Source organism: Blennius ocellaris (assembly GCF_963422515.1).
Source record: "Blennius ocellaris genome assembly, chromosome: 10".
NCBI lineage: Eukaryota > Metazoa > Chordata > Actinopteri > Blenniiformes > Blenniidae > Blennius > Blennius ocellaris.
Genome location: NC_137659.1, coordinates 8,418,853 through 8,707,210, shown reverse-complemented (window position 1 = coordinate 8,707,210; position 288,358 = coordinate 8,418,853). Strand labels below are relative to the sequence as shown.

At 43.3% G+C, this 288,358-nt stretch overlaps 7 protein-coding genes across 9 annotated transcripts; 3 read left to right on the top strand and 4 right to left on the bottom strand.

Moving 5' to 3' along the window:
- Positions 1-27,586: 27,586 nt before the first annotated feature.
- Positions 27,587-32,262, bottom strand: gata6 (GATA binding protein 6; the record flags this gene model as incomplete). 2 transcript variants are annotated; one of them, XM_080503867.1, is made up of 6 exons in its annotated part: positions 27,587-27,754; positions 28,772-28,866; positions 28,953-29,040; positions 29,134-29,259; positions 30,823-30,989; positions 31,410-32,262. In XM_080503867.1, 6 exons carry the CDS (start codon positions 32,245-32,247, stop codon positions 27,587-27,589), a joined length of 1,482 nt encoding a protein of 493 aa, XP_080359993.1. The 2 variants fall into 2 exon arrangements, with proteins under 2 accessions (XP_080359993.1, XP_080359992.1); XM_080503866.1 differs by having other exon boundaries at positions 28,781-28,866; positions 31,410-32,247.
- A 36,122-nt stretch (positions 32,263-68,384) lies between these two features.
- Positions 68,385-146,008, bottom strand: mib1 (MIB E3 ubiquitin protein ligase 1). Its single transcript, XM_080503145.1, has 22 exons — positions 145,166-146,008; positions 142,734-142,905; positions 140,300-140,429; positions 135,787-135,891; positions 134,849-134,915; positions 133,114-133,318; positions 130,678-130,861; positions 128,365-128,509; positions 127,293-127,426; positions 126,177-126,284; positions 125,896-126,093; positions 125,076-125,227; positions 85,102-85,234; positions 81,737-81,823; positions 81,248-81,406; positions 78,484-78,665; positions 76,984-77,173; positions 76,820-76,898; positions 76,019-76,165; positions 73,987-74,058; positions 71,220-71,320; positions 68,385-70,664 (listed from the first exon to the last, which is right to left on the bottom strand). The coding sequence occupies exons 1-22, from the start codon at positions 145,392-145,394 to the stop codon at positions 70,524-70,526; spliced, it is 3,120 nt and encodes a 1,039-aa protein (XP_080359271.1). The 5' UTR covers positions 145,395-146,008; the 3' UTR covers positions 68,385-70,523.
- Positions 146,009-149,632: 3,624 nt separating this feature from the next.
- Positions 149,633-163,298, top strand: abhd3 (abhydrolase domain containing 3, phospholipase). Its single transcript, XM_080502879.1, has 9 exons — positions 149,633-149,847; positions 151,839-152,002; positions 153,833-154,015; positions 155,117-155,162; positions 158,976-159,088; positions 159,302-159,475; positions 159,741-159,789; positions 159,884-160,049; positions 160,826-163,298. The coding sequence occupies exons 1-9, from the start codon at positions 149,686-149,688 to the stop codon at positions 161,005-161,007; spliced, it is 1,239 nt and encodes a 412-aa protein (XP_080359005.1). The 5' UTR covers positions 149,633-149,685; the 3' UTR covers positions 161,008-163,298.
- A 7,157-nt stretch (positions 163,299-170,455) lies between these two features.
- greb1l (GREB1 like retinoic acid receptor coactivator) lies at positions 170,456-193,608 on the bottom strand (the record flags this gene model as incomplete). The annotated part of the gene is made up of 32 exons (XM_080504121.1): positions 193,525-193,608; positions 188,633-188,795; positions 188,113-188,292; positions 187,238-187,414; positions 186,963-187,139; positions 186,743-186,865; positions 185,341-185,463; positions 184,257-184,394; positions 184,032-184,157; positions 183,643-183,777; positions 183,146-183,331; positions 182,619-182,918; positions 182,394-182,522; positions 180,946-181,080; positions 180,008-180,205; positions 179,737-179,917; positions 179,228-179,417; positions 177,431-177,567; positions 177,007-177,349; positions 175,820-175,935; positions 175,402-175,634; positions 174,594-175,298; positions 174,375-174,502; positions 173,716-173,829; positions 173,473-173,634; positions 173,187-173,391; positions 172,474-172,636; positions 171,938-172,165; positions 171,728-171,869; positions 171,419-171,619; positions 170,824-170,962; positions 170,456-170,619 (listed from the first exon to the last, which is right to left on the bottom strand). Exons 2-32 carry the CDS (start codon positions 188,787-188,789, stop codon positions 170,456-170,458), a joined length of 5,835 nt encoding a protein of 1,944 aa, XP_080360247.1. The 5' UTR covers positions 188,790-188,795; positions 193,525-193,608.
- Positions 193,609-228,409: 34,801 nt separating this feature from the next.
- Positions 228,410-268,254, top strand: rock1 (Rho-associated, coiled-coil containing protein kinase 1). Of its 2 annotated transcripts, none has more exons than XM_080504089.1 (33): positions 228,410-229,262; positions 242,982-243,063; positions 246,924-247,024; positions 247,159-247,296; positions 247,380-247,555; positions 249,028-249,112; positions 249,204-249,348; positions 249,457-249,595; positions 250,679-250,770; positions 252,675-252,834; positions 252,977-253,049; positions 253,126-253,214; positions 253,634-253,682; positions 253,843-253,978; positions 255,061-255,152; positions 255,235-255,481; positions 255,960-256,066; positions 256,175-256,325; positions 256,952-257,112; positions 257,194-257,378; positions 258,276-258,345; positions 258,417-258,520; positions 259,736-259,901; positions 260,128-260,221; positions 260,304-260,392; positions 260,488-260,679; positions 260,781-260,946; positions 263,752-263,822; positions 264,375-264,463; positions 264,549-264,627; positions 264,733-264,994; positions 265,550-265,757; positions 266,908-268,254. In XM_080504089.1, the coding sequence occupies exons 1-33, from the start codon at positions 229,170-229,172 to the stop codon at positions 266,909-266,911; spliced, it is 4,095 nt and encodes a 1,364-aa protein (XP_080360215.1). In that variant the 5' UTR covers positions 228,410-229,169; the 3' UTR covers positions 266,912-268,254. The 2 variants fall into 2 exon arrangements, with proteins under 2 accessions (XP_080360215.1, XP_080360214.1); XM_080504088.1 differs by lacking the exon at positions 266,908-268,254 and adding an exon at positions 266,539-266,893.
- Positions 268,255-270,222: 1,968 nt separating this feature from the next.
- On the top strand, positions 270,223-277,239 carry usp14 (ubiquitin specific peptidase 14 (tRNA-guanine transglycosylase)). Its single transcript, XM_080503248.1, has 16 exons — positions 270,223-270,359; positions 271,111-271,256; positions 272,160-272,192; positions 272,291-272,395; positions 272,845-272,948; positions 273,052-273,110; positions 273,203-273,333; positions 273,411-273,491; positions 273,595-273,674; positions 274,347-274,461; positions 274,539-274,604; positions 274,690-274,782; positions 274,874-275,002; positions 275,094-275,154; positions 275,745-275,852; positions 276,823-277,239. The coding sequence occupies exons 1-16, from the start codon at positions 270,344-270,346 to the stop codon at positions 276,966-276,968; spliced, it is 1,473 nt and encodes a 490-aa protein (XP_080359374.1). The 5' UTR covers positions 270,223-270,343; the 3' UTR covers positions 276,969-277,239.
- Positions 277,240-277,456: 217 nt separating this feature from the next.
- thoc1 (THO complex 1) lies at positions 277,457-283,703 on the bottom strand. The gene is made up of 21 exons (XM_080503203.1): positions 283,633-283,703; positions 283,351-283,424; positions 282,827-282,887; positions 282,673-282,742; positions 282,422-282,540; positions 282,288-282,336; positions 282,109-282,204; positions 281,921-282,003; positions 281,771-281,844; positions 281,578-281,686; positions 281,361-281,495; positions 280,731-280,831; positions 280,592-280,658; positions 280,436-280,486; positions 280,282-280,352; positions 280,104-280,199; positions 279,635-279,700; positions 278,950-279,033; positions 278,714-278,861; positions 278,543-278,627; positions 277,457-277,812 (listed from the first exon to the last, which is right to left on the bottom strand). The coding sequence occupies exons 1-21, from the start codon at positions 283,678-283,680 to the stop codon at positions 277,535-277,537; spliced, it is 1,965 nt and encodes a 654-aa protein (XP_080359329.1). The 5' UTR covers positions 283,681-283,703; the 3' UTR covers positions 277,457-277,534.
- Positions 283,704-288,358: the final 4,655 nt, after the last annotated feature.

Here is a 288,358-nt window from a genome sequence, read left to right as displayed (position 1 = left end):
CTGTCCTACACAGTAGAAAACGGCAAGCTTATTTTTTTAAAATCTGCTTTTCTACACAGACAATGACAAGAGGAGTGTTTCTGAATGCATGCCATGAGTTTTCACTGCAGAATGACAGCGACCTCCAGTTTTGTGTTACAGAGGAGTGAACCACTCCAACTGTGATTCTCCAAAATATTCTGTTTAGACTCAATTATCTTCCTGACATGATGGGAAATAACCTTATGAGGCACTTATTTTTTAGACTGTTTTGCAGTGGTTGTCTCAAATGTTTTCAAACCATTCATGTTTTAAACCAAACACTTGTGAATAAATTTTTTTTTTTTTTTTTTGGAATCACTTTTATGCTATAAAGGCGACTTTCCTCAATAGAAATGAATCCATTGGAGGCAATGAGTTGACCCATCCAAGATGGCGGACATTAGGCGTGATTAAATTTTTTTATCCAGAAAATAAAAAAAATTGGAATTATGGAAAAATGATGCATGTTCACTTGAAACGTAGTGGTGTAAACCGTCACCTTGTTTTTAACACATCCTCAGGACCGTCCCCTCTTTGCTCATTGCTGCTGCTGCTGTTGATGAGAGAGGGTTGAGGGGAGAGAAGCGAGAGACGAGAAGAGAAAACACGGGCTGCAGACTTCAGTCTACAACACATTAGGTCATGAGAATGGGAACTCGTGCTGTTCAAATGATGAAATGGCTCACCAAAGGGACCTCGACCGAGGCCTGCACGATTGGTCACTACAAGGTCATCTCCGTTTGAGAGAAGAGAAGGAATGATAAATACGTTTGGCTCCACAAAATTATGACTCCCCCCGCCCCCCTTTGTGTTTTGTTTTTTTTTGTTTGTTTTCCCTTTCGTCTCTTCAGGAGTGGATGAAATCGTTCTCGAGGGTTGTTTTCGGTCCGAACATGAGCTCGGCCTCGGTGTGGGAATTTTAAATGTGACAGACGCACAGAGAGCGACGAGGGCCAGAGAACAGAGGGGTCGCAGCCAGACATCGGAGCTATTTTTGTTTGTAGAAATTCAGAAGTGGTCCTGTTACCCTGGAGGCGGCTTGTGTTTTCCATATAGCTCAGCGACTTGGCAAGCCTCTGCGAGGGCAGTTTTCACATCGAGGAACCCCCCTCCCCTCCCCTCCCCTCCCTGCAGCTTTTCCTCCCTACCCCTCAGCTTCTAGCTCCTCTCTCACCCCTGCATCTCCCCCCTCCCCGCCCTTCCTCCCTCTATCCTCCCACCATTGCTCCCACTCCCCCTTCCCCTCCGCTCCAGCAGGAAAACGCTCGTGGCCCGCGGCGGAGACAGCCTGACTGCGCAGGCGGCCCGAGCAGATGCACTGGAGATAAGTTTGTGTGCGTAAGCTGGGCCGCGACCCTCGGCAGCAGGACATTGACCAGATCCTGTCAGTGAGAGGGCAAGAGCCGGCCCAGCACCTCCTCTGCTCATTTACTTCCATGCTGCTCCCCCTCCTCCACCCCCCCACCCCCCCATCACACTGTCTCCAGTGCCTGGTTTCCCCCTCCTGCAGCCCAGGATGGGACAGAAGACATTACGGGACCCCCTGGAGCCAGGGCTTTCCCCCTGGGATTAGAAACTGCAGATCTCACTGACAACGGGCAGAGGTGCCACCATCAGCTCTCAGTACAGTCAAAACTCAACCACACACACACACACACACACACAATAGGTCCCCAAGCTGACTTCCCCTGTCGCGGGGAAAGATAATGGATGGCGGTGTGTGGCGGGACTTCGCGACAGAGACGCCGATCCACTTAGAAAAACACCATCCTTCATGCTACATCAGCACTTTGTGGTTTCTTTTGTCGGCGTCGTGGTGCCGGAGGAAGCAACCAGGCTGGAAATGTGACTGAGTGGTCACCTGAAAGTGGAGCTGCTGAGAGAAACTTGCCTCTGACAGGATTTCTTCTCTATTAAGATGTAAAAGATACTAAATGTTGTTGGGTTTTTTTTAGCACTTTAACAAAAAGCACAGAAACTAAGAAATACACTGGAGATCAAAATGATGATGATAACCTTTAAGGGTTGGTTGGTCCCTGAAACCAGTGGTTTAACCTCTGTGCCACCACTGACCTGAATTTAAATGTTGAGAAGCCACTCAAGTACTTGTCCTCCTGTTCAGACTAGTAAATCTTTGCACATTAACAAGGTGTATTTAGTCCAGGCCTCTGCAAGATTTATGACCAAAAGAGCTGTTTTCACGATTTTCCACCAAATAGAATTTGTCTGGAGCCACAAAACATGCAAATAATATGGAATGAAGAAGACACATCTAAAAGACTTTGCTGTAGATGCAAAAAACAAGGTTGTCTTATCTACCATTTAGATTTTTTTCCTTCAATTTTTAGCTGTTGTGGCCATTTTTAAAACATTATTTTTCCTATGGAGTTTCCCGCTTTATCCATTTTATACATCTTTACGAGTCTAGCCTTGTTTTTCCTTGTATCTTTTTTCTTTCTTTTCCCTTTTGTCATTCTTTTTTCATATTTTTCCCACTTTTCTTTATTGTTCTCCCTTTTTGTATTTACTATCCTGTCTTTTCCTCTTCCATTTCTTCATTTTTCTTTGGCTTTGATTTTCTTTTTTCCTTTTCTGTTGTGTTCCTTTTTTGTTTTCCTTGAAGCTGTTCTGGCTGTTTTAGCTATTTTGCCATATTTAATTTTAAGCCATTTTAAAAAATTGGTGTGTGATGCATACAAAAATGAAAAAAAAATGTTTATTTGTATCACATATTCTGAAAGCTGCAGAGGGACTAAAGAGCCACATGTGGCTCCACAGCCACATGTTGCAGAGGCCTGATTTAGCCATTTAGCAAGTTTATTCTATGTAAATAAAAGCAGTGACCTCACATCACCAATCAACACACAAACACTTAAACCTTACATAATATACATTGCAGGTCTTCAGAGGGAGGAGTTTATTTGTGGGCTTGTTGGACTTCTCGTTTGCAATTATTGCTTGCAAATTTATTCAAAATGAGTGACTAAAAAATGATCACATGTGTATAAATATTCACAGCAATGTTGGCTGCTTCTGTAGTGAAACCACACACACACACACACACACACACACACACACACACACACACACACGTGCACAGAGAACAATACATATATAAGTGAAAATGAAGCTGCCGCCAATGCTGGTAGACGTGACGTTGTGCACAACAAATGCAAAAAACTCCTACCAACTGTCACAACTCTAAATGTGAGATGACAAAAAGACACCATGAGCTTATGAGATTAAGAAACAGACCGGCTTCTGTGCAGAGGTTTTTTTTTTTTATTCTCGTGTGCCACATACTGCTCTGCCAGTGCTCCCACATCCCAGAATGCCTGCTTCGTACCAATGACTTCCTGACTCCGTCTAAGTGCCCGGCCCACGAGGACCATGTGCAGAGATGAAAGAACTGGCACAACTTGAAATGCCATGAGGAAGCATTGACAATTTGGCCACTTTGAAGTTCAGATAATTGAGCTTTCACTTGTTTTATCTCCTCCTCCCGAGACTATATTTAGACAAGTGTGCACTGGACAGCATCATTTAGATCTTGCCAGCAAACAAGCTGACAGACAGAAATTGTGTTTAGTGTACTTTTTGTGCACTTTTCAACCCGTGCGTGTTTCAGCCAACACAAGTACGTTTTCACATTAAAGCTCTGTATATGATATTATACTCGGGTAATTTTTGAAAATGTAATTTGATGCTCTATTCTTTTTTAAAACTGACTTTCAAATTACAAGCTGATCTACAAGCTGATTTGTGCACACGTGCACACACACGGGAATATTTTCAATGGGGCACTTTTTTTTGTCATTTTTAGGACTAAAAGTGACAGTTTGTTTTTATACATTTCAAGTTAATTGAGAAAAAATAACTGACCATTCCAAATTGTACAAAAGATGTACATCCTCTACGAATGAGCTAATTGCATTCAACACAGCCAAAATGGTATTTAAAAAAAACAAACAAACTGAGAGCATCATTTTTTTATCTTGAGGGTTAATGAAAACCAAGTAACACACACACACACACACACACACACACACACACACACACACACACACACACACACACACACACACACACACACACACACACACACACACACACACACACACACACACTGGCTCCTTATTATGACTAAACGTTTATAATGAAGCAGAACTACTACAACAGAGATAAGTTCTTATCTCCGAACACTATACTTTACACATCCACATATCAATAACCTCGGCTGGAGCCTTTAACACCAATTCACCCAAAATTGTGATGATTCAAATTATGAACAACTGAATCTTGTCCCCGTGTTTTAGACTGAATTAAGCTTCAATCGTTTTGCTTCGGCAGGTGATGAGTGAGAACTTTTAACAATCACCAATGGGATCTTTTATTGTTACACTATATAAAGCCTGAGTCACTGTAGCAACAGATAATGTCCAAAGAGTGTCTGTTGGGTGAATTGGTGTCTCTAAACCGAGCGAATGAGAGTGCAAGTGGACTATGGCTGTCACTCATGGTCAGATGGGATTTACTCCTGCTCTCTGGAAGCATAAGTTAGATAAAACTTGTCTACAGGATGAATGGGTGTGTAAATATAGAACAAGTTGTACTGACTTCTGCTTATTCTTGTTCTACTTGTTCTGATTCTTCTTAGAATAGAGAGATAATGAAAAAAAAACTGGATTAGGAGACTAGTTTCTAGTTGTTGGCTTTCAAACATCAGTAAACACAACGCACAGCAGCTTTAATGGAATGTTGTAGTTTTTTAACGACAATGTACGTATTTAGGCCAATGATGTCACTATTGCTTATTCAAGTATGTTAAAGCAGTATTCTATAGCCACGTCTCGAAAATCTACCTCGCGCAGTGTAACAGCTCATAAATATGTAAGACTGCTACAATCACAGTGTGTAGGAGCCTGAAGGGTGCTTGTAAGTCTAAACTGCCTTGAATCATAACCAACCATTCGAATTCATCCTCTTTGCCAGACAAGCGACTCCTCCACACGGAGCAATAAGGAGCTGAACCGAGTTCCTCATAACTGGGAGGTTAAACCTAGTTTGTCATCAGATTCCAGTGGGAGGGAAGGATGAAGACGTCGTGCAAAGAGCAGGAACGTCTGCTCACAGGCAGGCTCTGACTCCTCCTGACACCTCTTCTAGGAAATATCATCAGCAATTCCCTTTGAAATTTACAGGCTTCGTGTTTTTCAGTATTACTCTTCGCCTGTTGCGTAGCTTACTTTAGGATAGCGGTTTGTCTGACAGCTTTAGAGGATAGTCAGTTCCCTCTTGGGAAGGACAAAGTATGAAGCTATTTCCAGTTTTAGGTTGGAGCTTAAATCTAACTTTTTTTCTTTCTTTTTTTTTTTTTTTTACAGGGAAAAGGCTAAAGAATAAAGAATATATGAATAAAGAACTTAGCGTCTGATCGAGAGCCTCTACATTAAGCCTCGTGGATGCTTTTGAGCCATGAATGTGTATTTAAAACTAAACTACAAGTAGTCTTACCTCGCAGTGAGAAGACTGGTTTTGGTCCAAGACATCGGGGCCTTTCTATGTGCGTGGGTTTTATGGGTACTTTGGCTTCCTACCACGTTCCAAAGACAGGCTTGCATTCCTCTTTTGTGATTGGTCTTTGATTTACTGGCAATCTACTTAACGTGTACCTTTCATCCAGTGAGCTGGTTCCCACCACCCCGAATAGAAGGTGGAGGGATGAATACTACATCATATTTATTCCACAGCAATAGGTTTATTACATGGTTCAAAAAAGTAGCTTCCTTTAACAACACACAATTTCACACTAGTGATTGTGGCTCCTGTTGCACCAATGTGTCATAATATTTGCTAAATATTTGAAATAGTCTTTTTTTTTTTCAAAGTTTTAAGTCTTACCTTTTCCATGTCTGTAAACCATATACTGTAACCTTTGAATGATTTGTATTCTGTTGCATTCAGTTTTTATCTACAATGCATCATCATCATCATCATCAACATCATCATCATCATCTTTTCATAAACAATAAGAAAATGTTTTGCGACATGGTCATGCAGTTACAACAGCTGCTTGTTTGGCGGCGCTCTTCATGGGCCAAGTATTGAGCATTTTAAAAACATGGACATGGACAACAGGACATTTTCCTCACTTTTCATTTGATTTCTGCAGCGTCCTCTGGACAGCACTGCCTGCTTTGCTTTTTTTCTACTCAAAATGCTCTATGTCACTTCCTGTATTTGCTCCGCCTGATAGTCCACCAGCATTTCCCACTGTAAACCAACTGCACTAGAGTTCAGTTGCAAATGAACCAGGAAGTGAACTCTGGTTCACCTGAGGTTGACCAAACAGCCCTCATGTGAAAGTGTCCATACATACAGCGTGCATCAACCTGGCCCAGAAATGTGAAAGATTATAGTTTGGGCCTCCGAAGTGAAACAAAATTCAGATTGCAAGAAAGATCTGGATACACTGTTATGAAAGAGTGAGAGACGTTCCTCCCCAGGATCCTGCTACTGTCACCAAAACATTCTGACCATGAAGTCGTGGTCATAGTGTCGTCAGCACAATGGAGGCTGAATCATGTCAGGACAATATTTACCCTGGATTGCAGCCCTTTGCATGTTGCGCAATCGAAACAGGAAATTCATAGAAAGGAAAAAAAAAAAAAAGGCTGAGTGTTACACTATAATATATCTGTGGCTGTATTGCTAAACTGAAGCAGAAAGTCCAGTGACGTGGTTGGGGGCGGAGACAGACTCTGTGCAGGTGGTGTCAGAGAGGAGGACCCGGTTCAAACTGAGGTCCATCATGAACAATGACTCTCACCTCCCATGATGTCCTGGTCAGCAGGAGGCGCTCCTTCAGCGACATACTACACCTTCAAAGTGCAGTACAGAATTACAGGAGATCCTTCATACCTGTGGCCTTAAGACTCTATAACTCCTCCCTTAAATAGTGTTTGTTGTGTTTTTCTGTTCATTTCAGTCCTCTTTGCTTATTATGCTGACTGTGGGATTAATATGATTCAATTCTATTCTATTCTATTCTATTCTATTCTATTCTATTCTATTCTATTGTAAACCTCAGACAATGTCACCAAGTCTATGGTCCTCCTGTGAGAAATAATGTCCCCGTGTCATCAACAGTCACTCATCCTGGGTGTGAAGCTGTTCCAGGAATGAAGCGCCAAATGAGCACTTTCAAGTAGATTCAAGGGTTTGAAGCATTTTGTGTATAAAGAATAAGAAAATATCTCTATATATGCTTATATAATATATTTAAGTCCAAGAAAATACATAAGATTCTGTACTGGTTTAATTTTTTGATTTCATTTTCCTCTCAGATGATGGATCACATTTTCTAAAGACGCCGGAATGTTGTCTTTCCCCCAAAACCAGAGGTGTCAAACAGATTCTTACTTCAAGGGCTACATACAGTGCAAGTTGATCTCCAGTCGGCCGTATCGCTAAATACTAGCATTAAGTACAATCTATAAATAGCTCATTCCGTCACTCAAGGTCACAGTCATGTGAATGTTGTTGTTTGCTACAGAGAATTCTGTACTGTTGTTTGCACAAGGTTTTAAAGTGAAAACAGAAAACTTGTCATGTTTTGGGTGGCAAAGTTGCTTCAAGCCAGTGAAAATACAACTTTTTTTAAAAGGTACCCAATACTCTTGGGACTTGGTGGTTTATAGTTGAGAGCCACAGTATTAACAATCCAATTGGTGTGTCTGTCCATACTAATGTCCGTGTACTCTACATTGTGAGTATTTATATCGTACTGTTCTCTGCGGCATGTGTGTGTGTGGTTTCATTACAAAAACCAAACACAACCCCCACTAGTGGCGTTACATGAAAACTATATCATTTTCAACATATCTGCCATTTTCCAGTAAACTGACGTTGTTTTCACAACATTTTCTAAATGTTGAACTTTTCGAAAATGCAAAGATTAGACATTTTCACCTGAAGCATCATGTAAATGGGATCAGGAGAACATGTGTTGGGTTTGACCTTCGAGTTTATATGATGACTTTCAGTTGGCAGCTCTGCTTTACTTGTATTTGCAAATGTGTTTATTTAACTTGTTTTGTCCATTCATCACTGTGATAGATTTCATCCACCCTGCATATAGAAAGACAATACTTTAGTTTAATATTACACAGTGACCCAACTTTCATATAACAGGGAATGTCGTGTTTCTCTTTCCACTCAATGACCTTTGCCAGATAAAGTTATTGTAATTTTGTTTACTTATTACTGAGTCTTTCACCTCAGTAGTACAGTAACGCTTCAGTTTACCGCGTCTCCTCGTATACCGACCCTTCTTCGGATACCGTCGTTCACCGTTCAGTGTGAGTTGCTCTCATGAGATGATATCCGCTGTTTGCTTTTCTGCCGTCATAAGAATGAATGGTGCGTTTTATGAGAACATTTCTCCATAACTCATATGCTTCAGGTTTAATTAGCATGCGAAGGACCATGTTCTTGTGGGAGCGTCTCATTACAATTACCATGCCGTTCCTTTGTACTGTGTTCAGCGATCCAGGGAATAAGCTCTCTGGTCTCGAGCACTCGTCTTTCAGTACCATTACATTTTCTGTTAAAGCTAAAAGATTGAAGATTGCAAAAAAAAATAAAAAAAATTGGGTTGCTTCCCAGATTAGAAGATCAATGATGGTCAAATTGTTTTGCCTTCAAACTCTTCTGAGACCCAGAGAGAAACATTAGTGAGACATGCAGCATATGCATCATAAATCTGGTTGAACTCGTCCTAATTCCACTAAAATACATCTTTATTTAATTCTTTTTTTTGGGGGGGGGGTCACTATAAACAGTTGGTAGACTCACACAAGTACAGCTATTAGGAGGGTATACATTGTGGAATATATATAACATAATTGTATGAATTGAGCGCAGCACAAACTAAATCCTCCGTATGGTTTGAAATTTCACAGAACTTATAATCGGTAGAGATTAACATTACGTGGGACTGTTTTCACCTAAAAACGTGGTGTAAACGGAGCTTTTTTTCACTAACATGAGCAACCACTTAAAATATATTCTCTATCCAGCCACTATTTCATATCCAGGTATCAGATCTTTTGTAAACTCTTTTGAGTCAGAAGTGAAAACAGGTCCAGACAAATTGCACACTTACAGTCGCCAGCCTTTGACACAAAATCAAGAGACATCAAGTCGAACGAGGCTGACATCAACATCCGCTGACTAAACGTGGAGCAGGTAAAATATTGTTCTCCGCTGTTTACCTCAAACACTGGCTGCCTTTTAATCTCTAATCCCTCCTTTGGCCCTCAGACAACACAGGCCAGCGGACCCATTGTGTGGCGTCCCACGTCGGTGTGTGACGAGGTGTGTGATTAACCCCTACTGTACATAAGAGCAAACAACGCATGAAAGGCCTGCTTGGAGGGTGTCTGCAGGTGACGGGTCAGCAGGAGGTGAGGGGTCGGTCGCAGGCTGACGGGACAGGAACAGTTTACTATTCAGCCTCCACTCCCTCACCTCAGCCAAAATTAAACTGTCGCCCTTCAAAACCAGATATTCCCAGTGTGCGCAGTGAAAAACGAGCCGGCAAACACTGCCGGCGCTCACCGTGCGATAAAGCGAAGACGACACATTCATCACAGAGCTGGCCGGGTAATCCGTGAGCCCGAGATAGGCCGCGGCGCTCAGGCGCTGCTCTCCTAATTGTCTGATTTGCGAGAGATCGTCCGGACTTCTGAGCACGTATCCAATATCAATATAAATCTCCTGTGAAGCTGAAAATATAAAACAGGCCCGCCTTAAGTGACACATAAAGTGTTTGTGTTCCCAGGATTTGACCGCATGTTTCACACGATTCATTCAACTCGGCGGTGCCGTTTCACACATCCTCCATCATTACTTTTTGTTTTCGTGCCTAATTCCCACATGAAAGTTATTTATTTATTTATTTTTCTCAATCAAATTGGCAAACATGGCTTATAAAAAGTGAAAAAGGACCCTGGCTACACTCGTTGGCCTCAATCACTGAAGTATTATCCTTCTCTCATAATAAACTTCGATGGTCATTCTCAAATGTTTCATACATACTGGTTTTCTTCTGCATTCACAACTGTTAGGATTTAAAGGTGACAATGAAACAATAGGTCAACGGCAAAGGGTTAAGGATGAAGGGGTGGGATTTAACTTTTGGAACATGATTAAGTGCTAGTACTAGTAGTAGTAAGTAGTAGTAGTAGTAGTAGAAGAAGTAGTGGATGTAGTCATAGCAGTAGTTGTACTACTAGTAGAAATAGTAGTAATAGTAGTAGTAGTGGTTGTAGAAATAGTAGTAGCAGTAATAGAAGTGTGAGTAGGAGAAGTGAGATAAAAGCCACAATCACATTTATTTCTTTGTTTCAATTCAGTTCAGTTCAATTTAATTCAATTTTGTTTTGTGGCCTTAATTCTCCTCTGAAAACAAATAAAAATGAATGATTAACCTAATCAACAGTCATTTATAAGGGATGCTGAACCTCTGGTGGCGGTCATAGAGTTGTATACACGCACGCACACAGTAACTATTGTTATTGTACTATATGTTAACGTGGATACACTATCTTGCCCATTTCACACTAAATATGTGGCGAACAATATTAAATTGTTCATATTTGATGATTCATTGTCCAAAAATGTGTGGAAACAGGATAGAATTTGTACTGTTTCACTGTAAAGTCTCATTGAAGCATCTCATTTAGTGTCACTGTCCCACACTGTAATGTGGTTCTGCTAAACAGGCTCCCAATCTAGTGGTTGTCAGTAAGTAAATATTGTCACAATTCGTTTTTTAATCACTTAAAATTAAAACAACAACAACAACAACAACAACAACAAGCAGACAAGCAGCACTAACTTAGAGTGGGAGGTTTTTTTTTTAAAGGGCAAAAAACACACCACAAGAAGTTTAAAGTAGAAGTATCAATGCCCTTATTATTATTAACACACAAATTGTACATTTATATCAATGTGTAGCATCGCTATTTTCTCTGGATTTTGTCATTAGCTTTGCAGATTGGAAGAAACAGGAAGAAATAAGGAAATTAACAAATTTGAGTTTCAAGGATCATGATTCCACTCAGTTTTGAGTCAATTATTATTTTCAATGTAACTTTGCAGCTTCAAGTGTGAATAACAGGGAAATGCATTCGCTGTAACTCAGAATCAGCCTCACTGAGGCAAAAACAAACTCCAAGCTCCAGGAATGCAAGCAGGAGAAATATCAATATTGGTCTTTGAGTATAAAGTGCTCAAATGATACTCAAATAAATCTATTGAAGTACAGTGACAAAGTACAAATACTTTGTTACCTGCCATCTATTGCAGTGAAGTGAAATTGCAGATAAGTGGTGAGTGAGAGCAGAGCTTCATTGATAACAACAACAATCCATCACGCGGAGACAGAAGCTGCTTAAAGGCAGCGAATGAAGAAGCAGGTTTCCATGAGTTTAAAGACTTGAGAAGTTTGAGATAGGGCTGACCACGGTGCCAGATATTAGTATACGTTAATGTTAAATGAGGACATTTGAAGTGGAAATATAGTGAGTGAGATCATTTAAGATATTCAAGTGAAAAAAAAAAAAAAAAACCTGCTTGATTTAGCAGGTGCCGGGGGTCAGGTGGGGAGGTGGGTGAAGGCCTTCGTAAACACACCAGAGAACACACACACAAATAGCGTGACGCAAACAGTGTGACACCTCGTCCCACCAACCGAGCGTCTGCCACGGGACCACACAAACTGTATTTACACCTCGCGCTACCCTTCATAAACACAACGGCTATTAATTGAGCTCGGCCTGTTTATGCACCGACTTTGGTGTTGCAGGCTATACACCACAGAGAGAGATTTCTCCCCCCCCGGCCCCCGCCACGGCCTCTTGCTGCTCTAATTGAGTGATTCAGAACAGGACTCAGACCCGACGCCCCTGCGACTCTATCTGGCTGGGATATTATCGGAGAGGCTGTCAGACGAGGGTCCACAGCAGCTGTAGCGGAATGCAGCCTTCCACTACACGGGCTCCCTCAGTCCACCCCTCCCTAGTACCCCCACCCTCCTCTCCCTGCCTGACTACCTCAGCCCAATCAGTCAACAGGACCCCAGGGACCATTTTCAAAAACAATCACTCTCTCTAAGTAGTCAAGAGGTGCCAGGGCTAATTATAAACAAACTATTGATGATCTACTAAAGGATTGTGCTAGACTGTGCCAGCACGCAGTCAGTGTGTGTGTGTGTGTGTGTGTGTGTGTGTGTGTGTGTGTGTGTGTGTGTGTGTGTGTGTGTGTGTGTGTGTGTGTGTGTGTGTGTGTGCGTGTGTGTGTGCACGCGGCAGGCCTGTTGGGGTCACAGGGAGGTTCTGCTTGACAGAGCGTTCAATTGGCCATTTAACAGACCTCACCCGAAGCGAATGCTGCAGAGACGTCTAAAGCCTCCTCCTGATATCTGCCGAGGACCAAATGAGCTGAATCCCGTTGTCACCAAAAAGCATCAGCAAAACACAACACAAATCTCACGACTGTGGCTTACACACAGGCGCTTGTAAACTATTCTTCAGGTCCTGTCCTGTAATACCACTTTGTACCACAAGATGGTGTCGTGAGTCATTAGTATCTAATCTGTTGTACTTCTTGTGTTACAATCAGGGTCCTGCAACACGTTTTATTTCCACTTTGCATTAAATAAAATTGATCTCAAACCTAAAAACGCATTTAAACTTTGAAATGAAAACAACAGCAAAGATATTAGACATTCTGTATGTTTTTCTACGATATATGTATTTAAATCAATTTCATTTTATATCATCACCTCTCAGTTGAATCATTATCATAGATAATGAATTGATTAATCACAAAGTTTCACTGCAACCTCTTGTGGTATAATGTGGTATTATAGCATGTAATTATGTAACAGTTTGGTTAAATGTTAAATAATTAGTTTTTAAACTGTCAAGAAAATACTACTTGTGATTTTTTTTAAAAGGTTGTTGTCGAGTCTTGGATGATTGGTTGTATGATTGGATGATTCATAAAGTGCAAACTATGCATCATGATAGTAGTGTCTTTGTAAAAGTTCTGAAAGGTTTAATGAGCCATGCTGATTACTGCCACGTTGGCATAGCGACATGCTCACAAAAATGTTTTCTTTTTCATTACTACATTGTGAACATGGATATCTGATACTGGATGGTCGTTTCCTTTGCAGGTTTTCCTTTTCAAACCAAATATTTCCCAAAGAGAAACGTTGCCATGTCGATGGCGTCAGACGAAATCTCCGCTGATCCTAAGGGTGGACGCCGTCCTTCAGGAACCTGGGACGACTAAAGTTTATTTAAATCCGGCTAATAGGTCTGGAGATATTTTGGTCTGTGCCAAAGTTACTTGAACCGAAACGATAGTGATTCTGCCCCTGGGTGCCGTCGCTGCAGGCAATCCACTTTAGAATAATGTATTTAGGCCTAAAGCCTGTGATAAGGGCGCTTTGTGCCGGAGACAGAGAGCAGAGTGACGGACACTCTGCAGAGCCGCGCAGTCCCATCCTCCTCCGGTTAGAATAATAGCCTCTTCTGAGGAGCTATCGCCATGACACATGGTCTGATCCGGGAGAGCTATATTTATTTTGGTATGGGCCACATTTCTTTCCTTTAAGTAATGAATTAAGAAAACACGGGGCCTGGCTCTGGGACGTGGAGATGTGTGGGAGAGCGCCGCTCGCACAATGGAGTCGAGGAGCCGGGTGCCAAGGGTCTGCAGATCGGAGCCTTCCTCATCCTTTCATCCGTTCACCCTTTCATTCCTCCAGCCTTCCTCTCCGCTGAGGTCATTTCTTGGAGTCGTCTGTCCCACAGAGACCGCCAAGACTCCACCAAGTGGGGGAGCGGTGGAGTTCAACGGAGGGGGGTGGGGGGGTGGGAGAACATTCAAAAACACCGAATGGCAGAGAGGAGACAGATATACTGTGTTTCTGTGTAGGATATGGGTAAAGGTTGGTGACGGGGGTCAGCCGGAGAGGATTCGGGAATGGCCCGCTCCCTTAGCGCCCCCTCCAGAAGAACACCTTCTGCAGCGGGGTTAAATAAATGTTAGTGATGTGATAACCAGCCTGTTTGTTGAGGGGCCTGGAGCAGGACAGCTTGAAGAGCCCGCTTGGGTTTCCTCTCTGTTGATGTCATAACGTCAGACCACCAGATCAGACGCGCCCCTCGTGTTTCCATGCAGGGTTCAACTTTATGAACCAATTTAATGGGATTTTAAAGACACTGACTTGTTGGTTTTTTGTTCTTTTTTTAACTGTGGCGCAATTTACACCTTTAAAGGGTCACAGACTGAACATAAGACAATTAAATATCCAAGATGCACGTATGGATGGATAAAATTCAAGCTGACCAAACAGCCCCAGCATTATAAGTCTCAAAGAGACTGTTGTTACAACAGGATGGTGAAGTGAGTCACTGCAGCTCCCCGGTTGTTCTCACAGAAAAAGGTCAACATGGAGAGATAAAATACTAAAATCAACAATGACTAAGGCCCAGTATACACGACGTTTTCAAGTGAAAATGGAAAACCTTTGTCGCATTTTGGGTGTGCGCTTACTTGACGACGGTGCTCAGAAAAACGCATGGTTTTGAAAGTGGCTCCTGAGATAGAATTGCTAGAAAACGTCCTAATTCTGTCTTCACGTGAACGGGGAAAATGTACGTTTTCCAAAATGCTGCTACTGTGAATTTGCAAGTAGATAGATGATAACAACAATGGCGGCCTCCAGAGTGTCATGACTCCCAGTCCGTATTCTCCTGCGACTTGGTACTTTTATAGTCTATACGAATGTCTGTGTACTCATCATATTGCAGCATATTGTTCTCCTCGCACGTGTGTGGTTTCATTATAAAAAACAACCAACAGCACCCACTAGTGACCCAGCATGTAAGCTAAGATTCTAGTGAAGTGAAAATGCAAAAACAACGTACTTTCTCATGAAATGTTGTCAAGTAAACGTGACATGGACATCTTCACTGCCACTGAATAAAAAACAAAAAAAGCTGAAGAACAGCTGGATGCTAAAGTAATTCAAACCTGCAATTTTACATTTGTGTTGAAATTGTTTTAATCCATTTTATAACAAACATTTTAATGCATTAATTTTTGTGCATTTCTAACTAGTTAAAAAAAAATACTCAATGGTTTTGATGTGTTATGATAGATTGCATTTCCTTTTAGGGGGCCAGTTTTCATTTTAAACAGACACACATTTGTAGTTTTTATACATACATGTTTTGTTATACTGATTTCCATTGACCTGTGAAGCTGTGAATCTCAATATGCACTATTTGTTTTCTTTAATTCGTTTGCACAGTAATGACGACAAGCTTTGTTGAACTGTTTAAGATCACAGCTGGTGTTTCAGACTTGGCAGGACTTGTTAAAAAGTTCCAAGCTTTAAATTTCAAGTTGAGAGTTTTTCTTTGTTGTGGCGCAGAGTAAGCGTGATGAAAATGTCTATATTTTCACAAAAAACAAACAATTACAACCACAAATTACTACAATCTCAACGTGAAGCCCAGTTTGAATGAAGCCTTCTGGTGCAAAATACAGTGAAATGTCCATTAAACTTCTCGTACAGTTGTTGCAATGATGCTTGTTTTTACAAACTCACCCGGTGGCTCATGTTTTCTATGAAATGTTTACAATTTGCTCAACTGTTTGATGGACCAGATTGGAGACTCGTGCCGGCCGGATCGGGCCCACAGGCCTTATGTTTGACTGATTTAAAGACTACTCCTCCTTGTTTTTAATGTACATCTAGTTGTTTCGGGCACTACGTGTATTTTTGTTTTCATCATCGGGAGGGGTGTAACCTGTTGGGAGTGAAACCTGTTTGACACATTCATTTCCTCCAATCTGGTCTGATGCGCCACAAAGATACCACAGCAGAAAACAATAGGTGGTGTTTGTTTGATACGGCTAATGAACGCGTTTGTCACTGGCCTCTGTGATCTGCTCAGGCACTAATTTAAAGTTTTTCCTACAGAAAAACCCTTCACACGAATTCGCCCCCTCCTCACTAAAAATGTTCCAGCCCTGCCTTTCTCCACACTTTCTCCTCCTTTTTCCTGTTTCCTCGCGAGAGAGAGAGAGAGAGAGAAAAAAAAAAAAGCCCACAGGGTGAGGCCTGGAGGTGAGTTTCAGTTCAAAGGTGAGGAGGGTGCACCAGTGAAAAACACTGGCAGGTATTCAGCCAACGTGGCGATAACGCTGCTCCTGAGCGCTGGCTGTGGATTTACTGTAATTGTGCATTGTGCGTGTGTGTGTGTGTGTGTGTGTGTGTGTGTGTGTGTGTGTGTGTGTGTGTGTGTGTGTGTGTGTGTGTGTGTGTGTGTGTGTGTGTGTGTGTGTGTGTGTGTGTGTGTGTGTGTGTGTGCAGGAACAGAGTGGTGCAGTGGCAGCAAACAGCAGCACACACTGAGACCGGACAGCAGAATAGTGCGGCGTAAGTGAAAGCTTGACCTCACAACATGCAGGAATTCACTGGAATCTTGTTTTCATAAATGAGGACAGGAAAGGGTAACAGAGGAGGCATAAATCATAGATTCTTTTTTTTTTTCACCCTTCTCAGAATAAGTGACTGCATGAGTGTAATAATAAACACGGCAGGCAGAGATCGATGTCAGATGGGCCTGACGGAGGGCACGTAGTTGCTAATCCACGCTCTGGCTGTGCCCACCTCGACCACAGGCTCTCCCCGCAATTCCCACATTACTCGGCTGTGGAGCAGGAAGAAATGACAGACACAATTTCCCCCCGATCAAACATTGTTGATCCGCGCATTAACGCGGCCGATGCAATCTGAAGGTGCTGAAATTGGGGACTATTTTGAGGCATTTCCTCTCTTCAGAGCGGCGGGGAAGATTGGCTTAATTAAAGAGGGAAAAACAGGAAGTTTTAAAGTCACGTCTATAATTAATTGGTGGCCTCAGCCAAAGGGTCTGCTGGTCAGAGGCACCGCGAGGAAGCGGCTCTGTTGTTGGACTCCCCGGGTTCACAATGCAGCCATTGCTACTGTGGACGTCCTTTCAAAGGGAAACCATGTTTTCTTTTCTTACATGCAGACTTATTTTTGTATAGGAGACTTTCAGCCTGGCAAGTTTGATCTTGTTTACCTATAGATTAAATGTAAAATCCAGTAATGAAGCTAAAAAAGCGCATCAAAAACTGAATTCAAGATTGTTTTGAGGTAAAACAGATAAAGTGGTGAAAAGATCACAGTCAAACTTGGGAATTGTTCAAACTAGTGCTGTCAAATGAGTTAAATCAGATTATTCACAGGGTTGCAGATTAGTTTTGATTAATCGCGATTAAATATAATTTATTTTTAATCTATATTAATTACATTTAATTTTGCATACAAATAGTTGTGGTGAGGGGCTTTTTCTCAGCTGGCCCCCCCTGACTTTTGTTTGTAGACTTTATTATGAGATATTTCAAACTTTGTGGCAATTCTCACCTTCTCTGCCAGAAGTATTCTGATTCTTGTATTTATTTGCTGTAATGCACTTATAAGTTTAATAAGGGCAATCATTGCATTTTCAGTGGCTTCGAGCGCTGTGTAAACCAAAACAAAACAAAAGTTTTGAATTTTTCACTTAAAAGCATTGTTGCGTGATTGTGGCCTTCATTTATCACGTGCTATAAGACTGTGATACAGCATGCTTTCTGCAGGATTTGAGCCAATCAGGCCTTAAAGTTCTGCAACAGGGTCACAAATAAAACAGAATAACAACAACCAGTGTTTTCCTTTAAAATTCTGCATGTGTATGTCTGCGTTCAGTCCTCAGAATCTCTGAATCTATCTGAATATGTCGCTGTTGTCCAAAGGAATTAAACTCCTTGACTGGTGAGATTTTAAGGGTCATCGGTGTCTCCTGTTTGGGAGTCTGCCATACGTCAGCCTGTTATTTACTTTAGATGCTCATTTGGTTATCAGGAGTGTTCCTTGAGAGGTCCCGATGGTGAGACGCCCCATCAGGAGCCTCAGCAGGCTCTTCAGGCAGCTCACTACATCCTACAGTCCTACCATCTCTCCTCTTCACTCTGCTTCCAGCTCGAGCGCTGAGATGAAAATTTATAACGTTTGAGCCAAATTATGTTTATACAAGCATAGCTCGTATGGGGAGAGTCTAAGCCTCGCATTCTGGGTAAGACTAGCAGTGAAGCCCCGTCAGAAAATGTCATTCGAGAGAAGAGCTCTGTGGAAGGATGCAAAGAAGTCAAAGAAGTGATACTCATGAGGATCCACAGACTGACTTTCAGTTAACTCCCCATCCAAGTCAAACACATTCACACAAACACAAACATGGTGCCTCCACCTTTGTTTTATCTGCTTCAAACATCGGAACTACAAAGATTCTGGCAACACAAACTCTGCAAAACTCTACAAAAACTCCCGTCAACACGGCCGGTCTGAACTCAGATTCCCTCCGTTGGACATGAGGACGGATTTCTAATCAGACACCAGCGGGAGAGACTTGCGCTCCCTGTCGGGACAGTGATCATCATCATACTTGTTGACATTAGTTTAATTGATTAAAACAAGCCTGCTGTGATTTCAGTGTTTTGTTTTGGAAGGCCGAGGTTCTGACAGAAATACTCGGGGAAGTATTGCATTTGGCGGCGAGCGGAGGTTCCCATGCACGAGAGCAGTGAACTTAATTCAAAACGCCTTGGACTGCTCGAAGAGGAGGGCGAGCCGTAACCTCGCACTGAACCCACAAGAATCTCAGCGTGGACGGCGACGGCACCGGGATGCTGTGTGATTTAGTGGCTGAGCTTCAGAGCCCGGAGAAACCTTTAGGCAGGCAGCTCAGGGGGAGAAATCTCTTTTCCATTAAAGAGTAACTGAGTCCAGTCCGACTGAACTGATGCTGCATTGTTTAGAAACAGGAACTGGTTTGGTATGGAAATGCTGTCAGGCTCATCTCAGGTCCTGTTCACTTTGCTTTGTTTCTTTGAATAGACACAGCCAGAGCAGAACTAGAAATGGGATCTTTTCGGGGATGTTATTTCAGCATTGTTTCATAAAAATTCTCATTGACCTTCATGGCTTTGCATCATATTTGATCAAAATGCTTCCAGCAACAAGTGGGCATGATTTTAACTCTTCTTTAGTGTCCTGTCATAGACTGATAATGGCTCTATCTTAGCTCAGTCCATGCATCCTTATCTGGATCAAGATGACTGGATCTTCAAAACAAGATGCAGAAGTGAGTGTAGTGTTTGTACTCAGGAGCCCATTATTCCATGGTACAGTGACAATCAAAACCCAAATAACCCAGGCTTTCTTGGTTGGTACTCTTTTCCAAAGCAACCCATATAAAATCTCTTCGGGTGATCTGGGCCTCCTCCCATGCTGCTACACCTCCAAAGGCAGACCACCATTATAATCAGATACCACCTCAACTGGCCTCTGTCAAGAAACAGCCTGGATGTTACACGTCAAGCAGAAACAAGCTATTCAGCTCAACTCGGCAGCAATATTTTCAAAATGAAAGCCCTTCAATTGTTTTAAACAGTATACAGCAAGATACTTGGTTTTAGCCTGCTTTATTCAGTGATACTCTTCATAAATATCATTTACCTACAACTCATTTGTGCATGTGCGTGCGTGCGTGCGTGCGTGCGTGCGTGCGTGCGTGCGTGCGTGCGTGCGTGCGTGCGTGCGTGCGCGTGACACAGAGTTCCCCACAGCCTTCACCTTCAGGAGGAACAGCAGATTGAACAAACACAAAATGTGAGCAGCTTTTGCTCTGGCATTAATCCCAGCGGCGTTTTATTTGTCCTCTGTGTTTGCATATCAGAGTAGAGCCGTGTTTACTGTACCTGCAGTACCAGACACATTGATGTTGAGAAATACCCTGGTATGTCAATTTTTTTTTTGCTACAGCAGGTAAAGTATTTTATTTTTTGCCTGAACACCTGCAAAAGTTTCCACAAACTCACTCTTACATGCATTTTCCAATCAGTCCTGTCTTAAAGTAATCTCACCTATTTAAATGCTGCTATTTCACTTTTGTGGGTAAAAATCCTCTTTTCTTTTTAAAGGACACAATTTAACTTGACATTTCAAAGTGAAATCTCATGAGGGATCTTATCTCATTGTCAAATTTCTTGTTTCAGAGGATTTCAGTGACACATAAAAATACATTTTGAATGCCGTGAACAATATTGCTCCATAATGTTGACTAAGATTTAAAAGAATTTTTGTGATCATGAATTTATGGTTTCTTGCTCAAGCTGTGATTAGCAAGTGTGGAAATCATACAGTGACCAAAGCAGTTGAAAAAACCCTTGATGGATGATGTGGTCCTGTCGAGGCTCATCCAAATATTAAAAGTAGGGGGATCAGAGGTTTTTTACCAAGTATCAAACATCACACTGCTCAGCTATTGAAGTCCATTCCGACGGAACTGGAGAGGAGATGCTGTCCAGGATTAAAATGTTAGATCCTTTCCCAGTTTATGGGGCAGGCAGATAGTCAATTTAGCCAATGTGTGTTGTGGGTACTAATATCTCTAATACCCCACTTTGGGGGGGGTATTGGGAGTGTGGTTATGCAACAACAATCCTTGGAGCCACTGAAAACGCAAGTTTTTGCAAACAGCTCCCAAGGTGGAACTTTTCGAAAATGGTCCATCTCCATGCAAACAAAGGAAATGGAAATGGTTTCTTCTGCACATATGGGAGTATATGGATGATTTTCTCCTGGGACTCTGTAGTTTTATAGTCGAGAGTCACTGTAGTCATAATCCAACTCCGTCGTCTATCCATATGAAAGTCATTGCAATAATCATTTTTAATGTTTAAAGCTTCATAGTTCTCTGCGTGCATGTGTGTGTGGTCTCATTATAAAAACAAGCAACATCATCCACTTGTGGCCCAACATGCTAACTACTTTGTTTTGAACATTTCTGCCATTGCCATGTCAGCAGACTTTGTTTTCAATACGTGGCCGTGTAAACGTCAAAACAGAAAAACTATGCGTTTTCACTTGAAACATTGTAATGTAATCGGGGCCTTGGTACATGAGGTGTTTCATACTATCTGCTCTGTGTTAATGTTACCCCTGATTGTTGTCAGCTGTGCTTCTATACTCTGTGTGTATGTGAGCATTTTCCACAGGTTTGTGTGTTGTCGTTTAAGTCTGTTGTCGTTACCTTTTTTCAGTTTGTTTGTTCTCCCACTCCCTTGTGTTTGTCCTCACATTTTTTTTTTCTGGATTTTGATTGGTTTGGACTTTGGTTTGACGCCTTGTCTCCTGGTTGTGATTTCTCATGGACAAGGTATAGCTGAGGTCAGCACCTAAACATATGAGTGCACGAGTCCAGATGGCATACGCTCTTCAAGCATACCTTTATTTGTACAGACATTTTCAAGCAGGTCAATTCAGTTTAAAGTGCGTAAAAGACTATTGACAAAGTGATAGTGGGAATAAACAAGTAAGGCTGAAAACACTGTGTCACAAGTCCGTGATGAAAAGGAAAGAGGGGTTAAGTATCAGAAGAATAATGAGTTCAGCAGTAGAATCAGATAAGCTGCAACAGTAATGAAATCACTATATAACACTGTAGTGTTGTAGTGTTGATCTGTGCAGCAATGCAAAGCTCTACAATATGTTTACGGATCAGCCTACCCTCAAGTAACGTGAACTTTGGGTGATGATAGAGAGAATGACATCATGGATATAAATGGCTTTTTGATTGTGGGACACACCCTTCCTGAGTGTGTGCAGGAGTTCAGTCATGCCGTAAAAACTCAAAGGAAAGACGCAACTCCCGAATAGCAACCGTGAAAGAATCTTTCCACCTTGAGAGCCGGAATAAAAACATTGCGGATACAATTCATCTGCTCACTGGTGCCATGTAAACGGACCCAAAAGGGAAGAAAGCTTTGCAGATACACTCATACTCGTTGCCGTTTAAACGGGGCCTGAAGGATGTCGAAAACTATCCTTTCTATATACACACGTGTATACTTATACATATACATATACATATACATATACATATACATATACATATACATATACATATACATATACATATACATATACATCATATACATATCCTGGAATCACATATTTTCCTGTCAAGTCCCATTTCTTACAACTTCCTGGTAATTCCACCTTCACGTAAGCACACACACACACCACACACACACACACACACACACACACACACACACACACACACACACACACACACACACACACACGACACACACAAAAAATCAGGCCAAGGACTTGAGTCCCCACCCTGTGAGAAGTGTCATTTGCTTTGCTCCACTCACCCTTCTCTGCAGACACTCCCATCTTTTCTGTAATAAGCTGCACTGACTAAACATAGCTCCGTGATGTCACCGTCATACTGTGTGTGTGTGTGTGTGTGTGTGTGTGGGGGGGGGGGGGGGGGGGTGTCACACTTTTTACTGTCATTTAATTTTTTAGCAACAGTGTGCTCACTGCCGCTGCTTTGTCTTCTGGGTTATAGCAGTGTCTCATTGTTTCGTATTATTCTGGACTGGAGCGTTCCCTGAACAGAACTTCCTGTGATTAACACTGTGCGAGTTTATGACGGGGAGGAGGAGGAGTAAGAGGAGGAGCATTCATTCACGCCTACACAGTCTCAGGCAGTCAGTGGACACAGATCGAAAGCACAGAATTCCTGTATTCATGTAGAAGTGAAAGCATTGATAGCAAATACATGCATTTCTACATGTCTAATTTTTTAATTGCATTAAAGAAACATATCACTAACTTGGCAGCTTTGGGGCAAAGCTGATGAAATCCAAATTTCCTTTCAATAGTGCTATTATTAGTCCAATTTCTGAATACTTTCACACAGGTAAACACCTCCTGCTCTTTATTTTTTGGAATGAATCTTTTACATGTGTGAACTATCATGCTGTGATCCTGCTGCAATATGTGCTTATTGTGTTTTGAAATTAGCCCCGTGGTCTTCATGGCAGCCCTCTAACTGTTGCTCAGTACTAATGAGCCTTCACACATGCACAAGTCACTCGTGCCATGTGCATTAATGAAACTCTATACCAGCACTTTTGAACTTTGTACTGATAACAAGCTGAGTAGTGCCTCTAATCTCCAGCCTGTGCGACACTGTATTCATGATTTTCTCATGCGATCTCACCTGCGACCACAAACTAAGTGACCGCAGCACATCCTTTGTGCTTCACCTCAGGTCCATTTTAAATGTGATCCAGAGAAAACAAGAGCAGAGTGGATGCAGAGGTGAGTCGATACAGTGATTTCCAAAACACAATAGCCTTGAAGGCTCCAGTATATTATCGTCTATCCACGCTCTGTGCTGTAGACTGTAGATTGCTGGGTGTAAGTATACCATGCAGTATAAGACCCTATACCTGATACTGGTTTTACGTAAACATGTTACAAATGTGAAAGATGCATTCATATTTTATATGTATAAGTGACTGGTAGGTTGTCTTTGTGCAAGTGTATTTTTTGAATCTATATTGTTTGTGTTTAATGAGTAAAGATAAATATAGCTGATTAATCCTGAAAAATAACATTTGTTGACAGATGCCAGGCCAGAGAGATCTGAAAGACCAGTTTGTTTTGAAAGCTTGACTTTCCCAGAGTATGCCACCCTGTCTGTCGAGGAAACCCAAAAGGGCTGAGTCAGAGATCCCATCTCTTCCGGAGGCCGGGCTCCGCTTTGACAGCCAGCGTGGAGAGATCAGCGGGCATCTCCTGAGGGAGCCACTGCGCCGCGCGGCCCTGCCGCAGCCTCCTGTTCAACGGCCATGTGGCCTCCTCCTGCAGCCCCTGCTGCCGGGCCAAGCCTAATGTTTACTCTGAGAGGACTTTCAACCCTGCCCGGCCATCTCCATCTGCATTGTCTCTCTTTGTTTGACTGCCTCCACCAGCCCTATCTTTCTTTTACCCGTTTTTGATCACTTTTTCATTCCCACTCTATCCCAAAGCTGTCCAGAGGAGCACGCAGGGAGGATCTGAAGCGCTTGTTGTGTTTACATCTCCTCCCTCGTAGCACCATGGATACCAGTCAGCCAGTGCCGAGGTTGGACTACGTCATAAATCCGGGAAGCCATAAATATTTGCCCATGTTTTGAGCTCAACACCAGCTTCCATTTACATATCTGAAGGTGGTTTTGTGATTTATCTGTTTGAAAAACCTACAAGGACCTCATGCCCGGTGGTCCTTGGTTTTATATAACAACCGATGGTGGCGAACAGCTTCCATTTGCCACAATAGCACACCTACCCTCCCCAACCCCGACTGCCACGAGCAAAAACTGACCACAAGCACCTTCAGCCTTCATTACGGATTATCACCGCTCAGAACAAACAGCAATGAACGCATTTCCCAAGTCGACAGGACCGGGTGCAGGGGGGGTGCAGTCTCGTGCAAAAAGACAAGAGAAACAAGCGTTGGACTGTGGATGTGGCAGTAACGCAACGTCGTCGCACATTCCTCCACACTCAATAAACCGGGCTAAATCAATATGTCAAAGAGCAGACAGATAACGCTAAGCCCAGACATAAATCTTAACCATCTCGAAAATCTTTTCATGTGGTATTACTCACAGGCCATATTCTCTTAAGTACAGTAAACATTGTGACAGGTACTTTGAGCCGCTGGTTCAAGAGGACACAGGAAAGTGGATTGCGCTTTAAGCCTCCATGCGGGGCCTGCAGAGAACGAGCGGGTGGAAGCAAACCACCCAGAAATCCTGGAAATGGAATCCTGTTTTACCCCAAAATGCATGAACACAACTTTAAAGTATATTTAAAATGAAGCAAATGTATGCAACTGTTAACACTAATTCTTTCTGTTATCTCTGCCATGTCATATAATTAAGACTTTGGTCTATTGAGTAGAAGCAAAAATATGCCCAAACAAAATAAATTTGAGGCAAAAGTGTGACTTTAAAGACATGGATGATCAATATTTAAAGATACAGCAGGAAGGACGTACATGATGCCACTTTTGGACATTTGGCGTCAGTATTGAATCACTTCATGTTTATATTGAACAAGACAACTTGTAGTTTTTCATCACACAAAAGATTTCTTAATGTTTTTCACATGAAATAATAACAATAACGTTAATGGATGTTGAGATTCATAGGCATTAAAAGTGCTAATTAGATGGTTACATTTTGGAAAATGGCTGTTTCTGTGTTTTCATTTCAAAAAGGTTTCCCGTTTACACTGCAAAGTTTTGAAAACAAAGTCCGTTGACAGGGACGCAGAAACGCTAAGAACGATGTCATTTTCACGTAGGACCACTAGTTAGCATTGTTGGTTGTTTGTGTAATGAAACCACACACACATGCACACAGATAACGATACGCTATAAACACTCATATGGACAGACGATAAAGTAGGATTGTCATTTCAGTGACTCTCAACTATAAATCCAACAAGTCCTCCACACATATTTTAAACATTTCTCAAATTTGTATTTGTTTTCATTACACAATTATGAAAGTGTATTAAATAGTAGTTTTTTCTGCAACTCTTTTTGTCTTTTGTCAAAAAATTAAAAGGAATTACAACCAGACAGGCAAGCTGGTTGTTATAGTTTAGGGGGGGAAAAAATGTCATACCTTCAAAACAAATTTATTTGCATCACCAGGACAATTTATTGGACTGAATTTAAATAATTTCTCATAATCTTCACGGGGGGGAAAAAACAAAACATGACAAAAAAAAAAAAACCATGGTATTTCAGAGAAATAGAAATAAATAAAGAGTGAATGACATGCTCTTTTTTTTTTCTTTTTTTTTTTTACTGTAATGATGACGTATTCAAAAGAAAATTCAAAGTGTCACATGTTACTGGTCAGACTCCCTTCAGGTTCCAGCTGTCAGCATGAAACTGAAGCTTTCTGAAACTCCCACAATCCAACGATGTGGATTCCACAGAGGCGAACAGAGGAATGATCGAAAATACTTCTCACATTTTGCACCACGCTGCTGCAGACATGACTTCTGCACTTTTATCACTGTGAGGTTGCATTTTAGCCCTCCTGTTACGTCCAAATGTGACAAATTGCGATACATCACTCAGCTGGAGCAGAATGGAGAAAAAAGTATTATAATGTAAAACTGTTGAGAAATAAATTGTTCTTAAAGGATTTACCATTCCCCACATGTTTAAACATACATTTTTAGCCCTATTAATAAACACCTAATGTAGATTTGCAGTAATGAATACATCCACTCCTCCCAGAAGAAGATTTTCTGAAAATAACTTTAACATTTCTCAAATTTCAACAGAAAATAAATCTGGTTCTAAAGCTTTGTGCAGCGAGGTCAAACTGACCCAAACAGAATGTCCGTGTGCACCACAGTCATACTAATAAAGCCCAAATAAAAAAAAATTTAAAGTAGAGAAACGTTTGTATTTAATCTGGAGGGTTTAAGACAGGTGAGTCTGACCTGCAGCATAACAGAAGGGTTAAAACAAACTGCAATGAATCATCAGCGTACATGCAACCGCAGAGCCGTTAATCACATCAGCATGAAGTTTGTGACCTCGTATATCTTTCCGGGCGTAATTTAGCCTTTAGAAGGCAGCTGGGGTGTGTGTGTGTGTGTGTGTGTGTGTGTGTGTGTGTGTGTGTGTGTGTGTGTGGGGGGGGGGGGGGGGGGGGGGGGTGCAGGCAGCAGAATCTATGGGTGTGCTTTGTTCAAAAGAAAAAAAAAATACATGAGCTCTTCAGTACCGAGGTGCCGACCGACAACATGAAAACATTCACCAAGATGGGTTGATTAAATGGTGGGGGGGAAAAAAAACAAAAACACATACACATTCACTCATACCCTGTTTAAACCAAGTCAGATACAGTAAGAGCTTTCAGTGGAAAACACTAACTACCACTCAACAAAAGAGGAATAGAAAAGACGACATCAGAATGGTTTGACTTCTACTCTACAGTGATGGTTTTTATTAATAATCAGAGCCATGTTTTCAACAATGGAAGATTTATAAATATTTGGTTGCTTTTGATTCATAAAAGTCGTCTCGTCACGTTACGGTATGATTCCAGTTGTGGAAGAAACTAAAAGAGTCCTTTAAAGAGTGTTATATCCAATCAACACCTTTCTTTCTGTCTTCAGAGGAAATCCGGTATGTACACAATGGCTTTTTTTTTCTCTAAAGACGCCCAGGACTGGTTCTGGTGGAACGCCGAGCACAAAGCGGGTCCAAGAACCGTTGAACCACCGGAGTTGATCGTCTGGCCTGAAGTTTCCCTCCGTGTCCGCGTCGATTCCCCGATCTCAACCCCTAATCCCAGATAATCCATCATGTGGACGCTCTTCCAGAGATTAACGAAGGCAAACATCATCTCCCGCTGCAGCCTCCAATACTTCCATACAGCATCCAGACAGGAGGGCGAGAGGAGAGAAGGGGGGGCGGGGGGCTTTGTTTTCCGTCCGCTGCCCCCTCCTTTACAACATTCTGGATGTTCAGGCCAAGGCCATGGGGCACCAGGGTTCACCTCGCACTGAAGCTACCTCTGAAGACTGGCCCAGGCCCACGCCGCCGCTGTACAGGCTCTCCTGTCCCGGGTACTTCACCGAGGCTGAGGCCGAGCCGGCGCCCTCCCCCGAGCTGGACAGCACGGACGAGCTGACCTGGAAACACACAAGAAAACACACGGGTCAGGAAAAACACACACTCACACACACCTCTCAGAGAGAGGCGGTCTGCTTTGGGTGGATTTTTAGGACATTCCACTTTTCTTACACATGTCCATGAGAAAAGCTCACATTTTTGTAATTGTACGGTGACACACTGCATTCGTTCTGTGTGAGAATGAAAAAGCTGCTGCAAAGGTGACCAAAGAATCCACAGATCATTTAAGACTATAATCTATACGGTAATCAATAAGAGATCAACCTGTTAAATACTCATTTTAGTGTAGTTGAGACTGTTTACTTATCTGTGAAATTTGTTTCAGGGGTATATTGCACATTTCGGAGTGTATTTTATTCAACATAGCACATTTCAATGTATATTGTATTATATATAGCACATTTCAGGGCATTTTTATTAAATAGCATATTTCATGGGTATATGTATTGTGTACAACACATTTCAGCATATATTATAATACATATAGCACATTACAGGTTTTTATTTTACTATAGTATTTTTAAGTTTTTTTTTTATAAATATATATAGCACATTTCAGGGGTATATTTATTGTGTACAATACATTTCAGTATATATTGTAATACATATAGCACATTTCAGGGTATAGTGTATTATATAGAGCACATTTAAGGGCTCTATTCTATTCCATTCCATTCTATTCTATTCTATTCTATTCTATATGACACGTTTCAGGTTTTTTTTTTCATTTCCAATTTTAATTTCTTCCCTATCGTCTCTATTTTAGGTGATATATTCTGTCCATATTCTTTTCTTTTTGATCCTGGGTGAGATAGTAGTATATTATGTGCAAGGCAGAATTGACAATAAATCTCGATTTGATTACTTTGAAAATACAGGCTTTGTAATACTTATATTCTATTTAAGAGCAACTATATCAATAATTCCTTGAAGTTTCAAGCGAAAGAAATGCATTAAGTCTTCTTGGTAAGCATGTCCCATCTGAAGATATTTACAATTCTAAACAAAAGACTTACCCCAGACACCTGTCCAGAAGGAGAGCTATTTTTCGAGCAGTCCTCAGAATTAGATGAAGAGGTTGATGTGGGAGTCATGGACACAGAGTTATTTCCTGCAAACACACCACACACACACACATACATTGTTACAATTCAAGTAGCAATTATCCAGAAGGGAATGTATTTGTCAGACACTCACCAGAGGATCCCTTGGTTTTGTTCAGAGTTTTGGGTTTTCTTTTTCTCGTCTGGATTCCCTCCTTTTTCATGGCGAGCGGCCGCGGCACCTGCGAGGACAGTGAAATATTGATGAGAACCTTGCGTTCATTTAAAATCAAAGAGCGGATTAGGTGGAGGCGATGGGTAAATGCTCAACTCACCCCGTGTAATTTAGTGTAGAGGCCACACGCGTTACACACCGGCTCCCCCTCCGCATTTCTGCGCCACAGAGTGGTCGTGCTCGTCTGACAGTTGGCGCAGGACAGGCCGATTCTTCTGGACGTGGACTGATGACACAAACACAACATTTACGATTATTCCCACGTCGATGACAAAAACACACATAAATATGGAATTGGAAATCTCCCAAAAATAATATCCACATAAGATTAATCCCTGCAGATTTAATTAAGATGTGAGTTCAACGGGCCTTTTACGCACGGATACGTGAAGCGTTCAATCCCAGGAAGCGCCTGACGCCAGATTTCCCAGCAAAAGCTGTGCGCGGTTCATAAAGTGACACCATGTTAGACTATTGTTAGACGCAATAGTTGTCAAATGCCAAAATTAAACGATACACTCCAGTAATTTAACAAAAATCCAACCACCCTATTTCGAACCCATAAGTTGGAGTCTATTGTTACAATCTTCGTTTAATTGGTCGTTAAATTTCATGACGTCTCAAAGTGACGTCTGGTGTTCTTCAGAAACGGTGCGCAATAGCACCAGCAGACGTGAACTCAAAATTTTAGGCACAATGATACGAATTTTCGAAATTAAACGACGCACTCCTATAACATTTAAAACGGGCTATTTGTTTTATTTTATGAACCAACAACGTGGAGCCGTATTGTTACGTAACGTATTATTATAACAATATAACACTTTAATTGGTCATGACATTTCAGGAGGGGTTCAATGTAACGTGGTTTTCCAGCAGCTTATGTGCGTAAGTCACAAAATGGCACCAGAAAGAACTCAAAGTGTTTGGCGAGATGGATACGAGATGTTGTGAAATCACAACAATAAACGAGACACTTCAATAATGCCACTAAAATCTCAATATGTAGTTCTTACTTTCGAACCTATGACGGCGAGCCTAGTATTACAATCTTGGTTTAATTGGTTGTGACATTTCATCAGTCTGAAAGTGACGTCTGATATGCCACAAAAATTGTACTTAATGGATTCAGACGAGATGAACTCCAAATGTTGAATTGCACAAATCTATAAACGACACACTACAATACTTTACTAAATCTAGCTACTAAATCCAGTCGTGTAATCTTTGGAACCCATATCTTGGAGTCATTTATTACAATCTGTGTTTAATGGGTCGGAAAAATTCAGTGAGTCTCGCAGTGATTTTCTAGCTAAAGCTGTGCGTAATGGCAACAGGGATATTCCCAATATGTTCTCGTTAATTTAAATGATTTTTTTCCAGTATAATTTTGAAATACATGTGCGTAAAGAGTGCAATATTGCACAAATACCATCAAAATGTACATGGTTTTCAATACAACGCCAAAATGTTAAAACGTAATAAAAGGCCTCCCCGAAACCCGCATCCTTTAGAATTACACAAATGTCATGTAAAACCTCTGTTCTTTCTCCCACAATGTGCTTGTTTTAAATGCGCATGTAAATATGACAAACAACGCATTTAAATCCATTTGAGCCCAGATTGAAAAGCGATCGCCTTTAAAACTCCTTAAGCCAGAAGCTATTCTGATGAATATCATCCGTGATCACCTCCAGCGATTGTTTGAAACAATTAAACAGGAAAATGGAGTGACTAAGTGCTCACGTCCCCCTTTCCTCCAAGCCCCCCCTCCAGCTCCTGTCCTTACCGTGCGCTTCTGCGGTTTAATTAATGGCCGGCTGAGGCCATTCATTTTGCTGTAGAGGCCGCAGGCGTTACAGAGAAAGTGGCCCGTGCCATCGCGCCTCCACAGCGGCGTGGAGATGGAGCCGCAGTTGACGCACTCCCGACTCTCCCCCATGTCATCCAGAATATCTGAAACTGAGAGGAAGACGCACAAATTATTATTATTATTATTATTATTATTATTATTATTATTATTATTATTATTATTATTACAACCACCATCATCAGAAATGGGGAAATGTATATTTTAAGGGATAAATCAGTTTGCTTAACTGTGTCCGATTTAAGTAACTTCCAATAATTATGCGTAAAAACTTCAGATTGTCATTTCAATTATTTCTCAAGGTGTGCACAAACATATTTAACATTTCTGGATATAAACACACCAACATTCATATATTTTTACGCAATTTTTTTATATATTTTTTCTAAATTGATTGTGAGTTGGAGAAACTTTCTCTCGTTTTGGGGTATTTCTTTGACATTGGATTGTATTGATTTGTAGAAGCCAGTTCTTTTCATTCTTTCCCGCTAGGTAACTTTTCTTACCTCCGTTGGGTCCTCTGATGAGGGGCGCGCTCCTGCTCTGCAGCGTGTGCAGCATGCTGTTGTCAAAAGGCGCCCCGGTCCACGGTGAGGGCAGCTGCGGCGCCACGTACGGGGAGTAGGGGCTCGGGTAGGAGCCGCTCAGGGACCGGGAGAGGCCGTACTGATCCCTGCTGCCCACATTCAGCGTGTTCGTGTAGCCGCTGTCCCCCCGGGGCGCCCCGTTATTCATGGGCGGACTCGGGGGGTAGTGGAAGCGGCCCGAGGCGTGCGGGCTCCCGGTGCTGTACGACGGGCTCTCCGGGGCCGACTGAGTCCACACCGAGTGGCTGGAGACGCCGTGGCCGGGCTGGGCGGAGGCGCCGCCCTGCAGGTAAGACAAGCTGGGGATCATGGAGCCAACCCGGGAGCTGGGCACGTACACGGGGGAGTTGGGGTTGGAGTGCATGTATCCGCCGGAGGAGGACTCGTATCCAGTCTGGCTCTGCGCCGCCGCGATGGCCAGCGTCTGGTACATGTCGGCGGGGTCCACCAGCAGGCCGGCCTTGTGCGCTCCGGCGGACAGGACCAGTTTGCTCCCCTGGTCCAAGTCCGTAAACAGCGGGATGTCTTCGGCGGCGCTCAGGGTGTTGTTGTGGTGTCCGAAGTGAAGGTAGGAGTGTAGCGATCGGTTGTCGGAGCGGCGGTGGCCATGCAGCGCGTCCAGCTCGCTCGGAGGAGTCCTCAGCTCGTCCCTCCTGCTGTCACCGCCCCCGGGCAGGTAGCTCTGCTCGGCCGGTGACCCTGGGCTGCTGGACACTTCGCGCTTGACCATGGACCAGCCGTTGTCGCCCAGGTCCATCCAGGAGCACTTTCCATACACAGTGTGGGTCAAAAAAAATGGTCAGGGAGTACTCCAACCCTGGAAAGAAATCAAAACCAAAGAGTTGGAAGCATTAGGGTGTCAGCAGAAAGCAGAGGTGTATCCGTAATACGCGTTGGAGAGAAAGTCGCCAAGTTTCGTGGGGGGAAAGCGAGTTTTCATCTTCGAGTCCGTCCACAATAAAAAGCCATAATGTGACTGTTAATTCTCCCTCACCGGGCGCCGGCTCGACAACATCCAGTGCGCGGTGACTGCCATCGAGCTCCTTCATCCAGAGCTCTTAAAGAGCCACTGGATCTATCCGCGTCAAATCCCCTATCCTCCCACATCACGCGCGTGCGCGCGCGCACACACATTTAAGAGATAGGAAACAAAACGCAATATGTCTTCACAGCAAAAGAGATAACCGTTTGATAAGAGTCAGAACAGATAAGAGCCGGAGAGGCAGGCCGCGGTGATAAAACAATACCCCCCGAAATGATGAGCGTGGCCTCCGTTGCGCGCGGCGCGGCGGCAGGGGACAGATGTTAACGGACATAGGACCGACTGGAAGAAAAATAAGACTCCACGTACCTGCTAGTGCAGTGCCATAAGTCGCACGCGCACACAATAAAGAAAGCCTGTTGTTCGGGTGAGCCGCTGCTTCTCCTGGAAGTAATGGGAAACGTCTCCGCGCTCCGCCGACGTTTATGAGAGGAGGCGCTTGTGGCGGCAGCGCGAGGCGAACCAATCAAGAGGAGCCGCAGCGCCGCTGCTTTAAAAAAAAAAAAAAAAAAAAAAAAGAAAGGAAAGGAAAAAAAAATCCCAATGGGGGTGCCAGCCTGTGGACTCCTCCGATCAATCAGGAGCGAGGAGCAGAGACAGGCCAAGAAATACGATCACGTCTGGAACACTGTGGATTTGTAAATTTAATCACGCCTCAACGAGTTTCAAAACTTCTGACTGTTTTTTCTTCTTCTTCTTCTTCTTCTTCTTCTTCTTCTTCTTCTTCTTCTTCTTCTTCTTCTTCTTCTTCTTCTTCTTCTTCTTCTTCTTCTTCTTCTTCTTCTTCTTCTTCTTCTTCTTCTTCTTCTTCTTCTTCCTCCAGGGGACAAAAATGAAACAAATGAAACAAATGAAACTCTGCATCCTCTCAGCCGAGCTGATCTTTTCACGACCAAACCTGCAAATGATCTATTAGCAAATGACTATTGGAAACGCAAAACATAATGCTTTATTTTTTACGGTTTAAATTGGTGGAGAAATTACTTTAAATGTTATTTAGTAGAAGTAGTAGTTTATCTACTGCTGACGCATTATAAAAGTTTTAACTGCGGCTGCACCTGAAGCCTACAAATGATCAAATATTGGAAATACAAAGTGTGATGTGTGTTTTACTTTTTCTTTTGGTGATCGGTGATTTACACAATTTTTTATTTATTCATTTATTATGCAACAACAGAATGCAAGCTGCACAAATTCAAATGATATGTTTAACCCCCCCTCCCACACACACACACACACACACAGACACATTTTACACTGCTTGTTTGTGTTGTTCCACCGTTTAACCAACGTGAGCACTAACTGGACTCTGTCATAAACCATAAGCAGAAGTTGAAAACAGGCCTGTTAAAGACGTGTTTTAATCTTTTATCGCCAACCAACTTCATTCTTTAATAACCCTTATTTAAGTGCTTGTGTAATTGGGATATTTTATTGTTTTGTAGTGCGTAATCACTGCTAAGACAGTGGGAGAAAGTAACTTTACTTCGCTTTAATATATTTTATGAATACTGAAAAAAATAATAATTGATAATTGTTATAAATAAATAAATAAATAAATAGATAAATAGATAGATAAATAAATAAATACGGTTTCTGTAACTCTAAATTGCTTCCAACCATCGCGTCATTAATAATCAATGTTTTTTTTTTTTAATGCTTCAATTAGATTTTTATCGAAACTTCATCACTACACACACTGCGGCCTTTTCCATGAGACTTTTAACGCCGACACACGTGAAGATGTGTTGTTTGAACTGGAAATCTGGTGACTAAAAAGATGCATAAGGGGTTTCGTTTCGTTCATCGAACAGGTCTGACGGGTTTTCCTTTCAATAGGCTGAGATTGAATTTGAAAGACAGTTTCATCCTCGGGATTAATCAATAAACACTCCTAATTAGATCAACTCACCTCGTCAGTCCAGAAAATGAATACAAATAGGTTCAATTCTACTTTGATGAGCCCGTAGATTCATGTTTATGTACTTACAATGAGTTGCAATTTACAGCATTGTTATTATTATTTTTTGATTACGGTCTTTGATTATGGCCGTTTGTGTTTTTATGTTAAAAAGAAATTGGATTCACAACATGCTTCCTATCTGATCTGAATTATTTAGGGTTATTTTCTATGTTTGTTTGCAGCCGTTGTTTGAATAAAGCGGACGCAGTGTCATCATTTGTTGATATTATTGTCTTATTTATTTCTCCCTGTTGCACTACAACGTGAACACAGCATTTATTTATTTTGGCTCACTTTCCCTTTTTTTCCAATCCATTTATAGCTTCTTTCCCCAGATTTCATCCTCGAAACGTGCGTCGTTTCCCCCCACCCACCCTTTCCCCCCTTCTCATGCATTCGCAGTCGGCTCCCTTCTTTTCTGTGATCGTTAATTAGTTTATTTAAGTGCAGCACGCGGGTGTCGGATTGAAAGGCTCCAAGTGAGTGTGCACGCACAGACTCTCAGCACGCCTCCGCGGCCGTGACGCGCTCGCGCGCAATAAACATCGGTGATCAAAAGTGAGCGGGTGTCAATTGAATCATTCACCCACTCACGACGCGCGGCGCCTCCAGCTGAGCAGCATATTAACACTAATGCCATCAACTCAGGGGGGAAAAACAACAACACGTTTTGTAATTGAATCACAAATTCTCATTTATTTGTTCGACATTTAAAGTTAATAGCTGCACATTGGAGACAAATTGTTATGTCGAACATCAAGATAAGAGCTGCTGCTCACTCAAGGCGTCTTTTTTCCTTCTGGCTACATCAATTGAATAAAAACATCGCCACATCACGCACATAAAGTAAGTGCAACTTCTTGTTGCATGTATGTTTTTTCTTTAATGATGCGTCATTACAATGGTGCGTAAAAATAGAAAACCAAAGAGATTACGTGGAAAACTATATACAATTGATATATCAAAACGTGTAAAAGGGACATCTGGTCTTTTATATTGATATTAAGTTAAATAACCTGGAGTTTGGTACGTTAATGAAAGAACAATAAGAAGTGATTTTTTTCACTTTCTAATATATCACAATTCTCTACTACAACTTTTTTTTATATTTTTGGAGCCAATAGATTTTTTCCCCCAGTGGTTTGTTGGAGTTTGCAGACGTGACAGACTAATGAAACATGACAGTGAAGCCAAACACTGCAGGGCACACCTCTTCTCACCAAAAGCACGAGACACGTTTATATTATCAGTCACTTCAGGCTTGATTGAACCTGATCCTTCCTATAGCACATGACTTGTTTCAGGTAAACATCCGTTTTTAACTCCTCCTACTAAACCTACAGCCTGAATTCCTCCTGAAATGACCAGGTTTAACTAATGGAATGAACACATCCTGAAAAGAAAATTGAGGTCACGAACTGAAGTCAGTGCAAATCCGATCCTCAGTAACAATAAGATACAGATGACGGATGTGACTGCATCAACTTAACTGAATATCGAAGTACACATTATTTCATATCAATCTAGGTGTTTGTTTGGTTTTTTTATTGCTGGCATAAATGAATAATCATAACCCAAATAATATATGTCACCTGCAGAACCAACAAATTCCCCTGGAGGCGCCAGAATTCCTATTTAGCAGACAGAGCTCCAAATATACTTCATGTTTTTTAAGACACAACTTATCATATAATGCTGTATTATCCATGAATTAAGCGATACAACTTCAGGAGTAAGGCTTATACTTAAAGATAGAATAGGAAATATTTTGTTTTTGTTTCTTTTCGCAGGGCGGCAGTAGTGAGAATCTCTGACATCGCTTTAAACATAGTTTCTCATTTTTTGCAGCTTTGGAAAAAAACAATATTGATATGCTTTACCTCTGGAGTGTAATGTTTTCCTACTTTGTCAATTAAATCATTAGCTCATGTTTAGTTTTGATCTGATATTTGTTTTGAACGTGTAAATAACAGAGACAGTATGTTTATAAACATGGACACAATAACAAACGTGAATGTCCTTATAGATGTTTTCATACAAACACACAGATGTGCATATTTTCATAGGTGGTTGTGATGAATTACACATATCACTGTAATTGAGGAGTTTTTTCAATTATTATTTTTTCCAAGTAATTTTACTCATTAGATATTCAGACTTTTTGGTCGTATATTTAGAATTTAGAAAAGTTTAATCTTACAACAAAGAGATAACTGTACTTTTAGGTCAAATGTCGGATCATGACGATTATTAGTTTAAATGTATGTCACTGCTGCTTTATCACGTGACACTGAGTAGAAAACGACGTGTTATAGTTGATTTTTGATAGATTTTCCGGTGGAAGAAAATCACTGGAGTTTTTTTACGCACCCGGCATTGGGTCAAGTTGGACAAGCCTGTCTCCAACCCCGCCGCCTCACAGGTGTCAGGGAGGTGTGAGAATCCAACACCCCCTCTTTTACCCCATCCTCCTCTTCTTTTAACACTCCCCCCCCCCCCCCCCCCCCCCCCCACACACACACACACACACACACACTCTCGCTCTCTCCCTGGAGCCTAGTATGGAGGTGGCGCTTTCTCCGGCCTGAATCGCATAATAATAATAATAATAATAATAATAATAATAATAATAATAATAATAATAATAATAATAATAACAATTAATAATAATAATAATAATAATAATAATAATAATAATAATAATAATAATAATAACAATAATAATAATAATAATAATAATAGCAACATCTGTTCAGTCCGAATTGAAGGCCATTAAAATGAGTATCACGTAGAGCTATAAGAATAATATAATGGATGTAATACATTTAGTCTGTTGGCGAAATATTGAAGCATAATACATAATATAAACTGGAATTTAGACCTATTTTTTATTTGTCCCCCAAACTCAAAATGTCCATGTAATAATAATACTAATACTACTAATAATAATAATACTAATACTAATGCTACTACTACTACTACTACTAATAATAATAATAATAATAGTTTCAACATTGGTGAGATTACAATTTCATAGATAGCCTAAATATGACTTAAAGATATCTGATAAAAATTTATGTAAAAGAAAATGCATTTGATTATATGATCCTTTTTTGTATCGAACGAAATCAACAACCATAATAATAATAATAATAATAATAATAATAAAAAAATAAAATAAAAAAAACAATAATAATAATAATAATAATAATAATAATAATAATAATAATAATAATAATACCCTCCTGAAAGCACACTTGTATCTATTAGCATCTCAGAGATAGAAAAATCTTTTGAATTGATTTACTGTCAGATTCCCCTGACTCAGCAGGAAACACTGCAGCGTGCTCTCTCTTCACCCCCCCCCCCCCCCCCCCCCCCCCCCCTCCCTCCATCTCCACCCTTGAAGGCCGCGTGGACGTGACGCGCCAACGTGCAGCTGCGTGCAGTGGTTGTCCTGCTCTCCTGTCCAGTGAACGATCTGATTCTGCCTGAGCCTAAAGTCAGGAACTGCCCGCAGTGTTTCAGCTTGCCTTTTAAGGCCTTGTCGAAATGCTGCTGGCAATAATTGTGCAATTCTGACTTTAATATCAGAAATCCAAGAAAATAAGTAAGTCACCATTCATTTTTGGAATTGTGAGCCCCCCCCACCCCTAAAAAAGTAAAAAAACAACAACAAACAAACAAAAAAAACACCTCTGAGAAAAAGTCGAAATTTTAAGAAAAAAGAGTAAGTTACTTGAAAGTTATGCAGAAAAAGACATAAAATGAGAACAAAGATGTTATGAGGCAAAAAGAAATGATACCAGGAAAAAAAAATGGAATTATGAGAACAATTATGTTATGAGAATAAAGACCTAATCATGAGGATAAAAAAAGACATATTTATGTTAAAAAAAAAAAGAAGAAGACACAATTACTAGAAAAAAATACATGTTTATAAGAAAAAAATAATTATGAGAATAAAGACAAAATTCTACTTTAAGTCAGAATTCTAATAAAAATCAAACATTTTAACTCTAATCCCAAAATTCCTCAATTACTGAGCAAAGAGTAAAAATTCTAAGATTAAATTCATAATTCCAAGATGAAGGACTCATTCTGCTCTGTCATACATTGCTATGTATTTTACTTCTATTCATGGAGGTGGTGCAGAAGATGAATATCTGGATCACAGACACAGGGAAGTGATCTTAGTATCTGTACAACGTTTCTCTAACTGCTTCTGAAGTTTCTCCTACATGACGCTGGCATGTTTTCATTCATTCATCTCTGACCCATACGTTAAGATTTTCCTCATGCACACAAACAATATTGTGGATTTTCAGGAATCGCTGCTAGATTTCCCAGTCTTTCCCGTATTTATGAGCTCCTGCTCCCCGAGCCTTTAAAACACTGCAGTATTTGCTCAGATTTTATGGAAGACACAGTTAAGTTTTACACCCTGGCCTGGCCGGCCTCCGCTCTGCCTCTGGGCCCGTCTCCCTCGGTGTGGCGTCCAGAGCGGGTGTGCTGGAGCAAAGGCTGCTGGGAGAACAGGCAGGCCTCCTGTTTGAAGTGGTAGATGATTAAACGGGTCATGACAGGTGTAAAAGCAACCTTTGTCATTTTGGACTTGTGGCGCCCTCGCTTCCCTCGACTCGCCCAGAGAACGGAACGCCCTGCTCACCTGCACGAGCGTGTGTGTACGTGTGTGTGTGTGTGTGTGTGTGTGTGTGTGTGTGTGTGTGTGTGTGTGTGTGTGTGTGTGTGTGTGTGTGTGTGTGTGTGTGTGTTGTCTTAGAAGGGGATTTGACCTTTTCCCCTTAGATGTTGTTGTGTTCGTGTGCAGAACCTAAAACCTCCAGGTTCTTTACAACTTTATGACTTTATGATTGAATTTAAACCACGTCTCCACAAAATATGACGACAAGGCTCAACAAGCTGGTCGCCTCACGGATTTCACTGATTTTTCAAAGGGATTTGTCACATTCACACAAGGCCACTCCCATTCATACAGTTCCCATTCAAACTGTACAGATACAGTTTTTTTTTTTTTTTTAATGGGTTTGCAGACTCCTGATGGGAGAAGAGGCAGAAACTTGTCCGGCTTGTGTCTGAGTTTAAAACGACAGTGTGCACCTCTGTCTGTTATTATTATTTATGTCTCCAGTGAATCCCTCTTTATCACCGGGATGTCATGATGCCATATCAGCCTGACACGGGCTGCAGGGTTCATTTGACCTCTTCTCTTGTCTCTGGCTCCGATCGAGCATCAGCTGTGGCGAGTCATTCTGCTTCTAACCGACTCTATCTCCCCTCTTATCGCTCTCCCCTTGAAAATTAGCCACTGAGCTTCATCGTGCGACACTTAATCGCAGGGTTTGCTTCGGTATCGCAGGAGTTCAAATAATGCTATCGCAGGAGCGAAGCCCATGGCTCTTTAATATGCAGGATTCATTAATTTGCACACAGCCACCCCCTCGGAGCCTGGTCGTATTGGGTGAAAACTGTTTTTTTTTTTTTTTATAAAAACAGATATGGACTCTGCTGCTGGCTGAAGTTGCCTTTTCCAGTTCAAAGTCCATCCACTATTTTTAGAAATCCTCAGATGTGGACGAATGACAGAGTCTCTCTCATGCTTTTTGAAGACGACATCAGCCAGTTAGCAGATGAAACAGCACCACCAGTGATAATGATTATTGGTTTTGAATATGTGAATGCATAATAACTACCATTACACAACTAGGAACTGGTAAAAGTTCCCGGTCTGAATGTGTCAGTGCTCATTAGAAGCTCACAGATGATTGCAAATCTTTTGACATGATTAAACAAACATAAAGATTTAAACTATGAAAATTGCATAAACGCAGCAAGTGTTTTGTACTAATGGGAGTAAATTATTTCAAGCGCCGTTAACTTGATTTCTGCTCCAAAACAGTTTTCAATCACATCTGAACATGTACGACAACATAAATAACAAAACTGTCATGAATGTGAAATACGGCAGTAAGAAAAAGTACTTTAACTTTTTGGAAACTTCCAGTTATCAGCATTAAATGTCCATAAATGTCACATTATTGAGGAGGACGCACTGATAAGATGGAAAGCCGTCCAGACTCAGAGACTCGAGCAGCTTCAAAACATGATGCTGCTTCCACCGTTCTTTAAGCTGGCGTGTGGTGCCAGTTTTAGACCACATGAAGTACTGTCGGCACTTCCTAATTAATTCAATCTTTGTATCATCAGTCTGAGACATTTTACAAGTGGACTTGTTGAGTGTTAAAATCAAATCCATTGTCAATTAGCTGCCAGTGTCTTTTCATGCAGCACGTTGTACATTTTAATGATTACGACGACTCAAAACGTGAATTACTATAATTACTTGTGAGGTATTAGTGTGATTAAACACCTTTGTTTATTAGTGATATAAACAAGAAGTGTATTCACTGCAACTTGACTGAATTTGTTGAACCTTGACCACAAGATGGACAGATTTAAGTTTCTTCGACTGAAAACGCTGTTGCGTCACTTATTCAATGTACAGCGAACTTTGGGATGCAGGACTGAGGATGAATTCAAAACAACAAATTCAATGAAAGTATTTTCCAAGTGACAGGATTACGTGCCGTTGAGACGACATAAAGTGTGATCACAGACCGGAATGACCTCTCTGCTACATTTCGGAGGCATGATTGGGGCTGAAGGTGACTCTGAGCAGCGTCATTCAGACGGTGTAGGTCAGTTCACTCGCTGCCAGAGGCTCCAGATCCTCCACCTCAACAACGCCACCGTCCTTCGTCATCGGCTTGTTGAGTCTGCCGCACCGCCGCCGCACCACAGCAACATATCGCCCCTGACTACAGAGGAAGCTCACAGTTCGTATCTCCTCCTCTGCTTCATGCTTCACTGTATCAACGCCTTTTCACCAGCTTTTTATTCCTCCATGACGGTCTTTTAACTCTGTAGCCCTTTCTCCTTTTACTTGAACGGACAAACACAAAACTATTATCATTATTGGCAACGCATTGCATAAGAGGTTGCTCTCGTCTAGTCTCGTATAGATTAAAGGGCCCATATGATGTTGTTTGTCAACATTGTCACATAAGTGTCACAGGTCCAACAACATTGTATTTTGAAGTGTATTTCCATGGATCCAGCCTTGGTTTTGAATTAGTCTAAATGTCCATCTACTGAGCTCTACTGAGAACAGAATGTGTCTGTGTCTGTGTCTGTCCACGCCTACTCCAGGCCCATCTTGGGGAGAAAAAGCTTTCCGGTGTTTCAGATTAAGTGGTTTCCCTGTTAACTGGTGACCCTTTAGCGTCCCTTGTTGCTGCTGATAACAGATGTTGAAAACCGGACAGAAATCTGTAGCTGTCCCGACGAACGCCGTAAAAACAGCTGTTGCAATAAGTTGTCCAAGTGTCTCACCAATTCTGAGTCTTATTTTAATATATGATGTTACTAGCAGCAATAATGGACGCGAAAGGAACTCAGTCACCATTTAACATGGAAACCAGTTCATCCAAAACACCAGTGCGTCTGAATATGTTACTTATTTTGGTCGTATGTGTTACTTCCAAGTAGCTAATGTTAGCTCCGGCTAACTTACGGGTTTCCATATTATTCCCCACATGATGTCACGAAGGGAAAATCTCTGAATCACCCGTATGAGCACACGTTCACTAAAAGGTAGAGCAAGTGAGGGAAATGACGTTCTGTCTTCACTCCCGGGGCCTCATACGCAGGCTGTGCGGACACATATTACCATTACAAAACCACGCGAAAGTTGCGTTTTGGTAAAAGTTTCCTGGAGCTCAGAGTGGTGCAGTTTCTCGACCGACGTCTCTCTGCGTCAGCCTCTGGAAAACTCGGCCTCTCCTGTGGCGTGGACTCGGCGGCCGTGTTATTGTTTCCACGCGACGCGAGCGTCTCCGTCCTGTGGAGCCAGCCGTCTCTCCGCGTGTTTTGTCTCAGGAGAGAAGGTCAGGCCTCCAGAACGCTCCGTGACTTTCCCTGAATCAGCTGTTTGGAGCCGCGGGCCGGAGGGGAAACGGCCTTGGGGCCGCCGCGACGTCACTGATAGTGGAACGGAGACGGCTTGGGGGGGAGGCGGGGGGCAGCGACAGCTCGGAAAGTGTGATGCTCTGCCGGGGGGGGGGGGGGGGGAGCAGCTGGTAGACCTTGTAGAGCCCACTCGTGCTTTCAAGGTCGACGAAATCTCAGCTGCCAGTTGAGATACGAGAGGAGGTGGAAAGGAAACAATCACCTATTGTTGAAGTGAGAACTGCGGACAAAGAGCACATTGAGCAGGGAAAGAAACACAAGTTTTAAGATGCAGGATCTGCTTTAAAACAACAGGTGTTTTAAAACTAATTGAAGACGCAGACTAGCATTTCCCAGGGGTCACCACTGACGGCTCACGGCCAAAAGGCCAAGGTTTGAATCTGTATGTGAACAACACAGGTAAAACTGCTGCCCAATGCAAGGCTGCACAAATTCTGCTTTTTGACTGAGCGTTCCAGTTTATCACTTTACAGGTGGCAACGTTGCAGGAAAACATGGAGGAGCATCGAGTAAAGCTGTATTTGCTTTTTCTGAGTGCAAATATTACGCAATGTTAACATTGACAACTTTTCACACACACGCGAACTCGAGACGAGACGAGACTGGACGTTAAAGAAAACTAATTGAAGAAGCAGACTAGCATTTCCCAGCGTGCCTTCTTTCATGTTCGTTTTGAGGAGAAATCATCGTTGTTGGTTTTTTTTTTAAACAAACACATTGTATGTATGTATGTATGTATGTATGTATGTATGTATGTATGTATGTATGTATGTATGTATGTATGTATGTATGTACAGCCTTCTGAACCAGTTTAAGCCTATTCTTCTTTGCAGTTTATAGCCTTTTTAGCCACTTTAGCCATTTAAAAAAAAAAAAAAGTCTGGTATGCAAATAAAATTGTATAAAAAAATATAATAGGATGAATGTTCAAAGTATGATTTTCAGAAAGCCTCAGAGAGTCAAATACAGAAGAATTGAAGAGCCACATGTTGCTCCAGAGCAGTAGGTTGCAGAATCCTGGTTGAGTAAGATGTATTGGTGTCAGTTAAAATGCTGCTGAGTCACATGACTTCAGATTAAACCATATTGTTGAAGACCCTTATTGTGTATTCTGTTGTTGTTCTATAGAAGATTAGCATCATGTTTGTGCTAAAATGTGATAATATCTGGGACATGTAGTGTCACTGGAACGCAGGAAACTGTCACATGCAGAAGTTGTGTTTTACGACGCTATCACATTTGATGTAATTGTGAAATTGCTTAACAATAACGTGGTAATAAAATTACCCACTGTAAGTATTTGCATTGATTAGATTGTGAAACCAATGCCAGTTTACCTACTTAAAAAAATTTTTTCATGCACTACGATGTTGTGTTCATCTGCTTTAAAAAGCAGTAATCTAGTACGGATTACAGGATCAGGTTTTGGGATAAGATGATAAATTTCCAATTTTTTCTCCAAAATCTTAACATAATCTGCTGCAGTGACTCACAACTGCCACCCACAGCACAAAAGTGGCACTGCAACATATTTACATATTGTATCTTTTTGCATGTAATTCCTTCATCAAAAATGTTAAATCAAATCTGACAAATATCTTTTCTAAAGTCATTTCTTTTCATTTTCACGGTGTAAAATGTTTGGATGCCCAAAGGGGAAGCCAAAAAAAAAAAAAGCTTATGAAAATAGCTGGAGATGTGGACGTGATTGTGATGCTGGAAGGAAGTCGGGTCGATCCAAAGCTGAGCCCGAGTTATGTCAGATCTTCTTGGTTTCTTTTGTTGAACCAGTCACAATAAAGGATTTGACTGTACGTGCTGCAGATCGGCCTGATATGGCGGCCTAGCGGTGGTCAGAGGGCACCGCCACTGGAAAACCAATCCGTCACCGTGAAGTGGACGCCAACGAGGACGAGGTCCAGACCCGAGGTATTGGGACTCCCACCATGGGCAAACAAGCAAACAGGAGCGAGCCACTGCTCTGCAGGGTACGGTACACAGCGGGCCACAAAGGAAGGTGCACGGCTGGTGTGTTTGACAGCGATCTGATAAAGCCATAGCTGGAGTATTTAGAATACATGTGTTTTCCAGTCAGGCAAAAGGCCCCGGTCACGCCATAGAAACTGCCTCTCAGTGTTTTCATTGTCTGGTAACTGACTCAAGAGAAGAAGGCGACAGAAACCTTCGTGTCAGACTGAGTGGGATGCTTAATGTGTGTGTGCGTGCGTGTGTGCGTGCGTGCGTGAGATGAAGCGAGGCTGCACGGTCACAGAAGGACAAGCACTCGGCCGGTGGCGCTCGGGAACCTTTTTTCAGCAACACTCAGATCGCATCGGATCTCGCTGAGCTTATTTGTTTTTCTCGCTGAAAAACAAAAGCCGTGAACACTTCTGAACACATTTCCCAAATGCAAAGAAAGCTGGACTGTTTTTACAAGAGGCCCAGGCTGGGGAGGAGGAGGAGGAGGAGGAGGAGGAGGAGAAGCAATGTTTCACACCCACACAGTAGCATCTCGTTGCTACTCGTGCTAAAAGGACTTGCTCGCCATGAAAGCAAAACAGAATATAAATTAATTCTATCACTTTCATTTCATGATGTCTTGACATAAATCTGACGTAATGACTTGATCTGCTCAGGGAGACGTGTGAGCTTCATGAGAAATGGCCAGTTTCTGCCAGTGACCACATCAAACTTTTTTTTCCCAGCCAAAACAGAAAATCTTCATTGTGTTTGGTGCTCAGAGCCACTGAAAACACAACTTTTTGAGAACACTCCGATGCCATCGCCATGGAAACAGAGGAAAAGGCAACTTTTCTTAAGCGCTGCTTCTGCAGATAATTAAATGCAAAATAAAAACACATCAAATCTTAAAATGACACAGAAAAGAAAATAGTTTGAGGAGATGACCACTAAAATAAAAATGTTTCAAGGCGAATAGAAATTAGGAGAGAATTCCACACTTTTGCTTAATTCTATCAGTTTCATTTTAATGAAATGAAAGCAGAAAGCAGCTTCACTGTGATGGGAACATTTAATAAAACTGAATTAGTGAATAAATCACAAGTCAGCTTCTCACCCAGATCAGAAATGCTCCAACTTGTAAAAAGTTTCTTTATTGGAAAAACTACTGTTTATTGTTAGAAGAACTGTTGTATTTAATCCTCATTTAATTTGAGGAAATTAGAAATTAATATATGAAATAATTTTAATGTTTTGTTTCTGCTGATAAACACGATTGCGTATATTCTGCATAACTGTGTTGTTTATGGCATGATTTTAATTCAAATACACATAATGAATTGAGATTCAAATGAGAAAAAGCTTCTGTGAGGACGAGGGACGAATGTTGCAGCTAGATGTAAAGTACGCTGAGCAGCCATAACATTATGACCAGATATATAATGCACGGTACACCGTATGTTGTCTGTGTTGAAACGTTTCAAAGGATTCTAACAAAAAATACTTACATTTTGCTGCCTTTTGTCATTTCACATTAATATTTTAAACTATAAATGACATTGTAAAACATACATCAGTGTCTTTTTGTATATCACAGTGTGTCAAAAAACTGAAGTGCGGGCCTACCAGTTGTATGGCCCCACTGTGTAAACGGCCTTTATTCTGTTCCCACACAAACCTACAAAACAAATCCTGCAGTGAACTTCAAAAGGCGTCGTGCTCCAGCTCGACCCCTGCTATTAGTCTGACTGACGCAGAGACAAACCCTGACCGGCGCTTTGTTTTGACAGACGCCGGTCAGCAGCCCCGGCGACTTAAGGCTCCGTCGACTCAAGTGTTTACTGATCTGCCAGAGCGCAGCCTTGTAGATTCACGACGCCGCATGCAGGCAGACGTGGCTGAGGCCTGTTTGATATTAGCCTTAAAACATGATTAATGCGGCGCGATAAGACCTGCGGAATCGAGGCATTGCTATCTGTAGAGGCACTGGATGACACGGCCAGAGAGGAGACAACGGAGAATGACGCCATTCCACTAAATTTAGACATGTTCCTCTTTAACATTACTTTCGACTTTCTTTTTTCTCATGAATGAATGAATGAATAAAAAGGAAAACAGCTTAAAACATCCAGAATAGCTAGAATTGCTAAAAATGGATCAAATAGCTACGGAAATATGGTCAAACTTAAATGATAAAAGTTGCTCATGAAACTGCTCTAACATTTAGGAAACGCAGTAGCTATAAAAAGCTAAAATAGCTAAAGAGGCCAAGATACATGACATTACTAAAGCAGGAAAATCCATTAAAAGAATTGCTAAAAAAAAAAAAATGGCTACAACAGCTATAATTGTAATAAAATATACATAAATTGTACCGGTGACACTTCATACGTAAAACCTCTTATTCTGTATGTATATATTGTTTTAATTTGCCTCTTCATTTCATATTATTAATGTGTGTTGCAGCTCCAGACAAATATTATTTGGTGGAAAATGGTAAAAACAGCTCATAATGTCAAAAAAGTTGCAGATGTTTGCGCTACCCTCGGACAGAAAGAGGATTCCCGGTTCAAGAACAGGCATTAGGACCTTTCTATTCTCTTTCTGTTTGACTCAGCCAGTCAAAAAATACACATTTAAGCACCGACGTGTGAACAAGTGCGTATTTTGTGACGGATGGCGGCCTGCCCAGGATGTATGATGTCCTGCATGACAAAATAATTGTAAAATTGAAGATTATCTTCATGCAGCCACAAACTGAAAGCTTCTTGTAGTGTAATCTTGAACTAATTCTTAATTGTCCAAAACAACTGTCGGTGTGGGAACCGTAAACAGTCGGTCCATCATGTCATAAATCTGCTGGTTGGGAAAATGTGCAGTGATCCTTACAGTCAGAGTCTGCACTAGTCCTTCCTTTATAGCGAGCCATTAGCCATGAGGCGCCCCATTAGCTGATCATAATCATCCACTCACAACTCTCTTGAGCAAATATAGTGCTGGAATGTGACGTCCAACATGACGCCGGCAGTGGCGGCGGCGGCGGCGGCGGCAGCGGCGGCAGTGTGTGTTGAAGTGTGAGAAGGTGTGTTGTTTTGAGTCTGAATTCTTGAAATCTGAACGTAAGGATGTTGGGTATAACACCATGGATGGATGGATGGATGGATGGATGGATGGATGGACGGATGGATGGGTGGATATATTCTTGTGGGACTTGGTAGTTTTGGAGACGAGAGACACCGTAATAACAATCCAACTTCACCGTCAGTCCATGCGAATGTCCTCAGCCTTGTTTATCACGTTTTGTTCTCGGTGCACATGTATGCGTGTGGTTTCATTAGCAAAACCAACAACAGTATTATTATTATTATTGTTATTAAATTCTTCCGTGCTCAATCAACTGAAATGGATTTCCAGTTTAAAAAGATTTTATTGTTTACATCAGTTTGGGCGCATGGGCGGTAAATCCTATTCTGGATGGGGGGGGCCGGTAAGGGGATTTCACTTGAAAGATGCAGGCGGGGAGGGTGAGGGTCGGGAGGGTTATTCGTAGAAACGCTCCTCCTCGAGTTCAAACCCGCCCACTGTGCAAAACTGTAGATAAGATGCATTTAAACATCGATATACTCTTCCCGGTGTCGTTACGTTCGAGCGTTTCTGGGTACAAGTCGCGACAGTACGATGAAGCGTGAACCGTCGTTATTGAGACGCGTGCTTCTCACTGCAGTGGGACAGCATGACACTTCCTCCTCCTGCAGCACCGTGCCGTGTTGTACAAGTGTTGTGAGTCATTCGTCAATGTCGCTGACACCATAGACTTTCACCCCCTGAGCGCTACATGTCAGACACAGTTCCTCTTTGTACAAAACGTCTTTTGCGCCTCGGTTCTTTATAGCAGAGGGGATAAAGGTCACTGTGAAGGTCATTGAGGAGATCCAGAGAGAGAAGACAGAACAAAGTCTGCGTGGGAGCTGAAGGAGCCAAGCGGGGACGAGGAAGACGGAAGAATTACGGCCCCCGGGGGAGACGGCTTCCCAACGCCAAGCACGGCCGGGGCTGGCGTTAAGGGGTCCGCACCTTTTCGCGGGATTCCTACCTGTGACTCAGGTCAGTGGGAGTCTCGAGAGCGAGAGGCGGTAATGAGTAACAGCGTTATATGGCTGAGTTAATGGTTAACGCGGCCCCGAGACGCTGTGCCCCACGGTCGGAGCACCTGCAGCCCCTTTTACAGGCGTAATCCTCCGAACGAACAAACAGTCTGAATGCTTGTTGACCACAAACCATCTCACATGCCAGCAGATGTTTGGTGCACACACACACACACACACAAACACACACAAAAAAAAAAAGCTTGCAGAAAGAAGTGGGATCTGGTTGACAGGGTTCATTATTGGAGATCAAACTTTGTTATTAGCTCCAATAAAAGGTAAAGCATGACTGTGTGCAGCTTTATGGCTCCGTTTTTTCCTCCCCTGGCTTCCCTCTATCTTTTCAGGGTCATAAGCACAGGAGTGTACGGTCCGCCTGCCGACTCCCCCACATGGCCTTCTGGCTTCACACACACACCCACGTTTCCTTGACAAACACCTTTTGTCGAAATCAGGCTTCCAAGTTAACGCTTTGCTTTTCCAACCCCACAGAAGAGCACGCGAGGATAGAGGGCACCACAAGATGACAAACACTGTAAAAACATAAGGATGCATGAGCGACGACATCAGGCACACCGGCTGTTTACTGTATTTGTAGTTTGAAGGTGCTACAAACCTTCTTTTGGAGACTTTTTTTCCCCACCATAAACACAATAACATCAAACTGCCGCTGCATTCAAAATGTCAAATTCCTTGTTTATTTGCTCTGTTGGACTGCGATCTGGTGACACCAGAGAGAGTATTTCATTAAAGGGACACATAATCATGTCCAACAAGTCAATTTTACATTGGAAGTGTGTGAGAAGATCGCACAACTCAGGCTCCATTTACACGACGACGTTTCAAGTGAAAAAGCATCTTTTTTTTTTTAATTTACATTTCAGAAAGGTTTAGTATTTACGCAACAACGGTGGGGAACACTAAAAACAATGCCGTTTTCATATAGGACAACTGGTGGGTGCTGTTGTTTGCTTTCATAATGAAACCACACACAAGTGCAGAGAATAATACGCTCTAAACAATAACTATTCGATTGTTATTGACTGGAGAATATGAACGCAATATGCTTATTGCAGTATTACATTGCACTGAAATTTAATTTTGAGGCCAAATAACAAATAACAGACAAATAACAGTCTTGTAACAGAGAAAGAGCCCAAGTTTCTTCTAAAAGTTGTGTTTCCTCCCCCATTTACATGACGATGGCTGTAGTCACGTCCAATGCTCTGGTATCCTGGCCGGTTTAAACCACATCTAGTTGGTACTGGTGTTGTAATTCGTCAATTACATGCATCGCCATGTGGAGGAGAGGCAGTAACGTTACTTCCAGATCAGCAGAATGATATATAGTCCAATTTGTCCAGGTGGGCTGGAGCTCCAACCTTCATACCCTCCCTGCTTCCGTGATTTATTTATGTTGCAGGCGGTGATAAAAATCTATTTTACAACATCTATATCGTTTTTTTTTAAACCCGAAGTGAAGCAGGGCTGCTTTATGTAGCACACTGAGATCAAATTTCTGTCACACCAATTTGTAAAAGCTGATTATTAGCAGATATTCCAGTGGGTTTGTTTTTTTTTTAACAGTGAAAGATACTGTTTTCAATTATTGTTAGTCTGAAATACAAACAAATACACATTTTTGACAGATTCTATCAAAGGTTTTCATAATGAATGTAGAAGCAATGGTAAATATTAACCATAAGTAATACTTTATGAAGCACCGGTTGGAATATATTGGAATGGTAAAAAAATTCAAGGAGCTTTTAACTAAAATGTCCTTTTTAAAGTCAGAAAAACAAATAATTAAATTCAATTTGTGGACAAAAAGGTGAGCATAATCACACATAACTCATGACAGGAGGCCAAAGCTACTACAGCCCGAGAATTAATTAGCTTGGAGCTATCGCTTATATTTCTGCACTGAAGCAACAGAAGAAACGGAGGGATGAGGAGCGAGTTTTAGTCACATTTTGAAGCACATTCAGTCTGAGTAGAACGTTGCAATATTTCAATTTCAGAGAAGGGTTTTTGTTTTTTGTTTTTCTTTTGCTAATCTTGGCAAACTGGACTGACCCATATATAATAATCTCTCTTTCTCTCTCTCTCTCTCTCTCTCTCTCACACACACACACACACACACACACACACACACACACACACACACACACACACACACACACACACACACACACACACACACACACACACACACACACACACACACACACACACACACACACACACACACACACACCTCCCTAATCTCTTGATAAACACAGACAGAAAATGCAGCTCGGGTCAGGATAACCCGCTGCTGACCTCTCTGCAGCGGCTGGATTTTCAGTTTTCTTTCACTATTCCACAATTTAGCAGAATTATCACCAAGCCGGAGAGCGCGATGCTAACGTAACGACAAACGCGGGAAGAAACGGGCCGTGCTAATGCTTTCTCTATCTGGGGGCGAATGTGTGCTCGTGTGCACAGTGCAAACAGACCCTTGTACCGAAGAGGCTCGGCTGGAGTACTCTTCAATGTTTAGAATCTAGGTTAATGTCTATTTCTACTGGCAAAATTGTTTTTTGATAAGGGGAATATCTCGAGATAAGCGTTGTCACCGTCCTATCTGAGAACCAGAAGTCAGTTCGATAAATCTGCTCTGTAATCTGGAAGGGAATCACGGGGAAACACTGCGGCAGCGGCCCACAGGGGGAAGACGGGAAGACAAACTAACAGTACTGGCTTGTAAAGAAAAAAATTAAAATAAAATAAAATGATAACATCTTTACATTAAACAAATGACTGTCGCTGCTCATGGAGGATTACTCTGGATTTGTTGACACATTGAACTAATACTGATATAGCCTTTGTCAGTCGCCTGACAGTATATCTGCCGCACACCGAGGCACAAAGTGAGGAAATGTGGCAGAGGGTGAAATCTTTTCAGGGCTGCAACCGCCTACAACGTAGATCCGTCTTTGCATCAGAAAGATTTGGCGTTTACACGGCAATGTTTTAAAAAAAACAATGTCCGAAAGCGATGTAGTTACAATCATCAAGTTGATGCTGTTGGTTGTTTTAATATTGTTTTGTAAATGGTTCAAACGTCATCATCTATCATCATTTATGTATCCGAATTTAAAATAACAGATTGTTTACATATAAATTAATGTCCAAGAGGATGAGATTTCGTGGCGGCATGGAGTAGTTTAACTGAAATGGATATCGAGGTGTAGAAGATGAATGGATGGATGTCTCTCCACCGGATTTTCAATGTAAACATTTTAAGTATGTGATCATTTTAGCCGCTTCAGATGAATTGTCTCAGCTAACCAAAGCCAGATGAAGCAATACATAGACTAAAATTAAGAATTAGAATTGTTTTTATTTCACTTAGCTTTGTGAACATCAGATGTCAACCCTCATTTCATCACTTTTGGGTGTCCCGCCACACATTTTTAACTCTTGAGATCCCCTGGACATTCTCCAGATCCGCCCCATTGTGAGTCAGGCCTCCAGTGCCTGAAATTGACGTTTATTTTAAATGACCAGAATCAGATCCTTTGAAGTGAACATTTTCCCGGGAATTTGTGAGGAAAGAACATTTTCAGAGGAGCTTTCAGAAGAGTCCCTTTTTACAAATTGTATCCTCAGCTTTGAAAACAACGTGAGTTCCAACAGAAGTACCTCCACAGAAATCTGTGCTCGAGACAAACAGGATCCTCCTCCTGCTCCTCCTCTTCCTCCTCCTCAGGAGACCCCCTCCATGACCCCCTCCACCATCACTCTCTGCTTTGGCATTCCTTCACCACACCTCCTCCCCAATCCACAGTGTCACTCGCCCCCCCAACCCCCCCCCCCCCCCACCACGGATTCCGCCACCCGTCCGTCACCTGGCGTCCTGCTCTCTGTCCTACCCCCCAACCCACCCCCACCCCCCACCCGTCTCCCTCCTGGAGACAGCCTATCAGGGCCTCACGTCATCTGTCTCCAGGGCCGGACTGGCAGGTCAACCTCAGAGATTACCACTTTACTATCATGGGGGTGGGGTGGTGGTGGTGGTGGTGGTGGTGGTGGGGGTTGGGGGGGTGTCTGCCGTCTCTAAGTGGACGCTCCTGTCTCTCACCATGACCCCATTTGGGAACTGGAACCGTCTTTTCAGGCCCCTGAATGTGGCGTTTTATCTGCCTGGGAGCCGCTGTGTTGATGCGCTACAAGGTCTGCAGAGGCCGAGGGACCAGACGGCGACGGGTATCAACAATCTCCTCCAGCGCAGGCTGGGAGAGAAAACTCCAATGTTCTTCGCCGTAAACACCCACGGCTAGTTTTGGGGGGTGGAAGGGTGGGGGCTGGAGCAGCAGAAAAGAGGTGGTCCGCTATCAAGGTCCAGCTGCAGCGTTCCCAGGCTGCACGTCGAGACCTTCAGCGCTCACATTAACGCCGAGCTTTCGTGCAGAAAACAAGAAAAGCTCACAGACTCTTTCACGTCTGTATTTTCCAGATAAACGTATGTGGGCCTAAAGTTTCAACTCTGTGGGGCCCCGCACATTTGGGGAAAAAATAAAACCACGATTGCTCTAGTACAGTCTGTCAACGATGTGCCAAAGATGACCTTGTAAAATTATAACAACATTAACTTCATTTAGCCAATATGAATAATTGTTGTTTGTAATTTATTTACTGAGATTGGTACTGTTTTCAGAACATAAGTAGACGTAACACAACACTGAGAGGAGAAGCCGAGACAGGGAAATATGAGCATTAGCGTCTCAGATCACGTCTTTATCAGACTGGACAAATAAAGCAAAAAACTGAAGTCACTTTTAAAAAAAATTTTATTCTAAGACATTTTCTGTTCCCCGGAAAAATGCATATAAAGTGTGAGTTCTATCAATTTGGGTGAACATGCAGACTTTATTCAGGATCTCAGACTGTACTGGGTCAGAAAATTAGAAAACCTTCCTTGTTTTGGGGTTTTGTTTACGCAACAATGGCTTTCCTTACAGTACGGAAAATACGGTAAATATCCATCATAATCAAATAGAACATGTTTCAAGTATTTTATTGTCGATCTGCACATTTTGTGGTTTGATTTTGTCTCATTACAGGTCAAATGTCCCAAAAAAATATTAATTTTTTGTTGTTTCAAAACTACAAGAAGTTGGTGCGACGTGTGTATGATCTTGTTTCCCATAAACCCGCCCCTCTCTCTCTCTCTCTCTCTCTCTCTCTTTCCCCCTGTCTGTCCTGTCTCGCTCACTCAGGCCCCATTTACATGACAACATCTCACCACCTAATCTGTTAAAAAAAAAAAAAAGGTTTTATACTGCAGCAGTGGACACATTGACAATGATGCAGTTAGTATGCCAGGCCATGGGAGGGCGCTGTTGCCTGTTTTAGTAATGACACTACACAGACATGTGTGCAGAAAACAATACACTACAAACGTGAACAAAATCGAGAGAACCCGTAACATTCGTATGGGCTGATGACGAATCGGATGCTGTCAGGGGGTGAGTACTACGCTACCAATATGGACTATAACTCGAGAATACAGACCGTGAGTCACACCACTACTGGGTCTGCCATGTTTGTTTTCTGGCACATGAGCAGAAGGAACAATCTACCACCGGGAGGCGAGATGCACATGCCCAGTTACAGCACTCGTAACCCGAAAGTTAAGAAGGTTTTTATGGTAACACTTGTTTTCGTTGTAGTGTAAACGGGGCCTCAGGTGTTGTGGACTTGGCCAGCTCTCAGGCCTCCTTCCTCCCTCTCTCTCTCTCGCTCTCCCTCCCTCCCTCCTTCCCTCCCCCTTCCAGGTGTTGTGGACTCTCTGGGCTCTCAGGCCTCCGTCCTCGCCTCGCTCTGTGTCCAGAACACGGAGCCCTGGGAGGATATTTGTTGTATCACGTATTGATTTGGAGGTACAACCCTCGGCTGTAAAGCAAAGATAAAGAAGTTAGGCATTAACTCGTTTTGCAGGGGTCGTTCTCAGAGTGTTTCACATAGCTGGAAGCCCCACTCGCACACACACACACACACACACACAGGCCTGGCTGTGTGATGGACTCTGGAGTATTGATTTTCCTGGGCTCGGTGCAGCAGGTTGTATTTCCCTGCGAGTTCAGATAGCTGCTACATTCCTGTCTGCCCCTCCAAGGTTACAGCACCTGTCAGATGTACAGTGTCGCTCCGGCCCGTCCGTCCCTCCTTTTGTCTGCAAATGGAGGGAACAGGGGGGGAAAGAGACCTCAGTGCAGTGTTGGTCTGGAGGAGGGAGGGGTGTCTTTGTTTCCTCTATCTGGGTCCTCTGAATGCTGATGAGCGAGGCCTCCCCTGCAGACTGCTGTTGTTTGCTCAGCTCGGCTAAACGTGACGGGGTTCACGCGTCAGCGCGAAGGTGGTCGCGCCTCATGTTTCTTTACTTCTTTTTAAGGGTTCATTATCACACCGGCGATTTCAGGTTCTCGTAGTTAGATAGTTGAGAGTCACCGTAATAACAGGCCAACTTCATCCTCTGTAGAAACGAAGCGTCTTCCCCTGAAGCGTTGTCGGGTCTGAACGGGGCCCAACTGAGCTCTGTGAACACACGGTGGCAAAAGTTTAAAATGAGGCGAATAAAAGTCTTTGTGCTCCCTGGAAGAGTTTACATTTTGTATTTTACTCAATAGTCAGTGTATAATTTGCATTTTACTTGATATTTTAGCATGTCTTATGATTATTTTTTACTTTGTCATGTCTTCTAATTCAGTTATTTCATTGAACTTTTGATATTTTACATACATTTTATATTGCACCCCACATTTTATTGTATATTTAGATTTTAATTGTATATTTTAGTTGACATTTTGTTTTTCATTGTAAATTTACAATAGATTTTATAATATGCTGTTATTTCATTGCCGATTTTGTATTTTATTGTGTATTTTATAATGTATTTAGCATTTTACTGTATCTTTTTCAGTTTATTTATTTATTTTTTAACGGTTATGTTATATTGCATATCTTGAGTATTTTACCAAATACTTTACAGTACATTTTGCAATTGCCTATATATTGTTTCTCTTTATTATTATTATTATTATTATTATTATTATTATTATTATTATTATTATTGATTGTATTGGACTATTACTATCACTAACGCTAATAATAACAACATATGATTTTCTGAAAGCTTCAGGGAGCCTCTGTGGAAACAGGCTAATGCTAATGCTAACGCTACAGGCATCATTCAAGAGGGCTCAGTTAACTAAACAAGCGGTTAGCTTTAACTATTGCTATCCATCATGCCAAAAACTTGTGGCGTCCTGAGACCGAGGCCGTTTTGAAAGCTCCTTCCCTGCTCGTGGTCACCATTAGTGGAATCAAAGTGTGTGTGCACGTTGTTTTTCTTCCACCTCCTCAATGTGAGCGTCGAAAGCACTCGGCTGTTTACAGCCCAGCCAAAGGTTGCAGCTCCGCAGCTTTATAGAATTATTAAGTAAGCAATTATGATAACCCACTGTTTTAAAGATAATGGGCTGATAAGGTTCTGCCAAGCTCAAATCGCCGGTCGGCCTCGCGGGAGAGAATCAATACCCGTCCCGATCGGAGCGCTCTGGACAGAATAAGTGTTTTTTTTTTCTTAAAGATCCACATTTTTTTTCCACGTTGAGATGCAGGAGGATCACCACGTCGGAGGTGCTCCGCCTCGTAATGACCCTGCATGCTAGTGGCATTTTATCAAAGCTCATAAACCTTGAATGACTATATATTGATAAAGACTGTTTAAAGTGTCATTGGAACGATAACATTTGCACTGTAAATGTGGCCGACGGGCTCCGGGATCCAATGAGGCTGCTGTGATAAGAACGGCACCCAGCGGGATACGGCCCCTCGGGTCAAAAGCCGGCCGATACACTGGGCGAGGGGACGATCAAAGACCACGGTCGCACGTCCATCGCATCCCGAAAAACCAAGAAGTGTAAACTCGGATCCCGGCATGGGGCCGGAGAGAGCGCCGCTTAACAAAGACCATCCAAACACTGGAACAAAAATAGTTGATAACATTCTAGAAAATATGAATTCTTTCATTTTATCAACGGAAAAGATGGAAAGTTGTTTAAAAGGATGACATTTTTCTGATGTTCGATCAGAGTCCTGAAAAAAAGCTGCTTCAATAAAATAGGTTAATTCAACTTTCATTTTCACACCTATGTGACTACAAATCACATTTACACAACTTGAAATGTTAATTCAGTATCGGTTACAGTTATTATTTTAGTGCTTTTTTGAAAAAAAGTTTCCTCGTCAAGTCTTTCTCAGTCATAATTTCACGTTGCTGCAACCAAAAATCAAGATTCTGTAGCTTCAAATGGAATTATATGACTTGTGTTTGTTTTTTTTCAGCTGAAGTTCAGAGATTGATTCACTTTAAGTTCAAACAACTTCAATGTAATTAGTTTAAGATTTTTAGAAAAATCTATAATTAGAATATGAAAACAAGTTGTTTTGTGTAGTTGTAAATATTGCACCTTCAGATATCAATACGTTTGTTGTTTTAACCCTTGTTGCAGCCGATGATCAATTGTAGCAGAACCAGGAATGATTTGTTGGTACGACTTAAAAAAAAGTTGCTTAAGTGAACAAGTTGAATCTGTTTTGGTGTTTGTCTCAGTTTGTTCAACGCAAGAGAGGCAGTGAGTGGCTTCACACTTTGGTCGGATCGATGTCAATAAAGCAATCAGCCTGTTATCCACAGATCTCTCACACACACACACACACACACACACACACACACACACACACACGATCAAGTGACTTCCTGGAAAGAGTATAATGAGCATCGCAATTTAAAAAAAACCGAAATCTTTAAACGTGATAGTTCCATCGGCTATTTTTACACTCATAATAACAAATTTGAAAAATTTTATAAAATAATTATGGAAAACCTACTCATATAGTTAAATATTGAATATTCTCAGATAGTATATTGGCTGATTTTCATCATTCATGAACTCAAATGAAAGAACATGGAACACAGACTTGAAAGCCACAATACTTTTTAGAAATATGGCAGAAAGTGTACATCATAGCTTTAATAAATGTGTGATCTTTACCTCATCACCACAAATAAAATAAAACCGAAAATGACAAACGTCCAGTAATATGACATATTGATACTTTTATCAGTCGACAGATTGATGAACTCACCAGTCATAAAAAGTAATTACAGTAATAACATCTGCACTAGTAGCAGTAACAGGTTAATCAGAGTTGCCACGGTAACGCACTTTTGTACACTTTTGTACAGTTATATATATATGTGTGTATATATATATATATATATATAAATATATTATTTTTTTTTTTTTTTATAGATGACAGAAAAGGTTGAATGGTGTAGTCTACATTTAGATTATAAAATATAACCTAAAAAATATGAGAAATATGAAATATTTACACTTTCATTCAACACACATTGGTGAGTTGTGTACCTGTAGAATTTTTTTCTCTCTCCACAAATACACACAGCAGAGGGAGCAACATGGTTTGTAGTTGATGAAAACAATCTGTGATTCGTGGAGAACTTAACATTGATACAGGTGCACAAATGTTTGTTTTTTTTCACCAAATGTACTGCAACAATTACAGGAAAAAATATGGGTGTGTGAGTTTTTTTTTTTAATCTGTGACTTGTAACAAAACGATTTGGGCTCCTGTAATTAATAATTTGTGAACGTGTAAGTGTGGTATTGTGTTTGTGGAGAGAAAACAATTCTCCAGGTACACAAAACAATTCTCCAGGTACACAACTACAAATTCCCTTTTACAAGTGCTCAAACCTTTTTCATCAATAATACCTCCATAGCACGGCGGCATGCGCTCGGAGTGGCACAAACACCCAGCATTACACACTTTAGAGAACTTGGGCAGATCGCCGCAGCATTGAATAAACCTGCCTTAAAAAAAAAAAAAAACATTTCATGCTTTGGTCAGATCTTAAAATGTCACCATCTGTTTTTGTGTCCTGTGTGGTTTGTTTTGCAGAAATCGCTCTGATGACGGCCATTCCCATTATAAGCAGAGCAACTGGGCAACATGAATTCATGCTGACAATGAGCCCTGCAACTGCAGCACATTAGTCCAGAGCAATGGGGAGCGACAAGAGGGTTAAATGTTGTTTGGAATAAACAAATATCACAGTGTGGAGGAGTGTCCTGTTGATGACTGGAGATATAAATGTCTTCATCTTATTTGTAATTTCTATAACAACCAATACAAATATGTATATAATATAAATATACATATATATACACATGTATATAAGATGTATACAAAATATATTATTAAATAAGATTTAATTTACCACATACAGTCCAGTTTCATCCTGAGTGGACCGGACTGGTAAAATATTGCTATAATAACCTTTAAATTTGCATTTCAAAGTTTTTCTTTGTTGTGGTCAAAGTGTATGGAATGAAATTGTCAATTTTTTTTTACAAGATCAAACAGTTAGTACCTAAAATGAACTGCAAAAGAACAAATAAAATAGATGGAAGCCTTCAATGGGAGATTCCCCTCTTTTCTTCTTTTCTCTCTTCCCTTTTGCTTTTACATTTCTTTCTTTATCACTGTTGTTCAGGGTCCTGTTCTGTTTGTGTTGAAATAAAAATGACAAAAAAAACCAACTTTGTGTTGTGCTCTTTTACAAAGACAGACATGTTGTGTGGTACGTTGATAAATATATGAATTCAGCATGTAGAGATTAATAGATATGAATCTGTATCTCGATACAACCCAGATAGCAAACAGTTGTTGAATCAACGCTGTGATTTGGTCAGGCTGAAGATTGAGATCAACATTTATGTCAGAACATTGACAATAACGGTGAAGTTGCTCGCTATGATCAACATTGAAATATTGAATTTTCAATTAACCTAGAATACGAATCAACCTGGATTCAACTATGTTGTGATCAATATTGAAGAATGTTAAATTGTATCAACATTGATGCCTGAATGGAAGTGATGTTGCTGCTGGAAAACCAGGTTTGGGGCAACCCCTGCAGAACTTTAAAACCAAATAGAATCAAGTGATTATTTTTGACGCTCATAAAAAAAAAAAACCAAACAAAGAAAAACAGGGGAAGGTTGAACAATTCTGAAATGGTTCTCAACTTTTTACAGACCTCACTTTATATACCGCAAAATTGATTATAATTATGCCATTAAAAGGTAAATATTCAGAAGAAGAGTTTAGGCTGTGAGCAGGACACTTATGCTGGTTTAGCTGCAACCATGAACCCACCTCCTCCGTCAAAGAGCAGGAGCAAAGCTTTTTGAGAGAATCTCTCCAAATGCTTTTGATGATGGTTGGGGGATTCGAAGGTGGCGAACCCTGGGGCCTCCAAGTTGTGGGTCGCCTTCACACTCTTCCCGGAACGGAGAGTTTAAGCGACACAGTTTTGGTGAGTTGCATGTTGTTTATTTGATCAATTAGTTCAACGAGTGTGTGTGCCGAGCAGGGAAGACGCTACGGCGCCATTTTATGTTAGTCTGTCATTAAATTAATGATAGTTCGCGTTTGTGTTGATTCAGTTGAAATGTTTTTTTTTTTTTTAGAAAAAAGAGATTTTATTGTATTTTTTCTGCTGCTTGTCGTGCAGGAGAGGTTTTTTTGTCCCATCTGCAGACGGCTAGTGGCTGCATGTATTGCAGCGCACTTGCACATGACCTGGAATGGTGAGCCTGACCCAAGGATTCCTGGGGACCTGGATTGTCCAGAAAGGACAACGCCATTGCTTGATCCCTCAACTGAGGTTGATGCTGCAACATCCCTCTTGCAGTAGGACTGTGGATTTTCCTTCACTCACTGAGCTGAGTGATGAAAGTATATAGAACTGAAGTGAAACAAAAAGGATATCTGTATAACTGCAACATTTTTAAGATTCTTCTTGAAAGAAGTTAGTGTTGTTTTTTTTATTTTGATTGTTGTGAATTGTATTAATTGTGGTCTGTGCAAATAACCAGGAGATAATATTTGCACAGAGAAATCTAAAAAGTGTTTTCAAAAGTGTTACAATACAAACTTTTTTTTTTGAAAACTTTATTTTGAATTTTTCAAATTAGTATACATACATATCGTGCCAGTCAGTGGCACACAAACAGATGCAATTTTGGAAGTATAAACACATACAGTCACACATAGAGCACCTGCCCCAAACAAAAACCAAAAAATAGTAAATAAAAAATTGAATAAAATAAAAATAGAAACAAATAAATAAAATAAACCAAAAAGCTGCAGTGTACCCTTAACTTAGCACCGACATACATTTTATGGCTATAAAAGCAGCCATGTATAGTCAGGCATCAGCCAATGAGAGCTTCTCCACAAATTCAATGAAAGTTGTGGTGCTTTGATCTGCTCTCCTTTGATATCCTTTAATCTCCTTTGCTCTCCTTTGCTCCTTTGATCTCTGAGAACATTTGTTTGCTAAACAGACTTGCTATCACTTGCATGACAGCCACAGTCACGAGCCACCCTCTCACTCTCGCTGATCAAGTGGAATTTCTGTCATCTCTTCGCGCTTTCGAGAATCAGTTCCGGACAACAGGCTTGCCAGAACTCAATATGTCCATCGAACTACTGAAAACAGTAAAAAGACTTCATTCCCAGCTCCGGGAGTATCCAGAGCCCCAAAAGGTAAGAAAAGATGAACAAAAATTAATGGAGTGACAAGGGAGGATTTGGTGATTTAGCACTGATCATGTCCCAAAGTGTCACTCAAGCAGATAAATGTCGTGAAGCCTTTTCCAAACTGTAGGATTAAAAACACACACATACACACATTGTGAATACAAGCTGGCATACATGCTGGAAAAATAGAATTTGAAGTGTGAGGAAAGATCACTTCGATCAAAATATTAAAATGTGTTAATTAAAAGTGTTTTATTGTTATGAATAATTTCTCTTTGGGTTTCTAGCTGCTGAAGACGTTCAGACGACTTGGAGAACTCTCCATGACTTTGGACCTTCTGGTGGTAAGAATGTTTGTTGCTCAGATGTTGTTGCTTTTTGTTTGCTTGTTGTTGTCACCCTGTACAGGTTTGGATGGTTTGTATATCAAGCTGTGGTTATTCTTCTCCTGTTTACGGTTGATGAAATTTCCCTTTGGTTTCTCTTTACGGTTGCTGCGTCGCATTTTGGTCATTTTTTACATCAACTGGTGGTTTTTGACATTTTATTTTATTTGTTTTGGCTTGCGTTGCACATGCTTTTTTTGTTTTGATAGTTTACTCTTTATTAGTAGCTTTTTTCCCTTTAGCTGAAGCTCAATACTCTTTTTTTCTTTTAAGCCTCCACTTATTTTGTTATAAGTTTACTTTGTTCAGGTTGTTCAGTTTGTTATTAAGTTGATTGCAGCTGCTTTACATCTCTTTGAGGTTACACTTGAGTTAATTCTCCTTTCCTTTTTACCTTTTTTTTTCTTCTTCTCTTGTAGGACACGGGTGTCGGAAAAACGGTGAACTCTTTTCGGAGGCATGAAGCAGTGGGAGACATTGCAAAAAGCCTTGTGGCCGAATGGAGGAAGTTGATTCCTGTAGACAGGTACTTTCTGCATTCTCCATGTCTCAGCATGTAAATGATACGAGTGAGAGGGTGTCCCTATGTTTCATCTCTCAGTTTTCAGTATGATTTACAGCCCATTTCAGTGATCGATGCAGTCAGTAGTCTTTGTGATTAGCGATGGCAACCAGCGTCCTCTGATGAAGACCATGACCTGCAGCTTTAAGGTCAACAAAGTGATTTTTACCTTGGTTTTTTTCTTCTTCTCAGGTCTAACAGCCACACCAAAGAGGCATCTTCCTCCAAGGCGAGCCAGGGTTCCAAGAGGCCACACCCGGACTACGACTCATCAGCAGCTGTGACAAGTCCGGAGAAACGCAGGAGGGTGAGACATCCAAAATCACTTTAGTTTTGAGAGAAACTTGACATTGACTATTCAGTTTCAAAAATAATTTGTCGCCAGTACAATCTCGGTTCTTTTTTTTTTTTTTTTACGTGCTTTGTTCTTTGCAGGTTGTTGAAGGTCGTCCAATCGTACCTGAAATCCCCCTGCCGGCAATTCAGCCCATCGGCAGATCTCTGCCCTCAACCAACGTCACGCCTGAGAGACGCAAAGGTGAGGCGCTCACCTCAGAGGACAAGATGTCTTGTTAAACCGATAGCAAACTCTGAAATTCATGGCATAGAGAACAGTGTTCAATGTGATATTTCTTTCCTCATTCAGTTCCTGCACAAAACACCAGCTACACGGGGATGCGATGCACGACTAAGACGGCGATTTATTCAGGCAGAAAGACGCCCAACCTGCCCAGCATGACGAACCCCAGTGCGAAGTGGCTCCATGTGCTGCAGAGCAACATCGACTGTGAGTGGAGCCGTTTCGTTAATCTCTCTGGCCGGACTGTGAAAGCACAGAACAACTGAGAAGTTACTGAGCCTTCCCGCAGGTGGCGCTAGGAGCAGTCAGTTGGATCCAGAACTTTGGAAATTTCATTTAGGACCAGAATATTTTTACAACATTTTGCTTCAGTCGCATGTTTTGACTTATGTGGTAGCTGTTATGTCACAGCTACGTATTTGTAGCTCGTCGTGTTTTACGTCACCATATTTGATCATGGGAGAGGCCACAATATGTAGCTCGCATGGGAGGTTTTTTTTTTTTATTTTTTAGCTCAGAGCAACTGGAGCCACTCCAAAACCACCGACTTTATTTTGTTGCACACATGAAAATACTCGCATATTCAAACCTACCCTGCACCCGGTCTCCAAACTCAACTGGAGTCATGTCTGCATGTGTGAGAAGACCTGATGTGTGCCTTTAGTTCCTTACAAACCTGTCATCACCCGATGCAAAATGCTGCGCCAACATTCCGCTACATGTTCTCTTTCAGCCATCGCTGAGGTTCCTGTTGACATCCTGAAGCCGCTCCTGGAGCGATGCAGCCCTGTGCAGCTGTGCCGCATCGAGGAGAAGAACCCGGTAACTTGTTTCACAACGTTTTTACCCCCAGAAAACATCCCTGTGGCTTTTCTACATCATTACGTCATTATTTCAAATATTTGCTCATTGGTCTGACTGAAAGGAAAGGGTGTCCAGCTAGGTTGTTTACATGTTTTGATTTTAGATGCAAGGTAATCTGGATAAAAGTAGAGTCCAAACAGAGTTAAGCTACTTATCTTGCATCATTATTGCCAATAAATCTAAATAGAAACTGCTGAATGAAGCTACACTGACGACACGGTTTTCATGGGATTGCACTAAAGAACATTTGCTACTCGTGAAAAGTACACGACGACAAACTATGTATTAATGTGGCTCAATCACTACATGTTCAGAGTTCCCTGGACGACTTGGACAAACTTTGGATGAGTCACTGCAAGCGGGACTTCAAGAAGGAGACTCCTCTTGAGTCCGAGTCCTGGAGGGAGCTGCATCGGCGGCTGCACGACGAGCGCGACGACCGACTGAAGAGGCTCACGTCTCGCATCGCATCCGCGCACGCCAACAAGCACAAAGGCAAGCGGGTCTTTAACGGCATCGTGCTCGCCGAAATTCAAACCGCCGTCCAGTGGATTTATCTAGTTCCTGTTCAAAACGTCGTGTTTGGACTCGGGATATTCAGTGTTTCAACGAGTGCATTTACTTCTACAGGAAGGGTGGTGAAGATGGTCGACGTCGAGCCAGCCGACGTTTGGCTGCCTTGACCATGAAATGCACCGCATGTTGGTGTCAAGTTTTTTTTTTATATCTCCAGGTACACAACTACAAATTCATAAAATTATTGGTGGTGTTTGTGCTCACAGCATTTCAGCTTATTTGGTTCATATAAAACTAAATCTGGACAATAAGACAGAAGGATTACGGATTTTTATTTGAATTGAAATGATATTCATGTTTGACTGTGTGTAACCACAAAGTTTTTGCATGTCGACATTCAATTGAGGTTTAAAAATAAAAATCACACAAATATTTTAAATAGTTCTTTTTCAATACGAAATGACTACGGTCATGATAATGGTTATTCTACAAGTTAAAAGCAATATTGTCAAATGCTCTAACCGCAAGAGCACGAGGAGCATGAAACATTGAGAATTTTCTCTTTTAATAGATATTGACCCGATCTGTCCACTGATATCAAGTGTTATAGCATTTTGAGACGCTGCAGAGAAACTGAAACTGAAAAGCTTGATTTTTAATTCTTCGGTTTATGTCAGTCCACAGTGTGATCACAGACCTTGACTGAGGTGGAGCCGATTCCTGGATTTCCCTGGATTGTGACACACTCTGGTCCCAGGGCCTCGTGTCGGGCCCCTCCCTCCTCCCTCCCTCAGGATGCACTTTGCTCGGCCCGACCATAAAGCACGGCCATAAATTGAAGCAACTGAGTGACATGAGAGCAGCAGCAGGAGAGGAGACCTTCAGACGGACGCAGATCAATTCTTCCAGCATGGCAGGAAAGCCCAAAAGGGCCACAAGCGCACGGACGTCAAGAATGTCTGACCAAGAATATATGTGGACTGAATTTAACATGCACAAAAAGTTAAAAAAAAATAAAAAAAACAAAAAAAAACAAAGAACTTGTGAAATTTACTTTTGCATATCCATGTAATACTACTTTGTAGCACAAGATGGTGTAGTGAGTCAGGTCCGTTTTCAATTCAGAAACAGAAGACGAAGCAAGGAAGTGTTGAAATGGTGAACAAAATTACTGCCGAGGACTAAAGAAAAACGAACTTCTCGAAGCCGAGAGCAGACGAGACGCGAAAGCAACTCACACCATTCCTCCAGCCCAAACAAATGACATTAATGCAACTTCATATACCTTTAAAATCAGTCTCAAACTGCTTTGTACCACAAGGAAGTGGCCGTTTTGATAATAACTTTAGCATCTAGTCAGTCTTTGCCTTTTGGAAAACAGCTTTACACCACAAGACAATAACACTCTGGCGTCCAGTCTGCCCAAAGAGACACCAAAAAAGGAATCAAGGGGCGGAACATCTTAGCATCTTCTGGCTGATTAAAAAGAAACCAGCCAAATTAACCAACATTAAAAGAAAATGTGTCTGAAAGCAGACTGGACTGTGAATTAGTCCAAAGAGGAAATGATTAATGTTACATCCAGCTTCTTGAAAGGATTTCAATCCCTGGACAAACTGGACACTCCAGTGATTCTCCAGCGCCACCCAGTGCACATAAAGGGCATGACCATGATCTTTTGAGATTACCGGCTCTCACTCTTCCGTGTTGTAGATTTACCAAAGTGGAGCTTCCCACCAGCGGAGGAGCTCCACATGAGTGACGAGCTGCTCCGTGACACTCCCAAACAGGAGCCACAGGTCTGAGTGTGACCTCACGTCTTCTTCCTGCTCCACAGACCAGAGCTCATTTGCAACCCAGAGCAGAGCCGGTGGGCGTACTGCCCCCTAGTGATGAACTACGGGGGCTGCAGGTCAGAGCCCTGCTGTCAAGTCAGGCCACCACACCACAGTCGTCGCCCCCCCCCCCCCCCCCACACACACACACACACTTTTCTCTAGAGACGTGCTGTGTGCACAAACACAACGACGGGTGTCGGTGATTCCTCTCAGTGATCACAGCACACACACTTGAGGAGGGGGGGGCCCCATTCGTCTCCTCCCGTCACCCCGGGTGGAGGGATTAACGGACCCCCCTCTGACTCGCTGTGGGTGAGGGAGATAGCCACGTCTCCGGGGGCCCCAGAAGCCAGGGGCCTCGAGTCTGGACGAGTCTGGGGGCCTGATTAGCAGCCAGTGTATTAAATACCACAAGATCTCAAGATTTTATTGAAAGAAGTATCCCATTTGGACACATTTTTTGAGATTTAAATCAACCATCGGGTAGCTTGGTGAAATTCACGGTTCTGCCACAGATTTTGATCGTCCATCTTGTATCAAACGCAATTGAAATAACTTGGTGGAACCGTCGCTAAACCAAACTACTGTCCAGTTAGTCGACGCCTCGACCAGTGTGCAATTTAACTGTGGAAGAGCGAAGGTTTTTCAAAAAGGTTGAGGTCAGAACTTTACCTGACAGGAATTCCAGCCTGATGTTTGGACACATTCATGCTACAGATGAGAAGCTGACCTCAGTGAGCCCACAGCTAACAGCTCAGGACAAGTTGAATAAATGTCTCCACATCTGTTGTGAAAGTTTTCTTCCCATTTTTTAAATTTTGTTTTTAAAAGGTTTCCAACGTTTTCCACCGTGGACTCCCCCTTAGTTTCCCTCTCAGACCGTCTGAACACCTTCTCACCACCCGTCTATGATCCGTCAAGACTTCAAGGTGAGGCCGAAGCCTTCGAAATGACAGCTGTGGGTCATTTCACACGGCCGCTCTTGATTTTAACGCCGTGGCTTGTTTTGCTTTGACATGCAAATCCCAAGTTTGACGACCTCCCGTCCCTTTAAAGAGTAACCCTCAACCTCAAGTTGGGAGCCTTATTCTCTCGTTTACACAACGTTTCGAGTTAAAATGCATAATTTTTTTGTTTGTTTTTGTTGCAGAAAAGATGCTAAAAATTGTGTTGATTTCATGTTGGGCTTCAAGTTGGCGCTGTTGATTTTGGAGAGAACATAGACATTCATATAAACAAGTTAGATTGTTATTAGGGTGACGGTGAACTATAAATCTACCAAGTCTCAGGACAATACGGACTGGGAGTCATGACACGCTGGAGGCCGTCGTCGCCGTTAATAACCATGTATTCGTGCACGTGAAGAAGAAAGATTTACTACACTTCAGAAAAACTTGTATTTTCTCCCATTTGGTTGGAACGTTTTGAGAAAGTATGGTTTTCAGTGGTTCCCAGTTCCACTGTAATGTAAACAAACAACACAAGAAAGCTTTTCAGATTAACACTTGGAAAAAAAAACAAACGCCGTGGCGCGATCGGGGCTTCCGCTCGGATCGGCGGTCCGACGTGGCGTTGGTCAAGAGCGACGGGTGACGGCTTTGACGGAACGGCTCGCCGCGAGTTCCCGGACGCCGCGGCTTGCGTGTCAAGACGAGCCCGGAGGCGTCCCGGTTATGAACGAAGCCCTCGGCGGGGCGGGAACGCCACGTCTTGGCAGGTGCCCGACGAGACGTCCCGCGGCGTCACTCGCCGAGGAGCGCGGGACTCCATTTGGGTCCCCGCGGTCACCGCAGACTGTTTGTTTTTTTGTTTTTTTTCCCTCTCCGATTAGCACAGCTGACCCATCACACGCCGGTGCTGAGTCACTCCGAAGTGTCGGGACTTTCAATTACTCCCGACACCTCTCTGCCTCCGGGCCTCCTCTGTGAGGCAGACTCCGCCACAGCAGGGAAAAGGCAACAAAATGCTAATGAAGTGGCGGAGAGAAGCCGACGACCGGAACTTGAAAGAGCACTTTTAATGCCTCCGGGTTCATTTAGAACTTTATTTCAGCTATACGGTTGTTTTGAAAAGCACTTATGAGCAATACAGACTGAACGGATCTGAACGGTACTCGTCGTACTGCATATGTCAAACATTCATGCCAAAGGGGGGAAAAAAAAAGAAAGAAAATAAAAACACTACCGATACATTTCCGACAGGACAAGTTATACAGGTATTGAAAATAAAATAAAAAGTAGAAAAGAGGGTTTTTTTCCCCCAATTTTTTTTTTTTTAAATCCCCCCCCCCGCCCTCCCCCCCCATGACAAATAACAAGACAACACTACCATAAAAGCGTATTAGTGCTTCTAGCTTTAAGTGTCATCATGGTCCGGGAATCCAAACAGCCCAAAAAAAAGTAGCTTTCAGTCCTACAAAAAAACAAATCAAAACAAAAAAGCGATTGCAGACTTCCATGTAGCGACGTAAGCGAGCCTTTTTTTTTTTTTTTTTTTTTTTTAAAGAAGTAAGGCGAATCCTGTCGTATAAAGTCATTAGTTTCCCTCCTGAAGAGAAAAAAAAAACAAAACATTGGCGAAGAAGTGAAGCTTACAGAAGGAGGAAAGAAATGAAGAAAAAGTAGTTCCTGTTGCTGATGGAACAGAAAAAAAAAGCACGGGACTGCTGGAGAGACTTTGAGGCTACATCGGAGGAAGGCAGTGAAAACCTAAAGAGCCTAATGTTCGGGCGGCGGTACAAAATAATTTACTCTACATCGTTCTTCTTAGTGTTCTAGTAGATTGTACTCTCTAGCTTAATAAATGTTGCTCTTGAGGAAGAAAAAAAAAAAAAAAAAAGATACACTTAAATAAAAAAAAAAAAGAGGAAGAAAGTAATAGGAGATAAAAAGCACCTTGTCCCCATACAACTCGATTTTTTTTTTTTTTTTTGGGAAGCGAATGGCTCACAGTCATCAAAACGCTTGTCCTGCAACCCAAAGACTGAATCCACCGAGCGCTCCGATCCTCGGACTACAATCCATCGATACTTTGGTGGTAAGGGAACTGTAAACTCTTGGGATTCTGTGAGAGTGATGAGGAGGCGACTGGAAGTCGATAAAAAAAAACGTTTCAGACTGGAGCATTTCATCTGGTGCAAGTAGACTTTTAAAATCTGCCCCGCGTGTGGGTTCGAAGTGTCTTTCCGATGGACGTATGGCTTCTTGGATACGTTTCGCTGATGAGAAACTGACTGGATTCGACGGGGCGCTCAATTCTGGAGTAATTTTCAGGTCATTTCACTCAAGAGTAAATCTGGAGATCAGCTCAAAGAAAAACTGATGTGATGTTGACATAATGAAATTACACATTTCATTTTCCCCAAAAACATATTTCTATTAGTTAGGAGAGTGTCGTTTGGCTTCGGTCCCCCATTTCCAATAAGGTATAAATAGTTTAAGTTATTTCATTTGAGGTTACTCGAGTACTGTGTTTACTTCATGAAACACTGAAACTTTTAATGAGTCATTTTGATTTGAATTAGCTACTAATACTCTCATAAATCCTTGTGTTCGGTCACAATGGGACCTTTTTACGGCTCTCATGATGACCAAAGTCGATTCACACCTAACCTGAACCCTCTGACGTTAATCTGACGGGTTTGAAGGTGTGGTCATATGGTGTCACTGCTGTGATAAGTCATTCAAACGTTTCACAACGCTTTTATAGTTTCAACGGACCAAATAAGTCAAAAAAGCCTATTTCCCTCTTCTGCGCTCGTTTTTGCGTGCGTGTGAGAGAAAATCGGCGTGTGCGGTGCGCTACCTAGATGCTGGACGAGTTGGTACGGATTCCTTCAGGCAGCTCTCGGGTTAAAAGTTTCCAGCTCGGTAAACAAACTTTGGGTGGAGGTTGATACCTGGCGGTTGGACTTATGACGTCTGTGCAGCGAGGGAGCTGAGGCGGACCTCCGACGTCGACTCAGCATTTCTAGTGCAAAAAACAAAAGACAAAAGCCCCCCAAAAAATAACCGCCAAAATTTGGTCTTCAAGTGTGACGACTGAGAGCCGGGCGGCCGACATTGAAGCTTTAAGATAATAAAAACAGCACTTGAGATCCACTTCCGGGGGGGGGGGGGGGGGGTTTGAATAACTGAGATGCGGGAGAACTTGAAGAAGACGGAGAAGGTGACACGGTGCCCTCTCGGCTCTCTCCGCGGTGGAAAGTGTCACGTGAAGACGGAAAGAGAACGAGGCGAGGACGCAGAGAGCCGATTTGAGTGGGTTCATGTAACAGAGACTCCGACGTGAACACGGTCCGGGAGGAGGGCGGCGATGGCGGCAGCTGGTGTGGACGTGGCGTGATGGGAGCAGAAGAGGGAGTCTGCGGGAGTGGAGGAGGAGGAGGAGGAGGAGGAGGAGGAGGAGGAGGAGGAGGAGGAGGAGGAGGAGGAGACGACGGGGGTCTAGTAGAGGAGGATGCGCCGCTCGATGGCCTTGCGGCAGATGGGACACTCGCTCATCCGGTCGCCGCACAGCTGACAGGTGCCGTGGCCGCACATGAAGATCATGTTCTTCAGCCGGTCCAGACACACCGGACACATGGTCTGAGGAGACGACAGGACAAGGAACCACACGGTTTCCATCATGATAGGAAAAAAAAAAAAAAAAAAAAAACCCCGACGCAGACGTATGCCGGAGGTGGTTCGCAGCAACGCACAGGGTCAGAGTATCATTTAGGCGTATAAATTAAGCTTTATGGCATTTCTTATAGTACTCCTATCTGAACGGTTAGTCGCTAAAGATCAGTGCTCGTCTTTTAGGAATTGGTGCATTTGTACCAAATAAATTTGCCTAAAACTGTCAACTTGTGCAACTATGAAAAAGTTTTTGTTTTTTTTCAAACTTTATTTCTATTGGATTCTGCAAGTCGCACAACAGATTTTCAAAGGGAATCTATGTAATTAAATTCAAATGGTGTCGCCACAAAACCTCCGTACACAATCGCGTCAATGTTTTTTCACAAAAAGCCTCTCGAGTGTCTTTGAGGCGCCACATTTTTTTTTTTTTTTTATGTTGGGTTGGATCAGATTTATTTTTGTTTCCTCTTGTCGGTTGGTTTTTTGACGCTGATGTTTATGGCGTCGGTCGCGTGAGCTCACCTGCTCCTTGATGTCTTGGAGCTGCTGCTGGAGTTTCTGTACGTCAGCGTTGACGTTGGTGTTGTCTTTGTCTCTCTGCAGGGCCGGGATGTTTCCGCTGGCTGTTTGAATAGAAGAGAAAACACACGCGCACACGCACATACAGAAAGTTACGCACCCACGTTGCCGACCTCAAGATTTATCTCACAACGCTGCAAATATAAACTTTCCTGGTTTAATGCTCCGATGAATGGAGGCATGGTCATAGTGATTCAAACTGCTGATTTCAGGGAGGGGGGGGGGGGGCGAGTCCCAGGAGAAAATAGACTGGGAGTCATGGCAGCCATTGTTGTTATTGTTTATCTACTGAGCATGTGCAGAAGAACTATTGACTATAGCCGCGGTACACGTGCACAGTGGCGGCGTTTCCACACTGAGACAGAGCCCAAGCGTTTTGCGATTTCACTCGAAAACCTCTCAACTTTTTGATCAGAAATCATGATGAAAGAAAGAAAAAGGAGCGTAAAAATCTATTGTACTGCCATTTGATATCAGGTGAACCAAAAATATGCAACAATTAATCTTATTAATCTTGAGTGTAAATAATAAAACTGTGACAAGTACAGACAGATAATTTCACAGTTTTCATGCTTTAAGAGTTATTTTTCAAAATAACAGTGCTCTTTCTCTTGCCTATTTACATCACACTAATGTTAAATCGGCTATAAATCAGCAGCACTACTCCATTTATTGCAAGATAAAATACAAAACTATAGTGCAGTTTCAATTCCCTATGTCAATTTTAACTGGTTGACCACCGTACTGTTGATTTGTTGATTTAAAAAGAAATTTATCTTGTTTTTATACTGCTCCATATCTGCAGTTTTCATGGAAACACACACTGGTTTCAATATACTGCCACATAAACACCAAACTTTTCTCAAAGAAAAATGTAAAAATAAAACAAAAAAACAACAACAAGCAGGGGCCTGTGAAAACCCGGATTTAATTTTATTTTAAATCAAGTATAATCGAACCAGATTCTAAAATAAAGCGAGTCCACGTCAAAGCATGGCGGTGGCATCATCGGGCCCTGGTGACACTTTTCAGCATCGAGTCTCAGGAGTTTTGTGAAGAAGTCCTGGACTCAGTGTAGGAAAGTATTTGTTGCTTTGCTGAAGCATTTTTTTTTTTTTTGCTGAATATCCTGGAGAGGTTGACCATGACTCCATTTATAAAAGCAACACAATAAAGGAAAAAAAAAAAAAAAAACTAAACCTTTTTATCAGCCCTGTGGCCACACCAGAGGTTTACCTCCATTCAGAGAATGAACACTTAACATTGTAAAACAAGCTGGACGCTTCATTCTCGACGACACCTCTGTGTCCACAACACATGCACTTTAAATGTTGCTGCTTGGCAGATCAGACCCGGCTCTCTGCACTCGTCAGCAACACAAACCAGTCCGGGACAATATCCGCTCGCTCTGTAACAGGATGGCTTTAACATTCTGCCTGTGTGGACTATTAGGAGCGCTGGATGCAGATTTCTTGGCCCGAGTCCGAGCCAGCCGGACTCTTGATTCCGTTCCATCCTGACATCTGCCAGGAATGGAGAGCGCTGCTGGGATTCCTGAGATATGCACTAAAACAAACAACCCCAATCCAAACGAGTTGTGCAAAATGTAAAAAAAAAAAAAAAAATGAATATAAACAATTTAAACCAGACCCATTTTGGGATCAAAATATGGAAATATAAAACATTTTCTGAATTCACTGAGTAAACACAAAACAAGTTTAATGGCAAAATGGTGATGAGGAGAGAAAAAGATTGCCTTTTATGATCAATTAGCTTTAATTAAAACGGAACCTTGTCATTAACTTCAGTTTTAATGCACAACTATGAAATATGTAGATTTAAAATGTGAGTAAATGTTCATGACTATTTTAATAAGATGTATGTCTCATATTCTGTGTGGTGCATTCTCCATGAGCTCATGTAAACCAACTCTTATTCTGAAATGTCAAAGCATTTTTTTCCAACTTACTCTTAAGTAACGTTTTTTATATCTTAGCTATTATTTGCCAAGACAAACTGACAACAAAGTTAATTTTAATTGAAAATATAACATAAATGACACATCGACTATAGAATGTGACAAGATCGATTTATTGTCTAACATTTTAAACCCATTCAAACGTTCTAAAAACCTAATTTAAAATGGTGATGATTTTGAAAAATCAGTTTGAGCCTTTTAATGTAATAGAAAGTAAATGGAAGGAAATGCAGAAAAAGAGTGTTTTCTGTAATGTTTCTTATAATAGCGGAAACATCTCAGACTTTGTCCTCTTTGTTTGAACAATCATCAAACATTTCCACTTCCAGCACCTGATTAATGCATAAATGAACTAAGTATAAGTATAAACTCTTATTTGTACATACAGTGTGAGCTCAGAAAATGGACTTTATTTATTAAAATATGACAATATAATGAGTCTGATGTGATTTAGCTTTTTTGCAAACTATTTCTTTTAAACTTTTTTTTTTTATGTAATAATGTTACTGATCTGTTGTTGATTTTATTTTTAACAGTTTTTCTGGATAAAAATGTTATGTGTTCGGGGGGGGGGGGAGAGTATTGAGGCAGAGAGAGAGAGAGAGAGAGGGCAGCACTTTGAGAATATCTGTGTGTGTGTGTGTGTTTGAGGGGTCCTTTCAATATAAACCAAAAAACAAACAAAACCAAGGTAGTTCTGATAAGGGAGGGGATCAATGGAGGTATACTTACACCAACTTAGTGCCAGATTGTTGGGCTGGAGAAGATCCTGCGATCCCCCTGCCATAGTGTTAGAGCTCCCTGCTGGGAATAACCAGTCACATTGTTATAGGAGGAGCCCTGGCCGGCTCCAACCGCTGGTCTGCTCGCCAGAAACTACTCACTACGGCCTCCGAGGGAGGCTCAGAGCAAGAATTTGAGGAGGAAACTCACAGGTTGGAAAGGAAAAAGCAAAGAGAGTCACTTCTAAGCACAACTTAAAGCGGCAAGTGATTTTTGTCTATTATTATATTTTAATCTATTTTTTTTCTTTTTAAGTTTTTGCAACCAGCCAATGCTCAAGCATGAGTCTAATGCCCGTGATCACAGGGGTGGGGGTGGGGGGGGGGGGGAGTGAAACAATCAGACAGACAGGTGCAGTTTGTGTTCTAGATCTGCTGTATGAAGGGGGGAGAGATAAACGTGTGTGTGTGTGTGTGTGTGTGTGTGGATGTGTGTGTGTGTGTGTGTGTGTATGTGTGTCTGCGAGGAGGGAGCTGCAGACACGTGGGCCAATTAAAGCGACCGACTCATGTGAAGACAAAGTGGTGAACTTACAGCAGTTTCCCTTTTAAATCAACATGACATGTAGAAAACACGGTACAGGTAACGTGTGTCACGCACCGCTAAAATAAGGAGGACACGAAAAGACGATGGGACTGTGAATGCAACCCAAAAATAAATGGATTCTACACACTGCGGCTCCCTCCTTTCTCCTGGAACCAAACAAGTCATGTCACGTGTCTTTCCTCTGCTTCCATTGTGAGAATCTGGGCAGACGAGACGCTAAATCCACTCATGAATCTGTTACAATGTGTGGTATTTACCGATGGAATATTTTCATAATCGTATAAATCCAATGTTGAATCTGTCTCATCTCACTTCATCAGTTTGTGTTGCAAAAATGTATTGTGAAATGAGGACCGACTAGACAAGAGTGTAACTAAATCAACCTGTGGAACAAAGAAGCCTTTCAAACCTGGATTAACTGAATCCAACACAACCTTGAACTTTTGAAGTTTCAGAGAAAAAACACTTTGCCGCACTGAGTTGCGATGGCGAGTCACTGTATCGTCCAGTTGGCCCTCCGTCCCGCTCTGTGTTTGCAGTGAGGTCGGTAGTTCCCCGACAGCTCAGTGTGAAACAACTCAATAATTCCACTTGTTGTCATACTGAGGATCGACTAGATGCTAGAGGAGCTTGACTTACTTTTTTTAAAAACATGAATCGTGCTTCAAGATTAATGTGCGTGATATTTTTTGATGCTTGGCAACTCTGAGCAGGGAGACGAGTCACCGTAGCGTCCAGTCTGTCCCCAGGCCAGATCTCCATCATTTTTCTTGCGTTAAAGCTATTAAATGAAGCAAAGAGTCTCAGCATTGGTTTAATTTCTTGTTGGAACTCAGTGGCTCTTGATACCACCTTATGGTTCAAAGTGGTACTGCAGCTTAGAGGCTAATGGGTTTGTTTTTTTAGGCGATTTTAAGATATTTCACATTTTAAGTATTTTATATGTATAAAACTTTATTACACCCTGTACCTTTAAACACAGGCGATTCCCCAGGTAAATAGTAGAATTTGCTTACAAGTAAATTTAGAAATTTCAAGCTTGTGGAGGTTACAGTGACATGACAAAAGGTAATCACGGGAACATGGATACTCAGATGTTGTCGTATTACTCAATGGAACTCAATTTGCACATATCATATCCAATTGTCACAGCTATACAATAATAACATGCCCAATTCAGTTGTGGAAATGAGTTTAGGAAGTTATTCTTAACTGGAAGATCTAAGTTTCTAGCATGCTCACTAAGAATGGAATTAAAATATACAAATAATCAACAAAACAGTGATGCAAACTTAATAATAAAATGCAGAAGCAAGCAGCAACTAAAGCAGAGGATTGAAGGAAAAGAGTGGAGAAATAAACATGAGAAAACAAAAGAGAAAAGTACAAATAAGGAGAGGTGGATTAAAAGGGAACGTGTGGAAGATTCACTCACTAAGGTCATCATCATCATCATCATCATCATCATCATCATCAGCGGCATCATCCTCCATACCTTTCCCTCCACAGCAAAGGACGAAGGGGGTACGGCGTTCCACTACAGCCCGGCACTGTACGCACTTCTTCATGAGGCTGGCACAGTCTGGAGGAGAGAAACACACAAGAGCTGGTCATCCCACTGGCTCATGGGCTGGTGCTGAAGAATGGCTGAAAACTTCACGATGTATAGACCTAAATCGGGGGTGTCAAACTCATTTTAGTTGAGGGGCCACATCCAACCTAATCTGACCTCTGGAGGGCCGAAAACTGCAGATATGGACAAATGCAAAGTCTTTCCTTCTTTTGATCCTTTTGTAACTGCAAGAATTTGCCAGTCTATTCTGAAATATACATATTAAAGGAAATCAGATAATATTATATTTGCAAAAAAAAAAAAACCTCAGTCATCTGTATAGGGATTAAAACAATTTGTCATCATCTGGAAATTGTTTTGAGTTTACGTGTCTCAAGTATCACTTCACATAAATTGGACACATTGTTTATTGTGAAAGGCGTTGCGTTATGTGACCTCCGCAGATGCATTAAATCTTGGGGGTCAAATTCTGACCAAGGGCGGTTTTGAATGTCATTTTTGCCAATCGAGTGTTTTTAGATCAGCCTCTGTCAGTTTCCATATTTATACTTTTTAAAAAATCCCATGGCGGGCCGGATTAGATCCTGTGGCGGGCCGGTTCTGGCCCCCGGGCCGCATGTTTGACACCCCTGACCTAAATGATTAATTTCGACGAGAACTTACTCTCACAAGCGCACATGTGGCCACAGGGCTGGAACAGGACGGCGGCCTTTTTGTCAGAACAGACCACGCACTCTTCGATCTGTCGGGGGGGGAGGTACAAATGAGACGGGGCGGGTTATGAGAGCGTCTCCCGTCACCGGGTCGTCGGCGCCGCGTTCGGGTACCTTGGTTCTGGACTGGACCTGCTCTTTGCAGATCAGACACTTCTTGACGCGCGGCGAGCACAGCGAGCAGGTGGCGATGTGTCCGCACGGCCCGAACAGCGTGTCCCGCTTCATGTCCGAACACACCATGCACTCCTCTAGAGACTCCATGTTGCTGTTGAGAGATGGGCTGCGGGTGCCCACCTGCCCACTGCGGAGGGGGGGGGACGGGAAAAAACAGAGCCTCAGAGATCTCATGTCAACAAGACGACAACAAAGAAAAACCATCTCGAGAACGCCAAGACGATCAAGAAAATAATAAGAGAGCACAAGATTTCCTCCTTCACCTCGCCATTGTTAGATCTGTCACTAAGTAAAATATTCTCAAGCTAACATAGATTTTAAACTTATCCAGTATAAAGTTTTAATATATTCACAAAAACTACAAAAATTAAATGCTGATGTTAAATTATTATATTTAGCATCCATTTTCGCTGGAAAAAAACCCAACTTACAAACCACTTATAAAGTTTTGCTATTTTTTACCAAAATGATTAAACAGGAAACAGAAAAAAAGGAAGAAGAACTCGAAATAACTTAAATATCATCTTTGTGTTTTTTGTTATTGGAAACAGTTAAAAATCACATCATATTTCCACGTATCTTACTTAAACTTTCAATTTACTATGCAAGAACAGTGGTTTTTCATTACTTGTATTTATTACTCGCATATATTTTTGAACGAAAAGTTCTCCTTTACAAGTTAAATATATATTAAGGAAATTCTATAGATAAAATGAAAGATTCGGGGGTAGTTTATACGACATTGTACATTGCGTTTTGGGGGCCCGTTTACACGACAGTGGTGCTGGAGCCGCTGAAAATGAAGCTTTCTGAAAATGCTCCCAAGGTGGAACTTTTCTAAAACACTCCCGACTCCGTCTTGGTGGAAACGGGGGAAATCGAAACTTTTCTGAAATAGTATGCTTGCCGGACGAACTAGTTCCTCTGCACATGCCTGAGTACAATAATAACAATTGCGGCCTCCGGAGTGGCATGACATGTTTTATAGTCAAAAGTCAACGTTCGTGTACTTTTGCCATTCTTAATGTTTATTTATGATTATCCGGCAGCACCAACTTATGGCCTGGCATGCTGCCTACATCATTCTCAGTGTTTCTGAGAATGGAAATGCTAAACTTTTCTAAAACTCAAACGTAGAAACGATGGGTTTTCTCTTGAATCCTTACGTAAATGGATATTTATTGCCCAACATTCCTGTTCCTGTTATCTCTAGAAAAGCTGTGTGAAAGTCTTTTACCTCAGATTTTTGTACGGATCAAATAAAGGTTGCAACAGTAGAGAATCACAGTTAACAGTCAGCTGGACTTTTAACAGCTGTTTTCCTGTGCTTTTGCGTCGTGACACTAAACTTTCTCCCGCCCTCGGCTCCAGAGTCGTATTGATGTTCTCCTCCAGCTCACGGTGTGAAATGTCAAAAAGGATTCCTGGAGTGTTTACCTGCTCTTCTCTTTGTGACATTTGGCCAGGGCCTTGCAGAGGCTGGGATCGGGACACAGGTCCAGAGGGGACTGGCCCTTCTTGTTACGAATGGTCAGATCCGCTCCGTTGGCGGCCAGGAAGCAGGCGATGGATGCCGCGCTCTTCTTCTCCGCCCCCTGGGTTCCCAGGCCCATGATTAACTGCACAGAGCCAGACAAACAAACAGATGAAGTCAGAGGAGGAGCAACGTTTTGGCTTCTCCCCCTCTCCTTTCAGAAATATCTAAAAAAATAACAGTAATAAAACCCTTTTCTGTACATTCTAACCTGATTTTTAAAACAACTTACTCCAAAAAGTGTCTTAATCTATACAACTAATGTCAGTTTAATTAGCCTTGCAGTACCACATTCTACCATAAAGTTGCATATTGAGTCATTACAACCTCCAGTTTGTTTCACACATCAACATAGAAAGCAGATTATAAAATTTGAGGAGCCTGAGCTCAGTTTTTAACAAGGCTGCGGAGTGTTTATAAAACACAAGCTGTGTTTACATGGTCACTCTTTTTGTTCCTACTTTCCGATTTATCTTAAAAGTGAAAACAGGCCCTATATTCGCATGTGTTCTGTTTATACGACAACAGGACTGGTTTCATTACAACTAACAGCACAAACTAGTGGCCTAACATGAAAACTACATCGTCTTCAGTGTTTATGCAGTTGCTGTGTAAACGCAAAACTTTCTGGAAACACAAACGCAAAGACAATGTGTGTTCACTTGAAACCTTGTTGTGTCAAAAGGGACTTATTTTTTTAACATTTAAATCAAAACGCTATTGATAAAGTTAACAAAAGCTGCTGACTAAACAAGTTGTTAGATTTTTGCATTTCTGAGGCGGCTTTGAGACAAACTCCCACTGTTGTTTTGTTAAACAGCGATAAGGTTGGTACAAATTTGCCAATTAAAGAAATCCTGTCACAGTGAAGATCCCAGATCCCATTACCTGCCCCGTCTAGCTCCCCATCTCCTCACTCAGTCGACTCCAGTCCCCCCCCCCCCCCCCCCCCCCCGCCCCCTGCCCTCCTGAGTTTGATCGTCTCTTCAACCTGCAGCTTTTACATCTCGGCTGATGCAGCCAGCGTTCCGGCTAATTCCATCCTCGCGCGGACAGGAGGGGTGCGCGTCCAGTGCACATATCTCAATTAGTCCCCGCTGTTGTACTGCACTCCTCCAGAGACGGAGAAGGAAGACTTGTGGCGGGGATTAGCGTTGTGCTGTGAGATATTAAATAAGCAGGGGAACATAGAAGGCCGTCTGAACAAGCTGCGGGGGGGATAAAACACCCCCCCCCCCCGAGTCCACACAGTGGATGGATGGGAGAGCCGACACGTCACATTTGTATCTGTGTCACACTTCAGGTCATTCGCGCTCCACTCTGCACACTAAACACTAAAACACTGTCATTTACATCGTGTTGGGCAGTTTTAGTGGCGTTCTTGCCGCGCTGCGGAGAGCAACATCATCCCTGATGTCACGTTCCTGGAACTCTGTGAAATGAGTCGTTAACGTCACACTGAGCGACGGCGTGACATCGTGTACTCTCTCTGTGTGTTTTAACTGGCAAGACAATTCAGCACATTCATCACAGCTATGATGACATATATATATATATATATGAAAATTTCATGTGTTTTTCACGGAGCTCGGTCTTTAAAAATTATAGTAAAAAAGAAATTGCTGACTCGAATTGTTCAGTGCGGTTTTAACACTCTGCTGTGTTTACAGATGGTGAAACGCAAATCGTTTCTACCGTTTCCGAGTAAACAAAACGCGATGCATTTGAACGTGAAATGTAAACATCTAAAAAGGCCTAATATGAGCAGTTTGTCTTTGCTGCTAATGCTACTTGGCTAGCATTGAGGTCTGAACTCGGTGTTGTGTATCGCCTGTTACTCACTCTTGAGATGTTTAACATCCCTGCTTTAAATCTTGGAAAGTAAACGCGAGTCCTTCATAGGACTATAAGCATTGGTGGACCATAACTCTGTCGCAGGGTGACACTTTTGATAATTACCTCTGCAAACTCGTAACACCGCACAACAGCTGCAACTACAGATGTTATGTGACAGTTGGTACACTCTGCACTTGCCGCCTCAGATGCCTTTCTAGGGAGAGTGTCATTCATTTTGCATGTCTGTGGTTTTTGTGTTATGGCTGATAGCTTTGTGCAGCGGTACATGAAACACCTATTTAAAAAAGGATTTATACTTTAAGACTGCCAGGAGTGAATTATCGGTGTCTGATTACGCAAAAAATCTTGAACATTACAGTATCCTTGTCAAGAACCTGAAACAGCTTATGAACTGCATCTTAAGTGATGACTTCAACTCGTGTGATCTGGTTCTTCTTCTTTAATTCATGCTTGATTACTAAATCATTGTGCGAGTGTTTGCCGCCAACATAAAAGAGCCTCAGGTAATCATAGACCGAAGTGGCTGTCGGTAGTGAAATTAGATTATAGCGGTTGGTCTAATTCCCATGGCTAATCGTACATCTCTATTTAACCATCATCCTAATCCAGTAACGTACTTGAAACGATCCCCAGAACATATCACACATATGCACAAGATGTGGTAATTGGTAGCCAGTCGCGTACTTGTGCAGCCTTCGGTTCAAACCGTCACCTTCTGCAGCCTTTGCGTGTCCCTCGGTACACCGACACATGTAAAATAATGTCTTCTTCAAAGAGGCGCGGCGAGATGAATAATAAATGTGCAGCTACCGTGTTCTTGGAGGGTTCCCAGGGCTCCACTTTGCTGACATCCTGCATGTCCTGGAGCTGCCTCAGCTGGGACAGCGTGTGGTGACGCAGCGCCTCGTGAAGCGGCGTGTCCCCGTCCTTGTCCTGCACGTCCAGCTTGGCCTCGGCCCGCACCAGCAGCTGTACAGAACCACAGACGCGCTCAACAGCCGCCGTCAAAACCACCTTCATTTTATGCTGCGACGCAAACGCCGGCGGCGCTGATTTATTAGGCCTCCAAAGGACTGCTTCAGCATTGTGCTCCCCCCCACCACCCCCCCCCCCAATTATGGAGTGCATTTTTTCCTGGAGTCCACAAGATGGCAACGTGGCAATCCCAAATGCTCTCTCCAGTCAGAGGCAGCAGCAGTCAACCGCAGGACAATCCAGCCTTCTAATGAAGTGCTGCTCTGCGCTGACAGTGGTGGAAACGGGGATCCGAGAGGAGAAGGAAGAAGAGGATGGACTCACCCGGACTATCTGGGTGTGCTGGCGCTCCACCGCCAGGTGTAGCGCCGTCTGCTGGTTCACATTCTGGATGTCCAGGCTGGCGCTGCCCTGGGTGGAGGAAACACACACACACATACAAAATCAACATCTAGAGTACTTCATGAATTGTCGTATTCACTGTTCGATGCACAGACGGTGTGATTTTCTTTCTCATGAACAGCAGCTTAATGTGATATCATTTACCCAGAGACGCTGTGATCCTGGAGCGCCTGAGAGATATGCGGAATCTTTTTCTTTTTTGATTGTTTTTTAAATCTCAACTAGCCCCCGTTTACACTACCCTTCAAGTAAAAATACATAATTTTAGTGTTTTCGTTTGAGAAAAGGTCCGCGTTTACACAGCAATATTTACACTGAAACCACAGCAATGCAGAAAAATCAAGTAGTTAGCATGCCAGGCAACGAGCTGGCAGGATTGTTTGCTTATTTAATGAAACCACGCTGGCACGTACAGACATAAGCTATAAAAATTAAAAATGGCTTTAATTGAACTTTTGTCAACAGAGAAATTAGACACCAGGAACACCACCAGAGATTATTGTGTGTGGAAGAGGTCAGACATTTCTACTCTCATACATTAACCAAAAATGTTCAAAATGGGAAAATGCCATCTTATCAAATACTGTAACATTTTCAGATCCTGTATTGCTGGCTTTCTTTATGTAAAATCTCAAAACGAGTAAAACAAATAAAATAAAAATGGCTTAAAATCTTGAAATAATGCATCAAACTTAAAACAGCAGGCGATTTCCAAGTTGGAGATAAATCATTTGGAGAATTTTTTTTTTTAAATATTTGGTCTATTTGGCACCTGCTTCTTCTCCCCAACTGAATTAACAATTAACCCACTACACCATCTAGTGGTCCAAGACAGTATCACAAGCCTGGACTGGGAACTAACATGCTAAATATATGAATGTTTCAAACTAAGAAACTTTGAAATCAGTATCAATTAACAGCAACACAGGGCTGAATATTGATTATCTAGCACATATGAAGGACTGCAGCAGCCTCTCTGGCATATTGTGTGTCACGACAGCACATTTCTTTCTGCCAACCAAGTGGGGGGGGGATAAAAAAAAAAAAGAAGCATCCTGCAAAAACGTTGCATGTGATTGTCATTTCCAATTGCAAACACTTCAGCTGAGGAGATGAGCAAGGTAGATAAGCATTGTGATCAGGTAGTGTGTGAAATCCCAAAGTAATAAGACTGACTGGCTGGGAATCTGCAGTGCACCTTGTACTGTGGTGCAGTTTCTGAATAGAAAGCTGAGCAATCACTGCGAACAAGCCCATTCCAGGAAGTTGGAGGTGGTGGTGGTGGTGGGGCTTGAAAAGCACCCCCACCCCCCCAATTCATGCGTTGTTGGAATGTTGCAGCAGCGTTACTGCCTTGCACCATATCCTAATTAACCCAGATCCTGCACGATCAGGTGACTGCTGTAAACTGCTGTTAAGTCTCCGGGGAGCTAAACCTGCAATCTCGTAAGGGTGGGTATAAAAAGAAAATAGAAAAAGGGAGCATGAACCTGTGATTGTAGGAGGAGGAGGAGGAGGAGGCGGATGCTCCTCCGGAGGCCGTGTGGACCGTATGGATTCAATAAAATGAAAGAAGCAGTTACGGGAGCTTCAGCTGGTCCACAGCTTGGAGGCTGCGGGGAGTGCAGTGGAAGCTGCTTTTAATGCTGCGCATTCGAGTGCAGTGCAGCCTGCACCCTCGCTGCAATGCCTGATCGTAACTGTGCCCGCTTTAAAAAAAAAAAAAAGGAAAAAAAAGCGTTTTCTGTCTCTGGATGCATAAGGAATGCATTGTTTCTGATGGCAATGTTGTGAAAACAATGTCAATTTAATTGGAAACAGCGGAAACACTAAAAACAATGTAGTTTTCATGTTGGGCCAATAATAGTTGACGTTGATTGTTTTTGTAATGAAACCACACACGTGTGCGCCGAGAACAATATGCTATCGCAGCTGCAGCATTTTGGAAACGGGTGCGTTTCCACGGAGTGTTTTCAAAATGTTGCTTTTTCAGTGGCTACAAGCCAACTGACACCCACAAAATAACAATGATTTTCGCATTTTCACTTGAAAATGTCACGTAAACTGGGCCTAATGACATGGGACATCGTTCTCCTCTCTTCACCCCTAAAACCTTGAATCATGTAGAATCTATGACAAGTCCAATCACAGCAATCCCAATTTTCATCAATTTTAGGTGTTTCCACCGACACTAAAGCAGACACTTAAAGGGAGCTCAAAGGGAAGTTCTTTTAGATTTCAGCATCGACGGGAGAAAAATGAACTCAACTTCCAAAAATGTGCCTCAGGTTGCAGTTTAAGTCTCCATCTTCATCTGTCAGAGTGGCAGTCGGCATTAAATGTTACCAATGAGCGCATCTTTGGCATTTAATTTGTAATGACGATTAGTTAGTCTTTACTTGCCTAATTTGCTCTCTAATTCAGACGTGTCAAACTCATTTTAGTTCTGGGGCCACATAAAACCTTATTTCATCTGGAGTAGACCGTACAGGTAAAGTAGTTTCATAATAACCTTTAAATTGAAACTTTAAAGATTTAATCTATAGTTTCACAAAACCAAACAATAAATGCAGAAAATGACTCCAAACTCATCATAAAGCCAATTTTATTGACACTTTCTGGTGCAAAATATGGTGAAACAAGTGGGACTAGGAGAGTACTTGCTATTCCTCAGAATACTATTAATAAGTCTACACCAGAGTGGAAAAACAACCGTAATATCTCTCCACCTGCAGACTGTGTAAATGGATAGTGACTGGGCGGATCTGCAAAGGTGACGGGCAGACTGTTCTCTGCAATCACGTCAAAAGGAAAATTGAATAAATATAATTTCAAAGTTGCTTTTGTCGGGTATTTTTACACTAAAATGCTTAAAATAATGTGAACCATTTTGATTAATTTACAGCCTCCAGTAAACCAAACAAAAAGATATAATCTTGTGCTGTACTGTAATAATTTGAAATACTGCAGTATTGATTTTAAAAAGCTAATAATTAAAAACCTTGAAATAAACTAATACAAGTTTCTAAATAGGTAGCAAAGCTTCTACTCTGTACCACAACAAAGAAAAACTTGAAAGTTTGAATTATGTCACGATCTTCCTGGTCCGACCCACTCGGGATCATCAGGACCTCAGATTGAAGTTGATTAATTGGTGTTTTTCCGTTTTTCTGTCTTGTCCAAAAGTGACCGCAGTGATTGTGTATTTGTGGCTATGAGCCTGAAGCCCTGCGGGGCTGAACACGGAACACGCCTGTGCCGGTGGGTGGTTGGAATGTCGGTCCTACCTGGTGCACCAGGAGCTCGGCCACCTCCACGTGGTTGTTGAGTGCAGCCAGGTGCAGCGCGGTGTAGCCGTCGTCCTTCTTCTCGTCCACGATCCAAGGCCTGGGCAGTTTGGACAGCAGCACGCGCATGGCACTGCGAAGGGGAGGAGCGGGAAGAGTGAGCGCAGACACTAGCAACCAACAAAGTATGCAACTGCGATGGGATTGAGTCAATTCGCCCATCTGCGACCGGGGCAGCTCGGGCGCGGCTTGCGTTGCTACGCGCACTTTGTTTCTCTTCACAGCAGAGCATATCCCACTTTCCCACATGGCGACAAGAATACTAAATCAACTTGGGGAGGAGTTGCTTTACCAAGCAGAGTGTTATTTACATCAAGCTCCGAGCAGCGTGAGTGCAGTGTGTTAACTTAAAACACCCCCACCCACAACCAGTCTTCCCCTGATGATGCGCAAAAGCTGCTATCTTTCCGAGGCGTAATAGTAATTACACACATTTTTTGCTGCATTTATTCAGGTCTCCTCCCGGGAGAGAACTGGGCAAGGTTGGAAAAAGAGGAGGAGGAAAGGGGGGGGGTGCCCATTGTTTAAACGGGAGCAGTTAAAGCAGGAGTGGCCTTGTGTGGTGGAAAGAGCCCGTTTTGTGCCACTGAAGGTCATTTGGAGGGTGCATACAACGCGGAGGCTCCACTGCAAAGGCAAACGTGCAGAAGGAGTCGCGGAGTGAGTGGGCACGGAGAGGGAGGCAGCCGCACACACGCCACACACTGAGTGCCGTCATGCACGTGCATCCACCGAAATCACAGTGCGTTTGGCTCCACATGCTTTTAAAGGAAGAAGAGCTCATTGCATGCCGACGTCCACTCCCTCCCCCCCCACCCAAAAAAACCCAAACTTCATTTCTCTTTCAAGTTGTGGAAAATATTAAAATACAAGAAATGAGCAGGTTCTACAAAATAGCTGGGATGTCATGCTAAAATGTATTTTCCTACAAGTCAAGTCAGCACACTATCGAAGTAGCTCATCCTGTCTTATAATATCGAGCGTTTATCTCGTCTGTCCTCGTCGCAAAAGACGGATAAATTGATGGAAGGAAACTTTTGGCAACTACTCAGAAAACAAGCTGTAAAACCACGTCTGGAGTAAGGAGAGACTGAAAGCTAGTGAGATAATGCAACGACGAAGCATGACTGGGGTGTTAAAGGGGTCACATCATCCAGCTTCTCAACACTTTCACGTGGGTCTCGGTCCAAAAACACTGGATTCAAAGTTTATTGTCACCAAATCTGGCTTTTTCTTGATTTTCATCCATTTGAATATTGGCTCAAAGGAGCTGCATTCAGAATCTGCTGTGTCTGCGTGAGCTGGACTGGCTCCGCCCATAACATGCCCATCTTAGGAAGAGGAAGAAGCGCTTCCTCCTGTGGCGCCATGTGGAAGAGCAGAGCTGACTAATTGTGGGAGGGGCAAAGGGAGGGCCTACTTTGACTGGGATTGGCTAAACCCCCCCCCCCGATGACACTATATAGGGTTTGATTTCTGATTTGCATATTGGAGCAACAAACTTTTTAAAAAGTAGAAACAAGCGAGAGAGAGGTGACAGACTTTCTTCACTTCTGTGGCGTCGTTCCAGGTATAGGGACGCATATCACTCTGGGAAAACCACTAGCAAGTGAATTTTGTATAACATAACCACTTTAAAACTTTACCATTATGTAAAAAAAGAAAAAAAAAATTAAAGAACAGATAAGAAAAAAAACCCTCAGTATAAGATCTATACAGCTATACATCCTACTGTGTGATTTCACCACAGGATGGTGTAGTCAGTCACTCCAGTATCTCATTGGTCTAATGATAGCTGTAGAAATTAGCAGAAAAAAACTAAACGCTAACTAAACCAAACCTGCGCCGACGAGACACCCCGGTGATTCCTCATCACCAGCTAACGCACACAAATAAGCAGCAGTAGACAAATAGAACACGTTTTTTTTCTTAGCGATACAAGCTCGACCAGACTTTAGCCTCCAGGCATGCTTAATTAAACTTCTTATTATCATTATTCAGGCAACATAGAAAACATTAGAGTCAAAGGAGGAGATGAATTCTTAATTTGGTGAGAGTAAAATGTGAGATGAAGTCGTTAAGGGGGAGAAAACAGAAGTGTTGAATTAGTGTGCGAGATGTTAAACGCCGTCCCTGAGCTGGTCTTGTAGCTCGTCTGTGGCTGGGTACACAATGTACCTTCAGTGGGCATGAAAGCAGCAGTGCAGGGGGGGGGGGGGGGGACGCTTGTGACCTTGTTTAACCCTGGATAATCTTTGAACTGCGACAAAAGGAGGCAGATAGTTATTTTCTTTTTTCTTTCCCTTCCCCTGCTATTGACTTTGATATGGCCGCGGCGTTTACACCCAACGGGAAGGGAAGACGAGGGGTCGTGTTGGGGAGGGAGGGAGGGAGGGAGGGGCCGGGGCACGAGAGGCCACGGCCAAGCCAAGTCAATGGGGGGAAAAAAGACGGGAGAGACGAAGAAGAAAGGAATGCACAGCAACGTGCCGGCGAGCTCTCAGAGTGAAGATAATGGGGACGGCTGGTACTCTGCAGGCTTTGTTTTTTGTTTTTTTTCCTTTTCTCTTTCTCCTTGTTGGCTGAACGTACAGCTCGTCTCCCTCCTGCTGGAGTAATGAAAGAGAGCATCATCAGCACAGCCTCTTGAGGAAAGCAGAGAGGGGAGCCGGGGAGGCTCGGGGCAGCAGTCAGCACCTCTGTAACGGACCGAGTGTCTCTGCTGCTGCTGCAGTGATGAACAGCGCAGCACACTGATCCCGGCTCCCTCACCCTCTCTCTCTCTCTCCCCCCACACACACACACACATACACACAGACAGACACACACACACACACACACAAACATACACCTGCATTGCTTGCAGCCATCTTCAACCACTTAATGCAGAGCGGCGCTGGTTAAAACGTGACAGCGGCCGCGCCCATGCCCGCCTGATCTCACATTCATAATATGTCGCCGCTGTTATCGGGGAGCGATTTGCTTACAACGCTGTAGGTTTTACATCCCATCGGGGACCCGCCAGTAATTTCATCTGTGGCTCACTCCGCTGGGTAGGAGTTGGAACTTAAACAAGCAAATTATTGGGGAAAAGACCTTGCCACATCAGATTCTCGCCTGGAGCGGCAACATTAAACTTATTCCCAGTGGTTCGCCGCATCACACTGAGCCTTTCCTTTATAGAAACAATACAGGGATGTGCTGAGGTTTTTTTTTTTTTGTTTTTTTTTTTGCACCACAATCAAGGGCAACTCTTCCACATGAAGCTTTTGTTCTGGAAGTTTTCCCATTGGTGGGGATAAGTTACATTTGTTGGACCTGGATTGGCTGGAAGTACGGACCATCCACAGCAGCAGCGGCCAATGAGAGGAGTGGGCTGGCGCCTCCTAGTGTCAGTAGCGTGCCGCCGAGTGGTGGGCAGGTGCAGGAATCCCCCCCCCCCCCCCCCCCCCACACTCCATTATACGTCGAGATTGACAGGCTCCCTGCCATGCTGGGGGTGAAATGGGCGGGCATTAATATTAATGCCCCACACTTGCACTGCTGCAATGCAGTTAAGCTATTTGCTGTAATAGCGCGGTAAAAAAAATGGAGAGAATGAATTCAGAAGAATTAAATCAGTAGTGGGAAAATTGAATTGTATAGGAAGAATGTTGGGCCGTAGCGTATGACGGGGGAGAGGGTCCGGTGGTTTGACCTGGGAGCAAACCCTTCACGAGTCGGGTCACCTGCGATGAGGAGGAGGCAGACGGGATGGAAATGGGTCACAGGAGGATCAACCCCTCGATCAGAGGTGTCATTTAAGGTTCAGGGGCCACAAACAACCCAATTCCATTTTGAGTGGTAAAGTAATGCTACAATAATCTTGAAATTTACACCGATTCAAACACCAAAACCAAAAATGTTTTTTTTTTTTTTTATCAATCTTTGTTACTTCCATCGACACCAAAGTAAAGTAAAACCTGCCACAACAGGGTTCTAGTGAGAGCAGCATGATTGTGCCTGTCAAAGGGAGTTCTTTCAGATTTGAGTATCGATTGGAGAATAAAATGAACTCATCCTCCAGAAATGTGCTTCAGGTTGCACTTTACGTCTCCACCGTCTTCTGCCGGAGTGTCAGTAGGCATTACACGTTACCAATGATCCCCCTCTTTGGCATTTAATTTGTAATGATGATGAAATTAATCTTAACTCTCTAAATTCAGGGGTGTCAAATACGTTTTAGTTCAGGCGCCACACGCCGCCCAATTTCATCTCGAGTGGGCCGGACTTGGTGAAATAGGCAGAACAAACTTTGTTGTATTTCTTTGTTGTGGCGCAGAATATATGTGATGGGAACCTTCTGGTGCAAAAAAAAATACAGTGAAATGTTCAGAAAACTTCTCCTACAGCTGCTGCATTATGCAAGTTCTTACAAACATCCCCCTGACAGCAGGGCTGTGAGGCCAGTGTGACAGCAACGAGGCAGCCATCTTTCATGGCAGCATCACTGATACCTCAGCCCTAAGCAATCTGTTGGGGAAAAAAATCTGTTTCCATTTAAATTTTTTATCAATTTGCTTGGTGGTTTTGCCAGATTGGAGTCTCTTGCTGGGTCGATTTTTGTTTGTTTACGTTAAACACCCCTTTCCTAGGGAGAGCCACACCAGGTCTTCTTGATGCTGTGTGATGCCCGTGAGCTCATCGAGTGATGGTACCGGTGTCAAAAGAGTCAACACCCCCCCCCTCCCCCACCTGACGCCGCCCTCGCCATTGGCTGTCATGCCATCTGCCCGGTGGTCAACGGCTGTGAATGCGAGCAGTGTCACAGGACGCTAACTTGGGGGTGTTGGAATGGGGAAAGGAAGCAAGCAGCCGGAGATTAATGGCTGCGCACAGACATATGGTTACGCTGAAGTGGGAGACGTGTGTGGCATACAGTCGTCCGGTAACGAAGGCGTCGGGCGGGGGGGGGGGGGTTGGAGGAGGTACCCGATTCTGCATCGGAAAGTTCGTCCAAGAAAGATGCCACCTGTCTCAGGCAAATAAAACGCTTTGTAGACGTGATAATGGAAAAGGATCTGTCTTGTAAATGTTACAGTCCGACATGATCCTTCACCAAAACACAATCGAGGGATAATGAAGGCATGAATGATCTGTTATTGTTTTTCTGGGGTTCTTATTGCCCCTTTCATTTCAATTCTGAAAAAAAAAAAAAAAAAAAGATAAACGTTGACTCCCACCTCCACTAAAGGTGAACGCTTAAGGGTAATTGCCATTTTAAAAAAGAAAAGAAAAAAAAAAGACAGATCTCATGGTTATAACTGTACCAAATAAGTTTGTGATCATTTTTCTAAGATAAGATTTGCCGGACTGAATCAGAGCTAAGATCAAACTATAAGCAGATGCTTCGTATGGGGACAATAAGAACTGTTTTTTGCAATGAAAATCACCCTTGAAACGTTGTTCATTGTCAAAGTAATAAAGTTAAAGCAATATTATAAATCAAATAAAGTGATCTAAATACAACTTGTCCATTAAAATCAAAATGCTGAAATAAAAATGTATTCGGGATTAATATTATTATTAGTTTTTTTTGTTTGTTTGTTTCAACAAAAAAAGGAAATAACAGATAGGAGGTCCCAATGGAGTTGTTAAACAGTCATTGGGATGATGAATGATCCGTCTCCATGACAACTGAGCAAACTCTAATCCCCAGTGTTGACCTTATTATCGAGCCACCAGTAATGTTGTCTCCAATGCTTTGTACTTGCTTAACCTGATGTCACTGCACTGTGAAGATTGTCTTTATACACATTTCTAAGTACCAGCAGGGTTTGTTTTGTTTTGTTTTTTTGTTCCACCCTCCCCTCTGATGTCGACTCCTTCTTGGAACGGCCGTTCCAGATGAGACGCCTTCAAGGCGATACACGAGGTGTCAGCTCATTGAGGAGGCCGGATCGATACCTTCAGGTGCTTTTGAAATAGTGGGACCCTGTTCCCAACAAATCAGTCACAAATGCAACACGCTCCCACCAAATGAGCACCCTCTCATCCTGCACCTCGTCCCCCAACCCACCCACCCACCCCCCCCCCCCCCCCCCCCTTTCAGTCAGAGCAGGGGAGCGCTCTCCATCATATGTGAGAGGTTCGGGAGCCACCGAGTCTCTAATTCACTCGCAGCTGGGTGGAGTCGTAAACCTGCTTCTCTGATGATAAAACATGCTGCTTTGAATAGGAGAGCTTGGCTCGCCGTGTCCCTTTACTTTGTCGGAAACTCTCCGAGGGCGTGAAAAAGATAAACAACACTATTTAAGGTTCAGGACCACTAACGTCGTTCTATTTTTTTGGACATTGGGTGGCAGTAGTGAGTCGATGTCCTCAGAGGTTCCCCCTAAATTTCATTCCTTAACAGTGTTGGAACTTGTGTTCTCTTTTGTAGCTGCCTCACTCCACCATCTGGTACAAAGTGGTATTACAACCAGAAGTGACGCCATACTTAGCTTTACTCAATATCAATCGATCCCTGGAGCGCAGAACAGACGACCTTGAGATGACGTTTTTTCCTCGTCATAGATCATTTTTAAATTGAAAATGCAAACAATTGCAGATTCAATACCGAGAACAACATTTCAGTAACGGCACCTCCGTACGTGGGGATGTTGTTGAGCCTTTGTTTAGTTTGATCACATGTCCACCACCGTTAGCGTCTGCTGATGCTGTTTTATTACTTTGTTCAAGCCTGTGAACTTTATAACCGAAGGTTTGTCTGTTTAACCTACAAAATGATGACACAGCCTGTAAAGTCATATATATAGAGATTTGCTATGCATATAAAAACTATATCTTAAGTTGTACTTTGCAGTTTTATTTTATGTTGAAGGTTTACACCATTTGTTTCAGGTTGTTTTGGTCATTTTAGCCATATTAGCATTTTCAGGAGTTTGTTGCTCTTTTTTCATTTTCTAGCAAGTTAAGCAGTTCACTTATTCCTTCTTTTACCAATTTGAGCCATTTACAGCAGTTGCGCCTTCATTTGCCTATTTGACTGCTTCTTTCTTTTCTATTAGTTGTAGATATTAACAGTTTTTATTCATTCAAGCTGTTTTTTTACAGCCCTTTATACCAGGTTTCGCTGGTCCAACTTTCTATTGCATTTCCATTTTAGTTGTGTCAGAGCGCTCAACATGACTTTTTTTTTATGTTATGTCTCTCCACTTATTGAACATAGACATGAACTCGCTCCATCTCAATCTCCCTCAAATAATTTGATCTGCAAATTCAGAAGCTTCAGGGAACCACAGAGGGAGGGCTAAAAAGCCAACTTCTGGATGAATAGTAGATTATACCTTCAGTCTTTCATGGTACTTGGTGAAACTTCAAAATGCCCAATATACGTCTTTGAAGTAATACCATGACATTTGTAATTCTATCATTGTTTTGCTATTCTTGGACCCTTTCTAAGAAAACAAGGTGCATATTTTTTTAACAGTCAGGTCCACCTCTGTCACATTACAAGCAGTCTGAAATGGACATGCAAATACTACTTCATCTGGGCCATCAGCTCCCTCCTAGATGCAATTAGCCACAAGTTCACTTTGCCGGGACCGTCCCGGGGGTATTAGCAATCCTGCTGTGGACGGAGTAAATAAACACAGGTAGTGTCCAGGCCGGCAGTGCAGCACAGAGTTGAGGACAAGATCCTAACTGGCTGCGCTCGATAAAAAAAAGCTTTCATTACCATTCCGTGAAGAGAATAATTTCCTCTTACAATGTGACCTTCCCTTGGCTGCCAGTACCTGAGGCCCCTGAGTGAGCATGCTTTTATTATGGACTATTTGCATAAACCGGGAAGGAGGGGAGGGGGGGGTGGATGGGGAAAAAAGGGGTGCATTTCCACAATGTTTTGGTTATCACTAAAGTATTGCCGCGGTCTTGAAGGTTGTCTCCGAGTCACCGGACGCATTCTCGAACAACTTGGGTGCAGTTCCCTGTCCATTTGGGGAGTAGGCGGGGCACATAAAGGCCTAGCTTTAATTAGACCTAAATCACCTGGTGGTACGGGGTGTCCTGATTCATAGCAATTTATGAAGAAGGCGGCGGTGAGACAGTCGGAGAGGCCCAATGGCGCGTTAATATCCCATTGGTTCGAGATGACCCAATTATTTTCCCATGCTGCTCTTCCTCTGCACTTTATTCTGCTCGGCACCTTGAAAAAGCCTCATTCTCATTTCAGCAGCAGCCATAAGAGTCATAATATACATCCTTTTACTCAAAAAGTGAACAATGACAGAAAAGAAGAGACAAGGACATGCAGATTACAAGAGAATGAAAAGACGCTTAAATCATGGTGATGCTTATGGAGGCATTGCTCAGCAGCATCATTAGCTATAAAACAACAATGTAATTACTGAACGCTACTTTTCACACACTTGGATGGGCAGATAGGTCCAACGCTAGTTTCTACTCTGTTACTAATGCAACTCTGGGGACAGCTCAGCAAAAATTGAAGCCTTTCGGTTAAATAAGTCTTGCCGCATCCAAAATGACTTTGAGGCATTTGCCCTCGGAGTGACTCGAGGATGCAATCAACAATAGAACGACGATCAGAAAAAGAGTGAAAATAAATGAAGAAACGGTGAAACGGGACGCCTGTATGTTTTGGCAGACGTCGATCGGATCGTACGAGGTGCAGTGCCTCGTCCTTCAGAAAGTCCGCGCTCCCTGCAGACATGCAGATGTGACCAGAAGCTGAGGGTGACAATCCAGAAACGGTTCCGACTGATAACCGGTTCCCCGTTGTAATGACGTGTACTGGGTTCTATAGCAATCCTTTCCAATCGTCTGGACTTCTGTCGGCAGCATGCAGCATGATCTGAAGTACATATTTGAAAAGGCGTTACTGTTTCAAGCACGGGCCTTTTGGATAACTTGAACCTTCAGCTGTCCCACGACTTTGACTATCAACCAACTTTGGAGACTTTTTGATCACACAACACCAGTGCGATGTTCCTTTCAGACTCATATTGAGAAACGTAACATTTAATAGTTACTTGAACATGTGTTGTTTGGGGTTTGATCACGTATCATCAGTAATTAAAGAGAATGCGGCTGAAGTAAGAATGGAATGGGAGAAATGTGACAATTAACTGTTGGTCGTTGATGCATAACTGATCTTCAACTATGCGTGTAAAGAGAAATCAGTGGAAAAAAAAAAAAAAAAAAAAAAAAAAAAACCAAGCACCCCCAAACCACTTGTTTATGGACATGAGGGGGAGTTCTGCTGGAAGAATGTAATTGGATTTGGTTTATCACTTGAGTGAAAATATTGAGTGTTGGGGCGAGAGCGTGGATCTATAAAAGATAAGAGTCTGGAATTGCCCCACAAATAACTGAATTCTGAGAAACCCATTTGAATAGTGAAAAAAAAAAAAAAAAAAGAGTATGAAGATATTTCTGTTTATGTAATTTAACTAATGATCCTTTGCATAAAAAGGATAAAGTGGGCTTAAATTATTAATGGGGGGTTTGTAAATGGAACTGGAGCATGGCGGGAGTCGGGCCGCGGAGTGAAGAGGTGTGTGTGGGCGAGACGACAGGCTAATGGTGTCTCCCAACGCTTCGTTTGTCTGGCGGAAACCTGGCTTTGCTGTGTAAAGTCACACACTCGTGTGTATTTATACCGCTTGTTCATGGGTTTTATTTAAAGCAAATACGCCAGCATCACTGAAACCCCACAGAAAGTTAAAAAAAAAAACTTTTTCTAAGTACTAGATTTTTACCCAAGGAGAGCAAAACTTGCTCAATTTCCCACTTGGTTAGAGTTCCCTCGTGGTTTGCAGCTTGATAGGTCATCAGGAGTCTGTGCCGAGCCACGGCGTCCTTGTTACATGAATCATATTCAGCTTTTCTACTGGCAAACGCGGCGTCCCGACAGCATCTAAATGGCTTCTTATCTGCGAAGCCAGAAGTTTAATTTCTGACTGACAATGACTCCTTTAATTGTGACTGACATTCTCGACATGTCGTGATTACGAAGTTCCCTTCACGGGCACTCAGGAACAGAACTGGACTCGCCCCTTAGTTGGCGAAATTGACTGCAAATGTTTCCACACACCGAGGAGCGAGGGGGATGATTGGAACAAGAGGCAGAGCGCCGCGGAACGTGGCCGCTCTGAAGGTCCTTCGATCGACAGCCACTCGGCTGCCTGCCACCGTCTCCGAGCTGGGGGGAGAGAGAGGGGGTCTGGGGGTGGGGGGCGCCCGTGATCTATAGCCTCGTGACAAATCCGCCACTTTAAATCACCCCTCGGCGGCTGGCCCACCTCCCACAGACGCATCCCCCCCCCCCCCCCGTCACATTCCCCCTGAAACTCCATCTCTGTGTGCTCGCTAACCTGTGAGGCAAAGCGATGAAAAATTGTGACCACGACACACACACACACACAAAAAAATATTCATATCGTCACGTGAAATGCCGACGCAAAACGACACTGCGCTTCGGAATGGAGTGACAAGTGGCGTCGCGCCATTGTGCAGCAATGTGAATTACAACATGCCATTTAGGAGCGCAGTATGTCTGACATCAAATCTCCACAGAGCACAAAGTGAATGACGCATCGCCGTTGTGGAGAACATAAATGGACATTTCATTGTTGCGGGGCGCCACCAGTAATCTTCTATTGCAGCACGCAGTGTAAATCACGTCGCGTCGGATTATGTGAACAAGCAATGGAGTGCTGCACAGATTGGAGGAAGTAACGTTTGACATAATTGTGTTTGTGCCATTCGCACTAAAGTCAAGCATCAAAACAACACAATGGTTGGACGTTAATGACACACAATCTGTGGGGGGGGGGGGATGATATAAATGGTATCGCATCATTGTTGTGTAACAACAGCATCATGTGCAGAGTGACGTAAAGTGACAGGGCACCATTTAGGCTCATTTAGAGTAGCGACGCACAACTTCTGCCACACCTCCAAAGATTTCCATCTGTGCGTCGAAGCGGCAGAACGTTCTATGTCATAAGGCATGTGAAGGAAAATGATGCGTTGTTCACCACAACAAACCTGCCAATGTTTGTCGAGAATGTAAGTAGTTTTAATCGTGGATATTCTAAAAGTAAACATCTCCTCTATATTGGTTTTACAAGATATAGCAGATATACCTCCTATGTTTTATATCTGCGATCACTTCAACCTCACTTCAGCAAAGGTTTCATATACGAGGCTTCTCGTAAGAAAAAGGATTCTCTCTGAAAATAATTGGCAGAGGAGCCACAAAGAGGCAAAAAAAAACAAGGCGCCATATTGCAGTCGATGAGCTTGACTTCTTTGGCGGTTACACTACTCAGCACATTTGTCGAGAAAGAGGCTTTGGCGGAAAAAAAAGAGCAGGGGTGGTAATTACAATCTTTTGTTTGGGGTGGAAAATAATGGGGATCAAAAGGAGCTTGTATCAGCCACTGCCTCCCTGAAGTACCGAGACAACGGGCCATATGCCCCGGAGCCACGCGGAAAGTGTTTACCAGCCGACTTGTTAATGGCGAGACAACTGAGCCTTTTTGTGGATGTACTGTACATCACACAGGCCTTTCAACAGGTTCTGCAACGGGTCCAGGTACAGCGAAGGTTTCCCCCCCACAGGACTTTTCACGCACGTCCTACCCAGGTCACGTAAATACATTTTTGTTCCGACAAAAAGGGTCACCTCTCCGTGTTTGCCACCCACAAAACAAGTGTGCCATAAAGACACAAACAAACACACATCTTCCCCCCCCCCCCCCCCCCGACCTGACCTGTCAGAGCGCATTTACATGGGAGCCACTGAATTCAGTGTCCGCACAGGTTACCAAGGTAACACGGCCTGCATTATTCAACAGCGAAGCTCGGTTTAGATCTGAACACTGGCCTGGATGTGTCCCTCAGAGTACACTGGGCTTTACTAATACCAATTCCACTCGCCAACGACGTACGCGACCGCACGCAGACCGTGGGGGTGAATGAAGAAAGTGTTCACGCAAAGGGTACTGGTTGTGCTTCACTCCATTGTTGTTTTCACAACGGGAACACACGACCATTCACTGCATGACCACACACAGCCTCATTTTGTTGTCTTGACGGTGAAAGAAACTTGGATTTTTCATCATCTAGTCCAGAAATATAGGTCAAAATCAAAGCCACTAGGAGGGGCTGTTTTGGTAATGAAACCACACACACACATGCGGAAAGAGAACAATAAGCTATAAACAGTGGCGAGGACACGGACATTCGTATGGACAGGGGACCAAGGTGGATGACCTATACAGATGATTCTCGCGCATGTGCAGAAGGACGATTCACTTTTTGTCGGAGCATTTTCATAAAGTGGCCCTGAGCACAACAGACACCCAAAATAAAATGAACATTTCCTATTTTATGCAAAGCCTAAATAAATAAAACCGGATGTCAACTGAATGCAACAACCAACAAATACTAAACCTTTTGTACTGTTTTGTGAAATATAGGTAACTTTAACAAAAGGGATAAGACCTTGTATACATTAGAAGGTGGCACAAAAATAAGACTTATCATTTGAATAAATATGTTTTGATTTGAAATGCGGGATTTAATTTTGACTACGTTTGGCCATAAATTCTGAAATCTTGACCACTTGCAGTACAAGATCAAAATACAAGCACAATGTTGGAGTAGAATAGAAAGTATTTCATTTATTCCAGGTGGGAAATTCCTTATATGATCAATGACCTTGAAGTGCAATTGATACTCGTGCAAAATCCAACTACATGCACAATGAGCTCAAATTAAACTCTACAACTAAGCCCAGTTTAAACCTACACAATGCAGAGAATACAAAAGTTTCCTTTTTTTGTTTTTAAAGGGATGTTAACTTGCAATTAAAGCTTACATTTATAAAAAAACAACAAGTACAACTCAAATGAAACTAGAACTTAACCTTGTCTAAACGTGGGCATGTTTTGAGAAACTGAAACAGGAAGTTCTGGCATCACTTCGGTAAGAACTGGTTAGTATATGTTTCTAGGGCGAAATTGCCATTAATCCACTTCAAACTTAGAAGTTGTATTAAATTAAAACAACTCCACTGCAGAATTTGTCCTCGGAGAACTGAAAACCCGTTTTTAATGCCGCAACTGTTCAGTCACGTCAGATAACTGCAGCAAACTTCCCATTATCACATAAAAACACACGCCAAGGTGATGTCGATGATGTCTGAGTATCAGCCGACGCTCAAATAAATGCTATTATTTATTCCAATACATCAAGCACGTAGATAAACTACAGTAGTTTTTAAATCGGAGGGGGGGGGACGACGACGACGACATTAAAGATGCCTGACAGCTGTGCCGTGGACGTTCATCACCTCGCTCTGTCATATTTATTACCTGCATTGCCGAGGCACTTAAAGTCCTACAGATAAATCCTGCTCTTTCTAGGTTTGGCAAGTAGGTAAAAAACACCATCAGTGATTACAGCGGCCCCACACAATACAATCTTTTTTTCCCTCTTTGGATGCTATAGTCACTTTCCCAAAAGCTCTTTATGTCCTTGAGTCCCTTCATTGAGGGCTGCACCCCCCCCCCCCCCTCTCCCCCTTCCCTCTCTCCCCTCCCTCCCTCCATCAATCCCTCATTTCTTCTTCGCCCTCGATCTCTCCACCCCCCCTCCTCCTCCCCCCCCCCCCCCCCCCTCCTCCCTCTCCCAGCAACATCGCAGCCAGGACTGGATGTTTCAGCATGCCACGGGACAGACGGAGCATTACGGTGCGGCCGAGCTTATCTATTGGCCGGGAGCCACGGCCGGGAGGGAGCGTGGGCGTCCTGATTGGCCGCGGGGGGGATTGGGGGCTTGTATGAGCTTGTCCTCTGGCTGATCCGCTGGACGGAGGAGAGGTGGACGCCGGGCGGGCAGGCCGCCGCGCTGAAACCGGGACGCTATTAACGAACCCGCCGGCGGAATGGCGAACGGCGGCTCCGCTGTGTTTTAAAGGAGGAATAATGAGGAAGACGAAGTGAAGGGCGGCAGGAAGAATCGGCCCGGGAACACACAGCGGGAGCCGCGATGATTGTGTGCCTCTAATTGTGTATGCCAGAGAATACTTTGAAATATCTCTGTGATCACTTATCTTTTAATAAATTACAGATGAGCTGCGCTTTCTCTTAAGACTATCCGCATCCTTATCCTGCCAACCCCCACCACCACCACCACCACACATAAGATCACTCTGTGAAAATGCCGACATGAAACGCAAGCTGAAATACTCCCTTTCTCCAACTTTACTCCCAATATTTCACTCCAAGAAGTAAGAGGGAACTTGTGTATTATACCCAACACTTTCCCTGCTGACAGCACCATAAATCAGTCTGGTTAACTCAAAAATATTTGCTGTCCAGAATGATAAACTATCCAATCACTAAAGGTTTAAATGATTAAGCAAAGCCAGTTAGAAGCAGTAGGGGGCAGTTTTGAGGCGCTGAGGCTGCCTCAGCTGGACGTTAGCTAGTAGGCATTTTTATGAGTTTTAAAAGTGTGATATGGGAGCAGAAGAGAGCTTTGGGAGAATGCTATAGCAAGCAATTGGGGCTGTGATTTAAAAAGAGTAAATCTGAAGTCAGTGGCGAGTAAAAGCCTTTATCATTTCAACAATTTGAAATGAATAGGGAATTTTCCTTTTGGAGGACATATCTCATGCTTTTCATTAATTATGGAACTGTACTATATTATAATAAAAAATAAAAAAAACAAGGATGTCCATCATTCAACTGACAAAAACTAAATTTCGTAATAATATCCCCCTTGCAAATTTCCATGACTATACAAGCTGCAATTAAGTACAAAATGTAATTCTACCATGTAAAATGTGGCACGAGATGACAAAGTACACACTAATCCCATCAAACTGCAGTATTCATGTGTTATTACAACATTTGGTTTGGTCCGACACATAAAATGAGCAAACCCCTGCGTACACAACAACGTTTTCAAGTGGAAAGGGAAAACTTTCATTATGATGTCCGACAACAGCGCTCGGAATCACGGAAAGTGTAGCATTCTGAAAACGGCTCTCAAAGTTGCACTTTTTGAAAATGCTCCTAATTCGTCAAAATTGAATGGGGGGGGGGGCACAGAACTTTCAGAAAACACTATGCTTTTTCACTTGCATGCATTGTGTAAACTGGGCCTTCAGCGAATCGGCTTGTGCAAACCTATAAAAGAGTTTTGTTTTGTTTTTATAATATGCAAAAGCACAATAACCATTCACAGCTGTTAACTCTGTCAGTATCCCTCCGCAATGTCAATGACATTTTCTTAGTTTAATGTGATTTCAATGTGCCTTCTTTTGTTTTGCTTTCTTATTTTTTAAGTGCATCTGTAGCTTTCACCAACAGTATTTCAGAAGTGGTAAAGTTCCTTTTATTTTTTTGTATTCTGGATCTCAGTGTTCTTGGAATGGTGAAGTGTAATACAAGTCGACCGTTGGCATAATCTAGTGCAGTTGGGCTCCATCTTATCTGGCTTTCTCAGAAAAGTCACAAGCTTCCACGAAAAAGAATTAAAAAAAAAAAAAAAACCTCTTTGATTTCATCCAGGGCATGCACATGCTCCTGTAGTTGGGGGGGGAAAGAAGGTTTCCATCAGGGAGAGGGATTTCGATATGACAAAATTGTCCAGGAGCTTCAGGTCCTGTACGAGACGGCGGAAGTCCCATTTTCTCTTCATCTTTTAAAAGTGAAAAATACTGAAAAATCTTGCTTTGGTTTTTATCCTCGAGGAGGACAGCCGTGTTGTTGAATGCATCCTATTTGTAGGATAACAAAAGTGGTGCGAAAATGTTCCGGCGCTTTCTCCTCGCTGCAGATGACGATTTTGTGCCATTTGTCTGTTGGGGGGCTCCTTTTGTGCGCAGGCCTGACGAATACAACCTGTGCCGTTTGCAACGCGCTCACCTGAATGGCATGTAAAATAAACACGAACCCCGGCTGTATAACTGTGAGAAAACCGTCTCTCTCTCTCGCTCGCTCACACACACACACAGCAGCCCCACATAGGTATTTGTGCAGCTTGTGAGTCACTTAATGGTGAAATGCGGCGGTGGCGAGGCGCTGTAAGAGATCAGAGGCAGCGGCAGAGGGAGGCTGAGGAGCTTCCCCTGCAGTGAGGCTGGAGGGAACAATGGGCTGCTGGATCACAGAGCCTGGCCGCCACTGGCTCCCCCCCCCCCCCCCCTCTCCAGCACCCAGGTAGGCTGGCCCATTCATAAATCACTTTTATTCCTGCGAGCGCTCAGCAGCCTCACCTCTTCAAATGATGCACTGTGTAAAGGGATGAGGAGGCGACCCGGAGGGGGTGGAGGACGGGAGACGCGCAGGGGGGTGGAGGGTGGGGGGGGGAGCAGAGGTGTGTCCATATGGAAGGGATGGAGATTTGCCTATTTCATCACTTTTGCTACTGACATTTGCGCACTAATCAGTGTGTGCAAAATGAATCTTCGGAAAAAAAGAAAAAAAAAAAGCCCCACCTCATACCTTATGTATATATGTTCTTCTACAGCTGAATGACCTTCTACCTTTGATACACTAATGCAGCCGTATGCTCGGCCCAATTACGATCAATAACTGGGATTTGTGTTAATTTATACAATGACATGGTGATTACAACACGCAGCTGTTCAATGGCTCAATTTCTGAATTAAAACTCCAGAAAAATCAGACCATTCAAACAACATGTCCATAATTGGATAAAGCATGAATAAATCACACATGAAAACATCTACGGCGTTCTAAACTCAAGTTAAGGCAGTGACAAAACCCTACACTCTGGTGCATCTGGTAAAAAAAATTAAGTTATGGAGTATAAATTAAGCCCGAGCTTCACAAGTGGCAGCAAAGGCTAACCAACATGTGAACAATTCAGGATAACGGGTAAAAGGCCAGCAACTGGCAATATAAACCGCTGTGTTGGCACCGAGGATGCAAGCTGAATTAAACAGGTGGACTGAGAAAGATGGAAACTCATCTGATCCAATGGAGAACGGCTTCCAACTGGTTGTACACTTGTTTGGAGAGAAAAAAAGAAATGTGTTTGACTGCGCTAGCTGTACCTGTTGAGCCGTCACTGATCGGTTTAGAAAGTGATTTCAGATTTAGTATATAGAATAGTTCCTGGCTACTCTATGGATTGTGCTCAAGCTTGTTTGTACGCTGCATTTAAACGACTGTATTTTCCAGACAATAAATTGCATCAGTTTAAAAAGAATAATCATAATAATGTCATGATGAGGGGTGGGGGGGGCATATATAAGCCACTTTTTGGACCGTCGCTGGATTAATCGCAATTATTTGTCCAGATGTAACTTTAAATAAGACTGCTCCAGCAGCTGCTGTTCCAGAACATTCTGTGAATTTGTTTCTGGCGCTTTTAGCTCACGACTCTTTTGTTTTTTTCATCACGGTAAGTTTCTCAGCCTTCGATTACTTTCTCACACATTTTAAACTCTTTGTTGCTCCTTGTTTTCTGATGTGAATTTGATCATTTCTTTTCTGTACTGTAGCAGTATGCCATCGTCATACAGTGACATCTAGTGGTCCGCCATGGTATGTACTGGTATAATTTCATATATAAAAGACTTTTTAACAGTAGGGTAAGCTTTTTAATCAGACTGTGTAGCAGATTCTTCATTTTTATTTTTTTCCCCTCAGCCTCAAATATCAAAAAGCACATTTAATATCCCTTAAGAATTTTTTTTTTTTTTAAAGACTCCACACAGGCCGCGTTCAATACAGATTTGCTGCTTTGAGTGAAAGCGCGGTGGAAAAACGCCAGACTAAAAGGATGCAAAATGTTGTGTATTTAGACAGCTTAACCCAAGACGTACGGGTAAGTACAAGGAAGAGCGAGGCTGATGGAGGAGAAGTGTGGAGATTTACTCCAAAAGCCCAAACTGGACTCATTAAAAGCCCTCTAATCCCTCTGCGACCGGTGGACTGGTGGGCGGGCGCGAGAAAGGTGAAATCGAGACGGGCAGAAACGAGTGAGCGGGACTTCGGCGGCAGTCTCCCAGCTCGAAGATGAAACAGATGTTTCCCCATTATAGGACGCTAACAAGAATTCCCAGTCCAAGACTTTCCAATACAAGAAGCCACCTGCCTCACACTTTAGTGGAATCAAGAGTGCTCTCAGCAGGGCGGCACAATATGTGAAACGACCCGAAAATACATTAGCCTTGTTACCACATACGACATGGTAAAACAACCGCTCGGAAGTCGGGGGAAATTACCGTTAACTTTCACAATTACATCAACTATGGTGGCCCAACGGTTTCCAAATGAGCCTAAAGTATTCATACACTTTCCATTATAATGACACTTGGGGGTTTTTCCACCAAAAAGCAAACTGTATCTCCACCACGGTGTCTCAGCATGGGTGGGATTGTTTTGTTTCTCTCTCCAACACTTACCCAAACTGACCAAGATGAGCTACATGAGCAAGAGACCACTTACAAAGTCAACCTTTGGTCGCCTCTGGCTTCCTCTGAGGGGATACATTTTAAATGTCAATATGGCCAAATGCACAGCGGAGTTGCTGTCAATAAGCTGTATTTATGTTAATTTTGTGGGATGATGCAGTGATTACTAAATGAGGATTTTGGCCCTGCATTGCAGCACGAGGGGAATGGCTACTAGGCTGCCTGCTAACACTGATTCAATGTTGTTCACAACGGAGAATATGGACTGGGAGCCATGACGCCATGGACTCCGCCATTGTTGTTATTGTCCATCTCCTCACGCACGTGCAGAAGAAGTAGTCCCAATCGCTGTGGTGCACATGTCAGGGTGCTTCCATAAACTTCCATAAACTTCCATTTCCAGCAACTTCGGGCACCATTGTTGCGTAAACACTAAAAACACAACCTTATCGCGTACACAGGGCTTCGATCGAAACATCTAAAAAGAACAAAGTCATTAACATTATTGACGTGTTTCCATTTATCGCAATACTCCCAAGATTATCGCACATTGTACGCTCGCCGTAGTCTCATTTGTAAGTTTAAGCATCCTATAATGATGGAAATAGTTTGGTTTTATCCAAAGCACCCATTGAATTTACCATTTTTAAGCCTCTATTTAGGAAATAGGAAAGATTATAAAGTGATAATTTAGAAAAAAAAAATCTTGTGGAAAACACTACTTGCATTTGTTTTAGCTCCCTTCACATAAATTAGTTGAATCCCGGAAGAAAAATAAGGGGAAAAAGCTTTTTTTTTTTTAAACAACTAATTAAATGTGGTCTTTTGTATTCATTCTGCATCCCGTGAACAAAGTAAAGTGTGATTGAAACATGCAAATGCTCAATTCCTTGCTTGATGAGTCTTCTGTACATTTTTTGTTTAACGTGAATGGAGACGCATTTTAAACGGTGGCCGGGTGGAGAGAACAACTGGCCCCGCCCCTTTCATCAAGCGAAACAAAGCACATCCATTAGTGGACCCTTTTCTTATTGATCGATTAACTGCTCAGCTAAACATTGGTGCCTGCGCTATTCATCATGGAGGGAAGATGTGAGCCGTGCTGCTGAATTTCGGGGGTGGGGGGGGGGTGGGGTGTTCATATGAGATGTCGGGATCTAATTTAGATTAAACTGGTGAGTTGTGTGGCAGAAAAACGCAAAGACGAGACCCGGGGAGGAGGCCTACAAAAAGAGCGCAACACAAAATAACACTGACAGTGAAGGATTCAAACAAGTTTACACAAGTTCTGGGGACCTCGTGAAAATGTGAATGTAAAGAGCTCAGGGACAGAATGGAGTCTATTGAAGCGGCACTTAGCATCCAGCCACAGTCCACATATTCCCTCAACTTATTGCAGCCTTTACCTTCAACTAAGTCATGTGGAAGCAGATCAACTGAGGTCATTGTTGTGATGAGCACTGTTATAGTCTAAGACGGGGCGAGATAACAACTTCAACCATGTCAGATTAGCCTCAACGGGGCTAACTGGCATTGCTAGCAATAGCATTGTAGCGTTGGAGTGACTTTATGTCCGTTGTGTTTTAAGATGAACAATCTGACTAACAGCGCTGGTTTAATGAGACATCTTGTCCCGATATCATATACTCATGCTCATATACCACAGTTTGCATTCCGACTGTTTCTCTTCTTATTTTTCTTTTTTAATATGGCTTTCTCCTGAACTGTTGCGTCTTGTGACCGGCGGTGTAGCGCCTGTGGAGCCGGTGGACCTCGGCCTCGCTGTGATCGGACACCCTGATTGGCCACGTAAGGTCAGAGACATTAGAGCTCGTCAATCCATTTCACCTCGCAAAACGGTCATTCCCGTGCAACAGCCGTAAAGATAATGGATTCGAAACGCTATAATTTGAGGCGACAATACATTAATTAAATTGCTCCGCTTGAGTCCGTGTGTGGAATTATCTCCGCCACGAGATGCAACCGCCAGTGAAGGTGGGATGACTGCGAGCTCGTAAAAAAGGCTTATCGAATTCAATAACGGGGAACTGTGTGACATTTTCCACGAGTGTTTGTGACTTTTCTGCGAGCCCGTTGTGATTTTTTTGCCCTTTTTTTAACGCCGTGTAAAGGGCCTGCTGGGCGTGACACCGACAAAGGCCGCGAGAGGTCTGAGGAGGACAGGAGAGCGTGGAGGATACAGAGGACGTCGTTTCGGTACGGTATAGATGTGCGCCGTGATGAGAGCAACTAATTAAATAGATTCTTCAGTGGGCGCGCCTCGGGAAAGCTTTAAAAAGAAGAAGAAAAAAAAAAAAAAACAGACACTTGAAAATTAATGAGAGCTCAAAAAAAAAAAAAAAAAAAAAAAAGAAAAGGGAAAAGAGCAGTTCAAACTTTCTACAGCCGGAGAGGAGAGGCTGCCACTCGCCTTCCTGCGTCGCACGCAGATAAATAAATAAAGGAATAAAGATTTCCTCTTTATTACACAATAACATTTCCTGCTGTCTAATAGCCTCTGTGCTTCTCTCCAATCCCCGGCCGACATACAGCCCTAAGTATAGCAGAGAAGATAGAAGCTCTACCTTAAGCAGTGGAGGGAAGAATGAGTTGGGGAGGGGTCAAAAGGACACAGAAAGTGAGTGTGTGTGTGCCTATGTGTGCGTTAGAGGGTAGGCGCTATCAGGGGAGACTGCCGAGCCGGTGGTGAGGACGTAAAGCAGAGGGGGGGGGGTGTGGACTGGGAGGTGGTTTCAAGAAGATACAAGTGGAAGCACGAGAGACCACTTTATTTGGCGCTGCTAAAAATAGAACGCGGCAAATGGTAGCGGGGGCTCGCTGTGCCGGCCCTGACGCTCCACTCCGCACCTCTCCCTCCGGTCCAGCGCCGGTGGAATCGATAGGCAGGGAGCCGGAGGGGAGGCTTCCCAGAGCCTGCAGCCAACAGTTGCTGAGAGGAAAGTGGAGGGTGGTGGTGGTGGTGGTGGTGGTGGGGGGGGGGGGGTAGGAGGGTGCGAGATATGGAGACGAGACGAGCAGAGACAGAGGGGGTTATTTTTTGCACTGCTTGACTAAATATGGTCAGGGAGGTGGTGAGACAAGACACAGGAGCAGCCCAGGCCAGGAGAGGAGAGAGGAGGAAAGAAAAAAAAATTGGAGGAGTGTTTCGAATGCTTTTGCTTCCCCACAAAGTGAGGGAGCGCTTAGCGTAGCCACTCCCAACACCTCGCCTCGGCGATGTGGAAGAACCGTCTGACAGTTTCAGTTGACCCCCTTAACCTGCCACCGCTCCAGCTTCCCCGAACTCTCCCGTCCTCTGAACTGCCGCGGCACATCCACACCAGAGGACCAGATGAGCCGCGATGTGGAAAAAAAAAAAGAAGTAAAGTCAAACCAAGGGCAGGGTTTTCTTTTTCTTCGTCGTCTGATCCTCTCAGGAATGGGGGGGGGGCCTGATTTTAAAAGGGAACGTATCAAACATAAGAGGCCCAAAGACTATATTCTCTATTGATATTTTGTGGAAATGTCACACACAAATCTATTACAGCTGCAAATGTGTACCACAAGCACAAAGTTGGATGCTTCCTTTGCACCTTTTCCATGGAACGTGCAGCAGATTGACTGCAGAAATAATCACACTGAGAATATCTGAATTTGGTTCACCAAGAAGGATTTCCCTTTTTATCCCCCTGAAAGTTTGAAATGCTTTTCCTGTTTTTTATGCAGTGATTTATGATTCCCGCTACCGATCTTGCACACCTGGAAAAAAAAGGCGCTTGTGATCGCGGTGCGATTTTCCTCCATATGACATTTCGAGATTAATATGTAAGCATAGCACATTCAGACTTTTTATCCCTCTAAGGTCCCAGTGCCCGGGCATGTGTTTACTTCCGTTTGCTACAGGTATGAAGAAGGAAAACTAACAATGGCTTTTTAAAGCTGTTGTCACACGAAACTCTCCTTGGTGGGTGTGGAGTTGAGTTGAGTTAAGTGTGTGCGTGCAGAAAGCATCTCTTCATGAATCCAGAGGCAAATCAAATTAAGTCTGGGGTTGGCAAAACATTGTGCTCACAATTTAATATGTCAGAAAGATTTCTTCTTTCAAACAAAAAAACTCTCTCCGAAGCTCCTCTCAGGATCTCTGCACCAATAAGGATCTTCTAAGAATGGGCCGGTCATTTTCCAAGAAATCCGATTGGTCAGGATGCGGAGCTTTTATACTGGTTGCTCTCATCCAGAACATAATCTGGTCCGGAGCTGGATCGACATTGACTAAGTTGCCAGGGTTTTTGATCCCCAGTATGAAGTGAACGAGCGTCGCAGTACAGAAAATTCAAGGTTCGGTTTAGGGTCTGCTTTACTGCAACACACATCTGCCTAAAATACCGTGGTCTGTCCAAAAGTCCAAAAGACTTCTCTTCTTCTTCAAGGTCAGAAAGTAAAAGAGTTTGGACGAGCGGGATACGAGAATCCAACAGTTGTGTCGTTTTGTCATCTGATTAGGATGGACGTATGGATGTCTTGAGGAGACTCCAGGTTGGCAGAGGACCTGCTGGGGAGTCCTCTTGGTTGATGTTACAGAGATTTGCGGCTTGCCAAGATTTGTTGGAAGAAAGTCATCGACTCTACTCGTCTTCTCTCCATACTGCCACTATGATCCCATGTTCCCATAGCATGAAAAACGATCAGCTTATAGCATAAGATATCAGTGCTACATTGAGTCTGATCAACTTTGGTAGATTTCTTAACATTTTTGGAAACACTGTGACATTAGTCTGGATTTGCTGCCAACTCCTCCTAATTTTCTCACTGAATCTGGAAACAAGACATTTCCCTCTTGACATCGGCAAAAAGCCCCTTGTTCCACCAGGAGTTGTCTGATATTAGCAGCAAAAGGAATCAAAATTGGTATTTTTGAACGATTCAGAATCAGATTTTATAGCTTTATAGTTGAATGCACTATCAAGCAAAACAACCTTGAATCTATAAATCTCTGTTGGATCAGATGTTTTTACTGATGGCCACCGTGAGAACTAACTTGTGCACAGAACTCAAGAAGACAAGACAAAAAAAAAACAACTACAACTGTCTAAAAGCACCTGACAAAATATTACGATATGCTGCATTTCTGGGTGTGTGACAAAGGTAATGTAATTTGCATGGATCACGAGGGACTATTAAAAGTACAGCTGTCTCCTACCGCAGAGGCACGGCCGCCTCCTGCTCTCAAACACACGTTGGGTAAACTCCCTCATCTGAGCTGCTGTGCAAAGTTGCACTGAATAATAAACGTGCATTTTTTAGGAGCTGGATAAAACTCTGGGGTTGTGTGTGTGTGTGTGTGTGTGTGTGTGTGTGTGTGTGTGTGTGTGTGTGTGTGTGTGTGTGTGTGTGTGTGTGTGTGTGTGTGTGTGTGTGTGTGTGTGTGTGTGTGTGTGTGTGTGAGTGAGTGAGTGAGAAAGAGTGGGGGATAGGGGTAGGAGTGCGTTTGGTACACTTTCTGCCTCCTCCTCCGGTCAGGGCATCTTCCCAACGCTCTTGTGATGGGCGAGGAGAGTGCTGCAGATTTTTCCTCCACCCCCCCACCTCCCCCACCCCAAAACGGCAGCTCCTCATGTCAGTGCTTCCTCCTCTAAAGGTATGACTTGTATTTGTGTGGGAATGTGCTTGCTCCTTTCCCCTCTCCTCCGCTCTCTCTCTCTCTCTCCCCCTTCCTCCTCCCTTTCCTGACTCTTGCACTCATCCCACCAGCACGCCATCACCCCCCCCCCCCCCCCCCCCCCCACCCCCCCCAAAAAAAAATCATAGAAGCTGATTCAGCGAGTCAGGCGTACACCCAGCGAACACGATGGCTGCAGCAGCTGGAGCAGCTCTCTAGGTCATTATGGCTCTCTTCACTACGAGAAGAGCAGCAGGAGCGAGAGGAGGAGGAGGAGGAGGAGGAGGAGGGAGGAGGAGCGGCTGGAGATGAGAAACTGATCCGACAGGTAATGTGTGCCCTTCCATCGTTTTTTTTGGGGACGGAGTTTTTGCCCCCTGACGGGCCTTGACGTCTCCCTCCCCGTCCCGTCTCTCTGCGCCCTCTCTCACTCGCTCTCTCTCTCTCGCCTTCGGATGCGATCAGTTATTAACCGCATGGTTTGCCTGTGAGTCGCGTAGTCGACAGGGGGGGGGGGGGGGGGGGGGGAGTGGAATGCACTGTGCTGCGGCGGCGGCAGAGGCAGCAGCAGTGCTGGGACAGAACTTGAGCGGGATGCAGCTTTAGGTTTTGGGTTATATTTTTCTGAGTTAAAAAGAAGAAAGATAAGAGGGGGGGGGAGGGGGGTGGGAAAGAAGAGGATGCTGCAGGAGGTGAAAGCCGGGGGAGAAAAGAGAGGTTGGGGAGTTGGTCCACATGGATTTTAGCCCTCTTTTTTTTTTTTATTGTTCGCTCTCCACTCTATCTCTCTCATCTTGTTCTTCCTCCCTCCCTCTCGCTCCCTCCCTCTCTCTCTCTCTCCCTCCCTCCCCTCTCTTGTCTTGCTCCCTCTGCCTCTCTTGTGTTCCTGGCACTGGCCGGACATGCTGCAGCAGCAGCTGCAGCTGCAACTGCAGCAGCAGCAGCAGCAGCAGCAGCAGAAGAAGAAGCATCAGCAGCTCCTCTCTGGCTCATTAGGCTTCACGGTTGCAGCCCTGCCTGCTATCTAATGACGGACTTGTTACCTCAGACCTGCGCCGGCATGGAGAGACGTCCCCCCCTCTCCACATTTCGCCCTCTGCATCCTGCAGTGCAACACCAGCCGTTTTCCATCTCCAATGGATTCTACCATTTCTGGGACTTTTGATGTTATTTTTTAAATTTTTTAATTGTTTAAACTTTCTTTGGCTCTTTTTCCCTTGATGGGAGTGCATCGGGCCGCCTCGCTAACTGAACCGAGAGTGAGTGTTGGGCGGGTAAGGGGGGGGGGGGGGGGGCAAGGGAAGGTGGTCGCCGGTGCTCTTAATTGACGGGGGGGGTAAGTTTTTTTTGGAGGACGCGTTGCGCTCACTTGGACGGAAATAACGGCGGACGGGGAGGAGTGACGAAGCATGGCAGACGACGGGACGGCGGAGGGGCAGGTCAGGAGGGGAGGGAAGGATTGACGGCACGCAGCTGGGAGAAGTGTATTAACACAGATGTAGGGGGTGGGGTGAAGGTTGGGGGGTGGGGTGGGGGGGGGGGATTGGGCAGCGGCGGCGGCTGGGCTGAGCGGATGTATGTCAACCGGCTGAACCGACGCCACTTAGGGTAGTAACCCAGTTTCTTCCTTTTCTCCCTCCCACTCTCTCTCTCTCCCTCTCTCGCTCTCTCTGGAGCAGATTGCTACAAGCCAGGCAGGGCATGCAGGGCACACAGTACTGCAGTGCTATCACCCCACCACCACCACCACCACCAACCTCAAACTAGAAGAGACACAACATCACGCAGGGCTGAACACGGCAAGAATGTTCCCTCTCTCTCGGGCAACTGTGACATTTCCTAAATGGGACGTCACGCCTTTAGAATCGGTGGGGGTGGTGGGGGTCCATCCACCTGTCCGAGACACCACCTCCACTTGAACACCTCCTTCTTTTCCCATTCCCTGTTCTGACAACGAGCCACTCCTCTGACATCGACTTGTTCCCAAGTGTACCGAGTCCCAAAGCGTGCCCCTGGGTCAGCTTTAGCGCGGTCAGGAGGCCGTGCGTGGACTTGTGGAATGTGCAGGTCCGGGGCAAAGATTAATTAGAGGCTTGCTGAACAATCCCTCGCCACCGTGTAAACGGGTATCGATCGGCCACGCCGGTTATCGCCAAGCCAAAATCTCCACCCCGCCAAAAAAAAACGCCAGCTACGGGACTGCCCGTTTTTACCTGAGAATTGAGGTTAAACGTCATCTTAACGCTCGCCTCAAATCCTAATGTGTGAACACTGGAAAAAATTTACAAAAAGAATAATCTAGGGAGGGGAGAGAGAGAGAGAGAGAGAGAGAGAGAGAGAGAGAGAGAGAGAGAGAGAGAGAGAGAGAGAGAGAGAGAGAGACAGAGAGAGGTGGCAGTGATAGTGCCGGGTGGGGTATCAACCAGGACCAATCCACGAGTGCTGAGTGGGCATTAGCGCCTTCATGTGACCTCTGGCCCTGCCTCTGCGCCTAAAGCCCAAATCCTGCCTCACAATAGCTTCCTGTTCAACTCGGATCACCCCCTCACACCGGCCAGCTACCACGGACAGTGCTGACACCACCGAGAGAGAGAGAGGAGGGAGAGAGGGAGAGGGAGAGAGAGAGAGAGAAGGACGCATGCCGGTGTAAGGGAAAGAAAAGGAGATAGAGGGAAAAGTTGGAAGGGGTGGGCTGGAGTGTGAAATCGGAGACGGAAATGATGGCGAGGAGAGCCGAAGTGGGCGGAGGAAAGTGGAAATGTTCAGTATGTCAGCGGGGGACCGCCGGGCTTATAGGTGCACCTCTGCTCGCCGGACACACACTCTCACACACACACACATACACACACACACAGGAAGCTGAGGGCACCTTACTGTTGGACTTTTCTTCCACCAGCGAGGAAACTCTTTCCTTCCACCTTCTCGTCATTTTTCCTGGAAAACTTTGAACTTTTTTTTTATTTTTTTAATTACAACGGGGGAGCTGGAGCTGTAATCCCCCCAAACAACCTACAACTAGCTGGAGCTTCTTTTTTTTTTACCCTCCACCCCCACACCTCCCCCCCCCCCCCCCCAAAAGGAGAAGGAGGAGGGGAACTGCAGGAGGGTCACTGGGACAGGCGGCTATGGTATGGACTACGAACCTTGTGTTGTGTTCAGGGGCGGGGGGACTCGGCCGCTCAGCCTTACATGGCCAAGCAAAAGGAAAGCTCTGTGTGTTGAACTGAATTTACACTCAAAGTCACCTTACAGAGCAGACTACCATACTTGGGAGACACAGAGAGAGAGAGAGAGATAGAGAGAGAGAGAGAAAAAAAGAGAGAGTGGGATGGGGGGGGCAGAACTTCCCGACCTTGGAGAAAGGTGAGAAAATTTCCTCCCTATTACCTCCTTGGTGTACATACTTCTTTATGTACCCATATGAACATATGATAAGCTATGGAATGTAAAGAAGTATGTATTCTTGGTGAGGTGCGAGTCTTCGCTGTGGGAGCAGCAACAAAAGGAAAAAAAAAGAAAAAAAAGAAGAAGAAAAAAAAGAAGATGCTTGTGCTTGTTAATATGTGTGTGATGGTTGGCGGTGGAGCAAGAGGGAAGAGAGATAGAGTGTGTGCGCGAGTGGTAAGGCTCATACATTAGCTATACTGTCTCTGGGCAGTCTCACTGCAGCAATAATTGCTGTAGGGGAACTTGCTGCTTTCCTCAAAACCAACCGACTGGGCCAATGAGGCGCTTCCGTCCACGACACGGAGGCGTTTCATTGGGCGATTGCGTAAGTTCGCGTGAGGTTGTAGTAGCAGTGTTTTTTGGGGGGTGGGGGGGGTGAGCTTCGCCCGGTGACGTCACGGCGTGGGACAGGGCCTCCCGTCTGTCAGGTGTCCTTTTGCTGCAGTACGGCCTCAAATCCGGCCGGGTCTGCAAACTTGGCGTTAACAACATGGGTGAACGACGTACCCGAGCCGTGCCTGACTGTTAATACCATAATCTCCCCCGCACACACCGAGCGGTTGTACATGAACTCGGGACAGAGAGCGAAACGAGGTGACCAAAAGAACCCCCCCCCTCCCTCTTCTTTTGTTGCTACACATGCAGTTCAAAGAGGGGTAAAATGTTGCTGAGGAGGCAGAATGACTGCTGCTGCTGCATGCTGCAGGCCCGCTCTATGCTAGCCGCACATCACTTCCCAGTTAACGATCTTGTGTGTTTAACTACCCTTGCCTCTGTCTCTCTCCCCCCCCACCGAACTGGTTGCAACTCGCCCCCACCTCTCCCCTCGCTCGCATTGTTTCACGTTTGCTACGCTTGCCAAATGCTTTGGCGGCCCGCGTGGCAGCCAGATTAGGCCGTCAAAAAAAAGTGACAATGCAGGATCAGGGTCAGCTCTGGCCCGTCAGCTGATTCCAATTGTCCACCCAGCTTCAAACGCATAAAGGCGACAGGGTGCGGGGAGTTGAAAGGGGGGTGGTGGGGGGTCGCATAGAGAAGTTACAGTGAGGGGTGGGTGAGCTATTCAGATTTAGCCCTTTCACCTATTCTGACCCCCGCTGTTTCTATGCACCAGATCTAGTACTGGACCAGTTTAAGCACGGGTATATTCTTTTAAATATACCCTCTCTTTAAAGTAGAGCCCATTTCTAAAAGTGGATTTCTCTCCTGGTGCACCACCACAAGGTGAAAAGGTCATTTACTTTAACATCGGAGCAATACGTCGGCTTAAAAAAAAGCCCCATAGTATCAAATATTTTTTATTATCCTGTTTAGTGGAATGGGGAGAAAAAACTTTAGCAAACTGATTATTTCTAATCTAACCCATGGAATCAGTGTAATCGTGTACACAGTGTACTGTGGGAGTGCAGCTGAAGGCACTTCATTCTGAGATGATTAATAAGCAATGTGTAGGCCTCGTTGGTTCGAATGCACTTCAAATCAACTCATATCAAAGCTGCGAAAAAACATGACTCACAAGGCTGTGGCTCCTAATTTTGGGTTGACGAACGACAGTTAAAAACAATCAAGGTCGCACTATACGGAATCGGATCAGAACGGAAAAGCTGTCTGCAAATCAAATGCTTTTATGATTAGCCGAGTAGTGTGGGGGGGGGGGGGGGGGGGGGGGGAATTAAAATGACTAAAAGTTCAACACCAGCGTAGGTCTAAAAATGTGAGAAATTGAAGCTCAACATCAGATTCCACCCCCCCCCCCCCCCCCCCACCCTTCTCTGCCTGCGCTGCTCTTTTGGCTGCTGTGATTTCAGCCCGGGCCCCTCTACAGCAGCGACCTGCTGTCTGAGTGACAAACACAGCAGATGCTGACATTATCAAATGGTAAGTTCCTGTCACCCCCCTCCCCCCACCCCTCAACCCCACCCTCCCTTTTTTTTTTTTTTTTCTTTTCTGATTGCCCTGTTATGGCGCTGGGACGAGGCGCGGCCACCTGACTACGCAGTGGACGATACAAATAGCCCTGCCTCGGGTGGGCCGTATCAAGCTGGCCCGGTGCTGACCTCCGTCCTCGTCTACGAGCAGCGCCGTATATCCCTCAGCTGTCGCCGCGCACTCAAGAGAACCCGATTCGGGCCCTGGAACAGCTGACCGGTTGTGTCAGAGTCGCCTTACACGTGAATGTCAAAGGAACACTCATTAGGAGTATTAAAAACTCCAGGCTGAAAAAAAAAAAGGCCAAATACACGCCGCTTCAAGCTGCTGGCCACTTGGTGTGGACTGGGTAGCAGTGGGAAATCACTGTAGTGTTTCGTCTGCGCCCTTCTTTTTTTGTTTCCCCCCACAACTTTGTGACTTTACTTATTTGAGGTCAAGTTTGGCACTTCCAAGCATTTTGTTGATGGCTGTGGTGAGTTGCTGCATTGTCAAGTCTGTCTTCAGTCCAGTTCTTAAGCGTTTCAGAAGTTTGTGTATTCCGTAGCTGTTGTTTTTTCGTACTTCTAAAATGACGTTATTTCCAGCTCTATCTGCTTCTTTATTAAATTTTTTTAAGAGTATATGCAACATTGACTCACTCCATTTCCTTCCGATAGAAATAGCCTTTTCAGCTTGTACTTTCTAAAAGGACATACTTCTTGTTTTGAGCATTATGCCATGTTTAAACGCACATTTAGTCTCGTATGTCCTTCATTTCATCATTGGCTATTAGCTTTTAAGTACATTGTTGCCAAGAGCTTCGTCTTTTTTTGTGTGCGCGCAAGCATAGATAGACGCAATCGTAGCTTCTGGCAACATCGTCTGTGACAACGCTGTTCTAGTAGTGGGTAGAAGTTGGGTGTGTATAAAAGTACGATGTGTTGTACATTTGGTGCTGGCGGGTTGTTGTAGGATATTGTCTGTCCACAGTTTAACCCAGTTTTTAAAGAGTTTTACCCAAACGATCTACTCCCACTGGAATCTGGTGTGTCTGCCATTCTTGTTGGGACTGATTACTAACGCAACTCGAAAATTCCTCGCTGTACCATCTGGTGGCACCAATCGGTACTACAGCCCCATAACGGAGAGATTTAAAAAAAAAAAATGCAACACAAAGGACATTTAGTGAGATCTTGGTATGTTTGAAATGCTTTAAACACAGTTGGTAGCACTGAGAGTTTGAGCAAAGAAAGACAAAGCGTCAAATCAAATAACGTCGCGCGGAAGCTGCTCTGATCATTTGTGTTTCAGAGGAAAAGGTTTGAACGCGAGTACTCGAAAGCAGCCCTGGAAGAGCCGTGAAGTAATCTGCTCTGAGTCACTGTTCAAACAGGACCCTCTCCACAGAAAATCAGTCTCTGGGCCTTAAACGACTGCTCGAAATTAATGTTGTGACTTGACGCCCCTGAACGCTGCCGCGGGAGCTCGGCGTGCGACGCTCTGCCTCTGCAGTTTGTCTGCCGGCCGTCTCGGCGACCGCGGACGGCGGCGTGCTTGCAGCGGCGGGGACCCATCTGTCAGAGGCTGTAATTGCTTCATGACTCCGGGACATTCGACTCAAGTGCGGTGCCACAGATTATTATTATCCTTTTGCTGGGGGAACAATTTCTCTCACTAGCCGAGGAGAAGGCGGAGGGCGAAGGGGAGGGGGGGGGGACTTAAAAAGATAGCGAGGAGGATAAATAGACTTGCCCGGTGGTGGAGGAGGAGGAGGAGGAGAAGAAGAGAGTTGGGTAAGACTGTGGAAGTGTGCCTGCGTGTTGGCGAGACGAGACGCCAGTATGAATGCAACGTTGCTTTTTTCACGTGAAATTTTCTTGCAGCCTTTCACACCGGGAACCACAATGCTTTGCTAAAGCTGGTAAAATGGAACCAAATCACCTCTTGAATGGATTTGGTCCCCTTCAACCAGCTGTAGCTATGCTTTGATGACTACAGGAGTCGCTGCCATCTCTGGAGGACACCCGTGTCACCTCACTGCTCCAACTTGTGCTCCAGTTTGGTTTTTTTTGCTGCAAATAAAAAGACAAATACCCACCCTGAGAACTCTTGTATGGCGCCCCTTTACTGACTCGAGTGCTGCGTCTCTGCTACCAGAAGGCATTGATATTCTGACCAGGCGGTTTCAAAAATAGCAGGGAGGGGAGGGGAGGGGCCGGGTAAGACGTGCGGAGTGCGCTAGTTCACAAATACTGCGCTCGCATGTCTGTGCGAGAATGTGCGGCTGTCTCGCTGTGACACTCTCCAAGCCGACTGTCACTGGATGCTAATAGACAATTACACTGTGGGTGGGAACAGGCCGGAGAAGGGCTATGAAGGAGACGGATGCATGCGACTCGGCGGGAGGGGAAGGGTGGGGGGGGGGCTGTGAAGAGTTCTGAGGAGGAAACGCAACAATGAGAGTGCCAGAAAGATGAGAAGAGAAAAACTCCTCAGGCCTCTCGCTGGACGAGCCGCTGTCGACGAGAGCCACAAGCCCAAATCCGCAAATCACAGGAGCAGGAACCTTTAAGAGTCTCTTTGCAAGAGGCGGAGGGAGAGAAGCAGGCGGATCACACCCCCCTCCCTCCTCTTCGACTCTCTCCGGGTCCTCTGCCTTCCTAATTCCCCCCCCCCCCGAAGCCTTTGTTCTACAGCTGATCTACAAAGTTACCACCGGTCTAATTACTCAGACCAATTAGAGGATGCAGGTATAGCTCAGAGACATTGAAGTGTTTTCCATCAGACCAAACCCCCCCCCCCCACCCCCATAATAATCCACACACACATTAAAACAAGGTGACTAGCCTGGTGTCATATTAAATCAATGCCAACCGGTCTGACAGCAAACATTACAATGCAGGATGAAACAATTAGCCGAACGCTTCGCTCTTGTTCGCCATTAAATCCGTTTGATTGCCACGCGGTGGAAAACTTCTCATAAACTCGAGTATCACAGCAGACCGCAGGTGATTTGTGAACCGTTAAACGCGGCTTGCCTTCCTTCTTTGTTTATTTATTTATTTGTTTATTTTGAAAGCGACAAAGATGCCGAGGAAGCAGCTGCGTGACAGAAGCATGTTCACCGAGCGGCCGGCGAGTCCAAAATCCACAAACGGCCCACATACGTCTGCTTCAGCACCGGAAACACTCCTCTCAGTTCGAAAGCTGCGGTTTTCGCGGAACAGTTTGAATGTACATTAAAAGTGTTAGAACTGGGGATCTTTGAGCACCAGACGTGGAGCCACGTTTGCTACATTAGCTTCTCCGTAGTGGATCTTTCCACTGGAATTTAGCATGCAAGTTATAATAAAAGGTAATACTAGCTCACATCTTGGTGCAAAGTCTCCATATCGAGAAGAATAACTTCTCGCTCATCTGATTTGACTGTGTAGGATTTACATGTATGTTAGAAACGATAAGAAAGTGATGACAGAGAAATCAGGTAAAAAAAAAAAAAAGGTAATACAATGTCTGTGAGTCATAAACGCAACAGTAGCCACCTTTGGTAAACACTAACAATTTTTCTGTATTCATTTTTGAAAGTTAAAAATGTTTTGTGGCTCGAGAAAACAAGTTTCTGATGGAGGTGTAGTTTCAAGTGTGGCTGCGTTTTCATTTTAAGATCACTTTTGTACCCAGCAGTAAAAGCCAAAACATTGATTGCCCGAATGATGCAGCTTCTTTTTAATTTAAAAAAAAAAAAAAAAAAAGTGCCATGCTTTCTTTTAAAAACTGCCAAGTGGGCTGTTCAGCTCTGACCTAGCCTGTGTATGTTTGGATTAACTTCCAGTATTTAAGGCAAGAAGTTCTATTGGTTGTAATGATAGGAATGGCAAAAATGTAGAAATGTGATTCTGACTGTAATATATACAACATGTCTTGGCTCATATATTCATAATAAATAGCACAATTTGTAAATTTGGTGAAACTGTTTGTGATTGTACATCTGGTTTGCAAATATAAGTTTGCGAAATAAAATATCTGTTTGCATAAGTAGTTCTTCAGTGGATTTTAATTCTAAAAACACCAATAAATGCGAACACTTTGAGCCGCCATTGATTGCTATGATCCATCTACTTACGTGTGTGTAAAAGAACTATTCACTACGGCTGTGGTGTGCGCGCACAGGAGCAGCTTTTCGGGACACTTGCATCCCATTTTCATGGAGCGGGAGTCAGGGAAAATGCAACTTTTGGAAAACGCTCTAATCTCACGTAGTTGAGAGAATTACAGAAAAGTTGTGTCGGAGCACTTTCACAAAGTTTCACCTGGGGAGCCTTCCCCCCCCCCCACCCAAATAAAATGCATTTCCAGTGACTTTGAGCATTGTTGTCGTGTAAACGGATCCCAAGTGAATGTTGATACTTTACAGCCAAATAAGCACAACTGTTTTTAATGTAATTTTAACAGCTTTATAAGGACCATCAATATGAAACTGACTGTTAAGTTTTCTCTGCGCGGTTGTCTATGTTTCAGAGAGCCTCTTAATATACGAGAATTGCCACATTAAGGCAAAGCCCAAACCTGGAGGAGAGGCGGGCAGGAAAATGTTACAAGTGGGTGAGAGGGGGGGGGAAAGGGGTAGAGGCAGCCGCTGCAGGGCTTGTTTAGAAGCCCGTTTATGAGTCATGGGCTATTAATCGTATTGTTTACAGTATTGTAGCAGCTACTAGCCGGGAGCAGCCCGAGGGGGGGGAGAGAGTCGGAGATGAGCCAGGCTCCTCCGAGCACGCCCAAGGTTTGCTGGGAAGGACGAGCAGAAAAGCCTGACGCCTCCAACACACGCCGCTGCTTACGTGGTTACACCGGCGCTTCCAATTTACTAGCAATTGTAAAAGTTAACAACGAGGTTTAATTTATGAGGGGAAAAGGCCTCAGCACTCAGCGACTGTGTGTGTGTGAGTAATGAAGGAGGTGAAACATGGTAAAACTCCCCGGCTCCCGCCGCTCCCCCGTTGGTTAGGGTTGATTTGTCTCGGTGTTTGGGACCGCGCGTTGAAAGATTCATCCGTCACCCACAGGGTTCTTCCCGTGTGTCTTCCTCAATCTTGTTCCCGCTGCTGGAAGATGCCGCCCACGCTTTTCGAAAACACCGGAGCGCGCACAACACATTACACACTCACCGGGGGACCCTGCGGCACTCCGCCGCCTGGACACAAGAGCGGCCGTTCGATGGCGATAACTAACGCCACTTAAAGGCGAGCCGAGGGAACACAAAGGGGAGGCCCGCGCGCTCTACGGGAGGCGGGTCGTAATGGCGAGGTGCGTTTAGGACGCCAGTGAAATGCCCGTCGCCTTATTAATATGATGCATTTTCTTTTTTTTTATTACTACAAGTATAGTGAACCTGCTGTATTCTTGGAAAGTCCAAAGTGTGTCAACCGGTTCTCAAAGCATTTCTACAGCCTTCAAAAACTAACCTCTGATGCTAATGCTATCTCATTAGCATTGATCATCGTCTAACTCAGCTGCCGAGGTAAACACAAACGCTTAACAAGATGATGTTGAGGTCTTTGTGTCCCCCTAATAACAGTGCTCTTTCTCTTCACCCCCCCGCCCCCGAATTCACAGCAGATGTTTATTGACTTCTGTGCGTCCGCCCTGCGGCCACCAGGTATCAGACGATCCTGTTTCTGAAACGCTTCCAATGGAAAATACAAACTCGTGTAAAAATAAAATCCAAAATACAGTACAAAGACGTCAACATCATGTACTTAAGTGCTTGTTTATTTATTTACTCATCACAACATTACACCACTTCAGCCCTAATTTTACTTTTAAGATGACTTAATTTTCCTTATCGATCAAATGGAAATATGTTGGGGGGGGGAAAGGCAGATTATTAATCCTTCTCATCGTGACGCTAAAGATGAACTGTGGAAAATCTTTACGGCACTGTTTACCGAGTGCATTTTTTTTTTTTTTTTTAACAGATACAATCCTCCGTTAGGAATCCTTCAAGGCATCAATCAAAGCGGCCGCCTCTCGGCTGGAGAAAAAAAAAAAAAAACACACATGCCGGACGAGGCGCTTTTCACTCCAACCTGGGGAGAGATTTTCCCGGGCTTTAGGACTTGCGGACCGTCTCCCCGATATTGCAGGAGCTCGAGCGTGAAATAAAAGTAAATGGGCAGAGTGGAGCAGGCGACATATATCTTCGTTTCTGTGAAGGCGAGGGGACGGCGCGTGGACTGGAGCACGCACGCACGCACGCACGCACGCACGCACGCACACACACACACACACACACACACACACACACACACACACACACACACACACACACACACACACACACACACACACACACACACACACACACACACACACACACACACACACACACACACACACACACACACACACGAGACGCGGCACAACAGGGGACCAGCTACAGGAAAAGTCTGTACTCAAGCACTTTTCTGCTGTAAATCGATGGGTCGTACGGCGGCTCGGCTTTCCAACTGCATGCTGGGAAGCCCGGTGTACATAGACGCATTACCCTGCCGCGTGCTTTTTAATATTTATAAAGCAAATAATATTGTTTAAACCCTGCCATTCTGTGACCTTTCCTAAGTATGTTTACTGGTACTCATTAAAGTTTAAAAGCCGGCCAATAAAAGACAAACAAAGCAGACCTGTATTTCTTTTCTTTTTTTTTTTAAAGACAGCAGGGACTGCTGACCGCACGCTTTTCTCTTTTCTGTGGCTGATTTTACTTCTTTCTATCATTTCTGAGTGACAATCTGAAAAAGCCAATCACATTTGTAATGATATAACTAAATTCAGCGAGAGAAATGTGAAAGCTTGGGAATCCCGTAATTAAAAATCGCGTATGTATTTCAAACGCTCCGTAAAGTAATGCTTCTTTTGTACATTAGGTGGCAGTAGTGAGTCACTACTACGCCCAGGTTTGTCTTCAAATCATGTATTTCTGATATTGTGGTTGTGTTTAGCTTCAGTCTGCCTTTTTTTTTTACACAGTATCCCACCGATTATATAGGGTTAGGGTTGAAAGTGCCAAGGATAAGAAGCCAATAAAGTCATTTTGGAATAAATACAACATACGGTTTCTTTCAAATTTCAAATCAGAAAGCAAGACGGATCAAGATGGTTCACAGGTGTCTAGCTGAAGGGAGTGTGAAACAATTTCTGCAGATTTCTTTCATTCTTTTACAATCATTATTTTTGTTCTTGCCCAAATGTTAAAAAAAAAAAAAAAAAAAAAAAAAAAAAAAACCAGAATCTGGAAAGAGGTGGAAATCAGAAACCTTTTTTTTTTTTTATCTTAATGTACCTTTGAAAACTTCCTGAAGGTCTTGTGTTAAAGAGAATCCTTGCATTATTCTGTATTATTATGTTATAATTACTCCATGTATAATGTTGGAAAATTCCCCAGAGTTAAGTTTGACTAAAACAATTTTGCTTTTACCTGAATGGACTAAATACATAGTGTTTTATAACACCGGAGAGGCTGGGGCTACCGAGTGAGCGTGCCAATTTCACACCTCCAGCACAACACAGACATAAATGCAAGTCAAATATCTACGGGTGTGAATTTCAGTGTTGGTAAGCAGTGCTTAATCACCGCGGCAGAAGAAATTCAGCTACTCTTATGTTTACGAGGATGAAAGTGTAGTAAAGTGTTGCACGGAGATGTGGTCGGTACGAGTGTCTGCATGGACTCGATCCAGCTTCATATCGCAAAAACCAACAAACCTCAGATCGTGCGTTTGTGACGCGTTTTCTCGACGCTTCAGCCACTATGCAAACAAAGCAACTCGGTAGGCGTTGTACCACAGTCGGTGTATTGTGCAGGGTGCGTCCAGGCTAGCGGCAGGTGACAGGTGTTCCACGCGCTTCTGACCTCAATTCCATTTGTCCGCATGCCAACGGAAGGAGTGCCAGAGAGAGAGAGAGAGAGAGGGGGGAGTGACATTTATCCGGGGTTGACCGCGCCAACACATGCGTATAACGCCGCCGGAGCCCTCGGGCGCAGAAGGCGGCTGTTAGCTTCTCTCCGGTACTTTACATCAATATCCATCACCTTAAAAGACCCTGGATCACCAACCTGATCCCGACATGCCATCTCTCCCAGACATCTTTAATATGCTCGTGGTTGAGCGACGGGAATAAAACAGTCAAAGAGTGGAAGTGCAACCTGCCGTCCAGAAATAGCAGCAGCCAAGGACAAGATGAACTACTGCTGCTGCTGCTGCTGCTGCAGCTGAACAGGGCAGCCACTTCAGGCCGCCTCACACAGCACGAGAGAGAGGAAACAACACATCCACCACTCCCAGGGCTGTTCGCTGTGCTCGTGGAAAAAAAAAATAGACTTAAGAGGCATCCATGCAAGGAATCTCCACAGAGCCATTTACATACTTCTGATTCCGGAGCCTTTATGTCTGTAATGTAATCAATGTAATGAAATGTTCACCATACTAAATCGTAATTGAAACTTCATAAACACAACATGAGATACCGTATTTGTGTGTATATCTAAACAATATATCTGAAACTTTGCAAGCTGTGGCTAATCCTAAACGTCAGACACGTTCTTCATCTCTTTTGGTCATAAAGGTTGCAGACCTCTGGGCAAAATGATATGAACAGCAAACTATAGATTACTAGGCAACTACAAAGTTTTTGTGACAATTTGGACCGCCAAAAATGTTTGTCATTTCCCAAAACACAAGATTTCTGCAGGTCACGTTTCACACTGCTGCGGGCAAAGACGTTAATGCACGACGCACAAAAACAGTTTCTGTGTATTTTAATTGAACAGAAATTCACGAAAACCAAGATATTTGAAGCTCCTGTGCGTCCACCATTTTGCTATGCTGCTTTATGTTCAGCAGAAGGCAGGCATGATGCACATCTGGTATTAAATTCCGTCGGCTCCAGTCAGCGATCACAACTCTATATATATATATATATAAGACGTTTGGTGGATTCTTTGGCAGACTTTGGATCTTGTCATCTGTGACAGACACGTTTCACCACAGCCAACTGTTGGAGGTAAATCCGTCCGTATGCTGCCAATCTCTCACGATTCTCCAGAAGTCAATTGAAAAAAAACTAATTATGCTAAAGAATCCTGCTTTCAATTTAAGTTTTGTCTGAAATGTAAATGTGCTCACTGACTCGGTTTAGTGTGTTTGATCGCTCTTTTAGACGGCCCAGCTCTTTATATTTCATGTTTTAAAGTACTATAAAGCAGGAAAAGCTGGGGACTTTATGTGGTTTGCTCCGTTTATACAACGCTTTAAGTGAAAATGTTTCTTTCTTTTTTTTTTTTTCAGAAAAGGTCTGTGCTTACACTGCATCATTTTGAAAATGATGTCCAATTGCAAGGAAACGGCAGAAACACTTAAATCAAGGTCGTTGGCATGCCAGGCAACGGGTTGACCTTCTGTCTCTGCGATGAAGCCGCACACACGTGTGAAAGAAGGGCCTTAGTTAAAAGAAAAGGCTTCAGGACATCAATGGAAGTACGATGAAAGCAAATTCATCTGAGGCCACATCCACACGAGCCACAATGATCTTTTCTTCTCCCCGGGGTTTTCCCAAAGAAAATTCCGTCCAGACGTCACTATGAACACGGTTCAACACGAGGCTTTAGGGCATGTAGTACATATGCCAGGCCTTTAGGGGGCGCGGCGACTCACCAAATACACACAAAAAAAGCAGAAGAAGACACGGAGCGCATAGAAATTCTGAAGCAGACACTTGCTCATAGATTTCTATATAACTCCATTCTATAGGTCTATGCTCCAGCTCCTCCTCCTGCTAGCACCAGTAGCTTCTGACTGGACCTATTCCTAATTAGCGTACCACAAAACATCTTGATATACGAAAAGTATAACCTCGGTCTTGTGCTTATATGGCAGAGTCCCGAGTTACTCGCCTCACTGCATGAAAAGTGTGAAAGCGATTGAGTTCACCGTGTTAATTAAAGCATTAAACACAAACAGAATCACTTCCCCTCTCTCTCTAGCTACTTGCCTTCCGCTCATGCTGCCAGAACCTCTGGGCGCGATCAACAGTCACAACAAACAACCGGTCCCCATCGCTTCTTTCGCCAATGTACCAGCCAGCCATGTGTCCAGAGAACCACGCCGCAGTGTTGTATAACGTTGGGGAAACCATAAGAGTGCAAATGTGCCCGTGGTTCTCAAACTGAAGCTCGCGTGGAGATATTTACACACGTGTGAAAACCAGGCGCACAAGTCCCACTCAAAAAATGGCGTGGAAACAGAAATAAATGCTCAAACTGGCTGAGAACCTGGCTTCGCAGGCGGCATCAATCAGATGAATACTCGGCTCCTCCCGCACAGATTCAAACCTCCCAACATTCCTCGGATGACTCTGCAGAAGCGCGCGACGTACCTGGGGTTTCCTCGCAGGGCGGCATGGTGCAGGGCGTTGAAGCCGTTGTTGTTGGTGATGGTGACGTCGGCGCCGGCTTCCAGCAGCACCGACAGCATGTCGTCCCTCTTCTTACTGATGGCGTCGTGCAAGGGCGTGTCCCCCTCCGAGTCCTGGCGGAGCGGGGAAACCAACGCGTTACACGCCACTCTTAGAAACGGTAAGAGTCGGTACGGGTTTCGGCAATCCCCACTGAAGCCAACAGGGGGCAGCGTGAAGGACTGGCCTATCGACGGTATCGAGGTTTTCAAGTGAAAGTAGAAAACTTTTCTCGCACTTTGTGGGACAAATGACACGACAACAATGCCCGGAGCCAATGACAATGCAACTTTCGGAAAACTGAAAAATCCCAGTGAAAAGGGGGGGGGGGTGAATGCAATTTTTCGATAAAGGCTCACTCTTTCGAAAGAACGGAAAATGCAACTTTTCGGGGAAAAAAAAGAAGCTCGGACTTCACGTACAAGCAAAACGGGTGAAACGCAACTTTTTGAAAATGCTCCAACTCCATTCTCCCACCCCCTCGTGGCCCCAACATGAAAACTATATAGTTTTCCGTGTTGACGCTGTCACTCAGTAAAAGGAAATCGTTTTCAAACCATGTAAATTGCGAAACCTTTCTGAAACGGAAATGCAAAAAAAAAACCAACGCGCTTTCACTTGAAATGCAGTCATATAAACAGGGGCCTGGGTGGTTTGAATTCTACATGAGAGAAGTAACAACGTTTGTTTCTCGAGCTCGGGGCCGCGGCAACGTCTCAGAGGGTGAATTATTGATGATTACCTGGAGGCTGGGGTGGCAGCCAAAGTCCAGCAGTGTTTTCACCACCTGTAGGTGGCCCTTATTGACAGCTATGTGCAGGGGAGTCTGCCGCCGCTTGTTCCTGGCATTCAGATCAGCCCCGCCCCTCTGCAGCACCTCGATGACGGAGCCCTCGTCCCCGAAAGCGGCGTGGTGCACCGCCCGGTCTCCGTCTTTGTCCTGCGGACAAGCGACAGCGGTGAGAATGGCGACGCTCGACGGTGGGTCGATCCAAACGCTTTGCGGCAGGAAGTCGCGCAAACCTCCGCCTCCAGGTCCACGTTGTGTTTGAGCAGCAGCTTCAGGACGTCCACGTGGCCGTTCTGACTGGCTGCCTGCATGGCGGTGTGTCCAGCACACTGCCCGTTCACCTGCAGACACAGTTTCCTGGTTAGAATTCTCATTCGGATTCAAGATCCACGACGACAGCGGTGTCACAAACTCACCCTGGCGTCGGAGCTTTGAGGCATTCGAGCTTTCATGGCAGCATCACTGATATCTCGGTTTGAGTCTCAGTGTTGTGCTATATTCGCCACTTTTATGAAATTTCAGTTAATAAAAAATTATATTTTAACCGGTTTTGGCCCACGGACCTCATGTTTGACACCCCTGCTCTAATTTTGCACTGATTGTATATAAAGACATGCCTTCTTTGATTTTTTACACTCCGGGGTAAAACTCTGATGTCAGGCAAAAAGAAATTGAGGATGAGTGTGTCTTTAAGCATTTGTATGTGGAGACATTATGGCCGTGTACGCGCGCGTGCGTGTGTGTGTGTGTGTGTGTGTGTTTCATCACTAACTGCAGCACTGCAAAAGCTGCGAGCATAAATATTAATGCGGGGTCCTTTGGGAGTCTCCAGACGTCTCTTGTCCTGGCAGCCGGATCACTTGGCCGGGCTCAGTGTGCTCAGCTTTAAGCAAATAATTCCACTGAAAGGCAATAGGGCATCTGGCCAGCCTTCGCCAATGACACACACACACACACACATTCATTCACTCTCCTCTGTTTCGCAGTGTTGCAGACTTGACGTAACCGTTTTTCACAATCTATACCAGGCACCGGCAGCTTCTGGCCTGTGGCTTTAACACCGTCTCCCACCGCGCGGGGATGATTCAGGGAAGTGTGCCGGGGTCTGTGCTGCAGTGCACACCACTGCTCCTCTGGGCCTCCTCTGGGCCCCGGCCTAATGCTTTTCTGATGGAGAGAGAGGAGCAGGAAGTGGGAGGATCTGCAGACCTTTCCCGGGCCACGCTCAGGATCCTTGATGCGCTGAGAGGGAGACTCGAGGACAGGCGTCGTCTTCCTTCCTCCCCCCGTGCTAAAAGCGCGACCATCCGAGCGAAAGGAGCCCAGAAACGGAATACCGGGATGCTTACGTCCACGTCGGGCCGCTTCAGGATGTCCTCCACTTTGGCCAGGTCTCCGTTGGCGGCGGCCTTGACCAGCTCCTCGTTGATGTCGCCGGACTCCTGAGTCTCAAACAGCTTCTTCAGCAACTGGGACAGACGCTCTAGAAGAACAAAGAGGACACTGGTTTAATACTAAACCACAAGTAACTCCAGCGTTTTAATACCGAGCACCGACTGAAGCTGGTAACTGTCTCCCGAGTGTCTTTTTTTTTTTTTTTTTTCCCCCCACCAATGACAGAAAAAAATGAGAAGCCTGTGGCTCATTTAGAAGAATGGGATCTTTTAAAACATCTTCACATTGTGGCAGATGTTACGCCACACTGGAGAAATGTTCCATTAATAACTCATTTGCGCTGAAACACTCGTCGTTCCAGCGTGTACAGCTGTGATGTGTAATATTAGAGAAGATTCACGATTTCGAGTCACACTGTCCTGATTGGATTGATTTTAACATTATTTAATGGATCTTCTATCTTCAGCTGGACAATATATCTTGATATTAAAACTATGGAAATAGCGAAAGACTGCGTGAATTGTGACCAATCCTGTTTCTGCGCACCGTGCAAATTCAAAATGACAGATTTTCAAATTTGCAATTGCATATATAAAATAATAAAAAGATCTCAGGGTTTCTGCAGCAATCAGCAATGCCTTTTAAAATTCCATTTTAATGCTATACTGAGATTTTTAATACCAAGAAACATTAAACCAGTTTGGGGTTTTTTGTAAAAGAGGATTTTTATATGAAAACTGCCAGAACCAATTACAGCAATGGTTCTACAGGTTTATGCAGGTGAACATATCTGGCAAATCAGTTTATAATTAGAAAATTATTAAATACTTCTTCCCGAAAACAATAGAAAACATTTTTAACCCCTCTCTGAATCCAATTTTGTGATTTTTAAAGCCATTGAAGGCCTTCATTTTCACAAAATCAACTTACTGACTATCAGTGAGGCGCAGAAACCCCGGCTCTTATTGTAATAAACGCTGCGACTCTCATGAATGTGATTTTTCCGCACAAAGACGCCGCTCGTACCTCCGGAGGCGTTGCTCACGGCCGAGCCCGACGGGGCGATCTTGGTGACGGCGGCGGGGTTGTACGTCCACGAGGTGCCGCACACCTCCACCTTCAGGTCGCTGTCGGAGTAGATCTGCTGCACGCGGCCCACCTTGCCCAGGGTCTGTTTGGAGATGCGGAGGCAAACTCATTAGTGCGCGTGCTGGGGGAGCAGAGTGTGCACAGTGGCAGAGGACAGACGGGGAGGGGACGAGGGCGGGACGGGGAGTGAAGACAAGAAGACGGATGCGAAAGAAACAGACTCCACTCCTCGCTTTAGTTCAGCGGAAAAATTCAGATCTGAAGTGATCCAATAAAATGAAAGTCTAATAGACTAGTAAGGCCAACAACGTCAAGGCTTTCTCTTAAGTTTTCCTTCAAAAAGTCAAAAAGACTAAAGTATGTTCCGATAAGAGGATAATTCCTGTCTCGACTCATACAAGCTATATGTGATCATTTCTCGAATTTCTTTAACTCGTGGAAGTTTATTGAAGAGATCCAGTGAGAATTTAAGCCTAGTTAGCCTTCATTCTCTATAATTTCTTCATTACCATATCATTTTGATCGGTTTGTCACTTCAGAAAAAAAATGCCATGAAATATACAAGCAACATTTAGGTATATATATATATATATATATATATATATATATATATATATACTATTTTCTTTTCTAAGACTAACTCTATATCAATATCAGTATTCCATCTCCCAGTATCTGCAGAGTGGGTCTGGCTTTTCAAACAGGAAGTGAAGCGATTATTTTCAATAAGCTGGAAAATCTGAATTAAGTTGATTTTCAACTCTTTTGCCAATATCATGACATGTACCTGCCTACTAGGAGATAGACTTATAATATATTTACTTTAGAGGCTTTAGATGGGACTATGAATTCTTATGTGTCGAATCATATCAAACAGTATCCTACCATATCGTATCGTCCGGTATTGAATGGCAAACCGTATCACACCGTATTGTATTGAACGGTATCAAACAGTAGAGTACCGTTTATTCAGCCTCAACGTGTACCCGTTACCTTGCCACAAGCTTTCATATTTTTCACTGACTTATGATGTGGAAGCAGATCTGGTGGGTTCACTGCCACAATGAGCTGCGTTATCGTCTCTAACTACAACACGCTTACACAATAATCGCACTAGCCTGAGCTTGGCTAGCTCGGGCCGCCAGGATATTACACTTAAGCTTGAGTTGAACCGTTCTTGTGAAGCGATTTTGCCCTTTTTTTTTTACTGAAACAGACTGGGTGCCATCCTGTCATCGTAGTTGTAGGTCAAGTTTACGCTATCTATTTCTAACTTGTCAGGTTTCTGACATTCGCCGACAAGTCCCAACCAGGATTATTCAAATTTATCAAAGGGTAAAGAGAGCAATTGGTGAGCGTCTGTCTTTGGAAAGCCTCTCACTTTTCATAGCAGAGGATTGTAGCATGCATCAGAAAGTCATCTCTACAGATTAGCTCTGACGCTAATGCCAAATTGCTAACAATTTGCTACACAGCTGATTGCTGCCATCTGCAGTTCAGAACTGGATCTCAGTCTGGATGTATGACCTCTAACTGAGACCGTGCAACTCTGAGTGGAGAAATCAGGAAAAACCCGGGTACTTTTAAACATCTCTTTCATTATTTCTACATTTTAGAAGGGCATCTCTTGTGGGTTATTATCTTTGACGCCCCTGCAGCGGACGACACCTCAACCACACAGTCGGGACAAAGTGTTCTGCCTGATTCTGAGTTATGTCATCTCGGTCCTGACTCTAAGGGACAGAGTTGCTGTGACTGAGTGCGCGGAGCTTCCTCCAGGACGCCATCAATAACGCAGACTGCTGCAGCGGAAGCAGCAGCGGGCAGCAGACAGCCGTGGTTCGCGATCAGAGCTGCAAGCCATCTCTGGGTTTTTAAGGCTCATTAGCTACCGAGAGGGGCTTGCTTTGGCAGGGACATGCGGCATATTGGTGTATTCCGGCATTATGTAACCTTGAATAAAACATTTTTGGAATCTGGGAGCACGTGAATGCTAACGGTGGAGCCTTAAGCTCCGTTTAAGTGAAAATGCAAAGTTTTAGTCGCATTTTGGTTGTCTGTTTATAAAAAAATAAAAAAATAAAATAAACAATAGCACCAGCTTGTGGTGTGGCATGTCAACTACATTGTTTTCAGCATTTTTGCTGATTCCGTGTCAACTGACATCGTATTTTAAAGCGTTGGCGTAAAATTAAAATTAAAAAAACAAAAGCGCTTTCTCTTGAAATGACGTGAAAACGGGAGTCTTACGGGCAGCATGGCCTCAGCCCACTCTCCATGGCCTCGCTGCAGCAGCTTGATGCGGTCGATGTCGTAGCAGATCTGCACCAGGTCTCCCACCAGGAACTGGGAGCTGCCCCCCTCCGCCCCGGCCGCCACCTCGCCGCTGCGCACCACGTTCGCTTTGGTCAGCACCGCGGGGTTAAACGTCCACCTGGAGGGGAGAGGAGTGATCCGACGTTCAGATAAAAATGGCAGAACAATTACCCGCTTAGAATTGCAGCGCTTGATGAGAGTTGGGAGTGGACGGTGGTCTGATGAATGGGGGGGGGGGCCGACGCGGAAGGCGTTGCCGGGCAGAATTGAATGCAGCTGAAATCGAATCGACCCCGAGCACAAAAAGAGATTCCCTCCCCGAGTCTGCCGCAGCACTTCTCCCCCTCAGTGGCAGCTGGGTGCCTCTTTGTGAGCGTTTCCTGCCGCACGTGGGCGAGTATGAATGTGCGACGCTGCTCCCGACACGGCCACCGGCGAAATCTGCTCCTTTCAAGAACTTTAAAACACAACACGGGGAGCGACGCGCGCCAGCGACTAGGAGTGCACGTGTTCTAATTTAGAACGCCGAGGGTCTGATTCGCTGAAAGTTTTACAGGGTTTGGAAAGTTGATTTTGCACGTGGAAGCACCGAGGACTGTGAATGGCGGCCACATCAGACATGAGGAAGATCGAATGACTCAGTCAAGTCATAGTCGAAGTATTCATAAATCTGCACCGATTGAAAGAGTGAGCATGTAAGGACAGCTGACGGTTTTTATTTGTGTTCAACACATTTAAAAGGGGGAGTAGAAACCAGCTCAGCCTTCCTCAGAGGCTGCAGTTACTGAAGGGTGAATCATTTTCTCAGCTTCCCTCCACCAGTTTTAATAGCGGCAGTTTTATTATAAGATAGTTTCTCTGTTGTTCTGGAGCCCGGTCATCTTCTCTTGTTTTTTTCCCCACAGCATTGACTTTGTGACAAATCACACTCCAATATTGTGTCTTCCTTCTTTCTTTTTTTTTTTTTTTTGGGGGGGGGGGGGGGGGGGGGGAACTCTTCAGCTTGTTAACGTCCTCCACCGATGCACTTACTTCTATGTTATTTGGGATAATACGAAATCGGAACCTCCGAAACCTTGAAAAAGCCTCTACAAGAGCATGAATGAACATAGAGACGAGACAAGAACATTGAAGTGCTATTTGACTGGAGAAACCATGGAGCGATATTTATTTTGCACTGGTGACATGATATGAACTGAAGTAATTAGGTTTTATGATTGTTTTGGGATCTTAATGTCCATCAGTTAAGCAAAGTTGAATAAAAAAAAAAAGGAACAAAAATCAAATTATCAACACCTCCCAAGTGGCAACTTTTTAAAAATGCTCCGACTCCGTTTCCATAGAAATTAAACTTCTCTAAAACGCTGCTAACAGTGCATGAATGGGAACAAGTTTCAGAGTGGATCAACCAATCGATCAAGAAACGGAGGCCCCCGGTAGCACGACAACATGTCCATTGAAAAACGCATCGTTTCTGCGTTTTCATTTCAGAACACTTTTGCATTCATACGGCAACGTTTTGAAAACGGTGGCTGTTGGCACAGGCATAGCGGACACGTTTAAGACGATGTCGTTGACATGCCAGGTTGTTGGTTTTTGTAATGAAATGACACACACACACACACACACACACACACACACACACACACACACACACACACACACACACACACACACACACACACACACACACACACACACACACACACACACACACACACACACACACACACACACACACACACGGGTGCAGAGAACAATACGCTTTAAACATCAACAATGGGAATTCACGGACATTGGCAGCGACAGACGTCAGAAGTTGGAACGCGATTCTAGAAAACGACCAAGTCTCAGTAGAGTGCACATGTGCAGTAGCAGTGCTTTCAGAAAAGTTGTTGAGTTGGCGCATTTATGAAAAGTGGCATTTTCAGTCGGACCGTTGTTGTGTAAACGGACACCCAAAACGCAACGAAAGTTTTGTGTAACATTGTTGTCAAACGGCGTCTGAACGAGAAAACTAAATAAACTGGTCTCTTCACTTCCTTACACACAGAAAACGGTAAATATGGCCATGTCCTAGTCTTTGGGGAAGTTTCACTGCCATAAAATATATATTGGAACGACTCAGTCTTCAACGTCGGATATCAGACTGGAAAATGAAGCCGAAAAGGAGTCGGTTGACACATTTCTGAGCAGCGTGGTGAGACCACCGGCAAAAGTGTTTGCGATTGAGAGACACTTGCATTCCCTGGACAGCCACCTCATCGTACGCGCCACAGCAAATTGCCCCCTGGTGTTTAAGAGTCACTTCTCTCAAAGTGTGACAAACTCCCGAGTGATTTCGAGACTCCTCGCGGTCACACGTCTCACCTGTTCCCGCTGGGGTACTGGACCACGATGTCGTGGTCCTCGTCGATGCCGCACACCGTGCCGGTGGTGGTGAGGGTCTCGAACATGCCGTCGGTCCAGCCGCCGTGGCCGTGCTGGAGCGACTGGACGATCTCCAGGTCCAGGTCGATGTTGACCAGGTCTCCGATCTGAAGGCCGCCGGGGTTTCTGTTCCCGTTCTGTTCACCTGAGAGACAAACGCAGCGTCAAGACTCCTTCCGCTCGCATATTTACTTTATTATATATGAAATTATCGGCCTTTATGGTCCGTTTAATCACAGGTTACACTTCCACATAAATGTTTATTGAGGTATAAAGCACATACTAAGAATCCTTGACGATGTGTGATCTGGAGCCATGTGGTGATCTGCTTAATTACAGTTAATGCTCGCCTTTGTGATGATTGCTCATTTCTCATCATTTATATAATGCGCTATGCCGGTGGCGGCAAACATAAGGCTGGCGGGCCAAAACTGGCCCTGAAGAGGCTGAAATCTTGGCCAAGCAAATTATAACAATTTCAAAGAAAGCATTGATTTTTTTGTTGTTGTTTGCTTTTAGGAATTTCGTAAGTGTAGAGGACACGACACAACACTTGAGACTCAAACTGAGATATATTGTGACGCCGCCACCAAAGTCATGCTGTCAGGGTGAGTTTGTAAAAACATGCATAATGTATGTTGTTTGGGGGAGACATTTTACTGTATTTTGCAACAAAAGGTTTCATTAAAAATGGATTTATGTCATTGTCATTGTTTGTAGCCATCTTTTGGCTTGCATACCAGCTGCTAATAAAGTCCAGTGATAAAAGTCATGGCGTGAAATATTTTCTTTTTTTTTTTTTTCTCCCCAAAGCTAAAACGTTAGTTGTAGTTATTATTCACTCTGGAGAGGTTAAAATTTAAACAGCTTGTTTATAACGATTCCTTATATCATTGTGTAAAGAACACTGAATTGGATTGAACTGCTAAATTAGAGCTATAGCAACCATTAAATTGGAACTCGAAAGGTTTTCTTTGTTGTGGCGCAGAGTATGTGTGTTGAAAGTGACTGTATTTTCACACAAAAATCACAATTGAAAATGATCACAATCTCAAGATAAAGCCAATTTTACTGAATCCTTCTGGTGCAAAATACAGTGAAATGTCCCAAAAATCTTCTGCTATAACTGCTGCATTATACACGTTTTTACAAACTCGCCCTGACAGCGTTCCTTTGAGGCGAATGCGAGTTTCATCACAGTGTTGTATCCAGTACTACTTACAAAATAAATGAATAAAGAAATTACGAAATAGTTATTTCTTTGGCGGTTTGGTCGAATTGGAGCCTCTTTCGGGCCGGTTTTCGCCGCACGGGAATTTAGTGTGACATCCCTGCTTTAAGCAGAAGTACTGTGGCTGCAATAACACCAGGTGGAGTAAATGCCAGGATTCCCGCTTCACATAATAGCAATAACTGGACGATGACAGATGAGGGGCTCCTGCTGCAGTCTGAATCAGAGTGTATTAGCCGATTATGTGGAACACTGACTGCTCATCCCGGGACCTGCGCCTGCTTTTAGTAGCCAGGTGACTATGTGGTGCTGACATCTAGTGGCCGGACCGCCTGCACTGCAGGCCCATCTCCCTCTCGTGCCCTTGAATTCACTGCACCAGAACAGTAGGTGACGGGAGTGGTGCAATAATGACGACGGACGCACGTCGCCGGCTTTACTTACCCAGGACGGGACAGTGGTCTCTGTAAAACGAGCCTCCTTTGGCGTCCTGCACGCATTTCAGGTCCGACTTAAGAGGGAGAGGGAAGAGAGGGAAGAGAGGGAACAGGGGGGGGGGGGTTAGGGTGATTACACGCTTCACTGCTGGCTGCATGATTGTGAATAATAAAAAGGTGGGGAGTGCGCACACACACTCGGAATACCAACAATACGAGCGGCCCGGGGGGGGGAGGGGGGGGGGCAGGACAGTGGAACTCTGCGCTGGCACACGTCGGGGGCGTTTGCGATGATGACTCAGCTTTGTGCAGCCGCCGTGGCGGTTGTTCCGAGGGCAGAGCTGACGCCGGGAGCCCTGACTACCGCAAGTTTCTGCGCCCTAATAACTGGGGTGGCGTCCGCAGGATGTGTGTGGTGACACGGTGATGAGGGGAGCTCCGCGTCTGCTATCAAGACGGAGCACACTTTCTCAATTTTTAAAGAAGCGGTCAAACTGGTGGGGGGGGGGGGGTCTAATCCTTGATTCACTTAATCTGGAGGGACAAGCACTTTCTTTTCAACCAATTGGAACAAAAAGAGACAAACGCGTTATGCGTCTGAGGAACCCCATTGGCCATTTTTTTGTAAAGAAGGCAGGGGCTTTCTCCACCAATCAACACGATGCTTTTTTTTTTTTATTTGAGGCGCGTGTGTGGCAGCCTCCCCTCTTCTCCGAAGCTGACCCCTGTGTACCCACCCCCCCCCTCCTTAAAAAGGCAGAAGGAGCAGACGTCCTTTATCATGCAGATGCTTTCCCTTTCCAGCTGCCATACTCCTGCAGGCTGCGTGGCTCACACAAAAGCCTGGAAGCCCCCGCGGTGGGACACAACAGCCCGCAGACAGCTGATCTTTTGTCAAGACTTTTTTTCTGTGTGTGTGTGTGTGCGGGCGGGACGTCTGCTCACCATCCCCTCGAAGCCGACCCGGTAAAGGTTCTTGGCCCCGTTGTCCCACAGAACGTAGGCGGCGCTGTGAGGGCTGGCGGCACTCCAGTCCTGGATCTCCGTCACCTGCGGAGGAGAGACAAGTCGTCAAGAGTCACGCGAACGATAAAAGGTTCGCCGTGGCGCACGTATGTCGACTCCAGAGCCACAAAAAAAACTGCCCCCCCCCCCCCCCATTTATAGGACAAAGCTTCAGAAAAGGTTTGCACAGAGAGAGAGAGAGAGAACAACACGCCGTGATGCGTGTTGATACATGAATTCCAAAAGTTCTTCTAACTGCATTTTTAAAAAGGTAATAAACTTTCTGGGATCGAAGGTTTCATATATTGCCTTTATGGCGCTCAATTCCAACTGAATGTAGGGTTTCAGTTGGGTTTTTCTCTGTAACAGGGTCGTTATTGGTGCAAGTATGAATAAAGGTGGAAAATTGCAAACTGAATCGACATGCCAGTTCAGTTTTTATTTGGCCGTTTCGGCCTGATCCCTTTTGAAATTGAGCTCGGAGGAGAGCGTTGCCGTCTCAGTGAGCGGTTCGGTTATGGTGCTAAAAAGAAATAAAGTACTCTATCGATCTATGGCCGCTCTCAAACAGAAGGTCAGGCTGAAGGTTAAACGGCCCGACGGCACCACCACATCCATGAATGTCAGTCATATAAATTGACAAGCGGTTGGACGGAAGTCTTCATGTCACACATGTAAGACGACAAACATCACTGTGCAAGGTGAATAAATTGCCACAGTGTTTATTGGTTTTCACTTGGCGTTCATTTATTAGGTCACAGAAAGATCAAACTGATTATTTTAGCGGATTCTCTCTATAGAATGCAGAATATCAATTTATCCGATAGCATTTTTAGTACATTAAAAGACAGCGTTCACGTTAGTTTCATCAGTAAACATCCACAACAGCGAGTCCACGGCGACTCTCAACTATGAAATCGTTTCAGAAAAGTTGTGCATTCCAACATTTTAGAATTTCCACGGAAACGGAGTCAGAGCATTATCCCATGTCTCCACGTAAGTGGGGGCGTTTGCCAAAAAAGTTGCATACTCCCTTGTTTCCATGGAGACTTTCGACAGGGTTTTCAAACAGTTCCGCTTTCAGAAAGTTCCGTTTTTATCGAGACAAGTGTTCAAGAAAAAAAGCTCAAAAGTCAAAAAGTTCCACCTTGGGTGCCATTTTTGAAAAGTTGCATTTTCAGTGTCTCCGGGCAACGTTGTCGTTTAAACGTACACCCAAAATGCAATGAAAGCTTTCCGTTTTCACATTTTCATAAAAACAAGCTTAGAGAGATTAAAAAGATGTTGTTTTATTCAGCACCTAATTACAAAACTGAGATGAAATTTTGAGCCATTTCCAAAAACTGGCTCACTTTTATATAATTATTATTTATGACAAACCAAACCTTAAAAATCCCACAAATATCTGAGTTTTATTCTGAATGAGTGGTTGCCATTTTATACAGTATACATTTTTTCATGCAACACGTTGTCGCACAATGACAAACTGAGCAACTTTGATCAAAAACTGTTTTTAGGCAAAAGTTTCACATTTCTATAGGAAAATAAATAAAATGTATAAAATAAAACAGAGCATTGCAAAGTAGGTCAAACTAGAATAAACTGGGGAGAAGCAAACATGCATACTAAAGAAAATTAATTCTTCAACCAAAGCTATCGTCGAAGTAAATACAGATATCAAAGTGTTAAGTTACATTGAGACCCCTAATTGATTAATGGGCCTTAAGAGCTCACGTCCATGCTAACCAAATAGCACATCGAAGCTGCGGTACATGTAATAGAGGTTTTTTTTCTTGAGAGCATATTGCTCGGAGCATCATAAAACAGTAATGAGATATGCCATTAAATAACACAGCAAAGTGAAGTCTTAAAACTGCCTGGAGGGACTCTTGAATGGAATACTCTGGGGTTTGGACCCCGGTCAGAATTAAAGCACTTTACGGCACATATGCGGCATGAATCTAAACAGACTTAAGGCTTAAAGCTGCAACCTCATCAGACAGCGCATTATGCTCTAATGATGTACTTGAGCCGGGAAAGACCTGCAGTGGCACGTCTGTTTAAGGCCTTGGTGAGGATAACGAGAATCAACAGCACAGAGCTGAGAGAATCAAGGGTTTCTGTATTGTATTACCGGCTCGCAATTCTTCGCGGCTTTTACCGACTCACTTCACTATTTTGAGCCAGGGAAAGAGAAGGTTTACGGTTTTCGGGGCACGCTAATGTAAGAAATCCCAGTGTTTGCACATTAATGACTGGAGCATCCAAGTGCAGTCTGGCTTTAACCCGGCCGTCGCCACGGGCTTCCAACAAGTTCGGTCTTTACCCATTTGGCAGCTCCTCCTCCTCCTTCTGCGTCAAGAAGACAAAGTGGATGCCACAGTGGCTCACGACCTCATCGTGCATGGAAAGATGCACAACACTGGACACGCCAGGGCGTGTTGGTGTTGGTCGGCTCGGTAACTTGAAATGTTTACGGAGCACAGGGTGGAGTCTGTTGCTCAGGTCTCCTGGGTGTGTTTTGAAGATGAGGGGGGGTAAGTGGAAGGTTTTGGCTGCTGACTGTGACACATAAGACAAAACCTTTAAGAGCAAATGGAGACGGAATCATAGTGATCCCAGAGCTCCAAACCAACAAGACAGGAAGAGACTGCAGGTGTGAAGCCGGACCGGGGTTTCAATCCTTCCTCACAATCCGTCTGTCCTGTTCTTTTCCTTCTCCCCCAACCTGAACAGCATAAACTCTCCCACCTTCCCGAGACTTGTTCTGTATAACGTCAGGCCTTGCATTTATGGCCTTGCAATGTCCTACATGTACCGTTTACACCTGCACTAGAGTACAGCTCTTTACCTATCTACACTGTGTGTATAGCAATCCTGGCAATTTACTCTTTTTACTGGATTGTTCTATTTTTTATTTTCACATATTACATTTTTTGTGCTCTTATTTTGCTCTTGTTTAGATATTTACATATGTTTACATATTTTAATTCCTTAATTTTATAAGATCTGCACCTTGTACCTGGAGCTGTTGTAAGTTTGTGTTTCCCCCCTGGGGAGGAATAAAGCTCTCTACTCTACTCTCTGCTCATTTACACATAAACGCAGCTACAAGTCACCACAAACAAGGATTCCTGATGTTTGCGTCGAAAGGGATGGGAGCCGGAAATTTTCCGCCCCAGTTCGCGCCGGCTTGTTATTTTCAAGGACTCTGATTGGCCGTCATGGCTTCTCATTACACTGCCCCCTACAGGCCCCCTTTGTTCTTGTTAAAATTGCGGGGTTTTTTTTGTAGCTCTCGTAGAATTGTTGGCTTTTTCTTCTCTTGATCTTGAAACGGACGTGTTTGTATTTTGTGCAAGAAAAATTGAATTGAATTGCAGTGCATCTTATTTAGTATTTGCAACGTCCAAGAACTTCTTTTCAGTCAGTCTGCAGGCGACTGACTGTATATCTACTGTAATGACTCAGAAAACTTGTGTGTGAACTTGTCAACTTGAACCGAACCAAACCAAGACTCCAGATCAAGACCAACATTAAAACATAGAATGACTGTCTTACTGTTTTGGTGGAGACTGATGGAAGTTTTAGACAAAAACGTGTTTTACAGCTGCTGTTGCGGCCTCACCATACATGAGTTGCCGTCAAAGATTTATTGTCCATTTAATTGCAAGCGCTTCCAAATAAAACGGAGACACGTCTGCTCATATTTGTCAACAGGCCCCTTTAGTAACCTTGTTTATCTGTCAGAACGCTGAAAGCCCGCTTGTTAAAACAGGTTTAGTAGAAATACATCTGTCTTTTTTTTCTTTTTTATTACCATCGATCTTTACATCAAGAGGCATTTACTTTTCGTAACACCTGGATGCCCTGTCTGTCGCAGACATTTCTTAGAAACCGGGAACCAGGTGAGCGTCTTGGAGATGGCCATTTTCATTCTTCATTATTTCAGCGCTTCTTATTAAATGCAGAGAATGATCGAGGCTTCTCACATTGGGATAAAGACGGTTCAGTTTGTGGACCCCATACTTTAGATTCGCCTTAGTTTTAGTGCAATAAATTTGCACACATCATGAAAAAGTTCACATTTAATTCTAATTTTACGAGGTCTTTTATGAGCATTTTATAAAACCAGAGCAAAGCGGTATCCTACCTATCATAGTTTCTCTTCAGTCTATCGCCTCAGAACACGTCCAAAGCAAAAAAAGCACTCCATTCAAATTCAAGTATTTCAAAGAGTAAAGGCATTGCGACTAAAAAAAACCCCAAACTATTTCTTCTAGAATCTTGTTTAGAAACCCTAAAGTGATCAATCAAAGTGATTGTTGTACTATTTCAGATCAAAAAAAGTGTTTCTTTTAAGCTTGAGGTTCAGGAAGTGGGGAGGAATAAAAGGATTTGCAGGACCACGCTACAGTTACAGTTACATCTACATTTGTGGCCGGTGACTTGCCTTTCCTCTCCTTCCATTGCCTCCATCCTGGTCTTCCCACTGCCAGTCCACTCCTCTCACCACCCGGCCGCCGGTGAAGATCCCTCTGGCGGTGATTTTCTTGGACTTGCGACGGGACTCCAGAAGCACTCTGGTCAGGGAAAAAAAAAAAGTCCACAGATAGATACTTTTTTTTAATTGGACGTTTGTGTTACGGCATAAAGACCGTGGCTGCGTTGACCACAGGCTCCAGAACGTTTTTGTCTGGTCAGTGCACAATTAACATACAGCAGAATTAGAGGGGCTTTTCAAGCGCATGAGGCGCCAACATTTTTTGTGGACACCTGGGCCCCATTTGCATTTCAAAAAGCTTTTGCATTTGCACAGCAACATTTTGAAAAAGTTTTTTTCCACCCCCTGTTTCCAAGGAGATGAAGTCAGAGGGTTTTCAAAAACTTCCGTAGGGGTTTCGAAAGTCGCTCTGCTTGAAACGTTATCGGTCTGAATTTTCACTACCGTGAAACATCAAGTAACTGAGAAACATCAAGTAACTTCCCCTCCCCCCCATTATTTACACTTGCTTGCATTACAGGAAAGGCTGGTTCTTCTTCTTTTGGGTTTAACCGCAGTTTCCATACGGTTGCATTACCGCCACCTGTTGGTTCTATCCATCTATATTGTTTGCCACGGCACTCGCTTTCTGGTTGTAACATTGATATTGACATTGAAGCCGAATCACTTTTGTCTTTTTTAGGGGTTTTTAATTTTTTTATTTTATTGTATGGAACAAGAGGCCAACCAAATATCTGAAAAAGCTTAACCATAAGGCCTGACATATTGTATGTGTAAACCCTTTAAAGGCCTATTTCATCCAGACACACTCACAGCAGCAGGTGTCGCGTCACAACATTATGAATCACAACCATTTTTGTTGTAGCGCAGCTCTGCGTCACATTGACAGCTCCTCTGTCTTTTCACCCAGACCCTACCATTATGGCACTGCGAGCACATTTCGAAAGGCTGTGATTCAGCAGTCAAACGCACTTTTTTTTTTTTTTTTTTAAGAAGCGGTGCCGCGAGCCGCAGTCGAATCTCCATTACAGTCATAATCCAACACATTAAACAGATAACGGCACATAAAACATCCAGCCCAGTTCGACACGTCGGAGCGTGAATGTGAGCCGCGGTAGACGCGGCAGCTGGACGGTGCACATCCAACCAGCCGCCGACAGCTTGTGGCCTCTAACCACTCCCTCTTCAGCAGTTAGTCAAAAGAACCTAATGCGGTGGAACAAAACACCTCACCCAGCGCAGGAGAAGCGTGAGCTGGGGGAGACCTCTGGCACCCATTGTGCATTATGCAACGCCCGTCTCGGGGGGGAAATCAAGTCTTGCGCGCTTGAAAAGGCTCCCAGCTGTTGGGCCATGTGTTCCGTTTTTTTTTTTTTGCTCAACTCTGGCAGTTACCAGGAACAGGCCTGAAATGGACGAGTGGTCGTCCCGGTACCGACAGCTTCAGTGAAAATCCCAATCAAACCCAACTTGTGCCATTTAAGTGAGGAGCGGCTCCAGAGGATGCAGGCCCAGCCTGTATTGAATAGAGACGACCGGCGGCTTTTCCTGCAGAATGAGCTGGTTAACAACGTCTCCTTGTCTGTCGTCGCTGAACTCCTGGTGTAACCTTTGCCTTTTGTCTACGCCTCCTGGTCCCACCTGTGCCTCTGGCCTATGTTTCACTCATAATATCCTGGTCCAATATTTGGTTTTTGTTTCCTTTATGCTTCTTCTACACACTCGCCACTGCAGCACGACAAACACTGTAGTGGATGTTGTGTCATGTCTAGTGATTGGTCTGCAACAAGGTTTGCACTTGGCGTTGGTTTGTTTCTGTGGAATCAGACCTGTTGCGTGACAACGCAGCCTAATGTGATTATCATGTATTCACTGGGAAAGCACCGAGAGGAGATGGCAGTGCATGAGGACCTTAAGAGAATCACATGAAGAGCTCAAATGTGATTACAAATGTAGCCTACAGATTCGTTACATCCTTCAAAACAGACTTAACCAAGCTGGTCAACAGAGCTGTGCTATGTGATGCATGTCACCCGCCAAATGGAGCATTAGAAGGCAAATCTGCACCAAAAAAAAAAAAAAAACCCTGCAGAAGAGGGAAATACTGCATTAGTATAATTTTTTAAAAAGGTCTGACTGAACCGTAAAGCCAGGCTGCGTAGTTGCCTGGCAACTGAGGGTTAGGAGCACAGAGATAGATTGTGTCTGCCTGCGAGGCAGAGTCCACAAATGACTTCTCAAATATCACACACACAGTCGAATGAGGCAGGTGGAATGCAGCGTTAAAAAAAAAAGGAGGGGGGGGGGGCAATCAGGATAATAGGTGGGGATTTTACACATCCGCAGGCCCAAGCGAAGGCACGCGTCGATCAGGTTGACTAACCTCTCGCTGCCCGGGGTGGTGATCCTGTAGAAGCGGTGTCTCAGGTGATGCTTGTCTCCATGGTAACAGGTTGTGCACAGGTCATAATTGGTGCACTCGGCACATTTCCAGCGAATGCCGATAATGGGCTGCTGGCGGCAGGTGTCGCACATGGTCCCGTCATGCTTGATGCCTGGGGGCACAGAGCCAAACGGGAAAAGTTGGCATTAAACAGGCCGTTACACTCAGTGACGAGTCCGGTCTCCATGATTTAGTTAAGCAGGTGACATGCAATCACACTTAAAACCTTCATATTGTCGAGACGAGAAGAATTGGACTCTTTTTTTTCCCCCTTGTACTTTCAAATATATCCACTTCAGGGTTAATAATGATGCTTTTGAATATTGTGACCCATTCTGTCATGTTGCAAACAGCGTTGCAGCAGCAGTCAGTCATACTTCTTTTTTTTTTTTAAAGCTGAGCTTATCAGATCAATTTGCCAATTACTGAACAATTAAAAAAACAAAAAACACAAATCAGCATTGCAGGACATGACAAATTGGCATATTTTGTTTCAAGCTGTGCCTGAAACTTGGTATTTTAGTTATACTGCAGAACGTATCTTGCCTGTCAGACTTTTGCAGGCCGCTGTTCTTGCGTGCAAAAATGAACACAAATACATCTAAAGTGCCGAATATCTGAAGCAACTTGCTTAATTTTTTTAACCCCATTCATACTAATAAGAAGTTTCCATGCTTCTGCAATAATTTCATCTGATTGTGTTAAATTGAAAGCAATGCTGTCATCTGTAAAGGAAAATATAGAGCATGACAGTCCTCTAATGTTTCGCAGAGAGCATGATGATGAGAAAGAACATCAGAAGAAGACCCGTCATGAGAGCAGCGGTAAGCAGACAGAAAACAAGTCCGCTCCAATAGTGCAGATATTCACATCATGGGAGGGTTGGTAGATCAGGAAAAGCAAAAAAAAAGACAGAAGGGTGTGTGAAGTTAATTTTACGCTGCATGTTAAAGACGGAGCTGCATGCTTGAAGCTGATCAGAATGAAGATAAACATTTTCAGCAACTCACAACATGTTTAGGGTGTAACAGCCTCCTTTCCCTCATTCCCTTCATATTTTTTTTTAAATTACACTCAATTCTACATATTGTACCTTTCAGCTCATCAACAAAAGATGTAAAATGATGGCATGCTGGGAGCTCACGGGTCCTTACAATGTAAATAGTGGCGTGTAAATTAAAGACAATGCTTCTGATGCTTGCTGCAATAGATTATAGGTTTCCATGCACTGTGCATTATCAATTCAACATGCCTGACCAATCAGAACGAGTCCTACTGCCCTAGATTGTGTTAACAGTGGATCCTATTTCACCATTTCAAAGCCCGGCATCAAAAAGTTCATAGTTCTAAGCACAAAACCACGAAAATCCTCAAAAGATGACTAAAAACAACAAATCTGAAACATTTCTGACAAAAAAAGACATTAAAAAAAACAATCGTGCCGCAGCTGTCTTTTTAAATTTGAGTACAAATAAAGAACGACAAAAGATGCACAAACGCACATCGTCTATATAACGATCACATTGTGATCATAAAACTCAACGTCAAATTTTTTGTTCATATTGTGTAAGATCGCATTATAACAATAAAGGGAGAAGTAATGTTTCTTTCAAGGCAGATTGTTGATCTGAGTTCAAACAAAAGCAATGGGACACTTAACAATTGTTGCATTTACACAATGTTTACATCCTAAGCTAGTTTAAAGCAGGACTGTCAAACACAGCTTAGTTCAGAGAGCACATACAGCCTAATTTCATCTTGATTGGACTACTGGGATAAAAACAAAGTGCCTTAATTACCTTTAAAGTAATTTTTTTTTCTTGTTGTAGGGCAGAGTATAAGTGATGAAAATGTTGATATTTTCACAAAAAAGCTCAACACAAAGTCAATTTTACTACTTTCTGGTGCAAAATATCATGAAATATCCAAAAACTTCTCCTATAGCAATTGCATTATGGATGTTTTTACAAACTAACAGTGACAGCATGGCTTTGAGGCCAGTTGTATAGTTTGCCATCTTTCATGGCAGCATCACTGATATTTCAGCTGGGGTTTTGCTGTGGCCACTAAAAGTTTACATTTTATATATCGGGATCTTATCGTTTGGAAGCATGTACAGCTTCTCTGCCCGAGTTTTTAAAAAAAAAGTAACAACGGTTTAGAAGCGATGTTGATCTGGACTGGAGACTGTATGTTATGCATACGTAGAATAGGAGCAATATTGGGAATGCAACATGTGGTTAGTAAAAACATTATAGTAACTGATGGACTGACGAGTGTAACCCATCCAAACACGTCGGAACAGTTCACGATCGTGCCTAAGTGTGCGGCATTTGTTGTGCAAAAGTGTTTTGAAAAGACAGAAAAGTTACCTGTTGGAGCACTGTCCAGTATCCTCACGTCGTAAGCTCCGGAGCAGCGGTAGTTGGCGGCCGTTCCGTTATCCCAGACCACCACCACCTCCTCCGGGCTCTCGAAGCTCCGCACCGTGCCGACGTGCCCCTCTCCGCCGTCCTGCTTCCCCCACTTCCAGTCGGGTCCGCGGACCACTCTGGCTCCGACTCCCTCCATCATCGCCCGGTTATTCCTGCCGGTAGTCATTTAAGAAAGGAAGGGGACAAAAAAAAGCCACACAAAAACAATCCGTACGAGTTAGCGACGCCAGCAGTAGTGGCGGCGGCGGCGGCAGCAGCAGCAGCCTCGGCCGGAGGCGGCTGTCGGAGCTCCGGTGGAGACTTTCCACAGGGCGGCTGGAAGAAGCGACGATCCACGCAGCGAGCCAGCTAGCCAAGCGGCTAAAGTTAGCTACCAGAGGAGGCTGCTGGGTCCCAGAAACTACCGCTTGCCTGCGAACCAGAGCCGGGCAAAGACCCCTTCACCCAAGAAGCATGCGAAGCAGCCACATTACAAGCCTCCAGCGGGGCTCGGCACTCGGCGGAGCGGCGGCTCCCTCTCCTCGGGTCCACCTCGCCCGGTGGCGGCTAGCGGAGGTGGGGTTGGGGGGGGGGCGCAGCTAGCGAGATGAAGCTTCTCCCGGCTCTTTGTCGCGGAGGTAAACCTTACTCCGTGTCGGGGTTGCTCGGCCTTGTTATGATCGCCCTCCGCGGTGCTGGGGAAAGCCCGTCTGAGACACTGTGGTGGCAGGCCGTGGGCTGTTGCATTCGCTCAGGAGGAACGGTTCGCCATTACAGTCGCTGGGACCTCGGACAGCAACAACAAGCGGCCACGGAGAGAAGCTACGGAGGGAGACGACGAGGCACGAAGCCGCGGCGCCTGGGAAAACAAGCCTGTTCCCGGGAGCCAGTGCGCATGCGCGGCTGGACCCGGCCAGACCCTTCCTGTGTGAACTCAAGTGCAGACATGGAAATATTTCAGTCTGGTTATCTGTCAGCTTACGAAATAATGTTCTTTGTATTTTCATCTATCTAGCAAATGGATCTGTCTATAAATAGATACACTTCTATATGAAGATAGTGTCATCTTACCTATAGATCTACTTATAGGTCCAGCTACCTCTAATCCATATATATATATACAGTAAATAGATAGGTATGCTAGGAGGAAAGTGGCTCTATAAGTAGATCTCTATCTGTCTATCTATCTATCTATCTATCTATCTATCTATCTATCTATCTATCTATCTATCTATCTATCTATCTATCTATCTATCTATCTATCTGTATCTATATGTGAGATATTAATATCTCTCTCTCTCTCTCTCTCTCTATATATATATATATATATATATATATATATATATATATATATATATATATATATATATATATGAGTACCTCGACAAAACCCACGTGTACAGGGAGAACATGCAAACTTTGCACAGAAAGGTCCAGCTCAGACTCAAGCCCAGGTCTCTAAATTGCAACAGAATTGACAGTACTGACTGCTACAACATGATGTATAATAGTAATGAGGACAGTACATCAAATGGAACAGTTGATGGCACTATAATGTCCTCTCAGTGATTGTTTTTGAATGTTATCCTTTTTAAATTAAAGTTTCTATCCTTAGATGCTCCACATTTTACCTACCGGCTTTTCACCAACTTTGCTGTCTTATCATTGAAGCCGTCTGATGATTGTTCAAATATAAACATGAGGAGAAATTTGTTATTATGCTCATTTTGAATGTGGTATTAGTTTAATGTTCTGTAGAAAGGCAGCACTAGGCAGTAACGGCAGCATGTTTACTGATGTGGTTTGCCAGTTTTCTTTATTTGACAAGCATTTTATTTCTTTGGAATTCAAGAGTCCAACTTCTCTTATTGTTTTTTCCCCCTCGAGTAGAGCATCACACCTAAAATGCACATGTTTCAAAACTTTGTCCCCTCCTGGTGACACATCAGGTTAAATCTTGACCTGAACCTTCAAAGGGATTTATATGTCAAATACAAAAACTAAATTGTCTTAACAGTGTGTTTTCACACAATGTGTTTTCACTGCCCAGGCAGATTTCTTAATGTTTGTCAAATTATAAAATATCATAATAATCAATAGTTGAGGGGCTCTGTAACTGATAAAAAACAAACAATAAAAAGCAAAATTCTAAATTGTGCTTGTTACAGGCCTTACATTTTAAATCTGGTGTGTTATATTTATAGTTTTACTGATTTTAATTTTCCACTAAAGCTACATTACACATTAACACGTGAAACCAGGGGTGTCAAACATAAGACCTGTGGGACAAAGCCAGCTTGCAAGAGACTTCAATCAAGCCCAGGAAAAGACTAAGCAAATTGTAACAATAGATTTTTAATTGAGTTTTCTTGAGAGAAGCAGACGCAACACAACACTGAGACCAAAGCTGCAATATCAATGATGCTGCCATGAAAGCTCGCTACCTCCTTATTATCAAATTAATCTCAAAGCCATGCTGTCAGTGTGAGTTTGTGCAAGCGTATATAATGCAATAATGGCTCGAGGAGATGTTTTTGGGACATTTTATACAATTTTGTGCCCGAAAGTATCATTGAAATCGGCGTTACACTGAGATTGTAGTAATTATTAGTTGGAATTGCAAAACATGTTGAAAAAGCACCCGAGCTAAAGTGATTTTGACACCCAAGCACTAAGCACTGTATTAAATGTGTGTGTTTTATCAGAATTTCTTATAAGGAATTAGAAGGGGGAAAAAACACCCAGCATGGAAAGGCATCCCTTCAGCTCCCAGTTTTCCTCTAAATCCCTCTTGTACCCAAAAATGTGAGAACAATTGCTGTATTTTGAGATACACTCCATAACCTTCTACAAGACCTGGATTGATTTAAACTATTTTTTTTCTCCCTCTCAGTGTGTGCTTCGTGTGAAATGCAAATGGTACCTCTGTTAAAACACACTCCATAAACCTAAATACAAGGATTTCAGCACCTTTGTACAAAATGTGGCCACATGACAGGGTCATAGTGTGACTTTTAAGCCTCGACAAAAGCATACTTCATAACATTATCAGTTAATTTAATTACTGCACTTTTCCACATGGTAAACGCAGCGCATTGGGGCCCCTCGTGGCCTCAGAGGACTCTGGGGCATTTGCCTGCTTTGCCTGGTTGTAATTAATTTTCTGTGTGAAGTGCCTCTGCAACATATCTATGATCATATTTCCAGAGTGAACAGGCAAATGAACTGCTGTCCATGCAAATTCCTTCTTGGTTTATGATTCATTTGCGTTTTGGTTGGCCAAAACCTTGTGTGCCTGGTGACACACATCATGGTCAGTGCTGCTCAGCATCAATCGTAAAGTGCCAAGTATTTCAAAGTATGTTTTTAATTTGTCTTTCTGTGATGATTTTCTCAGTTTAATTTTATTAGTGGACTGATATGTATTTGTGGCTGTCTCATTTGTTTTTAAGACTCTAGAAAATAATACATAGAAATAAGTGTGTGTGTGACTGTTCACACAGCATCAGTCAAGGCCAGGGGTCTTCCACCTGTGGCTCTGGAGCCACATGTAGCTCTTTATCCCCTCTTTAGTGGCTCCCTGAAGCTTCCTCAAAAACAAACCGAAATTAATATTTGACCTTTATTTTATTTTATTGACACACCAGAGTCATTTTCAGAAGGACTCTGGTCCTTATGGCTGGAAACAGCTTTTATAAAATGGCACCTGTATAATAGGGGAAATAGCAAAAATCTGAATAAATGGGGGGAAAAAACCTAAAAATCACAATAAATACAAGGAAAAAAGAGAAAAATCATTTGAATTTCTCAAAGAAAAAAGCTTAAAATAGCTTAAAAAGAATATACTATGTAAAATTGTTTTTTTTTTTAATTAAAAAAAGAGCTTAAGGGGCTAAACAGTTCAATCTCAAAACTGTTAAAAAATGCAAAGACACTGCTTAAATGTAGGTACAATAATAGCTGTAATGAAATGTTTGCCATCCTGAGTTGTAATTGAAACTTCATAAACGCATCATATGGTCTAAAACTTATTTATGAAACTTTTCAAGCTGTATTTGTCCCATTTTAAGTGTGAAACGTGTTAGTTTTTTTGGCTCCGGTTAAATGTGATTTGGTGAAAAAGCGGGGGGGGGGGGGGGGGGGGGGGGATAAAAGGTCTCCTTTGGTCCTAAAGGTTGCAGACCCCTGGTCCAGGCTTGGAACCTGCTTTCACACTGGATCTGGAGGGACCTGCCAGAGGCTGCACTTTCCCCCTTTCCGCCTGCAGGGGGCGCACTCCTGACTCAGCAGATAGGCGGATAGCTGGTCAAAGAGCGCCACCGCACGCTGGACACACACACTCACACACACACACGCATTCTATGCGCCCTGAGCAGGTCCCCTTGACTGTCTCCTTCACCGCGGGCTGGTTAGGCGGACGCAGCGGCAGCAGCAGCTTTTCCTCGGGGCTGGCCGGGACGCCATAGGGACGCTTTGCAATGATCTCGCTGGACTTGAATTTCCACGTTCTGACCCGGGACCTCTCGCATTACCTGGAGAACCAAGTCAAAGTTGGGCTGTTCGGCTCCGGCGTCGGGCTGTCTCTGGTGCTGGGCTTCAGCGCGGCGTACACCTGCTACTACCTGCTCTCTGTAGCGAAGGTCAGACGCGTTTTTTTGTTGTTGTTTTTTTAAAATAGCTGGATGTGCGCGCGTGTGTGTCCGAGCCCTCCGTGCGATCCTTCCCCCGAGGACGAGCATCCTCACCCGGGCTGCTGCAGCCGCCCGGCGACTTCTTCCCTGATGTCCTAACCTAACAAACCTCCTCGTGCATGGTCGTGTTTAGGCTTTAATACACGCCATTTATTTTTATTTTTTTATGTAATTATAATTCCTGTACGAGTGCAGCACATGTGCAGGAAAAAAAGCGGTGTCGGTCAGAATGCTAAGCTAACCCTGCTAACGGTACTGTTAGCTTGAAACGCCGGTACTGGCTGTTTATCACTGGAGCTGGAAACTCTCCACAAATCATCCCGTTATTGACGATCATACACGTGCGCGTTGCTCCGAATGCGTTAGATCTGTCCTGTCAGACTGTCAGCTTGATAAGATAACGCCGGGAGAGGGAAATGAAACCAAAACGATCGAATCCTGCGTTAAGAGGAGCCATAAAGAGGAGCGCAGGTTTAAGGTTAAACCATACATGCCTCATTTTATATGTTTATAACAAACAAAGAGGAGGGAAACAGGAGGCAGAAGCATGCGCTTCTTATTCCTTCTTGACTTACACACCATTATTATTATTATTAAGTGTATGTGCATGTAATTATATGTGTTTGTGTGCGCATTGTTCCATTTCATTAAAGGTGTTTATTATGTCGTGTTTACAAATATGACATGTTTTCACATTGTATCACACATTTACTCCTGTTATGGATGCACAGTGTACAAATCCCTCTTAAAACATATTTGGTTTCCCTCATTAGAAACAACCTTTGCATGCTGGGAGGCATCTGCTTGTTTGTTTTTTGTTTTGTTTTGGTTTTTTTTAATAAGAATTAAATACGACTGAAATTGACCAGATGATTGAATTTTGAGTTTTTTATTTAGTAGATTACATGATGGTCGACAGATTACACGATTGTAGTCCTTTGGAGGGTTAGGGTTAGGTACATTTAGTTATACTTCTATTGTCCATGAGTAGAAAAAGCCTGAAATGGAGTTACGTTTTGTCATACATGTGTAAAAAAAACTATAATGTCAATAGAGAATAAATAAATTGTGACCTTTAAACATGTCTGCTCAAGGGCACAATCTGCCAGTAACCTACTGATCTCCAGCCAGATCGGATTAGAGTCATCCCACATTTTTATCATGTAATTAGTCGACAAATTATGTAATAAATCAATAAAACAGTACAGACAAGCTCCTGATGTTGATCGCTGTGAGAGTTTAGTTTTTTGTCATCTCCCCATTGAGCAGTGTTTCAGAAACGAATCAGTTTCTTGACATGTCATGTAAATCTTTGACTTCACAAATGCATCACACATTTTTTTTTTTTTTTTGCGAATTCATGAAGAGAATGAATGCATAGTGCATGGAAACATGATTCATGGTAGTTCAGTCAGTCTTTTTTTCGTAATTGCATATCTGGATATAGTGATGGCGTTCGTAAATATCCTTGGTTTGAGCCCAGGACTGGAGGGGGTCCTGGAGGGGATCCATTTTCTAAAAACATGCATGGTGCAACAGCTATCAGAGATTATTTTCCGAGGGGACATTTCATTGTATTTTGCACCAAACGGTTTCATTTATATTTGTTTTATGTTGAGATTGTAATAATTTTCCATAATAGTTGTTTAGTCTGGTGAAAATTTCTATCATATGGCGCCGTAAAAAACGTATTTGTGGAAAACAAAAAGGATTTTGTCGGTCAGACCCCATTTACACAACGTTTCAAGTGAAAACGCATAATGTCTGTGTTGGAAACGCAGTTTGCATTTGAAAACCTGTAAACAGAGCCTCTATGTGTCGAGTGGTTTCACTTAAAAAAATTTTAAATGGCCATAAAGTCAATAAGTATTTAAGTAGAATGATTTTTTTTGTTCTGCGCTGACGAGACGTTACTTTGTTTTTCTTCGTGTTTTTTTCAGAAGCCACAGCTGATCTCCGGGGGTAAGAAGTTCTACCAGTTTCTGAGGGAACAATGTCCGGTGGTGTCCGAGACCTACTACCCCACCTTCTGGTGCTGGGAGAGTCGTATCCAGACCCTGCTGAGACCCTTCGTCACAGCCAAACCTGGCGTCGTCTACAGAAAGTAAGCCCTCCCAACGCATCGTGAGTTACGTGATGAGAACAACTAAGCTGTTTAAACATCTCAGATTTCTCTCGGGGAGAGTCTGCCGAGTTTTGCTTTGTCAGCTGTGCACAGCGCGACGGAGAAACCCTCCGAACTCCCCGGCTCCCCGAGCAACTGCTGCTGGCCTTTTCTTCTTTCCTTTCTTTTACCAGTGTCACAACTGGTTACAATTCCCAGTCTTGTTCTCTGAACAGCTCAGAGGAGAAAGGGGTCTTTTGTGCCACGGCGTTGGCTTGCAGCACCCAGCCTGCGCCTTGATAACATTCTGCTAGAGATTAATTGGCACCACTGCACCCCCCCCCCCCACCCACCCACCCATTCAGAGGAGATTACAGTGTATTAATACAGATCTGCCAGCATTATTTCACCTGCATAACATAGTCATTCCCATTGTGTCGTTTTAAACAATGTATTATTCGATCCTAAGTTGTCAGTGTGATTTATTCATGTTAGTAAACTGTAATGTGTTTGAGTGCATTGTTATAAATAGAGAAGCACTTGGAGCTACAGCATGTTATAGATCGTATTAAGAAATTAAACAACAGTTGGGATGTCATTCTATTGTTGCCAGCGTGTCATAAAAACTGCCTCTTGACACTTTTTAATATCACAAAGTTAAAGGAATGTTAAGCTTAAAACAAAACAAAACTGGTCTGTATGAAATTAAGTCAATGGCTGCAGTGAGACTTTTATAAATATTGCTATGTAAAATACTGTTGCTCGGGTGTAAACGCCATTCTGGGCAAAAAAAAAACTAAGAATGAAACAGTTGAGGACTTGTTGGTGTTTTGAAAATGAAGATCTGACAGATTTTGTGTAATTTATTTAAGAATTGTAGAAGGAAAGTGTTTGTATTTTGTCACACTTGTGTTGCTGGAATTCGTCTTGCTTTACTAAACTTACTAGATTTTGATGAACTGTTTATCATATAGGTACAAATACTCCCAAAGTAGACCCCAACCCCTCCTGATTCTGATATATGATATTGATATTGTTTGATGCCCGAGGTTATATTATTAGTGAAATCATATGTCCGTCCCAAGGACACTCTGCCCCTGCTTTTCATCCTGTCCATTTGTCAAGGAGACAAATGTTCCTATAATGCACCGGGACCGTATCCATCCCAGAGCACGTCTCAATTTATCAAAAGTGTTGGGACTGTCGGTCACATTCACTGATGTTATTATCACACGCACCTCCGGGGGCACCTGGACGCCCCCCCCCCCCTCCACCCGACACCTGTAATGAAGTTACCCAAGGTCGACCCAAGGACGAACACGGTGAGCACCATCCTATTTACTGAGGGCCGTCCAGGTGAAGTTCCGGACGTGTTAGCACCCTTCCTCCCTCCGCTCTTTGGTGACTGGAGGGACGACAAAAAGTCCTGCCTCAGGTGCATATTTCATGGCGGTTCTGTAATTCCATGCTGATGTCTTCACCGCTGAGCCGAAGCCGAGTCGGCCGGTGTGGCCGTGAGCCACGCAGGCTCTTAAAATGCACAAGTTGTTGGTATTGAATCACCCCGTCTGCCAGGCTGGGGCTGTATATCCCTGGAATTGATCGACCATAAGGAGCCACTGGTGCAAACATCTTAAAAAGTCGCTCTACAAAAAGATCACACAGGGAACAGGGCTGCTGGTCTGCTGGCCGTCAGCGGTCCAACTCGCATATCCAGTTCCTCTTTGGCAGGGCGCGTTTGCGTGTCACATGAGCGAGACAGAGAGGTGGAAGGTCATATTCACGTGTGTGTCCCCCCCCCCCCCCCCCCCCCCCCCCCCCTTTCCGCAGCGAGCTCATTAAAGCGGCCGACGGAGGGCAGATTTCTCTGGACTGGTTCGACAACGACGACAGCATCGCCCACCCGGATCCCTCCACCAGGCCCACCGTCCTGCTGCTGCCCGGCCTGACCGGCACCAGCCGGGAGTCTTACATCCTGCACATGGTCCAGCAGAGCCGCGATCTGGGGTACAGGTGGGTGGCCCCGGCCTAGCACACGTCCACATCAGACCTTTTTTGGCGTTTCGTGGGGGACTTTGTGCGAAACGCCTTTCAGAGAGAGAGAGAGAAAAAAAAACCTGACGTTCATTTTTGGAGACGTTTGCTAAGCCCTGCTTTTGTAAATGTCCAAACGTAGCAAAAGCTTGTGGAGTTGCAGAGGGAGGCAGTTTCAGCTGCGCCGCTCCGTGTTCTTCCTGCACTCATTCTTTCATCCAGATTTGGGAAGGCATGGGAAGAGAGCCGGCACACTCAGCATCTTCCACCCCTCACCCTTGTCTGCGCATGGCTTCATTAATTACAGCTTATCCTTGGTACAAGCTCTGCAGCTTAGCCCCGGACCGGCACCGCTGCCGCAGCCTCCCCCCCCCCCCCCTCCCGACCGCCCGCTCCCAAACCTGCAGCCTTTCTCCTCCTCCTCCTCCTCCTCCTCCTCCTCCTGCTTTAACAGTCGAAACAGAATGCTCGGCTCACAGCTGCATCTCGCCGCACATGTCATCAAATTCCCTCCTCTTTTTTCTTTTTTTCTGTGAATTGAAAATATTATTTTAAAAGAAAGTAGGCCACCTACTTACCACGCGGTCTGCAACAAACTCATTGTTCTTATAAATAAAGACAGAAAATGAACCCTGCTATTTATTCCATTTTCTAAAGATTTCATTTGATTGTATTGTCCCCCACACCGTACGGTATATATCTGGCCGCTTGCTACATCTGTTTGTGATTTTTAATATACTCTTGCTTTATACGCACTGTGGTTTTCATTATTTATTGTTTATAAATCTAGTTTATCACTGCATGTATGATGACAGTGAAGGTTTTCTTAATGGTCTGGCCGGATTAGAGCCTCTTGCAGTGCCGTTTATGGCCCACGAGTGTGACATCCCTGATCGGGAAAAACATGACATTGCTGAAAACACTGTACACAACACTGAAAATCAATGTGGGTCATTTCCTATAATAAAGCCCCCAGAGGAAAGTCCGACAGTCAGCCGATGCTCTGTCACATCCTTTTGGTAGTTGAGCTTCACAATTTGTAGGTGGACGAGTGACTTTGATGTGTTTTGTGAATTTCAGATGTGTGGTATTCAACAACAGAGGCGTTTCTGGTGAAACACTGCTGGTAAGTTCATAACAGCCTCTTCACTTGCTTTATGGAGCAATGTCAAGAGCCCGTCGTTTTTGGCTCCTGAGGCAGAGAGGCCGTTTCCTTCGCCGCACCCTCTCAGAGCACGTCTGTGGCACACGTGTCACAGGAAACGCGAAGTGGACGCCGCACAGACATTGTTGCGGGCACAGCGGGGGTTAAGTTGCGTGCAGATACTGCTTTTTTTTTAATGCCCATCCACTGAAATATGACCTCTCCGCACACGTGCCATTCTGACACCTGGCTTAATCTGTCCCCTCACGCCCGGGTACGTATATTTAGCCGACCACAATGGGACCAAACTCTCGCCCCTTTCCGTGTGCGCGTCTGTTTCACAGCAGGGACACGTCCTTTAGAGGCAAGCGTTTCACCTCCGTCTTATCGGACTGCCAGAGATTTCGTCACGTCTTCAAACGGGAAGGCCCGCAATCACTCTTGTGGCTACAAATTGGACTCTGTGGCGAATATGTATCCTGCTGCAGGGTTTATTCATTTCAAGCTGAAGAGCAGGTCAGGCCTGGAAACGAGCTTCCTCAGCTGTATACAGTGCCTGTGCAGAGTTTCTGGATGAAAATGCTTCTTCTCATCATTGTGATCAAAGCGACTCCATCGGCACACAACCTCGTTGGGTTGGGTAGAATATGTTTCGAACGCCCCCGTTGACACAACGTTTTAATTGAAAACGCTCTGGTTTTGCATTGTTTTGTTTTCATAAAAGTTTTGTGTTTACACGGCAACATTTTGAAATTGATAACTGCCAACAATTATGTAGAAACCACACACACGTGTGCAGAGAACAATACACTACAAACATCAACAATGGATATTACACAGACATTCATATGGACGGATGACCAAGTTTAATTGCCATTACGAGGGACTTTCAATGATAAAACTACCAAACATTCAACCAGAACTTGACAAAATTTCCCCTTTTTTTAACTTGAAAATGCGGTTGGAGTCAGTCAGTTCTTCTTCTTTTTTTTTTTTTTTTTTGCTTTGATGCACCTACACCATTTTGCTGAAAGCAGCAGGTCAAAGAGGTGAAAACCAGGCTGCGATACGTCTTTGATGATTCACTCAGGAAGCTGCAGGTGTAAAACCAACCGACAAGGTTCGGATTCCCCTCTGAAGCCTCCTCTTTTCTGCCTCGGTGCGGCTCCCATACAATACCACACAATGAGGCCCGTCAGCAGACACTCAGTGAAGTGTCGTCTCTACTGAGCGTCCTGATGACGAGAGCTCATCAGAGACAAGGACACTAAAAAAAAAAAAAAACACACAAAAAACTGCATATGTAGAGAGGAACCAGTTCAGTTCATCCATAATGATCTCCTTTTTTTATGGTGGTCGGTTGCAAATTATATACTGAACACTGGGCTGTTAACGTCCTCGCCCAATGCCTGACATCGCAGTCCTGGTTGTGCCAATATAAATGACATAGTGCTGTTGGAATGTAATGGTCGGTGCAGCGTTGCAGAGAATGGTTTGAATAATGTAAATGACTGCGTTGACTCACCACCCTGCCGCACCGTCTTATTAAGATCACATTGTTGAAGAGTGTCATGAGATGTCGCGCCGCGATAGACCTGATGATGGATCACACTGTCACACAGCACAAGATAAATACTTACTTTATATTAACATAGTTGTTAGAGCGTGATGGGGACGGTGCCATAAAATCTAACGTGACATTTTAAAGCCACACCAATAAGATCGTAACATTTACCTTCTCAGATCTGCCTCCTCTCTCACGCACACCGTCCCTCCGCAACGATCTTACCTTTTTAATGTTGCTGCTGTGGATCTAAATGTGTTTTTAATATTTCATTATGATCACAGACCTTGAGTATCTTCAACAATGCTTATAAATAAAATATATAATTATTATAATGTAATAAACGTGTTACTCCTGCATGCAAATGTCCATATCTTAGAGACCTCTCCCCATAAATAATTTAATACCTTGGTATTGAAAGGAATTTGGGAAGTTGTACACCAGTGTATGCAAATTGTTTCGCATTTGTCCGCCTCTGTGAGTGTTTTCTGTGCGTCCAGTTGGTGTGAACGTCCTCCATTGTTTAAATAGGCCACCACTTTGGAGCGACCCGCTGTGTGAGAAATGCTCTACGCCCTACTTCCAGCCCCGGTAAAACACCTATTATATCAACCCTTTGCTGTGGAGCGAGGACGTTTAAATCTGCTGAGGATGCTTGCCGACCCACTGGGGTTTTATTCTTTTTATTGTACATTACATTGAGCGGATTTCCTTCAGTTATCCTCGCTGTCCCCGTGCAGCTCCTCACTTGTGCAGGCCGATTAGAGGAAGCCAGAGAGGAAAGAAAAACAGGAATTTACTTCTGCCCGAGTTCCTGCAGGAATCTTAATGAGCACTCCTGAAGAGCCGGGGACTCGACAGCATCCTGAGAAAGTGGACTTCTTAAATAGACTTGTTTTTTTTTTTTAAGTGAGTAAATGTTAATCAACCTGCTCTGACTGATAGAAGTGGAGATAGGCTTCTCCAAAACTTTGAACACTATAAGTTGTGTAGCAGCCATAAAAACAGAATATATATATATATATATATATATATATATATATATATATATATATATATATATATATATATATATATATATATATATATATATATATATATATATATATATATATATATATATATATATATATATATATATATATAAATAACATCTCTTCACATTTTGACAGTGAATGAATGAGCTGTGTAATTGCCTCAGCTGTGGCCTGATTGGCCACGTGTATTTTACTAAAGAGCATCCCGCTTTCATTTACCGCCCAAAGCGATAAGGCTTAAGTGATCCTCCCTAAAGGATTGAAGTACAATGAGCTGAGTGGGCCACGTGTGCAGCCCCAGTGATACGATCTGTTCGTTCGTTTTCTCTCCGGCTATCGCTCCTTGTAAATAACTCAGCTCTTGTGCAGAGTCTGCGTGTTACGTAATCACGTGTGGGCTCTTCGTGACCACGAGGGGAGGCCTGTCGTCAGCGCACTTCAGATCCAGCGGAAAGTTAGATTGCGCTTCAGTCTGCGATCGTTTTGTGAGTGATGAACTCCATCACGAGTGAGATCACGCAGAGACAAGACTGCCGTAAATTATATTATAAGCTGCTACTTTTTTCACAGTCTTTGACCCCCGTGGCTTAAACAATGACGGGGCTAATTTATGAATTAACTAGCTTCACTTCGCCAATAAATTGGCGATGTGTTCAGGTGCATCACGTAACTCTGATCTTTCTTTTTTTTTTTTCACTGAAAACTTTTTCAAAATGGCTCTCAAGGTAGAAACTTTCAAAAATGCTCCGAGTCCATCTCCAAAAAAATGAAGGACGACGCAACTTTTTGACAACGCACCGTTTTTGTCCCCGGGGAAATGGAGGAAGAAGCAACTATTTGAAAAACGCTCCGACACAGACTCCATGGAAATGAGGGAAAACACAACTTATCTGAAACGATGGCACAACTCATGCACACCACGGCCCTAGTAATAAGTCCAGCTACCCATGCACATGTTTTTTTTTTTTTAATAATGAATATGTTGTCGACTTGACTGAAATCCAACTTTTAATGAGTTGTACAATATGTCTTTTCTTGTTTCTTTCTTTCTCCTTCTCTTTGGCATAATTTGCGATCCCTTCATAAAGCACGTTGGTTAGAGATGCATAAAGTCCACTTCATTCGCCAAAATTTTGCACAGAGATTAAAAAACCACAACAACAAAAAAACGTATTATGCCGCTGTCTCACACAGACGCCGAGGACGTACTGCGCGGCCAACACGGAGGATCTGGAGACCGTCATCGAACACATCCAGAGGACCCACGGAGCCGCTCCAATCATGGCCGCCGGAGTCTCCATGGGCGGGTAATGAAGCCTCTTACTCAGTGCCACAGCAGTAAACTTTACGATATTCACCACAAGCGGCAGCAGTGTTACCGTGGACATGTCAGAGCTCTCAGTTCAGCTTTTTTCATCACACTAATCCTCTGAATTGAAGGATTGGTCAGAAATGGAATCCCTTTTTTTTCTTTTCTCTTCTTCTTCTTCTTCTTCCCTTATCTCTCTTTTATCTTTCAGGATGATGTTGGCTAACTACTTGGGCCGGAAGGGCCGGAAGACCTGCCTGAGGGGGGTGGTGGTCTTCTCAGCCGGCTGGGATGTGTTCGAGTGCACGGCCTCGCTGGAGAAACCTTTGGACCGATTCCTCTTCAACTCCTACCTCACCAGCTGCCTCCAAGCCTCCGTGCACAGGTCAGCCGGGGCCGCAGCCGGATTAACTCGGCCACTAACTCTGTGGCCCCACGTTGCACAAGCTCCGATAACTCGGATTTACATACTCAGATTTTATACTCTGATTTAAAGTTGTGTGTTTTGTTTTTTTTAACTGTTAAGCAGGAATAATACCTACAATACTTTCCTAATTTTGACATTTCCATCTCCAAATAAGCCAGTGTAACAGCAGCCAGTGACTTTTATCTATATATATATTTTTTTTTTTTTCTAATCTCCCTCTCAGACACAGGCCAGTGCTGGAAAAGTGTTACGACATCGATCATGTCATGAAGGTGAGGATTACTTTCAGCACCGCTAATCCTCGCTAATTTAATCAAACCGAGCGCACACAGAGCTTTTCCCCACTTTCTCACCACCCGCGGACAGGCCAAGACCATCCGCCAGTTCGACGAGAGGTTCACCTCCATCATGTTCGGCTACCCCACCAACGACGACTACTACCGCGACGCCAGCCCCATCCACCGGCTCAAATCCGTGCAGGTGCCAATGCTGTGTCTGAACGCTGCCGACGACGTCTTCTCCCCGTCTCACGGTGAGTCTCCAGGTGCTGATTTACAACATTATAAAGTTCAGTGATTCTCGACCACAAAGGTTCATGGAGGGGTCGCAAAGCCCTCTTGATTTTAAAGGGTTTGAAATGTTGTTTTTTTTTTTTTTAATTGGCGAATCCGCATTTAATTCACTTATTTCACAATATGACTCAGTTTAAGTGTTTACATAAAAAAATGCATCACTTACACAGTTGGAGTCGGAGCTGCGTTTATGTGTAAAGGCAAACGCGGAGAATACGTACGTGTAAATGTAACAGAAAACAGACAAGACAGAAAATGTGCACTATGACACATAATTGTGATCGTCCACATAAGACCTGAGCTGCTCTGCATGCCAACATATTTGCCGTTCTGTTAGACCATGGCCACGTTTCCACCTGGAGCAGCTCACTCTTCTGTTCTACTATGTCTCTATCGGTCCAGGCAGGAAGTTGCCACACAAAATGCCTTGTGAGTCAGGTCATTTTCACAATCAAACATTGTGTTAAAAACTGAATTGAAGCATAACTTCATCCCGTGTGACCATATCCTAGACGTCAGGAGCACAAAAGCACAAAAATCAAAGGACAACCAAAAAAAAAAAAAAAAAAAACACCAACAAAGTTAAGAAACTGTTCAGCTTCTGAAACACTGCTGGCGGGAACTACAGACGCAGCCAAGCATGCGCCCGCCTCGGCGAGGTTTGTATTCAGTTAATAATTAACCCGAGTAGATCGAGGTGAAGAAACGCTTGCTAATCGCCTCCTTTGTTCTGCAGCCATTCCTGTGGAGGTGGTGAAGCAGAACCCCAACCTGGCGCTGCTCATCACCGGCCACGGCGGCCACATCGGCTTCCTGGAGGGCCTGTGGCCGCGGCAGAGCACGTACATGGACCGGGTCTTCAAGCAGTTCGCCCAGGCGGTCATCGAGCAAGGCGGCCGGCTGCAGGACCTCTCCTGATTAGAGAGCTCAGCCTTCCTCTCAATTCTTCCCTCCTTTCTCACATCTTCCTCCCTTTGCTACATTCCTTCCATCTTTGTCCCCCCCCCCCATTGTTCTTTCTTTGGACCACTTATTGCACTGCATCCGTCCTGTTTCCTTTCCACTCCATTCCACCTTCTAACTCTTCCTTTTCCGTCCCTTTCTTCCGCCTCGCTCTTATTGAATGCACCGCCTGTGCTGCGTTCAGCACTCATCCATCCATCCATTCATTCATTCCATGTGGTTCAGCAGTCCGTATTCATGTGCTCAGCTGCAAACGTCGCCGTCCGCGTCACTTGCTGAAGATCTGCGTCCACGCGGTCTGACTGCATTAGCTATCTGAAGAACTCCCATTAATACCCCAGGCAATCATTTACTTTTAAGGTCACATGCAAAAACTGCACACGCAAATCATTTTCACTTATCAGTAGGAATTTAGCCCTCAGGGATTTTTGTTATTCTCCATGTCATTCTAACTTTCGTAACCTGTTGACATAACCAAACCTATTTTCTCTTTATCAGCAATCAGCAAGTTCAGAAGATTGACTCCACACGTGCAGTTAAAGGTTTCGTACATAACGCTTTTAAAACTTGAGACACTAATCTTGAAGGTGCTTTAAGTAGGAACTCAGCAATGCTGCTTTCATGCACTGGAGGCGCTGTTTAGTTAACTGTTTGGCTGCTGAGTGACACTAAAGACATTTACAACAGCGTCTTGTGGCAAAAAGTGGCAGAAGAAGCTTTGGCTTGTTGATCAGCACTAAACTGTTGAGTGTCTTCACATTATGATGATTATTTGCGGCACGTTTTCATTGAGTATCACATAATGTCTGAAATAACCCATTAAAAAAAAAAGAAAAAGAACAGTAACCGAACAAACCAACCAACATGCAGAATGTTTGTTCAAATAGAAAAACTTCCCTTGTTATTTTGGGTCACATACGTTCTTTGGTTTGGGATTTTCTTGAAGAAAACACCCGACGAAAACAAAAAAAAGAGGAAACAACAGCCTTGAATACTCTCAGACGTTTGTCGATTGTATTACAGAGATATTTACTGAAGTTTGCAAGTGAAACAAAAACTAGCTTGCTAACAAGCCTGTAATTCTACTTTGTACCACAAGATGGCATGACTAACTGGAATGAAGCTCTTCGCTTCCTAAAAAAATGTCTTTTCCAGACTTTTAACTTGCACCTTTTTTCTCTTTTTTTTCCCCATTCTATTGGCTGGTCATGCTACTTATATTAAGAAGTGACTTATATGTCAAAATATACCAGGACATACCGTCTGGGACCACTAGATGTCACTGTATGACAACAGAACGCTGCTACAGTACCACTGATATTGAAAACAAATATGCGTTAGCCCGGAGAGAACTGAGCAGACTGGACACTACGGGACTTTCAGGACATGCACTGAACACAAATTATTTTACCTACTTATGCACATGTGTTGCTTTTAACATGAAAAGGCATTAACGTGACTCACGACACTGTCTGGTGGTGAAAAGCAGTATTACGCGAGTGGAGAAGCCAGCACTAGTTAAGTTTGCTGTCTGCAGCACGATTGCACAGGGATGACGTTCTGACTGTTGTTCTGTCACTTTTTTCTGAATGATTTAAGGTTGAGGAAGAGTAAATCGAAGATCCCCAAACCGAACCACTGAGTGGACAAGAGTGGCATTACTTAAATCTCATGTACTGTGTATTTTAACCTTAGGTTTGAAAAGCTTCTGGCTCTCGCTTCACAGGAACGCATACCAGCGTATTGTTTCCCCCGTCTTGCACGTTCTTTCACTCCAACTCACTCAAATGTACAATATGGAGGATAATTCAATGACAAGGAATGTATAATCGCACTATTTTAGTTGATGCAAACATGCCTCTTATTCCTTAATGCACTTCACGTCGCTCCAGATATGAACGTATATTAGAAGTGCTGAACGGAGCAGGCCGCTGAGGAAAGTCCGTGGGTTAAAGCGCGTGAAGGCGAGCTGGTTGATGTTGCTTTTCCGAGACGTGTCGCTAGCTCAAACCCGGCGTCCAGTCGTTCCCGTCTTCTTTTCGCCAGCAATGACCAAGAGGGCTGGCGACCTCGTACGAGTTGGCACCAGTGACAGGAGCAGGTCCGACCAACGCACTGCATGAAGGAGCTCACGTCCCCGCGACATTTTTTATTTTTATTCCATTCTTTTCATGTTTGCTCATCCTCCTCGCCAAGCGACCATTAAGTAGCATGTGTCTCCTCAGCGTCCCCCCGGCCCAGGTCTTTAACATCAACGTTGCAATCTGTAGCACAAAGAAACGGTTTTGTTTTTGTTTTGGAGTTTTTTTTTTTTATTTCATGGGATGCTGCAACTCATTTTGTACATCATCACATGGCCAGATGAAAAAGAAGCATTGTGTTCTAACATGTGCAGCAATAAGATTTTAAATTATTTAAAAAAAAGTCTCTATAGTGTTAAGAACTAGTATATTCACATTATCGACATGAGTGTAATGTGCTGTATTTAATAAATTATTAAACAAAGTCTCACCCCATTCGTCTGCTGTCTCCACTGCTTCTGCTTATGACACAATTTCAGAAATTTATGACAGAAATGTGCCACTGCAGTGACGACTCCCGTCAAATCACAAGAGGTTGAACATCACAGTGGAAAACAGCTGGAAAGTAGGAGAATTTATTGAAACAGGGTCAAACCTTCAGTTCAGAGGTCACATAAAGACAAATTTAAGCAGCTTTCACACTGTTCTTGGAGTTTTGTCATGACCGCTACTCTAAAACCCCGTTTATACAAAAAAAAATGTTTTGTTTCAGAGAAGTTTTGCGTTTCAAAATAATGGTCATTTACACCGAAACTAAAGAAACTCAGAAAATGATGTAGTTTGCAGGATGGTCCCCAAGTGGGTGCATTTGTAGTTTTCCTTTTTTTGTTGTTTAAACAATTTGAAGTCTGAAATGTTATTTTCACACTTGCGAGTTAATCTCACAGGCCATTTAAAAACCTCCCGTGGGCTAAACTTGACCCACGATCGGCATGTTTGTCACCGCTGGGCTACAAGAGACATTCACAGGCCTTCGCTGCCGCCAAAGCGCCCGGCAACCGGATCTGGGCGGAGGGTTTCTCTGCCCGGCAGCAAGGGGACATTTTCAGTCTGGATTTTCCCAAAGAACATGAGGGGATCTTGTAAATCTGAGCAGCTCACGCACGAGGACTCTCCCCTCCGAATCGTAATCGCCACCCGCGGTCACGACTTTTGGCCGCTCACCATTTGATCCTGCTTAGAGCTCGCTCTGTCCCTCGTCTCACATCGCACGGTCCGTTTTTTTTTTCGCGTCGGCGGCTGGAGCCGAGCCGCCCCACACTCAGCGGGCTTAGCCGCTGATAGGATATGCATCGCTGCAGTGGATGTGATCCACCCAGAGGCAAACCGTAATCCCCTTGCACTCCACTTACCTCCAGTCCACCGCCAAACCCCCCCCCCCCCCCCCCCCTACAGTAAGCCTGCAGACAGATGAGCAGGGGTTTTAGCTCCATGTTTGATGGAGGCCAGAGAGTAATTAGAGTGCACTGACAGGAGGAATGAGTCATTTACTGACAACAATTGATATGATGTGGCAGAAATCCCACTGGAGCAGGGGTCTTAAACTCCAGGACCCACAACATCGTGTTAAAAAAAAAAATATAGCAATACAAACCGGTTATAGATTCATCGTTTTTATCAATATAAGAAGAAATGTGTGCTTTTTACATATAGTCTTTAGCGATCACAGTGTGTGTTATTTACCTGCTTCTATTCCAGTCAAATAGTTGAAAAATCATTTCACACAGAGAAAAAGGGTTAAAAAAAAACAAAAAACAGGTGGGCCACCCCTGATGTAAATGAATCAAGCTATTTTAACTTAATTAACTTCATTTACATTATCAATTAGTTTAAGCTCAAAGCATTGATTCAATTAGATTAGTTACCAACTGAAGCCATGCTGTCGAGTCGGTCCAACTATTTCCAACTATTTCCAACTATTTAGTTTTCTTCAGTGCAAAACACAAGGGCGAGAACAAGATGTAATGTTTTGAGGAAAATGTTGTCGAGAGATGGCACGCCATGTCGGCCCATGTAACTTTATTCACTCTGAGGATTCGCTACACAAAAGAGCTCGTGTATCAAACAAGAGGGACGAGTCATGATGCGTTCACATGAGAACCCTCTGGTCACCTTACAAAGATTATTCTTCACTTCATTTATGTATTTCTATTGACTGCATTGGTGTGAAATGAAATGAAACATTATTATTATATATTTTCATACTAGAGACGACGCGTCATTTAGGGTTGCAGTCGTATGTCAAGTAAAATGTAAAATGCTACTTGTGAAACGAGACTACTTCTTATCTGAGATGAAACTTTGTGAAAACACCACATCTAAGTCAAAGGTCTCCCTCATTCACTTTGTATTCTATCAACTGATTAAAAAAAAATGCACTCAACACTTTTATAATCTTTCCTTTTTTAACTCAACTTTTCTCCACTCGTGCCTGAAACATTCACATAGTTTAAATGTGTCTTTGAAATTCATTGTTTTCTATTATTCTCCGACTATTATCTATTAGCTTTTGATAATTAACTCTTTTGATTTTTATAAAAAAAAAGAAAGATTAAACATCTGATCTTATAAAGTCACTTACATTTTTGACATAGTGATTTTGGTTTCAATATAAGCTCTTATTTATATTCATAAACATTTTACTGGTTGAACTTAAAATATGTTTCACATCACAATCAAACTGTAATTTTTTTTTTTTTTTTTTGGGGTGGGTGAACAGTACCATGAATGTGTCCCAGTATTGTGGTAATGAGTTAATTATCAGAAAGAAAAAATGACAGTCGCTGTTAATTAACCATTTGGAGTCTTCCAAACATTACGATCCTCTGCTTTAATTGAACCACTGTGGGACATGTGAAGTCTTTAGAGCTCAACCTCTCGTGGGATTTTTTTTTCTCATTTCCCCCAGAAGAACAATTACGAGGCGTGAGAATCCGCATGCCAACCTCTCTCTCTCTCTCTCTCTCTTTCTTTATCCTGTCCTGACAGCAGCCGGCTGAAAATAGCATTGTCTTCTCCCACACAGGGGTTGCAGGTTGATGGAAAGTGTGCTCTGATATCACTTCCAGGATCTGAAATAGCACTTGTCCCTGGACCACCAAAGCCCCTGGGCCCTGAGTGTGATGACAGAGAAGCGGCCAGCATTCATTATGAAGCCATATCTCCTCTGGAAAGTCACGAGTGTCATCGTGGGCAGTAACAGTGGGAAAATCTAACATTGAAAAGCACAACGGTGCAATCTAATAAAATGCTTTTTGATCCATATCTGACATGGACTCGGAGGACCCACATATGGAAAAGCAGGTTAGAAAAGACAAAAGCTTCTCTTTCACTGATAAGAAAATCTCAAATCGAAAAATGGACAAAATCAAAGCACAATCCAATAAATCCAAGGCACTGAAAACCAGGTGAAACCACCGACAAGCTGGAGGAACAAACACACACACACACACAGCTGAACAGAAAACATGGCGGAAGGTTTGATTCTTGGCCCCATTTACATGACAACGAAAATGAGTGTATTCGCAAAAACTTTCTTCACTTCTGGGGGGGGGGGGGGGTCAGTTTCCACGGCACCAGTGTGCGGATGCACTGTATCCGCAAAGTTTTTACCCCGGCTCCCAAGGTGGAAAGATTCTTTTACGGCCGCTATTCCCTCCTGCAGAAAGTGCCAGTAAATGTAGCCCGTTACTGCGCATGCGCCCCTCCCGCCTGATCATCCAGTTGTAAACAAACATGGCTGCCCCGTAGTGGTGCTCCGTAGTGGTATGACTCGCAATCCATATTCTAGTTTTATCTTCCATATGAGTAGTTTTGTAGTTGAGACTTACCCCTGGTAGTATCCGATGCATCATCAGTCCGTGCAGATGTCAGGTGCTCTCCATTTTCTTCATGTGTGTTGTGTTCTCTGCACACAAATTTGTGTAGTTTCATTACAAAGTCAAGCAACAGCGCACTTCTGTGGCCGTGCATACTAACTACACTGTTGCCTCTGTGTTCGCTGTTGCAGTTTAAACACACTCCTTTTTTTTTTTTAACGATTAGGTGTTGCCACGTGTAATGTTGTCGTATAAACGGGGCCTTAGGATCATTTCAGGTTATTCTGAATGTTGGACCATGAACCTTCTCCTGTTATTTCTCTATCAGGTGGTTCATATCTACCATGCTCATTTCATTCATAGTGTTTGTTTTATGGAAATAATTTTTTTTAAATCCGAGATAAAATATCTATTTACCTACCGAGCTACCAGATTTATGAACCCAGGCTATAAATAAGTTATATAAAGAAATATACCCCCCCCACACACACACACACATAAAATCAGACAATACAAAAGGGAGCAAGGAAATGTGTTTAGAAGTCACTTTTATTACATTCATACATTTTCAACAGCAATAGCATGGCTCTAATGTTCAAATATTCACAGCCTGCAACCGCACTGGTAAACATGAGGTAGATAAAGCAGGCGCCAAGGCTACCACTGGGCTGCACATGGTCATCAAACACATTTCAGTGAAGATTGTGAGAGCAAGTTGCATATTAAGTATTAAATTATCAAGAAGAAATACACATTCTATGGCCCATTGGAGTAAGAATTATAAAAAAAAAAAAAAGAAAAGGGTTTGATCACTAGTCTTACATTTGGACTAACTCTGGAGGGTTCGGGAGCAATCACTGATGCAGAAATCATCATTTTCAGCTGGCAACTTGTATAGTGCAAGTTCACATTTCCTACCCCCAATGACATTCAGTAGATCCAACAATCACTCGCGTGAGTCTTGTGCAAAGCCTTCGTGAATGTTTTTTTAACCCTCAGAAAGGGTGCAGTCAGTTGGTTTAGCATGCCATCAAATATTAACACTGTGATTATCAGTCCAAAATGCTTTTTGAATAAATAAAAACAACAAAAAAAAATCCCTTTTTGGATCCGATCTTCAATAAAAATCCAACACACAAACGGGTGGTGTGTGTGTGTGTGTGTGTGTGTGTGGGGGGGGGGGGGGGGGGGGGGGGGGTACAGACACATTTGTAAAGATATATCTAGGTAGACTCTTCTTGGCTTTGCAACATAAAATGCAGCAAGACATGACCAAAATATTACTGGTTACACGACACGTTAAAGAAAGAAACAAAAACACATCAGCAACCCTCAGTGGTGAAGGGGGACGATAATATATTAATAATGTAAACAAAGCTTGAAAAAGTACAGTAGTCCACAGTCCAATTAATTCGTCCTGCTTCACTCAGACAAACAACACGTCGTCGCCAACCTACGATTACATGGTTTCTTCATTGTCATCTGGTCTGGGAAAAACAAAACAAAACGTCAAGAAAAAAACACAGTGACCTAAACAGTGAAACATGGCATAAGGCATAATCACTGGACGACCCTGTGGGGAACCAGAGAAAAACATTCCACTTTCAAGTATATGCGTCCGTCCGGTCAGCTGCTTTCGACACTTTTCTCTCAGGTCACCTTCGAAGATACGCGAATCATCGCTTTTCCATCACGTGATGCTAAGTCACACCTGGCGGTGAAGCAGCCGGCTGATTACACCCGATTTTGATTACAACGTTATTCAGAAGTACAGAGCGTTAGGTTTTGCTAATGCCACATTTGTACATTAGGTGGCAGTGGTGAGACACCAAATCATAGCTCTCATATCTGAAGCTTTGCCGGTTTGCTTTTCATGTTGTCGTCAACGAGAGCCCGCAACACCATTTTGTACCACAGGGTGGTGTCACGAGTCAATATGAAGTTTGTTCTCAAGTAGTTCAGAGATGGAGAACAACACTATGGCAGAAGGAACCGTAAATTATGGCAATGTAATTGACAGTCCTATGATAAAAAAAAAAAGGGCAAATGAGGAGATCAGTATCACATTATAACACTAATGTGGATGTTAGGTTTTATGTTATAATGGGATATTCCCAAAATGTAGAGTAAATTATATTCATGTTTGAAATGTTCATGTGATAGCACAGTTTATATATGTACTTAAGGAGGCTAACAATAGCTTGATATTGTGCTACACCATTCTCACAACCTTTTAAAGATGCATTGGGATAACGCTTCTTGATTCAATGTGAAACGTTGCAAAATGATTGAATGATGCATTTTTTTTGGTAACAAGCGATGTTCTCAAGTATAATGTGCTGGTATACTTTGTTTTCTTGAAGAAATTCTGATAATGCTTTCCAATATAGTACGAAAGAATGGTAGTAAAGGTTATGGCAATGGTAGAATAGTATTAAAATGTGACACCAATCCACTTTTGTCCATTATCACAGTTTAATCTGCCAAAAAACTGCCGGTAACTCACCAGCACCATCTAGTGTGTGGCAGTGGGATTACACAAGTCTGAAACACTGTACCTTTAAATTGAACATTTAAATCAGCAAAGGCTATAAATTGGAAAAGTTATGACTTTGATTGGCATTTCACCTTAATAAATGCGAGTTGTACGAATAAAACCCTGTGGAAAGTAACTAAAATCTTAAAAAGTCTTAGTTGGCTTTATAAATAAAGTCTGACATTCTTTAAAAAAAAAAAGAATGTGTTGGGTTCAAATCTTTGGATCATTTAAATACAATCGTCGGACCAGAAGCGCTCTCCGACGCCACCTTGTCCGAAAGATTATCGATGCCAGGTAAGGATTTCAGAGGCAGCCCCCATTTGGAGTTGAAATGTGCGGAATCAAAGGCTCTCCAACAGGTCGCGCCACTAACATTCAAGCAGACCTTTGGGGTTGTGTCTACTCAAAGACGTTTCCGGAGCTTCATGGAGTCTGAGAGGCAGAAGAGGTGGAGGAAAGCCAAGGGAAAAAAAGCCAAGTTGTGGCCGAGGGACATCTTTGGTGCCACAATAAGTCAATGCCAAAAGGTACAGTGTGACCAGGGTGAAGGAGTCGACCCTCCAAGCTCACTTGGACCTCCCTTTTAAAAACCCTGAGATAAAAACAACAAAGACATCTGGGGGTTCGGACACACTGGATTCAAAGTCCACGTACAAACACAATCGTCACGTACTCACACTATATATTGGTGAGCGTCTGTTTTTTTTCCGGCACAACAACAACAACAACAACAAAAAGTTCAGCTGTGCTTTCTTTCCAACTAGCATTGTCTGTATTTGGTAACTCGAGCTCAGCAAGAGTTCAAAATGTGCTGCAGCCGGGCATAGTGCACTGGGGGATACTGACGTCAGGAGAGGTGCTGATCCTCTTCCGGAGCTCCAGAATCGGCCGCAGAAACGGTGAAATCCGTGTTTTGGAGTAAAGAGAAATCTACCCGGGTCCTCCCAACTCGGGGGTTGACCCGGTCAAACGTGGCGGCCGGTCAGAAAGTACAGGGGTCGGTCCTCGCTGCAGTTGGCCGTCTGGAACTCGTCGCGCAGGCGGAACTGCCACTCGTCCTCCAGCTCCAGCCGGACGATGGTCTGACGCAGGGAGCTTCGGTCCTGGCAGATCACGCACAGGGTGGCGCCTGTGGAAACAATGGATTCAACTCTGATGAGTACGACATCAGGTCCCCTGAAATCAACATATTTTAACATATTGACCCCTCCGGCCACAGGATTGTCCCAAAGGGGACAGCAGCATCTCTAAATATCGTTTCTATTGGCGTCCCAACCTTTTTTTTTTGGTACCGTGACCACAAACGCATTAACGATTACTCTTGACCGCTCACCTTTGAGGAAGCAGAATTTCTTGAGGAGTCCAGAGACGACGAAGGAGTCGCAGAGGTACAGCAGCAGGCCGCTGAACACCAGCCCCTCGTGGTTCAGGTTGGTGGAGTGTGGACGAGAGTTGATGTAGCACAAAGAAATCTGTCACAGAGGAAAACGACACCACTAAGTTTAGCACGTCCTCCGGGTTGGAAGGTAGCTGAGGAGACCGCCATGTCGCGCGGGGCATTTCAAACATAAGACCAAAAACCGGCCTGCAGTCCAACAGCCCTGGTGTCGAGGCAGTTTTATGGGTTTTTGTTATCTCTGAAGCACCCGCGCTCTGCCGTACAGTAAATGCACTGTGTGCATTAACATTCTGCACGTTTGCAGGTTAGAATGTCCTCAGCCCAAACAGATGGTAGAAATCATGCAACATGCTGAAGTGTGAAACGTCTGCAAGATTCCCCTGGTGGAGTCTGCGTTAGACGTCATGGGAACAAAAGTGCTGCTACCCGGAGAGAAGTTTGACACACTCATTTGTTCAGTAGTTGTCTCTCCAGCCTAAACCTCCAGGAACGTGGCATCGCTCTGCCGCAGCGTGCCGGGAGCGCTTACCTCCGGGCTGAGGTTGAGGTAGCTGTCGATGGAGAGAACAGGGTTGTTTCTGTTCTGAACAGCCTTCGGAAACAGTCGGTGGCTGCAGCTCTGCAGGAATCTCTCCAGTAGGAACTGGGCCGGGGCGTCCAGCAGGGTCTGCTTGCTGTCTGGAGCGCAAACGTACTGCGACGGGCTGATTGACGCAGAGGTTTCGATTTCCTGCAGAGGAAAGTCAAGCAGCTTCGCATAAGGTCTTTCACGAAGAGGGAAGCTGGTGGAATGAAGGACGAGGTTTTGCCACGAGCATGTACGACCCAACCCACTCACCACGAGTTTGGGCTTCACCAGGAACTCTTTGTTTCCTCCAACTGGAATGTGTTTCTTCATCAGGTAGAAGTTGTTGAAGCGACACAGCAGCAGCCCGCTGCTGTTCACCCTCAGGTTGAAATCCACTTCGTCGCAGTCGTACCTGCACCGGAAAAGTGTCAAGCAAGGACGACCCCGTACGCTTTTCCTCGACTGCTGTCCACAACTCACCGGTTCAGGTCGTACTGGACGTTCTGCGTCAGGTCCACGTTGAGCATGACGAAGTCGTGGAGGTGACACCGGCTGAAGGGGCTGCTGGGAGGCCTACGGGCGAGGCCGCTGCTCCACTTGCGTGTGCCGCACATTGCGTACAGCGAGATCTTGGGCGTGTTCTCCAAGTGCTGCAGCACCGTTTTCAGAGAGACGTCGGTTAGAGTCAAGCTCCCATCCGACGTGTCGCTGTGAAGTCAAAACAAGAGCCCCATTAGTTTTCAAAGTAGTCTCTGTAGTACTATTCAACAACCCTTTTTTTTTATTTTATAAAAGCAAGGTAGAAGTCAGAATGTGTGGACAGAGTTAATTCAGAGACCAGTTTTACTAGATGGTTGAAATCAATAAAGCTTAAGATTTCTCTTAAATTCTTCTTTGAACTCAAGCCTGTCATCTATTTGAGACCTCACTTTATTTGTTGAAGTGCCGAGCTTCACCCTGACAGACCAGAAACAAGATGTTTACATCTTTAAAACGCTCTGATGAAGAGCTGCTACCTTCCGTCTGTGGCCTGGTGGGCGTTCCAGAGCACGCAGGAGTCGTCCATCATGACGATGAAAGGCCATACGTCTTGCCTCTTGATGCCTTGCTCCTCCAGTCGGTTCCTCTCCAGCTCCAGGTTATGATACGACAGCTCTTTGATCATGAAGCGGGCGGCGCCTTGAACAGACGGGAGGGGATTTGTCAATTTGTCATTCAGGCCGATAAAACCATCATGACGAAAACACAGTCAAAGGAGGTGATCAGCAGCGCCGATCACATGTGAGGCACAAAACGACACTATGAAGGTGACAGGTGAGCCATAGCATCTTAGAAAAGGTCAACAATTGCCATCTTTAAGCTACTGTGTGTACACAGTCTGTGTCCAATGGTGTGGGCGGACACATTAATCAAAGGGGTCATGGTGAGAAATTGAGCTTTGTGACACCGAGATGGACCACACACCTGATTGGTTGATCTACAAGTCAGATTGTCATACTGAAGCTGCTTTTTTTTTTTAAAGCTATGTCATGGTGCAATCTCAAGTGTGTAGACTATATACTGTATGTGTTTGCAGCATCATAAAAAAAAAAAGTCTATATTAATTTGAACAGCAAGATGTTGTTTGCAGACACGGGGGAGCTGTTTGGTTTGAATTGCACACTAATGAGCAGGTAACAGGAAACATGCCCCTCAAATTCCCTTAACAGCGTGCAAACCGGCTGCTCACCGACTCCGCTGTTGTTGAACATGGCTGGCAGGACGAGCAGGATGTGGTTGGGCCAGTACTTTCTGTAGAGGGGCATCTCGAACTGTTTGACCACCAGGACGTGCAGATGGCTGGCGCCCTCCATGGCGTGGTGCAGGTTGAGCAGGCCGTGCTCCTGGCGTCCAGTAGTCGGGGTGAAGATGGGGCTCTTGGGGAGGTCGGGATCCTGCAGACAAGGTGACGGGAACTGAGCACCGAGACCCGCGGTGTGAACGGAGCCTTAAATAGACCTGTAGTGGAAACTGACCTTGCTGGACACCAGAGGCAGACGCATGCTCTCCAGGTGGCTGCCCTGCTGGCTGAACACAAAGTGCTGCTCCTTCGCTTTGGGAATGACGAACTGGAGCTGGACCTCCTCCCCCAGCATGGACGAGCAGAAGGTGAAAGCGTGGAAGGTGCACTCTGAGAGCTGCAAAGGCACGCGACAACAACATCCATTATTGGCCCCGGCGATGACAATGGGCGGCGGCGAATCCTCTCTGATTCTCACCTGTGTGGCGGGGCCTGCCTCACAGTAGTGGTGACACTGCTCACAGTGATGAAATGCATTGTGGGAGGCGAACCGACTCAGTCGTATGGACTTGGTCACCCGTTTGGTTCGGGGCTGGCGCGCGTCATGGTGTTTAGAATCTGCAGGGATGTATGTTTAAGTAAAAAAAAAAAAAAAAAAAAAAAATGCTGTACAGTGACATTCTTCACTTCAGATAGTGGGGGTGTTGAGCGAAACAAATACATAAAACATAAAAACAACATCTCAAATGTACTGAAAATTTCCATTTTGACTGATATAGATAAATAAGCAATAAACCCTCCGAATTAAAAAATGTGGACAAATCCATGTTTTCCTTTGTTTTTAGACTTTCAAGTCTCTCAATTTCAAGTCTTTTGAAGCACTTTGCTGTTATCAGATTGAAACTAAGAAGTACAAGGAGAGCAGATCTCTGGGTACGAAATCTAGACCATGATTTGGACTTACACTCGAAATTGAATCACTTCTTTCTTTGAATTGTATCTGTTTGTTTTCCAAACAAACTTGTAAATCCTGTCCTGTCAATTAATGGTTTAGAAATAAAGTTCTGAAATAATTCTGAACTTAAGGTTGTGTTGTGTGTTTCCATGTTTGAGCTGACCTCTGAAGCTCCTGCTCACGTCGTCGCAGTAAACCGGGCTGGCCTCCCTGAACTTGGGGTCTCTGGGGTTGGAGTCAAAGGTCAGCTTTCGAAACTCCTCCACGTCCGGCCACTGCGTCTTTACCGGAGCCGTCACCTCGGAGTTCTCTGCAAAACACGGGAAACCAGACGATCACCCTCAGGGAAATACCCAGAACGGGTTTGAATCGGGGGGGGGGTGTTCTGTCGTTATCCTGACCTTCCTCCTCCCGATCCTCTTCCTCCTCGTCCTCGTCGTACACGTCCACCTCCAGCAGCCTGATCAGCATCCGGAAGAGGATCCGCAGGAACTGCAGGTAGGCGCCGGTCTTCCCCACCTGCGGGGGTCCGCAGAGGAGCAGGCGCCGCGGGTGAGGCGCCGCCAGGGTCTCGTAGTCGGCGTGATGCTGCCTGGCGGTGGTCCACTGGCGGTAGTACGCGCTCTGCTCCGCACCCTGCAGGCTGGGGGTGACGAGGGGCCTCAGCGGGCTGCTCCACGCCAAGTCTGCGTGCGGCAGCAGCGAGGAGGAGCTCAGCTGGCTCCCCGACTCCCCCGCCAGCAGGTCGTACGCCGCCCGCGACATGATGACGGTCCGCGGGGACACGCGGGCGTGCTTGTGCTCCCGGCTGCACTGCGTGGACTGGCTGGGCCTCTGGGTGGAGGAGGAGGAGGACGACGAGGGCGAGGACAGGGAGGAGGACGAGTACAGGGATGGGGGGGCGTTGGGGGGCTTGGAGGGGTTGGGGGGGAGCTGGCTCTCCGCCGAGTCGCACTCCTGCTTGAATCCCTGCGTCGCCGTCCCAACGTCCGACGTGGTGGGAGCTTCAGGCTGAGAGGCGGAGGCGGAGGTGGAGGTGGAGGTGGAGGGCTTCTGGAAGGAGTCGATGACGTCCGAGGAGCTGACGCCGTTCTCCGCCAAAGAGCCTGAGTGGACCGAGAACGAAACACAGGAAGTAGAATGTCAAGAAGATTGCTCTTCAATCACTGGAATGCAGACGGAGACATTTGGAGTGCTTCTTAGACTCACCGGAGGTCCTGGTCGCCACGCTGCCGTTGCTCTGCGGTCTTTCTATCTCGTCTGCGTCGTTCAGGCCGGCGGCGGCCTTCTCGCCGTCCGACTCCCGGAGCGTCTCCACCTTCTTGGGCTCCTGGATCACACTGCGGGACACGTAGGTGCAGGCCAGCCCCACCTCCTGCTCCAGGGCGGTGCGGGTCAGGTAGCTGGAGTCGATCAGTCGCAGGTCGCTGTACTTTAACGACCTGAAGGGAGGCAGGCGTCAAGACCGAGATCAACCCTTCAACGGATCATCTCATCAAATCCCAAAGTTTTAAAAAATTTACTTTATTTTGCTACAATGCAAACATCTCTACATCAGAAAGCTCCTCGAGGGGAATGAGCTGCACCACAGTTTCATGAAAGAATCTGAAGCAAGCAGTGAGATTACCTGGGGAAAGTCTCTCCGAGGGGGTCTTTCCCCGTGAGGATGACGATGCAGGAGAGCCCCTCCAGATCCTCGTACGTGTGAGGAACCCAGTCTTCGTTCTCACAGCCTCTCCAGGCCTGCAGCACAGAGATCACATCATACTCACGTTGGACCAAGACATTAACAAGAAACTAAATAAAAACGTCTTTTTTTTAAAAACTTTACCGATTATGTTTTGAGTTATTTTTATTTGTTTCAGTGTTATTTTTAAATTTTTAACCAAGAAACAGTATGCAGCATGGTGTAGTATGGTGCAGTATGGTGTAGTATGGTGCAGTATGGTGCAGTATGGTGCAGTATGGTGCAGTACGGTGCAGTACGGTGCAGTACGGTGCAGTATGGTGTAGTATTGTGCAGTATGGTGCAGTACGGTGCAGTACGGTGCAGTATGGTGTAGTATGGTGCAGTATGGTGCAGTACGGTGCAGTACGGTGCAGTATGGTGCAGTACGGTGCAGTATGGTGCAGTATGGTGTAGTATTGTGCAGTATGGTGCAGTATGGTGTAGTATGGTGCAGTACGGTGCAGTATGGTGTAGTATGGTGCAGTATGGTGTAGTATGTTGCAGTGTTGCGCAGCATGGTGCAGTATAGTAAAGCGTGATGTTGCAACTTCTTTCTCTCAAGCACTAGTCAGTCTACTGCATAATTAATCATATATCATGTTTTAATTATTCTATTTATTCTTCAATCTGATCCAGTGAGTTTTAAAGTGTGAAAGAAGGTAAGATCGGGGTCAGGAGGGTGTCACGAACAAGCATGTTTCCTTTTAGTTTCTTGAGGGAAACAGAGAGCACCATTTAAATGATTTAAACACAGTAGTATTTAACCAGCACAACAGTTTGTTCATTCACTATGGTGGCCACTCAAAGTGGCCTTATAGAAGGGTGATTGTAGGATCTCAGCCTCTAATCTGTTTCTACTCTCGTCCAAAAGTAAAGAAATACTTTCTGACTCAGAGTGACCGACAGTAGTCAAGATGATTTTATTCCTAACGTCCAGTCTGTCTTCTCTTTGGGTCAGTCTTGTCAATGCCACAGTTACTGTGTACTATATTTCTTTTAAGGGAAGGATGGTGCTTCTTCACATGAATATTCAACCACCCCGTGGAAGCAAAGGGCCTCCTGTGGTTTTTTTGTGTGCCGCTCACCCTGAGGAGGCTGGTGAAGTTCTTGGGCAGGCTGAGCTCGGAGGCGGGGCTTCCCAGCAGCACGGCGAAGCACAGCTGCAGGCCCAGTTTGTCTCGGACATCCTCCAGCCGCTCGCGGGCCAGCATGGCCAGCTGCAGCGAGGGGACGCGCACCAGCAGCATGTGCCCGCGGCCCTGCGAGCCCTCCCGGCCGGGCGCGTTGATCAGATCCTCCACCATGGCCAGGGTCTCCGGGGTGATGTGGTCCCTCAGGGACGGGGACGAGGTCAGGGCCATCATGGCCTCGGTGTACTGCTGGATCAGCAGGTAGCTGCGGATCACCATGCTGTGCAGGTGGGGGTGCCTGGAGGAGGGGGGGTGGGGATACATGTTTGTGTCTGGACTTTAAACAACCCCGCAGACCCCGTTTGAACTCGGTGCTCACCTCTCCAGCAGAGTGTGCACCATCTTCTCGAAGGCGTCGTCACAGCGCAGGATGGGGCTGGCCACGCCCCACTGCAGGGAGCTGCTGTAGTCCCTCAGCCCGAAGTACACCAGCTCCTGAGGAGACTGCTCCCCCTGCTGGAGAACACGCACAACAGACGGGACTTTACACTCCAGGTGCACGACTGGAACGAGGCAACTTAAAGCTGCATCACTGCAGTGTGAACCTCTGCTTGCATCGCCTGGACCATGTAGCAAGCAGTAAGATCAGAAAAACAGTAATAAAGCGATTTATGTAGCATTGTAACAACAATACATATTGTCTATTATCATTATGACAACTTTGCCATCAACTATGCTCATTTTGGATCATGTTACTGCACAGAAACTGCAATAAACCAAGTTATTGTCAAAAAAGACTAAATGCTTTGATTATTATAAGATTATTGGCTCTAGTTTTTACACTGTCAAGGGATGTTAAATGCTACCTCAATAGCAGTATAGTTTTATGTATAGAAAATATAGAAAAACAAAATTTTACAATATTAATACACTGACCGCAAGCTACAACATTATCGGTTTTATTCAATCTAAAATTGCTCAAATTATTACGTCATTGGTAGATATTATATTATTGGCTGTGATTTGTGCCTCTCAGCTGGTTCTCCTCATCTTTGTCTCAATACACAGGATTATATAATTAATAATGGCGGTTATCATTCACATATGATGCAATCTTAAGCTAGATAGAAGAAATATTTTAGAATTATATTCCATGTTCACATAATGCAAAGATCTACGCGAGTGTAAATATACTTTTGATGTTTCTGAGGACCAAAAAGCAGGTTTTCTGAGGTGTAATGTCAGTGTGAGTCCAGTAGGTGGAGCAGCTCCACCACACACTGCGTGCCGCAGTAGAGTCATTCTGAACCAAAATAGAAAATGCTTCTCCGCAATGTTTTGTCTTCTTTAGACTCCTGAAGGCGCTATTTGGTTTGATGATGTCCAGAAATGATCTGAAATGGTCTTTGTCTTCTTCGTCTGAATCTCATGACTGTCATTACAAATCTCTTTATCCTATCTCTAGAAAAACTTATAATCGTTGTATTACAAGAGAGAAACAAATGGGATTTGATCAAGGTAGTATTTACTAAAAAACAGTCTAACCATGTAAATCTTTAAATAAACAATGAAGGAAGATAATAACTGAGCAGTGTTGAAAGTTCAGACCGGCTTTTTTTCTTGAGCCACAAAACACATTAAACCTAAAAATAGGAGAATGTCTTGTTTTTACCAGAACTGTTGAAAGTTCATCGTGAATAATTCACTGTTTAGCCATTTTTAGTTGTGTTTCTATTCAAAGATATTTAGGAATGTACACCATTTTTATCCATTAGGCCTGCATTGTTTCAGTTGCGTTTTTAGCCATTTTTGTAGTCGTTGCTGTTTCGATCAGGGTGTTGAAGTTCAGCACAATTTAATATAAAATAGTGCCAAACTAACTTTAAAATTTTAAACCACGTTTAGACCCCTATTTTAGACATTTTCATCCAATAAAATAATTTGCCATTTGAGTTGCCAGTTTCTCTCCACCTATCAAGCAAATAGGTTCTATGCTTTTTTAGGATTTATTCATCACCGTGAGATACAAGTGAAATGCTGTGAAACCAAATTAAATCATGATCAAACGCTTTATTTCTATAGAACTTTATGATAGTTGCAGGTCTTCGCAGGTCTGCCGCAGCCGACAGTCAGGAGATGTTGTCAGGATTGCTCGTGGGGCTGGAGGCGCACTCACCAGGCTCTCGCTGGGCGGCCAGTGGACTTCGTTGTGCACACTGATGCGCGACTGGCGGCTCTGCAGCGTGTACGGGAAGCAGCTGACCTGCAGCACCAGCAGGTTCATGGCCTCCAGGACCTCCTGGCAGTTCACCACCCGGTCAGCCAGACCTTGCAGCTCCCCGTGGCACACAGAGCCCGACAGCGCACTGAGGAGGGCAAAGAGTTTAAAGATATTTGCAGCAGCTCAAATCTCGAAAATGTGAAAAACAGGGAAGGCTTCTAATTAACGCTTTCAGCAGCGTGAACAACAATTTGTCTTTATGTAACCGGGGGATGGGGCCTCTTATCGCTTTGACCCAAGAATAGCGAAAAACAGACTTGTGTCGTCTGGTCTAAATTCAGCCATTACTTCAGTCAAGGTTTGAGATTATCTGGCAGCTGTTGTGAACACAGAGCCTAAACACGACGTCTTCTAACACAACAACACCTGGTGGCGATTACGGGCCGGACTCCCTCGCCGCTCACCTCGTGAGGTCGACGTGCGAGTTGTCATGGATGAGCACGAACAGCGTGTAGGGGTTCTGCTTGACTTTCCTCATGAAGGCCTCCATCTTGGCGTGGATGTCCGTGTCCAGACGCGCCACGTACTTATCCGACTTCTGATGGGCCGTGGCGGCGTCCTCGTTCCCCAGATCCAGGAGGACCCCTGAAGAGAGGGCATGGCGGTGAGCGGAGGTAGGACAGGGACGCCGCGGCGTCTGTGTGTGTGTGTGTGTGTGTGTGTACGTCCGTCTACCTGATTGTCGGATGCGTTGAGCCGTCTGGTGCACCAGCACGTGAGAGGGCGGGACCAGAACCAGGAAGTCCACCTTGCAGAAGCGCCCCAGGTCCAGGTTCTGGGTCCCCGAGTCGGCGATGGAGCACACCTGAGAGAGGAGGCTTCGAGCCACGTTGAGCTGGGCCGGGTGGATCTGGAAGACCTTAGCGAGGACCTCTGCAGTGGAAAACACGGACCATACCACTCTCAATGTACAGGAAAAAAATGCGGCGTATAAAATCTGTAACAGTGACTGAAGCCCCGTTTATATGATACATCGTTTTTATGCTCGTGTGTTGGAAAAGTTCCATGTTTACACAGCAATGCTTTGAAAATGATAATAACAATATAATAATAATTGTCCATCAATTCACGCGTGTGCAGAAGAACAATTTCCGACAGCCGTGGCACGTTTCCAAATAGGTGTGGTTTTTCCTCCATTTACACAGAGATGGGAGCGTTTTCAGTGGTTCTGACCACCGTTGTTGTGTAAACAGACACTCAAAACACGACGAAAGCTGCAAACATTTTTGTATAAACGAGGTCTGATAGAGCTCGATATGTAACAACGACCCAAATTGTTATAAAGTAAAACGTAATAAAACCAGAAACGTAATAACTGGTTGATAATAGAACAAAAGTCCTGAGCCCAAAATGTTAATTAAAAAAAAAAAAAAAAAAAAGTCTATACTGAGTTTTAAAGTCGTAACAAATTGAAGCAATAAAATTCTACATCTCCTTTTTTGAAATGTCTTCAGAAATAAGAGTTTAATTGGGTTTACTCTGAAGGAATATCCACGTCAGTCTGTTTGAGAGGCCTTTCACCTGAAAAAACAAAGTCCGTTCTGCAAACGAACAGAGGAGTCAGGGGGTCCAGCGAGCCGGCTCGGCGGAGGGGGGGGGGGGGGCAGTCTAACCTGTGTCTGAGGGTTGTGACATGCTGGCAGCCTCCTGCGAGTGGATGTGGTCAGTGACATCGACCTGGAAGGGCTGGATGACCTGTCCTTTCCGCCTGCGCTGGTACCGCATCAGCTGCTTGTCCAGATTGTCCCCTGGAAAAATCACCGGGCCGCCGTCGTCAGGCAGAGACACAGAGACAAGCAGTGGCAGCAGCTGAGCACGGAGCGGATCTCAACGTGCCTCGCTTTAAATCTCAAACTTGGTTATTACACTTCAGATCTGTGTCGGAGTGGGATTCGATCTTGGCGAGATGAAAAGTAATGTTCAAATTGAACGTAACGTTCGGATTTCATTCGTATGTGAACAAAGTTTGAGATGGCAGCAGTCCACTCCTGCGGTGCCTCAGCTCTTCTTTTAAAGAAATAATATAGCACAATGTGTTCAGACATTGTAGTCTATTCACATCCTGACGCTTTACATTTTCAAAGTTAAATGGAATCATATCATGATCTGCCATGTACTCGGAGCGAGATCACAGCGTCTCTGGGTGAATGAGGCCACATTGGCCCCAGGCAGTGTTTTGTTCCAGCAGAGTGACTACCTGCCAGCATAGTATTCCATTTCACTCTATTTCTGTATCATTACAATTGGATTCATGATGAGACTGTAGTCATTTGTTTATTTTCTTTTGTGAGAATGTAGATATTTTATCATGTATACTTTGGGTCGCAACAGAGAAAAACTTTAAAGTTCAAATTTAAAGGTTATTACGTCACCATTTTACCGGTGCAACCAACTCAAGATGACATTGCACTGAATGTGGACTTAAACTGATACGTGTTTGACTCGCCTGCTTCAAGTAGTTCCAATAGCAGCAGTTTAGAACCCAGACTGTTATTACGAAGCCATTCTGGTATATACTGGCAGAATATATCCCTGAAATTATCAAGCTTAAATAAACAAGCTTTTTTTCAACATTCATGGATCCTTTTCAGATGCAAAAGTCAATCATAATCTGGTGTATTAATGCACATTAATACCATCACAGACTTGACCACAGCCCGGTCACATATTTGATTGAAGCTGATCCGAGTCTTTTGGGTTGAAATTGGTTTATTTTTATATATTTTAAGTGGATTTGCACCTGGACTCGTTTACGGGGCAATGCTGATAGGAAGTCGTACTTAATCTGATATTATGCGTCGTCTCACAGGAACCTATGATGCGCATTGGTGGCACTTCACCAATCTTGATTTTATAGCTGACGGGTTGTTGGAGCCGAAGCTTTTCAGTTTATTTCATGGTTCAAATTGAGTCACTGATGTTTGTTGTTTCAGCACGCTGGATTATCCCTCCATAGCAGCATTCAGATCCCTTTTGAAGCACAGTCACTGTGTGTGTTGATGCCAGTTTAGCTCCAGTACGTCATTCCCTTCAGAAGAGCAGAAAAACACAGTGTACCTACCCAGAGAGGTGGTTTTGAAGTGAGATGCCAAAACAGTGACTTTCCCTGTGATCAGCTCGTAGCTGATCTCCTTCAGGAACTCGTTGGTTGTCAGCATGCCTTCAGCTAAAGCCCGAGCTTGGTATTTTCCTGCATCGGACAGGGAGGTTCAGATCATTACTCTCAACGCGGCACATATTTGGCACACTTTGACCAGAGATACGTTCATCAGAGTGCACCACCCACCCAAAACCAGCACACAGAACTCGTTGCCGCTCATTTTGGAGGCACATATGATGAGCACGTAGGTGGGCAGGCACTGCTGGTGCTGAAGACCCTCGCTGAGAGAGCGCAGCGAGTCGAAGATGCCCTCGCCCAGCGTGTTGTGGGTGACCACCACTTGCACGCTGCCCCCGGAGACGCTGGCCTCCAGGCGGGCCAGCCAGGGCAGCTGGGAGGGGGTGATGGCAGGACCGCCGGGGCAGCACAGCATGGCCTTCAGAACTATCTGCTCCAGCTCCTCCCTCAAGGGTATCTGCTCCGAACCTGCAGGAGACACCAAAACCTCAAACGCTCTTCCAAATAAACAGAGCAGATAAGTTCCGCTCTTGTCACGGAGACCATACACATGTTTGTTTAGTTGTTTTTTTTTGTTTCTTTTCCAGGGAGGGCTCTGTGTTTGAACTGCCTCACGGTCATCCACCCCCACTATTACGATAACAACACGCGACATCTCCATGGAAACACAAGCGGTGGCGCGGCGGCCCGCTCACCCAGACGTGCGAGATACTGCAGCGTGAGCAGGATCATGGTCTCCACGCTCAGTAGCTGGGTGCCGCTCAGGCCTAAACTCTCCAGAGTCTTGTCGGTCAGCTGGCCGCTCTTGTAGCAGCTGACCAGCAGAGGGCTCACCACGATGTCGCCCACGTTTCCGTAGAAATACGGTAAAGTGCCATGCCCTAAAAAGGACAGAGGGAGAGGTTAGTATTACGTTCACTTTTGAATGGACACTTTTTTCTTTATTGTGGCGAAGCCTACATGACGTAAATGTCGATATAATAACCACAATCTCAACATAATGTGAAACTTATTGTTGCGTTATGTGAAACTTGAATGCTTATTTCTGCTATCGTGTGCAAAGTAAGCTACTTTCTAACGCTACAAGTGAGCTGCCTTCCACAATAAACTGTTAAATAACAATACAGTGAAGGGAGCCGACAAAACTTGTGAATGTCCAAGATTGTAAAAGAAGAGAGTGAGGCGATCGTACCGATGAGGATGACGGGACGGATGCCAGCGGAGGCGAGCAGGTTGTCGGGGACGATGACCGTCTCCCCGGGGGTGACGGGCTGAGGCTGGATGACGCCCCCCGCTGGTGGCTGAGGAGACGACACCAACACGGACCCTGCAGGGATCAGTCAGTCAGTAATGTAAACATGTAAACAGAAGGGATAAGGTATTTGTCTTCTGCCATCCAATTAAAAAGCAAACAAGACAAAAAAACAACAACATTTGTGCACTGCTGTGTCCGTCTCCATGGAGATGCCGGGTGAATCATCCCTAACAACCATCAGGCATGGAGGCGGGGGGGGGGGGGGGGGGGGGGGGGGGGGGTAAACAATGTGTGGCGATGGAGGAAACCCACACCAAGACACAAACCTGGCGAGCACACGATGGGACGGATGGCGGGCACGGGGACGGCGGTGGGGGGGACGGGCACCAGAGAGCTGGGGTGCCAGCTCCGGTGACGCTTCTTCGGAGGCCCCGAGTTCATCACTGAGGACACTGATGACGACACACACACACACACATAATACACCATCACGATGGGAGGACAAGAAAAGATAAGAAAAGCGTGTGCTGCCTGTCGGAGGACACTCTTACCCGGGCTGTCTCCCAACTCTGCAGAGCGAAACCCCGGAGCCTGAGGTCCTAAGGCCATGTGAGACGGGCTCAGTAACGGAGGACAGCCGTCAACAACCAGGCCGTTCGCTGGTCCGTTCACTCTGAGAGCCATGGGCACTGAAACACACACACACACACACGGTTACATTTTACAGGTGATCGCAATTCAGATTTGTCATCTCTCGCATGTGAATGTCTGTCTAATAACCATTCTTAGGGTTCAAAGCTGTTCTCTATGTTTGGTTTTAATACATAAAAACCACACCCACTAGTGGCCCTACATGAAAATCCAGTATTTCCAGTATGACGTTGGCCTACATTTTCAAAAATGAGCATTCATTTTACACATAAAACCACACGTGGCTTTAAAAGGTATATTCAATTGAGTTTGCATTCAAATTTCCCACATTACGTGGAACGACATGCAAACAATCGCTTGATTCGACTCAGATACTTCAGTTTCTCTCAACAAATTACCACCGCTGTTGCTCGGCCGGCTGCTGTGTCATTCCTTACCGACTGATCAGATTAGGGATGAATAAAACCATTTCCACGATAAATGACGGCGTGTCTCTACTACGGCCGATCGATCCCGCGCTGCATGTGATTGAATATTTTCCTAACTCGGAGCGTCTGCAATACACTAAACTATCGACTGTTACGCGTAGCCTCTGTTTGTCAATATGGCAACCTTGTAAAGAAGCTAATGGATGGCGAGGCCTTAAAAAGTCATTACAGCCATTCTTCTTCGGGTATTGATCGCTCCGTGTGTGTGTGTGTGTGTGTGTGTGCGTGCGTGCATGCGTGTGTATGGTATCAGAGGGTAATCTTAGCTGCATGGTCAGCTGCCTCCATCAGAATCATGCGCACACAAAAAAATCAACGGTAGCTAAGCAACCTCATCCAGCATTGGGTCAAGGCCGTTTAAGTGTCACTTGTGAAACTGCGGAGTTGCAGCTCATTTCTCTTCTGCCGGGAGCCGGTTTCAAAAAGCGACAATCTCAGTGCCTCGGAGCCACGTTGTTGTCGAAAAAAAACAAAAACAAAAAAAAAAGCCCTTCACCTATTGGTAGAGTCTTGTTTCCGGGGTTGGAGGCCAGAGGTTTGAGGAAGCTGGAGTCTCTGCTGAGGTCCTGACTCCCGAAGAAGACGCCGGACGCCTGCGTCGACCTGGTGGGTGGAGAATCTGAAAGGTGGGAAAATTCCCCCCCCCCCCACAAAAAAAAACTATTTTAGCTTTCTTAAATCCTGTCTGTTGAAGTGTTAAAAGCTTTTCTTTTCATTCTGCAGGATTTGTTTTCACACAGTTAGTTTGAAAGGTAATGAGTCGTAGCATGGTTATTCTCAGCAGTGAGTTTTATTGAAAAAATAAGTTATTGGTGGGTTTTTAAAAAGTTGAATTTTGTCCTATAGGCTAGTTTTGGCCCCCAGGCCTTATGTTTGACATCCACGGCCCAATAAACAATGTGAGGTCAGTAGCACAAGGATTGGACTGTGTTTTTCTGGGGAAATTTTAATGGTTTATTGGTCTTTTTTTTTTTTTTTTAATCAGAGAAAGATTTGACAGAAAAACTTCTCATAAGAGAGAAACAATCTGTTTCATCTGATTCCGGTTAATTGGTTTGTATCGACTTTAATAAATCCAATATTCACGTCTCTTCTCATCATGAATCTGTGCAAAAACAGCTGAACGGTCGCGGCTCAAGTATCGGTCCATACTCATACATCACCGAGAGAGACAACCAGTCGCTATGGCAACAGCATAAGACATGAGCTGAGCCCTCTGCGGTGGGATAAATAAAGTGTTTTCCTCTAGCTAGATTTACTGCAGCTGTACAATCCATCTGACATTCAAAAAGAAGAGTTTGGGAACAAACTTCTTTCCTCTGAGGGAGAGATAGCATCTGAAATGACATTAAATGAGATAGCATCTTAAATAGGTCAGGTCAGACTAATGGCACCAGAATGAACTATAAATAACTCCATAATTACCTTTTTTTGTCTAAATACAAATGTATTTATTTTTCTTATTATAGTCATTTTCTTCTGCCGGATTGTCAATGTGTGTAGTCAAAAACCATATCAATTTGTGTGTAAAATTTGGCAATAGTGTGCTGTGACTTTTGTTGTATGCAAAAATCCCCCCGCCCCCCCAAAAAAAAAAAACAGAAGAAAAATTTCTCAGTCAAAGCGGATGGGGTTTTGGTAAAAAAAAAAAAAGAAGGGGAAATATGTCCAGAAAAAGCACATCAGAATGTGTGTAAAATTCAGGAATAGTGTGCTGTGGCTTTTATTAACCATTCGGCAAACCGCTTCAGGAAATAAATTTTAAAAAAATCGCAAAAATAACTTTGAAAGCATTGCAGGCGGGACTGGTCGGCTGTGAGCGGCAGGAACATAAATATGGGCTGACTTTCACTGGGTGTATTGAAAGAGGCAGGTGAGAGTGTGCGAGGGGGAGTCACCTGAGAGGGAGAAGGGTGAGGAGCTGTGTCCGCTGGCGCCTCCGTTCTCCTTGCTGTTCAGGGAGGAGAAGGAGCTGGGTTTGGAGGTGGACGCGCTGCTGGAGAACGGCCGGGTTTTACCGTCTGGCGACGCCGACAGACGAGAGAGAGAGAGAGAGAGCAAGGTAAACTCGACACGCCAGCACACGGGAGAGGAAACGAGGGAAGTTCTCAGCCTCACCTTTCCAGCAGATGAGGGGTCCTTTGCACAGAGCACCCTGAGGATTCTTCACCAGGTAGTATTTTAAGTGCTTCTGCTTCTTGGGCTGGGTGGATAACTTCAGGTTGATGTGGTTGGAGAACTCGGTGAAGTATCTGAAACCCTTCTCACCGCAGCCCACACAGTTTCCTGAAAAACCTGCGCCAGAATAAGCAGAGCTCTGTTCAAACGGCGGGGATCTTTAGAGGAGGGAAGGGACGGCGAGCAGCTGCCGCCCTCCGCCGGAACACACTGACCTAAAAGTGCATTCTTCCCGTTGTCGTCAGGCAAAAAGCGGCGGTCCACGGCGCACACCAGGATGTGCTCGGGGACGCTCGGGGACTTGGCACCGACCAGCTCGAAGCCCGCAGGGACCTCGAGGCTCTCTGTTGCTATGGAGACCAGACGCAGGTCCTTTCCGGCCTGACAAAACCCTGGGCGAAGACGAAGGCGGAAGAGGAAAGAAAAAAAAAGGATTCAAACAGTAATAAACACCAGTTTAACAAACTTCAAAAATATTTACATTTTAATCAGTAAATGAGATTTTTTTTCCCTCCAATCAAGCAGCATTTTGTGGACAGAATAGAAGCAGATATATTCTCTCTCAATATTGTTGTGGATTACGAACCAATGAAGAACAAAAAACAAAACAAAAAAACTTTTCAATGAGTTTGTAACCTCGGGAATCCTCTGATAAACCATCTCCCACTCAGTGTGTCAGACTGATGCGTTTGAATGAATGAATGAATGAATGAATGAATGATTTATTTCGGTTACAGTTTCAGTATAAGTGCAGTTGATGAATTTTTGTGCAGTTCATGGTACAAGTTCACACACCTGTGATTGTTCACTGTTTCCACAATATACTTGTATATTTGCATATATACATGTAACCGAAATGGGTATAGACTGAAGCCAAGGCTTATTTGAGCCTATCCCTTAAAAACCCGTCCGGCTACCCCAGACACCAGTGATGCAAAAAATATAATCAAATTTTAAAAAAGCAACTGGAGAAAGAATTTTTTTTTAATAATAATAATAATAAACATAGCAGTCGTAATACGGGAGAAAAAATTAATATGGAACATAACATTTGAATGCAGAACGTTTCCCGGAGGATCGGTCGTCGTACCATCCAGCGTGCAGCAGCCGTCCGGGGCGGGCGCCTGCAGGTAGGGGAGCGGCGGGCTGCTGCTGTCCAGGTCGTCCTCCTCCTCCAGCTCCTCCACGTCGTTGGAGGGGTGGCCGTTGGTGAGCTCGTGTCCCGGGTGCTCGGCGCCGTGGAGCGCCACCTCAGTCTTCGGCTTCACGTCTGCCAGAAACCATCGCAAATGAGTTAACCAGAGTTCAAACCCGGCGTTAAGTTTTAATTGGATTTCAAACACTAGCGTTTTCAAGAGACGGCATGGTGGCACAGTGGTTAGCACTGCCGCCACACAGCCGGAGGGCTTTGAGATCAAAATCAGCCAGGTGACGAATCTTTTCGACAAGTTTGAAGTTTCATGTTCCCATTAAGATGGTTGATAATAGAAAATACTAACACAAGGTTATTTGTCTTACTTGTCCACTTCTTTCCTCAGTATTTAACTTTACTAGTTTGATCTCAACCTGTCTCGAGTCTAAGCATAAACCCGGAGTTGTAGTTGACCCACCTTCCATGTTGCCGGGGTAGGAGTCGGGCTCCAGGTAGAGCTGGGTGAAGATGGGCTGAGGGTCTCCGCTGGTGGAGCGCAGCGACGCCTCAATGGAGTTATGGAGAGCCTCCTCGAATCGAGCAGACTTCAGCTGACCGGCGTAGGAATTCCCCATTTTCTGCTGGAGGGAAGAAAAGAAAAGGAAAACAACTCAGTGTCACGAAGAAGCAGATTTATTATTATCCTTCATTATCTTCATATATTAAAGTGGACAGGCTGTGCCTAATAGATTTGGTTTCATACGATACCATTCCTGGAATTACCCATTAAAAATGTTAATCTGTTTACATTGGCTTGATGCGTCTGGTTTAGTCTGGGACCCTGGTTCGATTCCAAGATTCCCAGTTTTCCGGAAGAAAAGCCATCCGACGTAACAGTGCGGGTTGTTTTAGTTTACTGGATGTAATGTAATGTGCTGATATAAAAAGGGAGCAGCCGACGAAACATTACTATACTGGATTCAGATTTATGACCAAACACTGAGTCACACTGCGATAACGTGAACAGACCGTCCTCGTGGTGACATGGGTGTGTTTTACCGGGGTATAAACATGCAGTAAAGTGGTTTATTCCTACTTCAGGACGGATCCAGGCCTCATGTTTCAAGTGAAAACATGGTCGGCCATGTTGTTTGTATTTGTGATGAAACCACACACACGCGCTATAACCAAACACTATGAAGTTGGACTGCCATTACGTTTGAATTTAAAAGTTGCATTTCCCACGTTTGCATGGAGACGGAGTTTTGAAAAAGTTGTGTTTTCCATGTCGTGGAAACAGACAGCCAAGACGCAACGAAGGTTATTCTTATAGCACTTTCCGTACGAATGCTTTACCCAATAAAACTGTATGACAGTAAAAAGTAACATCAGAAGACAAAAGAAAAACATACAGATTAGAATGGAATAAAAAAACAAATTAAGGAGTGAAATACTAAAAGACAAATATATAAATGAAAATACAAATAACTACAAAAATATCAGAACAAGGAGTGTTGGATGGAATAAAACTATATACATGAAACATATTGAAATCTATGTGAATCTCATTAATATACAAAAACGTGTAAGATATTAATATTGTGTAAATAAAGTGTGATTAAAACTGAAGTGTTGTGCTGCCCTCAGATCATGTGGTTGTTTGAGAGGTAACTGAAGGAAGCCTCAGGTTCACAGACTGCTGATAAAACAAAGTCAGTGGGACTGTTCATAGATTTATAAGCTCATAAAATAAATTCCAAAGCTGATTTGCTGCCACATCCCAAGTAGATTTTTAATCATCTGAAGAGAAGACTTGAGTCTGTCATTGCTACTGAGTAAACACACATTATAGTTAACATTTAAACCATTTTATCAGTTTTTTTCACCCCATCTTTTCACAGAGAAGCTTGTTACAACTTCTCAATCTGTAGATACAATTACACGAGAGTAATTTGACCCATTTCTAACAAAATGAGCTGTGACCGTACATATTTAATACAGGTGAGGTATTCTTTCAGTGCCACTTTTTGCAGAATAGCAAATGTTTTTCCAGACACTGCGTCAGTGAATTGAAGTAATATTAATATAAGGCTCATTTTAATGTTTGGTTTTAGTACGAAAGTTGGTGCAATAATCAACGTGTGGAAATTCAACACACAGTTTAATCGTTTTAAAATGTTTCCGACTTGTCAAAATAAAACAACAAATGTAAGAGATTTTTTTTCTCGGCTCTATTTACACGACGTTTTTCATAAAAACATGTGTTTTTCAGTGTTTTCCTTTAAGAAATTTGTTTATATTTTTAAAACACCCAAAATGCTACGAAGGTTTTTCGTTTTCAAATAGTGTATAAAAGGAACCTTAATGTTGCATGGCGAGTTATGCCCGCTTTGAATGGACTGATATAAAAAAATGATGAGCAGAACTTTTTGTGACAGTTAACACAACATGTTGGAGAACATTAAGATTATCAGATTAAATCTGTTTTTAAAGCGGCGTATATTTTCTCTCATATCAACTAATTCCTCCAGGTAAACGCTGTAATGCAAATGTTTTTAGATTGTTGCTGATGGCTGTTGGAGCAGCCTGATAGTCAATGAGATGTGTGATATTAAGTCTATGTTTTCAGATTTGCTCCTCTCTTTAACAGTGGTCTTTCTCTTGTCCCTAATTTACACCGATTTGTTGCTTTCCTTGATTTTTGTTCTTCTGTTAAACAGCTGTATGCTGGGTTATTTAATTATAATAATTATATAATAGACTTAAATCGCAATAAATTGAATGTACAATGTGAAATAACAATAAACCCACAATGTTTTGTAAAAAGGTTGGAAATAAAAAGCTGAATTCATTTTTGCTTGGTACACATTTTCATAATAAAATATGTGTATATATACAAACTTATTTCTGAAACGTTCAAATAAATTCTATTCTTTTTCTTTCTATTAAATTTCAAGAAAAAAAACATTCATGCTTGAAAAAGACCCAAAGACCCCCAGTTAATTTTTTTTTTCTCCACTTGATGCTCGGTAACGCCCCCCAGAGGAGGGAAATCCCCACATTTGCTGATAGCGAAAAAATGTGAGAGCAGTAAACACACATGTTGACTTTGGTAAACGTCTGTTGCGTTAATATAATCATACAAATGTTTGGTTTACACACACACACACACACACACACACACACACACACACACACACACACACACACACACACACACACACACACACACACACACACACACACACACACACACACACACACACACACACACACACACACACACACACACACACACACACACACACACACACACACACTTTGTCTAAGTCAGTCATAACATAAGGGCCAAGGCCAGTCACTCTTTCAACACCTCCCTCTCTCCCTCCCTCCTCTCTCTATTACTTTCCTCTCTCTATTGCCCCAATCACTTCCTCTCTCTTGATCGCCCCCATCTCCATCACCCCTTCCTCTCTCTCCATCACCCCCTCAGCACCCCCGCCGTTCATTCTGGGACAACTGCTGATGTCGGCCTGCGCTCTGGTGGCAGGTGGCAGCTAGATTGGGGGGGGGGGGGGGGGTCAGTGGTTGAGGGTTAAAGCATGTGGTCTCAATGAAGAGTTAAAAAAAAAAAAAAAAAAAAAAGCATCTCTGTTTGACGGCTGATGTCTACATTCATTCCTCAGAGAAGAGACACACTTCCACTCCCTTTCCATCAGCCTGGACGCCACATCTGTGTTCAAAGCCCAGCCGGCGCTGGCGAAAACAAAGGCGGAGAGCGGGCCGCTCTCTCCCGACGCCGGCTTGGCCTCAAACGCCGCTCCGCCATTTGTCCTTGGACGACTTGCTGACCGGTGTTGTTGTCAACGCGACTGCAGCCGGGTTAAAGGCCTCAGCTGTGTGGGAACCGCCCCGGCTCACAGCTGCCAACGTGACGTGTCAGATATGCGGCGACCGCATGTCTTCTCCACAGTTAACCTTATGTAAGTGACATGAAGTGAAGTTTTAGAATGATTCAACCGACTGCACGCTCGCCTTTTCTTTACGCAACTCCACACGCCAACATTAGAGTTCACTGATAAAAACACGGAGGGAAAAAAATTAATAAATAAGGCTATTTCCGCAAATGTTGAAGAAAGCAAATCCATTGAGACAAATGGCAAAGTTAAAGTTAAACCATATTATGGATGGAATATTTAATTTATAACTTTAGATTTAGCCTTTTAGAAAATAATTTAGGAAGAAGCCAAACCAACAAGCACATGGATCTGCAACGCCAGGACAAAAAGAGCCGATCCAACGATTTCTCACCGAATTGGTGTGAAATGTAGCTGCATATTTCCTCATGGTTAAAGCAATTTTAGCTATTCGAGCAAAATTTTCAGGTTATTTTTTTCTAATCCCAATTAGCGGGTTTGTGCTTTGCCAATTCAAAATGATAGAATTTCAGAGTAAAAACAAAGACGCGAACAATTCAAAGCCCCAATCATATCATCGCAATACTGTTGCATCATGTTTTTGCTAGCAAAGTACTCTTTTCTGGATCACGGATTTCCCAGACAGACAGTTTTAATCTTTAATTTTGTACTAGATCGCTGCTGAAGCTGCTGAAGCTGCTGAAGCTGCTGCTTTTCTGCCTCACAGGGCTCCGTTTGCCCCCCCCCCCCTGCCTGGACAGGTTCCAGGCCCCCCCCCCCCCCCCCCGTGTTTACTTAACAACCTTCCTGGATGAAGAATCTGACCAACGCAGACAAAAGACAAGATTAACAGCGCCTGACTTTGCTGTCACAGAGATAAGCAGCTTAGGAGAACCAAGCTACAGTATTTCTCGGTTAACTAATGGGAGGAAAAGTGGCTGCGGAGGGAAACAAAGAGCGCCCCGGGGCATCTGTATGGCGCGGCTGCCCGTTCCTGTGGGTGGAGGAAAAAAGAGGCTCCGGAGGCCTCCGACAGGGCGCAACGCATCCGTCATCAGGCAGACGGTGACCTCTTATCACCCGCGCAACTAAAAACAAAGCGCGGCCGTGGCTAGAGGTCAGCTAACGGATGTTTCTCAGGTGTGGCTCAGGTGAGGTCGGGCGAAGCGTTTCAGGCCAGCGTGACAAATGGTTGAATGTAATGAAATGACACCGCGAGGAAGAAACAGTTTAGCCTTCAAACACGAGTGAGGTTTAAAAAAAAAAAAAAAAGGAGGGGGGGTGTTTGTGTCGGTCTGTTAGCTCCTGGGTGGCATCAACAGATTGCATGAATGTGACCCCCCCCCACCGGGTCAGAATAAGCTGGTGGCTAGAAAGATATGAGAAGCACAGCGGCTGGATCTCAATTCTTGACAAGACACGTCAGTGCTCCGGTTACAATTTGGCGACTTACATTGTTGAACCGTTCCCAGGCGTGAAGGGACTTGTTGACCACTGCTACATACTGGGTCGCTACCACGCGGCGGAAACTTTGAGCCAAGACATGTCACTCTGTGGCTTCAACACCTGGGAAGACGGGGACAGAAAAAAAAAAAAAACCTCTCGTTAGCTTCGCGCGCATCAGTGTGAGCAGGATGAATCTGTCACGAGTTTATCGAAGTACCCTCCCGGTCCAGGCAGTCGTTTTCTATGAAATTCGGTTCCCTGAACCGATTCGGGAATACCTGCTTGGATTTACTTGGTTCGGATAAGTTACCAAATCACTTGATATGATTAATAACTTTCAAGTTAGATTCTGGCTATTTGCTTAGCCACCATAATTATTGGAATAACCCAATTTTGAGATCTTTCTGTGCCAAAACTATCAGATCTGATTTTCAAACTATAATGACCAACATGCTGTTAATATTGAGAACCGTCTTCGTCTTTAGACTTTTATTGTTTTCCTTCCTTTACTGAAACAATTCAACCCCTAATGTACAAATAATGAACGACTCTCTGTTGTACTGCCACCTATGGTATTTATAAACAAATAAAATAAAATAAGAATAAATATGTGAAATGTCTAAAATTGTTTCTACACTTTATGGGGAAAAATGCATAGCGCCTCAAAATCTGTAAATTAGTTACAATTTAAATGGTTGTATTTGCAAAAGCCACTAAAAATGGCAAAAGTTTTTTTTAACTGAACTCAAACATCAGTAAAATGTCTACAAGTCCAAATTGGAGTTGTGAAACTATGACTGCAATCTAAGATGCAGTTTTTGTACATAAGCACACACAACTTTGTGATCTTCAGTTTAAATGTTTTGACCCGAGACAAATTTTATGGTATGGAAAGTTAACAAAAAAAAAAAGTTTCCTTGGGGAAATAAAGGCTCCAGGCCCTGACAGTAATGTTTACATTAGTGGGTATTTATGTTGGTTGGGAGCTTTAATCTGCTGTTGGAATTTGCAAGGATATTCGCTCATATCCAAACATCTCTTCATGTGACACGCAGCTCAAGGCTGCTTCACTGAACCGTTGAAGTTGTGATAAAACAGAAGCAAAGTCCCCCTCGCCTGGAAAACACACAGAGGGCCAAACCATCCCGTCGCTCTGTCTGCACCGCGCGGCTGATCTGGGGTCCAAGTCCTCCGGACAGCCAGTGTACATAAGAACAGTTCAACCCTCCCTGATCAGAGGAGACTCGCACTGTGAATCATTAGCAGAGAGCTAAAAAAAACCAATGCTGGGGGGGGTTAAATCCAACAATTATTTCAGCTGGACTTAAATAAATTAGGTTGTGTGGATACTACTTCAGCCTATACACAATACTTCATTATATTGAGTTCTGACCACCACTCTCCCCCCTCACAGCCGCTTTTCCTCCTCCAATATCTGGAGCGAGGCTCTTCCAGGCCGCTAATTAGCCAGAGAGCAAGAGGCCTGAAATATTTTGATGGTTATCTGGTGGCGGAGGGGAGACGACACAGAAGGAGAGGCAGATGGCTCTGGAGATGAAGATGAAGGAGCCATAAATCTAGACGGCAATGCAAGCCGAGCCCGAGGTGCTTAATGAGGTCCTGTTTTTCCAGCAATTGGGGGGGGGTAGTTTGGTTTGGCTCTGAATGGGAACTTCACCTCATTGGAGGTGAAGATTAAAGACAAGTCATGCAAGTGCTGCAATTTCACTGAATACTGCATGATCTCACCGATTCAATAGAAAAAAAATGAAAAGATTCTGAGTGAAGAACACGCCGAGTTGTGTTATCAATTAAAAAAAAAAAAAGTTATTTACTGTAGATGCAATAAAAAAAAAAAACTGTCTGAAGGTCCAGAACTGATTAAAATCACCACATTTCTCAACCTCAAATAAGAAAATATCTCGAAATAGTCTAAAATATGTCTTGAAAAAGAATAAGAATTTATATTTTCTCTCACCGTTATAACCTTATAAAAGTGACCATACATATTAATTTGTGCTATAAGCTGTTCAATTCAGCAAGAAAGTATTTTACATTAAATCAGATTTACCCCAAATTAACATCTGTGCCATCTGTGATAATGATTGAATTAACCAGGGGTTTCTAACATGAGGCAGGCGGGACTAAACTCACTATCAGGAGGGTCCATTTCCTCACAAAGTGTGAACATTTTAAGTGTCCAGTGAATAAATCTGCTGTTTGCAATAGTTAACTGAAGATTTAACGTTTTAAAGCACAATGCACTCTGTTAGATAGAAAAATACTAAACTACAGAGCAGATTCCCTGTATTTTCCACCAGGAAATATTGTTAAAATGGTCTTTTTTAACTTGGACTGGAATCATTTTTCTTGACAATCTTCATTTGTTTCAAAATGTACCCGTTTCCTCTTTACATTAAAACAAAAAGAAACTTGTAGACGTTGAAAACACATGAATTTATTGGTAAATAAATGAGCTAAAAATGACAAGCTTGAGTTGAGCAGTAAATGAAAACCTGCACCAAAATCAGCTTTGGTTTTATATTTCGGATCTTTCAAACACTCATTTTCTCGAAGGAAATAAACCTGGAAGAGAAATGAATTTGTTAGTTCCCAAAAATGTTTAATCAAGTCTAATTTAAATGCTTTTGGGTGTTGATGTATTGATCAGATCTGCAGCAGCCTTGCGTTTGCTGCATATTTCCTTCTTTGAGTGAGATAATGAGAGATTTGGAGCAGGCCTCCCTTTGTTTCTGCGTAATTACATTACAGGTTTTACAATAGAGGGGCAGAGGCAGGATTTTGGGCTAATCTGCCACCTGAGGCTTGGTCACATTGTCATTCAGCAGATGCTTCATATCAAAGTCAAATCAGCCAGAAAAAGTGGAGTTCTTTTGACTTCTGGATAAACCTGTCATGTTTGCTATGAAGCAATCCAACTTAACCCAGCAGCTTTTCAGCTCAATTTGCAATTTTGACCAAAAAAACAAATAACATTAAACGTGCGCACTTGTGAAAAAGGCAAACAGGTAAATCAAAGTGTCTGTTTATTTATATATTGCTTTTCCATTGCAACTTCTGTATTTCTGTTTTTCAAACGTAATTAAACCATTTTTTATCAAACACAGAAAAAGGTACTGTTGCTCGTTTCCCTTCTCTTGCTCGACTAAAGTACACGTTCCTTCATTACTTTAACATGACTATATATCAAACTAGAAATATCCAGGCCTCAGTGTACATAAAAGTAGCACATTTTCAAATATGCAGTTAGAAAACAATAAATGGGGCATTTAAGAACAATTCTATATTGCATAGGAAGACAGTGGTGCTAAATGGCCTCAAAAAGAATTAATGTTTGGTAAAAAAAAACTTTAAATTTAGAAAAATCTGTGTGATTTTAGTCGAATCCAGTGAGAAAATCTTTACATTGTGAGCATTTTTACAATTTAAAAAAAGTGTGATTTTAGGGAACTCCAGTGAAGAAATCACATTTACATTTAGACTTTTTACAATAAAAAACAAAAAATATTTCCAAACACCTGAAAGTATTGGAATAGCTTTAATGAATGACCTATAAACAGTTAATCTGAAACCTTTTTTTTGTGTTGGTTCAACTAGTGCCAGTAAAAAATACATTTGAACCTGGAAAGAAACCAAAATGACACGAATGCAAACTTCTTTAGGCAAATATTTCAAACTCCTATCACTGTTTAAATGATTAATCAGGTCAGAACAGAGGAAACGGTCAACTGGAAATAAAGCCAATCCTTTATTAATCCAAGTTTATTGAACTTAAATACACCATTAATGTAGCTGCGGAGCCAAATAATGCAAAACATCTGAGTATTTTGGTACTTTTTGATAATCCTTGATTATGATTTAAACTATTTAAATGTAATTAAAATATAATTTTAGGACAAAAATGAAAGCAGGAGCAATAGACTACTTTGTCTTTTTTTCTGATTAGTATCAGACTGGTGAACTTAAATGCAACTATTTTAATGGATTATAGTATTAATCACACAGAAGACTGGCGGGATGATTAGTTTAATACACATAAGACGAAAACACAGCCCTTATTTTGCTCAGCATTACAATAAATCCTCACTTTCAGATGATTTTAAAGGATATATCATCAATCAATCCAGCTCAACTGCCAACATTCAAAGATCATGTGTGAAGCATTTGAACTTTTTTTTTTTTTAAGGGGATCGGGTAACAGGTCATGTGCTGAATCAGCACTTTTCGTATTGACAGAGTGCCTGAATTGTCCGAAAGTGCTTGAAAATGGTCATTTTCAGTGTCTTAAAGGTCAATATCAGAGCCTGAAGATGCAGGAAGGCCGGGCACACTCCTCAACATTAGGAAACATACTGCCTCATCACACATGCAAGGGAAAGAAAAAGAGGTGGTGGAGAGAGAGAGAGAGAGAGAGAGGGGGGGGTGGTAAATGAAGGAAATGCAGACAAACATCTCTGTAAATGAGGTGCTAAAAGCCTGTATCATTAAAGCTACAGTGGAGAAGTGGGTGGGTGGGGTGGGGGGGGGGGGGGGGGGGGGGGGCATAGTGACGTTCTCCTCTACCTTCATGACGCCTCCAGCAGCTGATGGGAACCTTCAAATCCCCCCCAAAAACAGAAAATTTAAATAATCCAAATAAATCCCAGTTCTCACACAGAGCCCATGTTTGGAAAAAAAAAAAAGTTTAAATCCTTTCACACGGAGGCTGGTTATCCAGGCTGGAGCGTACGTGGTTTCAATCCTCACTGGTAGTCATGATCCTCCACAGAGAAGGAGTGGGAATCCCACTGTTTGCACCCTCAGCTCAGCAGAAACCCTCCCTCTCTCTCTCCCTCTCTCTCTCTCTCTCTCTCTCTCTCTCTCACTCACATGCAAACAAACACACACCCAGACCCCTCCCCCTGTACCATTTGCCGAGGAGGAGGAGGAGGAGGAGGGAGGGAATCCACCGGGGGCTCATTCATCTCGGCCCTGCTGACCCCCTGTGGTGACAGATGCTCTTGGAGGCCTGCATAGCTGTGAGGAGGAGGAGGAGGAGGAGGAGGAGGAGGGGGGGGGGGGGGGGGTGAAGAAGAAGAGCCCACATCTTCCCCTGCTGCCACGCGTGACCTTCGATGGCACGTCAAAGACGCCCCGCTGAGGGCACAGTGCCGCATGGAAGTTTTCCATTTCTACCAAATCAGAGGAGGAAGAATGACCAGGAGCAGCAGCAGGAGGAGGAGGAATTTAAACTTTCTCTCTCTTTCTCTTGGCCACACCCAACTTTTTATTGGGGGGCCAATTCAGAGAATCAGGCGAAATGGGGACAAGAATGTCAGGTCAGCTCCAGCATTTTGTCTTAGTAGCTTTACCCAGGGTTGACCCCGCTCTCTGCTTCTGCTTCTTCTTCTTCTTCTTTTTTTTTTTTTTTTAACTCCCGCTATAAATACCAGGGGCTCATCTGGTCAAAATAAATAAACGGAAATGTACCGCAAATCAACAGGAGCTGACAGATGTTGGGGATTATGTGTCATGATGGGCCGGTGATCAGTGCCGGCACCTCGTCCAAGGTTTTCACTGCAGGACGGAGGATGAATGGACAATAATGGAGATAACGGAGGCCATAGAAGACAAATCAACTCCCTTTTGAGCCACAGTTTCTAAACCCCGACACAAAAAAAGGTTGATCTTTGTGCACCTAAATGTTTCATGTTAAAAACAATTCAGGTTTTTAAATACTGATAAGGATTTTTTTTTCCTCTTTTTAACTTTCAAAGTCAATGATAAAGAATAAAACAAAAAAAACACATTCTTAAATAATACATCTTAATAAGCTTGAATTAAATTATGGCTAAAAAAAATAATCATAATTTTCCATGATATTCCACTTAAAGATGCAGTCATATGTGACGTTTACAACTTTTACATATGAATCAAAGTTCCTTCTTTTTTATATTTTCGATTAAAACATATTTTAAGCGCTTTCAGGGTCCAGCCAACAAGAAGAAATCATCTGTTATTATACATCGTCCATCATAAGTGTTCCATTTACAATTTGTTTATCTCATTCTATCATATTTCTTTCCATCAACATTACAATTATTTACATATTTGCACAGTTCAACTTCCACTTAGTTAGTTTGTTTGTTTTTAAATGCACCTCCCAGACACTCCAGATTTGTCCTAAGACTTCACAATAAAACACGTCAGAGCTTTCAGAAACAATACATCACAACATCATATCATGGTTAAGTTCCACAGATACTACATGGTCACGGTTTTACATAAAGTGAGACATTTTAACTGGCGACCAACAAGAAGGCAAGGTTAAAAATTCTAATGTTTTCCAATAGTGTCGCTAAAATGTTTAGAAAAAATAACATTGTAAAAGCGGTACGAATCACAATTCATGTGTTGAAAGTTTTAATTTATAATATGATAATAAAGAAGAATATGCTCAATAAATATATTATATATCAGTGTAATCGGTTATAATTTAAGGGTTTTTCTTTTTTTTTTTTTTACATGGTGACCGACTCGCTCTGAACACAACTGCCTGCCCACCGGTAATTAATTACCTTTGACCTCCCACTGGTTATATATTCCGATGCCCCATTAGGACTTTTACGTCTGTTTTCCTGCAAACTCATTAAAGTGAGGAAACGCTACCAAGAATTTGTCAAGCAAACACCAGCTCCGAGCAAACAAAGAGAGAAGAGACGCTCCATGTTTGCCACCAGTTTCTAACGGCTCTGGATTTATTCCCAAAGTTCCCTTCCTATACTTGTGAGGATGTGTCGTCTTTGTAATGTGTCTCACTATCCAGAGGCAACATTATGTAACAAAAAAAAAAGCTGTAAGTATTCCTTAAAAACAGTTACATTTGTTTTCCTAAATCAGGAGTAATCAAACAATCCCCCTGTTAAAGCAGTATAGCTTGTAGTCGGGGTGCAATTCAAACAAATTTCAAGTCATATAAGGGAAAATCCGATGAAGTAGACCTTGATATGTGGAGCAGGGTGAGAAAACAACTTTTCACAGGGAGAAAAATACAGGGTTTGCAGAAGATATGATGAACTTTGTCACATAAGAGACAGCATATTGAGGATGATGTTTTGTTTTTCACAAAAGTCAAACAGCGGCACAAAGTGAGGTTTCCCAGAGAGGTCTAACCGTCTAAACCTGTGGCGGAGCGTGTTGCTCCGGCGAGCCGTGTGACTGGCGTTCCAGTTCATTACCACAGACAGTTGTTTTAATCGGGCTGTGTGCAGCTCCTTCGCACCTCCTCTCCAATGGTTATATGGCAGCACAATCAGCGCCGCTGCTGCAGTAAAAAAAAAAAAAAAAAACACAATCGGGCCAATCGGGGCCCTCATGGAGCTGCTGGGCGGTCGTTTCTCTCCATCAGGGGCATTTGTCTAAACATTGGGCTTTGAGTTTGACTGTGAAGCCGTTCCCAGTCTGAGCCCACAAGTTGTGAATATTATCCGATGGCTCCGAAGATTAGGTCTGGCTAAACCTTTACAACGAGCTGTTTGATAGCCACAAGTTCAACTGGAGGGAATAAATAATAAATAAATACACGATTTATGTGTCGGCTCCCCCGACTTTGACGAGGCCTGTCTTAAATAGCCCGTTTAAAGAAATGCAGATAATGAGTAAACCCGGGATTTTCTTAGGCCCCCGAAAGACACTAAGCAGAAAAACAAAAGGAGCGGGGATTGAATACTCGCCCGTCCCTCGGCCCATCCTTCACCGCTGCATTGAGCTGGAGTGGGGACAAAGGGGAAGTATCCCTGCCACTGCCACCTGAGGAAAGACGGGGTCACGTGACCAGGCGGGGGGACGGGAGGGAGGGGGAAGATCTTGGGCTTGAAGGGTGGCCTGGGTGGGGGAAGTTCTTCAGGAGTCCCAGAGGAGAGCCACAGCTTTGTCTTAGCTGACTCAGCAGCTGACGACCACATGATGGTTTTCTTTCAGAGCCGCTTTTGAGTGACCTGAACCTGCCTCGATCTTTCCACCGGTCAACCAACGGCGCTCGCGTCGCTTCTCGTTTGGCTCTAACATTAAAATGACGGCACTTCCCCAGAGAAAACAGGTTGAAGCATCCAGTTTAACGCTATGTTGGAAGTCAGTTGCATCTCGATAAGGTGGCTTTGTGCATTTCTTCCACAAGAACAGGATTAGGTAACACCGTAGCAAGGATTTAAATTCAGATCATTAAGGCAATGTGAAAAAAGTCAACGCTTGCTGCGTTTTAGCCGTTTGAGTATAAAAAAACCCAACTCAATTTCTGAAAGCAGAGAGGTGGCCCCGTTCAATTCTTCGATTGAACGCAAAGTATAAGCTTACTATGGTGGCAGTGAACAGTCTTTCTGCACATCTGTGTTAACAAACAATGACAAGGGAAGATTCGGGAGTGTAAAGTTTACTACACCATCGTCTACATAAAGGGAGAACTTTTTCTTTATGTTAAAAGAGAGAAAGCTAAAATACAACTCTGTGGGCATGCATATGGGGTTGAATTATAAAGAATTACAGCACCAAACCTGTGGCCTAGTATGCAAACTATAGTATTTTATAAGGCGATCATTATCAAAATATCACCATCTGCAACTTTTGTGGATAAAAACTGAAAATGACACAGTTTTTCAGAGAATGTAGCCTGAAAAGGACCAAGAAAATGCTGCTCGATGATTTTTTGCTCGCATCTCAGCTCATTTCTCAGTGTTGTGTTGTGTCCATTGCTCTGAATATATTTGTTTAAAAAAATCCATGTCTTCTTTGAAATGTTTCACATTTTCTTGGCGTTTTGTCCAGATTGGAGCCTCTTGCAGGCTGGTTTTGACCTACGGGCCTTATTGTGTGACACCTCAGACCTACATAAGTACATGCTGCCTGAAGGTTGAAAAGCTATCCAGTATAAGGCTTTTTAATACCTTTCTTGCTCGTTTTGATTGAATTTTGATTGTGCGACTGAGGTACGAATCAGCACATTGTATTAAAACCACACACACAAAAACAACAACTTTCCAGCAGGTCAATTGTCAAAAACAAAAACAAAAACAAAAACAAAAACACAAAAATCGCCCCCCCAATGTGAAAATTCCCGTATTTCATGCTTGCAACACGTGGGTGATATGACGCCGATCGGCGCTGCCGTTCACCGTCGTTCACCGTCAGCTCTAATTTCCTTATTAAAGCCCCTGTCAGCCTTCTCCTGAGTCCCCTCCTCCCGCGGCCCGGGGGAGGGACTACCTGCTGGGCCCTGAAGTGCAAATCGTTGCTAGTGAGGATAGCAGATGAGCTAAGGTCAGTCGTGGCTTTCCAGTGAGCCAAACAAACAAAGGCAAACATTCCAGTTGAATGCCATTGCTGAAGTCAGCAGCAACAGAGAGAAAGAGACAGAGCGGAGCTCAGTGGAGATAATAGCCCCAAGGTAGCTCCGTGTGTGTGTGTGTGTGTGTGTGTGTGTGTGTGTGTGTGTGTGTGTGTGTGTGTGTGTGTATGTGTGTGTGTATGTGTGTGTGTGTGTGTGTGTGTGTGTGTGTGTGTGTGTGTGTGCGCGCACTGCAGAAGATTATCTGCAGAACTATAAACTGGGGTGAAGCAGGGTTTAAAACCTGGTGTGACCAGAGGGGACGGGGGCAGGGTCTGGGCTCTGAGGAGAGGTGGACAAAAGGGGCATTTGGGCAGATGAAGAAGTCATCATCATTAAGCCACTGGAGGTTTACTGTCCAGTTATAAAACTCATTTCAAAATTAGGGGTGAGAGAGCAAGGGGGGGGGGGGGGTGAAAGGCCTGCGAAGGGTTTCAGGGGAGATGGAGGAACCCTGCGAGGAACTGAGGAGCTAATTCATTAAGGACGGAGGAGGAAAGGGGGGGAGGCAAGGGGCCTTTGTGTTAACGCTGGTTTGATTGGAGCGGTGACCTTGCCCACACACTGCAGCCCGGAGGATGAGTTTAAGGGCAAGGCATTTAACCTTAAACTGGATCCGAGCCACGGACAAAGGCCGGCGTCGTTTAGCGGCAAAGGGCCGGCCGGACAGAGAGGTGATGCGGCACAAATGGAAAACAAGCTCGGTTAAAAGGAGCCGCTTCACCACAACAGCTGCTGCTGCTGCTGTGGGCAAAAAGGGAAATATCTCAAATATGGTGGCTGTTAATTATTCATGTTAATCATTCACTCAATGCATCAATAAAAGAGGAAATCCTCTGCAAATACTCAGAACTGAACTGGAAATTTGAAAATGCAGTTGGAAATGTTCATTTAATTGATAATGATCCAAGTTGATATTTCAATTGCAGGCAACACTTAATTCACCAGTTTTACTAATTGGCTTCATCTAAGTCAAAATGTTTTTTATGCAATTAAAAAAAACGAGGATTAAAAATTGTAATAATGCTGGTGCAAAAAAAAATCTGATAATATTTGATTGTGATGCTGAAGAAAGAGAAACAGATTTTTTTTTAATTTTTAAATATAACACTTTCTTTACGATCAGGTATTTTGTTTAGTTAGGCCCTGTGCATTTTCACTTGAGAAGAATTTTGCATTTACATATTTTAAAAGTGATGTTTATTTCCATGGTTTTCAGCAGAAATGCTGAAAATGATGTAGTCATGGCAAGGCCATGGAAGCTGAGTCAAAGTATTTTCAAAAAGCTTCACCCGCACCCCACACCCCGTTTCCATGGCGACTGAGTTGGTGTGTTTCCAAAGATTTCCACCTTGGGAGCCGTATTTCAAAATGCTGTGTTTTCAGTGGCTGTTTTCATGCTTCTTCAGTTGTCTTTATTCATAAGGTGTTTATATGTGTGTGATGTTATACCTATTTTTTTTTAGGTTACGGGAACAAAAATAATGTCCAAATATTAATAACATGATCACAGCCAGTATCAGTGCCTGTTAGTACTGTATTCATTTCAACACAAGCCCAAATCTGAATGTCTCATTATAGATGATGACCTAACTTTAACCACACCACCAGGATTAAAAAAAAACCCACACACACACAGTGCTACCAACTGACAGGATGAATAAATGAAAGTGAAGGACAACTGACACTTTACAATGCCGTTCATGGCTGTGTCATAAAGCCGGGGGCCTGTCAGTGAACCCCATCTGCATTTTACAACGCCGCCTGGGTTGAACGCCAGTTCACCCGAACCGGGACAACGGTGGGAGAGACTGCGGACTTTAATACATTTATGGACGTATTGAAGCGGAGCCATATTGAATGAGACAACAATGAGTTCTATTTCACACTGTAAAGCTGTCATCGACGCTGGTCAAACCTCGGTCAATGCTAAAGGGCGAGAGGAGGGGCGCAAGAACTTTAAAAAGGTCAAACGTTTCTCTGGAAGTGAGGATTTCTGCCCAAAATGGTGCAAGTCATTCATAAATACTCAAGAGATCCTACGCTGATGGCGCCTCCACCCTCCGTCACAGCTCTCCTCTCAACATCTGGTCCACACCTAATGGCTCATCCCCGAGCAGATCTTTGATGCTGCTTGACCAGGCCTTGTCCCGGCCATAAACTGTTGTTTAGACAGCCCTATTTGTTATGGGGTGTAAAAGGAGAGCCATGGATCATGCTGAAAGGGCCAGCGCTATCAAAACATTTGCTCTTATCAGATGACAAAGCCAGCAAAAGGGGGTCAGGTTCCAGTCCCAGGAGCTGGCCCCTCCGCTCCACGTCAGGCTGAAGATGGGACGCTACTGGGAATCTCCAGAGATTCCCTAATTATTCGCTTATATTATGTTAATCGGTGAGGGGGAAAAAAAATCTTTACATTTATCCAAAACACCTTACATAATACATTTTTTTACATTTGTTGTCTGGTTATTTCATCAATCCGAATCCCACTGAAAAGGTGGATTCATGGTTTGAGAACGTGCAGCAGTGAATGAAGCCGTTGGTCTAAATGTGATGTTTTGACACTGTAGCATCCGTTCCCGCTGCCGGGTCACGCTGACCTGAACAGTGTGTGTGCAGCAGAAACATTCGAGGCGCCAAGTAAACACGCTTTTCATTTGCATGCTCATTACACTGAATAAACCATCTTCATTCTCCAAAAAGCCTTTGGATTGGGCTAAGTTGAGGGGCAGGAACAGGAGAGGCAGTTCAGACTTAATTATCGATATGAGGGGAAGCTTATTAAGATTTTCTAAGCAAATTTCTCAGAGTATTTGTGAATGCTTTTTAAGGAAGCATCTTCATGTATCTGGAGAAATAGTGTGTGTATTCAGGCATTTAATTTGAATTACATGTTTTGTTTTGTTTTTTTTTTACTTAATAAGAATTCTTTTGAATAAAAGTCATGTTAAATTTAGTAAAAGCACTCTTTATATCGGAGGAGTAGCCTTCGGATTTATCCACCAGCTGTTATCTATATGTGCCAATATAAGAAGCCACAAACTTCTTCTCTGGAGGGATTTGCTGTTGGTGAAGGAAAACACTGCCAGCTAGTGTCTGGAAAAAGTAAAAACTCTTATTTATTAGATGAATATTGATGTTTTCTTCTGAGTTCCACAAGATCAGATTTGTAGACCTCAAGATTTCATACATAATTGGATCAAAGAAATAGACAAAACTATTAAATTAGTGAATATACACCACTTTGCTAGTCGGCACAGGCATTTGTAGCACATTGAACAAATTATTGTTTTATTTATGTATAAAATGTCTTACTTTGTTTAATTAGTTTTGATTATAAAGTCTCTAGACTGCAGTTTTAGAACATCATACAAGTTTGACACATCCCGTCATAAAAACAGAACTTTTTTTAAATCAGTTTAATCAGCAATTCGATGGAGACAATAAGGTCCCATTTACACAACAACATTTAAAGTGAAAATCTATCATTTTGGTGTTTTCTGTTCTCACTTGAAAACTTTGTTGTAGAAATGGAGCCTCAGTTAAAGGAAAAGGCTTCAGGATGTTAAGACGACATCAAGTCCGACTATTACGTTCTAATGGTCTTCTGAGCCTAGTCAAATTAAACATTTTAGCTTAATCTTTAGTTAAAGTACCACAAAACATATTTATACTAACTAAACCTTTGCCCAGCTATATGATAAATTGTAAGAGTCTTGTCACTGTGCTGAATTGATTCGGACCAGTCATTTAACACCAGGTTTTTCTATTTAACCTCAGTTAATCTTGCCGAGGTGATTCCAAGACACACAATGAGTAGCTCTACAACTGAAACAGAAGTCACCCATTAACCAGCAGCACATCAATCTTCAGCTATTATAGTTAACGTTTCCTTTCTCTGAAACCTCAAGAGCGGTACGTGACATGATTCTGCTTTTCGCCATTTGTCCGATACAGTGGGCTATTTAACCTTTTTTGTGGAAAATGTTCTCAAGAGAACTGAAAGTTTCATTGAGAAGGATCGTAGCTGAGGTTAGGCAGCTTTAAACTATAAAGAGAGAAGCAATCTGCTCAGTTTTCCCTCACTGAAAAAGTCCATGCTGGCTTAATTTCTGCCACGCGAGGGTCCCGAGCACTCATGGAGAGGAGCTGACAAAGGGCCCTGTTGTGTTTATCGGGTGTCCGCAGAGAGATCCACCTTCCACAATGGGGCCCTCTCCTTTCTTTTCCTCCCTGAAAAAGACCTCAGCCACCTTGAATCCATTTGAGTGACAGCGTGACAAAGAGGCTTCTTAATGTTCTGACGAAGGGGCCTCCTCCTCTTTCCCCTCCAAACTTCCTCGCCGGGCGATCAGCTGTATCCATCATGCCCCTCTTCCTGACCTCAGGCGGCGCTGCTGCATCGGCAATACAACCCCCCTCCCTCCCCGTTCGTGCTGCAGGATCTCCTCGATTACCCCCCACCCTCCAGATTATTATTAAGCGGCGGGTTGCCCTCGGTGACAGGGCCCACACTTAAATCCCATCAGTCGTCCTTACAGCAGCGGCATCAGCAGGACTCTTTTTGTCTTAACTGGACAAAGGGGATGCAGAGGCAGGCTTTGTTCGGGGCTTGACCCCACACACAAACCTCACCGAGGAGAACAAGTGACAGTAAACCTATTCAGGGTTGTCACCACTTCATCCTACACTGATCCTGGCCAGCAATGAAACACTCCACTGAGTAACAGATGTGGCGCCTTGAGGAGCCATCGGACAATGATGAGCGCCGGGCGACAGAGAGAAGCCAATCGGGGGGCATCGGGAGAGTTAACACTGAAGAAATTATCCCATAAAAGCCATGATGCAGTGTAATCAGTAGAAAAACTGGTGAAAGACAAGATATTATACACTGAAACTGGAAAAACGCCAAACATACAGTTGAAATAGTTGCCAATGATAAAAGGTCACAAACCTGACAAAACAATGCCAAACTCTAAAATGTGCCACCACATTCAACTCAAGGCTTTAGATATTAACCTGTGCAGAAAGCTGGCTGCCAGCTGTGTTAGCCACTCTCCCAACAATTTGACATCTTTCAACCCAGAACGAGATCTTACCCCAGGCAAGAAAAGATAAATTGGTTGATCGCGATATGGATTTTGTGAGACGTGCGCCCATTTAACTTTGACTAAAATAAAAGCAGTAGGAATAAGTTTAGCCTCAATTCACCATGCACCATCCATTTTTCTCAGGGGTCGAGGTAAAAATGTTACATTTGACATCGGTTCTGACGTACAAATCGGTGGTCGAAGGCACAAGTGAAAATGCATAGTTTTTTGCATTTCTGTTTCAGGAAAGTTTCATGTTTACAGGGAAACACTTTGAAAACGAAGTCCGATTACACAGAAAAAGCAGATATGCTGAAAATGATGTCGTTAGCATGCCAGGCCACTAGTGGGCGCTGTTGGTTACAGAGAGAACAATAACATTGTGAGAATATGGACATTAGCATGGACAGATGACCAAGTTGGATTGTTATTACAGTGACTCCACTATAAAACTACCAGGTCCAAGGGGAATCTGGACTGGGAGTAATGAGAGTCTGGAGGCAAACATGGTCGTTACTCACTCATATGGAGAGGAACTATTTATTAAAAATCAGTTGTAAAGGAAGTGAGACCGAGGTTTTCAAGGGGACCAGGGTTCTCTTGTTTGTTCCGGTTCAGAGGTCATGGGTGTGTTCTCGTCACCCAAACGAAACAGTTTCTCCCTGAAGAGAACTGTGATCTGGACCAAACAGGGGAATGTGAACATGCCTTCAGTCCTTAAGAATTGTGGTGATAGACTGAAAAGACAGCTATTTGAAGAGATTTAGAGAAAGGAAATACAACTATTACTATATCAGAGTATAGATGAAATATTACAGAGAGCGGGGAGGAAATGGCTGCAGTTATTTTGTAATTGAAACACAACGCAGAGACTCTCCTGACAGACGAAACGAAAAGTGCTGGACCACAAATACTCCAGAGGACAGAGTCGATTTAATGACTCTTAAAAAGGAGGGATACAATTTACGATCAGGTTTAAATGTTCCTGTTTAATATGTTCAGAGCTCAGACAGACCGGTGGGAGAGCTCGTTTCAGACCGTGAGCTCCTCTCCTCTATATATATACTGTATGTCCATAACACACTGTTGCATGCCAATGACTTTATTGTGTCTGACAGTCTGACAGTGAAGGTTTTATGATTTGCAGAAAGGAAACTGAATCAGATACTGTCTTGTTTGATCTGATAATACTGATGGTAAAAAAAAAAAAAAAAAAAAAAAAAAAATGCTGCTTGTAAAGTAATGACCTATATCTCGTTGTGAGAACAGTGATCAAAACTTTCTGTGATAGCGTTTCCATTTACTGATTCCCCATTTTATTTCTGACAGTACTTGAATTGTGAATGGACAAAGAAGATAGAGCACAAAGAGAGAGGGAGTGAGAGAGAGAGAAAGGGAGACAGAAAAAAAGAGATTGACCTCTCCTGCCACAAAGGAACGCCAAGTCCTCTGAGTGCAGACTCGGGTTTTGGTCACCGTAGCCTTGGACGAGCCGTGACAGCCTATGGAAGAGGCTCAGGCTACCTTCGACCCTCTTCCCCCACAGTCCTGGCAGCGTCCAAGCACTCTGACCTTGTGTCTCAATACAGAGAAAAAGAGAGCGAATGTCCTGTTTGTGCATCTGAGCGCACGCGAGAGGGGGAGGAGGATCCTTTTGATGGCTGATTACTACAAAAGGTCTGCACAAATACCGGAAAATCTCTTCTTTTATTCATTAAACTGTCCTAGAAGTCAGCGAAGGATCAAAAACTGTTATTCCTGACATGAACAGTTGCTGAAATTATGGGGGGGGGGGGGGGGGGGGGGGGGGGATGGAAGGAACAACTACATTTTATCATATCATGACTCACAGTGGTTGATTACTTATTAACCGGTTAATTACGTTTGCCACGGATTGGTATCAAAGAAACATTTTATACAACGTTTACACGGTTTGTTCAAGGTGGGAACGCTGCGTTCCTCCTTGCTCTGGGTAAAAGGTACAAACACTGAAAGCAGGGCATTATCACTCTGCCACTGACACAGCAGGCTGACTCGACTCCCGTGTCAAGCATCTGATTCCATAAAACTACTGCACAATCCAAAGTCTCACGTCATGTCAGGTTTCTGGAGGTTCATCTGAGTTTAGGAAGATTGTCTTTTCCAGGGGGTGGGATCTCTAGATACAAGGAAATGCTACTGTGCAGACATGTTTATTGGTGGCTACTTTATTATTACACCTTGCTAGTATAAGGTCGGACCCTCTTCTGCAGTCAAAACTGTCTTAATACTTCTCAATACTTCAAAGATTCAACAAGGTGCTAGGAAAGCATGCTCAGAGATTGTGGTCCATGTTGACATGATAACATCACAGTTTCTGCTGTTGCGGTCTATTGGATTGAGATCTGGTGATTGTGGAGGTTATTGGAGTGCAGTGAACTCATCGTCATGTTTGTGAACCGGTGTGTTACGCTGCTGGAGGGATCCACCAGACAGTACACCGAGTCACGAGTTAAAGCTTCCTTTATTATCTCTTCTTTCTCTGTATTTAACCCATGCTTTTCATAATTTTCCTTAACTATGCCCAGGGGATTGATGGTGGCGGTCAAGGTCTTGCTCAGGGACCGATAGTGGCGACCTGATCCGCTGATCCCAAGACTACCTCTACAATCTTCATGCCACCATATACACACATTCAGGTCTATGATGTTTCCCTCACCAGTAAATATATGTAGTGCACACATATACAGAATACACATATACTACATACAAACAATCACTACATGCACACATACAATGTATATACTACGGACATGCACACTATGTAGGCACACACACACACAAACAAACAAAACACTTGTCCTCGAGCGGCGCTCGCTCCGACCTCGGCGTCCATCCACTAATCCCAGCACGCTCAAGTTTGGATTTTTTAAAATGAAGATGGGGATCAGTGACCAGCATCTCTCTCGCCATCTGCATGGAGCTGCCTCGTCTTGCTCTTCATCACTCCCACATGTGTGTAAACCCTTCTCTCCCATCGCTTCCCCTTCTGTAGCCCACCTTCCTCCTCCTCCTCCTCCTCCTCCTCCTCCTCCTCCTCCTCCTCCTCCTCCTCAGACCTTATCTGGGAATTCCCTCCCTCTTATTTTAATGCAACATTTTCTAGCACACAGAGATTCAGTCATTGGAGGGAAAAAAGGTGGATATCTTCCACATGGAAACTGTAACAGCAAAGCAGCGAGACAGGAGATAAGAGACCGTCAGATCAGCATGTCTGGTGATTACTAACACACACGCACACACGCACACACACACACACACGTGTTTCCATGAGCAGGGTAATCAAAAGTCATAGCAACTAAGAAAAACAAAACAAAAACAATAACACTCAATTCATGCAACATGCAAGACCATCAAGTTGCCTCCAGACAGTTATTAGCATTGTGCAGCCTGTATCACAGCACACACTGTCCTCTTTAAAAAGCACACGTTAAGCTGCAGACAGACATTTCTGGCTGCAGGTACTGTTCCACTGGAATTGGCATCTGTGCGGGGGGGGGGGGGGGGGGGGGGGGGTACAGCGGTACACCCTGTGAGAACACACTGTTCCATAACAGTGCTGCGCACGATGAGAATCTCAGCTGGATCGTCTCCAGGTTTCAATGGCAAGAATGAGGATATATCATGACTAAGTGCTCTCCAAGGAGCCACGTACACACTTTACCCTTTACGAGCTCATATCACTGTAATGGACTCCATAAAAATCCAATGGATTGATTTGGGTAGAAAAAAAAGAAGAAAAAGGCATGGTGTAGCGTACACATCATGCCACCATCCCGTTGTGATAAGGCTCCAGATGTGACCTCATTTGTTTACCTCGAGTTCACCTCGGGGGAAGTGGAAGGCTGAAACGCCTCCTTCACCTTGACATGTCGTCACTCCCCCGCAGAGAGTCCCACCACGACCCTTTAACTCTGCGCTGGACACGCTTCCTGACGAACGACTTGAGGGCTTCGCCAGATAACTTCAATCCGTTTCTGTCAGGGAGCTTTTTCCAACTTTGATCTGGTGGTGGTGGAGGTCGGAGGCGGTGGGACGCAGCGGAGATCCGAAACGTACCTTCTTATCACCGACATCCCTAGAGAACAAAATATGTCCTCACAGTGCCATTGAGACAGAGGGACCTGGTTCAGAGATTTGTTTGGTTAGCGATCCAGCGGTCAAAGATAAGGAGCATGGACCTGCGAGTCAGAATCGCAGATAACAAGACACGAGGAAGTGCCATCGACTGAGTGGGAGTACCTTTCATACACATACACACACACACACAGACACAAACAAAATTAGCATCTCAAGCCTGCATCGTAACAAAGAGCAGGATGTTCAGAGCTGTCTTCTTGGCTGTACTCCTACGAGCTGCAAGTCCGACCTTCCTGACGGCAAGTTCCTTTCATCCATCACAAAAACACCACATTCTAGGACCGAGCGAAAGAAACAGCATTCCTTGGCTTGAAGGACTCCCATCCTCAAGGCTTCAACTTCTCCCCTCACTCCCGAGCAAAGCACAGAGGCCGACAGTTGAAGCACACGATCTCAACAAAACAAAACATATTTGATGCCTAACAACCAAGTGATGGAATGAATCACCTCGGACGTCTTGAAGAAACTTGGTCAACCTCAAACGACTCAACATTTTAAACAGACTGCAGCGAAGAAACCGAAGTGCTTTGTGTTGAGGAGAAAAACTGAGGCAACAAGATTTTCGTTCAGTAGAAAATGTAGCAACTCCTTCTTTTAGAGGTGGAGATCTATGTTTTGAAAAAATTTACAATATAAAGTAGATTTTTTTTTTTTTGTTTCCCATTTTTAGTTAAACGAGCTAGGATTAGCGAGTGAGCTGCCTAGCTAGTCAAGAGATGCCATAAAACCCAATAATTAAACGAATATTTAATGAACTGGAGCCTGGAAACTTTGGCTCCTTTCACTTTAAACAATAACTTCAATTGCTTGTGGTGCTGACCGACACAACTATTGCAATATTTGGTGATTGCATATCCACTCCTAAAGACAATGGCCGTTTGTCAATATACTTCTTCTCTGGAAGAAATGGTTGATGGTGGATTCCAACACTGTCACCAAGTGGCAAAGAGAAAAAGTACATTTATTTTTCTTTCATTTTAACGTCTTTAAGTTGCAGAAATAATTCAACTGAGCAACACCGATTTTGATAAACTTAGAAAGCATTCGCTCTCATAAGCAAGAAGTTACCGAATTGTTCACACTGTTATTTAATTAACCTAATTATCTCGGACTGCATAAAGACAATACTGTGGTTTTACAAGTTAGACGAGAATAAGAAGGCACTGTTGGAAAAAACAACTCCATATGCTGAAAACACATTACTATGCATCCATCAAATACACAAAATACTTGAATCCTTATTTGTGTAGGTAGTCCAATTCATAAGTAGCAATCAAACTTCACCAGTTTAAAGAAGATTTCACACTGTCTTTCAGTTATTTAAAATATCATTCACTTTAATACCATATGTTTCTTGCAGTAACCCTTTACCTTTTCTTACAATGCATCTGTGGAGATGTGAAAAACGTTTAGATTTGGACCTTGTTTACGTGACAATTTCAAAACGCATTGGTTTTGCTTTTATGTTTCAGAAAATATTTTATTTTTTATTTACATATTACATATGTTTTATTTGCATATTACATATTTACATATTTATATTTACATAGCAATGACACAAACGCTGAAAATGATGCCGTTAGCATCTCAGACCCCAAGTTGGCGCTGATGGTTGTTTTTGTAATGAACGCTCAAATATTGTGCAGAGAACAACACACTATAAACATGAACAATGGATAGACGTTTGCTATACAACTACCAAGTCTCAGGAGAATATAGACCGGGGAGTCATGTTTCAGAAAAGTTGCTTTTCCCTCCCTGTTTCCATGGAGACTGCGCATTTCGGAAAAGGCATTTTCAAAAAAGTTGCATTTTCAGTGGCCCCCAGCACAGTTGTCGTGTAAATGGAAAACATGCATTTTAACTTGAAATCGTTGCCGTATGTCCGGGCCCTTAAACTCAGGATTCAAATTAACATCAATACAACAAAATAAACTGTGACACATTGCTCATTTTAAGACTTCTAGTCTTGACATCATTCACTAAAACAGATGCAGCGATGCAACCAAATGAAATCCACATAAATACAATAACGGCTCTCTTAGCTGCAGGTGAAACTAAGACATAACAGCTGATGGTTGGGGGCTTTGAGGAGGAAGCCCCTCCTCCAGCGAAGGGATCAATGCTCATAAATGGAAGAGGTCACGGACCTTTGACATCTCCTTTCAGCCGGGGGAGGGGCACGGCCCTTTGTGAGATTGCCTTTAATGATCCCATTGTTGAGCGTGCCATACGCCTTCATACAGTACTTACAGTTTAGCAAAACACTTCTCCTCGAGCGGCGCTTGCTCCGACCTCGGCGTCCATCCACTAATCCCAGCACGCTCGAGTTTGGACTTTTTAAAATGAAGATGGGGATCAGTGACCAGCATCTCTCTCGCCGTCTGCATGGAGCTGCCTCGTCTTGCTCTTCGTCACTCCCACATGTGTGTAAACCCTTCTCTCCCATCGCTTCCCCTTCTGTAGCCCACCTTCCTCCTCCTCCTCCTCAGACCTTATCTGGGAATTCCCTCCCTCTTATTTTAATGCAACATTTTCTAGCACACAGAGATTCAGTCATTAGAGGGAAAAAAGGTGGATATCTTCCACATGGAAACTGTAACAGCAAAGCAGCGAGACGGGAGATAAGAGACCGTCAGATCAGCATGTCTGGTGATTGCTCACACACACACACACACACACACACACACACACACACACACACACACACACACACACACACACACACACACACACACACACACACACACACACACACACACACACACACACACACACACACACACACACACACACACACACACACACACACACACACACACACACACACACACACACACACTGAATATTTTCTTTCATTTTACATTCAGTTACTCCCGGTGAACACTGCGTTCTGGCCTTTCTGACCCCTCGGTGAAAAGAAAGGCAGGTTTAAAGTTTCTGAGCCGGGACGTTTTGGCTGATATACAATAATCAGGGAGAAAGATTATAAAATGTTCCCCACTTTAGTGAAAAACAGATCCAACAGCTTAAGGCTGAATACTTCTGGTTCTCAAAGTCATCTTCATAATTAACCAGACAAGGCGAAACCAGACAGGAGAACTTTTCCAAAGTGAATAAAAATGATGCACATCAGAGCACATTATTTAGAACCAAATCTCATCAGTCAGTAAGCAATGAAAACCAGTTGAAATGATGAAACGAGCTTGAGCACAGAGTGTACCGGGTTCAACTGAGGGCTCATATAAAAACATATTCAGAGTGAAAGCCTCTCGCAGTCCTTTTTATATCCTGTTTACATGAGAGTGATCTACTGGAAACTGTAGCATTTTTCAGTGTTATTTTTCTACAAGAGTTCCAAATGCAGACAGCAACATTTTGGTTGCAATCACAGATAGTTGGCATGCCGGGCCACTAGTTGGGGCTGTGATTCTTTGAACGCAGACAGAAACACAGGCCATGTTCACACGACAACGTTTTCCAGTGAAAACGCCACTGGAAATGCAACCTTTTGAAAATGGCTTCCAAGGTGGAGCTTTTTGGTGCTTCAACTCCATGGAAAAGGGGTTGAAACTGCAATTATTCTGAATACTTAAAGTGATTTCAGGAAAGTTGTCTATCAGTAAATTATTTTTCATTTGAATTACATAACTGAATTAGCATGTGCAGAATACTCATTATATGTCATGTTATAAATGTTTAAGTATAAAATAAAAAAACTCCATTCATTAAAAAAATCTTTTAAATTTCCATACTGAAAGAATATACATCTGAATGCATCGAAGAATTAAAAAATGTATGATAATATTTTGCTGCTCAGACTAGTAAAAGACGAGTGATAACCTCTAACAAAAAGATAAATTAAAGTCATGTTATTCAAAGAAATACCAGCAAATTCTGAAAAAGTTTAATGTATTTTTGCAAAAAACTGAAATGTAATTCTAATATAACAGCTCAACTGATGCTTCCTGATACAAAATACAGCCAAATGTAAAAAAAATTAAAAATGACTGCATCCAGAAATCTGCCGAGAGTTGTGAGATCATAAAAGCGCCACTGTTTCTCTTGAGGAGTCCTGATTCCTGAGGCTTCCAGCATGTTCCTTATTACAACCCCCCCCCCCCCCCCCACTCCCCCAATGCCGCAATCTCAGTGTTCTGTCCAGCAAATGAGAGGAAGTTATAACAATCATTCAATATTTTACAAGGCCAACCTGCATGCCACAATGCACCCTCTGGCCGGCTTTGGCCGATCAATACGTAAATATCACCTTTCCAGCTGGTTGAAGACAAAACACAAACTGAACCCGACTCCATCGGCAATCAATCGCTACGTGTGCCTTTTTGTTATGACACCAAATACACATCTCGGTGATCTTCGCACACCCCGGTTTACCCCTACAGAGGACAACAAAGACAAAGATCAACTACCTCACTGGTTCAAAACAATTCAGTCTCTTCCACCTTTGACCCCCCCCCAAGAGTTCCATTTGTCTTTAGATCTAGATGGTACGGATACTTTAAGTTAATTCTCTTTGCAAAAAGAGAGCGTAAAAACGTCTACGTTTTTTCAACTGTCCTCAAAAAGAAGTCCACTCGGTTATGTCACTCCTTGAAAATGTGATTCTTCGGTGGAGTTATACTTACTATCCAAGTAGTTAAAGTTAGGTAAAGTTTAGTCAACCACGTCGCTTTTTGTTTTTCATTCTAGTCAGTTCTCACATAATATTTATTTCAGTGTTTTCACTGTCAAAAACAGTTGCACTTCAAAAGAAAATCAAGCAGATAGTAAGTAAATTTGACGTTTTATGCATCCAAGATGAAGGTAAATGACATCCATATCAGTCAGCCTAGTATTAATCCATCCATGCATTTTGACGTTTCTTCGATAGATTGACATCAATATCGAACACAAGTTTAGACACCGTTGGTGAAAACCTTTCAATAAAGTCTTCCGTACATCCAAAACAACATCAAAGAATGTACTGGTCCACTTGAAACCACCAAAATTTGGATGGTAAAAATGTCAATGGCACACATTATATTCCCTTGGCAAATAAGAAAAAAAAGTTAGCAGACCATTTTTGAGGTATCGCACCATCTTTGCCGATATGCCGGTGGGCTAAAAACAGAGAAGACGGCTTGTGAAAGTCAAAACACAATGGTAACAACGGTCGTACGAGAGAGCAAAACAGTAATTTTTGTGCGTTAATGCCGCCCACATGCTTCTCTGTTGACACAATGCAAAGGGCAGTCGGCTGCCTCGATGACATTAAGGTTCTAGGTCAAGGTTGTATGTGCCCCGAGGCAACTCAACGCCATTACGCTTGGGAGCGTCGAGTTCCTGGAAGATCTGTCATGAAATCGCATGTTTAACACGGCGAGGTGGTCGTACGTTATGACCTTTTCTTTTAGAAACTCCTGATCGTGGTCCATTTTCAGTAGCAACCAGCAAACGTTATGGAACAAACCAGAAAAACGGATTACTGCAAATGAGGTGGAAGAGCGGACCAATCACAGACCTTGCAGTCTTTGTTGCTTCACCTAAAGATGAAGTAGAAGCTTGTGTTGGATTATAGAAGCCATAAGGAACTCATCAGCTTCGGTAGAACCAACCTGACAGCGACTCTTCATTGTGTTTTAGGTTGGCATGGCGACCGCATGCAAGTTAAGGGAAAGGAAGCGCTCAGATGTTAGCATTTTGTGTTTTTGCCGTGAAGACAGAAATGCTGAAAGAGAATTGTCAGATTCATCCAATTGGGGAACTGCTTGAAATAAAAAAAATTGCTCTACGAAACCTCTGCATTTTGTGGAACATGAAAAAGTAGCCAATTAATTTGCAGAGGCCATGATTCTCCTCATACAGCCATTGAAGCTCCGCCCCTGGATTAAGATTTTGCCTCGTCAGTGAAATCCACAATATAAGACTTCGAGATCTAGAACCGAGCCGGTGAACTGTCCAAGCTCAGAGTGACTGGGTGTGTCTGGAAGTTCTAGAAATCTGAGATCGGGTGTTCAACCTTTCTAAAATTGGTCAAATGGTTGGTAGCCACCGTACTAGCTTTCCCTAAAGAAAATAAAAAACACACACACATAGAGCAGCAACAGCAGGGTCCTCATGTGCTCCAAATTACAGCCAGAAAACAAGCCGAGAAAATAAATCTGCCTGGTGAAAATTGCCTCAAGCGGGATGGAAAACAGTCATCCAGTCACAGCCCAGCCAAGCTTTTCCATGACTCAAATGTCATGCTGCATTTTTAGAGGACCTCTCTACCTCCCAGCAGGCCTTCGACACAATAATCAAAAATAAAAAAAAATAAAAAAAAGCAGAGAGGCAGGAGAGGGAGCTGTAACGATAACAAGATGAGAGGTTGACAAAATAGTCCCCAAAAAAGCAGATTATTACTGTAATTGGGTCATCTTTTGAGGGTGAGGGGGAAATGTACCTCAGCTAACCAAGTTTCACACCAGGAAGAGCTGAAATGGGCATTTCTGTGTTGGAAAAACAACGCAACTCAACACACTGATGCTAAATGTGAGCACAAGCTGAGGCCTCCAGTGTACTGGTGTCACCTGTATTATGTAGCCAAATGGAAGACGTTAAAAGACCCTGGGGAGGGGGAGTTAGGTCTTTGCTCGGCTGTGTGGGGAAAAAAAAATCTAAGGAAACATTGCAGACGGAGAGCAAATGCATGAATCTCTCCTTTGCTGTCATGGAACAAATTGCAGACTCCGTATCACTCCAAAGAAACCGAAGAAAAACATGGTGTGTGTTTTTTGACATTGAAAGAGACCCAGCCTGAATACTATTCTGTGAAATATTGATGTTGAGACAAAAAACCCTGCCGTATTATATGCGACCTGTAGTGGTGCTGTAATGCCACAGCAGTAATACACCACAAACAGAACAAGACAATAAAACATGCACAAAGTTCAAAACGCATACAATGGAAACTATTGACGTACCGAACTGGATTATAAATCCAACAAATTATGAGATAACATTAAAATAAAACCATAAGCCAAAACATTGGTGCAAGGACATCGGTGTTTAAACATTTTCAGCGCAAGACAGAAATTGATCTACTCTCAGAGTCAGCTTGAAAAATTAAACGTGCTGTCTGAAAACCTGTCTACATGTGGACTGAACATCTGTTTGATTAAACAACTAAAAAGTATTCAGATAGGCCTAAACCCATCGCAAATATGCTCAACGCTAAATACGCAGGCGGGAATGCATGCGAGTTTGTTCCGTCTTCTGCCGTCAATATACGTGTAATTTGGTACGATTCCAAGAAGCTTTTGACATGGAGTAATACTACTGATGACCTGCGGTGGCAGTGTTGAGCAGTATAGCTCATGTCCGACCAGGAAAAGGCGCAAAGACGACAACAGAAATAATGACCCCCTTCAAAAAAAGACTGTATGACTGCTGTGGATATAAGTGTCGAGGTCAAGACCACATAACCCGACATCGAGTTCAGACCAAGACTTTAAGACAAGTTCTCCCAGACCAACTTTAATGAGTATTATAGACATGGTGACTTAAGATTTTTAACTTGTTTCTTCAATGTAATGATTCAAAGCCAACATCATCCAGTGCCCTCTCCTGGATGTATTGATTAACAACTGCGCAACATAAACGACGATATGTATGATAACGTCTAAAAAGCACAAAGCAAATTTTCGTCCCTAAAACCCAGTAACCTACATGAGACTCGCTTTGATTCTAATATATGTGAAATATAAAACTGAACGAGCAAGTTTGTTTTCAATGCCAGCTTCAATAGGAAAAGAAAAAAAAAACGGGTTGCAAGGAGGGGTAGTGAATAAACTAAATCATCTTCAGTATAACATTCGAGTTTTCACAACTACATTAAAGCCACTTGCAGGATTTGTTTAACAGAAGTGAAACAGGTTTGGGGGATCTCGGCGGGGGGGTGGGTGGGCTGGTGGGTAAGAGAGAGACGTCACCTTCAAGGCTACAGGGAGCAAACCTGTCCGAGGGTGCTAAGGGCAGCCTGACGGGGTCTTTACTTATCTCCTCCCAGATTAGCTCCCAATTGTTCACCAGGAACAAAGGCAGACAGTGAGGAAACCAGCCCCACCACCTCCTCCACAGGCCAGATGGTCAGCGAGCAGTGACGCCCCCCCCACCCCGTCCTACCACTACCACCACCACCACCACCACCACCACTACCGCCACCACCACCACCCCCTACCCCGACCCCTCCAGCCCTCAACCTCTCCGACAGGGCTGTGCATGTCTGTAGGCGAGAGCAGAGGCCACCCAGCCAATACACAATCTACCATAGTCACATGAAACCTGCCCTCATGTTTGAGACACCGATGTGGGAGTCGTCTTCACTGACATGGAGTTATGTATTCACTTTTACTTCCGTTTCAGATGACTATATGTTTTAGAGTGTAAACTGAGTGGGTTTGTTTGTTTGTTTGGTGAAACAAGAGACTTCTGTTTATTACTTGAATTCACTCAAGAGAAATTAAAGGTATGTGACTTTATGGTATTGTGTATATATAATATTAAGCTGTTTTTAAAATGATTAAATTCTTGAAATGTATTCTATATTTGAAAACTAAATTCCTAAAAATTATTATTTTGAAAACTCCTGATAAAATTCATTATAATTCTTTCCTAATAATAGTTCTTAATAAGTTTTGAAAGTATTTTTTCCTCATAAAATTTACTATAATTTTTGTTTTACCCAATGAAATTAGAAATCGGTTTTCTATATTAGGAGTGAAGCAAACTTCACCTTGACAACTCACTTGTGTCAACCACATGTTTAGTCATTTCTCCTTTATACTGTCTGAAGGTGGATCATTTAAATAGTGGCAATACATTTCTTTTCTTGATTTACAGTTTTCTCTTGAAAAATCCGAACGCATTCAACCTTTTTAAGATTTTTTTACTTCGGCTGTGCACAACAACACTTTCAATATGACAGCACTGAAAGACACAAAATGTTTAATTCGGAGCCCACAAATGATTGAATTTACTCCAAAATTAAACATGCGAGACCACCATGAAGAGCACTGCTAAGCATCTGTTAAAATGCTCGGGGATTTTGCGATGTGCATGCAATCCTCATCAGCACTAATGGCATTTTTTGGAAGTACAGGAAAGTGTTAGCGGAGACACGAGGAATGCAACCTTTGGGGCGTGGATCAAGAGGAAAGGGTTAGTTGGGTCAGGTATTCCAGACGGGCTGGTTTGTAATTATACGATGACAAACCAACAAATACATCTCCTGCTCTCTCTTATCTGATACGACTCTATCTGGGCTGCCGTAGCCTGTTTGGACAGCAGCAGGCCTGAGGCGGCAGCTGTGGAGCCTTTGACAGGGAAACTGGTAGACTACATACACACACACATATACACACACAGAGAATCAGTAAAACTTGAAAAACAGCAAAAGTGAAAGTAAAAAAAAAAAATACACACGGTTAAATAACTGATAAAATATAATTTCTGGGTACTGGTTCTTTTTTGGACGGATTGTTTTTCCACAAATATAGTCACACTATACTAGCTATACATGAGATAATGACACGTACTGTGATTGTGTTTGTGATTGAGGTTTTTTTCCCCCCCATTTAGTATGAATACGATGCGGATAAATTATTTCTTCCAGAAAGATCCATTAAGTATGTTTAAAAAAAGAACAAAAAACATGTGTTTAATGTGATTTCAATTTTTTTGTATCAGGGTATTTTGAGTCAAAAAGTCAAAAGCTGAATTATCTTCATGGCGTGTGATAATAGACCATAAATCTTTAAAATGCTTAATATTATGAATGTCGGGATTAACAGTAACTACAACCTATCATCATGTTTGACAGGCACAACTTGAAGAAAATAATCAGAATAGCTCAAAACAATGACGTAAAAAGATATTCCATCTTTATAAATCAGGTTTACATGAATTCATGTGATTATTCTGATTCAGGCTACATAATATATGGCCAATTTTGTATCACAATATCAGCATGTTCAAGATACATTTTGCAATTAATTCAATAAATAATGTTTCCATGCCCTGCAAACTCAAAATGGCTTGTAATTTGAGAGAACTTTGATGATTATTACAAGTAATTCACGAGAACTGTGCAGTTTAAATTATTTCATACCTGGAAACTACACTGAAATAAGCCAAAAATAGTGTTTTTCACATTAACTTCATTGTAACGTGTAGCTTCTGTCAAATAAATTCATGTCTTATGATTATGAACAGTTTTCAAATCACATTGCTGTAGCATGACATGCAACAAACTCAAAGTTTCTCGAATGAGCTCTTGCCACAATGCGTGTGTTTATACGAATAAATAAAGTTGAACATATTTCTATCAGACAAGTTGAAGTGAGCCAATAAACTGAAGTCAGATCCTCCCAGGGGGAAAGATGTTAAGTGAACCTTTATAAATGACTTTGGACTCTTCTCGTGAGGTGACAGTGACACTAATGAATCATGTTGACATGACATATTCACATTTAGGCCATGCTACAAAACTACTCATTTCAAGTTGGTGGAAATATTTAAAATAATTGTATTATGCTCACCCAGGGTATTTTTTTGGAGTGAGAAAAGATCCCACATTTTGGAGATGAAACGTGGCATGTGGGAACCTCAAATTCAATAATATGAAGGAAGAAAACTAAAAATACCATGCATCCATGACAAAAAGGAACTAGCAAAACCGAAACTGAGATCTTGAGGCATTTATGCGTTTGAAAAGAAATTGTCCGCATTTGTTTATATTGCACGTACTTTTTTTCACCTGTTTTGCCGATGTAGCCACAAAGCACCTATTTGTGTTTCGTGCCAGTGTTGACCTGCTCATCATTCAAACTGCATTTCTATTGGTTGGTTAGTTGACGTAGGTCACAGCAACAGTCCGCTCACCCAGAAGTTGGAACACTGATATTCCAGCCACACACTGTACCCTGTTCAGCCGTCACAGACGAAAGATGACAATCGTGAAATCTTTGTTCTTGGCTGTAAGTCGGTGGTCCAACCTGGCACTGTCTCACCATTTCAAGGATGCCGGTTGTCATGGTGATGTGACCAAAGACAACCTGCAAGAAAATTCAGACAGTCTTAGTCATTTGGGATGATCGTGACTGATTCTGCAAGCGACAGCAACTAACGAGCCAATGGAAATAAATGCAGGATGAAATGAGGTACTGATCAGCGCGAAACCCAAATAGATGCTTTGCAGCTCCAATGGCAACACGTGTCAACAAAAGTATGTGGGATGTTAAAAAAGAACTTTTTGAGGATTTCTGTCCAAACACATAAATGCCACAACGTTGAAGGGTTTGTTCATGCTTCACTAGTTTGTTTTGTGGATGGATGACACACTTACTTTGTTTTATTCTTGCACAATCATGTTGACTTGCACACATCATAGGCTGTAATCCAGCTTGTGTTTTAATCGTACAATCTGCACACAGCAAATTTCATGTCGTGCCCAAAGTTGATTAGATTCACGCCATACAGCTGTGGACAACAGCCATCCTTCAACCAGCCTCACCGTGAAGGATCATCGATTAATAACAAAGATCATAAACCTCGCCAGGATTCTCTCACGATTGTTATCTTTCGTCTGGGACAGCTGAAAACCTCAGTGTGAAGAAGGCAAAGCACAGGTGGTAGTTATAATTACAGCTTATTTAAAAGATATCTGTCAACCCTCATTCTGGTTGAAACAAGTAACTGCAAAACAGATGACTTAAAAGATTATTCCAGTTGCAGAAGGTGCCCAAACAGTATCCTGAGACCAGGCCCGTTAAATACTGCATAAATTATGATGCAAACAACTCTTTGGACGTTGTTATTCACCAGTCAGTCCTATTTCTGAGCCTTGTGCTTTTCTGCCTCACTCCGGAGGTGGTTTGATCAGGATATTTGGAGGTTTTACTCACCTGTGGAGCGGAGCCGCAGCAGTTGTGGCGTCCTGACAGCCGGCTGTGCATGACCCCTGTAGCCGGAACCGAACAGAGCCGAACTCAACCGAACTGAGCCGAAGTGACGCGAGTCCGGGCGGCGCGTCGAGCGCGTCAGCCGCGCAGTTCGCCGGTGAAACGTCAGCCGGCTCCCTCGCTTTGATCAGCACCGGCACGTGACGGACACCGAGACGCACGAGGAGGCGAGGTGATCAGACATGGCCACGACGTCCGCGAGCGACACTTTGAATGTGGAGCTGGACTCCCTTCCTCCTCCTCTTCCTCCTCTTCCCCCTCCTCCTCCTCCTCCTCTTCCTCCTCCGGTGATGCCGCTCCAGCTGATGAGGCCGTGACGTCACACGGTGACGCCGCGGCCCGTTTGTTGGGCAGAAGTTCACAACACGCACACACACACACACACACACACACACACACACACACACACACACACACACACACACACACACACACACACACACACACACACACACACACACACACACACACACACACACACACACAGACTTGTGAAACCCACAGTTGGAATGTGACCTAAAGTTTCTTTTAGGACTTCCACTCTAGAGAAAACTGGAGAATTCCCAGATGGAAGGCAGCGGTAAAACGACATTGTAAGTCAGATAATCCGTGTGGATATGGCAACAGGCCGAACTGCAGTCCAGCTGGATGTACAAGCCATTAAAACGGGCCTCGAACCTCTAATTTCTTCACAAACAACAGAAAAACACAGTTTAGGTAGACATTTGTTCACATCCATGTTGACGGCTGAGCTCGGGGTAGTGGAAGCTGCTCCCAACCGGCCAAAAGGAAGCTGCTCTTTTATTACGGCTCGGATTTGGACATGAGAGATGGCAGCACTGACAGCTATTGTTCATATTGACTCAGTGAGCATCATTTCATGTGAGACGGGGTAATGTGAAGCCTTCCAACTGGGAAACTGGAAACTTTCCAAGTTCCCAACAACTGGATCGACAATGGACAAAGTACCTTGAGAAAGTCCACACACACACATACACAGGGGGAACATGCAATCCCCATACAGAAAGGCCCCGTATCCGGTGCATTTATAAATCCCATAAAGTAATCTAAACTCCAAAATCACACTGAGGCACTTGAATTCAGTCAGAGAAGTGTAATCTTACCACCAACGCAACTCAAACACACACCTTTTTTAGTAATTTGTATATAAAAGAACATCACCTACTATATGTTATAAGTTTCATTGTTCAAGTTTCAATACGTTATTTTTCTTCAGTGACACACTATTTGAACTATATGTGTATATCTATTTCTACTCAACTGATGATTATGAGGCAACAATAAAAGTCCTGCAAAGTCTTGTTTATGTTTAATACTATTTGCGTGTGTGGTAATGAGATTTGTGTTATAATGAGCTTTAAATATAAACATTTCTTGTTGTGGCAGAGCCGATATGTGATGAAAATGTCTATATTTTCACAAAAAACTCACAACTACTATTAAAAATGATGACAGTATCAACATTCAGTCAATTTTAATGAAACCTTCAAACAGTGAATACAGTTAAATCCCCCCCAAAGAAACAAAAAAAACCCAACAACAACCAGTTGGATTATAAATGTTTTTACAAACTCACCCTGACAGTATGCCTTTGAGGCTCGTATTACTTTGCTATCTTTCCTGGCAGCGTCAGCATCAACTCCATTCTCAGTGTTGTGTTGTGTTCGCTACACTCAAGAAAGCTGTAAACCGATTTGCAAAAAGAGAAAGTGACTATAACTTGAAAGGAACAGAGATCTTCATAAAAGCAAGATTTAGGACCAAATTAAAGGAAAGGTGCATATCTCTAAAAATGTTCTACTCTTCTCCTCCTTCTACAATCTGACATATCCACTCCCTCTCTTCAGCACATGTTCAAACCATCTACACCTGGAAAAAAATCTATCTCTAAACCCGAATGAAAGTGGAACAACTCATTTAAGGTTGAGTTAGGAGAAACATGCAAAATGGCACAAACACAAGAATTTGTTCTGCGATATTTCTGTAGGTTTTTAAATTCTTGATTTTTGATGGAATTTGTCTTATTTCACTGCAGTGCATCTCAACTTGTTCAGGAATTAAACTCTAAACTTTCCAGGCTCATTCCCTGAAAACTCTCGCAATAAGTTGTGAAGCAGCGTCCTCTATTGGAAAAAGATCGCCACTTCATTTTAGTTCTGTTGTGTTTTTTATTGTCCAGCGAAAAACAACCAAAAACATAAGTAACGGCATGGGCAGGGAATATTCATTTATCTTTTTCCCCCAGAATTGAAGAACACCAAAAAAAAAAAAAAAAAAGTTTTTCAGTTGTAATATTTTCAGCTATCAATAAGGGATATAATAATTATAATAACCAACATGGAGCAATGACAATGAAAAAATATATAATATCTTATAGTGTAGTAGAATGGAGTACAGTAGAATAGAATAAATTCAAGAATGTTTGAAAGATGGATTAATGTGTTGGTGAAAATCTACCTTTAGTTTTCGCTTCACTCAGTCTAACTATCATTTCAAGTAAACCAGAAACACTTTTTTTTTTTAAAGAGACCAATTAAGCATCTGCTTGCATTTGTTTATAAGTATATTAATAAAATAGTCATCTTTACAAGTGCTCTCTATTCACTATATGTTTAAAAGTACAATCATTTTCATCACTGGGGCCTCTCTCAATCTAATAAAGGCAAGATTGTTGTATAGTGGTTTATAAACTCACTGTATTTAAATAAAGTTAACATTGGCTGAAATCGAATAATAATGAAGAGCCCCACCTAAGAAATGTATCACCAGCCGGTACTGGTGCTGAAATATTTTGTTGCTTCAGTATTCAGAAGTAATCTGCCACTTCAGTAATGTGTTTCTTCAGTAACATGCAGCTTCAGTAAAGTCTTGCTGAAGTAGCGTGCGGCCTCAGTAACATCAGGCGTCAGTGACATGCTGCAGCAGTGATTCCAAAGGAATGTGCGGCAAAAGTAATATACGGACTCAGTAATGTGTTGTCGTAGTAACATGCCGCTTCAATAACATGTAGTAAAATTAAAATGCATCCTCGGTAACGCTTTAGTAATATGCTGCTTCAGTAACGTACGGCCTCATTAACTTGTAACGGAGTAACATGCCACTTTGGTGACATGTTTCAGAAGTAAAGTGTTCAAAAAGGAACTTTCGGCAGCAGTAACTTGTTGCAGCTTCAGTAATGGGCTGCTGAATATGCAGTTTCAGTAATGTGCAGGAGAGTTACGTCGAGCTTGAGTATTATGCTCCTCCAGTAACGTTACGTACTCCATCAGCAATGATGCTGGTAGCGCATTACTCTCTTATGACCACTTTTTGCAGTAACAAGTAATCTAAGGCGTTACTATTTCCAAACCAGTAATCAGATTAAAGTTAATTATCCAATTCAAAGTGCGTCACTATTGTAGCGTCTAATAAGACAAGAGTTTCTTGTCTGCAAAGCCGCTTTATCATTAAACAGAACCTGCCGCTCTTCTGTTCTCTGCGGACACAGTCACAGACAGTGTTTAGTATACAGTAATTTGACCCGCCCCCTTCTCCACTCTCAGCCAATCACAGGCCAACTCGCTCTAACGGTGCGTTCAGGTAACAGAAAAGAATTGGAACAAACCCTTGTCATCAGTAAACCTCAACATTACAATAAATCCCCACCCTTTTAAAATCAATCAATCAATCAATCAATCAATCAATCAATCAATCAATCAATCAAATACTTTATTTGTTGGGGAGGGGGGAAAATAAAGTCGCATAGCGTGGGCAGTGCAATTAAATAAAGAAATAGTGCAGCAACAGACTACAACTACATCACTGGGTGAATAAATACCAGTAATGAGTGAGTCAGATATAACCACAACAAAGAATGAAAGTTAAAGGTTAAATATGCATCACCAGGTGCAGGAGGCAGGGATCAGCAGAGTTTTTGGCAAAACCGGTTGTAATTGTTATGTTCAGATGATGGGGGAGCCTGTTATCTGAAACTTCTGATGATAACTAAAAAAGCAACTTGTAATCTAACTTAGTTACTTTTTAAAACAAGCTGTGAAGTAACTAAGTTCGTTTTTTAAAGTAACCGTGGCAACACTGTCCATCAGTAACGTGCGGCCTCAGTAACGTGCAGCTTCAGTAACGCGCTCCTTCTCTGACATGAGGCCTCCTCCTCTACAGGCTGCTTGCGCCGCGTTGGCGCATGCGCAGTGCCGAGCAGCCTCTCCGGGGTGTTTGAACAGGAAGGCGGACATGTTGGCCAGGCTGTGGGAGAAAACTAGGCACCGTCTGCGATTGTTTTCCGAAAACTGAACCCCGCGTCGACGAACCCCGAGCTGAACGCACCCAGGCCGGCAGCCGCAGCGGCAGCGGAGCGGGCGGACCGTCCACAGTGAATGACAGCGGCCAGGACGCAGCGGGTGGACCGCCGTTTTTTACGCTGCACACCCTCCGCGGTCAGACGCACCGTAATTTGGAAGAAGCAGAAGTTTTTTCCCCCCTCCTCGCCACTTCTACTTTTTTTTTCTGTTCTTCGAGCTGTCAGATTCGTTTTGTCGTCCTCCGGCACGGACATGGGAGCGGGCCTGGACTAAGTCCATCCGGACCGCCATCCGCGCTTTTAGAACCGAGCCGTTGTCGTCTTTAACGTGTCTTTTGTTCGGATGCAGACACAGTTTTAAGCCCTGATCCTCGGCGGCATCCCACGGAGGCTCTCTTTAATCTGTCCGCCGCGTCTGTCTCTGCCCCGCAACTTGTCCTCCGCTCGCCCGCGGGGGTGAAACGAGCCCCCGAGCATGCGGCTGTGCGGTGTTGGCTGCAGTTCGAACCCCTCCGTGGCCCGCGGGAGCTCCGGGAGAAGGATGAGTTTGGTCTGAAGCGGCGGAAAGTTTCGCCAGAAGAAAAAAGGACCGTTCAGCTAGCTGGCTAGCTAGCGGCTATCGGCTAGCTAGCTGTTTTTGTTCATTTAAAAACAACCTCCGGACTGAGTTTGACAGCCAAAAAAATGTCCGCCAGGGAAAGTATGGAGGCTCGATTTGAGAAAATCGATGCCATGCTCAAGGATCCGAAGTCGGAAGTAAACACGGATTGCCTCCTGGTAAGTTTTCGTTCTTTCTTTTTATTAGCATGCTAATGCTAGTTGAACTAACGCAGCGAGAGGCAGCCATTCGGGCTCTTTCTGCTCCTCCTTGGACCTGGAAGTTTTCACGCTCTTTGGGCACAGATCACACTGAAGACTGGCTGCAGTCAAGCCACTTTCACCAAAAGTTTTTTTTAAACTGCACTGTGAAACTTGTTTCGCACTAAGGGCGAACCTTCACTCCAAAACAATGAAACTGCATGGTGGGAAAGTTTCAGCACAAGTTCAAGTAAATTCTGCTGCAGAATTTAAGATTGTCTGACGGCAGCCACTGTGCACCTCACAGTCACACATGATCGATTCATGTGTAATAACTGAAGTCTGATCAGTTTATAAGACGCATTGCTACATCCACTGCACTATCGCTGCTCTTGTCCGAGCATTGGGAAGTGTAGCTCTGCTGTTTTGTCTCGAAGCTACACTCCTCCTCCTCCCCCCAGCCTGCTGTAACCTGCAGGCCTCCGGCTGCATCCCTACACCTGTTGCCATAACTCGCCCAAGCCGCTGCTCCCCGGATGGGGGGCGAGTGGCGATATGACTCCCCTGTCTGACGGAAAAGGGAGAACGCGACTGCTGCTGCCACGTGCTCAACCAGCAACACCTTCGCTGGGGGGGATTTATTACACAGCAGCAGTCCCAGGAACTGACTCACCGTGCCAGCAGGGATGGTGCTGTTGCTGTTGTTGTGGCGTCACATGGTTTGTTGACATCTGGAACATTGACAGGCACCACTGAGAAGGACATTGTGGATCGTTATGGCATGGATGCGGTATTGGAAGAGGCAACCATGCAGGAGAACGTACCCAGGATTATTCCAGGAGCACACCTTGGTGATTGTGGTTTGGGTCGTCATTGAGAAAAGAGTGGATCTTTTTCGTGTAATCTCCAAACCCTGAGGAATTTGTTACATATTGCCGGGCATCAAACCATACAGATCTCTGGTGCTGTGTGTCAACAAACAGTCGGAGCATAAAATTATCATTTTGTGTTTAAAACCACTGTGTAGCTGTTCAATTCCATATATTCGCCTAATGTTTATATATGAGCCTGAGGTCGTCAGTCTTTTTCTGTTCCATATCATCTTGCAGCTGACGAGAAGAACTGTGGTGGTTCTTTTTGACTTGTGTGAGAGATTTTCAAACATTTCTCAGAAATCTGAAACCAGTCATTCTGCTGTGAGGACAGAACGCTCTGAGAGCGGTGTGGATTTCAAGCAATTGCCAATTGGTCTAGAACCCATCATATTTTGAGTATTGGAAGCAAATTGAAGTCCCTGAAAAACCCTCAGTGTTGGTGATCAGAGAGAGATTGCACTCATTTGACCTGCATCCAGAAACCCAGCAGTGGTTGGAGGGTTGTGGGATTTATTGCCCAGTCATGTGGCATTCAACCGAATAATTAATTAATTTGACAGAACTGCCGATCTACATGCTAGCTCATCCTGGTGTTGTGATCTCGGAAATAGCTTCAGACTTATTGGTATATTCGTCTTTTCACATGAGTCTTCACCTGACCTGTTTGTCTGAGGGGGCTGTTTGAGAGAGGCCGAATGGAAAGCTCTATATCTTGGTTGTAATGGCAGCCAACTATAATGACATTGTTTGGTAAAAGTACAAGATTTAAACATCTTATCTGTAGGAAGTATCAGCCACATTCTGACTTCTGCTATGTGGCCATGGGGTATTAAATAATTCAGGACTGTAAATCACTTGAAAATGTTTAGATGATTTCTTGTGAATTGATAAAGTTTTGATATGCTGTGCTCTCACAGTATTCAGGATGTGTGAAGAACTTTGTCCTGTAAAGAAGTAAAAAAAAACAATAAAGTGACATTGCTCTGGATGACCTCAACCAGTATCACAGAAAGAGCCTATTAAACCTACCTAAAAACAAGAAAAGGTGCACGCACTTTGCATGTTAATGGCAGAAAGCTGCGGGAATCGTTCCTCCTGGCAGCGAGCAGTAACACACAAGGGTGTTGTTCTTATTTTTTTTTTTCCCCTTCTCCCCCCCTTCTCTCGCTCTCTCTCTCCTGCAAATTTTTTTCCCCCCTTGGATCAATGAATGGAGGCTTTTTTTGCCGGGACTTTCTGCGCACACCAATGCAACTCCACCCACAGCTTAATAAATTCCGCGCTAATCAAATAACCTCTTGTGTTTGGGCCGGCTCGCCGTGTCGTGGGATCGCGTCCTGCCCGGAGCGAGGAGGGAGCGCTGCGCAGGGGCAGCCTGGCGGCACTGAGGGAGCTGGGTGTGGGCTCCCGCTCTCTACCCATAAACCAAAATTATGTGAACTGGAGACTCATGTTTCTGAGCGCGGTGAATCAGGACATTTAACTCATAAAGCAGCCGCCAGCACGCTTGGCTATGACTAATGGCTTCCATCAGAATGCACAATGCCAGCCTTTCTGTACCTGGAGCTGCTCTCTGTCGGGGTCCTACTCTTTTTTTTTTTTTTTTTTGTGACTGTGACACTTGGCCTTCAGCTCCAGACCTCGACCTACATATCTACTCACGGTTTTCCCAACCTTATCTTCACCCCTCGAAATAAACCCCGCTCTGTGTAAAGAGGGCCTTATCAGAATGGACCGTCCCCCTCGTCCCCACACAGGATTCCTGACATGGCCCAGCAGACGCTCGGTGCCGTTAAAGCTTTGAGAATTGCCATCATGGGTACGTCTGCTGGCAACCAGGGATCAAGTCATCGGTGCACATTGACCGCCTCTAAAGTCCTCTGACTTTAAAGCGCTTGAGTCTCTTCATCTCCTGGTGAATGACGATTCTTTGATCCGTAGGTTGGGACTTGTTGTTTTGCGAGCTGCGCCTCTATCCGAGATGTGTGAAGGCTTCCATGACCAGTCTTTGTTCTTCCATCTCTTTCATCTGTTGTTTGGACTGTAATAAGAGTAATTAAAGGCGCTGCTGGTACACGTTTGGATGGATCTTTCTTAAGTCATTAGTAACAGTTTGTTTCAACCTGCGGTCCAAGACCCACTATGGAGGGGAAGTCCGATATAAAAAAAGGTGAACTGAGGCTTCCGACCAAATTGGATCTGTTTCTAGAATCAACAGTATACATGAGAAACTACCCATTGGTTTAATTTTGGACTCCAGTGTTTGTCTTCACTGTTAAATTGAATATTTTAAGAGATTAAAAAGTTTTGAATAATTTGAAACAATACCATAGAATAGAAAGCTTTAGAATGGATTGTAATAGATTAGACTAGAAAACATATTAGCATGACTAACATTTTTTTAATTGAATGTTGTAAAATATCAAGTAATGGTTGAAATTGAATATATAAGCTCAAAATGAAATATAATCACCTAAAATGGATGTTCTGTGCAGGTTTATATCACAATATTTCACTTTATAAGACATTGAAGAGCACAAAAGATGAATTATTTCCTATTCCATTACATAGCTGATAAACTTCGGCCCTGTTTCAAGAAGTTGACTGAGCTGTCTTTGTCTGTGTTGAGTGCCTGCTCTCAACTCAGTGACCTTTGCCTTCAGTGGACAAACATTACCTGCGAGGTGGTGTCTTTGCTGATAAAGCGGTTTCTCTTTGTCCATTTGTCGACACATCTTGACGAATTTGCAGTTTCATGACTTTGGTTATGATTGCTAATTATTTACCCAAGGCTTATTCACTCAAGATATCGTCAATACTATTGGCTGATACAACAGGTTAAACAATGTGTGGTACCTTGTAGAATTTGCAAATAGTCACAACTATTGAGGCATTTTTATGTCATCGTGTTTTCAGATTATTCTAGTCAACTAACCTTCATTTAGGTATGTCATGAAACTCCTTGCTCAACTGAAACAAAGTTAAACATGTGACAAACATAAGCTTTTCAGAACCAATAATACTTACACAATTGAAAGGTACTTGTCGTGCTGTCATTTTGTATTCAGTGCCGCAGACATCTTTTAAAATTAAGTCAAGCTAAATAGCTTGCCCGAGCATTTTCAGTCAGGATACACAAATCCATGTTACACAAAGTGGAGTCTCACAATGTCAATGTAGCATCGAGGCTATCCTCAATCCAACAAAAAGAAGAGGTAGAAGATTCTGGTCAAGGTCGATTATATTGAGCATTTAAATGTGGTTGTATCACTATATCATGACAGGCTATTCTGAAGCACAAACATTGTTATTTATGGTCTTATTGGTCAAGCAAATTAGTGAAATTGCTGTCATTGTAACTAATGCTGATCAGCGGTGGAAAAACACAACAGTTGAAACTTGGCGGCTACTAGATATAAAGTTGATATCTAACACTCAACTAATAAGCCTCCCATGTAGATTGTTCAGGCTTAGTCTGACTGGTATATGAGAGCTATCATGCTAACAGGCTTGGCTCAGGAATATGACCTGGTGACCTTGGCCTGCGCAGGACTTTTTGCATTACTGTTGGGGTTTGTGGACATGTCTGCCTGGGTCTTGAATCCAGACCTGTCCTTCTTTGATGACCCTACTAGGAGTATATTGTTCCCAGGTTTTCCCTGCAGCGGGGAGGATCTAAGTCTTTGTGATCAAATGAGGAACACAACCATCAGGTTTCACTTTGAGAGGAAACGGTTTGGTGGTTTGGGCATCTGATTAGGGTGTCGTCTTCATTTCGTCAGATAGGTCTCACCTACACAGTAGTGTTAACTCGTAATGCCGTCCTGGCACACAGCTGTGGTATTGTTAATATATGTGATTCACAAGACACATTCACAAGACGATAAATAGTTGAAGTACCAGAATGTCAATTTAAAAATCAAACAAAGCACTAACAGACAAATCAAAATGGAACAGCGACAGTACATATGATGGTTCGTTTCAGCTGCTCCCTTCGGTGAGCCAAAGCGCATTATGTTTTATGCAACCTGATAAAGTAGCATATCTTCTTTATGCATAATATGGTGTTTTAATAAAAGATCTGGCCCCTTTCCCCTTGAAAATGAACCCATTTGAAGATAAAAAATTCTGAACCAATAGAAAGCATTAAATGAGCTTATATGTTGCGAAACCTTGGGTATTCTGGTCCCAGTAGTCTGACAAGACGAGGGGCTTCATAACATAACGAGTAAGTTGGAGATGTGTTTTGGCTCAAGGTCGTTTTAATTCTGCACTGTCATACTCATCATAATTCAGGGGCCACATAGAGCCCAATTAGATCTTGAGCACTGTGCATTATTAAAATGTTAGTGTTTATTAATGACGACTCCAAGTGGTTCTATTCAATTTCTTTAATTTCAATAGGCTCTTCAGCCTCACAGTGTGGTTTGGATGCTAAAGCTCATGAGCTGGCAGCAAAATCATCATCATCATCTTCCATTTACTGTCTTATTTGGTTTATGTAGGCTTCACATTGTCATCGTGACTGGACACTCAGGTCTGGTTTTGGCCCGTGGGCTGTATGTTTGACACCCCTGATTGAGTGCTAGATAGATAAGTAAGAAGGATGTAGATAAGTAAGAAGCTTTAAATATCCAGGAAGTGAAGACAGAGACTAAAACACTTGTGTTGTGCTCTTGGTGTTGGTCAGGAGTAGATATTTGCCTCAGACCTGTGAAAACGTCATTACAGTCATCAAGCCAAATAAAAGTCCAAGCATAGTAAGTGTTTCTGTAAAAGCTGCAACCCTTTAAAATTCCATTCTTTAGGTGTTTATGGCTCATAACATAAAATACGTAAACTTCTAGAAACATGGTATCAGGGGCAAAGGTTCTGGTCAGCATCTGATCCGTCATGAACATCAGCAGGGTTCAGGCCTGTCAGTAGTAAACTGCTCCCCTCAGCTATTCAATTAAGGGAACAACAGTCGGCCCGGGCTGTTTGTAGCCCCCGCATTCCCTCCACCGGCTGACTATGTGCAGGAATGCAACGCATACTGAAATGATCCCACCTTTTAATTAATTTTAATTTTAATTTCTCCTCACCTCCTTCTACAGGATTACCATCACCTTTATTTTCTTTTATTCAAACTAAACAAACAAAAAAAAAGAAGTTTCAAGCTGAATATTGACCAAAAAAAAAACAACCAACCAAAAATACCAATAAAGAAACTGAGGAAACAACTAATGGTGACGGGGGGGATGTAAGAGACACAATACACACAAAAATTAAGTGTTTTCACTTGAAAGAATTGTGTAAATGGCGCCTTAACCTGTTCTTCTTTCAAACAGGATATGGCTTACCAACGATACCTTTGCAATCTACTTTTGATATGAGGCACCCCTACAGTAGGACTGTACAATGTAAGGCAAATGTATCGCTCACACAATATCAACATGTGCGACAATCGACAGCAACTGCAATCCATGATGTTGCCATGCAATACTTAATGTTATTGCATGCTGTTATCATGCAGCCCTAATTCAGAGAATCAAACGGTCAAAACATGTTGTTTATGGGTAAATATAATGACTCAGTCTACCGTTTTATGCATGTAGGAAGTCATAGCGTCCCATTATATTGGTCTGTTCTTCCCTATTACTGTGTGATTTTTGATGGTGGTGAGTCTCATTTTAGAAATGTGTGACGTGTCGTTGAATCCTCTCTGATTGGACGGCCCTGCTGTGGAAGTAGTAGTTGAAACTGTAATGAATAGTGTTACCAGTCAAGCTCCATTGCTCTCCCTCATAGTAGTTTAAAATCATCTAGATATTGTAAACAAGTCACGGCTATGAGAAGTAGGCATGGCCAATCCTGGCAGCAGTGACAGGATGAGAATGAAACGCTTTTACAAAGGGGGAAAATCTTAAATGTCGAGGTTCTTCTGCTTGAGAATCCTGTGGAAGCATGTGAGCGCTCTCCTCTGTTGGGAGTAACCCAATTATATTTTCACATGAAAGCGTTTGTGACAGTGATTTCCACTCACTGGGACCTGGTAAGAAAGTGTCCTGCCCCTGTTTTCCCACCTTCTGGGCTCACTGTCACTGCAGTTTAGCCAGCAGTGCAGTTCGACCTGCACACTTTCTAGGTAAGTGGCATCTCCTGTCAGCGGATATTAATGTGAGGCAACAAAAAAAAAAAAAAAAACTTGAGTAAAAGTCTCTGCGCCGACTTTGAGAAGGGTAAACGCTTGGGAGATTTGTTTCTTTGAAGAAGCTTTGTCCGATCACATGCTGTGTTGGCGGCCTGCAGTGGGACCTGCCTTTATTTGCCATCCGCCAAGCAGCTGCTCACATGTGCAAAGCATACTTGAGTCGACGAGGTGGCAGAGGGCAAAAAAAAAAAAAAGCAAGGGAGAAGTGAAGTTAGTCCGCATGTCCTGCGCCGGCATGCAGAAGGGGGATGATGTGGCCGAGTCTCTCATGGAAATTGTAACTCAGGCTTTTAATGTCTGGAAAAGAGCTTGCACCGTGTGCGGATTTCTCTCCCCCGAAGCGTAATTCAGAGGAAAGGGGAGAAATAATTGCCGTATGTAATGTCAACCACCAGCTTTGTGCGTCTTCTGCGTCTTGTGCCACATTTCTTTTCATTAATACGGTGATCAGATGTTCTTTTTTTTTTTTTTTTAATGGTAATATTTCATAATCACAGGGATGTGTCGCCCTCTGGCTAGAGCAGTATCAGCAGAAATGGGATAACAGGGAGCTCTGTGAGCTTTGCTTTGTCTCTCTTCTTCTCTTTCTCACTATATCCCTCTATCAAGAAGTTGTGGACAGTCAGTCTCACACCTATTGATTCTCCCTGCTGTTGGAAATGTGTGCAGAATGTGGTTTGTCATCATCTTTCTGACATAAACAAGAGCTTTCTTGATCTATGTTGCCCCAACACCTGTAAATCATAATTAAGGAACCTTCACGTGCAGGTCACTCAGCACACTGATGTCCCTTCATACTGTCATAGTTGTCAACTGTCCTCTTAGAAAACACATTTATAATTTGCACAAAGAATTTAACACGTTGATCCATAAGTTCATAAGGTATTTGTCTACTTTACTTCAGTCCATGTTTAATTCAGGGATTTGGGGATTCAAGGGTTTAATGTGTCAACAGTAGCTTTCAGAAGTGAAAATAACTGTGTTCAGTCCTGTGCTGCCTGCGGCCACGACAATCTGAGACTCCATTTACACAAGGTTTCTTGTGAAAACGCATTTTATTTGCCTGTTCATTTCAGAAAAGTTTCGTGTTTCCGCAGCAATGTGCTGAAAACGATGCTGTGAGCATGCCAGGCCAGGAGTTTGCACTGCTGGTTATTTTTGTTAACCACACACACACACATGAAGAAAAAAAGCTATAAACATCAGCAGTGGTGAGAATGCTGACATTCGTATGGGCAGATGATCAAGTTGGTTTGCTATTCCAGGTGACACCCAACTAAAAAAAGCTACCAAGTCCCAGGAGAACATGGACTGGGAGTCAGGACACTTCAGAGAACCAACGTTGTTGTCCATCTACTCATGCATGTGCAGAAGAACTACTTATTATGCCTGTTGTGCGCATGCACAGTAGCAGCGAATCAGCACATTTCCAAAAAGTTATCAAAAAATGTGTCACTTTATGTTCAGAGATTCATCCTAATTTTTAGCACATAATAACACTTTACTGCTTTTGAATTAAGAACCATTGTTGCAGTGTTGGCCTGCAAAATCTTGTTGCAATATAATACTTTTGAAAATGTCAGTCTGCCTTGCTGAAGCTCTTTTTTATTCTCATTCATACTTCTGATCTGTTGGTTAACCCCAGACGATGTCAGATATCCTGGCAGCTGTCCCCCCCCCCCACCCAACAACACACACAACGTGATGTGACTTTCAAATGTCTTTCCTGACTGAAATTCAAATGCTTATAGCTTTCAAGATGCCTACGTCGTATGAGGTGGTATGGATGCCTTTTCTATTGACAGGAATGTTTCAGCTTTTCTAGAAAGTCCTCCGACTTGAAACTGTTGAACTCTTTAGAAATGTCAGCGCTTTGGGACATGTGGTGAAAAAGGCTAATCGAGGCAATGGCTGTGAATTAGGAGCTAAGAAAAGGCTTTGTCAGTGGTCTTGTTTCATCAGCCATAATTTGTGTGAGCACAGTCTGGCTCTTCAATGATCCACTGTGGTGCTTCTGCCTGATCCGGTTTTTATCATGACTCACCATCTGCTTCACCACAGATTTCTCATCAGCTGTCATTGTGTTTGAGCCAAACAAAATTTCCGTTATGTCAATAAACAAGACTCACTTCAAGTTTACTTTACTGCATGTAAACATTTTTGGACATGTTTTTTTTCTCACAAATAGCAGAGACGACTGTCATGTTACACCAGGAGGCTGTATTGCAATGATGAAGTGGAAATTACACTTTTTTTTTTCCTCAGGAAATACTTGCTTCAAGGTTCTTTATTTGTTATCAAGCTATCTTGTTATGTGTCTGGCCGCTATCTGACCCCCAAGATCATAATGGACATGTTTGATTCTCGTCTGACAAGTTCACTCATTCACTCGTTCATTATTTTGCTGAAATCAGTTCTGATTCATTTAGCAATTAGGTTTGTGTCATCTTGGGATTGTTCCCTTCTCGTACCTGCCTCGTTTTGTTATGTCTCCGCACACAGGCTGACATGCACTCTGGCCTTGCTTTTTGTTTTTTCCTCTATTTGTTCTCCTTATTGGATGGCCCAGCCTTGCAACACGCCGGCTCCAACCGCTGAGTGCTGATTGAAAATAAAGCTTACTCTGTGACTCTCCACTCAGGGATAGATTTTTTTTTTTTTTTCTCGAACCCTGCACCCCCCCCCCCCCCTCCCTTCCTTCACTTTTTGTTGAGAACTTGTTTGGCCACATACCTAAAATAGCTCTCTGACGTGTACAGTCCTGTTAAGGAATGTTACTGTGGCTGTCCAGAGCTCTCTGTGGCAGGAAGTTATGCAAACGTGCATTGCAGAGCACAGAGCCTTGTGATTAGGGTCCTGAAGGACTCGGTTCTTTGGCTTTTTTTTTTTTTTTCCCCTTTTTTTTTTTTTTTTCCACTGTAGGCTGGGGCTGGATACTCGTTGGCCAACAAGGCCCCCTTTTTTCTCACAGCCTCTCAAAGTCAGACTTCTGTAAATATTCCCTCATGCAGTTTTTCAACCTTTTCCAATGACGGCTCTACGTTTCAATCCCTGGCCCTCCCTGCAATCATTTCCAATGTTCTGCCGGCGAACAGCTTGGTCTTCCTACTGAGTGTCCTCCACCTCGATCCCTCCCTCTCTTTGACCCCCCCCCCCCCCCCCCATCCTTCTTGGTTTCAGTCTCATGGAGGAGTAATGGCCTGACCTCCACTGAAGCAGAAGAGTAACTTAAGAGGATTCGTCGCCTCTTGTCTGAACCGCTGATTCACTGTGTGTCATCACTGCTTACCTTGGAGATGCAAAAAAGAACTTTGTAGCACATCACTCGTGATACCAAAGAGATGGGATTAATATTGTCATTTCTTACATCACTTGGCTGATACAAACGAGCAATGCTTTTTTTTTTTTTTTTTTTCTTTTTGGACCTTTTTGAGTAGTGAATTGGAGAGTTGGTTTCTTTTCAAAAACAGCAGCTTGAGATGCACATCTCACATTTAACATCTGGGTCACACCTGCCAAAAGGGGCTGCGCAACCAACAAGACTGTTCAAGTGTTTGTGTGCCCAGCTCGTTTCAGACCGTCTGGATTATGGAAGATTAGATTAAAGCTGGGCAGTGGCACTTCTGCTCAAGGCCAGCTCGAAGCAGCATGGCTACTGTACACACTGCAGCTCCTGTAATTCCACTACTGGAGCTGAATTTTAAAAGGATCACGATTCCTTAAGCTTCTTAGAAAAGCCTTGTTTTCACAACAGCAGTTCAAGTTATTTAACCTTCGAGCAGAAAAGTCGTAAAACTGTCAAAAAAAGGGTTACGGTTGGTGTTACTTGAAATTTCACTGTTGACTTTAACGAAAGGCTCCGTTTCACGCTTGCTCGGCAATGTTTTGAAAACGATGTCCGTTGACATGGAAACGGCGGACCTGCTGAAAATTGTTTTGTTAACTTACTTGGCAATGAGAGTTTGTAATGAAACCACACAGACTTGCGCTTGAGGACAAATCTCACTCAATCTTGATTCGCAATGGAAAAACCATACATTTATTTATTTATTTTTTACAACATTTCTTGGCTTTAATACTTTCTTTGAAAAAGTTTTTTTTTTTTTCAGTCCCAATCGAATGTTGATACTTTTGCTTGAGCTGCCATGTTAGATGTTCTGTACAGAAGTGATACCATTTGTGGGAAGTATATAGTGTATGACTGGGTATTAATTTGTGTGTGTGATAAATAAATCTGTCCATGTCTGAAAGAGGGAGTTTGCAAGTCCGCATGTATATGATGTGGCTCTTTGTTGTACCACAGCCATTTTTGTGGCTCTTGGTCGGCCACCCCTGGTGCAGAGGGACAGTACCTATTAGTCAACCATCCTCTGAAAGGAATTGCTCAGACAATGGTGATATTTAAGCACAATTTGTAATCAACCATAAACATTTTCCTTTAAGTCTTTTGTGTGCATCAAGAGCCATTTAAAGCCTTTATTAACCCCTATCTGCTGGAGTACAGTACTTTGAAGGATAGGCTTTTGCATCTCTGTATTTAAACTCTTATGTATATTTTGGTTCCAACGACTGAGGGTGTGGATGTTTAATCACTTAGCGGACTCGTCGTGCGCCTCCCTTTTGCGTACACGTGGATTAGCTTCTTTCAAATAAAAGCCATCGTCGTAACTAAATAGCACAATATAAACCATGTATCTTCTACGCTTCTTGCCAACACTGTCAGATATTTGAAGTTAAACCTGTGCCCTTCATTAGTTTCACCACAAAGAAAGTGTTACTTCCCGTTGCTTCCTGCGTTTCTGTGTCTTCATATTGTTTTTATAGGTTTTTTTCTAAGACCTGCTCCAAAAGTTTAATTGATTGAATTGCAAACTTCTACTTTTCTATGAAAGTGGGGCGGTCTGTAGCATTATTTATGTGATACCAACCTTACATGTGGAATTTAATGTGGACCGTATTGTAGATTTCTACATTTACAAAATAAAGTATTCTGACACTCACCAGTTTCTCGTTGACCTGCATTGGGTTTTCTAAATGTAGATGTGCAAGTTAAAAATCATGTGACTGACGTTCACTAGTAAGTAGTGGCATTTCTGACATGGGAAGTGGTCACAGTTGTTTCAGATCTATGTTGTGTATGTTGCTGAACTTGTTTGCCATGAAAACTGTCAAGGCAATATTTCATTAAATGTAAAGTTGTTGTTTTGTTTTTGTTTTTTTCATACATTGAATGACATACTTTGTTGATGGCCTGCAGTGACCCTTCCGTAACATGTCGACAGTGGGATTTAAACATGTGAACCTCCAACCACAAGCTTCCTTAGTTAGTTGGTTCTAGTTTAGTTTTTTTTTTCAACCAGGCGCAGAACGACCCAGACTCAAACCTTTAAGCACGAACCAACCACTCAGAAAGTTTCAGTTTAGAGTGTAAAGTCCTTTTTATAATTGCACTGACGGTAACTTGTTCTGATTCTCATGTGCTGGCGAAAAAGTTGATGATCCAGAGAAAGCGGTGCAGTTCTTTATTTGCTGTTGTTGGCAAAATGTGATTTAAAAAAAAAAAACCCTCAAACTAATAATTCAGGACTTTGTGACAGGTTTACCACAGTTAATCACATTTCAGTTGCATCTCAAAAACCTATTTTTATGCAGATTTTGATAGATGAATATCAGAATGAACATGAGGAATAATCTTATGGTTAGTTTGTGCTCATGGCTTCATGTTTAGTGTTAAAGTGATACCAACATGTTGAATTATGTGCCATGTCAAAAATAATGAGCTGTTCTTAGCTTATGACTACGCTAATGACTGTATCAGTCATATTTTAAGCATGTTTAGCATGTAGCCTCGCTACTGTATTAGCCCTGAAGCATGTTAGCATATAGCACATAGAACATAGAACATCTCGGTGTTACGTGATGCACCTGAACGCATCACCCAGGGGCTGCCAACGACTGGAGTTGAAACCTGGGGTTATATCCGGAACATCCTGGCCCGAACACAAACTTTCCCTTTTATTACTGAAACAGTTGAGCGAAATGTATTTCTGGAAACATTTGAAGCGAGAAGTAAGCTGTGAAGTTGTAAAGGTGAAACGCTGCTTTTCAGATGTGTGGCTACTGTGAGGGGGCGTGGCCAGCGGCTTTGACAGCTTCTTCTCGGAGTATGAACACTCCTGCCAAACGAGCATTTTTTTTTTTATTTTGGCAGCCGGCTGACGTCACAGCCGATCTTTTCTTCTTGTGCTTATGGGAGTCTGCAGGGGCCGTAACTCGCAGCACGTTCTCCAGATCCACTTTCTCGCTCCACTCGGCTCAAACACAAACACAACCCCTCCACCGAATCATTGTTTTGGCCCAGCACAGATACCGGGAACAACATTCAAGCATTCATTTGAACTAATAAGAGGGTATAACGTTGAATGTATGGGATATTATAGGGTCGGAAGTGAAAGGGATTTTCTCAGGTGCACTGGGAAATGAACCACTTGAGTATGAGAATGTAGCATGATTAAGTTAGTTAATATTTGTCCAGTAATTAATGTATTAAAGTCCCAATATTACACTGTGCTTCTCTCGTGTACCCGTCGTTTTGCTTCCTTCTTGACAATCTTTCTCCTCTCCCTCCAGGACGGCTTGGATGCCCTGGTGTACGACCTTGACTTTCCTGCCCTGAGGAAAAACAAGAGCATCGACAACTTTTTGAACAGATGTAAGTACCCCCCGTCTCCTGGATGCTCTCCTTCAGCAGCGCCTGCCCGGTGTCTTTCACGTGAAGCATTTGCAGAACCCCGCTCAGTGTTGGCACGATGAGCCCCGGCTCAGAAGAGAGGGTTGTTTTTGGGTCAGCGCCTCGATGTGGGCCCGGACACACAATAGGTGTCTGCTGCTCAGTGTCCCCAACAAAGGGGCTTTCATAAATGGCTGGTGACCCACATGATGCTTATCAGGGTTGGCTTTTCTCTCTTCTTCTTTTTTTTTTTTCACCAGACTGTGCAACCCCCACAACATACATCAGGCATAACAAAGAAGTATCAATCCAATCCTCATATTGAGAGTGAATCCATCTCCTCTTCAACAGATCCGAGTGTAAACATCCGATTCTGTGCAAGGACATTTTCTGGATAATACCAACTCATATTATATTGTTCATTGGTCGAAAATTGTGAAAATGGAGGTTACAAAATGAGAGGTTACAAAAATGACTGGAATAACCCTAATAAATAGCAACCATACTTTATTGAGCAGTTTTTTAGATGATATGACCTGTAACAGGACCTGATGAGATAATTTTTTTTTAAATCAGGATTTAGGATTTAAACCTGTTATATAATCTGAAGTCGTACGCACCCTCTGTTGCATGACTTGGATCACAACAGTTAATTGAGATTTTCGAGTTTTGGTTTAAAAGTGCCTTTTCTCCTGACGTGAATTGTTTGCACTGCTCCAGATGTAGCATGAAACATTGAATTTTTCAAGTTTCAGGGTTTAAGTAGTAGCCTGGAGCAGATTTTGAAGGATCGTTATGGCATTTTGGACTTGAGATACAGTTACACACATGCATACACACACTCACAAATTTATGCTTTGCTCAGACCCTCAAGGCAGAGCCAAAAGCAGGCTTCTTTAAAGTGAAAGGCATGAATTTGCTGTATTTTGAGAACAAAATCGGGTAAAGACCTTTGAGTTGAGTCAGAGAAATTTACTGACATTGGACTCTGAATCCCTACGGGCAAACTCGAAACTCTGAATTAGGGCCTGGTTAAAACAACAAAGTTTAAACCGAGACCTTCATTGCATTTTGGGTGTCCATTTACACGACAACGGTGCTCCAAGCCACTGAAAACACAACTTTTGAAAGCACCGCTTCTAACAGATTGGATTCAACTTTACTGATTACACTTTGATGCGCAAAGGTTAGTTGTCAAAACATTGCAAAAGAGGTGAAACTATTTCTATGGTCCGCTAACAGTATTCATTTTAACATGTATTAGAAAATGTAAAAAAAAAAAAAAAGACTTTGATAGCCTCCAGTCAGCAGGGTGAGCCACAATGTTTGACTTCATGTTGTTCGTGAAAACTTTGAACTAAATAGTTCATTGACTTAACCTTTTGCTCACAGCATGATAGGAAGTATTGAACAAAAAGGATCATGTAGACTTCTAGTTTTTTTTTTTTTTTTTTTTTTTTTTTTTTTTACACAAGGCTGGAGCATTGTGTATAGACTATTCATAAACTCATGCATACAGAGATGAGCTCTAATTCACGAGTTAATGGTTTGGATAATATATTGCAAACATCTTTTAATATAATCTAGTCCATCTTTAGTTTCACCCCAGAGTTAAATAAAAAAAAAAAAACATTTCTTCTTCATGAATGCCAGTTTATGACAGGGTGACGTCAGTATGATTTAATTACTTGGAAGAACACAAACTGGATTTCCACAAAGCTGACTTAATGATCTAATGACGGCAGTTTAGCGTGAGCCGATGCACACGTATCGATTGTAAAAGTCTCAAACTGACTCGTCTTACATTCTCGACAGGAGGCAAAAGCTATACATTATTTAAAGGCACAACAAAAATCCAGTGTTTCCTTTTTGAATATGAGCTCAAGCTACTACGAGCCCTCAGGCCAAAACTGCCATTAGGCATCTCCTCAATTACTCTTGGTGCTGGACTTTTGTGTGAAACACTGACCGACATGGACTAATGGACCTGCTATCTACCGAGACTCCGGTCCTCGGTGGCGTGCTCTGCCTTCGGCGTTCTTTACTCACAATTCACTCCTTTGCATTTTGCGCTTTGCATCACCATCGAATCAGCTGATCGCCGTGCGACATGTATGGCGGCACCCAATAGGGAAACAGTCCTCCAAACACGCCCAGACGCACTCGCACAGCACGGCCTCTGTAAGAGCGACACAAAATCATGTTATGTCTTTATGTGGAGCCGTGAGCACGATCCCATGCTCACAGTGTGGATGAGTCACTCATGAACTTTTTAATATTTTAGATAGAGCTTGTTTTTTTTGGTTTAGTTTTTTTTTTATAAACTTGTAAATACTTGAACTCGGATGCGCCCTGCCTTTTGTGACCCATGTGATTTAAAAGTAATCTCCCCCAGTAGTGCAAATATGAACAAATGTGGCTGAATAGTGGGATTGTTTCCCCCAAGGGCAGTTACACTTATTACATCAGCAGGAGGACTTTTCTCAGTAAGCAACCAAGTTTCCTCTCAGTCTATCCCCCCCCACTACTCAGGTCCAGTTTACGCGACGTTTTCAAGTGATCACGGAAAACTTTCTTTGTGTTTTGTCCGTTTGCACCACAACGATGTGCGAGTAGATGGATTATAACAGCATTCTCCTGGGACTTGGTAGGTTTGTAGTTGAGAATCACTTGTTAATGGTTATAGCGCACATCTTTCACTGCAGTGTAAAAAGGACAAGTACAAGCCAAGGAATTGTTTTTAATACATATAACTTGCACAGATCAGCTGCAACAAAACAGTTTTCAATAGATGGTGCGAATATAAATTAAATACCTAAATTCCTTTATTTGCAAAAATGTGAAAAGTATAGGAAACCACGTCACGTAGAACATAACATCGGGGATTTCTAATATAATAGACTGTGTTTAACATAAAATGTGTTATTTAAGGCGTGATAGATACTTTTTTCCAGATCTGGATGTTCTCATAAATAACAGATATTTAATATAGTGTCAACATGACAATGTCTTCTTGCACAAAAAAACGTATTGCAGAATTGAAGAAAATGACAAACTTGTGTGGAGATCCGACTGAACTCACACCTACTTAATGAAAAGAAAACCCGAGTCTTCAAAGCAGCGCACCTTTCAAACTGACACACAAAGGCAACACAACTGTATTTGTTCAGCACGTTTCATCAAGGGGCCTTTTACATGAACAAACATGAACATGGTGACAAATTCAGAATAAGCAGCGAGAACAGGAAAAGGTTAATGAAACAAAGAAAACACAGACTTTATTATAGAAAAATTAAAATGGAACTTTTTAAAAAAGCTCGGTTCCTGCGGGTTTCTTGGATTGTTTCAGATATTTAATGACTAAAAGCAGCTTTTGATCCAGATGACCTGAGTCGTCTGGATGGTTCAGTAACATAACAGAAGATCAGAAGCGTCCTGAAACCATTCAGAACTTTCTAGGCCAGTTGTCGTGTTTTGAAGTTGATTTTCTGAATGACAGGAAGTGCAAACACATACAAACTGGAATGATGTGGTTGACTTTCAGGGTGTTTTTTCTTTTTCTTTTAAGGATTCAAGCAGCAGTGTTCTGAGGTCCCAGCTACAGTGACTACTCCACTACTTTACACAGAAACGGCAGATTGTTATTGTCCATCCACTCGCACATGTGCAGAAGAAGTATTATCATTTCCAAGTTATCGAATGGAAATGTTTGTTTTTTGGGGTTCATTTTGTAAAAGTCTCCGTGAAAAAAAGGGACCCAGAGGGCTCAAGGCGTTCAGACTGCAGGTTGCAATTGTTGTGTAGCTGTTGGCTGTTAACGCGCGCCTTCCTTTCCTCTCCAGATAAAGAAACAATCAGCAAAATCCGTGACCTGCGGATGAAAGCGGAGGACTATGAGGTGGTCAAAGTCATTGGGAGGGGAGCGTTCGGAGAGGTGCAGTTGGTAAGCGTTGTGATTTCTGTGTATTGAACGGCACAGAGTTCTTCAAGTTTGTAGCAAAATGCTTGACAATTAAAAAAAAAAAAAAAAGGCCGCGGTCGAGACTGTGCCAGTAAGCCGGCGCCATCTTGTTCCAGGTGAGGCACAGAGCCACATGCAAAGTATACGCCATGAAGCTGCTGAGCAAGTTCGAGATGATCAAGAGGTCGGACTCTGCGTTCTTCTGGGAGGAGAGGGACATCATGGCGTTTGCCAACAGCTCGTGGGTGGTGCAGGTACTGCGACTCATCTTCAAGCCCGACCCACTCACCCGACTTGGTATAATATTCAAATAATCCCCCCCCTCTCTCTTCTGCAGCTTTTTTTTGCTTTCCAAGACGACCGCTACCTCTACATGGTGATGGAGTACATGCCAGGCGGTGACTTGGTGAACTTGATGAGCAACTACGACGTCCCAGAGAAGTGGGCCCGGTTTTACACAGCGGAGGTGGTGCTGGCTCTGGACGGCATCCACTCCATGGGATTTATTCACAGGTGACTTCTCTTCTCTTTACAGTTCACCACCATGAATCATAAGACGATAGTGGGGATGATTTCTTTGTCTGATCATTATTGTACTTTTTTGGTTCTTAAGTGGCTGATATTCAGCAGAAATGTTCCCTGGCTTAATGTTTACACCTTAAAACACTTTTCTCTCGTAAATATTTAGTTAAATCATAGTCTGTGTGAAGCAGAAGTTCACAACATCGAATTAATAGCATGGCAATTAATTTAATTTTTTTAGCAATGGCAATAATGGCATTCCACCAAATACATTTTAAACGCATTTATATATTGATCTTACAGCTTATACATTATTTATATACAGGACTACAATTTTTAAATAATTTAGCTGCTTAAGTTTTTGCAGTCACTTTTAGCCATTTTAATCTTTTTTATTTTCTTATAGCGTACTTTAACTGCTTCAGCTAGTTGATGTGTTTCAGATATTTGTTTAAGGCGTTCTGCTCATGTGAGCCATTTTATTAGTTTTTGCTCCATTCTTTACAGTTATGCACATTTTGTCTCAGGTCAGGGTTTTTTTATTTCCTATTTTGAAGCTGATTCGGCTGAGTTAACCATTTTTAATAGTTTTTATTCATTTTAGCAGTTTGTATGACCCGACACCACTTCATTAAAGACGGAGTGAGACTGCAAGTACCAACCATGAGTACTTTACACTATGTATTGTGCGCGCCTGCCCATTTGACGTTAATTATTGATGTCAACATTTATTTTCCTGACTGTTGAGCATTGACTGTGCGTTTCTCAAACATGACATGACTTCTCTATCATATAACCACGGTCAGACGGTGCTTTTGTTCCTCTGACATCTGTTCTGTTGCAGCCACGTCATGTTTAATGAATGAAGTGAAACACGATCTGTTGACACGTAAAACAATATTTTTTTAAGCTTACCTCCTGTCGGTCTTGATTTCCTCTGAACAACTGGACTCCCCTAATTAAAAAAAAAAAAAGACTTAAGTGCATTGCAGTGCATTTTAAATACTTTGATTTTCATGCTAAAGTTATAAAGAATTTAAAAAAGTAAAAAAAAAAAGGGATGTTTGGGTTTGAGTAGGCGCAATTCTACTCATCATGAATTCTGCTCTCAAAATTTACACGACAACATTTCCAAGTGAAAAGGGAAACCTTCATTCATCATTTTGGGCCGTTTACATGACAACGATGCTCGGAGCCACTGAAAGGTGGAGGTTTTTGCTCCAACTCCTTTCAACCTATTCATTATTTTTGAAGAATTCTAACTTTTACACAAGCCTACAGTTAAATAAATCGATAATTTCCCTTTATTTAGCTGGAAATGTTTGCAAAATGAATCTTATTTGTCAACAGTTCTCATCTGGCATTCGACTCATTTCCACTCTTCTGTCCTTCCCCTGATATCCTCCCTGCCGTGTGCTTCATTTGCATATATTTGTGCTAACGCCGACATGTCATTTCCTCAGGGACGTGAAGCCTGATAACATGTTGCTTGACAAAGCAGGCCACCTAAAACTGGCGGATTTTGGGACCTGCATGAAAATGAATAAGGTATCACATCCACCTTGCGTCAGTGTTCATGCGTTGTCGCCACGGCGATTGAGATATGTGCGCGCGAGTGACGTCTGTGGACCATTTCCAGGACGGCATGGTACGATGCGACACAGCTGTAGGAACTCCGGACTACATTTCGCCCGAGGTACTGAAATCTCAAGGAGGAGATGGCTATTACGGCAGAGAGTGCGACTGGTGGTCGGTGGGAGTGTTCCTGTACGAAATGCTCGTCGGTGAGTGTCCATTCCAACATTTCCAGAAAGTTTCACTGCCGCAGGTTGTACATCTCGCACATCAATTTTTTTTTTTCTTCTATTTTTTCTTCCTTGTCCCGCGCGCAGGCGACACTCCTTTCTATGCAGACTCACTTGTGGGAACCTACAGCAAGATCATGAACCACAAGAACGCCCTGATGTTCCCCGACGACAGCGACATCTCCAACGACGCCAAGAATCTCATCTGTGCTTTCCTGACGGACAGGTGAGCGGAAAACCGGGGCGGGGGGGGGGGGGGTCAATGAACCCAAATCATCTACAACAAACGGCAACAACACCATAAAAATACTTTTTTATTATTTTACTTGTTTCAGATGGCCTTAAGCTGGTAGCTTGACTGCATCTTGTTCCTTGCTTATTCTTTTTTTTTGTTGTTGTTTTTTTAACTCAAGAGTCTAAAATGCTCCCATTAACTGCTTTTAGCTATAATTTCAATTTTATTAGACATAAAGCGACAGTCAGTTATTTCCGAGTTTATTTATTTAGTTGTAAAGAGAGAAAAGTGCTCCAGCAACAGCTTATGGTGGCTGTAGCTCGGGTGGTAGTGTGGTTGCCTCACAATGGAAAGGTTGCCGGTTCAATTGAGGAGTTTTCTTTCTTTTTTTAAATAAAAAAAAAAAAAAAAATTAAGTAAGGTCCAGTTTAAAAGATAATGTTTACAAGTGATAACGGAAACTGCGGTTACTCAACCAGTCACTGTCTATTAGTGGAGGAAATATTAAAAAGTGGAAATTGCACAATGAGCTGCTTCTGGCTGTAATTGAAGTTGTTTTCGGTTGTATGAACCAGTTGAGTTGTACGTTGAGTTACTGACTTGTTAATCCAGAGAAGTCAAAAGGTGTGGTTTGTATTTAAACGGTTAATGAGTGTTGATGGCCTTTTGTGCATTATATCTCGTTAAAAAATGAAATTGACCTTTTCGAAAAAATGGATTGCTTTTACTTCAGAGGAAAAGGATGCTGCCTCCCTGAGGCTGCACAACTGCAGACATTTAATAGGTTTTAATATAAGAATGTGTGTTCTATATCATGTCAAAAAGGTGTAATTGAAAATTAAGAGTTAAAAAAAAGAAAAACTTGATTAATCCCAGAGGCAAAATCCGTAAATAAATCTGCCTGGATTGAATAGAATTGGCATCATTATGTTGTATTTATTTCTTTAGATAAGACACAGTTCATCCAGAAATTGAATTGTAGTCCAAATTGTTCATGGTGCCTCTCCAGAGAAAAATTTAGTTTGTCTTCTTGAAACAACCGGATGTAAAGTATCGTCCTCCTGCCTTCTGCAGGGAAGTTCGACTCGGCCGTAACGGCGTGGATGAAATCAAGAGGCACCCTTTCTTCAAGAACGACCAGTGGACCTGGGAGAACATCAGAGAGAGTAAGAAGCTTCTCGCTCGTCCCGTCTGCTCGCTGCTGCTGCGACCGCGCAGCCACTGACCGTGTTTTCCATTTGACCTACTGCGGACAGTTGCAGGAAATTCTTGTAGACGAGCCATTCATTCGGCATCCTCTCCCAAGACTGAACGTGATTCCTGCCCCCGGAGTAATACCCGGGCCAACAATGGGATGTAGTTCCAGTGCTAATGCACCCGAGACGGAGATTTAGAAATGTGTGGAGGAATCCAGTCGCTCCAGTCGGGGCTCCGGTGTCTCTCCTCTTTAATGCTCCACCAGGCCCGAGTCAGCGCTTCTGTGTTGGCCGCCTGGCGTGGTTTCACAGGCGGATCAACTCGAGCAAGCTGGCTGCTTTCCCTCCTTTTAAAATAGAGCCGCCATCCAGATCAACTCCCGAGTCCTCAGTGCGAGACCTATCGTACAGTTATCTTCCTCCAAATACTGCCCGGACAGATGAAATGAAATGTTCAAAACATGCTTAAAGAGTGCTTAAAAAACTACAAGGGGCCACAAGATACAAATAACTACATCTCAATGTGCTACTGTGGCAAAGTTCACATTTAATCAACTATCCTTTTAACAACACATGACACACCTGAAATTTGAAGAAAAGAACTGCAATTTGAACAATATTCTGCCTCAGTTCATTGTGTGATTTATCACTGACAGATCACAGTGGTTTTTATCAAACTGTTCACATCTTCAGAGGTAGAAAATATTTGTCCACATGTAGCTGGAATGAAAAAATATCGCAGGTTAGTTTATATTATAGTCAGAATAACTTCAAATTCTCGAAATTATCTTTAATGCTGACACTTCACTTAATCCTGAACTGATACGGACTAAAGTGTGCCCCTTGTGGTCAAATACATGGATTGCAGTTAATGTCATAATCTCTCAATGCTGAAAATTAAATGTCGGATTGGAAATGTAACATGTGAAGGATTCATGTTGATCTGTCAACTTTTCCAACCATAGACATTTTTGAACCTCTTCCACTCAATAAAACATGATAAACCTTTTGGAGTTTAGCCACTTTCTCCAAAACCGTTGTTTCTATTGCATTTGTTCAATTGTAAGAAGTAACCCCCTTGCATTTTATTAATATTCATAGCTGTTTAGTCATTCACAATGTTCTATTTAGGGAAAAAAATACAAATAAGAAGGTATAGTTAATAATGAAGGTGAATGAGTTTGTTCACGTTAACTCTCGCTGTATAACTTATCTCTGAAGCAGTTGTTTATTTGAAGTAGTCTGTTTTAAGTGTACGTAGAGGTGTGGCAGAATTCTTCAGCTGCAGCGAAAAGCAGCCATCAGGTGACACGCTTGGATGTAACACACATCGACTAATGAAGCATTTTGTTATTTGCATGTCACATTTCTCACTTCAGTCCCACAGTCTGCGGTACAATAGCTATCTTAGTTGTTTTTTCCTAGCTATTTCTTCTGCTATTCTAGTGTCATATCTGGCATGTATTCATGGTGTCGGTACGACAGGCACTCTGTTTATCACTTCTTAATAAGAAAGTGTAAAGAAGCTGGAACGGGGCAATGTGACAACGTTTGCTGGTTTTTAACTGCCTGGCAAAGACATTCTGTACCAACTGGAGGCGATCCAGGGATGTTTTGTTCAGAAATGTGAAAGGGAATTACAAAAATCCGTCCGTGATGACACAGAGACGTGATTATACTTATTTCCCTTTCAGTATGCAGCGCAGCACACCTGAGCTTTGCAGTATTTCTAATATGAAGAAATCATGAATCGGTCAAGGCACATACTTTTTGTGTGCACAGTGTGTGCATACAATGATCCCATATTCCCACAACATACAGAAAGTGACATCTGCGGTATGATATAATATAGTGCGTCTCTGTGCCTCGTGCAGCGGCTGCCCCCGTCGTGCCCGAGCTGAGCAGCGACGTCGACACGAGCAACTTTGACGACATCGAAGAAGACCGGGGAGAGGAGGAGACCTTCCCCATCCCAAAGGCCTTTGTGGGGAACCAGCTTCCCTTTGTGGGATTCACTTATTACAGCAACCAGCAGTAAGCCTGCCACACTCTTGATACACACTTAATTCACACCAGCTGATACCAGATCAGTTGATAAAGACCACGTTTCTATCAGTTTTGTAACGCAGTTTTTACTGCTGTGGCTCAGAGTGGAAATGTTGTTGTTTTTTTACAGCCTCTTGCGCGGCTCCTCTTCCACAAAGACCAGCGACAAGCGCAGCAGCTCCACTAAAGAAGACAAGAGTCATGTAAGTAGAAATCTTTGCGATTGGACAGCGTCTGCCAAGCTTCCACCTCATCTGATTAAATCACATATGTGCTCAGCTGGAGAACATGCAGAAACGAATCTACCAGCTGGAGGAGCAGCTCCACAGCGAAATGCAGCTGAAGGACGAGTTGGAACAGAAATGCAGGTATGGTATCGGACACTTCTGAGGAGGCAAGCCATGGTCAGTCAGACTAAATAGCCACGATCCAAATGTAAAAAAAACCAACCCCAAAACAAACCAGGACACAGCCTGCCCAGTCACTAAATCAACCCTGACCACTAAGGCACTGAAACCCACTCACAGAGCTCCCGTATTGTCATTGTTTAAAATAACAACATTCAAAGTGCCCTCTGTGCTTTTGCCACATAATACATATATGAGGTTGAAAATTTAAAAGGGCAAACTAACACATAAAAAAACCAACTGTGTAATAAATACACAAACACCGACATGACACATCAACCCACTTGCAACCGACCCAACCTCTGATGATTTGAGACTGAAGCGGCCGAGCTAACTTCCCAACAATCTAATGAGTACCCCTGTGTTTCTGTTTTCTCCAGGACGTCCAACACCAAAATCGAAAAGATTCTGAAAGAACTGGATGAAGAGGTTTGAGTCATTTTGCTGCTTCTCGTTCTTTCAGCAGCGTTACGGTTTTTGGGGGCGAGAGGCAGAAAGAAAGTCAAATGAATGAGCGTTGAACGTAAGCGGTTGCATTGTGGCGAAGTTTGTCCCACATCACAGCTGCTCTGTTTGCTTCTCGCCACAGGCGAACCTAAGGAAAACTGCCGAGGCCAGCACGTCCCTGCTGGAGAAAGACAAGATCATGCTGCAGCACAGATTCACCGAGTACCAAAGAAAAGCCGACCAGGAGGCGGAGAAGAGGCGCAATCTGGAGAACGAGGGTAATGAAGTGCCGCCGACGTTCGATTTAGACACTTGGCAATTAAATCGCGATCGCGGGAGTGAGGTTGCAGATGCGGCCAGCAGATGAGCGCAGCGGAGAGGCACGGCAGCGTGCTCCTCCTCTCGGTTTCATTAGATCTGGTTCGGGTCATGTGCTTTCCAACTGGATTACTCGCTGTCCTGGTGGGAGCTTCAGCTTCCACCACTCTTGAGTTCACCATGACAGTCACACACTGTCTCTTTAACGTTTTTTAATGGCTTCCTGCAGGATTCGGCTGCACATGACTTCAGCATGGTGCTCCAAATCAGTGATTCCCAACCCTTCGCTTGGGGAACTCAACTTTGTACCATCGTAAACTTAGGCGACCCGTAACCACGCCCTGTACATTTATAGAAAAAAACACAAACAAAAAGGTTGAAGGAACCTCATAAACACACGATATGTTTCTTTGTCATATTCTGTGTGCTTCTTTTTCTCTTTTTGGGTTTACACGTCGTCTTGGGGTGTTTGGTGGTCTGATCGCTAGTTTTTCCACCACAAAAAACATATTCAGCTCTTAATTTTTGTCCAATGAAGCCATATTCTGTCTAACTCTCTCTCTTTTTGACTGATTCATCTTTGATGTGCCACCATTTTTTTGTCTCACTGATTACTTTGCAAGCTTATTTTTATGTATGTTATAGACACTTTTTCGTGTAAATGCTCAAGCTTCGTAGTTTTATGTTATAAATTAGTTAAATGCTGACTCAATTATTATTAAAACATCAAAAATGCTGTTCCCCCTTATAATCAGGAGTGCTTTGCAACTCCCTCGTGGATCTTTGGTTGGGAATCGCTGGTCTAAATGGTCACAGTAATACAAACAAACAAGTAAATAAATAAAAGTCCCAACATGACTGCAAAAGCCAAGTTCTCATAATTCTCCCTGGATTCATCTCGCCAATCCACTCAAACTGAGGATTTTGCACAGTATTATTCCCTCTGGTTTTTAAATATTTGTCTTTGAGATGACGCAAACCTAATTCCTTGAATCGAAAATGTGAGAAATTGACCCACTGATACCTTTTTGTGTGTGTTTAGTGTCAACTTTGAAGGAGCAGCATGAAGATATGAAGAAAATCAGCCAGAATTCGCAGGCTTCCAATGATAAGATCACCCAGCTGCAGAATCAGGTACATCCCCGTCTAATCCTCCCAGACAGGTGGGGGGACCGCGACCTGACCCTCCCTCTGCCTCCCTTCTATCCGTCAACAGCTGGAGGAGGCCAACGACCTGCTGCGGGCCGAGTCGGACACGGCCGCCAGGCTGCGCAAGAGCCACACGGAGATGTCCAAGTCCATGAGCCAGCTGGAGAGCCTGAACCGCGAGCTGCAGGAGAGGAGCCGGGCGGCGGATGCAGAGAAGGCGCAGCTGGAGAAGGAGCTGGTGCATCTGCAGAGCAGCCTGGACTCGGAGCGCCGGAACTACAGCCAGGGCTCGGAGGAGATCAGGGAGCTGCAAGGTGAGAGGCGCAAAGGACGACCGAGGTGGAGCGCGTCTCGTTGAGGAATTGAGACGCGTTACATCTTTGTCATTTTGTTTTCCTTCGGTCAAGGGTCACACACGGCCCACTTTCATCTTGAGCGGGTCAGACTGGTAGAATAGTGCCATAATCACCTTTTAAATTGAAACTTGAAAGTTTTTTTTCTTTGTTGTGACGTCCCGAGTGTAGGTTTTGAAAAAGTTGACATTTTTGCAAAACGTTTCACAATTGCTACCAAAAATTACTACAGTTTCAACATAAAGCCACGTCTAAAGATACTTTCTCGTGCGAAATGCAGTGAAATCTGAAAATGCAGATTTCCTGGGAACGCCTCATCAGATTGCCCACCTCCAATGTCTGATCAGTCGCACAGTAGAAAAACCGTGACTTCACTTGTTAATCCGTATTAAAACGATCCTAATAAGAGTGATTCTGATGGCTTTCCTTTTCTTCTCAGCGAGAATGGCCGGGCTACAAGAGGACAACAAAAACATGAAGCTCAGCGTCTCCAAGGTGGAGGCGGAGCGAAAGCAGTCGCAGGAGAGGAGCAACAACCTGGAGAAGGTCCAGTCACATTCACAGAATTTACATTTCCATGAGTGCAAAAAATTAGCTTGTTTTGCCTGTTCGAGTTGCATAAATTCACGCTTCCTCTTGGTGCGATTTTCACAGGAGAAGAACAACCAGGAGATCGACCTGAACTACAAGCTGAAGACGCTGCAGCAGCGTCTTGAGCAGGAACAGACCGAGCACAGGGTGACGCGGGCGCAGCTCACCGACAAATACGAGTCCATCGAAGAAGCCAAGTCGGCTGCCATGACTGGTATGTCTGCGCCGTGTCGGAGCACGCCCTGCCCACAAATCGCAATATCAGTGCTTTGCAAAGTGTGTGTGTGTGTGTGTAGGGCTTCTCATGCCAGGAGCCTCGCGGGGAGCACTTCAGAAGAAATCTGGGGGCCATGGTCAGAGTCTTTCCTCCTCCGCATTGTTTTATCAAGGCACATTTTTCAAACCGACTTCATTGCGAATGCAAAAGTGACGTCATTTGCTTCAGTTTCTTTCACATTAATCATTCTTCCTGACGCTTTTTTGATATCTTATTAGTAGTCACCTCCAGGTGTTGCGAGGAATTCAGAGAGTGTGAGAGCCAGCCAGCGTGTCGGGACATTACCTCTTTTGCATATCAAAGCTGCACTGTGTGGCAGATTCTTTCAGAGTGATTGACTGTCCAGGTGATATCTTACCTCCAACAGCCTCTCAGGCAGAATGAGTTAGTTTCCTTTTAAAGGTGTCTATTTTAAGAAAAGACGAGACATTTTCAAGACATCATTTTCCATATTGATGTGATTGATAGTGTTTATACTTTTGCTTCAAGTCTGCGTAACAGCGTGGTGTTCGACGAGCGCATCATAGTCCTTCCTCCCCTTGACTGACGTTTTGTTCCTGCAGCGGTCCAGCAGAAGATGTCCGAAGAGAACGGAGCGAGGATGAGAGCGGAGAGCCGGGTGGTGGAAGTGGAGAAGCAGTGCTCCATGTTGGAGTTTGACCTCAAGCAGTCGGTGCAGAAAATGGAGCAGCTGATGAAGCAGAAGGAGCGGCTGGAGGATGAGGTACGTGCACAGAATTTCAACACCCCCCTCCCCTAATTTGAGTCTCCCAGCTCCTGAAAGTCACGTGCCGTCCATCCGCAGGTGAAGAATCTGCGGATACAGATCGAACAGGAGTCCAGCAAGCGCGTCCTGGCTCAGAACGACCTGAAGAGCCGCTCGCAGGAAGTGGACCGCCTCAGGTGTTCGGAGAAGCAGCTCAAGCAGGAGATCAACACGGCGCTGGAGAGTAAACGCTCGCTGGAGTTCCAGTTGGCACAACTGACCAAGTAAGTACTTCACAAGGTCGAAATGTGGGGAAAACAAAGTGGGAGATATTTGTAAGTTTGGGGTATTTTTTTTTTTTTTAAATAAACCGGTGGGAGGTAAATACTATAACACAAAAAGTTTGTGAAGTTGTGTAAATTGTTTCTTTGTGATTATGCTTTTGGATATAAATCGTATACCAGCAGTGTCAAACAAACGACCCATGACCTAAAAGTGGCCCGTGATCGGAGCGCTAACAAAAAAAACACTATTTTACTGGCCAGGCTCACTGAAGATGAAACTGGGCCGTATGTCACTGCTAAACTAAAATGAGTTCGACACCTTTGTCTCATACCATTGGAAAACCGGTACCTCCCTAAAGAAGTGCATTTATAGGCTGAATCAGTAGAACTGAGTGTCTCTTTTCAATCGGGTGAAGAAATGAGACGTACTAACACCCCCTGCTACTGTGGGATGGATCAGTCTCATGGTCATACAGCATCACTTCACCAACACAACGGATGTTTCGTCCTACGTTTGGTCACTTTTTATTTGTACTCGTTCTCAACTCGCACTAACTCTGTTAATATTTCCCTGGCTGTTAACTCTCTTTAAAAAGTCAAGACATGAATCGCACTTTAATAGGCTGTTTTTTCCCCAACATTATTCCAGATTAGTGTTACTTCTCCAAATCTGCTCTGAGACAGTGTTTACACCACAGGATTAGGATTTATTCTCAGTCCAGCGCCAGCCACTTGAATGCGCTAATCCTGCAGCCGGCTCAGTCCGGGAGCTGACTCAGACGCACGCCCGTTGTTTTGCTTGTTGTGTTTAAGTACTTCAGCGAAGTGCGGTGTAAAGTTTGCTGGATTTGAAGGAAGAAAATCAAAGGATCCAATGCCTCCTTGTTGTGTTCACAGACAATACAGAGGCAATGAGGGACAGATGAGGGAACTTCAAGACCAGCTTGAGGCCGAACAGTATTTTTCTGTAAGTATGTGTTCTGCAAAGCTGAATGCTGTGAAAATCACCTGCTGATCCATTTGTTCCTGCTTCCTCAGACGCTTTACAAAACTCAGGTCAAGGAGCTAAAAGAGGAGATTGAGGAAAAGAACCGGCAGCACCAAGAAGCTCATAAAAAGGTGCAGGATTTGTGCAGTGAAAGGTGAGAAATTGTTTTTTTTATTTCTGTGTGAGCTTGAACCATTGTTGCTCATAATTATAACTTAATCGCCCCCCCAGTTAAATGTGAATTAAATGATAAGTAGTGCATATACCGATAAAAAAAAATAGAAGAATAGTATCACCTCTATATAAAACTTCAAGTAGAAATTGCAGATGACTATTGATCAAATACGTGGGAAACACATCACTCAAGAATTCTCCTGGAAGAACCTGGTTCGTTTCTTTATTACTCCAAAAATAAAATTATGCGATGTATGCATTCAACTTTTTCTAAAAATTACACACAAAAATGAGATGTCTACAATTATTCAGGATACACAAAATGAACAACCTCATTCGGTCTGGTAGTTACGTCTTTTATTGTAGCTTTTGTCGCTTTATTAGGTTCTGAGTTAAGTCTTTTTCTTTAATTTCTCTTTAAATTGTTCTTCATATATATTTCTACTACAATCTCTATCCAATGATCCTGACACAGTGGGTCCACCCCATTTTTTCAGCTAGCAACAGTATTTGTCGACAAATATCAATTTTCTGTACATTCTCTTTGATCGTATTGAAAGTAAATGGATATAGCACCGTATAACTCATGGGTATGTCATAGCCTGTCAGCTTTTGCATGCCGTCATGTATGTTTTCCCCACAATCATTTTATTTTACAACATTTCCAAAATATATGCGAGTGATCTGCTTCAACTGTTCCACAGTCTCTAAACCTCGGACAGTTTGATGTGAATCTCTCTCTTGTTTGATTTGGAAATAACATTGTTTTAGGTGGGGCGTGTTAGTGACGAATTAAGAGGAACATTTGGATTTTAACTCTCCAGGAGCTGTTTGGTGCCATGTCTTTTTAAAATCCTTGAAGAATTTGTCTCAGAGAATGACAGTTATCTGATCATAGTGTTGTGAGTCAGAAGCAAGAAAGCAATCAGAAGAAATTGGGGCGAGGAAGCAAAACCAACAAAAGAATCCAAGAATCACAACTAGGAAAGAAATTGAAGCAGTAGAGTGAAAAGGACAATACTGGTTTAAACATGATGATCAATGTATGAACCTGTTTTTAAGGCTAAAATAACATGAAGGCAAATCCCAAGTGGCATTAGTTCTTTGTTTGTACATGTTTGTACGTGAAGGTTTTTCCCCTTCTCAACATTTAAGTGGAGAAAAACCATAACACTTTGTTTCCTCCTGTCCGAAGGGACTCGCTGTCTGCCCAGCTGGATCTCACTGTAACCAAGGCTGAGTCAGAGCAGCTCGCTCGGGCGCTTCAGGAGGAGCAGTACTTCGAGCTCAGCCAGGAGAACAAGAAGGCGGTGACCAGACACAAGCAGGAGATGGGAGAAAAGGAGGCCATTATTGCACGAGTGAGTACAACCCAAAATATCCTTCTCCACCTGGGGCAGTCGAACAAACTTAGTTTTACACAGCCTTGTCTGTATTTTTGTTGGAGAGTAAAGCAGAGGGGTCGCTCACATATTTCACTCTCAATCGTATTCAGATTGCTTTAAGAACAAAATATGAGAAACATCCTGATCTAAAGCAATAATGGTGAAGAAAATCCTCGGGCTCAGTCTTGTCATTTCTCTCCAGCTCGAGGAATCCAATAAAACTTTGACCAAAGACGTGGAGACCTTCAGCAAAGAGCACACCGAGTTAAATGAGAAGCTCCAAACTCAGGAGGAAGGTATGCTCCTTTTCCTCACCTTGACGCCACTCAGATGTTTTTTTTTTTTAAAGGAGCACACTGAGACGGGTTTGTCTTTCAGAGTACGCAGCTCAGAAGGAGGAGATTGCGAATACAATCAAAGCCAACTACGAGAAGGTCCTCAACACAGAGCGCACGTTAAAGACTCAGGTAAAGGCCGAGACCATCCCATCACGCCGCGCCTCGCCGCGTGGATGAATTAAAAAAAACAAAAAAAAACCATCTTCCGATCTCACTCCCGTCAGGCGGTGAACAAGCTGGCGGAGATCATGAATCGCAAAGATATGAAGCTGGATCAGAAGAAGAAAGGCAGCACGGCCGACCTGCGCAAGAAGGAGAAGGAGAACCGCAAGCTCCAGCTGGAGCTCAACCAGGAGAAGGACAAGTTCAACCACATGGCCATCAAGTACCAGAACCAGCTGAGCGAGATGCAGGCGGTGGGTTTGATGGGAGTGTTTGTCAGGGGTTTTCTCAGGTTTCGGCGTGAAGTCCCGTCATGTATCGGGTGTTAACGCCCAGAACCTTTCCCACCTCACAGCAACTGGCCGAGGAGTGCACGTACCGCAACGAGCTGCAGATGCAGCTGGACAGCAAAGAGAGCGACATCGAGCAGCTGCGGGAGAAGCTGAACGACCTGCAGCAGCGCATGGACAACTCCAGTCTGACCAGCTTACAGACGGACGAGACGGACAGCAACATCGCAGGTACGTGCGCAGCTGGAAACAGCTGGCGGCCGCCTGTAGAGTTCCTGATTCAAAAAAAAACTTTGTTGTTCCTTCTTCTGTGTTTTGGTGCCTTTCACTATGAACCCCAAACAGCACAAGTGTGGTTCACCCACGTGTTAAAGCTGCTGCACAACGACTGGAGTCGTGCAGAAAGAACAGGAAAAGAACAGTCCTGCTGGTTTGGGCTGCGGTTCGGGTCTCCAGAAAACCCAGGAATTCCCGAACAAACAGCCACATTTAGATCTCGGCTGCAATTGTTGAATTCTCTTACTCAGATGTGTTTCTTTACCTTGTAAAGACTACTGGAATCCACAGGTAATAAAAAAACACAACTCTAGATACATCCACATAATCAGGTACAATATTATGTTCAATACGCCCCCAAAAAGTTAGGAAATACAACATAATGTAGATAAAATAAGACCTATGTCTAAAATTCTATATAATCTGATGTAGTCCAAGTGATCACAGCCAAAAATATTGAATAAACAAAGATTTATGTATTTCCAGTAAAAACCTAAAGATAGATTTGTTGCTTGTCACTATTGCCAATGATGTCACTGAGAGAAGCTCTTGTGTTGTTAACATGTTTAATAACGATTACTACAGGTGGAGGAATTGGGGCCCTTTTACTCAACATTTCATGTGAAAATTTTGTTTCAGAAAAGTTTTGCATTTAGACTTTTCAAAAGAATGTCAACAATGGACCATCTTCAGAAAGTTGTTTCCCCATTTCCACAGAGACAGAGTCGGAGCACTTGGGAAACGTTGGGTTTTCTCCTGTATCTGTGGAGATGGAGTCAGTGTGTTTTCAAAAAAATGTAGCACTAATGTAGGGATAAAAGTCCTGCTGACAAAACAAACTGGCTCAAAAGTGTTAAAAAAACCCCAATATTTTTCTCATTCTTTTAAACTTCAAACAAGTTTAAATATTCCGTTATCCCTGGAAAAATGGATGCATCTGTGTATATTTGGAACATAATCTGTGTTTTTTGGAACATTTTCCATTACGATCTAAGAAGTCCTGAAACTGGAATAGATTTGATGGTTCAGTTCAGGTCGCCTGTTTGATTTTCTGGTTCTTGTTCTGGGAGTGTTTTTCATGTGTCCATGGTTAAAAGGTTGTTTCTCTATCTCCCTCATGTCCAGCTGCCCTTCTTATCTTTGTAACTTCCATTCCCTTTCCTCTGTGAGTAACTGAGCAGCCCAGCACCCCCCCACCCCCCTCTCTCTCTCTCTCTTGCCCGGCCTGCGCTGCTGCAGCTGTTGTGTGTTTGTGGGATTTGGGTTTTTCTTGTTATTTGACCCTCTGATTTCGTCCCTTTAGCCAGTTGTGTGACAGCCATCTGGGTTTGCAGCGTTTTAAAATGCACTTTGAAACCGGTCAAAACAACGAAAATGACTCACCATAATGACAGTACAGTTAGTGAATTAACAGAATGTCGCACAAAAAACAATGACCACACCGAAGCAGATTTGAATACAGAAGGCCAGAAGGGTCACTACAACATCCACATGAAGCCAAGAGATATATTCACGAATGCAAAATACAGAAAATGATAACAGAAATGCAAACGCGGCAACTTGCATATTGAGTAAAAACAAATAATACAACGTGAATACCAAAAAACTACAACGTGCATATCGAGGATGCTAAGCAAATACAAAAGCTACAATGTGAATACAAAAAAAATTTCAATTTGAATGCAGAAGGTATCACACAAATGCAAAAGGTCCTACACAAACACAAAAGCCACAACGTGAATACACAGGTCACAATATGACGACAAAAACTATTCAATTGAGTCCAAAAAATTTACAATTTGAATACAAATGCTACAATATGAATATACAAGCTACTACACAAATGCAAACAATCTAATGTGAATATGAAGGCTACTACACGGAAGCACAAGCTACTGCATAAATACAAAAGTTACAATGCAAGTAGAGAAATTCCAACACGATTACAAGACGGCGCACATACAATACTGACACAAACGACCAACATTTTTCCAAAATGTTGACATGAACACGAGTGCCACGACATGATTGTTGCCGTGCGTGACTCCTCTGGGCCTCCGTGACAAACACTGTCACTCTCAACACCTCAAAATGTGACACGTTCACATGTAACTGACCCCCCCGACCCTTCAAGCGGACCACCGACTCCCCCACACTCAATATTTTAGTGTCTTTGTTGGCATGTTCACCAGAAGTTGTACTGCTTGGACACGGAGACCCTTCCTCACACTGACCCCGTTAGCCCCCTCCCCCCTCAGTTTGTTTGTTGTTGTTTTTTTTAGCTCACCGACCCTCATTAGCTTGTGTTGTTGCAGCTGCATGCATTTGCATTGAGAATTGTGACAACCTAATGACCAAAGCTACCCTGCAATTCACATGTTTTGTTTCTGTGGAAGGAGTGAGTGATCTAACTAATTGATCCACTGCTGCAAAGGTAAACACAAACGCACATACAGCTCCACGGGCTCTCTTAGAAATATCCTGCAAGAATGAGTTTCCCATGCCTCAATGTTTCCTGGCGCATGGGATCCTCACAGTCACCTACTCCACGACACTTACCCAACACTGGTTGATCTCTGAAGGAGGTCATCTGGCGTTTGGAATCTGTTTCACTATTTAGGTGTTTTGGTTTGGTTTTTTTCCCTGCCCGAGTTGAGTTTTAAATGCTGCATGGCCTTTTCCAAGTGACATAAAAGTCCCGTACACATCTTAACTGGATTTTACCCCCCCCCCCCCCCCCCCCACATTTTTGCATTTCAGAGTCTCGATTGGAGGGATGGCTCTCTATTCCTAATCGTGCCAATATCAAGAGATACGGATGGAAGAAGCAGGTGAGACTCATTCTCAGCAAAACGTGAAAATACTGCAATGAGATAAAGTATAATAATGATTTCAACTATTATTGGGGCTCGATTGAAATATATTAGCTCAGTAAGTACAATAATTATATTATTTTGAAAGTGATGTCCATTTGCTCTGCATTGGCAAAAAAAATGTTGATAAGGTCATAGTTAGTATCCCAGACCATGAGGTGTTGCTGTTGGTTGTTTTTGGAATGGAACCACACACTATAAACATTAACAACGACAGTACACGGACACCACCAAGTCCCAGGACCATATGAACTGGGAGTCATGACACTCTGGAGGCAAACGTTGTTGTTATTGTCCATCCACTCGCACGTGTGCAGAAGAACTGATGAACATGGCCGTGGTGGGGAGGCACAGTAGCAGCATTTTCAAGCGTGTTTTCATCACACGAAATTGAGTCAAGTAGAGGCGTGTTGATTCAGGCCAAGTAGGTTCTTGTGGAAAAGGACCATATGTCCTACTCTGGGTAAGCTAAAGCACTGACATTCCGCCTCCTTGTCCTCCCTTGTCCAGTATGTGGTGGTGAGCAGTAAGAAGATTCTCTTCTACAACGACGAGCAGGATAAGGAGCAATCAAACCCGTCAATGGTACTAGATATCGAGTAAGTATCCTCTCTACCTCCTGAGATCTCCTCCTGCTTATGTGGCGAACAGGAAGCTGAGCTGATGCTTGTCGTCGTGTTGCAGTAAACTGTTTCACGTGAGACCAGTCACGCAGGGAGACGTGTACCGAGCCGAGACGGAGGAGATTCCTCGGATATTCCAGGTAGGACGTTCTCCTCTCTCCTTGAGTGTTCTTTGGGCTTTTGGGTTTTTTTTTTGGTCTGGAGTCTCAGTGGAGAATTCCTTTCATCTTTCATCTCTCGTCTAGATTCTGTATGCCAACGAGGGAGAGTGCAGGAAGGAGGTCGACATGGAGAGCGTCCCGCAGGGCGACAAGACCAACTGCCTCCCGCACAAAGGCCACGAGTTCATCCCCACGCTCTACCACTTCCCCTCCAACTGCGAGGCCTGCTCCAAGCCGCTGTGGCACGTCTTCAAGCCGCCTCCGGCCCTCGAGTGCCGCCGCTGCCACTTCAAGTGCCACAAGGACCACCTCGACAAGAAGGAGGAATTTATCACTCCTTGCAAAAGTGAGGATGCACACTGCATTGTATCATATCGGGTATATTATGGAAGATCGTGGGCGATAAAACGACCAAGAGCCAGGAGAATATGACACCGGGAGTCATGACACTCTGGATGCAAACATTGTTCTCACCCACAAATTGTGCTGAAGAACTATTTACTAGGACCGTGGTGCACATGCACAGTAGCAGGGTTTCCGAACGGTTCAATTTTCCGCCGTCTGCATGGAGTCAGAGTCACGTTTTCAGTGGCTCTTGGCACAGTTGTCGTCTAAACACAACCAAAGTTTTGTGTTTTCATTTGAAAACGTTGTCGTGTTAAACTGGCCCCCGAACTCACTGGGATGCGGCTGAACCACATCCGTGAGAAAAAAAAGCATCACGAGTAATGATGAGTACAGTTTAATGAATCAAAATTCATAAAATAGGGAAGCAAAACTAGAAATATGTGCATTTCTAAAAGACGGGATATAATCATTTGTTTAGTACATACGGCTCATGTATAATAAAATGGAGGGAAAAAAAAAAATAAAACCCCTCGTCGTCCTCTTCCTCCCGCAGTAAACTACGACGTGACCTCCGCCCGCGACATGCTCCTGCTGGCCCTCACCCAGGACGAGCAGAAGAAGTGGATCGGACACCTCGGGAAGAAGATCCCCAAGACCCCGCCATCGACGTTCTCCAGAGCCTCGCCTCGCTCCATGTCCACCCGCTCCGGTCCCAACCAGTCCTTCCGGAAAAACCCCAAAAGCAACACGGGAAAGCTGAGGTAACGACGCTTCTCAAACCCCGATGACATGCAGGTCGACTCCATTCTTGTAGGAACATTTCACCGTCCGGTTTCATGACGCATCTTCTCATCTTGTTCACATTATAAAGCAAGGATGTTTTCATGCCATTTGACATTTTGTTGTTTGTCTTCTGTTGTTCTGAGTTCAAGCTTATTTCATTTTTTATTTTATTTTTAAACATTTTGCCCGTTACACTCTATTTGAAGCTCTCTGGCGCCCCCTAGAGGAAGCTCTTACCATGGAGAACAGCTGCATAATAATAAAATTGTGCCATTTTGTTCAGTGGAAAATCATCCATTGTTTCTTCTAAAACTGTATCTCCTTTCCTGAGAACCATACCCATTTAGTTTGGAAAAATTTGCAAATGTTTTGCATGTCCACTTATTTGGAAAAAGGGAGTTTTTTTAATAAAAAAAGAGAAAATGTATCTCAATAAAAAAAAAAAAAAGAAAAATCTAAACAAAACAGTTTTCTCCAGAGAAAATATGTATTCGTTAATATAAATTCTGTAATTATTACAGAGGATTTTGTTTTTCTTCATTATTATATTTTAAAATGTTTATTTAATGAAAATACAACTTGTTACTTTCTCGACAGTCCTTTTGTCAATCCAAAGTCAATCAGGACTTCCCCCTCCCCTCCCCTCCCCTCCCCGGTGTGGCGTGGTGCAGTGTAGTGTCGTCCAGGCTGAGTGAGGCGGTTTGATTCCCAGCCCGTCACATGACCTGCTGTCTGTCTCCTGTCTCATTGTTGTTGTAGCCGAGCGCAGTCCAGCCTCCAGGCAGCAGACACAACATCCAGCACTTGTTGACAGGAACGTCTTCAGAGTTTTCTCTCCTTGTCTATTTATTGATGTGTAACCGGGTGTTTCTAACACGGAGACATTTCCTGTCGGCTTGGTCGTTGGTTCTTGGTTTTCTTCTCTCCAGCTGGGTTTTTTTTGGTTGTTTTTTTTGTTTTCCTCCCCTAATCGGCACTAATTTGTTGTGACTAATTGGAGACTTTAAAGAACGTCACGTTGAGGCCCCCCCCCCACCGGCCACGAAGCCGTGCAGCCGCTCTCCTGTGTTACTAACCAGGTAAAGATGTCTCTTTTCACTGGAAACTGTCTTCTGTTCTTTCTTTCAGCTAACCATCTGAACCAATGGGGATTATTATTATTTTATTTTTTTTATGTATTTTGTATTCTTTACTCCTTCTTCAACCTCAAAAAAAAATGAGATAAAACGGAAAGCCTGTATTGCAAATAAAAATGAAAGATGTACACATTGAACCAGATGAGACAATTACAGGTATCATGGACATATCTATATCAAAACAAAAACAGCATGACGTTCCCTCATCTCGCCCCATCGTCCTTAAACCCGGGCGGACTTCGCAGCTCGACAGACGGCCGAGGAAGAGGAGGGCTGATGAAGGGGCGAGGGGGGTGAAAGTGGACAAAGACAACCTGATGCCTTCGTGTCATATCCTCCGGCCTGTTTGCCTTCGTTCTTCTCACTCTGCGGGTCACTTATCAGGTTTCGGGATTAAAGTATTACCGCGTTTTGTTTAGTTTTTTTTTTTCTTCCTCGAGTTATCGAGCGAGGAGCATGCAGGATCATCATTTAAATCTATGCATTATTTTTATTCTAATTATTTTTATTGCTCCAAGCCATAAGGAGAAAGGTTCCATTGTATTGGCATATAGGAGTTCTAATGGATCATTTTGTTTTCTGTTTATTTGGTACATTGTCTCTGTATTGTATTGTTGTTGTTTTTTTTTGTAATGTATTGCCTTACATTGATTCATAGAGAAATGGTTTCAAAAAGGAAAACATTAAGTTAACATTTGTAAAACTGCACTGTTTGACTTGACTGTAAATTATTTGTTAGAAGACTAAACAGGTGTAGCATTTGGCCCACCTAGTGCCTTAACGTTTGGATCTTGATTTTACTGCCATATCTGCTTCTTCTTCTCTTTTCCTTCCAGAAACCAGACAAATCTTAACTCTTCCATTTGCTCTCTCTCTCTCTCTCTCTCTCTCGCTCTCGCTCTCGCTCTCTCTCGCTCTTTTAAAAAGACATCGCCACCTGTCATGGTTTTATCTGAATTATTCTCTGGTTTGAGTATATAAAATATATATTAGATTACCTCTTTACGGACACATTGCAATGGAGAGTGTGTCAAAATGAAAGTGGCCCCCTCCCAACACTTTGCTTCATATCGTATTGTCCCGTTGAAGCAAAGCCCTCCTCGCAGTGTACATAAAGAGAGAGACACGAGGATTATGGATTACCTCCACAGTCTTTATTATTATTATTATTTTTTTTTTTTTAATTTGTGACTTTTGTTTTTTTGTTCAGTTAAAAACAAAAAAGAGAAAAAAAGCACTGGAACTACGATCTACTCTTGTCTTGGATAATTTGCATGGTAAAAATTGCATTGGAGTCCGCACTGATGGATATGTCAATAAACATATCTTTATCATTCATCGTACGCCCGGTGAAGCGTGTCCTTAATGCCTCTGTGGTTTCATCCTCAACAGTAAAGCAGACTTGTTATCCCTCCACTGGAATCTAAATCAGTTTCTTGTCTCGTTTGAATCTGATCATTAGAATTCGGCAAAGGTTGTTTTAAAAAAAAAAAATGTATGCATCATCTGCATCACAATGGAGTAGCAAACAACACGGAGACCTTGCTGTCAAACTAGCTTCAAAGCCAGGCTGTCAGGGTAACTTTGGAGAAACATGCATATACTATAGACAGTTTTATTTGGACATTCCATTGTATTTTGCACCATGTATCATTCAAATTGGCTTTATGTTGACATAGTAGTCATTTTCTGTCGTAATAGTTTGTTTTTTTGTGGAAAATATCCACACTTTCATCACATATACTCTGCGCCACAACAAACAAAAACTTTTGAAGTTTGAATTTCATATGTTGTTATGCCATTATTTACCGGTTGTGTACTCGAGATGAAATTGGGTTGTATGTGACCCCTGAACTAAAATGTGTTTGACAACTCTGATCGACATGTTGATCACGATGGTCATATGGCCATTTATGCCAAACTGCTAGCCAAAATAAACCCACATAAAACTTCCAGAGCAGCAAAACATATCAAGATAATGTAGAGAAAACGTAGCTTATAGACTTTTGTCCAAGTTCCACCAAACTGTTTAATTTTGCATTTTAAGAACTATAAGAAAGTTTGAGGCTGGTGTCTCTTCTTGGAATTGTCAGTGGAGTTCTGATCAGAACACTTGCAATGGTAGCTAAAGCAAGTCCTGATAGTTCTATTGACTTTGGACCAACACCAGCTGATCCTCTGGCCTCCCAAACCATCATTGACCGTGGAGACTTCGCATAGTTTGGATTCTGGGAGCAGGATTTACTCTCGTCTGAAAAGAGGGCTTTGGACCACTGAGCACCAGTCCAGTATTTTCTCTCCTGAGATCAGGTAACAAGCTTCTGACTGTCTCTGGACTTTGTCACAATCTGCGATTGCCCCTCTGTGTGTACAATAAATCTAAATAATATATCAACTTTTTATGAGTAGAACCACAATATATATATATGTGTGTGTGTGTGTGTGTATGTAAATATATGTGCGTGTGTATGTATGTAGATACATATGTGTATGTATGTATGTATATACATATATGTGTGTGTGTATATAAAAATTCCATTCATGTTCATCTATGATTTTGTCAGTCTGATTCGTTGGTCTATGTGTGTATGTCTGGCTGCAGGAAACGGCCAGATGATTAGGTTCTATGTGTGTAGATCTCTGTGTCCATGTGTGTAGGTGCTTTGTTTTTATAATGTATATGGGTGCCTTCTGTAACTTGTATTATGTGTGTACATCTCTGATATTTACATTTCTTTTTCTGTTTCTAATTATGTGTGTGTATGGTTCTCTTTGTATGTTCGATTTTATATGTGTATATCTAAGACGCTATGTGTGTATATGTCTGTTTCTATTTGTTCAAACTTGATTCTATGTTTGTTTAGGTTTGATTTTTAGTGTATGTGGGATTCTATGTGTGTATGTCTGGTTCTTTGTGTGTATAATTGATTCTCGTTTGTATGTCTATTACCAAATGTGTATGTTTGGTAATTTACGTGTTTGTGGTTCTGTGTCTGCCTTCCGGTTCTAAGGCTGTATATCTTTGATTCGGTGTGAGTGGCTGTATGCATGTTCTCTGTCTGTACGTCTATGTGTGGTGTGTCACTATTTGCAAAGTTATGTGTGTGTACGTCTATGTTGAAATTATATGTGTATAGTTTTGTCTAAACTTGTGTGTGTAATCTAGGTGAGGAGGTCCCAGCTCTATGTCTAAAGTTCCCTCTGTGTACTTCTAGAATTAGCTCTATGTAATAGTTCTATGTGTGTAGTTCTATTATTGAGTTCTATGTGTGTAGCTCTATGACTTCAGGCCGGCTGCTGGATGTCAGAGAGCTCGTGTTGTTGCAGCGTCATTCTGTTTGAATGAAGTTTAGCCTGAAGCTAACTGAAGAAGCTAACTCTGAAAACTGGACGAAACACGGAGTTGAGAAGCCAAACGGTCTCCAAACATGCCGGTGTTTACAGGTAATGTCTAATTATAGCACACCAGATCCGCTCGTGTTCAGGAGAAATGATATAACTGTGTTTTAGTGCTGCAGGAAACATTCTTTTAGCTTGTTAGCTTAGCTGCATTGCCGTGACATGCTGTTAGCTCCATCACAGTGGAAGTTAGACTGCTTTATATTTGGGTTGATGCAGCAGCTTTTGTAAGCAAGAGAAAATATATACCAGTAAAACAGGCATTGGTTATTGTGCTGTAAGAGTGTCACTGTTTGTCAGAGGTGTTTACAGGAAGTGTTGGTCGAAGCCGGCTATGCTAACAGCAGCAAGCTAGGAGCTTGGTCAGCAATGTTATGAGTTGGTAAGGTTTCAGTTAAATGTAGAACGAATCCCGTCATACTTTCTGCTGTTCAGTTACATATCTACAAATTTATTTATTTTTAATTATTCAATCATATTGGCATACTTTCTTTTTCCAGCTCAGGTAGCATTGCTAACACAGCTATCCAGATCGAATGTTTCCACATGTTCTCAGTAAATCTAAACAACTGGATGATGTAAACTCTGCAGTAATCGTTCAGAGTATTCTCAGTCAGGGCACATACATAATCTCTTCAGTTTTCCATTAGAGGAACTTTTAATGTGTGAGCTCGTAGTAGTTGAGCTCCTTCTCCTGCTAACGAGATGCTGTGTCATCCACACTGGGAGCAGGGGTCCGGGTGGGGGTTGTAGAGAAGAAACATGGGGGGGTCTAAAGCTGCTGTGTCTGTTCCAGTCAACGTGAAATGGGGCAAAGAGAAGTTTGATGCAGTGGAGCTGAACACTGAGGAGCCTCCCATGGTGTTCAAGGCTCAGCTGTTCGCCCTGACTGGAGTGCAGCCGGACAGACAGAAGGTCATGGTGAAGGGGGGCACTCTCAAGGTAAACACACATCATCTGTTACTTATGTCCGTGTTGGTTTTTCTCCAGGTTCCACAGTGTTAGAATATTTCACCTGAGGCGAATGTGAGTTCAAATGACTTTACTGTGATGGCCCGTTGACAAGGGAGTGTCCCTGATGGATAAATTCATATAGAAGATGGATAAACACACACATGTATAGTCAGGATAAGCATAGAGCTGGGGCCTGTTTGCCTGCTTTTGGTCCCTGGATTTTGTTTGGCACCCCGACATAGGAGGTTTCACTGATTGATGCAGTTTTGGAAAAGATCCCGCTGATGGAGAATTGAGGAGTGACCACTCTTCAGTTATGTTCACACTGCAGGTCTGATGCTCAACTCAGATATCTGTTTGAGATCCGTTTTCTTTCTGTGATCGTTCACACGACCTCCATCAGACTGCAGTGTGAACGTTATGTGACTCCAACCTAACGCGCATGAGCAGAAGAAGGCGCACAGAGTACACTGTTTAATGCAGTACATACGGATGCAGCACAAGTCGGTGCCAGGATTGCGAGAGCTGACTGACTTTTTCCAGTACAAACACAATGTAAAGACCAGCCCAGGTTGCAACATCTGTAGAAATTCGTGTTTTGTATGAGCCTCAGTCACATTTTATAAAAGAAGCTTAAATCATTTTGATTCCTTGACTTTTCACTTGGCTTGTGATCATCTGCAGATGACACCTCGTGTTTTTATCCCGATTCATGTCCAGCACTTTGGTTCAGCTGTGGTTGTTTTTAAAGTGCTCTAGAAATAAAGTTGTTGTTAGAGGCTTTGAGTGATTCCCAAACTGAAGAAAGCAGAAGAAAATAACGGCCACAACATTTCCTCCTCCACTTTTTCAAGTGTTTGAGAACTTGATGAGTGTTTGCTCTCTTTCCAGGATGACGAGTGGGGAAACATCAAGCTGAAGAACGTGAGTAAGAAACAGATGGCGAGCTGCAGTGACTGGTCAGTGATCAAGGATCCAGAACTTGAAGTTAGCTCTTCATCTCCTCCTCCTCTTCCTCGTAGGGGATGACCCTGCTGATGATGGGCTCTGCGGAGGCTCTGCCCGAGGAGCCGGCCGTGCGGCCCATGTTTGTGGAGGACATGACGGAGGAGCAGCTGGCCTCGGCGGTGAGAAACCTCAAACTGTTGGAGGCGCTTTTAAAGACTGCAGAAACATTTGACTTCCCTCCATTTATCTCACTATTGTAAAAATATAAAGGGCTTGTGTTCCAATTTACTCTCGCTGCGTTTTTGTGCAGTTACTGTCTTTTCTAAAACTAATATGGTTAAAATTTTGATTTTGCTTGAGAGGAGTCTGCTCAAAAATGCTAATAAATTTCATAAGACATCCCACATGTGACACAGAAAGAAAAAAGTGAAATATTTCTCTTAAAAATACTGGTTACTGACTGAATCCAACATTTTAATTGACAACAAAGAGCATTTTTCTCTTCAAACTGATTATAGGTGAATGGATCATGAAATAATCATGAAATGCAGTGAGCATTAGCTCGCTGCTACTTGTTAGCCTGCTGCTGATGTGCGCAGAGGATTTTAACCCCTTCCCCTCCTCTCAGATGGAGCTGCCATGCGGTTTGGCGAACTTGGGGAACACGTGCTACATGAACGCCACCGTGCAGTGTCTACGCTCCGTACCCGAGCTCAAGACGGCTCTCAGAAGGTCAGTTCGTACCTGGAGAGTCACCGTGAACAACACCTCGAGGTTACTTCTCTCTGACCACTGGTCCCAGCCCCGTCCACTGACCCCGTGTCTCCCTCTGCAGGTATTCAGGTGCTCTGCGCTCTTCAGGAGCGAACGCTCCGTCTCAGTACATCACAGCAGGTCAGAAGCGGTCAACTCTCCTCGCAATTGTCAGTGCTGTCGATGATGACCCCCTCAGTGTTCAATAATCTGTTTTCGTCTGAATAAATCAGCTCTGAGGGATTTATACGAGACGATGGACAAGACGTCGTCCAGCCTGCCTCCCATCATCCTGCTGCAGTTCCTCCACATGGCCTTCCCACAGTTTGCCGAGAAGGGGGAGCAGGGCCAGTACCTGCAGCAGGTCAGACATCTTCCTCCTCCTCCTCCTCCTCATCATCGCCAGAGGAAGCATCTCCTTTAACCTGTTTCTCCTCTCAGGATGCCAACGAGTGCTGGCTGCAGATGATGAGAGTTCTTCAGCAGAAGCTGGAGCCTTTAGAGCCGGAGGCGGCCATGGAGGTAACGGGTAACGCACCGCTTTCCTTTAGGAGCTTGAGACTGAAACCCAGTTGGTTAACAGTGTCTGTGTGTGTTTGTGTGTGTGTTTTGTTTCTATTTACAGACCGGCTCTGAAGGTGGCGCCTCCGCCGCCTCTAAGAAGAACTTCATCGATCAGTATTTCGGTGTAGAATTTGAGACTTCGTATCCTTTGCACCTTGCCTTCGAGGACACGGTCTTACTTTTTGTGTTTTGTTTCCATTGCTGTTCATTCATTCTCTGCAAATTCAAAACCATTGAAATTTAATTCTGAAAGTCTGATTAATTTACCGTATTTACCAGACTATAAGTCTCACCTGAGTAATTCACATGTGGAAACATGAGTCATAAATAGGAAAAATAACATTGATATATCTGGACTTCAGTTTCTCACAGTCTGAACTCTTTGTCTCTTACTGCACATTTAATTATTTTTTACTTTGAATTCTGCTCTGTAGCTTATTTTTGGAAGTAGAACTCATTTATTAATTTACAAAATTCAACTCCATTGGAGAGCTGCTCCTCTCACCATTCAAATAAACAAAATGTAAAACAAATGTAAAACAAATGTGCAACGTGGCGTTCGGTACACGGTTGTTTCTCGGTAGATAATTGAATCATTTGTGTCGGATCAGTGTGTGTATTTAAGGTGGTTATGGCTTCGGAAGTCTGTTTGTTTTTCAGGGATGACAAAAGGTATTTGTTGATCACATCATTTACATTTTTTTTTTTTTTTAAACCATTCCACCACCCTGTGGTCCACACTGGTATTACAAGCTGGCCTCTGCATGCCGACTCAGCAGATCTGTGTGTTTTCCTTAACGTCGCCGTGTCCAGCATGAAATGCTCAGAGTCCGAGGAAGAGGAGCCAATCAAAGGCAAGGAGAGCCAGCTGCAGCTCAGCTGCTTCATCAGCCAGGAGGTGAAATACCTGGCGACGGGCCTGAGGCTGGTACGTACGGCTCATTTCTACCACAAGTGCACAATGAAACGAAGGAGTTGCCGACCTGACGGCTTCTTGCTCCGCAGAGACTGCAAGAAGAAATCACAAAAATGTCTCCGACGCTGGAGAGAAACGCGCTCTACATCAAATCTGTGAGTAACCCTCCTCCCCGTTTTTTTTTTTTTTTTTTTTTTTTTTTAACATGTTGGTCCTGACTAAACCTTCTCCTCCCTGCAGTCGAAGCTGAGCCGGCTCCCCGCCTACCTGACCGTTCAGATGGTGCGATTCTTCTACAAGGAGAAAGAGTCCGTCAATGCCAAAGTCCTAAAGGTCCGAACTCAGGCCGGATTCACCGCAGACTGATTCTTCATCTCGGCTCCACTCAGTTTTTTTTGTTGTTGTTTTTTTTTCCCCTTGGCAGGACGTGAAGTTCCCGCTCATGCTGGACGTGTACGAGCTTTGCACGGCCGAGGTGCAGGAGAAGATGCTCTCCGTCAGGTCCAAGTTCAAAGAGATGGAGGACAAGAAGCTGGAGAAGCAGCAGCAGAAGGTTCCAACACTTCAGATCTGTTACTCGCACATGACTTATTTTTTTTATTCCGGCTTCCTCTTGAGCTTTGTTTTTTTTTTCCCTGTTTCAGTTGGTGAAGAAGCCAGACGCCGCTAAAGAAGTGAACTATGAGCCCTTCTCATTCCCAGATGGTACGATCTCAAATATCTGAAGAAAGATTCAGTTTAACCAGCAGAACTGTGCTTCTCCATTTATCATAACTTTAAAATCTAAGAGTACTGGATTTGCTTTCTCCCGCTGTTTGTTCTTTTACTTGTATTTACGAGGCGAAATCCCCATAAAACTGTTTATTCCTTTATTAAGAGGCACGTTTTAGGAAAGAATTGTATAGTTTACGACAATCGAGATTTAAATACCGGTACTTGAAATGTTGTGTTCAATTAAAAACAATAGAAAGATAACTTTAGAAAAGGTCAATAATGCAGTAGTGTGATGGTTTTTTTCTGTACTTTCACAGGAAACGTGTTGTACTAAAACTAATCATTTAAACCAGGGTTTATAATGCGTCTTTACTAATTTTAATTAACTGTAAAAGAAACTACTCTACAATATATTTGTAAGTTTTTTTTAAAACAATCATGTGGTTAAATGTTTTTTTTTTGAAGTGCAAAATGATTTAGTAATTCAAGTCCTCCATAGAGATAAAAGTGACTTTACAGGATGACGTGCAAGCTGAGAGGGGAACTCTTTAAGACTCTTCTCTTCTCTTCTCTCTCCTCAGACCTCGGCTCCAACAACAGCGGTTACTACGAGCTGCAGGCCGTGCTCACACACCAGGGCCGCTCCAGCTCATCCGGCCACTACGTGGGCTGGGTCAAGAGGAAAGAAGGTCAGGCAGAAAATCCTCCTCGTTCACGTTACCATACCAAGAACAGCACTTGAGTTGACATGTTGGTGAAATAATGCTGTTTTCCTCCCGAGAAATTAGTCCTAAAAGGTGCATTATGGCGCAGAGCCGATGGACATCTGTGGTTTGATTTCTTTGCAGATGTAAATCCAGTTAAAATGTGACGTCACCATGAGGAATTATTTTGTTCAATACTTATTATTCACTAAAGTTCAGGGCTCTTCTTAAATCCATGTCATCTGAAGAATATAGTGAGTCAAAGTGTTGCAGGTCTTTGTAAAAAAAAAACAAAAAAAAAACAGCTGCAGCTCATCCAGAGTTTCAAAGGATCCACTTCAAAATCTGACCACTCGTCTATAAAGTGCTAAATGGTCTCGGGCCTAACTACATCTCGGATTACAAGTAGAATCTGAAACGTCCATCTGAAGTTCTCAGGAAGAGGTTTACCAAGTGTGCCTGGAGTCGGGAGAAACGAGGTGAAGCAGTTTTTAGTTCCTACGCTCCTCACCTGTTGAAGAATCTTTCTGCTGAGTGTCGGCGCTTCCTTTAAATCAGGACTTAAACATTTTTAATATTATCTGCTCAGGCTTTTACTTATTTTTATATGAATCTTTTTTTTTTGCTCACTTGCTTTGATGTAAACATAAAACTAGTAAGTTCACAAAAACCGGTTGGTCCTGCAACTATAAATGTCTCTCAAGATCAGTCTGATTAAATAAATGACTTAAGAGCTTTTCAGACCGCTTTGATCTTCAGTAATATAGGAACAATCACGGTTCCTTATATTTTAGCAAGAAAAGTAAAAAGGATCTTTTTTTTTTTTTGTATGACGTCTCTTGTTATAAGATAGTGAAATGAAAAAAAAACCCATCAAAGATTCAAATGATTTCAAGTGGAGCGGACCGTCCGGCGAGCTTTATGTTGAAACCGTGTCGCCTCTCTTCTCCTCCAGACGAGTGGGTGAAGTTTGACGACGACAAGGTGAGCCTGGTGTCCCCGGAGGACATCCTGCGGCTGTCCGGAGGAGGAGACTGGCACATAGCGTACGTCCTGCTGTACGGCCCCCGGCGGCTGGAAATCCTCCAAGAGGACCAGTAACTCCGGGCGGGGGAGGGGCAACGGCATCCAACACACATGTACAAACGGCCATTTCCAAGCACTGTCTGCATACACGTGCAATATAACCGGTGTCTTTAAAGATTTGTTCATTTGTTTTCGTTTTTTGTAAAATGGTGTTAAGTCCGGGGGTGGGGCGCGTCACCGGACTGGACCGGACCCTCTTGAGAGCTTTCTACACATTGTATATTTTTAAAATCCTTCTGAGGTGCTCATATCATCACCATTAAACCGCTGTTTCCCCCAAAATGACATCACCAAAAGTTAAAGGGGGGAGGGGAGGGGCTCACTCTCAGGTCTTTGAAGTGCTTTTCGACGAGGATCCTTCACTTAACGTTCTTCTTCCCGGGTGGGGGGGGGGGGACATGTGTTAAAGACTTGAGATTCAACCGAGACCAGAATAAAAAATAATAAAATAAAGACCTCCTGCTTTTATTTTGTATCCAAACAAACATTTATTGGAACGTCTACAGTGAAAAAGTGAAATCTAAACTACAAAAACACAGTCTGTCCATGTTCACGGTGTGTAAACGGAGGAGGTGGGGTTGTTACGCCTCGCTGAGGCCGTCCGCGATGTGCGAGAAGCCGGCGGCGTTGAGCACGGTGACCAGGCTCTCCACGGTGGCCTGCGAGGCCTCGCGGTCCTGCCAGGCCACCAGCAGCAGCTTGGCCTGCATGTCGGGGTCCTCGCTGTCCGTCTCGATCTCCCGGACCTCTGCCGCCTTCATCTCCAGGTGGGACGCCAGCGCCTTCCACTGCGCGCCCAGCTTGGATGCCACGTCGTCCATCTGCTGGTTGGTGACCGGTTTGCTCTGGATGCTCGGACCTGGGGGGGAAACGATACGATAAAACTGCATGAGCTCGTCTTGGCAACCAATAAAGTAACAAAAATAAACTAACCATACTTAAGTGCAGCGAAATATCTCGCCACTACAGCTACTTAAGATACAAATGTAGAAACTGCAGCCAATAATGCATAACTTAAAGCATTTCTAAATGATAAAATATCTTGTTTAAATTGTCACAAAGATCTATCTGTTCAAATATTTTATGACAGACAGATATTGTCTTCGTCACCTTTCAAATGACAAATGAAGATGGTGTTTTATCCATTGTTGGTTGATTTTGAACTCGATGGTGACCCCCTGTGGAGAGTTCCTGGTACTTCAACCCTCGACTGAACCCTGAGACTCTTTCCTCATTACCACTGTGTGTTTGACTTCATCTGGCATCTTAAGTGGGCCAGTCGGTGATTATATCAATACCTCAAAATCAACTATTGTTTTACAACACACAACAAGCCTGAAATATTAATAAAACTGCAATTTCAACAGAATTCTGCCTCAGTTCATCCTGTCCTTTGATAACTTACAAACCGTGTAACAATAGTCCAGTGGTCCCTTCAAAGGCAACACTTTAGGTCACATGTAGCTGAACTCTAAAAATAAAGCAGGTTAGTTCCTGTGATCGGAGTAACTCGTTGAAATCTTGAAAAGATCTTTTAAGTCGTCACAATTCTACATCGGTGTCGTGTGACTGGAGGACGGTGGACTCACTGTCGTTGCCGTCTTTGAGCAGATTGTCTCCGTTATCGTCGTCGTCTTCCTCCCCGGTCTTGATCTCCTCAGACGGGATGTCCTTCTGCACACACACACACACATACACAGTCACTTTGTACTCTATATTTATTCCAACCACGTTGGTTAAGCGGTGAATGATTCGCTCACCGGCAGCTCCTTGGCCAGCTTGCTGACCATGGTGTCCAGGTAGTCGGCCAGGCTCTTGAACTTCTGGTTGGTGGGCTGGAAGAAGTGCGGACTCCTCCTGGAGAGCAGCCTCAGCGCCCGCCAGCCATAGTTCGGGTTCCGCACCACCCTGCAGACGTTCCACCGGGAATTTCAGACACACGCCGGGAGGAGAGCCGCTGATCGAAACGCTGCCGTGTGTGTATTTGTTTTCTCACTTGTACTCGTCCTCCACCATGTTGGCGGGGTCGGCCTGCTCGATGGCCTCGGCGAAGAACTCGTCCAGCGACGGCATGAACTCCCTGGAAAAGTGAGTAAATATGAAATGTGAGCATTCGGGTGATTTTTTTAAATCTGGATCGATTGGTTTGATTCAGATTAATGAGAAAACTAAATGAATTCCCAGTGTGAGTGTTTTCACAAGATCTCCTTTTGACGTGATGCTTCAGGCGCCGTTTATATATTTCAAGTGAAAACGCACCGTTTGAGTTTTCGTTTCAGAAAGAAATTTGCATTTACCCTGAGACATTTTGAGAAAATTGAATTGCCTGCGTCTCCACATGTGATTCAGATGATTTCATAACGAGACACTTTATCAGAGAAATTCAAGAGTGAGCAGCACCCACTGCATTCATTGTCATGAATGAATCTTTTACCCGTGTGTGCAGAACAATTTGCTACCGTATCATCGTTTCAGAAAAGTTGCATTTCCCCGGAGATGGAGCACCGTTGTTGCGTAAACGGACGCCCAAAATACAACGAAAGTTTTCAGTTTTCCATTTGAAAATATGACGTAAATGGGGCCTTGAAGAAAACCCAATATCTTTTCGTATAAACTAAGCTTGAAAGCGGCTGTGCTCTGTCTGAGGGTGTGGATCTTTGGTGTGTTTGGGCTCCACTGACCGGCTCTCGGACTTGCAGGCCTCCATGTTGTCCTGGTTCAGGTTCCACAGGCGAGTCAACTCGTCACTGACAGAAGAGGAAAAACCTTCAGTTATAGGAAATTATAAACAGCCTTGATGCTTCCGAGATGCAGTAGGATGAAGAAACACCGTCTCCTGTAGAAGTGCGTCATTGTCATAACTGCACAGATTAAATCAGAGATATTATTTTTGTGCAGACCTTGAACACGTCACAGGAGCTGCAGACTTGGAGATACTCTGACTCTTCCAAACAGCTCAATTTGGTCCTGATCAAATCAAACCCTTTTGTTTTTCTGCTTCTAACAAACCCGGTGTGAAACTTGTGGGCAGCCGCTGTAAGACAATCATCGTCTGCTTGCAACAAAATGCTTCACGTATCCCACCGATTATCAGTGGTCATAATGTAATGGCTGATGTGTGCAGATAAAAGTTCCTTCTCCACCACCTACTTTCCCATAAAGATCTTGCGGTCCGGTCCTTTTCCCAGGAAGTCCTCTGGAGCCTGTCTTTTCCTGGAGGGTCTTTTCGGTTTGTCGTCCACCATCCTTGTTTGAAGAAGAAGAACTTAAAACACACGAGGTCTCACACCGCTGCTGTGAAAAGTGACAGTCGTAACCAGAACTCTACCGCTCTTTCACGAAGCTCGGACAGCCCTCGTTTTTCCAGGAATTCCAGTTCTCTTCTGTGGTGAGGATGTGCTGCCAACCAGAATCGACGAGTCAGGAGTTATTAGAGAGAGAACGCCAACTCGAGGATCAATGAAGAACAGTCCAGGACTCACCTCCACCATGGTGGCAAACTTGTCCCCGTCAGGCGGAGTTTCCCTCAGCAGCTGTGAGAGGAGAGTGAAGTTACGACGGGAACGCTTCACTGCCATGTTTCTAAACCACATTCTGCACTGAGAAACACCACTGACAAAGTGTTTTTTTCCACCGACCTGATACACCAGTTTGGTGGTCTCTTCGATCCAGGTGGTCTGGTCGTCGTTCAGGAGGCTGCTGGAGCTGAAACAGGAGACACAGTGAGCGTCTCTCAATGTCAGACGTTTCCCTGACGACTCTATGCCCCCCCCTCACCTTTTGAACTTGACCTGGCCCTTCAGGTACTGGAAGAGGATGAGGTACTGCAGCAGGATGTGCCGCCTGAAGTTACTGTCGCTGAGCTGCAGGTCCATGAGCTGGATGGAGAGAAGAGAAGAAGAGAGGTCACAACACGAGCTCCACCGCTCGTACACTTGTGACCTTCTCTAAACTTTTGAACGTCCAGCCGTTCAAGGTTTCAGTACTTTTTGAACAACTTCTCGAACAAGGAGACAATTCACAACCGATCTTTGATCCATGAATGGATCAATAAATGTCCTGGTTCAATGAGAATAGGTAGTTAAACAGTCCTTCACATTTTGACATGAGGCCTGCACTTTCTCCAGCGCCTGAATCTATTAAAAAACAAAACAAAAAAAAACCTCTGGGATCAGCCAAGTCGCCGTGTAAGAGGCTCGTAACTCCGAGGGTCACGGCCCAACAGACAATAAGTCCACTTGTCAACAGCATGTGAGGTTGTCATGGAGACACTGACATTGTTTGTTGTGGTTTATCCTCCACTGTGCTTATACTTTCATGATATAAAATAAATCCATTTTCCATAAATTTCCCCCAAAAGCCAAAAATTCCAAACTGCTTATGAGTCTTGTATGACAAAAACAACACCTTTTCGCTGGTGAGGAACTTTGCAAAGTAAACATGTTCTCCGGAGGACGCTCGCAGCTCCTCCAGCTTCCTCTTGGAGGCCTGCATGTCATCCAGCTTGAAGCTCTTGAACACTGCCAGGGTCTCATCTGAGTACTGAGGGAGAGAGAGAGAGAATAGGAGGAAGTTTAAAACCGATCCTAAAAACTCTCCTTCGTGTTATTTGGACAGCACGCACCTTGAGGAACGTCATCCAGGAGAACTTGTCGTAACACTGCACCGGGTTTCTGAAGTAGTCCTGCAGGGTCCAGAACTTTCTGTACAGGTTGTAGTCGATGGGAATGGAACTGAAAGCAAATCAGATGAGTCACATCCTTTCTCATTTATCTTCTGCACGCTTTAAATCAAACTGTAGTAACTGTGGAACTTACCACGGTGCGGGAGCTTCCTCCTCCCCCATCTCTCCCTCCTCCACCTCCATCCCATCCTCCTTCTCTTCAGAGTGCTATGAACACAACAGTTAACTCAACGTTCCAAACCGAAGGTGGAAGAGGACTCTCATCAGGATCTGTGTGTTTTACCTTCTGTCCCAGCGTGCTCTCCTGTTCATTTTTGTTGAACACCGTTATGTTTTCCAGATTAAACTGGCTCTGTAGATTAAGACCTGGACAAAGAAAAAACAAAAAAAGAAGAAGAAGCCACAAATCAAAAACCTGCAGAGAAACACTCCGTCAGACTACAAACGACTACAAAGAAGATAAAAACCCACCTGATTTTTCAGACAGAGGGAAGAGGCGTGCCAGGAAAAGCTGGATTCTGCCACAGAAGACCGTGTTCTGAGATTTGGAAAGTCTCCTCAGGAGATCTGCAGACAGAAGAATAAATAAACCACAAACTGTGACTGAAACGGCTCCTGCGCGAGAACGAGAACGGGGGGGGGGAATTTACCATTACACATCCTCAGCAAGTAGTTCTTGCCCGCAGTGTAAAAGGAGCTCTGGAGCAAAAAAGAAAAAAAAGAGTGCACTGTGATGAAACTGTTAGAAACTGAAAGATTCACTAACAACTAAAAGCCAATTTACCGATTTCCAGGTGGAAACATTTTCCTCCACAAAAGAGAAGATTTTGTCGCATTGGTCGAGAGGGAGACAGTCCAGGACGTCTCCCAGCAGCACGAAGGGGATGGTGGGCGAGCAGATACCTGCAACAGGTGAGAGGGGTCACATTCAGGCTGTAAACTGGGTGAATTTACAGGCAGAGTGAAGGAAACACACTTTATTACTATTTTATAACTAAAAACACAAGGAACTGTTCCTCAGGTGGAGACACACACCGTCTGTGACTGCGTCGATGCTCAGGTAGATGAGAGACAGGAAGTCATCACAGCTGGCTCTCTGCACCACCTGCACACACGGTTCAAGTCAGTGTCGCAGACTCGGGTTAAAAAAAAAAAAACTTCATGATGGACTGAAGCTGAGATTCCTTACGATCTGATCGCCGAGGAATCCTCTCAGGGCCTGATCCAGTGTACCCTTCTTCTCCTGCTCACTGCGGAAACACACAGGACATCACTACACACCTCTACGTGTTCACTACACACGACAACACATTCATTCCACACTGCTACATATTCACCACGCATTCACTCAACACTAAATAACGCTGTGCTCTCACTACACAACTACAAAACACTAATCACTCAATACACACTGCTACACATTCACAGCACATTACCACACACAAATACAGACCTCTACACTTCACTACAAACACACACCTACAAACTAATATACACCCAATACACATTAATGCACTTTACTACACTCCACTGCAACCCACTACACATTACAACCCACCACTACGTCTCACTACAAGCTACACAAATGTACGCATTATTACACTTAACTAAATACCACTATACTTTACTACGCACATCCACACAGCACTACACTTTTATTACACACGTTTAAACACAACTATACAACTACACTCTCACGCGCAGCTGACTTACTTCCCAGGGATCTCGTTGAAAGCATCGATGAGAGGTCTGCTGTTTTTAGAGGAGAAGGCATGTTTGGCAGAAGCCTGAAGAAGAGAAGAAGAGAAAGAGAAAATAAAGAAACTGTTGTGTTAGCTTGTTAGCTTAGCATCGTTCGTTAACCGCTACACATGATTCACAAACACAACGAGCTCTAACTTCCACCGGCAAACCTGCTTTTAACCATCGGGACTAAAACTACATGCATACTAACAAATGCCATTCAGATAAATGAATACGAATGTATTTTCTTACCGTAAATTTATCTTTAGCGTCAATAAAATCAAATAAAGACAACGACATCTTTAAGCTCTCACAAGGGGGACCGTATTCAGGATCGCACTGGTCCGTCACACAAATATATCCCCGCTGCAGGTAATCCCAATTTGTTTAAAATGTGTTTGTTTTTTTCCCCTTTACATATATAATTATGTTAAATATTCAAAACTCGAGTTACAACTTAGTCTGAATATGTTCCAGTTTATCTATTCTATGCTGTTAAATTGTTTACATTAAAAAAGATTTTATATACCGGTATATATATTTGATATTTGATTTCACCTCGGGACCTGGCTGAAAACAAACAAGGACATCCACAGATTAGAAAATATAAATTAAGTCAAAATACCTATTACTGTTGTACTCTTGTCTTGTGCACACAAATTATTTTTGGTCTCCTTTGGTCAACAGTTGTTAAACTGAGAGTTCAGTCACGTACAGCAGTCATGGGGTTAAAGGAGCTTCTCGGGACTGGTGAGGTCTGCTGCTGGAGATAACAGATTCTGCAGGAGAATAAAGATAACGCCACAATCTGAGGCCACCCAGAACACAATCTGTCCTCAGGTGGGCCGGACCGATAAAAAAAAAGCTTAAAAACCTTTGAATACCCACAAATCTAAATGCTTCCATTTGTGTGTGTGCGTGTGCGTGTGTGTGTTACAGTGTCCAGTGGCAGGACGCAAGTTAAAACAAGTGGTATCTAACATGTTTTTCCACAAATGAGATCAATATTATTGTAGCAAATTGTGAGCTTTGAGAATCTAAACAACCAGAGAGTGGCAGTGCAGCACTTTTTAAGTTCCCGACATGCAGCTGTGGATGTTCTGCCCACAAAAGATGCGGTTTTATTTTCTAATAGTTAAAGGTGTAACTTGGGAATGGATAATAATAATAAAAAAAAAAAAACAATTAAAATACTTTTGCTAAAATTCCAAATAATCCTGAAGGATATTCAAGACTTCAGACTTTGTTTTCTTAGATTTTATTTTACTTTTCTCACTAAAGTTACACAGCTTATCCCTCATAAAAATCAATGAAATACAGTATTACACTTATTATAATACTTCCTGCACATTTGCTGTGTCACAACATTGATTTTGTATTTGCTCTTGGTTCTAATCCATGTTTCTTGTTTTATCGTGAAAAGTAACTCATTGCACATTTGAATTCAGGGGCCATTTGCAACCGAACTTCATCTTGAGTGGGCTAGAGCCCTAAAATTGTGACATAAAAGCTGGTAAGTTGAAACTTTAATGTTTTTCTTTGTTGTGACAGAGTATATACGATGAAAGTGTTGATATTTTCACAAAAACCAAACAATTACTATAGATTTTTACAATTTACTTGGTAGTTTGGCTGGATTGGAGTCTCTTGCAGGTTGGTTTTGGCTCCACCTGGCTTGAAATCCACCTTTTCCTTGTGATCATCCGAAAGTATTTTTATATCTGCCTGACACACTTCAAACTATTCAATCGTTCTCATTCTGTAGATTCATTGTCAAGATTGGACTTAAAATAGTGCCTGCTTTGTTTATATTTCAAACATTAATTAACCTGCTGATGTTTGTTTCTTGTGTCCTTGCTCTGGTTAGGAACGAGCCGGGCTAAGGTCGCTCTCCTTGTTTATGAGTGGACCTCACAGAGGTCACAGCAGAGAGAGAGAGAGAGTGTGTGTATGTGTGTGTGTGTGTGTGTGTGTGTGTGTGTGTGTGTGTGTGTGTGTGTGTGTGTGTGTGTGTGTGTGTGTGTGTGTGTGTGTGTGTGTGTGTGTGTGTGTGTGTGTGTGTGTGTGTGTGTGTGTGTGTGCGCACACATTTCCGTGTGTTGTCATGATACAATTGAAGCTACAGCCACTAGATTTTTTCTTTGATAGGATCTCCTGTTCAACAATGTCACATTAGAACCAGTTGCAACCTGACAGCAATCACTAAAGGCGGAAACCAGCAAATATTAGACATAACATGATCACGCACATTCTTAGTGAAGATATCAAACAAGTTTTTAAGTAAAAAAACAAACAAACCCCGACAACAGTGTAAGACTTTCAGTTTAATGGTCAAATATCAAAGATTTTATTTCCAGTTTTTATTCAGGATATGTGAGCCTTCCAATGTTTTGTTTTGTTTTTTGCTCCAGACATGTCAAAACAAAATACAGATGCATACAAAAAAGAAAAGGAAAAAATATCAATAATAGACACTAAATAAATAAATCCATGTCTATTATATGCAAACACAAGACATACATACATGTGTATATACATACACATATAATACATATATCTATTTCAACATGTCTGAAAAGTGTTAGGAAGAAGTAACAAAAGAAGTAAACTTTAATTTAGGCTGCCTCTTCTTCAATATTCAACAATCACATTTTAGAATCAGCCTGCCTCCTGAATGTTAAATAAGAAAAATGATAGTGGATGACAGTCTTCATGTTTATTACAATGCAGCAGTTTTTCTATCACAGTTGTAATTTCTTTTAGTATATATTACATTACTGGTCCAAACGATTACTAGTGTTAAAGTAAAAATAACAAACATCAAAAACACCAGCGCTTGAAATGAAAAGAATACTTGATATATTTCGTACCACAAGATGGTGTAATGATACTCTTTAGAAGATTTTGATACAAAAGCTATAAACACTTCTTTTATGTATTGAAAAATAGACATTTATTATTAGAATCTTTTAAAACCAAATTGTACCACAAAATGGTATAACAAGTCAATTATTTTAAAGTGTTTTTCTTTTTCAAACAAAACACACTATCAAGTGCTGTAGCCCCTGAAATTAGCGTGATCTTGATATGAGACTTAGTACCACAAGACAAACTTGAGCAGCTTTACGTATTAGAAAACAGAAATATTTATTAGCAGAGTCTTGTTTTACTACATTGTAGCTCATGATGGTGTGACGAGACACTTTAAACAGCTTTACGCATTAAAAATAAGCTAATATTTCATAGTGGAGTCTTGTAATACCACATTGTACCACACGGTTGTGTAGGGGGTCAGCATTTAACTGTAGCATGTACTATGAAATATTAAATCAAGATATAGTGTTTTTTAGATTAGTTTGGAAAATGGCAACAAATATAGAAATGTCTAACCAGTGCAGCGCAACACATCCCTGCAAACACATTAAATAACCCAAGTATAAGGAAAAGCTTGAATTCAGGGGAGTCGCTGCCAAAGCCAGAGCGATGACAAGCTGGACTTTTGAATAATTGCCCGTATATCTCCGAGTGATCGCAGGCTGACGCGAGGAATTCGTCCTCAACTTTTACGGGGTTCACGTGCATACCGCGGCTCGCCTCGGAGTGTGTTTACGTGCAGGTCGTGACCGCTGAAGCACTCTGAGCGGTGACCTGGGTCACCCGTCATTTACGGCCCCCCCCTCTGTCTGTGAAGCGTGAGGCCGCTGATGTTGGTGGCGAAGACGAACTGGGCCAGTGGCATCGCTCAGAAAGAGCCGGGGGTGGGGGTGGGGGGCATTTCCACCGCCGCCGTTAAACACGGGAAGTCAGAAGTGTCTGGCTGCGCACTTTTTGAAATGACTCCTCGAGTCGTCGCGTGCACATTGTGCCGACCTCACAGACATCACCTCCCCCCCGCCACACACACACACACATACACACACGTCTTCCTCCGACGCATCGCCGGCTGGAGGTTTGCCAGGAACCGACGAGAAGCAGAGAAGGGAGTGAGAAACACTTGAGTGGTAGATAAGACGTGAGCGTCTGTCAGCGAGCCGGGGAAGGTTAACGTTTAGGTTAAAGACACGTGACCTTTTAGGAAAGTGTCAAATACATGAATCCTTTTCCACCAAAAAATACAAAAAAACTAAAAAACTGCAGCTCAGTCAGAGGTGAGTCTAAATCATGTGATTGTCATGTAACCGCAGCACAAAGAAGCACCGTAAGAAAACATTATGATGAGGATTTCGTGAACTTTTCTGTTTCACACACAGAATCACTTTATTTATTCCTGCGGGGAAATTCTTTTACAAAAAACAAAAACAATCTGAATCACAATATAACTGGACGTCAAAATAGTTTGACGTCTCAGAAAATATGAATAAAATTCATGTAGATCTATTTCACAAACTTTTGTTTAATCCTTAATTGTTTTTACAATTTACCAATAAGTCATGAAAACACAAAATACAGTATATAAGATATTTCACGATGTTTATCATGAAACATCTTATTATCACATGTCCTGATCACACCTTTGCGCCAGATACTGATGAGATTTTCCAGATTTGAGTATTGGCTTATTCTGGTACTTTCCTGATCCGATATTTCTATTGCTATTGCTGAGTTGTGAATATACTCATAGTGTATTATAGTAGCAACGAAAACCTCTCTGGAAGAGGCTTTGCTTTGTTAGAATTGATGTAAAACTCATAGAATCAAAATTCTTCTTAGAACGATGCAAGAACTTGTCTTAAATTTGTTCTCCACTTCTGAAATTGTATTTATTTGGAATCTTTGATCCACGTAAATTGGCATAAATGACCTCACATGAACTGTGACAAGAAATTAATATCCAAAACATGAATCCAACTTAAAGGTGAAAAAATATCAATATTTTGTGTGACATTTTTACAATTTGCTTGGTGATTTGGACTGAGAGACTCTTGTGGGCCTGTTTTGTCCAAACCCCTTATGTTTGACACCCTTGACTTATAGGCTT

Coding starts and splice junctions, on each gene's coding strand:
- rock1 (XM_080504088.1), top strand. CDS start 229,170: ATGTCCGCCAGGGAAAGTATGGAGGCTCGATTTGAGAAAATCGATGCC. Junction 260,222..260,303: donor GCTCCAAACTCAGGAGGAAG/GTATGCTCCTTT, acceptor TTTGTCTTTCAG/AGTACGCAGCTCAGAAGGAG. Junction 265,758..266,538: donor AGCAACACGGGAAAGCTGAG/GTAACGACGCTT, acceptor TTGTTGTTGTAG/CCGAGCGCAGTCCAGCCTCC.
- usp14 (XM_080503248.1), top strand. Junction 273,492..273,594: donor AGCCGGAGGCGGCCATGGAG/GTAACGGGTAAC, acceptor TTCTATTTACAG/ACCGGCTCTGAAGGTGGCGC. Junction 275,853..276,822: donor CTGGGTCAAGAGGAAAGAAG/GTCAGGCAGAAA, acceptor CTTCTCCTCCAG/ACGAGTGGGTGAAGTTTGAC.
- mib1 (XM_080503145.1), bottom strand. CDS start 145,394: ATGACTACCGGCAGGAATAACCGGGCGATGATGGAGGGAGTCGGAGCC. Junction 126,094..126,176: donor ACGTGGACCTGGAGGCGGAG/GTTTGCGCGACT, acceptor GCTTGTCCGCAG/GACAAAGACGGAGACCGGGC. Junction 81,824..85,101: donor CCGAGCTCCTGGTGCACCAG/GTAGGACCGACA, acceptor TCCTCCACCCAG/GGCAGCGCCAGCCTGGACAT.
- thoc1 (XM_080503203.1), bottom strand. CDS start 283,680: ATGTCGTTGTCTTTATTTGATTTTATTGACGCTAAAGATAAATTTACG. Junction 282,205..282,287: donor CTTGCTGAGGATGTGTAATG/GTAAATTCCCCC, acceptor TTCTGTCTGCAG/ATCTCCTGAGGAGACTTTCC. Junction 280,353..280,435: donor AGTTTGCCACCATGGTGGAG/GTGAGTCCTGGA, acceptor TCTGGTTGGCAG/CACATCCTCACCACAGAAGA.
- abhd3 (XM_080502879.1), top strand. CDS start 149,686: ATGATCTCGCTGGACTTGAATTTCCACGTTCTGACCCGGGACCTCTCG. Junction 155,163..158,975: donor TTTCTGGTGAAACACTGCTG/GTAAGTTCATAA, acceptor TGTCTCACACAG/ACGCCGAGGACGTACTGCGC. Junction 159,089..159,301: donor GCCGGAGTCTCCATGGGCGG/GTAATGAAGCCT, acceptor TTTATCTTTCAG/GATGATGTTGGCTAACTACT.